Genomic DNA, 288,358 nt, shown 5'->3' with positions numbered 1-288,358 from the left:
CAGTATTCAAATTTGGGCATATCGGGTATTTGTGCCAAATTTGGTCCAGTGAATGAAAATACATGCAAAAAATGAGGACATAATTCAAAATTATATTTTGCTGTCTGTTGTGCGCAGTGTCCATAAATTAATATTGCTGAGAAAGAAAAGAGGTGTTATAAATAGAAGCTCATGATCTAAGTTTGGAGAAATCAGTAGAAAGATTGGAAATCCCTGATTGACTTTTGGTTTTGTTAATTCATATCAATCAAAAAGATTAAATTTAATTTCAAGATAAAATAGGGAGAGATGAAATAGCAAGATTTAAAAGTTAACAACAGAAAATATAGTTTATTTTATTAGTCTTGGCTTTTGTCCTTCATTTGGTGATTTACCTTTAATTAAATAGCTCTGGTATCAACATCCTGGGGATCACAACCAGATACAGTGAAGCCATCTGCCCTTGTGCTTTGCTACTCTCCTGCTGAGTATGCATGCCCAGTGTAGATCACACCTCATCACACTAAAACAGCGGACGTGGCTCTTAGTGAGACATGCCACATCATCACAGGCTGTCTGCGCCCTACACCACTGGAGAAATTACACTGTTTAGCTGGTATTGCACCACCTGACATCCGCCAGGAAGTAGCAACCAATAGTGAAAGGACCAAGGCAGCGACATCTCCGGCCCATCCTATGTTCAGATATCAGCCAGCAATGCCAATGAGTTCAATCAAGAAATCGTTTTCTAAGATCTACAGAGACACTTGCTGGAGCTTGGAGAGTCCAAAAGTGGCAGGCTCAAGCCCAGAACCTCAATCAATGGCTGAAAGCAAATGAGAGACTCCCTTCTGGGTACACAGATAACTGAACGACTTGGAAGGTGCTGAACTGACTGCTCTCTGGCACCACGAGATGCAAAGCCAACCTTAAGAAATGGTGTTACAAAGTGGAGTCCACGACATGCGCGTGTGGAGAAGGGCAAACCACAGACCACCTATTACAGTGCAGCCTGAGCCCTGCGACATGCACAATGGAGGACCTTCTTATAGCAACACCAGACACACTCCAAGTGGTCAAAGGGCATTTAATAGAATGCCAAGTTTGCAAACTTTGTAGGTTTTTTGTTTTGTTTTTAAATACAATACAACTGTTTGGTTCGCTCTTGATACAATGAATAAATCAATCAATCAACATCCCTACTCAAGTTTTGGGTACTCAAGAGCTGTGGCTTCCTGGATCTGTCTGTCTATCGGTCTATCTATCCATCCATCCATCTCTAACAGAGTAGGAAGAGCCTACCATCCACTCCAGTCCTCTGTGTACAGGAACAAACAATGATGTTGTCATGTCGTGATATGTTCAAATCACAACCAGCCTCGGTTTCACCCTCTTGGCTTCATGCTTAATTTGCTTTAATACTAATTCATTTATCTTTTTAGCTCTACATAAGTGGTTGTCAACCTATGGGTCCCCAGATATTTTGGTCTTCAACTCCTAGAAATCCTAACAGCTGGTAAACTGGCTGGGATTTCTGGGAGTTGTAGGCCAAAACAGGTTGAGAACCATTGCTCTATATAGTATCCAATCCATAGGCCTCTTCTACCACTCTACATTTCAAATGATCCCCTAGGCTAGTGGAAGTAAACTCGTTACACTTTGATATCAATTTTCATTTTTAAAAAGTTATTTCACGAGTATGTACCTTTTGTTATTAATGGCTTATTTATTCATTTACTGCCTTATTTTAGCTCTTTTATTGTTTTAACCTTCATCGTGGCGAAGCGCTAGCAAATCAGGTTAACTAAAGCTGACATGGAAAGAATCCTTGAGGTATAAACAAATATATTATTAGGCACAGTGCTGGGAAGCAACGACATGGAATAACATAACATTTCTTCAGAAATTTAAGTTCAAGAATTTCTCCCTGATATATTGAAAAAAGATGAATCAGCAACTTTTTGGTTGGATGGAGACATAGACTAATTTTAGTGCCTATTATTTTCATTTTGTGACTCTGCATTTATCCACTATAACATTTCAATTTGGTACTTTCTTGAGCTATTCTTGCCTAGTATTAGACACTATTAACTTGGATTTAAATGGTGGCAGATGGGTAAAGTAGATTCCAAGATGTTCAGATGGTTATATTCCTTTAGGTTTGTTTTTTTAATGGTTTACCATTTTGTTGCTAAGCGGAAAAAGAGGGCAACTGCCCTACAAAGTGGGTTGATTCCACCAAGAAACACATATATACTGTAGAATTAATGTAGTTTGGCACCGCTTTTAACTGCTATTGTTCAAAGCTATGGAATAATGGGAGGCTACAAAATGTGGTGAAAGTACAACTCTCAGGATTCCACAGTATTGAGCCATGGCAGTTAAAGTGATGTCAAACTGCATTTACTCTACAGTGTAACAACATACTAAGGGGTGTAGAAATATTTCTGAGAAATTTGGTGGCATCTCTTTGGAATCGAGAGAATGCGGTCTTTTGGGGCAAGGATGTTAATTGAATGGAATGGGACTTTCCATACCAGTAAGAGTTTGTGATACAGGGCAAATGTAGCAAGCAGACAAAACCTAACCAGGGTACTTTATTAAGATGTTCTATGCTGAATTGGGGTTGTTTCCCAGGGACAAGAATTAGTTACTTTGAACAAGGCAATGTCACTGTTGATTAATCAGAAATTGTTAGACATTATACATTACATTATGGAGGTAGCGAGACTCATTGAAAGGAAAAATAATGCCTAAGAAAAGGAAGACAGTAGAAAAAGAAAGAGACTGCCTTATAAAGTGCATTGATTCCACCAAGGAAAACCATGGGCATGGGTTTTCAATACCAAAACAGGGCAATTGATGACCAGAGAGGTTGAATGCCTGTCATTCATAGGGTAACCATAAATTGAAGTCAAATGACCTAACAACACCAAGCCCAGGAAATGGGTTTCCCAATGCATGGGAGCTATCCAATGTTCTGAATCTATTGGGGGTATAAAATTACACACTTTAGACATCTGCTATAAAGTCTGGACTAAAATCTTGAGTTGGTTTACCACCTTGCATGGTATCCACCAGATACCAAATAAAAGATTGCAGCCTGCCAACAGAGACAACTACCAAATTTGGTCAGAGATTGCTAGTCAGGTCAGTAGGGATGTTATGAAGCTCAAGTCACCATCAAGCTGCTCAAAGTTACATCTGACTTTCTCATTTCCCTGCTAGACATTATTTATAATAATTAGGCCAAAGACAACAAATGCTATATTTTTCCAAGAGGTCTGTCCAAGGCCAGCATCTAAAACAGTGTGTGTAAGGAAATTCTCAAAGGAGTGAACAAAAAATACTCTGGAAAGGAGCATAGTCATGTTTGTTTTTAAACAGAAACAGGCAAAGTTATAAGCACACTGAGCATATATTAGAAGATATAACAGTGCTGGGGAATCAGAACCCGTGAGACATTAAATTCTAGGCCCCATCAGGTCTTGTCAGCCTTGCTAACTATGTTGTACTACATATTCGTGACTTCGCAGAAAAAGTTGCGGGGTTCAGTGTTTCTTTTAGGTTCTCCTGGAATGGATCAATCTCTTGCTTTTTGACACTTTACTCAAAGAAGGGAGTGGTTTTCCTAAAGTTAAGGAAAAACAATACTCACCTTGGATTGCTGTCAGTTTTTCGGGCTGTATGGCCATGTTTCAGAAGTATTCTCTCCTGACATTTCGCCAGCATCTATGACAGGCATCCTCAGAGGTTGTTGGAAACTAGGAAAATGGGATTTATCTATCTTTGCAATGTCCAGGGTGGCTTGTTACTGCCTGGGGGCATCCTTTGTTGAGAGATTAGCAGTCCCTGATTGTTTCTTGTCTGGAGCTCCCGTCTTTATTTACTGTTATGATTTTAGAGTTTTTTTAATATTTGTAACCAGATTTTGTTCATTTTTATGATTTCTTCCTTTCTATTGAAACTGTCCACATGATTGAGGACAATTTCCACAGATATAGAAACCCCATTTTCCTAGTTTCCAACATCCTCACAGCCTCTGAGGATGCCTGCCATAGATGCAGGCGAAACACCAGGAAAGAATACTTCTGGAACATGGCCATACAGCCCGAAAAATGTACAGCAACCCAGTGATTCAGGCCATGAAAGCCAAAAACACATTACTCACATTGACCTACAGATGAGTCAACCCAGGTTTTGGGGATCGACTCTTTGATTAAGACAGCTGGTTTATCCTTTGATGCATTCTGCGCTTACTCTTCCTAATGAAGAAAAATGTTGCACTGCTTATGTTTGAATCTGGATTTTAAATAATTTAGTCTTTGCTCAAGTTATGAGTTTTTAAAAGCTTGTATTACAAGGTACCCCAAGCATCTGGAGAAGAACTGTTTTTCTTGAACAGCTCTTTTGTGGCTCTGAAGACGGCCAATTACTAGCTCATTTCACTTCAAAATGAAACAGAGGCACCATTGTGATGCCGTTGTTTTCTTGAAAGGGCTCCTAGCCTGAAAACAAAACAAGAGGATCTCATTTTGGGTCAAGAACATTGATTCTTGCTAACTACCACCGATCATCTGGAAATGACCTATGAGAGAGCCTTTACTCCCTTGGCATGCTCTTTGGAACAGACACTACAAGAAGTCAAATAAATAAATCGACACAGCCTGGGTAGACCTCCCGCATCATTCGAGCTGGGATAATTGTTCCAGGGTGGGTGGTCTGCACCTCACACAAATATTGCTGCTTAGATTAATATTCCTAAAACTGCAGACTTGGATAGTTTTTTTTAAAAAAAAAATGAGAGGTGTGAAATGGATGGAGTTTGGAGGTAGTCAATACGCCAAAACTGAAGGCAAATAAACCTCAGCAACTAGTGAGGGTTGCTTTGGTGCCTGCATTTTAGTTCCCTTCTCACTGGGGTTGCTTCTCCTTCCATGTTAATGGCATTTTGGTTTTCCTTGGGGTAGTGTTGGGCAGCAAATCTTACTTGTCCTTAATTACTTTCAGATGTGGTGTTGTAACTCTCGGCTGGAATTGTGTTGTTCCTTTAGTTCTAATGCAGTCTGGAGGGATGCCTCAGATGTTAGTGACGTTGTAGGTTATTTGTGGAAATGGCAAAATGAAACTCTTTTTCATGAATCAATAAAATAAAAATAGCACTATCCTATTTGGAGGGAGGCTGGGCCTTCTGTTCCTTGGAGTCCTGGTTGGTGCTGATTATGGCTTCATTATGGTACTAAGTTAAAATGTGTGTGTAGCTTCAAGTAGCCTTGTCAATATATGAAATGTACAGGGTACTCTTAGACACTGAATAGTCAGAGGTGATTTTCCTTAGCCTCCAGGGCAGTGGTTCTCAAGCTGTAGGTCCCCAGATGTTCTGGCCTTCAACTCCCAGAAATCCTACCAGCTGGTAAACTGTCTGGGATTTCTGGGCATTGTAGGCCAAAACACCTAGGGACCCACAGGTTGAGAACATAGCCCCCCCCCCCCCAAAGGGAGGTATGCGGCATGTTCTGGAGAGGCCTGCTCCCCTTGAACAGTCTCAGAGAACTATACAAGTTAAACTTGACATACTTCTGTGCTTTAGATCCTAAGAGATGTAGAGGGAGCAAAAGGAGCCTGCAATAGTGGAAGAAATTTACTTCCTTGAATTCTTCCTGCACTATAATACATGTTTGTGTATACAGAGGCCTTAATTCAGGAGCACAGTCTGTTCCTTTTCATTCTCACTGTTCCTCCATTTTAGGGCATAATCAATCCACCCAAACTGAAAAGCTGAGAGCCTCCTCCTCAGAGAAGCAGAAACAAAGGATTCATCACTTTGAAGGTGACTGTCAGATTAAACTGTAGTAACTCTGCCAAGGGTCTTGGTTCATTTGGAAGACAGTAGCAGAGTTAAGTGGACCATCAATTGCATGTCTTCCTACCATTAGGCAGAAGGACGCTCAAAGGAAGGGTCATTCCTTAGAAGAAACTTTTTTTCCTTCTCAGATGCTTGGATTTTCCAGAGGTTGGCCTTTTTAAGTATTCATGAGGAACAGCTCAGATGTACAGTACAGCAAAAGCATCTAGGGGTGCATCTACACTGCAGATGTAATGCAGATTGGTACCATATTAACTGTCATGGCTCAATGCTGTGGAATCCTGGGATTTGCAGCTTGGTGAGGCATCAGCACATTTCAGTAGAGAAGGCTAAAGATCTTTTAAAACTGCAATTCCTAGGATTCCACAACACACCATGGAGTTAATGTGATGTTAAACTGCATTGATTCTACAGTGTTGTTTCACCATAAATTCATTTATCAAAGCCTTTAAAGAAAGCACAGATGTAGAGGGCAACTGCTTGGTGCAGGAGAAACAGATGAAAAGTTTGTGAAAGCTGGACCAGTTTCCCTATGCTTGCCTCTTTTCTAAATATGACATACAAGTGATATCCTAACTCAAAATATGCTGATTGCAAGAGATTTATGTGAATCGCAATCTGCAGGCAGAGCAATCTGCTAGCAGAAGCGCCCCAAAAAAGTAGTTGGGTGTGATGCCAGTTCCAAAGCTCCTCCAACTCAGAGGCATAGCCCCAATGTTAGGGTATGTAACTGGGCCAGGGTAATTGGAAGTACATTCCAACAGTTCTTGGATTTGGCAGTTTCACTGGGCTCTAACAGTGGGAAAATAAAGCATTACTTAAAAAAAAAAAAAGGTTTAGGGCAACTGTAACTGGAACTGTAATATAAACTCATTACTTTTAAAAGCAAGCTTCCAAATTTCAAAATTCTCATTTTGTGGCAATATGAGAGCCACAGAAGTAGAAATTCTGGGGAGAAGGGAGAGAGTAATCCTGTATGGACACAAATGAGCTCTGCAGTTGCAAAAGCAAGAGCCAGAATAGTCTATCTACAATCTGGCAGCTGTGGCAAATTGCTTGAGTTGGCAGCCTGTTTTTGCATCAGGGCACCAGACCTCCTTGACTTCAAACCTCCCATCACTTTCTTAAATTAAGCCTCCCTTAAATGACATTCCTAACCAAGGCCTTTGCTTTGTTCTAATTAAGGGCTAGGGCCAGGGTATGCGAAGCAGAGACCTATGGACCCACAAAGACAAGCCTTGGGTCCTCCTGCTGAGGCTGCAATATCTTCTGTATTTCTGGCAAAGCCTAGCAAAGGTCAATTGCACCCTCTTGTGGCACTGTTTATAGGGACAACATGAGGCCCGCTTTTTGGATTTTATCTGTACTACTTGTTCATCACTGTGAAACTCTTTAAAGTCCTAGAGAATCTATTTTTAATTATTTTGGGTAAATCTGCTGCAATTATAGCATTAAAATGCAATGTTTTCTGTGTTTAAAGAAGTGGACAATGAGGCTTTCTAGCTATATTTTGGGGAGAATGCAACAAGTGTATTCTACTTTGGGTGGAAAACAAAATTCAATTGGGTTGTTGTAGGTTTTTCGGGCTGTATGGCCATGTTCTAGAAGCATTCTGTCCTAACGTTTCACCTGCATCTATGGCAGGCATCCTCAGAGGTTGTAAGGTCTGCTGGAAACTAGGAAAATTGGGTTTACATATCTGTGGAAAGTTCAGGGTGAGAGAAAGATCTCTTATCTATTGGAACTAGGTGTAAATGTTTCAATTGGCCACCTTGATTAGCATTTGATGGCCTGAGTTTTTAGGTGTGCCCTGTCACTGCCTGGTGAATTCTTTGTTGAGAGGTGATTAGCTGTTCTCAATAGTTTCTTCTCTGGAGTTCCACAGTATGTGAGTTCTGTTCTTTATTTAATGTTATAATTTTAGGGTTTTTTTATTACTGGTACCCAGTTTGTTCATTTTCATGGTTTCTTCCTTCCTGTAAATTCAGTTGTTACACCCAGTATTTCAAGCTCTGACATACAAGATTGCTGATGCTTAATATTGTAACACAGCTTTTATTGTTTATTCGTTCAGTCACTTCTGACTCTTTGTGACCTCATGGACCAGTCCACACCAGAGCTCCCTGTCGACCGTGGCTACCTCCAGCTCCTTCAAGGTCAAGCCAGTCACTTCAAAAATAATATCCATCCATCTTACCTTTGATCGGCCCTTCTTCTGTCACCACCCCGATCCTTCAAAGTCAAGCCAGTCACTTCAAGGATACCATCCATCCATCTTGCCCTTGGTCGACTCCTCTTCCTTTTTCCTTCTATTTTCCCCAGCATCATTATCTTTTCCAAGCTTTCCTGTCTTCTCATCATGTGGCCAAAGTACTTCATCTTTGCTTCTAATATCCTTCCCTCCAGTGAGCTTTATTTCCTAGAGTATGGACTGGTTTGATCTTTTTGCAGTCCAAGGCACTCTCAGAATTTTCCTCCAACACTCAGCTCAAAGGTGTCTGTCTTCCTTCACTCAGCCTTCCTTACGGTCCAGCTCTCACATGCATAGTTTACTACGCAGAATACCATTGTTTTAACTATGCAGGCCTTCGTTGCCCGTGTGATGTCTCTACTCTTCACTATTTTATCAAGACTGGTCATTGTTCTCCTCCCAAGAAGTAAATGTCTTCTGATTTCCTGGTTGTAGCCTGCATCTGCAGTAATCTTCACACTAGAAATACAAATTCTCTCACTACCTCCATGTTTTCTCCCTCTGTTTGCCAGTTATCTATCAATCTGGTTGCCATAATCTTGGTTTTTTTATGTTTAGCTTTTGCACTTTCTTCTTACACAGCTTTTTTATACAGCTACACATTACCAAAACTACTACTGATGGCTCTGTAATATTGTACTCAGGAAATTGACTTTTGATAACAGTTCATTGCCCAGTATGGACACATTGCCTTACTAACATAATATAATAAATCCAATATACTTGACCATGGACCATCTAGGCTTATGAGAACTGTAGTTCCCAACATTTGGATAGCACTAAGCCTGTGTTAAAGGCTGGTGCCAGATGATGCATTATCAAGGCAAGAAGAAAAATATCACAAATCCCTCCTGGATTTCTTTTATATAGCCATATTCATAGTAAATTACACTTGTAATTAAGAGCTACCTCTCACAAGCACTCTTCATAAGTTCTTAATAGACCACAGGGATATATATGATTCTTTAAAAGGGTAGCTCACTCCGCAATTCTGTTTTACAGTGATCTTAGTACTATTCCTTATTGAAGAAAAAATAATATGTACCAATACTGTAAAGCAGTGGTGGGCACATGGGTCATCCAGAGAAGGCTATTCTTGGCACCTTGGTGACCTTGCATCAGCACAGATGGCAATGAACAGGAGTGATGTTTCTAGTGACCAGAAGTTACTTCCTATTACTTTATGGTATGATTTCAAAGGTGAGAGCCAAAGGTGTGTATTTATTTTTGGTTGTAAAAAATAATTTATGAGCCCTAAAAGCTATTTTTGGCCAAAGAATGTGTTGGTGTAAGGTTTATTTTTTAAAATGAGTCATAAGGGAGCCAAGGGGAAGGCAGCCTTCAGGTCATCCCATTCCCTCCCTCATCACAGATCCACAATATACAGCAGCTTATTTTATCACCATTAGTACTTGGAGGAAATCTGCTAAGGGCAAGCATTTGGAAGGAAATAATTGTCAAAATTCTAGCACACCAAACATTAGGAAAATTCTGAGAGAGGATTGAGTAGGAACCCTATAATTATTTATGCAGGAGAAAGCAGTACTGCATTCAGTAACTTAAGAATGCATATGATTGATCATAAAAAGTTTCCCCTGATGTTAAGTCTAGTTGTGTCTGATTCTGGGGGGTGGTCTCATTTCCATTTCTAACCTGAAGAGCTGGCATTGTCCATAGACACCTCCAAGGTCATGTGGATAGCATGACTGCATGGACTGCCGCTGCGTTCCTGCAGAAACTGTATCTATTGATCTAAACATATTTGCATGTTTTCGAACTGCTAGGTTGGCAGAAGCTGGGTCTAAAAGCAGGAGCTCACCCTGCTCCCTGGGCTCGAACTGCCAATCTTTCAGTCTGCAAGTTCAGCAGCTCAGCAGTTTAATCCGCTGCACCACCACAGGGGCCTTGATTGATGATATAATGGATGAAATGAAATGTTCAGAAAATTCAGGAGTGTTCACACTCAAGGACGTCAGTTACAACCTGTGATCTTTCAAAGGGAGTGGAAACTGCCTTACAGCACAGTAAAACCAAGTTCTTTCTTGAATCCTTTGACTAGATTTCATTACAGCAGTAGGCTCTGGGGATAGACTTTCATTTCATTTGTCTGAAAAAGGTTACTCACACCTACAAAGACAGAGGTGATAACAATGTTAATGTAGTTTCTGAGCTTTAAAAGGCTAATACAGCTTGAGAAGATGCAAGAAGGATACGACCTCTATATTCAGTTTACTGGAACATTTAGAAATAATCATATATAATCTCCTTGATTATCGCATAGGATTGCAGCCTATATCACTAGAAGCACACTGTTGACTAACATTAATTTTAACAGTTCCCAAAGAGAATCCACTTGTATACAGGCCTCTAAATTCTTACAAATTGTTACAACAAAAAACAATGGGAAGCTTTAAAAGTGGTTGTATTTGCATGGTTTTATTAGAAAAAATACTTAGGCAAGGACTACAATCATCTGTCAATTATGCATGGCATAGAAGAAACTCAAGAAAGCAATAAAATTAAAAAAATACAAATACAAACTATATCTGAAAACACCTATTTGGCAATTATATATATATTTTAAAAAGAACCAAAGCAATTGCAGATGACCATATAAGATAAAGATTAAGCAGTAACTGAAGTGCTCAAGCAAAATTAAAAACAAAACAAAAAAAACGAACTGCATTTGTTTTAAATAGTTACATTGCTACAGATCTTTATGAAATACCATTGTTCAGTGTTTATTCCAGACCTATTCCATGTGAGCAGTGCTTATAAGATGCACATACATATGGAATTTAAATGTTTATAGAACATTCTACACTCGTTGGGAGCCAAGAAAGCATCTCATCTTCATTAATGTAGACCTTTTTTATGGCTTTGGAAAAAGATAACATCTCCAACCAGAGAGTTCATATTTAATTTTTTGCTATTTTATAAAAAAAATAGTGTAAAAACAGCTGGTATTTATATTCACTGTAGTAATGCAAAAAAATCCTCCTAAACAGGGAGGGTTAATCATGCAGTTTGACTGCATATAGCCACCATTTATTCATTTTTACATTTGTTCCTTCCAACAAGTGAGGAAAAAACTGATACATATCCATTATCAACCATGAGTGCCATAAACCTCTTATGGATACTGAGCATACTTCAAAGACTTCTGGAAGGATGTTTCGTGTGTTTTGTTCTTACAACAGTAGTATATAGCCTCTTAGAAATCCAAAAGACTTCTCGTATTGTTAAAAAAGGTGCTTGCTTTTAAACAGATTCTTCTGGCAGCACTAATGAATTACAATATCCTTCAATATTATTTCTACCATAATATATACATTTCAACTTCCATGCCTCTAGAAAAACATCTACATTTCTCAATATAAAAATATATTACAAATCTGCGAAATTATTTACAAGCAATGTTCCATCTATATGCAACTTTTTTGTCTCCTTACAAGACGAACAAGGTACACACATTTTTTTCTATTCCTGTAGGTTAAGAAAATCCATAATTTTTTTTTACTTAGTAAAGCAAGGAAGAAATTTAAATCTTTTCATACCCAACTTTGGTGCATAAACGATTGTATTTTTAGATGCTTCTTTTTAAAAAATACAATTTTGACAGCTCATAAAATTTAGGCCAAGGGGAGGGGGAAAGGAGATGGGAGATTCTTTAGAAACAAACAGGAGTTTTAAAGGCCCAGTAGTAAACAAAAAATGTTCTTACCTTTTATTTTTATTTTTTCTGAAGAGATTATTAAAGTAAGTCTTACTAACATACAGTAATAGCCTTATGGAGAGGTCCGGATATACAGCAACACAACATTTAATCACCCTCTCTTGAATATATATTTCACTAGAACTGCAAATATGCCACCACCATTTTGCTTAAACATGATACCACCACTTAGGGATATGTGATAGAACACCACAAGTTCACAAAAGTGACAATTGATACTCTTCACCATACTCTTTAGAAAAAAGGATTCTCTCTAGTGTATGTCCATGTGTGCTAACTGTTTTACCAATGACAAGATCGCAATAAACTTGCTTTAAAAAAATCTGCAGGGAGGGCCGTACGTGGCAACTTCCATCCATACAAGCTATAGAAAAGTATTAAAATAAAAAGCAGTAAGCATGCAAAGCCTTTGAGAGCACCCATTATATTGCTGGAAGAGCGCTTGCCCCATCTTCCATCGTACCATTCCATGAAAGTATGTCAATATATTATATAAAATATATTCCACAGATGTGTCAACTTCATTCTCAGAAAATTATGCCAAGCATAATCATCTCCTAAAGTTGGCAGCCATGGGGCGAGAGCAGAGGATGGATGGAAGGATTTGTCTAATGTGCAATTTCAATTCTAATTCCATGGTCAATGAATAAGATGGTAAGATGAGGTGCCCCCTGTTGATTCTACCTCTTCAACCTCTTCTGTGGCATTGTTCTAGGAAGGAAAAGGAAATATTGCATTGGTGGAGGAAAATCCAAAGAAATTAAACATACAGTGGTTAAAAAGTTCACCAATTATGTTTTTTGCTATGTTGGGAATCAGTTCGAATGATACAGAAAGGCTTTTGTTATTTGGAAATGTGACCGTGCTCTCTCTGAAAGCAAACCTGGATCTGAAAATCAATACACATTTGGTAAAAAGGTATGTACGGTCAGAGGTGTGCATTTTTGACTCAATACTTCCATTATTAGGAAACAGATGTGTCTCATTAGGATACTGCAATTGGATCTGACTCCTTTGAAATATTCACACTTCAGTTTCGCATTCGAAACCTAAACTGTGCATCTGGATTTTGCTACTCAGTCATCCTATGCTAATTAGCTGTGACCAGCACAGAATTCCTTGGATTGTTCCAAGGAATTTTATTTCTATTCTGTTCCAATGTAATAGTTCCAGTTATATAGCCAAGCGTTTGCAACAAGTGTGAAGAAGTGTAAGTGCCACAGTAAGCACAAAGGTAGGTTAATGAGAAGAGAGTCAGTGTGTGTTGAACTATGATGCTGGAGATCCATTGTCCGAATAACCAGTCAGCCATGGAAAACTACTGGGTAATGTTGAGCAAGCCGCACTCAGCCTCAGAAAAAGGCAACGACAAGCCCTCTCTTAATATAGCTTGCTAGGAAAACCATGATAAGTTTGCATTAAGGTTGCCGTAAGAAAGAAACAAGAAGATTCCTGACAGCTCTGTGCATGGTGAGATGGATGATCTTCCATCCTGTCGCACTTACATTTCAGAAAGAACTGTCCCAGAGCTTCCACTAATCTCTCGGGAAACTTAAGAAAAAATGGGAGGCTTGAAAAGCCCCCATGAGTAGGTAAGTAGGTAAGGGTGTGTGAATGTGTGTTTGCGCGCATACGTACATATGAATATATAGTTGTAGGCAGTGGTCTGGGGAATAATCATGGATTTCAGTAGAAATTATTTCCAATAAGCTTGATTAGGTTTGCAGTCTAAACCTGTGTACAATTTCTTGAACACAATACTAGATAAAGTATATGACAAGACAAATTTGCTTTGTGATTAATAACTACAATCATTTGTGTTATTTCTGTTAAATGGCATTAGTGCAGAGCACACATTTTCACAGGGAAAAATTTAAGTGGATTAATACAAATGCGGAAAATAAAAGGTAATCTGAAAGGCTTCATCATTTTCCTGCTTCTTGGCAGGGGATTGGACTGGATGGCTCACGAGATCTCTTCTATAATTCTATGATCATCATCAAAACCTCATCCCAGTGTTCACTGTCATGTCTTGATCACTTATGTACATAACTGACATATAGACATATATGTATGTAGGTCCACCTACACTGACAGTTCACTGGTCATTGAGCTCTTTCAACTTACAGCCACTTTACAAGATTTCAGACCAAGGTCTTTCCTATCCCTGCTTTTCAGATTACCTTTGGAAAAATGTTATAGTACAATTATAAACACCTAGAGCATTAATAAAAAGGAAAGAAATCAATTTTTGAGAATGACTTCTCTCATCATTTTCCAAACAATATCTGATGTTGAAATGAACTATGTGAGATTTGGTCCCCTTCCCAAAAGTAGAAAGAAAAAGGTTTTCAATTTTAAATATCTGAATGTAGATTTTAATACTACATGTATTACAAGCTAATGAGTAAAAATATATATATTTGGACTTTAAAAAACTTGTATACAAAAATTGGTATACAAACCAGCTTGTGATCTTAACAGAAGTGATCTTTCAGGATTCCTCTGTATGTACCTCCATTACTAGACTTTCTGTATACCAAGCACAAAAAAGTAAAATACACTCGGTAAATACAGGCATTCCCTGTTTTTCAAACCACCAGAGTTCAGTTCAAGAACTGCTCAATAATCTCAGGCCTCAAAGCTTAACTTCTGGATGCTATCCACTGGAAGATCATGTACTGGGATATCAATATTACTATCCCTAACTTCTGGCAAACAAATATAAGTGAAACTAAAGGAAACATTTAGGGCAGTGGTTCTCAACCTGTGGGCCCCCGATTGTTTTGGCCTTAAACTACCAGAAATCCTAACTGGTTAACTGGCTGGGATTTCTGGTAGTTGTAGGCCAACTGATTTAGGGAATCCAAATATGCTGAGTAAATTATTTAGCTTAGTATCAGCTTTGAAAAGTTAAATTAGGCTTAAGATCACATAGAGAGAAGAGAAAGTTGAAATACTGGGAAGTTACCTGTATATGTTTGGATCCAGAAGCAAGGCAGTATCTTTTGGTAGTTTTGACAAATGAACTATTTTCGTTTTTAACTGATGTCGCTCACTTTCATTTATCCACACATCAGGAAGACTATAAATAAAATAAAATATTTAAAAGTGAGCAACCCCATTTTCTCACCATAATCACATGGCAAAAATAATTGCACTGAATGCCTTTTAAAAATACAATCCTTCACATCTGACTGGTTAGAATCTACACGTCTAGTCTTGAATACTAACAGCTGTGCTTTATTGGCTTAGACATCAAGGTTAGAAATATGGGTTTGGACAATGAATTAATGAAGCTTGTAATGATACTTTTATTGTTCTCAGGGTCTAATATAGCACGGTATGCTGGCTGTATCTGTGATATTCCTGGCAAAAGGGAATATCCTCTGGGATATGGGCCATGAGAAATTAGTCAAAAGATCAGAGAAGGGAATTTATTCATTCTTTTTGAAGCCAACAATCGCAATAGGCTAACAGAATTACGATCCTGTAAGTTTTTAAATCCATTATGCTGTACTGCTATTTAAACTTGTCAGAAGAGAAGCTGAATTCCAATGTCACACAAAATGGAAACACACTCAGATTGTAGATTTTTCTCCTCTCTGCCTCCTTCACATCCTGGGATTCCCCATCTGCAACATATGCATTTCCAAATGTATTTGGATCCATCACAAATGCCTCCTAAAATTAAGCTAGCCTTTGTTTTGCTTGTCCTCTTGTTGAACAAAAATATTTTATTCCAGCCTAATGCGATTTCAATGCATGAAGTTACCCCTTCATCATGACATTATAAATAACAAAATCAACCACAAGTCAAAGATTAATGAGTGGGCTTCTATTCCTCTAATTTGTCACAAACAAATGGTGCAAGAGCATTGTAAGAGCCATTCTGGAGCACATCAAAGGCTTCCTTAGTCCAATATTTTGTTCTCTAATAAATTACCTAGGGAAAGCACATTGGAAGAACTTGTTACACAGAAATATCCTGTGAAAAGGTCCACAAAACTCCATGGGGGGCTGAAACTGTGCAAAGCTCATCTCACAGAGCATCTAAAACTGCATTACAATAAACATTACAATTACTATAATCATAACGCTTAAATAATGTTTCAACATATTTTATGTGCCTTTCCAGTTTGGCAATTCTGTCAAAGGAAGTAGTAGCAAGGTTAAAGAACTGAATACCACTGGTTTAACTTTCCAGTTCTTTGTGAGCTGGTATTAAACACAATAAGCATCCCAAATGACATTTTTCTGAATCTATTTTTTATTTAGTTATTCGATATATATCCCACTTTTCTAAAATATGCGAGACTTACATGTCCTCTGGTGTCCAATGAAGCAGCAGCTTTATCTTTCCAGAATCTTCTTTTCTCTTTGCCATTACCTAAGAATAACCATTAGCGCAATTACTTGAAACATTTCTAAATATTTTCTTCACTCAACAGCCTGATCTTGGAACAATGAACAAGGTATAGAGCTAACTTGAGACTTAGACCTGGGTTTGCCACAGAGATTTCCTTCATATTCAGTGATGACCATTTCCCTCAAATAAACGATATCTTAATCATTGCTCTGTTCGAATCACCATCCCTGCCCAAAATGCTGACTGGATCTTTTCCAGAAGACACTTCAGCCAGAAATCTCGATTCACTTTCTCGTTCTTTTTTCTCCAAGAAAGAGAAAACAAGAACAAAGTGATCTCAGCTGGTGCTTCCAAGAACTTACTGAGCACTGACTATAGTTGTCCTGGCAATGGATGCTCTTGGCTTCATTGCCAATAAGGTTGCTAATCTTCTCTCAGTTTTACCCAATTTACTATAAGGAATTATCTAAGGTGCTGTACCTATTTAGAAGACAGGTTCAGTGCCTTGCATTAGTGAAAGTTCAGACTCCAACTGGGACAGAGTCAACATCCTAGTGACATGGAAGCTACGAGCCAACACTGGCTCATGGAGGCTTTGGCTGACTGTGCAACTGGCTTTGCAAACCACTCACTGTCCAGATAAAAATGAGATACGGCAGGGATTCCTGTTGTTATCTCCAATCCTGCTGTGGGAACTTCTCTTCTTGAGAGTCTCCAGGAGAGACGGCTTGGCTGAAAGCCTTCACAAGCATCACTGCTACAGAGCACTGCATTGTGTTCTCTCCATTCTGCAAACCCAAACTTGAGAAGTGTGTTAAAGATACAACTTAGACAAATTAAGAACACATATGTAGCATTCTCCAAGTCTGGTTACAATTTTCATGTGATTATGTTTCAGAGATTTAATCTTCATGTCTTTTGCCTTATGAAATACTTAAAAATTTAAAAAAAAATGATGAGGAAGGGAGGAGGAAGAAAAAGGAATCAACCTCACCAGGTACAAAGAACACATACAAATAAGGTTCTGCTGACCTCTACTGGAGTCCAGGAGAAATAACTCACAATAAGGATTCCAAAAAAGGGGCTTTAAAAATGCTGGCCAATCCATAACAAAAATTATTTAGACTAGACCAATTAATAATGTACTATCATTAAATAATGCTAGTATTCATGACATAACTATTTTTCTTCAAATGTATTGTACCGCATCGTCAATACACTTTCTCAGTTTTTAAGATGCTAGAGGGATCTGTTGTAAGCTTGTTTGCAACTTACCATTCACAATTATTTTGACATCTGCTTACAAATCCTCATCTAAACAATACTTTGACAACATGCTGAAGGCTCACTTGTTTCTTTTCATATTTCCATATTTCTTTCCTAATACCAGTCAACTAAAGCTTTTTGTTTACTACATATAGCAGGCAAAGAAAGAACTAGGTCATAGTAGATTGAGGTTAACACAAACCTCCCATTTGTAATTTGAAATAATAGTTTGCAGTAGATTTGAAGAGTTACACATTAAAAATAATTTGCCTAATTCAGGAACCACAACACACATTCTCTGTGAAGGAGTGGGAACGGAAATGTGCTCATTAGATTTCTTCCTTCCATTTCATGTTTTACAGACTTTGGGGATAAACTTTCTACAGCTTACGTGTGTGTGTGTGTGTGTGTGTGTGTGTGTGTGTGTGTGTTTTCCTGTGGAAATGAGCCATCAGGGAAAAAAGACACGGAGCAGAGTCAATACACATGGCCATATCTTCCATTGTCACATAGCAAGAAACACATAATATGGAAACAAAAACAAAAAAACAGGGCTGATTTTCAGAGGAAATGTGGCACATTCCCAAAGCAGGAGTCTCAAAATGCAACTATTCAAAGTTGGGTGCACCCCTCCTTTTTTAAAAAGTCATGGCAATCAAGACAGCTGTAGCCCATTTCTACTAATTCTTTAATCTCACCATAGCCAGCATAGGATAGCCTTTTGATCACAAATACTATACTAGTTTCTTGGAAAGCAGGTCTCAAATTCTTGCTAAGCCAAAAATCCAATGGATGACCATGTGCTACATGTCATTTTAGCTTAACCAACCTAAAAAGTATTGTTGCGATCAAAGGACGGAGAGAAAAAGTAATGCCGCATAGTGGATCCAAAATCCCTGGAGGAATGTCAAGACTACACATTTTCTTTTCAAAATACGTTTACTGCTATTCTTATGCAAGCATGAAACAGAAAATAAACACTGTAGAAGGTTATGCAAGTAACAAAAAGAAGAGCCACTTTAAGAATGCTGGACATCATATTAACACAGAGGACTATTAATAGGAAATAATACTTACAGTACTGTGGAATACAACACTGTGTCCTTTTCCTAAACTTTCTATGTGAGCAGAGAGATTAAAGCAAATGGCTCGATGTCGTATGGCATCCAGAGTTTGTGCATCAAAAAAATCATGTGGCCTTGCTAAAAAGAAAGAAAAACAATATTCAACTCCAAAATAAGGCTTCAAATATTGCACCTATAATTGGCCTTACTCAAACCTTTTTTTTTCTTTCAGTGCACACATTAAAACTCTATTTAAACCAGTTTCATCCAAACTCCTTAAATCCACTGAGCACCTCATTTGATGTAGAGTCATATGGGTTTCGCCAAAGACCAGGAAAATTCTCTATTTTTGCAGCTTTCTACTCTTTCAGAGTCCCTGCAGTTCTTTGCCTGCTTGCCTCAAGGAGCAGAAATTCACTATTTAAATCAGTTGCCAAGTAGCACTAATTCACATAATGCCAACTTCTACAATCCAGATGCTGATTTCCAGCCACCTCAGGGTGATAGATTGTTTTTGCACTGCCACAAGATCCTGGACCCACAATAATTGCCCATCCCTACTGTGATCTATAGGGCATCTGTAGACTGTGAGAAAGCAGTCACAGCCCAATTTCCCTTACATAACAGCACCTTTTGGGTAGTCAACTAAAGCTTTCCTTACAACCTAGACCATGGTGGCATAATAAATATTATTACTAAAAATCAGTACTCAAAAACCCTCAGTGCAGAAGAGATTTGCTCACATATCAAATGCTGCCTGTAAAACAGTATATTTCTCAATTAGAATGAATCTCATAAGGCAATTGTTTTAAGTCATAAACTGTAAATATACAGTCAAGTTTAAAAAATCCCTCTTCTCAACCAAAATATTGGTTTTGGAGGAAGCAATTTCTTGATAATTTCAACTTTATGTAGCTCTCTTATTATATACCAATCAGATTTAGTTGTTTAGGAAATAAAGAAAATGCTAATGATTTGTCTCCAGGATAAATGTAATTTTCATAATAAAATGAGCATAAAACAAAACAAAACACACATTGGGGTGAGATTAACATCAAGGACACAAAAATTGGGGTATGTTCATGGAATTCTTCAAGTTATTTGCATAAAGCTACATTAATGAAATGTGGCACTGTGCAACTAAATGCACCATATTCAAGCATGTATAATGGTGCCACACTTAAACATACATCACTAGCAGGATTCCTGTCTCATTTGATTTTTATCTTATATTTTAAAACTATCAATACTGTATTAATCACATACTATTCCCTCACCAATGTTGTCTTATGTGTGGCAGCAATTGTCTAAAATAACTTTGGTCAACTTGTAATTAAATGATAACCAAGAAATATACCCAAATATGATGTTTAGTTGGTTAGATATTCTTGCAATTTTATATTATTTACAAAACAGTATAATTATAAACTATATGTTCTACAAAATCTCATATCACACATAGCAATGAGAAATTAACATAAAATTAACATTTGATGGTCGTTTTCATAATAGCTAGTCTTATAACTTACAGTTTTAGCTGAAGTAGATTCAACATCCTTTTCTGACTGAAAATTCTTTAGCTGCAATCTATGCCAATCAGTACAATCTGTGTTCATTTGGTATTAAACCAGGGGAAGCCAAAGTGAAGCCCATAGGGTGCATGTGGTCCTAATCCCCTTTGTACAGTCCCCAAACCTACACCCGGCAATATTTTTCTAACGAAAAGGCACTCAGGAAAGGCCATTCATTCTTCCTGGCCAATAAATGTGATAGATTTACTTAGAACACTGCTATTCCACCAAACCAGAAATGGCAACCAGAAGTCAATTTCAGTTGTAAATCAGTTGGTTGCAATTGCAGTGGGGTAAAACAAAACCAGAACCCTGCAAAAGCTGCTCAGTCATATTTGATAATAATTATGTAGCTAGCACTACAGGTTGAAAATCCCTTATCTGAAATGCTTGGGAACGTGTTTTGGATTCTGCATTTTTTTCAGATTTTGAATACTGTACATAATGAGATATCTTGGAAAGTCTAAACACAATTTTAATGCTTGCTTCTTATTCACATAGCTTGAAGGTCATTTTATAAAACATGTTTAATAATTTTGTGCATGACAAAAAGGTTTGTGTACACCGAATTAGTAAAAAAACAAAGCTACTGCTATTTCAGCCACTTGTGTTTTGGATTCCCGGAATTTCAGCTAAGGGATGCTTGCTCAATCTGTAGTACAAAAGTGATCTAATTACAGTAAATCAGATTAATTAAATCCTAAAGCACATATATTAATTCAAAAATACTTAAGTTAAAAACAATACCTTCGTTTAAAAGGAAATTTAGGTAAATTCCATATCTATATTTTGTGCACTACTCTGGCCTATACACTTAACCACACGTGTGTTTGTGTGTAGTTAACAATTCTGCCAACAGTAATGTGATCTAAATTGTATATGAATTAGATTCCAGCAATATGGAAGTGAAAGTATTGGGCATAAAAGTTGTAAAAACACTATACCATGGCCTACTGTATAGATACTGTTTCCCCAAAAATAAAACACTGTCTTATATTTATTTTTCCTCAAGAAAACACACTATAGCTTATTTTAAGGGGATCTTATTTTTTATTAAGTATGGTAGAACAATCTACATTTATTCAAATATGGTTGTCATCTTCTTCCCGTGAAGACACCACAATGCCTAAAGTAGAGTGTCCTGCTCCTCACTTCACTGAGACTTTTACTTTCACTTTCTATGTCTTCCTCTAGCCAACCTTGTTGATGGGGCTGCCCGCACCTCTCCGGTCACCTCTAAGATAGCAGCTGTCATGATGGGGCAGATGGGGAGGGCTGACTGTCTTCTTCACCGTTCTGCACAGGTACGCTGTATAGCCACACCTATAACTATGTTTTATTTTCAGGGTATGGCTTATATTGCACAAATGCTTAGAAATCCTGCTATGGATTATTTTATGAGTATGTCTTATCTTCAGGGAAACATGGTAGAACTGCTCTTCACAGTCCTGACCACAATTAGTATGTGGAAGGAAACAGTTGCATATGCCCCACTAGAAATATGAATCAAGACTATTTTTAGTGTAGATCAGAAACCAGATTGGGTACCTACAAGCTTATAGGGAACCTCAATCATGATACAGCTACTGTGTACAATAATTTTCATTCATACTACACTCGTTTGCTATAAGCTGTTAGAAATCAAAAATATTATTAAATATTATGGCAAAAACTATACAGAAGGCCACTGTGTTGTTTTCAAATTACAACCAACATTCTGCTGAATGGATTATTCAAATATCTTGTTTTTAGTTCAAACAATTCTCCAAATGATGGTTTGAAAGACCAGACGCAAGCTACAAACTCACATAATCACACTTGTCATGGTTTTACTAGTTTGTCACTAATCATAGTTTGTTGTAGCAAATGGTTTCTACATCTGGTTTTCAATGAGGACATCAAAGTAGAAAACTGAATGTGAAGCTTTATACTTTCGAAATGCATGGAAATGTAAGTGACTGCCAACAAACTAGGTTTAGTGTATTAGGAACAGCAGATCTGAGACTTCAGCTACAACTATGTAACATGGTTAACATTGTAATAGAGCAAATATCCATGTGACTGCTTAAACAATCAGTTGTGAGGGTATCTATAGTAAGACAAAAGAGAAAGCATGTTGATTCATCTGTATGCAAAACTTCTTTCATCATCAAAAGACAATAAACTTATCTGACAGTTATTTACTTTAGCTGTGAGGAAAACAGAGTGTAAAACAGAATTAGCTTTTTAAAAATTATGTGCTGTAAATATAAAACATTTGTAACTGCAATTCTATTTTTTAAACTTAATACAGACTTTAAGAAATACCTTCATGTTTTTATTCACCACAGGCTATACCTCATGTGTGACTGCTTTCATATTTGCAAACTTGTATTAAACACATAAGAGTGGGAAGCTTACGTCCTGAATATTGAGTACTACCAGTTTATACGTCTGGAAAACGTAACAGTGATGCAGAGTAATTCAAAACAGGGATAATGAAATTTATCTGAAATACTGAGATAGTCTGCAGAATAATCCCAAAGCTGGGGCTACTGCCTAAAAAAATAGAAAGCAGGCACAACAGACAGTTTTAAATTTTATGAAGTAAACCACAGAACAAGTAAAGTTGCATGTGCTTACGTAAAGAGCGCCTCCGTTTGTTCTTTAACTTCCTTCTTTTGTTCATTCCAGCTTTAGAAGGAGATTCTTCTTTTGCCTTTGGCTGATTGGTAACTTTTGAAGAATTCTGTTGGCTGAAGTGTGTCGGCACGTGTCGAGCAAGCCCACTCTGAGATGCAAAACTAGCATTGCACCCTCCGACAACGCACTAAGCAAAAAGAGGAAAACTTCAATTGAAATAGACTACATCCAAATGGAGAAGCTTGTTCATTTTGTTTGTGTGCATGTGTGAAGGATTACAGCAAATACAACCTTATTCAAATTGCAAACTCACGCTGATTCAGTATTTAGTTTAAAAAAGGGACTACAAAGTTACCTAAAGTGTAATAAAAAGTCTGTTACCTTAAATGGTTTGTCACCACTGTGTGTAAGCATATGTCGCTGTAACCAACTCTGACTTGTTGATGGCGTGTTGTAGACTTTGCAACCTTTCCATAAGCAGACAAATACCTAAAGAGAAAAAAATACAGTGCTTAGAGTACAAGGAATGTAATTGCATGTTTTCAATTCTCAAAACTCTGGAACATTCTAATCTCAGCTCTCAAGTGAAGTGTGAAATTGTTTTCTTTTATGAGTTCTACCGCTGTAATTCATTTTTAACCTACAAAAACGAGATAGATTATGTTAGGAAAAACATCCAAATCTTTATGTTTAACACATTTCACAGTTGAAACAGTTAGCTTCCATGATTGGCACTCTCCACTGGCAGCATGCCAGCAATACTCAACTACCCACATTTAATGGGAGACACAACTTTCAAATTAGTAACCAAAACAGAAATGAGTGTCATATTGCAGAGCACCTCCAGAGTTTACAGATACTTGTAAAGTTCCTGTTTTTTTTAAAAAACAAACAAACAGTTGCAATAAAAGAAAATGATCCAGAGCGCAATATCACTGGTTCTTAAAGTATTATGATATTAGAGAAAGGCTTATGAAAAAGAGTGGATACTATGATAATAAAATTATCATTATTAAGGAAGGGGGCCATGTAAATGAGTAGGAAAAGTTTACAATGGAAAAACAGCCAAATGCTGTTAGGGATCATCTCTAGAATGAGTAAATGATATAGATAGCATATTTATGGAACTCATGAACAGTGTCAGAAACACAAATAGGATACTCTGAAATCATTCAGCGTGTTCAGCACACAGAGATGTATTAGTAAGAATGGAATAATATAATCTTCCTAGAAGGGTTGGGGGGGGATCTATGTCAGATACTACTATTACATATTACTTGTTAACGTCTCTATTTTTAAAATTCCTTAACAGCACTTGTGAAGGGGTATAATACAAAGAACTGAAGGACTTTAAAAATAACTGCTCTCTTCCTTCTTTTACATTTTCTTTGACTTATTGCATGATCTGTGATAGTTAGCATTTTTGGTTTTGAATTACACCTTATCGGTCTACCTGCAAACTTTCATAAGAAAGACTTTTTTTGTATTTTAAATATTCTATTCTAGCTCTGAAGGTGAACACTGAGCACGACCATTCCATTTCTAATGGGTATTTTTCAAATAATTTTTCACCATGTGCTCGGATGCTAAAAACATGTTGTATATGAACTCTGGTTAAAAGAAAAAAAAACTTTAAAAGGCTACTTTAAAAGAAGCACAGCCAGACTCAAAATGGAATCAGTAATTTCAGATGCTGCTGCTGTTCACATCCTTTTTCCTCATGCACTTGTGCTCTTTTTGAGAAGCTGGGAAATAGCAAGAATGTAAATCTTTGATTCTCCCACAACTCCTCTGCTCTTACTAGAAGGTGTGGAGGAAGGCTTTTTGGGGTGGGGTGATACTTGTCTTCGTTTAAGCATAAACAAAATTCAGCAAGGAAGGAGAGCCAGTATTTGTAGTCTTTTGTAACTGAGTAGTTACAAAGAAAAGATAATGCCTTTGGCTGAGAAGTCTGTCAAATGAAAACCCCTTTAAATTAAGCCCACAAGGAATCTGTAGACTTCACGAAATAGTTAATAAAATATTATATGGGGCACAATAGCCAACAAATGGGACGTGAAGTTAAATCAAAAGAAGGTGCTACCTATTGCCTCCCTTTCCATCTCTCTTACCTACCCACATATCAATGAAATGTCACAATTTTCGTCAGATGTATTACCATTTTTAGTAACAAAGTTGTATTGTGGAGTAATAATGTAAGATCAAAATATACTGTATGCCAATCTAACTTTGTATTGTGGAATCTAAAGTATCAAGGCTTACAGAAAGGGATGTTTTTACACTGTAATCCTAAACTGGCAGGCTTTCTGAAACAAAGCGTTAAGATAAATGTGGAAATTTTTCCTTGGGACTGCAAAGCTGAAGGCAAGCATAGTCTGGGTCTCTCTCCCAGGAAGTAAAGTGCGGAAAGAGGCCGCATCCTTGCTTCAATAATATAGTGGGAGCACTGAACATGGCATTAGTAAAATCTAAAAGAGAAATATTGCCACAAGAATATGAGTCCACTGACCTATCTTAAATACCATTCAGTTTAATTCTCCAAAGAAACTGAATTAACATAACAAATGGTTGTTGTTATGTAATTTCAAGTCGTTTCTTACTTAAGGCCACCCTAAGTCAAACTTATTATGGAGTTTTCTTGGCAAGTTTTATTCAGTTTTTTTTTCTCCTTTTGCGTTCTAAAGGAAATTCATTCACTCAAAGTTTTATGTTGACAAGGATCTTATACTAAAAAAACAAACCCATGATATGAGAATGCAAACTAATGTTTGTTACATAGAATGATGAAAACAGTTCTGTGATTAACGGATGATGAGATTGGATTCTGATTCTATTGATGAGATGTGAATGATTTGTTATATTGATGTTTAATTGTTGTTATGCTATTGTTTTTAAATGCTTTAAATTGTTTTGTAATGTGTGCACTGAAATTGCTGTTGTTAACCGCTTTGAGTCGCCTAAGGGCTGAGAAAAGTGGTATATAAATGAAGCAAATAAATAATCAAAAAGTCAAAACATTAGAGTTTGATTGCATACTCACTAAAAAACCCATATCCACATATATATTACAATGGGACAAACAGTTCAAATATCTTTGAGAATGTGTGGCTATTTTGTCATACCATTTTAAATAGTCACTTTCTGTTACTGAGTCCTCTAAAGTTTTTTTATTCTTATCTTCAAACTCTCCACATCCCTCCCTGCATTTAGTCCTATTCTTATGTCCTGACATCTGTGATTTTTGCCTGTCCAGATCACCAACCTTAAGTCTCTGTTCTTTCTCCCTCATCGCCCACTGTTTCTGGGACTACTTTTCAAAATGCCTTGGAATCACCTCCTTCCAACTAATTATTTCCATGCAGCATCTAAACAACTCTGTAACCATGCCTATTTAACTGAACACAGACAGTGACAGATTATCACTATTTACCAACCCCTATCATTTGTACAAGTCAAACTTAAAACTTAATTTGACGAAATTGGACACACTGAAATTCCATGTTCAGGCTTCCCTAGAGTGCCAGAGGATGGCATCATTTCAGATGCTATTTAGGGTGAATAGTAGTGATAATCTATAACTTCCAGTTGCCTCCTGGGTTAGTTTGGAGTAGGCTTTTTATGTTTTGGGGTGAGGAACTCCCTGAAACAATCTGGTATGGCACAATTCTCACCCGTGTCCTGAATATATTTCAACTATTTTAATTACCGTATATACTCGAGTATAAGCCGACCCGAATATAAGCCGAGGGACCAAATTTTACCACAAAAAACTGGAAAAATGTATTGACTCGAGTATAAGCCGAGGGTGAGAAATGTAGCTGCTACTGGTAATCGTCAGTAGGTTAAATGTTTTTGAGTATTTACACAAAACTGTAATTTAAGATAAGACTGCCCAACTCTGAGTCAACCATTATTCTAACCTCCTCCAATGTAAATGTGCTTACCTATTACCTATAATGATAGAATAAAATAATAAATATAGTAACATGTAATAAAAATACTAATAGAGTAAATAATGAAAATTTAATAATAATAGTAATAATAAAGCAATAAATGTAAATAATAATAGAGTAAAATAATACATGCAATAAATATAATACAGCAAAATAATGTAAACGTAATAATAGAGTAAAATAATCAATGTAATAAAAGTAATAATAGAATAAAATAATGTAAATTTAATAGTAATACAGTAAAATAATCAATGTAATAAAAATAATACTAATAGCAGAGTAAAATAATAAATAACCTTGACTCGAGTATAAGCCGAGGGGATTTTTTTCAGCCTAAAAAAGGGGATGAAAAACTAGGCTTATACTCGAGTATATACAGTATTTCAAAAACATAGACAGACTGACACACACACACATTAGAATGTGGCAGTTCTCAGTAAAGATTTTGGCATTTAGTGTCGCAGCAACAATAATTCATTTTCAAGACACAAAATATAGACATCACAGAAGAGCAATAAGGAAACAAACAAACCCCTCCTCGTTGTCCATCTACATGTATGGCGCGAATATGATCTGCGAGATCTGGGCTGGAGTTGAAGCAAGCATGGCACTGGTCCCAGCAGCAGTTATAGGCAATACTTTTTGCTGATGAAGCAGTAACTCCTTGTCCATTCATCATAACTGGAGTCGAACGTCCACTGGAAATTGTACTGTCTACATCCATTATGGTACTGCTTATGCTACAAGAAAGGTTAAAGGGAAATAATTAATTAATTATCGAGCAGCATTCTTTTCTTTTCAGCAAAGGCATCAATTTCAAGCAAAAGTATATTGTCAGTATATTGGGCATCGCCACCATTTTCAACTGATGATGCCCAATATTCCAACATTTGCTGCAAATTAGCAAATGTTATTAATATGTACATGTAGCAAGTTTGAATTTTGGTTCTGACTCAAAATAGGCCAAAATGACTGAAAGAATTTGTGCCTGCAAGCCAGTTGTTATCATTTTGAAAATAAAATATTTTTTTACCACAGGACTCAGACAAAAGAGTAGGACAACTTTCGATGTGACTAAAAAGATTTTCCTTTTTGTTTTTACTCCTCTTCTGCGCATGGTTCTTGTCATTTAACCATTCCTAATCCACAAAATGATTGGCACACTTATTTCAAAACAACAAAGCTTACTCTGGCAAATTTCCTGAGCTAGGTTTATATTTCTCCAGCAATGGTCATTCTGGCAAGATTGTTAATTTTAATTTCTTAATGCTTTTCACTAAATTACTTGCAATACTAGCTAAGCAAAATGGCCTGTTATTGCCTGGATTCTTTGGCCTAGCCCTTCAATGGCTACTTTTTAAACCTCTAATTTCAGTAACTAAATGTATAGTGACTTGACAATTTCACATCTCCAAAGAAACTTTATGCTGTATTCTGTTCAATTTTTGCTTTTATAAAATTACCATTTTTAGAAACCGAAAAACATGCTTGTGAACTCACAAGAGAGCTGTTTTCTTACATGGAAGTGATGCCTATAAAAACCACTCACATTTAGGGCCTTGTGAAATATAATGCTACTATCTACTGATGGTGATTTTAAAGCACTTCTGAAAGGAGATGTCCCCCAGGTGTATTAGGTTACAACTCCCATCATTCTTATCATATGGGGAATAGCAAAGCCATTGGTCATACTGGTTAAGGAAGTCAACAGCAAGGGAAAGGCTGCTGAAGAAACTGAGAGTAAGCTGTGTGTTTAAGTACTCTCCTTTTCTTTCCAGTTTTCCATGCTATATGACATTACATGTACAGGGACATGACTTAGAATTAAAAACTATGAGATTATATACACATGAAGAGAAGAGGGAAGGCGTGCTAGGGAAGGGGCCAACTAATCTCAATTTCTAAGATTAATTTTACTTCTACACCAATTCAACTGTGCTGCTGCTGTAGTGTGACACTGGTTTGGAACCATTTAATAAAGCAATGAATGGCCCACATGAGTTAGTACTGTTTACTTTGACTGACGGCATCTCCCTGGTATAAGAAGATGAGCTACTCAAACCATTTGAAGAATCTTTACATGAAGCATGAAGATTATAAATTTATATACTATGTAAACTGCCCAAGGACTAAAGTCTCTTCTTTGGTGTTCCAATTCAATATTGCAAACCTCCCGGCAGGGACTTCCAAATTCAATTTAATGTTTTATACTGCACACAAATCAAGTAGTTGCAGTTTATGGAAGTATGTCATGGGGGGGGGGGGGGGGGGAGAGGAGGCAACTTAATCTAGCATTGTACACACTACTGAAAACAGTGGATTCAAAGTCAGCCTTTCCTGGGGTCTCTGAAGACACTGAATAGGGTGGTTAAACCTATCAATGTTGTGCTCTCTCATATTTGATTAGTTTTTAATTTCTATCCATTTATATAAAGGAATGGCTCCTAAAAGAAAAGGAGCAGTAATATTTGTCAATTATTGTCTATTATTGTGACTTTTAATGGGATTTCACATCAGTAAAACAAACATACATCTCCAGACTGTAGTTCACTTCTCCTTGAGAGTGGATTTCATTATTATTTCTAATACTCCCTTTTGGTAAATTTAATGAATAGCCCTGCTATATAAAAAATTCACTGGTAGGAGCTTCATTAAAATTAAAACGGCCAAGCCAGGAATGTGTACAGAAACTCAACTGCAGACACTGTTAACTAAATGCTGCTAGGAAAGTTCAATAAAACATTATGGAACAAAACGTACATGAACCCTTAGCAACTTGCCATGTTGTTGTTCTCCTGTAAAAACTGCCCTCCTAAAGAGACTGGCTAGGACTGCTTTCCCTCAAGCACTATTCAGACCTAACAGATGGACCATTGCACCAATGGCCTTGGAGGTCAGCATGCAAGCTACATTTGATAGAAGCTTATTTAAGAAATGCAAATCTTATACTAGTAGCACATATAAATGTCTGCAACCAAAGTCTCGCCTGCTGGGTTAGAGGAAATCAATATAGAAAACAATCATTTTTTATTTTTAAAATATCTTTTAAAAACTAAGATTTATAAAATACCAGAAACATACATATGTGTATTAAGAGTGCTTAGTGAAATTCCCTTTACAGTCCAGCTCTAGGCATATTCTAATTGCACTATACTCCCTATCCAGATCTCTGTAAGACCGACAAAACGGCAACTACTCTATTTTTTGCATTAATAATGTCTATTAGGAGCCACTGAACCAACAACTAAAGGAGAGTATGTTTTTTTCCTGAGTACACTTTCCTTAAGGGGAATTACACAACCTTATGTTATATTCCTTTCCCATTGAAATCAGTGCCTTCTATGCATAAGACAAGAATGAGCTCTGAATGGAGAGGACTCAAAGAAGCGTTTCCAGAGAAACTTGCTGTAGTAATATTAGTAAACACTGTCTGCTCACCAATGCCAATTTCCTAGTTTTTGGTTAGAAAAAGTGATGACCACTTTTACTTCTGGAGGCAATTTTCATTTGCATTACAGTGACTAAAATTCAGCAACATACCTGTTATCAAATGGACCATTACCTTTAAAAAGTATCTTACCAAGGTTTGCAAGCTTTTATTGCCTCTTGTAGAAAACTACACTTTTTGAATGAACTTAAAAATTATTGTGAAATGAGAACCAATTAAAGATGTTTTTACATTTTTAAAAGATAGGGATTCTTAAGATTTGGTTACAGACATTGCATTTTCACTGCTTCATCCAAAAAAAGAGAAAAGAAGCAGCTTTATTTTGAGGAATAGTACAAGAAAATGTTTTTAAAGTTCTGTCAAATGTCACTCCATTAATTCTGACAAGAGAAGTGGAAGAAAGTTTTTCTTCACAACAGAGAGGGGAAAAAAATCTATGATCTTTATGAGCTACAACAAAATGAACTGCTCGTGATAATTCCATATGACAAAAAGAAAGCTGTCCAAAAAAGAACCAAATGCTTGAACTCATTAATAAGTACTTCCCCAGAGGCATCAAATCCATTAACAACTATGTTAATTGTAGCCCAGGTCTCTTGGAGAATTATGATCTCATATTTTAATGAATCCTATAAAGGTAGAATCTAATGCCTTCTTTGACCACCCTGCTATGTTCCAGGATAAAAATAATAGATGGAGTCTCTTTTGGTGGCACACTCTTTCTCAAGGGGCTTTTACAGACACTGCACAATTAATAGAAGGAAGTTTGTCTTCAGTTACATGGGGATGCCCCCTTACAGCAGCTTTCCCTCTCATCTGGGCTTCTATACCCACTTCTAAAATTTTGATATCCTTCTAGTCTAGTGACATTTGACAATCTATTTCAGTGGTTGATATTCAGACTTGCTGTGTTCTATTGACAGTCTTAATTCTTGATGCTCCAAAAATCTAATCTTGGTGTCTTACATTAAGCACAACAGACATAATCACAGGCTGCATAGTTGTACGGATCAAAGTTCTAGTTTCTTTTGCTCTTATGTCCAAAATAGATATTTAAACTACGGTATTAATTTTAATATCGACATCCAGATTTTAATTAAGTGTCATGTATGAAGCCGATTAGGATGGTTGCATATCCTGGACTTTCAGCTTTTAATGTTTTAAACTTCTAATTTTTATGTTTTTAAAAACCTCAGATTTTTAACTCCTGGTTTGTGGCCATATAATAAAATTCATTCAGCCCTGACAAGGAAAAACTGATTGATTTATATCCTATTTTTTATTTGCCAGAGAAGCACTCAAGGCCACTAATATCCAAAAAATACAACCATCATTACACAGAAATAATGTTACAGGAATCATGAAACATTCAGTTAGCCTGAAGGATTAAGCTAATGAACATCTCACAACAAGATTGCTTTCACTTGATGGTAGAAAGTAAAGCAAGGGAGCCAAACAAACCTCCTTCATGAGTGAAGGAGAAATGGCTCTTCTTGAATCCAGAACAAAGTAGTATCGACACACACACCAAAAAGGCCAGAGCTTTCCCATGAGATCTTAGTGTGCAAGGTAGCAGCCTTTCAAATACCCTGGGTCTAAGTTACATAGAGTTTTACAGGTAATAGCCAGTACTATAAACTGCCTGTGTGTTCATGCATGTGCGCGTGCACACACAGGAAATCAATACTACTTACTGTGTTCATGCATGACTTTGTGTGAATGCTAGCTGTTGCATTTAGGAGCAAGTGAAGCTTCCGAAATTTCAATGGCAACCCCCCCCCCCCCCCCGGTTCATGGCCACCATTCAATCATGGTACAGCATAGACAGACTCAAAAGTGCATGTGAACTGTGAACCGTACCTTTCAAGGGGCAGCTATCACACCATGAATAATCTGAAACCCCAAATAAGAAGCAACCTACCCACAAACTCTACAACCAGGAGTACCTCATGATTGACTAGATTAAAACTCAATTTGTTAGTTTTCATATAACTCATGACTGTTAGTTCAGGACTTCCATGTGCCTCAAACCTGCCCTCAACATATACATGAGGTTGACCTATATACAGATATAGATGGTAGTTTTGGCACGTTTTGCATGTACAAAACACACATTTTGAGCATTTTGGAAAGCACCTGAAAGCTTCTTCCACTATGCATCCAGAGATTATTACTTTTATTTTCACTAGCCTTCATTTCCTGATATTTATTTTGGTGGTCAAACTGAGAAAAAGAAATAACGATTAAAAACTCTGACCTAATAAAATAGAGTAACTATTCTCCCTCCTACACACCTCCAATTTTTTAAATTAAAGAATGGTGAGCAAAGAAGAACAGCATTGTAACATCCAAATGGCATGATTTCGAAGTACAGGCTAGTCTCCAAGTTACAAACATCCAACTTTCAAATAACACATAGTTAAGAATGTGGGTGAGAGAACAGGGAGAGAAATCTACCTCTAAGAAGGGAAATTCACTCCTGAAAGAGTTATCATGGGGAAAAGGCGACTCAGCTGAAGTTTTACCACCAGTCCTTGTTTTCACCAAAAGCCACATTTTTCAAAATCCAATTATCACAGAAAGGGAGGTGTAATCTTTTGAAAAGGGGCACAGACAACAAAACAAACTCCACAGGGGTATTAATCCTTCCCTATGCTATCAAAGCTTGTGTGTGTGTGTGTGTGTGTGAGAGAGAGAGAGAGAGAGACTGAGAGACTGACTGGAGATACTCTTAAAAATACACCTGTTCCAACTTCCAAACACATTTAACTTAAAAGCAAACCGATAGACCCCTTGTCTTGTTCATAACTTGGAGACTGTCTGTACTGAGTAATACTCTGTAGCTCTCTATTGCTGATCCATCATTTTCAGAGACAGAGCAGAATAAAATCCATACATTCTGTTTAAAAAGGATGAACTTTGTTTTTTAGGTACTCTACATATACATTTCAGAAATTTGTCACCGAAAAGTCCCAAAGTTTTTAACCATCTGGCCATATACAGAGAGTTATATGAGACAAGCAAATACATCACTCTTAATTTCCCTCATATCACAGATTGTCACCACATTCCAATTAATATGCCTTAATTAAAAATGAGACATTTCACCTCTATGAATATTATGCATTTCTAAAACATATAAACTGCCCAAGGGGAAATGTGGGAAATGGACATTTGGCTATAGATCCAAGTTCCGGAATATCCTCCTTCCCTCAATGACTGTCATTGATATTATTTTGACACCAAGTAAAAACATGGTCTTTGGAGAATGGCTGAATTCATCCCAATCTTCCATGTACACATCATTTTATATTTCCTTAAACTATTTTAAGTGGTTTTAAAGTGTCTTGTTTTAACTTGTTAAATTGTATAACAGGTATTTCGTTTGTTTCAATCAGTCTTACTGTTTAAAATCTCCCACTTTCTAGTACTTGTACCAATTTCTACTTATACTCAGCCCTTGCCCTATATTTTATACTTAGGGTCTGAAACAACTTGAAAGCACACAACAACAGTCCTAATTAACTTGACTATGTCATCAGCCAAAAGCAGGTCCACACTTCCCATGAAATACTGGTATGTTTATGTTGGTTAAAAATTGTTCTTCATTTTAAATATTGTACAGGCAGTTCCCAAGTTACAGACAAAATAGGTTCCGTAGGTTTGAAAGTTGAATTTGTTTGTAAGTCAGAACAAGTACATTTTTAAAGTGTAACTCCAGCCAAAATAAAGCTTTGGACAACATAGGGAAATGTTAACATTCCTATGGGGCCAAATTGGTGTTTGTTTTGCTGTCTGTGCCCCTGTTCAGAAGATTTGGTGTTTGTTTTGCTGTCTGTGCCCCTGTTCAGAAGATTTCACTTCACTTTCTGTCCCCATAAGAATTGCATTCTGAAAAATGTGACTTGTGGAAACAACGATTGGTGATAAAGCTTCAATTGAGATACCTTTCCCCCTTGGTAACTCTTTTAGGAGTGAATTTCTCTTCATAGGGGCAGATTCTCTCATTTCCTGTTGTCTCACTCCCATTCTTAACAATGAGTTGTTAGTAAGTTGGATGTTTGTAGATCGGTGGACAGTCTGTAATGTTCCTTCATGTTTTTTCCACTGCAAACAAGATATGCGTAGTGTGCATAGGATTTTTTTTTCAAACTACAGTATAGTCCAGCCTCCTAACAGTCTAAGGGACCATGAACCGGCACTCTGCTTAAAAAGTTTGAGGACTCCTGATCTAAAACATGCTAGATTTAGGGTAGGAGGCTAGGTCCTGCAAGGGGCAGGACAAAAAAAGGCCTGTTGAATACTTTTGTGCATCACAAATATATTTTAAATTAAATATGTTGAAATCTGCTCATGCAAAATTGGTTTTCATCCTCCTCCTCAATTTGCCCAATTCCCACATCTACATTGGTGCCAAAACATTCTGAGGATGCAAATAATTTGGCTTAAAGTTTAAGAATTGAAGAGATGGGCATACAGTATTAAACAGCTCAAAAATACAGTATTTAATACTGTATTCTGGGGCCAAATTTTAAAGAACCTCCTGATTTTTGAAAATATGACAAGCTCACTCGTTTCTTCACCTACAAAAAAAATAAACACTGGCACCACAATAAATGATAAGATGAATGGGGAGTCAATGTCTTATCTATCTGTGATAGGTAGAAGTAAACACAGGACATTTCTCCGTATATCTCCTTTCATTGAGGCCTGACCATAACAGCTACCAAAAGACAAGTGCTTGCATGAAGAAGGCTTTTCTCCACACTGACACAAAAATGACAAATTCTAATTGTAGAGATAAAAAGGACATGGGTTCTATCTCACTTTCATAAAAAGTGATAGAAATGACAGCAAAATTTAGAAATGATTCTGGTAACTGATAGTCATTTCATATTCTGTTTTTCAATGTTCTGTTTCTCAATTCACTACAAGACACAAAAGTCAAACCATGAAGTTTCAGCAATGCCGCAAAATTAAGTGTACTTAAAAACAGGATCACTTCAATCCCTATGTTCTTAGATGATTTTCATTATTATTCAAATTTTCTGAACCTCCTTTAAAACTTTTTTTTTACTAAACTATAAGTTCAGTTTTTATAATATTAATCAAAACATACTTCTTTTGATTTTGATGACCTTGCCAAAGAAAACCCTGTCATTTTCTTGGGGTTGACAGACACCTTCAAGGAATGTACACACCCACAAACACAATATTTGGCGCAGAACAAATATTCAGTGACCTTCTTTGTGTGTGCTAGATGACAACAAAAAATAAAAACAACACAGTTAAACAGAATCTAACAGCCAGTACAGTATAGTGGTTTCCGGGATCTGAATCCCTGCCTGATCATGGAAACACACTGGAAAACCTTAAGTACGTCACACACCTCATAGGAAAGCAAAGGCAAACTCCTTCTGAACTAATCTTGAAAAACAGAACACCTTGTGATAGCTCTGTCTTAGGGTTATTGTTATGTTGAAAACAACTTGAAGACATTTAACAACAACAAATAAAGTAAAAAACTTCAAAAGAACCATCTGCCTGATTCTCCCCTAGAAGCTAAACTTTACCTAGATAGATGCCAGCTAACCTGAAATACATCACATGGGCTAAAAAATATCGATTCCATATCTAATCTGCCGAACATTTACTGTGGCGTTCTTTAGTCTATGGGGATTTATCAACTTCTGATTGTGAAACCTAAGATTTACATATTTAATCCCCAGAAGCACCAATCTTGAATGCTCCCATCATTGCAAAACCATTGTTAAGGCAATTCTGCTAGTAAGAACTGGCTTGATCAATTTAAGTAGAAAACATTGAGTGTTTTCATGCCACAAGTAAGACAACTTATTCATACACTCTGGCTAAGAGCCCTTCCACACAGCCCTATATCCCAGAATATCAAGACAGAAAATCCCACATTATCTGATTGTGGACTCAGATAACCCAGTTCAAAGCCAGTATTGTGGGATTTCCTGCCTTGATATTCTGGATTATATGACTGTGTGGAAGGACGCTAAGACACTGCAGCTAATAATGCAAATCTTTAAGCTCCAGACAAGAAAAAAAAAACCTTACATGTAAATAGCAAAGACTAATTAAAAACAGAATCTATTTTGGGAGAAACCATGGTTTAAAATGTTCATTTATTAATATAGTATGTTTCTGCACTATATAACCAGAAAATTAACTTACGATTCAATTTTTCCTTATTTAACTTTACACATGGTTTGATTTTCAACATTATTAAATGGACTCAACAAGGCAGAATTTTGCTAAAATCAAGGGAATGAAATGTAATATTGATTAGTATCCACTTAATAGAATTGTCCTGTTTTATTGTGTAAAATAAATAGAAAACAGGTGCAAATTAAAATGTTAAGTTAAAGGTTATGTCAGTATATACCTTCCTTCACCTGAACATAAACACTCCAAGCATTAAGGAATACTCCAAATTCTATCAGATTTTAAGAAAAAAAATACCAAGTGTTGCAATGAGGATAAATGAGACAACTATGAGCCAATTGCCATCTAGAAACTTGTCATGCCACATGAGCTCTTCTTATACACTTAGCCTTTTGTTTGGAAGTACAACTGGGCCTTCAGAAGCTGCCTAAGCCAACTTCAGTTGGCAAATTCTACAAGCTATGCTTGTTAGTTACAGGTCTCACATTAACACAGTATTTGCTGTCCTTCTTCACTGGAAGCAGAATTACACAGAGTAGCTTCCTCCCTTAAGCTGCCTTGTGAAGAAGACTTGGTAAGGCAATAAAGATATGAAATGCTTTGGTGATAAAGATATTAAATGCTTTGGCAAAGAAGGGTATGGGAAGGAGATATGATCTAACAGCGCTGGGGAGGGGGAAAGAGAGGAAGAGGAGAAACAGAGATGGGTATCTAAGTCACTTACTCCTGAGCCAGGAAGGGGTCAATTTGTGTCTGGCTAAGGGGAGGGGAGACTCTGTTTATACTGACAAACCAGATCATCATATAAACTAGAAGAATCGACATGTAAAATAGTTCCTTCACAAACATGACAGTGGGCCCTTGGTATTTGCTGAGCTTGGGTTCCAAGACCCCCTGGATACAAAAATCTGTGGCTGCTCAAGTCCCATGTATACAATAGTGTGCGAAAATTGTGTCTCTTATATAAAATGGCAAAAATCAGGATTTATTTTATGTAGTTTTTAAAAAATATTTTCAAGCCATGAGTGGTTGTGTTTGTGGATGCAGAATCCATGGATACAAAGGGTCAACTGTATTTCTGAGATCAGAGTAGACTGTGTGGGAAGTAATTGCTAAGTATTTTTCAGAAAAACAACACCTTTGCTCTTTCTAGTTGCTGGGATAACTTGGGAGAGGGAAGCTACTATTTTATCAATCAGTTTATGTGTTTTGACAAATCTTGAGCAGCAAGTATTGATAGCAGGAAGGGGCCAAATCAACCCATATATACACCCCAGCTATTTAGAAAAACAGCTCTGAGTTTCCACTGAGTTTTTGGGTTATAAATACACACACATACATACACTTTCTCTGTAGATGTTTCTCCTGCTTCACAGGATTGTTGTGTGGAGAAAAAAATAAACAGGGAGGAGAGAGATGTACAGGTTAGGTATCCCTTATCTGGAAATCCAAAATATTCCAAAATTGTCCATGTGGGTGGCTAAGAAAGTGACATCTTTTCCTATTGATGAATCAATATATACAACCTATTTTATGAAAAATTATTAAAAATACTGTATATAAAACTACCTTACATATAAGGTATGTATGAACCAAATAATTTGTACATAAATATATAGTATTTATGTACAAATTTATGTATGCACATGCACAGTTCTCCAAAATACAGAAAACACTTCTGGCCCCAAGCATTTTAAATCATGCAGATTTGTACTCATAGTCCAGGTCAGGGTCATTCACACAAAATGGGTCTCATTCTAAATTGCTGCCTCTACTATTAGAACGCTTGGTCTCATAACCAGGTTTTGAGTTTCATTCTAAAGGACAAAAGGGAGGGGGCCAATCTAAGTTCAATGGGTTCCACAGGCAAGGGGCCACCACTGAGAAGGTCCTGTCTCTCGTCTCCACCAGTCACATTTGCGAGGATGGTGGGACCAAGAACAGGGCCTCTCCAGTCAATCTTAGACTTTGTGATGGTTCATAGCAGGAGATACGTACAGACAGCTAAGCTGGGCCAGAACTGTTCAGGGCTTTATAGGCTAAAGCCAGAACTTTGAATTGTGGACTCAATTCAGAAAGCACTGTGGACTCAAACAATGATGGATCTGGACCAAATTTGGTACCTATACACAATCTGCCCAAATGTGACCACTGGTGGAGTTTGGGGGAAAACAGACCTTGACATTTGGGAGTTGTAGCTGCTGGGATTTATAGTTCACCAAAAAGCATCCTGAAACCCACCAATGATAGCTTTGGGCCAAACTTCCCACACAGAACCCGCAAGATGAACAGAAAATACTGTGCTTTCTGATGGTCTTTGATGACCCCTCTGAAACCCCCTCATGAACCCCCCAGGGGTCCCGACCCCCAGGTTGAGAAATACTGATTTAAAACAAGAATTTGGGTTTAAAGCTTAATGGGATGATGGGAGCTTTGCCCTCAAAAGGAAGGAAACTCAGGCCATGATTCCATTTGAACTGCCTGGGATGAATGCCATGGTAACCTGGGATTTGTAGATCTCTACAGCTCCCATGCTGGGCATTAACTCCTGAAACTGCCAGTCCTGGGATTCCATAAGTTAAAGTGGAGCCATGGCACTATACTTGTTTTCTGTGAATGAATGCAGAAATAACATCTAGGCTGCATCTGAACTGACATTTGGGAGTTGTAGTTGCTGAGATTTATAGTAAATCTACAATCAAAGTGCATTCTGAACTCCACCAACAATGGAATTAAACCAATCTTGGCACACAGACCTCTCATAACTAACAGAAAATACTGGAAGTATTTGGTGGGCATTGACCTTGAGTTTTGGAATCATAGTTCACTTACATCCAGAAAGGCCTGTGGACTCAAACAATGATGGATCTGGACCAAATTTGGCACCAATACACAATCTGCTCAAATGTGAACACTGGTGGAGTTTGGGGGAAAATAGACCTGGACATTTGGGAGTTGTAGCTGCTGGGATTTATAGTTCACCTGCAACCAAAAAGCATTCTGAACCCCACTAATGATAGAATTGGGCCAAACTTCCCACACAGAATCCCCATGACCAACAAAAAATACTGTGTTTTCTGATGGTCTTTGGTGACTCCCCCAGGAGTCTTGATCCCCAGATTGAGAAATGCTGGCATAGGGAAACACATGTGAATTAATGGACAATGTATATGGTTCAAATCTGTGGACTCAAACAATGATGGATCTGGACCAAATTTGGCACCAATACACAATCTGCCCAAATGTGAACACTGGTGGAGTTTGGGAGGAAATAGATCGTGATGTTTGGGAGTTGTAGCTCACCTGCAACCAAAAAGCATTCTGAACCCCACCAATGATAGAATTGGGCCATACTTCCCACGCAGAACCCCCATGATGAACAGAAAATACTGTGTTTTCTGATGGTCTTTGATGACCCCCCTGAAACCCCCTCATGACCCCCCCCCAGGGGTGCTGTAGCTGCTGGGATTTATAGTTCACCTGCAACCAAAAAGCATTCTGAACCCCACCAATGATAGAGCTGGGCCAAACTTCCTATACAAAAACAATACTATGTTTTCTGATGGTCTTTGGTGACTCCCCCAGGAGTCTTGATCCCCAGATTGATAAATGCTGGCATAGGGCAACACATGTGAATTAATGGACAATGTATATGGCTCAAATCTGTGGACTCAAACAATTTTGGATCTGGACCAAATTTGGCACCAATACACTATCTGCCCAAATGTGAACACTGGTGGAGTTTGGGGGGAAATAGACCTTGACATTTGGGAGTTGTAGCTCACCTGCAACCAAAAAGCATTCTGAACCCCACCAATGATAGAATTGGGACAAACTTCCCACACAGAACCCCCATGATGAATAGAAAATACTGTGTTTTCTGATGGTCTTTGATGACGCCCCTGAAACCCCCTCATGACCCCCCCCCCAGGGATGTTGTAGCTGCTGGGATTTATAGTTCACCTGCAACCAAAAATTTATTTTATTTATTTGGGGTTCTTGTACCCCGCCCTTCTCACCCTGTAGGGGACCCAGGGCGGCTTACAACAGCAAAGGCACGCTTAGATGCCTGCCACACAAAACAATCATCACAGAAGTGCAACAATTCATAGTTACCACAATTCAAGCCATTATCCCAATAAAAACAATAAAAAATCGATAAAATCGATAAAATCAATAAAATCAATACAAACCTAATTCTTCCTCCTACCCTATCAGTGTACACTAACTCACAGATCTGTTTTTGATTTCACTTCGACAATCCTGCTGATCTTGCACATCTGATTGTCTTATTTAATTGTCTTATTTAATTGCCTGGTTGCCCAAAGGCCTGGTTCCACAACCATGTCTTCACCCTCCTCCTGAAGGAGAGGAGGGAGGGTGATGCTCTGATTTCCCTCGGGAGTGAGTTCCACAGGTGAGGGGCCACCACTGAGAAGGCCCTGCTTCTCGTCCCCACCAGCCTCACTTGTGACAGTGGTGGGGTCGAGAGCAGGGCCTCCCCAGATGATCTCAAACTCCGAGGTGGGACGTAAAGCATTCTGAACCCCACTAATGATAGAATTGGGCCACACTTCCCACGCAGAACCCCCATGATGAACAGAAAATACTGTGTTTTCTGATGGTCTTTGATGACCCCCTGAAACCCCCTCATGACCCCCCCCCCAGGGGTGTTGTAGCTGCTGGGATTTATAGTTCACCTGCAACCAAAAAGCATTCTGAAACCCCACTAATGATAGAATTGGGCCAAACTTCCCACACAGAACCCCCATGATGAACAGAAAATACTGTGTTTCCTGATGGTCTTTAGCAACCCCCCCCCCTCCAGGGGCCCCCATCCCCTACTTAGTGTGATGAGGTCCTAAGTCCAAAACTTGAGGGAGGGCTGCAGTTTGGCCATGCCTGGTATAAAAGTGATTTTAAGAAAGGGGGGCAAAGGGAGTGTCTACACTGCAGCGTGAATGCAGTTGGACTCCATCCCTCAAGGCAAAGAACCCTGCACAGTTCCCCAGCACTCAAGGCAAAGGACCTATGCTGATAAGAGACAGGGAATTCAAGAGAGCACCTATTCCAAACCAGGGAAGGAAGGAAGAGAGGGAAAGGAAGGGAAGGGGATGGAGGCGCTAATTTCGGACCTGTCCTCGGAGTCCATGCGGCTGAGAGGCTCTCCGTCGGAGGAGGAGACCTCCATGCTGCCCCTGCGTCCGCCCGACGAGGCGCTGCACGTACTGCCTCCTCCTCCTCCTCTTTCTCCTTCTCCCCCGGCTTCTCCTTCGCTGCCTCCGCTGCGGCTGCTGTAGCCCTCGTCGCGGCTGGATTCGCTGCTGGAGCAGGACGAGGAGGCGGAGGAGACACTGCTGCTGCTGCTGCTTCCTCCGCCAATGAGGCCTCCTCCTCCTCCTTCTCCGCCGTCGTCGCTCTTGCCGCTTCCTCCTCCTCCTCCTTCGATGGCGGAGATTTCCGTCAAAGGCCCCGCTAGGCCTCCTCCTCCTCCGCCTCCTCCCAGTGGCAAGGCCTTGGCGTCGGCTTCCGGGCTGAGGGAGCGGGTCTCGTCGCTGCAGCACCCGCTGGAGGAATCCTCGTCGTCGTCCTCCTCCACTTCATCGTCCTCCTCCTCCTCGTCGTCTCCGTCTCCCGCCTGGCTGGCGCTCTCCGGGCTGGACTCCGACATGCTCTCCGCCCCCTCTCCGCTCAGCAGCAGCGCCGTGGGCTCAGCCTCAGAAACGGGCGAGGCCTCGGCCTCCATTTCCACCAGCGGCGAGGGAGAGGCCTCCTCAGAGGCGCCTGGAGGAGGAAGGAGAAGAGGAGGAGGAGGACAGAGCAACGGGGAGCCGCCTTCGCCGCTGCTCAGCTCGGCCGCCATGTTGTCGCCTTCCCCTCCCTTCTTCCCGTCTCTCTCTCTCCCTCACGAAAAAAGGGGAGGAGCTTCCCACTGCAGCGGGATGACGGACGGACGGACGGACGGAGGGAGGGAAGGAGCGTGCGCGCGGGCGGGCGGTTGGCTGGCGGCGAGGGTGCGCATGCGCGGCCTGGCGCGCGCGCGTTATGGAAGCCGCCTGGGGACAAAAGTGAGGCAAGGACAGGCAGCCCGTCCAACTGCGCTTGGAGGCAAAGCGAGGTGGGAGGCGAGGGATAAGCGCAGAAGGCCGAGGGAAATAGGGACGTTCAAGAATGTATGAACCAGTTATTGTTGTTGTTGTCCAGCCTCTGTTTAAAAGCTTCCAAAGAAGGAACCTCTACCACTCTCCCGAGGCAGAGAGTTCCACTGTTGAACGTCTCTTAACAGTCAGGAAGTTAAGTTAACAGTCAGGAGGTTAACTCAGACATCAGAAGAGCTGCAAAACCGAGAACAAGCCACGAAAGTAAAGATGAAGATCCACCCAGAGGAAAAGTGTTTGATGATGTTTTTGATTTTTGCTAGATTGATATTTTAGATTGTGTCTTGAATTTTGTACCTTGTTCTTCTATGTTGTACACCGCAGTGAGTCGCCCCTGGGCTGAGAACTGCGGTATATAAGCAAAGTAAATAAATAAATCAAGGGAACCACTGACCACATAGGGAAATTGATGAGGAAACACAACGTACAAACCACTTACAGACCCACCAAGAAAATCCAACAAATGCTACGTTCAGCAAAGGACAAGAGGGATCCTCTCACCTCTGCAGGAGTCTACCGTATACCATGCAGCTGTGGACAAGTCTACATAGGGACCACCAAACGCAGCGCCCAGACACGCATCAAGGAACATGAAAGGCACTGCAACTACTCCAACCAGAGAAGTCAGCCATAGCAGAGCACCTGATGAACCAGCCTGGACACAGCATATTAGTATAAAAGTATGATAAGTATAAAATTGTGTGCTGAAATAAAACATATTATACATAAGAGGCAAAAACCAGCACCTATTAATCACCAATTAAAATCCAGTTGGCATTGGAATCAATTAAAAACCTCCATTGCTTACGATATAGTCAACTGTTTTCAAAGGCCTGCTTCCATATCCATGTTTATAGTTATTATCCAATAGCAGAGCACCTGATGAACCAGTCTGGACACAGCATATTATTTGAGAACACAGAAATGCTGGACCACACCAACAACCACCATGTCAGACTACACAGAGAAGCCACTGAAATCCACAAGCATGTGGACAATTTCAACAGAAAGGAGGAAACCATGAAGATGAACAAAATCTGGCTACCAGTATTAAAAAACTCAAAAATTACAACAGCAAAACAGAGAGTAAACAATCAGGCACATCAATTCACTCTCAACAAGAGATTCCCCCCAGGCGCTTCCAGGCCATTGAATGCAAATCAAGGTGATCAGCTGAAACATTACCCTGGTTATTCCAGATATATAAACCAATTTTTCCTACTTCCAACAGACCTCACTACCTCTGAGGATGCTTGCCATAGATGCAGGCGAAACGTCAGGAGAAAAATTGCCTCCAGAACATGGCCATATAGCCCGGAAAAACCTACAAAAACCCAGTCAGGAAGTTCTTCCTAATGTTCAGATGGATTCTTATTTCTTGTAGAAATCTCATTGTTCCATTGCATCCTAGTCTCCAGGGCAGCAGAAAACAAGCTTGCTCCCTCCTCCCTCTTAACTTCCTCTCACATATTTATACATGGGTTGTTGTAGGTTTTTTCGGGCTATACGGCCATGGTCTAGACTAGAGGCATTCTCTCCTGACGTTTCGCCTGCATCTATGGCAAGCATCCTCAGAGGTAGTGAGGTCTGTTGGAACTAGGAAAATGGGTTTATATATCTGTGGAATGACCAGGGTGGGGCAAAGGACTCTTGTCTGCTGGAGCTAGGTGTGAATGTTTTCAACAATTCAGAGTGCTGGTTTTGATCTACAAAACCCTTTACGGCTCTGGCCCAGCGTACCTGTCCGAACGTATCTCCTTCTACATCCCACCTTGGAGTTTAAGATCTTTAGGGGAGGCCCTGCTCTCAGCCCCACCTTTATCACAAGTGAGACTGGTGGGGATGAGGGACAGGGCCTTCTCGGTGGTGGCCCCTCGCCTGTGGAATGCACTCCCCGGGGAAATTAAGTCATCAACATCCCTCCTCTCTTTCAGAAGGAAGTTAAAAACCTGGATATGGGACCAGGCCTTTGGGTAAGCTGGCAGATGGATAAAGGACAACGACAACCAGAGTAGGAAAGGACAATTGACAATGCTGGATGGATTATAGCAGGGGTCCTCAAACTAAGGCCCAGGGGCCGGATGCGGCCCTCCAAGGTCACTTACCCAGCCCTCGCTCAGGGTCAACCTAAGTCTGAAATGACTTGAAAGCACACAACAACAATAATCCTATCTCATCAGCCAAAAGCAGGCCCACACTTCCCATTGAAATACTAATAAGTTTGTATTTGTTAAAAATGTTCTTCATTTTAATTATTGTATTGTTTTTAAGTGTCTTTTGCACTACAAGTAAGATATGTGCAGTGTGCATAAGAATTCATTCATTTTTTTCCCCAGGCTATAATCCGGCCCTCCAACTGTTTGAGGGACTGTGACCTGGCCCTCTGTTTAAAAAGTTTGAGGACCCCTGGATTATGGATTTATGAATTGGCAAACATTGACCACAAGATGATTTTATTGCTGCTATTGTATTAATTTGATTGTTTTAACTAGTTATAACTGTTATCGTTATATTGTATTATATTGTAGACAGCAGTGATAGCTGACAGGTCTGATGTGACGATGTGAGCTAGCTGGAGGTATGTGGAAGTCTTCCAGCAAGTGTTCCATTTTGTATGCAGTCTACTTGGCTAGTGGGAATAGGGACTCAATTAGAGTTACCAGGACCTTGGTTGACTACTGAAGTGTCAGATATTCTATGGTTCTGCAAATCAAAAAGTCCCAGTGCTCCCAGTTTATGAGGCCTGTTTTCACCACATCACTGTTGTTCATGGTTGAGATGAGGATGCAGATGGTAGGAGACGTCTGGAAAGGAGCAGGAGGCTAGTTGGGGAAGTCATGCTAGAGCTACAGGTGACAGTTTTTCCATCCCTGGGTGCAGATGCAGAAAATGTTAGAATCACCTGATCCCTGCTTGGAGAACTAGTAAGTGGCAACACAGTTCATTAATTTACTCCTGTGAATCTACACGTTGCAGACTTGTCAGACCAAAAGCTGGGGAGACTTTGGCATCTTTATTGGTTGGGTAGAAGAGGGAATTTTTGATGCAACCAAGTAATAAGCAACACCTGCTAAAAATCCCCTCTTGTGCACAACTATAAAAGGTACAAAAACCCTCTCCTGTGTTAGCTCTGGCATCCTGACACATTAGTCTGTTTTCTGAAGCAAAGGTTGTCTGCAATCATAACCCACTAAACAGAACACATTCAATCTAGACTGGCATTGACCAGCATTGAGTTAGATTAGTTGACCCCAGTGTCTCTTCCAGCTGTAGAATTCTGTGATTCAGTGATTCCAAATTAGTGAAACCTTTCCCGCCTTCATGCTAACTGTTGCACAAACAGCCCATTCTTTGTGTGGCTTTCTCGAATCTTCCATGCCGCACATGGTTCTATCTGTTAATTGGATCCCGTAGACCTCCTTTATGGTGTCAGGTTTCTCCCAGCCAGTCGAAATTGGCCCTTGTCCATGGGCTTGAACTGCCGGTGACCCTATCCATCACGCAAGCTTGACTCTGTCTACACAGATTACTGGGCAAAACCCATGATTGGCTTGGATTTCATCCCAAAGGAGGAGCAAATGGCAGATTTCTGCACTATTACAGTGGGAGCAACTGGAGGCTTTACCCAAATATCTTGAAGCTATTAAGAACGCAACAAAATCTTCTCAAACAAAGGGAAACAAGACACTCACTCATACTGTGAGCTCAGCAAATAACAAGGCCATATAGAAAAAGTACACCCACCTTCCCCTTTTAAAGTTCTAGTCTACACTCATCTTCCAAAATAGTTCAGGCAGTGTTTCTATACAGATGTAACCAATAAAGTCCCACTGGACTTGCAGGATTGTGCTTTGAATAGGCCTGCATAGAATTTCATTGTAAACTTTTCGTTAAATGGATACTCTAAACCTGTCATTTTAACATCCTTTTTTGTGGAAAATACCTTGGGGTGTATTAAATGCCTACTTATTATGTAAGTAAAAAGTTCAAAACCCTATTGCCTTTGGGTTTCAAAATCCTTTTGCCTTTGAACACAGCCACCCTCGGAGTGCCAACCACCTGAGAACTATTCTAAAATTGAATGAGATTATTGGGCTGAAATGAGTTCCCAACCGTTAAACCGGGAACCAGTGTGGTCTAATGGTTCATGCCTTGGACTTCTGCTCTGGAGAATAGGGTTCGAATCCCCTCTCAGCTGTAGAAAACCACAGGGTGACCTTGTGCAGGTTGAACACTCTCAGCCTCAGAGGAAGGCAAAGACTCTGGATGAATCTTGCCAAGAAAACCCTGTGATAGGTTTGCCTTTGGGTCTCTGTAAGTTGGCACAAAGCAAAAACACCTGTTGGACGCAGCATTGCAAAATGGCTATATTTCTTCTGGTAGCATTAGCGCTGCTTTATAGATTAAGTGAGATAGTGATGAACGGTGTAGATATTTCCATTGTTTCTGTTCTAACACAAGTGAAAAGCAAAATACTTGGGCCCCAAATAATAATAATAATAATAATAATAATAATAATAATAATAGAAAAAGGAGACAGAGGGCCTGATTCTTGCAGCCCAAGAACAAGCTGTTAGAACCAATACCATCAAAGCCAGAATTGAAATATTGACAACAGATTCCAAGTGTGAACTCTTCAAGGAAGCCGACAAAATGATGGATCACATCCTCAGCTTCTGCAAGAAGATCGCGCAGACAGACTACAAACAGAAGCATAACACCATTGCTCAGATGATCCATTGGAACTTGTGCCACAAATACCATCTGCCTGTGACAAAGAACTGGTGGGAAAAAGTTACAGAAAATGAATACGTCAAACTACTCTGGGACCTCCGAATTCAGACTCACAGACTTTTGGAGCACAATACTCCTGACCGCATAATTGGGAAAAAACCAAGTATGGATCTTTGATTTTGCAATCCCAGGCAACAACAGGATTGTTGAGAAGCAACTGGAAAAGCTTAAACAATACAAGAATTTAAAGATTGAACTGCAAAGACTCAGGCACAAGCCTGTAAAGGTGGTCCCAGTGGTGATCGGCATACAGGGTGCAGCACCTAAAGACCTTGGCCAGAACTTACAAACAAAATTGGTACTGACAAAATTACACTCTGTCAGCTGCAAAAGGCCATCCTACTCAGATCTGTATGCGTTATTCGCTGATACATCACACAGTCCTAGACACTTGGGAAGTGTCTGACGTGTAATCAAATACAAAAGCCAGCATAGTGATTTTGTTTGCTGTGCACTTATCTTTTTATGTATATAATAATAATAATATCACCAACAAAACAACAATAATATACATTATTATTATTATTATTATTATTATTAGTAGTAGTAGTAGTAGTATTTCTACCCCAGTTTATCTCTCTTAAAAAGAGATCCAAAGTGGCTAACAAGAAAAACAGTTTAATCTATAATTTATATATAATTTAAAACCTTTTAAAACATATTAAAATGGAATTAAACGGCACAATAAGGTTGCTGGTCCTATCCTCACTTCAACCTCTTCAGCTAATTAATATATATTTTATTATTAATGAGAGTTGCATGGGCAACCTTTTGCGCTACTTCTTGGAAATTCAGAGGAAACTTTTACTTGGGAAAAAGAGGCAAAGGAGGGAGGTGGGGAAGGATTTGGTGGAGACAGGGCTGAACTCCCCCTCTCTCTGTTTGAAAGGGCATTTTCTTACTTTTACTTTTCTGAGCAGCGAGTGACCAAACACACCCTCCTTTGTCAGGGCCCTGATGCTCCAGGGCTGACAGGCTTCCCAGCTCCATTGTGCCTCCTGCTCAGGCCGTGGCAGCCGCAGCTCCTGGGAGCCAATCTGCATTCCTATGCAAGGTGCCATCCTGTCAGCCGTCAACACGCACCAGCTTTCATTCCCCAAACTGGACGGACAATGGCAAACAGCAGGAGGACAAAAGCTCTCGGGGAGGGAGGAAGGGCGGGAGAGAGAGAGAGAGGCAAACTGCTGGAAAGCAGCAGCTGCAATTGCTGGGGTGTTTTTTTTCCTTCAAAAATAGAAACTAACCTCATTCCTTTGGGCCCCTTCAACTTGTATTTCTTACAAGGTTCCTCTGCTTCCCTCCCTACACAGATTTTCAGCCTCTGCATTAATCTACTTGGTGCACAATCTGGGAATGGGCAGGGACTGACCCGCTTCTGCATGACACTCAACAGGCCATCCTTTGAGACCCTCTCAAAGAAACAAGGAAATTTAACTCATTTTTAGTCTGATGATGTGGGCTTTTTTGGGGGGAGGGAGAGAAGCAAGAGTTTCCAAGAGAGGTAAGACAAGCGAGAGGCCCAGCCTCCTGGAGAAATAGCTTTAGAAAAATGCTGATTTCCAGCCCAAGTCTAGCTTGGAGGATTCCTCCTCTTTAATTACATTTATGTGCAGAAAATTCAGTAAGTCTGGCTGCAACAAGAGATTTTGCACAGACAAATGAAAGACAGGGTTTTCAGCTCTGAATGTGAATAGATTGTTGTTGTTCATTCGTTCAGTCGTCTCTGACACTTTGTGACCTCATGGACCAGCCCACGCCAAAGCTCCCTGTCGGCCGTCACCACCCCCAGCTCCTTCAAGGTCAGTCCAGTCACTTCAAGGATGCCATCCATCCATCTTGCCCTTGGTCGGCCCCTCTTCCTTTTGCCTTCCACTTTCCCCAGCATAATTGTCTTCTCTAGGCTTTGCTGTCTCCTCATGATGTGGCCAAAGTACTTCATCTTTGTCTCCAATATCCTTCCCTCCAGTGAGCAGCCGGGCTTTATTTCCTGGAGGATGGACTGGTTGGATCTTCTCGCAGTCCAAGGCACTCTCAGCACTTTCCTCCAACACCACAGCTCAAAAGCATCGATCTTCCTTCACTCAGCCTTCCCTAAGGCCCAGCTCTCACATCCGTAGGTTACTATAGGGAATACCATGGCTTTGACTAGGCGGATCTTTGTTGCCAGTCTGATGTCTCTACCCTTTACGATTTTATCGAGACTGGACATTGCTCTCCTCCCAAGAAGGAAGCGTCTTCTGATTTCCTGGCCACAGTCTGCATCTGCAGTTATCTTTGCACCTAGAAATACAAAGTCTGTCACGGCCTCCACATTTTCTCCCTCTATTTTCCAGTAGCCAATCATTCTTCTTGCCATGATCTTGGTTTTTTTGATGTTTAACTGAATAGATTATAGTGTTTGTTTTTGGGGTTTTTTTTTTTTTGAGGCAAACAAAAGAGTTTGTTCAGGTTGCTATCTCTAATTTTGTTCTTCAAGGTATCTTCTTCCTCCACTAGTTCCTTGATTTATCTGAGGGTTTCTTTGTGTGCATACAGTCGGTCCTCCATATCCACAGGCTCTGCATCTATGGATTCAACCAAGCATGGCTTGAAAATAATTGAAGAAGGAAAATACAAAATCTGGCTACTAGTATTAAAAAAAAACTCTAAAATTATAACAGCACAACAACAGAGAGGAAACAAACAAGGACATCTAATCACCTCTCAACAAAAGTTTGCTCCAGGCACTCTCAGGCCATTATATGCTAATCAAGGTGGTCAGTTGAAACATTCACACCTAGCTCCAGCAGACAAGAGTCCTTTGTCCCACCCTGGTCATTCCACAGATATATAAACCCTTCTTCCTAGTTCGAACAGACCTCACTACCTCTGAGGATGCTTGCCATAGATGCAGGCGAAACGTCAGGAGAGAATGCCTCTAGACCATGGCCATATAGCCTGAAAAAACCTACAACAACCCACTGAAAATACAAAAATCAGGTTTGCTTTGAATATTTTATATAAGGGATTTCAGCATCTGTGGATTTTGGTGTCCACAGGGGTTCTGGAATCTAGGCAAATACCAAGGTGCAATTTCTACACAGAATAACCCAATTGCTTTTTTGACCCACCGGCCACGCTAACATGGAGATTCTGTGCCTTGTCTTCCAAAGAACTGTTCAAAATTCTCCTGCTTTGTAAATGGAGTATTCTAAATCCTAATCCTTCGCCTTGTACACATTTGAATGCTGAGGTGTAAGAAACTTCTAAAATACAGGGTGTGGGATCGGGTTAATTAATCTGTGTCCTGTGGATATCATTACTTCTGCTAACAGGGCTTCTAAACTCATAGCCTTTGTATCTGTTTCTCACTCAGTAATCTGAGAGACAAATGCTGTGATCTTCACAACAATCCTGTTAAGTAGGTTAGGATGAGGAAAAGTTATTGGGGCCAGGCTATAGAACAGTTGGTAAATCACCACCAACAGCAATAAGATCTACCAACCAAAAGGTTGCCAGTTCAAAGCTTGGGTTGGAGTGAGCACCCAACTGTCAGCCTAGCTCATTGTTTACCTAAGCAGTTCGAAATCAGCTTAGAACTGTAAGTAGAGAAATTAGGTACCGTTAAAATGCGGATTTTCACTTCGCGGGTGATCTTGGAACATAACACCCACAATAAGTGAGGGGACACTGTTGTCTGTTTAACTGCATTGAATGTTTGCCGTATATGTGTTCTATAGTATTTTATGGTACCATAAAAGAAAAGGACCAGAAAATGCCTGTGACCAAAAGGAAGAAGGAAGTCCTCATGGCTCTTCATCATAGAGGATGGCATGATACCACATCCCTGTGGCTGGATTTGAGCACAACCCCCAAGGTGCCAAAAAGCTGAACGTTGACACAACATACCGCCTTTTGGTCTGTTCTGTCCAGTCTGTCCAAATGGCATTGAATGTTTGTCATGTATGTGCACTGTGATCCACTCTGAGTCCTTGGGGAGATAGGGTGAAATCTAAATAAATAAATAAATTGAAACACAACAAGATACACAGCAAACAAGATCACTCTGCTGGTTGTTGTATTGGATCACACGTTGGACACTTCTCAAGTGTCTAGAACTGTGATGTATCAGTGAATAATGCATGCAGATCCGAATAGGGTGGCCTTTTGCAGCTAACAGATGGTAATTTTGTCAGCGCCGATTGTGTTTTAAGTTTATTTTCCTTACTGGGTAAGCTTTGTACCTACATCTTCCCAATCCTAGTGCCAGACTAGCTGTGGCAGTATTCCTGTTGTTAGCCTTGAGATTTCGTTGGAGAAAGGACAAGAAGGAATGGGACTATCAAAGGAAGAGAATGGAAGCTTTAATCATCATTTCCCATAATAAATAGCAAGTGCCCTATCCAAATTTGGTCTGGGATACAATTAACCACCTATGTCACAGTCTTGATTCAACTTTCTCCTGCAAGCCAGCTTTTAAAGATACACACAACAAAATGACTTGTACCATACCATGACTAGTTTGGCCCCATGCCTGACACTGATTACTGTACTCCTCTGCCACACTTGGTGAAGATAAAATCAGATGAGACATATTTATTTTATTTTTTATTTATTTATTTACAGCATTTATATTCTGCCCTTCTCATCCCGAAGGGGACTCAGGTGTATCATAGAACACATATACGGCAAACATTCAATGCAGTTAAACAGACAACAGTGTCCCCTCACTTATTGTGGGTGTTATGTTCCAAGATCACCCGCGAAGTGAAAATCTGCGATGTAGGGACACTATATATGTATATCACATCCCGAGGGTGAGACAGAAGTGAGGAGAGATTTAAAGGCACTGTACACCTTTTTTTTTTTTTTTGCTAGCTATCTCTGCTTTGCTTTGCAATCTCTCTTGATTGGCTGCCTCTCTCCCTTCCACACTCCATTGTTGCCAGGGATTAGAACACCACTTTGGGCAATGGCAAACATTCATAAACTGGGGGCAAAAACCTGCGAAACAGCAAATCCGTGAAAAGTGAACCACGAAGTAGCGAGGGAACACTGTGTGTGTGTGTGTCTATATATATATATAGAGAGAGAGAGGGGGGTGGGCATTTTCCCAACTTCGGCGTAATGGAGGGGGGTGCTGTCACATATGCGATTCTGTGCTACATGAAGCCAAAGACACAACTAAATAGAAATGAATGCAGCTGCAATGATGGGAGTCCTGGAGAAGTGGGTGGGAGGAGTTAAGTTTGACTTTCCATGAAGACTATAACGTGATCCTTATTGTATCAATCATCAGATTAAAAAAAATACAAGCACTTCTAAAAACAGGTGAGCAATCTCACAATTGGCTTTCAATTTGGAGAATGAACACGTGGAGTATGCCATCAAAGGGAAGGCATACTTTGAACATCTTTTAAAAGATATGTGTACTGTCTCAAAATCAAGTATTTAAAAATTCCCACCAAAAATTTAAAAATGTTGTTACTTTTAATAAAGACCTGTACTACCTATCAATTTAAGGTTTCCTTAATGCCATGCATAATTAATGCACAAACCTAGCACACAATCAGAAAAGAAGTTACCATATTGCCATACAGTGACCAGCCATAATCTCACACTTGAGATTTCATGGAAGGGTTAGGAGCTCTGCTACCTGAAGTAATGCTCAATCTCGGTAACTATTTACCATGTATTAAGTTAGGGGGGAGGAACAATCTTGATCATTCTGCAAATGTAGTAGCATGATGGAGCTGAATCATCTCTAAGCACAGAATAGAGAATGACTTCTCTCTCCCACTCCCCTCCCATTCTTTTTTGGGGGGGGGGGGGGAAGGGGATGTACTTCCACACAAAAGATGAAAGAAACACAATTGCTACCCTTCTCAGAACAATGGGTCCAGAAGGAAGGAGATGTAATTGATTTTGAAGAGCATGAACATCTGTAGAGCGTGTGTGTCCCTTTACCCTAATGGGTCACTCACTGGAAAAGAACACCCACACCTCCTGGTGCGTACTGTATGCACAAACCAACACAGCACTCAGCCATTTACTGTATGGATAACAGCATCCTAAACTTGTTATCACAGATGGAGGGAAAAGTAGGAGAAACTGCAAATGTCCAGTGAATCTGATGCATAATAAAGATTTCTTTGGGATGCCTAAGAAAAAATCCCATTTGATTTAGGTTGAGGACCAAAGCCCTTTTAAAATAGATTCTGAAACTCTTTTTCATTTGATTTACAAATTGATAGTTTCATAAATTTGTTCTCTAAAGCTTTTGCTGTTGTTGTCAAAAACCCAACTCAACAATGCAAGTATGTTCAAGCTCACATGAAGGAGACCAATTTTGATAAGAAAGGAAGTAAAAACCTTTTGGGAAGATTAAAAGCCAAGCTGACTTTCACCAACAATATGTCTGTAGAGAGCAGAGGCCATATGGTCCTATTATCAGCTTTGGCTCTTATGCCAGCTGCACCCCTTCCTAGACCTGGGAGATCTATAGATGGTAGTGCTCACACAGTAATATCAAGACTGAACTTCTGCAATGGGCTACCTGTATACCAAGTTCAGAAACCTAATTAGTTCAAAACATGTTAGCCAGATCTAGGAGTGATCGTATTACATCTATATTAAAAATCATTGCACTGAATACCAATTAGTTTATGGACACAGGACAAAGGGTTGCATATTACCTTTAAACTCCTATGTGGTTTACCTATGGGATTGCCTCCTCCAGTATAATCTGCCCATACACTTGGGTCCTCTGAGAGATGTTTGTCCTGGTTATCCAGGACTAGGCTGGTGACAACCGACCAGAGGACTTTTCCTTCAACTGTCCTTAGACTGTGGAATGGCTTCCCAGAAGAAATGAGATGGTTGAATACGCTGTCTGTACTCAGCAATAAAGTCCTGGATCTTCCAACAAGCCTGTCCAGATTATTTTTAAAATATGTGCTAGTTATTTTAATATCTCTGAATGTTCTTTTAAACTGATGATTTAACTGAGTTATGGGTTTTTACCTGATTGAATGTGTTGCATTTTAATATGACTAGCCCTCCAAAGGGATAGTCAAAATCTCAAGGGCTTCAAAATCATCTGGGTGGAAATTATCAATTGCACTTAGAGGACTGCAAACTAATGTAGTCATAATTATGCCCCAGATCTTCATTGGGATGATAACACTGCTTTACTACTTAATAATGAATTATCTATCAGCTATCATTTCTTCTGCTTGGAGGGCTGGCAATAACAGGCCACCATGACTAAGTCCCTCCCCAGAATTTTCACCAATGGATATGTTTTATGATCTTGCACAAACCAGCTTCCCTCTATCCTGCCATGCAAGGATGTTGTTAGTACGTGAAGCATTTTCAGCATTTAAAAGCCACTACACATTATTGATACAGGTTTAAATCCAACTGTTAGTCCCAACAGGCCAAGAGACATTGAATCATTGGATTTACATTGCTCGAGAGATGTTTTCCTGAATACTCTTGGTACTTGCTGTATATTGTGTTCTTGTCACACAGTTAAAATTGCTTGGCCTTCACTACTTGACTGTTCTCACCACCCCATGCATTATTCTGCACAAATCTGGGTGTTTAGCCATATTGAATATGAATTCCCCCATCCCCCTTCTCCCATTTTTTGAGACTTGTCTTAGGGAGGAATGTCTCCCAGATCCCCAGGACTTGTCCATCTCTGCTTTAAGCGATTAGACTCTTATTGAGTCAGCCAACATTCAGCCAGAAGGCATCTTCTCAGTATCTAAAGTAGTTTTCAGTTTTTTTATTTCGTGTCGAAAGCATTGCGTAAAATAGTTTATCAAAAACTGATAAAATAAAGGCATCACAAGCTTTTATAAAGATAGTTTCAGACCGAAAACGGGCAACAGAGACTGCACTGTCTGTAGCTTTCAACAGTTCTTCCTCTGTGTATGAGGCAGGGCATTGTGGGCAAGCATGCAGATGCTGAGTTGTTTGTTCTGGTCCATAATTGCACGTGTTGGGGGATTCTTCTAGGTAGTTCCATTTGGTCACGTTGTCTTTTGATCTGCCAACTCCACTTCTGAGTCTGTTCAAGGATTTCCAATTTGCCCATTGGTTTGCCTCTGGAGGAAGACCCTCATTGGGGGGGGGGGGGGCATACAGTTGTCTGATTTTGCTGCCCACAGGGATATTCTTGCTGTTGATTAAGAGGAGTGGTGGTTCTCATTAAACTTTTTTTTTTATTTAAGTCTACTGGGAGGAGGCTGATAACCATATACTGGGTGGCTTAACTGTCAGGTCACACTTCTTTTATACATGGCAAATGTCACAGTTGTGTGTGTGTGTGTGTGTGTGTGTGTGTGGATGGGAGGGTTTCTGATTCTAGGTATAAACATGATGCTCTGATTTTATTCTCAATTTAAAGCACACTGAACTCCACTTCATTCCTACTGCCCTCTCCTTTGAACTCCATGAAATGGAAGACAAGAGTCTTCACCCATTTCCAGTGCTATGGAAAACCGTTCCCTAGTCAAGCACAACATCCACACCATTGCTTAAGAACATCAACATTTATTTATAACATGATATAAAAGAAATGATATATGAACATTTGCATTTGAACAATAGTAAGTGGCTCCTTATACTTACATTGGTTGTGCTCATTGCATAATATATACACAATGAACATAATTACATTTGTACACAAAATTAACTGGGAACTGAATACCTGCTTATTGCTGTACACACCCTTTTCCAACAGAGGAAGAGCCCAGTACCTCAAGATTCATAACCCTTCATTGTTTAAGAAGAAGAAAAAGGAAACAACTAAGCTTTATGTTTATGTTGACAACAGTATGGCAGTAACTGACACTGCAATTTGACCAAGAAATAATTACAGAGTAGAAACAGGGCACACATGAACTTGGAAAAAGCAGAAAGAAAGAAAATGGCACATTTTAAATAGCGATTAAAACATTTACAAATCAAAAGATAAAGACAACACATGATCTCTTTTTAAAACCAGAAATGAGGTTTAAGTGGTGATCTGTAAAATAACCCATGAAGAAATCTAAAAAGGAAGCAAAACTTAATTGAAATCATAATTAAAAACCTTACACCAGGGAAAGCCCACAAGTGAAGGTTCTGATTGTAGGCCGCACATTGAAACAAACTCTTAAACGATGTGGATGGCATCCATAGCAGCAGACAACAGTGTTAGAAGAACAAATTCCAAGTTGTTGAAGGTACCGTGGGAGTATTTAAAGCTCTCTTGGAAGAAACATTTTCCATGAAGTGATAAAAACAATGCTCTGTGGCCAAAAGCATCAGAACTATGAATTTCATAGTTTTTATAAAACTGACTGTACACTATCTTCTTATTCCCACAGGCCCACGCTGTAAGTCAGCCGTGAATTGTTTCCGCAGAAGCCGGGAGAGCTGAAAAATATGAATAGATGTTTCTGTTTACTCCAAAGAAGTATCTGGAAGAGACACATTGTTCTTTACAACAGATGAGAAGCAAGAGTAAGAACCTTCAGCAAACTCAGATATACAGACAGCGCTGGGTAAACAAAGGACAATAGAGAAAAGAAGGGACTTGCCACTTTTAGTTATGGGGAGAACAGGATAAAGAAAGAGGCAGCTGTATTGTCGAAGGCTTTCATGGCTGGAATCACTGGATTGTTGTGAGTTTTCCAGGCTGTACGGCCATGTTCCAGAAGCATTCTCTCATGACGTTTCGCCTGCATCTATGTCAGGCATCCTTAGAGGTTGTGAGGACTATACAGTCCGGAAAGCTCACAACAACCCACAGAGGCAGCTCTCTGACAAACTGATTTCAAAGTGATACAAATATAGCAGGACAATAAAGACTTCAAACCAAATGATGCAATAAGAATATATTTACATTAATGTAAAGAGGACTGCAAATAAAAAAGCAAAGGAAGTTATTACTACAGCAAAACCACTCAGTTTTCTCTCAGTTTATGAATGGAGATCCAAATTATCTGTGATGAAGGCAGATGCCCAATTATTATCCACTGGTTTTCTGTTCTTCTAAATCTAGCCCTCACTGAAAAACCTGTGAAAGGGCTGCACCACTTGAGACTCACTATGTGGAATATTCCTCCGTAGATAACACAAAAAAGCCATGAAACCAAAAACATTGTACATAATAGTAACTAGAAAGCTCAGAAACAAAATAAAGCTAGACCCTCTCTCCCTGGCATGATAATTTTGCATGTGGTGGGAGTTTTTTTTAATGTACAAGTAGATTCAGCCACATGGGTTTAGACATCTAGGCTGAAGTAAACATTAACATATCAACCTTCCTGGTCAGCATCTCATTTCCAGGGCTTCTACTAACGAGAAACCAATGCGCCAAGGCCCTCCAGACAATCCTGCCTAAAATTCCCATTAGTTCAGTCCACGCATGGGCAAACTTCGGCCCTCCAGGTATTTTGGACTTCAATTCCCACAATTTCTAACAGTTAATAAGCTGTTAGGAATTGTGGGAGCTGAAGTCCAAAACACCTGGAGTGCCCAAGTTTGCCCATGCACGGACTAGACCAACTGGCTACTCAAGACCCAGTCTGGAGAAATCTGGACTACATATTGGTAGCTCAGTGGTAAACCACGTTTCTCAGATTTAATCTCTAGAACCAGTTGCTAAAAGGATAAATAGGAAATGATGGGACAATCTTGAGCCTGTTAGCTGTAGCTTCTACGCTGCACTACGGTTAACTGAACATTTTAATTTTTATCTGGACACAAACTGATCTGTTAGTTTAGGTGTCTGGAATAGCACTACACCAGTGTTTATGGCTCTCACATTGGCACATGCTTATGACATTAGTAATTTATACCAGAACTTGGGATAGATAAAAATAAAATTGAAAATAAATGTATTTTGAATCAAACCTGCCGCTGTTGAGTTTCCTCTTGAAGTTTGTGCAGGAATCTCAAAGGAAGACAGAGTATCCTCCTGAAACTCGGGCAGGCTAGTTTCTTCACTCTCTTCTGTGCTGCTTTCAGGTTTGTGATTTACATCTGTGGCCTCACTCTTTGGGCTGAAGGGAAAATGGAAGTTTAATGTTTCCTCCAATCCTAACTGGATTAACTGATACTGTATGCCACCTAAATACAAATCTATAATATAAAAATAGCACTGATATCATGTAACCCAAACATTTATGAATTTATCGTTTTTAACCCAAATATTTATGAATTTATCGTTTTTGAGAGGAGAAAAACATATGTTTGTATTAGAAAGACTTCAGGAGTCCAAAAAAATCACTTTAGGTCTTTCTCTACTTTATACAGTCTGAGAATAATGAAAGCAAAGTCTTTATAAAGGATTGGAATCTAAGTAAAGATTAGTACTATTCAAGCATGTTTGTCTTTCTGTGGTGGAAAAGAGATACAGACTCAGGATGTGTTTGTTCTCTTGTGGGACAAGTAATTGGGAGAACTAAAATAAGAAATTTACAATGGTAATTATAACTGTGTACGCTACAGTTCTATAACCGTTACTTCTACAAGGCTGCTGCGCAGTAAGACAGGACTGGATATATGCGTTGGCAATAAGTTATTTTGGACAGTTGTATCCTTGTCCTCCCGCACTTCTAGTCCAGCAAACTGACACTGCAACAATTTAACAAAACCAAAACAATGAGTAGCTGAATCACAGTGTCACTGACAAAACCTCAAAAACCTAAGCATAAGCAGTTTTTTATAAGTACGGGAAAGCCAGTAATTCAGATACCCAATGGATGTGCCGTGGAATGATATTCCGCTCCCTTGTTCTATTGCAGGCATGGGCAAACTTCAGTTCTCCAGGTGTTTTGGACTGCACCTCCCATAATTCCTAACAGCCTCAGGCCCCTTCCCTTTCCCCCTCAGCTGCTTAAGCAGCTGATGGAGAAAAGGAAAGAGATTGAGACTGTTAGGAATTTTGGGAGGTGAAGTCTAAAACATCTGGAGGGCCGAAGTTTGCCCATGCCTGTTCTATGGGATCACTTGGAAATTTCCTATATCATATTAATGTCAAATATACATGGGAGTAGATAGAACCTGAGATAGGCCAGCCTTTAGCCAACTTTTAAATGGCAAGCAACTGGACTTTGTTGTAGTGCCTGCTTACAAAAACCATGGCATAGACACCAAGAACTGGGAAGCTCTGGCCCTTGAGTGCTCTAACTGGAGGTCAGCTGTGACCAGCAGTGCTGTGGAATTCGAAGAGGCACAAATGGAGGGCGAAAAGGAGAAGTGTGCTAAGAGGAAGGCATGTCAAGCCAACCGTGACTGGGACTGCCTTCTCCCTGGAAACCAATATCCTCACTGTTGAAGAACACGCAGATCAAGAATAGAGCTCCACAGTCACCAACAGATCCACCGCCAAGACCCTATGATTGAAAGGCCATCATACTCAGACAACGAGGGATCGCCTAAGTAAAATAAGTAAGCTTAGGAATAGATTGATGTTCACAGGTGTGCATTGGCTTGTTTTTTAAGTAAGTGGCAGTGGAGTGAATCTGACTGTTTCATTTCATCACCATTTTCAAAATGTTTCATAACACAGGGCAGAGTATTCTATTTTCTTTCACATGCCAAATAAGTGGTCTGTAACTGATTACATCGGTGTTTATCTTCAGTAAAACCACCAACACTTTCAAAGAAAACAAAATATTTAACCATCTAGTTACTGCGCCAAAAACAATTTGGATATTGTTAAAACGAAAAGAGGCATGCTTTAAACCTGTTCTACAAGATATTTAAGCCCCATCCATAATCTGTAACAGGAAAAGACTAGATTACTCTTACAGGTTTGGAAATGAGGGAACAATGTTGGATTAATGACAGCTTTGACTACAAATCTCAAATGTCTCCTGCCACTAATACATTAAGTTTATTATACCTGTCAACATCCTGTGTCTCTTCTGTTTCTGTTGGCTTTTCATGAGCTTCTTCCACAGCCTCCTCCTTTTGGTCTACCATATCTGGGGACAGCCGATCATCACTTTTTGATAACTGGAATGTAAGTGTTAAAGTGCAAATGATCACAATTAATTACTCACGTTACTAAGTGAAAGGAGAAAAACAACAGAAGAAAAGCTTTGTTAAAAAATATCACACGGACTGTAGATTTACTTTGCAGTAATATGTCAATCTACTACCAGTTAAGTTAACACAATTTCAAAGGCAGGATCTAATGAACCATTCCCAGTTAATTCTGGGAAAACAAGAAGACATAAAATAGGAGTGCAGAGAAATCAAAGGTTGTTTGGGGGGGTGGAGAGATCTTCATGGATAGCTAAAAGAATACCACTGTGATAATATATTTTCTATTTTAAAAAGATCATGAGGAATGCATTTAAGTATATTTGTGCACTGAGTCCTTATTTCTTCTTTTTCCACATGTAGTTTTGGCCAACTTTATGTTGTTTTTCCAAACCTACTCACATACATATTAACTCAAAATAATAATGTGAAACATTGGCCAGTTGTTTGAAAGATTAATGTTCAGTAAGGCCAATACAAGCAAGGAAGAATTTTAGAAAAATAGTTCTGAATTTTTTGTAAGTGCTAAGAGCATAATTCTAGCCCCCACTCTCCAAACCTTCAGCACACAATTAAAGACCTGGCTTTTCCAATAAGCCTTTGACTATGTTTAGACTCTATAATAATAATAATAATAATAATAATAATAATAATAATAATAGGACGTTTGGATTCTTTATTAGCACTTTATACTTCTGAGATCGAATACTGCTGTTTTATATACAGCAATTGCAGCATTTTATTGTTTTTTTTACCGGGGGTACTATGAATGTATGATGTTGTGCTGATTGTTTATTGTCTACTCATATGTTTTGTTTTGCACTTGTTGCACTTTGCATGTCACACCTTGAGTGTTTTGTGAGTCGCCCTGAATCCCTCCGAGAGATGGTGGCAGGATATAAATACAAGTTTTTTTATTGTTATTATTATAATTCTGGTTGTGTGATTCCAATGCCTAATATATATATTGATATTATTTTCTGTTAAGGAGATATCAGTACCTGTCTGCTAAAGCCACCTTTATGTTCATTTGTATGATCATTTTCTTTCAGCCAAGATGTATCTTCAGCACAATTCTGATGACTTTGGCCGATGTCATTCACTCTAATGGCATGTTCGAATTCATTGGTAATGTATTCAAAATCATCCTTCCTTTGGTTCTGTAAAAAAGATGTATTGTGAATCAAAAAGATTATTTGCAGTATCATCATGAGAACAGTTGCAAAAATTTACAAAACAGAAAGAAGCAATAGAAAACAAAATAGCTAGAATCAAGAAAATAAAAGAAAGAAAACAACAACTTCTTTGGGTATTATGTGTCTGGATATGTGTTTTCCTTTTAAAGAGATATGAGTGTTTTTGAAGAATAGTGCTTATCTTCCTGTCAGGACCATTCTCTTTCAGCATTTGTGGAAATATAGTTTAACTGTTTAGGGGTCAGAGTCCCAATGCTGATAATTCCCACTTTTTGGACAATGCTGTGATTCCTAACCTGTTGACTAAGTGGGAGATGTCTTTTTTTTCCTTTTCAAGAAGTTTGCTATGAAAGAATCAAGTAAGTAATGTACCTGGGAGCACCTAAAAGGATTCTCTCTGACAAGGGATGGGCTCTGTGATGGAGACAGATCTGTGACACCAATGATATTCAGTCCTCTCTTCTTCTCTTTCAGACAAGCCTGTTGGTGTCTCTTTATTCTTTCCATCTGCTCCTCCACAGTCATTCGAGGCCGAGTGGTCTCTGCCAAGCATAACTGCTCCACTGCACTTCTAGGCCTTTCCTTGAAATGAAATCAGATGTATTATAAAAAATACATTTTCAAAAATATACACAGTATTTGAAGAACAGGCCTCTCTCTCTGCATTGGTATGCATCTATAAGCTAGCTATAGAGAGTGCAAGATTATAACATTTATGCCTTGAACTTTTCTCATCAATACACTGACTTGTGAAAAAACCCATAATCATTATTGTTTGTAATCACAGCATAACATCTAAAACAGGTATCCTCAACTGCAGCCCTCCAGCTGTTTGGGCCTTCAACTCCAAAAATTCCTGACAATTGAACAAACTCGTTAGGGCTTCTGGGAGTTGGAGGCCCAAACAGCTGGAGGGCCGCAGTTTGAGGATGCCTGATCTAAAACAATGATCTACAGTCTTGAGAGAACTAGAACTTGATCACTATAATAATGCTGAAAGACTTCTCATCCGGGTTTCCAATACTGTAGAGAAGAGGATGCAGTGATTTCACTTAGCAATTTGCTTGTTTATTCCTGACTGTCACCCATAATTTCATTATGAACAATTCTATAATATGTCTTACATGTTAACAATATACCACTGTCACTCTAACATGGTGAGTAAAATAGTATTGATACTGCCAGGCTGGGGCAACAGGTAGAAAGGGCTTTTTGAGGAAACTCCCCCTGCCCTGACATTTAGTATTCCACAAAGACATATTTTTTTCTGTAAGATTTCAAATTCTGTCAAATGATAACAGAAAACCCAAAGCTTCAGATGACCCTGAGATCAGGCATTTCAAAGCTTCAGATGATCCTGAGACCAGGCATTTGCTTTCAATAATACAATAAGCAAAATGCACATCAACACGTTACAGAAATCATTGGGCCAATGCTGTGATAATCAAACTTCTTGTGAATTCTGTGCAAATAATAACTTTACATGACGTTATTTTACATTATGTTTTTAGGTAAAGGTTTTCCCCTGACATGAAGTCCAGTCGTGTCCGACTCTGGGGTGTGGTGCTCATCTCCATTTCTAAGCCGAAGAACCTGCATTGTCCATAGACACCTCCAAGGTCATGTGCCAGCATGACTGCATGGAGCGCCGTTACCTTCCTGCCGGAGCAGTACCTATTGATCTACTCACATTTGCATGCTAGGTTGGCAGAAGCTGGGGCTGACAGCAGAAGCTCACGCTGCTCCCCAGCTTCGAACCTGCGACCTTTTGGTCAACACGCTGAGCAGTTCAGCGCTTTAACCCACCATGCCACCGGGGGCTCCCATTATGTTTTTACACTGTACTAAATAGTGGTGGTGTTAAGAGCAGCCAAATGTTGCTGCACGGATGTGCAACCTCTGGCAGACAAGGGATGCTGGTGGAACGTCATGATGGGAAGGAAGTTGAATGGTATTAAATACCGTTCTTAGATCAATCTTTTTCGTTTTCCTTAAAGTCACATATGATGCTATCGTTGAAGACTCTGGAGTTGGTGACTTCGTTCTGGGAGGCACAACTCCAATAGGAAAATGTGAGCCTATAAAATAATAAAACAGCATTGAAAGTGCAATTAAGAGGTCATAATACAATGTAGTCAATTTAATTAATGAGAAAAGCATCTTTTGTAGCTATCAGATATCCCCACATGTTTAGCAGAACTCCTGGTTTTCAGGCTTTCATTATATTTCAGTCTGAAAACTAATAATCATAGCTAAAAGCTAGAGCTGGCAAATAAATAATGATGGACCCTCCCAGGAAGCCCTGCCACCCATTTTAGATCTGTATGTATGCACAAGGATGATGCCAATGAGCATTAGATCATTGCTTTCTGTAGGACTGTTTCCATATGTGATGCTCTTCTACCGACCTTGCTCTGCCAACAGAGTAAAGGGAAGGACAGATGGTGATGGGTTCGCTATAGCAGTTACTGAAACTAGGGCAAACACATGGATTAAGCAAGGACTATGCAGCTATACTGGCTTGGGGGTTTAGCTGGATTAACTATAAAGTGAAAGTATCACTTTTATGCCATGCTGTTAAGCAATTATTTTGCTGAGAGTCACACTGTTTTTCTTGTTTCCTTTAAAAAAAGGTTTGTTGTGATCTTAAATATCTCAGTTATGACATTCAGTTTGCATTATCCATGTTACAAAGTCCTTTCAGAACTACTGAAGCTAAACAAATATTAAAAATATATATTATAAAATCCACGTTCTCCCACACAAAAAGATGCTGGCCAATTTTTCTCTCGGAGTAATGTTTCCACACAATGCACTTCTTTCTCCAGATGTTCTCCCAGGATATCTCACTATCACATTGTAAGAGTGCTTTCCAGAATCCTTTCAGTTAAAAGAATGCAGAGTCTTAAGGTATTGAGCGGAGCTCCCATTCAAGAAGCACAAGCCTAGATGCCATCTTTCAGGTACACTGAACTGTTTGTACTATTTTTCAGTTCAGGCTAGAGATTAAATGAAATCTATCAGTCATTTTATCAAGCCCTAAGAAAAGTATATTCAACATATCTGTAGTTTTCATAAGTGACAATTTTGTATTCCTTGCATGGGTGCTTTTTCATGTCAGGAACGACTTTAGAAACTGCTAGTCGCTTCTGGTGTGAAAGAATTTGCTGTCTGCAAGGACGTTGCCCAGGGGATGCCCGGATGTTTTGATGTTTTACCATCCTTGTGGGAGGCTTCGCTCATGTCTCCGCACGAGGAGCTGGAGCTGACAAAGGGAGCTCACCCACGATCACCCTGGATTCGAACCTGCGACCTATCTGTCTTCAGTCTTGCCAGCACAAGGGTTTAACCCACTGCACCTCCAGGGGCATGGGTGCTGCCATATAAGTAGTTTATCTCTGAAGTAAATGAGAAGCCTAGAACAAGATTAGCTAAAATGCAGCTTTGGCCTATTTTTGCCCATTTGACTCACTATGGCACATCCAACCTTTTTACATAAAGAATTATCCTCCCCATCACATTTTTAAATAAACTTCTATAAGGGATGCATGCAATAATAATAAATTAAAAGGCTAATCCTGCTACAAAGGCAAAAATCACTGGAATTATATTGAAAAAGTATCCAGCCCATGCCTTTCATTTATGTAGACACCATACATAAACTGCGCCCCAGCAAATATTGGCAAAACATGACTAAAATCTCAGTTTTAGTGAAATTCTTAAACAAGTAAATTAAGGTATCCTTTTCAATAACGTTCAAGGGCTTTCTTGTGATAACTATTAATCCACAAGGAAATTTTTCTGCAGTATCCCTACAGAGTGATTTCACAGTAAAGATAATGTAGAGAGGATAAGCAGAAACACTTCACATTAAAAATCCATTACTTTGTATTACTGCAACAAAACAGCAAGGGAAGGGAGCAAATCCAATTTTGTACTTGAGACACGAGTTGGGTTTTGCAAATCTAGTTTTAGAGGTATTAAAGCACATTCTCTTTTTAAACAGGCTTTGCTTGTGTTTTGTAAAGCAAAAGACGCACATGTGGCACAATGTAGAAAGAAAGAAAAAAGGCTAGCAGGTTTATAATGAATGTTAGCAAGATTGGAAAGACCTGTACCACAATATGCAGTCCTTTGAAAATTTAGCGCTGAAGTCATGATTTGCATCTTTCCTGATCAGATTACATTCCATCTCATTCTCACAATCATGAAAAATGCTTTACCATTATCATTCTATAGTGTATTAGAAGAAATGAATTTATTCACCAAGACTTATGCAATAATAAAAACCAATTCATCTTAAAGGTGCTGCTACATTTCTTTTTCATCCTCTTACCTCCTTCCCAGTTTTTTTTAGTAAACTCCTGTGTATAAAGCTATTTTTTCCTTGTAAAAGCACCCGGTGTTCATGACCCAAACACTTGTGCCAGTTTCTTCTTAAAGAATATAAGAGTCAATCTACAAGGCCCTTCTTTGGGTGTGTCATACAAAGTACAACTAAAAATCATGCATAGATCATTTGCCTTGTTCTTAAATCAAGAGAGGATTGACCATCCAGAGCTGGCACTTTAGATATGGATTTCATCCTATTAGCTTTTTGTTTTGCATATTTTTCTCTGAAGAACTGTATTGCTTGGCCTGGTAAACAGTACAGAGCTGCTGAAAAATGCTACCATAACATTTCCTCAAAATTCTGATAAGAAATAGGGGCAACTAGTTTCATTTTTTTCTACTGATTACTCTTGTCTTGGAAGGCTTGCTTTGGGTCTCCTATGTTGTAATTTTATTGGACAGGCATATATGACATGAGTCTTGTTTCCCGATATTAACTATATTTTTAGCATTCTGCAAAATCCCAATAATTAAAAATAAAACACCCAATGTTATTCATCCCCATCTGTTTTCTCCAATTATGATGTATCACTGGGGAAGGGGGAATATCTGATGATATATGAAGCAATGAGTTGGTTGTGGGTGTCTCTCTCCGTTGCCAATCTTGCCTTCACTTTTCAGTTTCATTATTTCCTCTCCCAAAAGTAGAGAGCAGCAATGGTGATGTTTAACAACCATCAAGGAGTTGACAACTATTGGGGGTGGTGGAGCTTTTGGATAGGTTACACAGAAAATAGCTTCCTGCACCCTATCCAGTAGAGACATTACATGCAGATAAGCCAAACTTACATGAAATATTTTACTATGATAGCTGCCCTGTATATTTCAAATGTCAACATTTTGGGGAGGTGGGCAGCAGATGAGTTTATGTTACCTTAGTTCTGTGACAGCAAGGAATGTGTTCAGCCCTGCTGTATTTTAAACAGTGGTGTTTTGCCCATGCTTAAGGCAGTCACAAAATCATAGGGGGAACCGTAAGAAATGCTTCCAATGTCATGATGCTCTGACATGTTCCACTTTCCTCTTGTTTACTTGTTTATTCTCTTTTTTTCTCCTAAGAAAGCACCTTGGCAAGAAGGGAAAAGATGCTTTGGATTGGGCAAGCAGCACTGAGAAGGGAGGACAGAAGGTAGCTCATATTTTAAAAACAAGAGAAGACTGAGCAGCATTCACCAGCAATCATGGAACACTGCAATACAGCGTTTGAATTGTTAACTGTGAAAAATAATAGAAAAACAATGCACCTATTGTCTGCAAACTGTGAATATAACTGCAAAAAACAAAAACAAAAAATGGTTCATGATCCCTTCATGGTTAGGAATGTGGAGGGCTAAGGAAGTTTTAATATGCTTTACTGCACTGCTTTCTATTACACATCTCTCAAGCTTCCTGCACAATGCTTTCAACAGCTTTGTTGAAGTGTATGCATATAATTTGTTGATAACTGTTGGGGCTGTGAATGAGATTAGCAGAATAAATACACAGGTTAAGGTTTCCTACCTAAGCATCTAAATCTTTCAAACGAAGCTAATAGGATTTATTCTGAGCATTCAGCTCACCACTTCCTCTGCCACAAGCAAATGGAAAGGCAATCATCTTATTAGAGTATCAATTCTGTTTTATTACATTGTTGAAAGAAGTTGCATCTATTGGCCTAATCCAACAATATCCTTGAGGCCAGAGTGCACAGAGCTCTGAGATAGACAAAATCAACACAATGCGTCCCATTTTTATAATTCAAAGAGTTTCCTTTAAAGTGTACTTGTTTCAGAAAGTCACACCAAAGTACGTTATCATAGACTGCCATTCTTTCTCAGGTTAAAATCTCAGTGCAACCCCCCTACTTTGAAGAAGGACACGACAGATATCAGAATTGCTGACACTCTATAAAATTTAGTTTTAGGAAAACATATACTAAAGGAATGGATAGTGTGACATCCTCTTAAAGGCACAATTTACACATCTTTCAATCTGGTTACCAAAAAACATGTTCAGAAATAAGCAATAGAATAAAACTCTCCCTGAATCAATTTTCACTCAGGATTACTTATTACAAGAGACAGTTACAGGATTTCTCCATACTATGTAAAATCTTTTAAATTAGATTGAGTAAGATATTCATTATAATATCTAATAAGATCATTGTTTATTTGGGTAATAGGAATAATTAAATGAATTCTGAAATAACAGTAAATACTCCAACAGTACACTTACAATTAGTTATGTCAAAAGGGAGACAATGAAATTCTGGAAATAGTTAGGTAATGAATTGGTAGTAATGCCATAGTAAAGAATATTATTTGCCTGACAGACTCTGAAAACTTGAGGAGGACAACATCATATTTTTCTGTTTTTAAAGGTGACATTTTTTCCAGTTTTCTGACAAATAAAAAAAAATCCGTGTGTTGATGCCTTTAGGGATGTTCTAGCAAATTAATTCAGGAAGCTGGATGAACAAAACTGCAAAAGTGTTCAAGGACAGAAGATAAACAATTGTTTGAAGGAATGATGTGCGCAGAACATGAGAGCTACGATTAGACACAGCATCAATATGGATTTCAGGGCTGATTCTCACTTAGCTGTGCTTTTCTTTCTTGTCTGAATGCCTCCTCTGGTCACAATTTAAACTTAATTTTACTATTGTAACCATTTCCTTTATGATAAGGGGAAAGTTATTCTCTTTGTAAAACTATAACAAACTCTGCCATCTCTCAATGGGATTACAGAGTTTCACATTCCTGTAGGCAGAAATGAAAACAAATAATTTTGTGGCAAAAATACTAACCTTTAGTTGTAGAAGTTTCTGACTCAGAAACCGGATCTCCTTTTTCTTCCCCATTGGATTCATCAACTTCTGCCACAGTTGTTAACTCAGGCTCACTTTTATAAAGCCGGTAATCTGGACCCTAAAAGTTGACCACAGGCATGTTTACATGAAATCATCTCACAGCAAGTATTCTAAGATGTTACAGCAAAATGGATGCTCACAACATATGGCAATGATGACATGATGCAGAAACATTTTTTTTATTTTAAAGGTTCAGGAAAACTCAGATTGCCTACATTCTGTATCGATTTATACCTAATGACTTTTTTTCAAGTTAAAAAGGCTGTCTTGATGAGGGTCCACAATTTCAGTGTATATTTAAGAAAGATAATATATTAACTCACTCCATTATTTTATCTGATCTTCAGACAGCTCAAATCTACCCAAGATCAGAAGATGTATTCTAAAACAAATCTTGTGCTCTCTGTTTACAAATCACATGGCAAATATATGCCAAGAGGCTGGATTATTTTCCAGAACTTTTTTTCAAAGATATGCAAATTATCACCAGATTTTAGATGAAAGCACTCTTTCTTACATAATTTAGAAACATTGTGAAGGTATTTTCTTCCTGCTCCCATTTTTTCTAATTAAATATGAAGTATTAACTGGAAATAGAATCCAAAAGTAGCCGGCTAAAACCCGGATCCTCAATCATTGGCTAATATCAGATGAGAAACTCTCCCTGGGTACACAGAAGACTAGGCAACTTGGAAGGCACTGAACAGACTGTGCTCTGGCACCACGAGATGCAGGGCCAATTGTAAGAAATGGGGCTACAAAGCAGAGTCCACGACATGCAGTGTGGAGAAGAGCAAACCCCTGAGCAAACCTACTACAATACAGTCTGAGCCCTGCTACGTGCACAATGGAGGACCTTCTTACAGTGACATCAGAGGCACTCCAAGTGGCCAGCTTCTGGTCAAAGGAAATTTAGTATAATGCCCAATTTTTAACTTCAGAATATGCTCTTTAAAAAGCATTTCAATGACGTACAAAACAGGAAAAGCTCAAACTACTTCTAAATACAAAGAGATATGAGTTCATGAAGACACTGATATTTTGTTTGAACCCAACACAAAATGCAACCAAATCTGAGTAACTGGGAACACAGACATTCACCAAACACTGATGAAAATATCACACCAATAATACAGCGCGAAGTTAATAGTTGTGCTAAGGAGGAAAAAATAAATCACCACAACATAAAAATAGCGTAATGCCAAAATAAAAGGGCGATTGTGCAGGAGGTGGAATGGGAGGGGAAATGCTTGATGAACAGTGTGGCAATTGTGGCCACTTACACAGTGAGCTCCGTTTCTTTGGTATCCTTGAACTTGGTGGATCTTCCTGTCTTCAGGTAGATGAACAGGGCCCCTGCTATAACAGAGCAAGGAGCTGCTATCACTGGGCAGAGGGGGGATTATGGGAGGATGCTCTGCAAAGTCATAGGACCGAGGGAGTGGAGGACGAGGTGGGACTACTTCCTCTTCCTAAAGATTGCAGAACAGTCATGTTCATCCATCACAAGACTTATAACTTTAAAAATGTTTCACAGCAGTTATATTACATTTGAAATTAAAGGGACACTGCTGTTGTGAGAGGGACAGAATGAAATCTGAACCAATACTATCATGCATAAAGATGAAACATTTTATGCCATGTGAATGTTTTCCCCATCCCTTCAAATATGTATAAGGATTCTCTAGCAATCAAAGGAACTTTACTTAGGAAAGGGTCAACTTTCTGCATGAACATCTCTCTATGGTAATTTTCTCCAGGAAGTCATTTGTCACTTTCCCTATGCTTTATGTACTGGTGGACCACGTCGTGTCCATTTTATAACAACTCAGTCTTTGAACCATTATTATGAAATAGTTAAAACATGCAATCACTAAGAATATTAACTTCTATTCAACTTCTTTACACACTGGCCCCCACATGTAGTTGACAGTGTCCCTTTAAAACTACCATTTTAATGTTATTATAGTCTCAAAGATACTGAGCACTCTCAACTCCAAGTGGTTTCACGCTGAGATTTGTGTGCTCAGACCTTACTTAACACACATATAAAACAGCATTTTTTTCTATGTGAAATGTGTGTCATGGGAAGTTGGGAGGGGGAGGAGAGAAAGGTTCACATGTATGGGGCAAGAGCCTGGATAAAGGGAAAATCAGAAATGAGAAGAGATTACGAATTCATTACAATGAGCGCTTACAAAACAAGAGAAATTGTCACTTATGCACTAAGCCTTTAAAACAAATCTAGTAATGAAATGGTCTTATCTGAGTTTATCTAACACTATTTCATCTAAATTTAGTGATGATCACATCTAAATTCAGCCAACACAAACATAAAGAAACCTTTTGAAAACTGAGAAGTAGGAGCTTCATCCAGAAATGATTAAATAGAACCTTTAAAATCCCAAAAACCTACCTCATTTTTATATTTAGATGTAAAGGCCTTTGATGTTACAATACCTATTTAAAAACAAATAAAAAGATAAATTTCACAGTGAGCACTGAATTATAGCCTTGCTAATCACATGTAAGTTTGCAGTGATAAACAGATGACGCTCTTCCTTTTCAATTAATGTGAAAACAATGGCAATAACCTCATCATCTTCATTCACACTCTCATTTCACATTATATCATTTCACCCCAGGGACTGAAGTGGGGAATAGAAACATATTAAAATACATCACTAAGCCAAAACAAGAATAAGTTTGACATTTATTCCTCATATTCCCCATCAACCAACCCTAGCCTACGCTTCAAATTTACCTGCTTCTGTGGTGCTGTTTCTTTGCTGTTTATGTTTACTGAGACCTTCCATGACATCCTGAATTCGCCAAAGCTCCTTCTGAATCTGAGCACGCTGTATACCAGCTGATTCACTCTACAAAAGACAAATTCTTGCATTGAATGGGGTTTCTTCAAGAAAACTTTGAAGAGGCACTCAAGAATCATTACCTTTAATTAGAATAACATATCTTTGGTTCTAGGTATACCTGAACTTCTCCAAGCCGCTCCAGCTGGTCCTGCATGTGGTTCTTCGTGACAGTTACATCATACTCTAGCTTGTCATACTCCCGCCAAGCTCTTTCAAGCTCCTAATAATACATATAAAGTATTACATAAATGTATTTTGAAGGATCCACTGACTATAAGAGAGTCTTTCGTTAGTGTGCAGGAGAACAGGGTGACAAGGAGGGTGCCTAGAGTGATTCTCCTTTCACAAATGTCCTTGCCCCAATGGAACCTTTGGATGTAACTCATTGATACACTGATATGAGATGTACCATGTTAAACTTCTTTAGAGATAGTGAGGTGGAGAAATAATGATGTGGTCCCTAAGAATAAATAACAAGCAACTACAGTATGATTTTTAAGCACTCTTGTTTTATTGATTTATTTCAGGGGTCCCCAAACTAAGACCTGCAGTCCAGATGCCCCCCCCCCTCCAAGGTCATTACCTGTTTACCTGCCCTAAACTTTAGATTTTGGGTCACTCTAAGTCTGAAACAACTTGACGGCCCACAAACAACAACAAACCTAACTAACTTGGCTATCTCATCAGCCAAAAGCAGGTCTACACTTCCCATTGAAATATTGGCAATTTTATGCTGATTAAAACTGTCCTTCATTTTAAACATTGTATTGTTCTTTGAAGGTTTTTTTTTTGGCACAACAAATAAGATATGTGCAGTGTGCATAAGAATTTATTTATGTTTTAATTTTTCTAACTACAGTCCCTCCCCCCACCCACCAGTCTGAGGGATTGTGATCCAGGATTCTGCTTAAAAACCCTGAGGACCCCAGATTTATCTGAAGACTAGGCACCCTCTCTTAAGTAATAAAAATATGATCACCCCGCCCCCACCCCCCCAGGTTTTATGACATTTTTCAGTATGCTAGTGAAAATAGACAGCAGTATGCAGGAGTGGCATATTGAAAGAATGATTTGGTGAGGAAGTGCTTCTGTGCCCCATTAATGGCAAGGAAGGTTCAGTTCAATTCTCCCCTAATGACATTCTAGAACTTCCTAATCACTATGGAAGACCACCTGGGTCCTCCACATCTTTTCATGTATTTGCAGATTTACAAAGAAAATCGATGAAGGCTCGAACACTTGTGCAGATTTCTCATTGCTAGCCCCTTTCCAAAATAGAGTCATTTTGTTGCTCTACTGTACCAAAATGAATGCTGCTCCTTCCCACTGTACTCTGGCAATCATGACAAAGTAATGTAGGCTAGGCAGTAATAAAGAGCAAACTTGTAGACAGCCAATTAAAAAAATACCTGCACAAAGAACCACCACTTAACACACTACTGAGTTTTACTAGCTAAAGAAAAATTGCATTACTTACTGCTGTAGCTCGAGACACTTCTCGACAAGTGCTAAGGAGTCCATTCTGTAAATCATCCCTCTGTAAGATGACATTTTGTATGGCGGCTGGATTTTCTGCATTCATTTCTATCTCTTGGCTGGCTGATAGCAAAGCTTGCTCAAGCGTGTACTAGAGTAATAAAAAGAATAATTTTTAATGTTCTGCATCATTGGACAGATGTTCCTTTTACTTCACTTATCAGCGTTCTGATAACAAAGCATGAAAAATAACATCCAATTGGGACAATAAATATAATTATCCTACTTTTTCTTTGTGCAGCTGCTGGAGTTTCTCTTCAAGGGCTTGCACCACTTTGTCTTGTTCACATAATCGGCTGAGCTTAGTCTAGTGTGGAGGAGAAGATGATGATAATTAGAGCCAGCAGTTTCTCGGGACATTGACAACAGAGGTACAGCTTGCCCTTTTAACTACACAGAGGCACACCAACATATCTATCATGACTAAATTATTCACATATTATATACTGAAGCCAGAATGAGGTGCCTTTATTTAGCACTTTGAGCCAGCAACAGTCTGTGTACATATAGCAACTTACTTGCCCATTCTCATGGTGTATAAGGAACATTAGGCTTCCTACTCATCATAAAGGATTGATAGTACCTGCATAAACTCTTCATGTAGGCAATTGTACACAGAAACTGGGACACTGAAGAAAACCAGCAGGTGCCCAGTGTTGGGCAATAAAAGGGGTTTTAGAAATGTAGAATCTTTGAGCTCTTCTATTTGCAAAAGGTTTCTGCAATTGCTTGTTTATAAAGAAGGCAGAAATATTCCAGTAAAGTTAAGTAAATGGGTAGCTAGCTATCTATAATACAAAACTATGCACTGAAGGCACACTTACCTTAGTATTGCACACATTGCAAAACACATGATATAGTTATTGAAGATCTGGGATAGCATGACCAATATAGTGCTAATATATTGGATCAAATATTGTTTAGCTTACAAGAGGTACCAGGAACATGCATGTATTCCCAATGGTGAAACAACATATCCTCATAAAAAGATCTACGGCACCGGCCCAGTGTGCTTGTCCGAACGTATCTCCTTTAGGATCTTCTAGGGAGGCCCTGTTCTCGACCCCACCTTTATCACAAGTGAGTCTGGTGGGGACGAGAGACAGGGCCTTCTCAGTGGTGGCCCCGCGCCTGTGGAATTCACTCCTGGGGAAATTAGGTCATCAACATCCCTCCTCTCCTTCAGGAGAAAGCTGAAGACATGGATATGGGACCAGGCATTTGGGTAATCTGGCAGGGTAACAAGGTAATGATGACCAGAGTTGGAAAGGACTATGGCAATGCTAAACGGATTGACGGATTTTAGAACACGATGAACACGGGCTATAGAGCGGTTTTAATTGATATTGTATTGTGTTGTATTGTACTGTATTAATTGTCTATTTTTAATCTATTGTGTTATTGCTATTGCATTTTATTGTAATTGTGGGCATCGAATTGTGATGTAAGCCACCTTGAGTTCCCCCCTAGGGGGTGAGAAAGGTGGGGTAGAAATGACCTAAATAAATAAATAAATAAATAAATTTCGCATGCTTTTAGTACTACAAACAAATGTTTATTTTAAAGTAAGGGTCTGGCTACCAAGTCATATAAAAATGTGTCTCAAAACAGTGCAATTTTGGTGCCCTGTTCTTGAAAAAGCATAGAGAGCTTTGGATGACATTCTAAATTTTACAGTCTTTCAAACACAGACTACTTATAGCACATTTAAACTCTTGTTTCAGAAATTCTGGAAGATGTGACCCAATGTCATCTTGATCCCTAACCTTTTTAAAAAAACCCTAGTAAAACTTAATAGTTTTCCACATACAGGAATACAAAAGTACTCACATCAATATCCAGGTCTTCTGATCTGTATTTGTACAGAGTACCCCTACATTCATCTTGTGAGAGCTATAATAAGGAAGAACACTGCCATTAAAACCACTTCACTAAAATCATGCAAAACAATGTATTGTCAAAAGTTAGCATTTAATCAAGTATAAATGACTTCACATTGAAATGTTAAGTCTGACTGCATTTAATCAACACAGCATGTTAAACTGAGTTTATAATGGAATGCAAAATAATGATTGCCAGAAAAGGGAATACACACCCAGAACTATTTATTCTAGCAAGGAAGTTAATCAAAGCTGAGACAGGAATCACAGTCCATTTGTAATCTTCAGATATCACAGAAGTGATATAAATTTAGTTTTGGTAATAGTCCAAAAATGCAAGAATCAAATCAAGCAAATAAGGAGGAGTGGATAAATCAGCTTCACTGATGCAAACAATCTGGCACCATGCAAGTGGAGAATAATTAATTAAACTCCTTATGAAAATTCTGAACACTGAACTCCATCTTGCATTTGTTCTATCTCCAATAAAAAAATCAAGCAGAGTTACTTGAGAATTTCAAAAGATATTATCTGCTTGGAGTTACAAAAATGGACAGCATGAATATACTGGCTTTGACATGCAGCTTCGGTTACTTTGCTGCATTCCCCTCAGCTTTGTTTTAAAGACTTTCAACACACCAAGAACATGTCTATACTACAAATGTTTGGAGGACATATAGCTTTTGCTTTTTTTTTTTTTTTTAACAAATTACCGGATAGAGAAGTAACATTTATGTGAAGTTACACTTAAGGCTGTATGAAAGAAATACAGCCAACTCTGAGAGTGGATGATTAGACAATAGAGATTCTGCTGTGGCCTGAAGAAATCGTTGAAGATTTCTAAATGACTGTAGGAACTTTAGAATAATTACATTTTCCAAATTTTTGTCCTACTAGATACAGATCCACTTTTGTTATTTATACCTTCCTTGCTATAAATTTATGCTAAATGGACCAGCAGAGAACACAATGAAATTGGAGTTGTAAAGACAAAATGTTGTCTGCACATTAACTTTGTACCACTTCTATGCTTTAGACCAGGGGTCCACAAACTTTTTAAACAGAGGGCCAGGTCACAGTCCCTCAAACTGCTGGCGGGCCAGATTATAATTCTAAACAAACACGAATGAATTCCTATGCACACTGCACATATCTTATTTATAGTGCAAAAGCATTTAAAAACAATACAATAATTAAAATTAAGAACAATTTTAACAAATATAAACTTATTAGTATTTCAATGGAAAGTGTGGCCCTGCTTTTGGCTGATGAAATAGGATTGTTGTTGTTATTGTGTGCTTTCAACTAGTTTCATACTTAGGTTGACCCTGAGTGAGGGCCGGGTAAATGACCTTGGAGGGCTCCATCCGCCCCCGGACCTTAGTTTGAGGACCCCTGCTTTAGACTGTCTGCTAGCAAGACAGTTTTAAAAAAATATACAGGATAGAATCACATGGACATTTGAGCAATTTTCAGATGAATAGCTGTGTTAGTTTGTTGAGACAAAACTTATCTCAATGCAGAGATAGAGTGTCATGATTTCACTTTAACTACTTTTTTTCATGTCAGGAGCAACTTGAGAAATTGCAAGTCGTTTCTGGTGTGAGAGAATTGGTTTTCTGCAAGGACATTGCCCAGAGGATGCCCAGATGCTTTTTAAAAATGTTTTACCATCCTTGTGGGAGACTTCTCTTGTGTCCCTGCACGGGGAGCTGGAGCTGACAGAGGGAGCTCAATATGCTCTCCCAGATTTGAACCACTGACCTGTCAGTCAGCAGTCCTGTCAGCACAAGGGTTTAACCCACTGCACCACCATGGGCTCCTTAACTACACTTTAACTATTATGGCAAATCTGATGTTTGTAGCTTAACAATTCACTAGACGTCTTTGGTTGAGAATTCCAAATAATCCTCCCTAAACTTAAAATCCCAGGATTCCATAGGAAGTTATGATAATTAAAATGGAGTCATAGCACTATAACTGTGAAGCATGAAAGGATCTGTTTCTCCTGAATTAAGGAGCCCCGTTGGCGCAATGGGTTAAACCCTTGTTGACCAAAAAAGTTGATGGTTCGAATCCGAGGAGTAGGGTAAGCTCCTGTTTGTCGAGCTCTAGCTTCCCATGCGGGGACATGAGAGAAGCCTCCCAAAGGATGGTAAAACATCAAACATCCCCTGGACAACATCCTAGCAGACAGCAAATTCTCTTACACCAAAAACGACTTGCAGTTTCTCAAATTGCTCCTGATACAAAATAATAATAATAATAATAATAATAATTAATAATAATAATCTTGAATTAATGAATGGAGAACTGGTTTAATATAATTGGAATACTCCCAAATTCCTAATCATGATGAGGAGATTGGGAATAAGTTGTTACCCCTATCACCTCCCTTCTCTGCCCTACCGTTTAACAAAGATATGGTCTCATCAGCAGGAAAGGTCTGCTTTAGTGAAAAAGAGTGCCATGGTAAACAATTTAAACTGAATGTGTGCAAACTCTACACAGGAGACAACCTATTTATTTTCACTAATGGGTTGTTTCAATGCAGACATCATGTTATAACATGTTTAAAGCCGACATGAATGGCCAGAAAGGAAGGAGAGGAAAATTGGAAAGCACACTCCTGATGGTTACCTTTGTATTAGGCCACTGCAATGAATATTTTTAAACATATTCACATTAAAACATACCTGTTCATTGCTCACTCACTAATCACCCTCTCTATTGTCACACGCACACATACAGACAGACAGATATACATATTATTGTATTCAGAATAATATTATACACCGTATTGCTACTTTTAAGGAAGAACTACAAAAGCAAGGATGAGGGAAAGGCTGAGCCATACAAGCATTCCAACTGCAGAATAAACCCTAAGAAAACTTTTTAAGTGTTTCATTTCAAGGCATATTCTCATGCAAATGCATTAGGTGACAATCTGAAATTATGCACAGTGTATTAAAGCCATAGAAGTAGCCTTGATTTGAAATGAACATTGAATGGGATGAGTATCAGGAGGATGAAAAAGCCACAGCACTTTTTGAATGTCATGAAGTTTACAAGTTTTAATTTGGTGTTGGTATTATATTTAATACCTGACAGGACTTTCCCATTTATAAAACCATCTGAATATATATACTACAGATTCCATTTGATAAGAGAAAGAATTGAAGAATGGAAATATTTATTTTTTTAAAAAAATAATAAAATACATATATGCTCAAACATGGCCTATGTATATCTGGCCAAGAAAAATGGTATGCACTAGTTTTCTAGAATCACACTGTGGATGTGTAACATTTCTGAAGTGGCCTCTAGAGCTCATGCTCAATATCGTTATAAGCAATTCTGAAAACTTTACCAATTCTCACACTTTCTAAGTTCAAGATTTATTTTTACATCAAAATACCTGTTGATCAATTAGATTTCTTGAAAAAAACATATATAGTCTTCTTCTTTGAAAATGTCTTTGGCAGAAGCCTTATCTCATTTTTTTCTGTGACAGAATTTCAAATAGAATAATGATTTCACCCATGGCTGATATACAATATAACATCAAATCACTGCTTAGTATTACATAAGAAAGATTAGGTCTTATAAAGTCACTACTACACTAGACCCAATTAATCAATGGGACTTTGGCAAATCAATACAAATCACATTGATTCAATAGGTCTACCTTTGTTGGAACTAACCATTCTTCATATGCTCATTACTCTCTTTCACTTCGATTAACCTTATTGGTTTTTAACAAACCAGAGTTTTCAGCTATACTGAAAGCAGCAAGTCACATGGTTTGATGCTATATGTGAACTGAACCATAACTTTGGTGTCAGAAACCATTCTTCCAATTCCTTTGTATGCATAGAGTGACAGGAGGTTATTATTGGCTCCAAAACTGCAGACTGAATAAGTAGTTAATTTATAGAAAATGAAAAGAGAGAAAAGCTTTCAATCATTCTCGGTAATTTATAGGCTCTTTAATGGGGAAGCATGGTGTGCCTCTGAAAGGTTATCAGACTTCTTGGTTTAGAAGATCAATACTGACAGAGATGTATGGTAGCCATATAGGATCTTGCTCAGGTATGGAATCCAGGACATATGCAACATGTATGTCTCCAAATCCTGAAACTACCCTTTATTATTAAATCAAATTTCGTCTCACAAAATGCTTCAAAAACTTGTATAACAAAGAGATTCTACTGTTGATGGTTCCCAAGTTCCATAGAAGCATTACTGAGAAGTCTTGCCTTTAGGGAAATGTGTCTGCTCAAAGGCAGAACTGAATTCTTTCAATTGAACGCAACAATGAAAATATAGTTTAATTTCAAAATCCTAACTCAAAAAAGTAAAAATACTGTAAACTTTACAGGCTAGTCATAGAAGATTGACACTAAAACTATAGTGGTGACTGACTCAGGTGATTTAGTTTCTAAGACGGTTTTTAAAACAAAACAAAAAAATAGACAAACAAAAACACAGTATTATGATTAACTGAAAGATGAAGGCACTGGGTATATCTCATAAGATATTCCATAGCAGAATTTAATTGAAAGACAAGCCAAGAATTTCATTCTATTTCCCCGAAATGCTTAGAATCAAGACAGCTGAAGGTTGATTAATTTCAAATCACAATGTAATAAAAACCTATTTTTAAAAACTGAAGATCAGATTCAAGAAACAGTGCCACCTAGCGTCAACACACAAGCACTGACTATCAGAAATTCCTTTTCAATTCAAAAATCCCCCATCTATAATTGTGGAAGATTTTGTTAGGATGAAGGAAGTTTCTGGACACAGAGTTAGATTGTTAGTTCTTTCAGTTCGGGAACTGTTCACACTGGAAGCAACTCTCTGGAGTTTCAGATGGGGTCTTTCCCAGCCCTGCAAGGAGATGATGGGGATTGAATGTAGGAACTTTTGCATGCCTAGTGAAGTACCCTGCCACTGAGCTGTAACTTCACTCAGTATGGATAGCAACAGTACATTAGGGCAGAGGAAACTCTGCATTATATTGAGTCAGATCACTCATCTATCTCACCCACTATTGCAAACTATGACTAGCCAGGGTTTCACCAGGGTTTCAGGCACTATTATTTCCTAACTGTACCTGGACATTTTAGGTATGACCTGGTGAATATAAAACATTCTTAAATCAGAGTTTGGTAATGTTACCAGGGTGGACTACACCTCCTAGAATAGTCCCAAGTAATATGGATATATTAAGTTTTGAATAAAATGATTTGGCAACTTGGGGAGTAAGGAGACACCAATACAAAAAGCTGTGCAGTTGGAGAAACAGCATGTATTGCAACTAAACTAATTTTTACAGAGCAGAATTAAAGAGACTCAGACTTTGTATCAGTATAAGTGGCATTTTAGCTCATACTAATCAGCTAGGGCTATAGTCTCAATGATATAGAACAGATGGTGGTAAAATATCTTACTCTAAAGTTATGTCTGAAATCTATGACCTAGATAGTTCTTAACCTTTGGTCCTCAAGGTATTTTGGACTTCAGCTCCCACAATTCCTAACTTCTGGCAAGCTGGCTGGGACTTCTGGGCATTGAAGTCCAAAACACGAAAGAGGCCCAAAGATTGAGAACCACTGATATATCATTTTGATAAAATGACTGCCTCTGAATTGAGTGAAATAGAACACGAAGTTTTTAATGTATTTTCAAAAGAAAATCTGACAACACGGAAAAGATGAGACTAGTAAGGGAACACAGACCTTTCAAGAAATATCTATCCTCTATCCTTCCATTAGGGGGCTAGATTGATGTAAGCACGTACATGGCATCCAGATAGGTGTTTTGGACATAAACACACCTCCTCTTATGATAATATCTAGTAACGATGGACAATGACAGGCACTTTCTGTGGTAGCAGCTTGAAAGGATCCCCCATGCAGTGGTTCTGCCTGCATGTGGAGTTGATCCTTTGTAGGCTCTAGCCATGCAGAGAGCACAGTGCTACCATGCACCTTCCCATTTCCATGATTTTCCAAGCAGTTGCGGGAGTATGATACTGGTAAGGTCAGGCTCACCATCAGGCTGGGGCTTCCAAACATTACAGGCGTCCACCATGTGGCAAGCGGCTGCCTGTTACCAAATTTAAAAATAAGTTATTTGTGTTTTGCAACTCATACAGAAGTTTTACGTATCTAGCAATCCAAAACATGCAATGCAACTCAAGTAAGGAAGCTTCATGGATTCATGAACAAAGGTTAGAAAAATATTTTAAATCATTTGGCTCAGAGCCTTAAAATCATTTGGTTTAGAGCCACCAAAAGCTCTGTGAAGAGTGAATTGCTTATGGAGTTAAAATTATCATAAAAATACAAGTAAAGTATTTGCTTAACCCACCCACCCCCTAGAAAAAAGCACCTACTCACTTTACATACCCATTTTCATTCTCTCTCCTCACTTTAACTGAACTCGTGATTTTCTCACCAGTTTGGTGTAGGATATTTGATATTAATGAAAATGATTTGCTGGAAAGCTGTTGCTTCAAGTGTTTTTTGGGGAATTTTTTTACAAATACAAAGATAAAAACAGAAAAACACTTCACACCTGTGTTTTAGCTAAACTAAGTCTCTAGAGGAAACAGGCATCCAAAAATGACCAAGCATATTAGCCTTGAAGAACTTCCCAAAGTGAAACAATTAAGTATGGATTAATTTACTTTAAAATGACAAAATTGTACTGTTCCAAACCTATGAATAATTAAACCCATGAATCAGGTTGGTAAAGTAAATGACAAATACTGTGCTCTAAATGCATTCATTAACTACAGCAGATTTAAAGAATCTACCTAAGTTACTAATTACCTTTCAGTTAAGTGGGCCTATGTTGACTAAAACTATCAATGGAATTTAGGCCTATTTAGGCTTATACAAGGACTCTTTATATTTCTATTGTAACTTGAAAACCTTTACTTTAGCGCTTATCTTTTATTTTGATAAACTAAATGATCCAAATTGTCTGTAAGCTATGGATGTGATCTCTAGTGTCTCAGCCAAATAGCAGATTGTGAAGCCAACATGTTTCCTCCATTTCAATAATATTGCACACTACGGTTGTTGTTTAATTTGTGTGAATTATTACTTACAATAGGAAGCAAGGAAAAACATGTTAAGCTAAATGTTAACAAAGCACATGTTTGAGCAAAGTTGTAATGGCACAGAGAGCATTTCATCACAACATTAGATATAGGAAGCATCCAACCGTTTGCAAAAACTGTGGACATTTTTTTGCCCAAATTGGAAAGGTTACCAAGTCTTGTCCCGATAGTGTGTATTTTGTATTTAACAGCTGCTTAGGGCAGAGATATTTGGCAGATCCAGGTTCTCCCACCACAGCTGCAATGACAGAAGGTGCATCTGCCTAGTTCTCTGTGTCATGCATCAATTGCATGACAAGGAAAGTTTCTCCAGGGACATGCATCAATGACCTTAACATGCTGGTGGTCAAAGCTTGAGTTAAGAGATTCACTTTGTTTAAGAGCTGGCGAGCTCTAAGATTGAAAAATATATAATGCCATTCATTTAAAAAGTAAAACTAATAATATGATGCCAAATATTTTATTTAACACACAGTAAAATCTGTTAATATTGCTACAGTGTTCAGGATAAATCATACCAATAGATTTCTAACGGATATGTTGATGTTATATTTCCATTCAGCACATTTCCCCTCTGCACATTTTAATCATGACTGAGACTGACTTTGTTTGCTGTGACTTTCTGAACACGCTGCCCTTAGGAGCTATAACCCCCAGATCAATGTTTTGATCCTTTTTAACTCCCAAGGGCAAAAAAGCATCTGGTCGGGAACCTACAACAATTAGTAAATTCATTGCTAAAATGAGAAGCTGCCAGAAATGACAAGGTAAACACCGCTGGCATGCTTTTGCAATAAATAAAACAAGACGTTCCTTCAAAGGACAAAGAAAAGAAAGAAAACGGATTGCATAAATCCATGCTACAAATGTTGGAAGCTTGTTGGCATTTTGATTAATTAACTAGATTACGCTGCTGAAAACAGCAATTTCCCAAATATCCTGAAACAGATAAAACTTACTGAAACGGGTACACTCAATATTCAATGACAAGTACGTTCAGCAAAGCCATGCTAGCGATATTGCAACGTTTTATAAAGCACAGATGACTTGTGGTTTTCCAAAACAAATAGGAGGAACACCAATGTTATGGGTAAACTGGAGGGGACAACCAAAAACTGTCACTCGAGGAAAAATTTTGCAATGATAAAAAGCAATTTCATTCACTATCCAAGACCTTACTTGATGGTACAGTTGTGGTCTAAGCGCCGAGTTCTCAATCATAGTGTGAACCATGATGATTAAAGGTTCATTCTCTTTCATCTATTTCAAATCAGGAGGAGCATACAGCAAACATCAGTTTACAGCACGGCTAGATTTGAAAGACGACACTGTAAATATAGCCTCTACTTTAATTGTTTTCTGTTAGCGTAGCAATTCAAACTTCTGAACATTGGAAAGGATTGCTAAAGCCAAAGTTGGAAACCTATGCATTTAAACTAGAATGGCCTACAAACTAGAGTAGGTTTAAAGCAGTTCATATCACTCAACATTTTAGATGATTCCTGCAGAAATTTCAGTTAGAATTTTTGAAACATCTCTAAAAAGCTCGTAAATGCTAGCTTCATTAAATTATTCCCTCTCACAAATAAATAGATTTAACAAAGTAAAAACACATAAACTGTCTCAAAATAGCTACTGGACAAAACCAGAATTTTTGGAGTCACTCCAATGAGAAATATGGGAAGAAACACAGAAGTCTATTAATGTACTCGGCAGGTTGTTGAATTCTGTACATTTTTTCCCAATCAAAAGCCTATTAAATCCCTGAATTTGTAAATATTGTATCACTATAATTAAACTCACAAATTTTGTATTTTGTCTGTTTGTTTGGTTTGTTCTGTTAGAAATGTAATATAAATGACTGGTTGCCCTGACACGACAAATAAATCACTATAATTTTAGCCCACAGTTGAATCCAATAGGAATCCAGTAGAACTGTTTCTATCAGCATAACTGAGGGCAGGGAAGAGGGAGAATTTTCTGTTATACTGGTATTGTAATACCAGCACAATGCCTGATTAAATTCCAGGGACTGTGCTTCTTACATCTTTTCACAGTGTGAACTGAAATGGATTTAGCTTTTGTAGTTCATGAATGTTCATCTGATAGCAGTTCTCAGAAATACCTTATGATTGCTCAGTGTAATAGCATAACATGAAATTTTCCTAGCTACTATATTCCCTTGGCTATAAAACCCGTCTTTTGCACATTTCCCATAACTATAATATTCATGATTGCATTGTAATTATTTGTATTAACTGCTTCTAAAAACAATTTTTGGAATGCCTGTCTGCTGATAAAGAGAAGTTAACCATAGATTTTAGAAGCAACTACCAAGCTTCATGGATAAAACCTCTCAATCATTTAAATAGGATTTGTAAACTCCATTAAAAAAAGGCAGATAGACACTTGGGCCTAGAATACAGAGTTGGAGCATGTATGGTTCTCCAGATGCTGTTGGACAGCAACCCCTATTATCTCTCATCACTGGATTTGTTGCTCAGATATGATAGGAGTTTTACATCAATATCAGATGTAATTCAGGATACTCCCCCCCCCCCCCCCCGCTTACTCCCGCTTTAAGGTTTCAGATCAGTTAGAATTTTATATACATCTTTAGTGAATTCATTAGAATTCACTAAGTTACATTCAGCCAGGAAATGTTGATTATGGCTGCCCTAATCTACCTTATTCAGAAAGTAAGTGCTTAATGACAGGTTCTGATGGAAGCCACATCACATTATAACTATGGAAACAAGAACTGCCTTGGTGGTTCAAATTTTGTTGTGGATTCATTTATAGTTATGCTGCCATCACCTGATGGATGTGTAGGTCTCGTCAGGACCCATATATCATTTTTCAGCTGTACTCGCTAATCAGGGATGGGAGATTGCTAATCCACTGATCATGAATTGGAGGGGTTTCTCTACGTGACTGGCTACTACTTCAAAACCATGTTAAGTGTCTCATAGGCAGATTTACAGTGGAAATATACATTTCTATATAAGAGAATGGCTTTCCCAAACAAATTTATCTAGTGTAAATTCTATTTCACATCCTTTAAAATATATATATATATATTCAATCAAATGGGGAAAGACTGGATCTTAGGAAAGCCAGTTAATCATTTTTTTCCAGTTGAGGCTACTCTACTGTGTACAACAGAAAAATTAAGATCCTACCCATCAAAAAGAAATTGAAAAAAATAATTGAAGTTTTATTGGATATTTTAATTCTACAGTTTATCATTTTCACTACTGATTCTGTGAGATAGCTTTGAACATACTTAAATAATAAAGGGGCAGAGTTATGTGAAGATAAACCCAATATTACAATTAACTGCAGGGAGCAGGAAAGCTTCAAGACAAGAAAGCTCCATGTTCTGTATTTCCATGCATACAAGTAGATTCTGGAGCTGGCTGCCTCTTTAATTACATCTGTATGCCAACCAAGACTAGGTGTTTTCTGAGACCCCCTTGCGGTTATGAATAATGACCACTACTTATGCAGAATAAGAGATAACATTCTTTTCTGGATTATACAGAACTGATCCTACAAGTAATCACAACTACAATTTACTCAAGGGCACTTTTTATAAACTTAGAAATGCCCCAGGGTAATATCAGGTATAAACATTTAAGATGCCCAAAGATTAGTATAATTCTGACTTCATACATTAGATTATTAAACAGCAAATATACAGTATGAATCCAACCCTGATTCAGATCTAAATCTGGTTGGATAATATACAGATTAAATTGGGATATGGAAACTTTCCGATAAAAGGAGAGTAAACCTTGGTTTATCATTATATGTAACTACTGTAAATCCTTGTTAAAATAAATCTAGGAACACTTGTGAAATTTATGTCATATGGTTTTTTACTTCCATAGCTCATCACCAATGACTTACAGAGTCCTACTCACTCCCTTTCCAAACATATGGTGCATACAGTGAATAAAGTCATGCTCAACTAATTAACTTTGGAACAACAGTAAATAAAAACATTAAAGATCTGCTGTTGGCATGAACTAAAAATCATGAGTTTCCCTATACGTCAGCAAAAATGGGCAGTGCACCGTACTTTATGTTACTATTGGATGGACAATGCACCATCCTCTGCAGTTGCCATGCACACTGGGTTGTAGATGATGTGCAACATTATGAATACTATGTGAAGTAAAATAATGCATTCTAACTTCGGGATGCAAATAAAGAAAAAGGGAAAGTCTAGAAAAAACTATCAACTCCTTTGTGAAGAGGTGGATAGAAAAAAATATGACAGCTATATATAGAATTCTTCCAGTTTATTTTTTAGCTGTTTTTCCTTGATAGAGAGGTCTTTTCCGGAAAAAAAATACTATGAAAAGTATATACTTATGTCCTAAACAAAAGTGTTAGTTTTTTATTTAGAACATGGAGATGAGGTGAGCAAAACCCAGATGTTAACTATGTATTTTTTTTTTTTAAAAAAAACTTCCTATTTTAAAATCCAGTGTGTATTCCATGTTAAAATACCATATATGTGACAGAACCTTATTTTGGCAGACTGTCTACAGCAGAGGACAATGAAATAGTAATTTTCTTAGTAACGAAAACTGTGCTATTTAAAATTGTTAAAACACTTTTATTACCTCATTATAAAAATTTAAGCAGAGAACACCAATAAAGCTTAATAAAAAAACCAGAATCAACATTTAATTAGACATAAAACATAAAAGAATAAGCTATGACTCCCACCTGATGATCCAAATATATGGCATTCCTTTGAAGGTGATGAGAAAGAATCTCATTCTAGTAACCAGCAATCAAAGATAAAGCAGGAAAGAAAGAGACACATACAAAGATGTGGAAAAGTCAGTAAGAAAAGAGAAAGAACTAAATAGATGAAATTAAATCATTTTTAGACTAATTTCGCGTATATTTTTTCACACACACACACACACAAACAAGCAGCTGTGAAAATTATCTGAATTCAAGAAAGGATTACATCACATTTTGGATCTTCCTAAAATTTACATTAGCAGCTTGAAGAGCTAATTAATACATCAAAATACAAGCAAATATGCAACCAAAGAACATCTCAGTTTAGTAAAGCATTAGTTTGCAGTTGCAGATTTAGAAATTGTAGGAACAAACACTTTTTCTGAAAATTCCACAAAATGAAGGAAAAAACATAATGGTCATATTGAATTCACACAGACAACTATAAACCCTTTGATACACTTGTGACCATCTCCTGGTTTTCAATACTGATTGCAAGTTATTTCAAAGATAAGAAAATGAAATTGCTACAACAGACCACAGTTATCACTGCTCTAACCTACACTGGCTTCATATTTTTGTGCAATCGATAAAACTTGTAAAATTTAGGCTTGACTCAGGTGAACTGTGTTTGAAAGCATTCCCTTCACGGTCACGGACTTTAATGTATTCACATATCCATATCAGAATTCAAAGGGTTAATAGTAGACCACCACAAATGGCAGGAAAACAATGATACTCTAAAAATCTACATTAGAGGAACTCAGCACCATTGGTACAATGCAAGCTTGGATTAATGAATGGCTAAAAATTAGTGAAGATGGCATATGACAAACATTACTTCATAGCTGACCTTTGGGCTGCTGGCCTCAAGTTTTAGTTGCATGAGTTGTGCTAAAGTGTGTTCCCGGATACTACTCAGTTCGGCTTGCTGCCTTCTCAGCTTTATAAGCAGCAGCGTGAGCTCCTCTGGCTGAAGGAGTATCGTATGAGAAGCCAAAGAGTGGAAAATAGGTTAATCTTTGTCCTGAACAAGATGTAATATTTATACTTGCATAAATGCTGCCTGTTATGCTACATCCAAACTTCATTAAACACTTTGATATAAGGGAACCGAAAACATTTCTGTATAGTATTTGAGGGTCAGATGGCATGGCAAAAATTATACGTGCGTATCATGTTAAGCCAGTGTTTTTGTTGACACACATGAGCAGGATAAAATTACACTATGTAACACTATTTTTGTTCCTGGGTTATAAATGCAATTTCCTAACTGGCTGTATCATAAAAACATGGAAAACGTTTATTAAACTGCAAAACTTTGTTTTTGCAGGACATCCTGCAGCACATTGTGGTCTAGTTTTACAATGAATATCTCACAGAGTCTCAACCAATTCAACATAGTTTGTGGCAGCCACAAAAACAAAGTTTCTGGAGTACAACTGCTACTTTCAAAACAAGTACCACACAATTAAACAGGAATAACACTTTCAAACCAGGAGAAGAAGGTTTATCAAATTTTGTTACATAGTGTTGTAGAGAGCCTTAATTTCATGCCCACCCCTTCCTTCTATACAGAGCTGAAAGAAATAGTTTTAAAGTTTTGCTTTTGCCAAGCTGTGATTTGTCTTGTGGCTTGACTGAAAAACCACAGTTAATGTGAACTCTTGACTACGTTTAGACTATGATTACTTCAATCCACTATTTTCAATACTAGGTTGTAATATTAATTCTGGGCCTATGATTAAGTAAAAGGTAAACACTCTGAAATCCCAGATCATATGGCATATCATATACTCCATGGTTATCATGATGTGTGTGTGAAGGGATGCCATGACTACACTTAAAAGATAGGAATAATAATGAAAGCTGGGAAGTGCATCCGCAAATGTGATGTTGTGAGAAAACTGGAAAATATAGAAACTAACAATGATACCTCAAAATGTAATCAGATTAAACATTTTTTAAACAAAAATCTATAAAATATAGCCCTGTGGAACTACATTTTAAAATTACAACATGCAAAACTAGCCCACTTTGTATTTTGTCTCCAATAGGGAAGTTATGGTAAGTATTTTCAAAAGTACGTATGTTTTTGATAGACCAATCAATTGTCCCAATAAATTGCATGCTCAAAGGAAACTACTGATACTTAAAAATCTACCATGAATTAAAAGACATGAATAGCCCATGGAGAATGAAGCCATGACCAGGGACATGTCCAATTATGCATAATACGGCATGGAGAGTTAAAAAATTGGATTTCCTCTGCTCTTGAACCAAATCAACTATTTTATTTTAAAACTAGGAAAACAGTAAATGCTCCATAATAAGTAATGTTCTTGGACTTGTGGCAATTTCCGAAGAAGCCAAGGTAGCACTTAGAGTAAAGCACAAATCAGAAATCTTCTCATCAACATTCACTATAGGAAACCCTTGTAGCTTCTTGAAAACCTCTAAAATATTACTCTCATTGCGATGTTCTATACTTGTCTCTTTCCTAACAATTTAAAAATGTTTTCTCTTGCACTTTCTCTTTATTCCCACATACACACACCTTTTGCAGCACACAAAAGCAGAACAGGACTTGTCTTGCATTAACTTTATTTGGTTCCTCTTCAGTGTGCACCTTGATGTCAGCCTTTCCTCAATTTCATCAGCACTAAACTTACAGTGGAAATCTCTGTTTAAATTATTCCTTTTATGCTATGTAAGGATTACTTAGTGCTACAGCCTTATATAGCTTTTTAAATCATTACTTTCTGAAACTTGAGACTAAGCTACAAAGGTTGGAAATCAGATGGAATTTTTTATTCTGATTACTAAAACATTGAACTAATGTTGCTGTGGTATAGACAAGAAGAATCTGCACACAGTCAGGACACCTGTGAATCTTCACAAGTGCAAATGGACAGATCCTTGAATACAATGGAAATGTCATACTGTTCACAAGATGTATTGCAAAAAAAATATGGTCCAAGTCCATTTCGCATCCAAAAAATTACACTGGATCCCCACAGAGTTTTAGAACAAGCCTCCAAGTGTGATATTCATAGCTGAACCACATGAGTTCTGAATTATGTAGTACAAATACTGAACTGAATACCCCAAAATATAGTTTTATCAGCCATGGCTGTGTTTAATAAAATCCAGCAGAGGGAGCAAGATTTATCTTCAAGAATAACAGGTTTCACAATGATTAATGCATATCCTACTTATATACATATCCACAGATGCTTCATTTGGAGAAACCCTATTTATAAATAGGAAAACATTACATAGAAGAAATAGAGGTTTCAGTTAGTAAAAGTAGTCATAGTTGGATAAAAGGTTTTCTTGAAAAAGTCTGCTAGAGAATGAACTGTAAAATACTTTTAATGATGTGAATAAAAATGTGCAATTAATAGGTAGATACTTTCTTTTCCCGAGATAGCACAGCATATAACAAACCGCCTACAGCACTAATTTTCTAGCGAACTGCAACTTCCATTCTAGAAAGGTAAAAAGCTCCTACAGAACTGAATTAATAACTTAGTGGTAGTTCAATTTGTGAAATGAACAGTAAAATCTCAAAGGTGCCTTGCTATTGTCCCAGAGATAGCTAAAATGAAGAGCTAGTGTGGGTAAAATGATAATTTTCTTTAACAGAGCCTGTGTTAATAAAAATGATGATTGAACCTAAAAGCAGCAGATTGCCCCTTGCAGAATTCAGAACAGAATGTGTTGAAATAGATTTGACCTGTTTGGAAGGAAGCTCGTCACTTATTCAAGCAGGAAAAAGAGAAAGCTGCATTTAATACAGGTTCCACCACAAAAATAGCTGTTATATGCTGCATTATATGGATTGTTCTTAAATAAAAATGATGGGCTAAATATAAAAATGCCACTCACCGTTTTTCCTTGTAAGCTCTGGGGACTAATAGGCTGTACACTCAGACTTGCTGGCATCGACCTTCTGTCAGGCACAAAGACATGTTGCTATGGGAAGAAAAAATAACCATGCACATTATAATTCAGGGTGCTTGTCAAAGCTATTTGAACCAAAGGTTAAGTATGATATTCTAAATATGATTTTTCAAAGGTTTATGAAAGGTGTCCAAAGTGAAGATACCAGTTAATAACTTGTCAGTATAAACATACTGAATTAACAGGACTTTCATCTTGAATTTCACAAATGTCAGGAAACTTCAACATTTAACATCTACAATAATGAACTGTTTCTCTATTTTAAAACCCCATGACCAATCACACATTCCACTTCATTTTCAGGAGGAACACAAGAAGAATAACAAGTGGAAAAAATAATATAATATAATATGTATGTTGTACATAATATTTATAGCCTGCTCTGGGGGCCAGTTTTCTTTGTCTGGGACCACCAAGGGGCCACAAGGACTTCTGAAAAAATCTTTAAAAAAATAAAACGGTAAGTAAACAGAAACAGAGGATTTAGCACCCAAAAAAAAGCTTCCAGAAAAGTAAATTTATCCCTCTCTTTTTTGAACAGAAAAATGACACAGAGGATAGTGAGGAGGGGTTACCCCCCACTCTGCTCATCCCTGTCTCAAAATTTCAACACACACACACACACAGACACACATATACATACATGCATGCATGCATACATGCATACATACATATATATATATGAATTTAGCAATGGGAGGAGAAGTGAGAATAATGTAAGATTTGTCCAAATAAATCTTAAATCATCATGCAAATATGCCTATCCTAAATCAAAAATACATTATTATTTTTCTCATGAGTGTTTTTTAATTAATTCCTCTTAAGTGGTAATACGACATTTGGTTCTTTTTTAAGCCATGTGGCACCAAAATGAAAAGGAAATAATGCTTCCAAGTTATATACCACATCTTGTTGAAGCAATAGTTACTGCAGAAAAAAGATTTGTAGGAACACCAATCTCTCACCTTCGAATGATGTGGCCTATGCCTGCGATCAATTGTTATATCTCCTCTTTGAACTGGTGAAGATACTTCTGATCTGTAGTTCCTCTGAGGGGAGTATCCTTGGAAACCTGCTATTGAACCATGGGAAGGTGATGTGGGAATCATATGCAATGATTGATCATTTATATTAATCATGGTTTTGGGACTACTTAAAGTACCGTGTCTAGTAAGAGTTGATTGCTTATTGTAAAATTGTCGTTGTTGCCATTCATAGAGTTGCCACATGGTGTCATCTCGCATAGATCTCCTTTTGTCATCAGGAGGCAGTGATCCAAGACTCTTGTCATAAATAGATGGTGTTACACTGCAGATGCTTTCCGGCCTAGATTTGGTGTTCCTTGGTAGGGTTCTGTATCCTTCTGGATACCGAGGTATAGCTTGGGCTCGATGGCTTGGCATGTTTCTTGGTAATGTCTGATATGAAATTATGCTGAAATTAAAAAAAAAATGCTTTCAGTAACTCAAAATGTAAGTAGCCACAGACATAAGCAGGACAAAAAAATTCTACTTCCTTCATTAATGTCTCTGGTTAATATGTATATCCCATCTATTTGGTCATATTACTCCTAATAATAATAAAAATAAAATGTAATACTTGTTCCTAACATATAAATGGCAAAGTATAGGCAAAAGAGAATTGTTTGTTAGCTCTGCTGTAAATGTATTGACATGGCACAGCGATGAAACAGTAGTTGGGAATACTAAAAAGGGATGAAACAAACTTCTATATAGGAAGTCTCTCTTCAAGAAAACTCTAAAGATTTGATAGATCTGGGTTTCATTTGAAAGATGGAAATGACTGCTTAAGAAAAAAAAGTCTCTTTCTGACACTGGAGAAATATAAACTGTAAAGTAGAAATAGGAGAAAAAGTCTGCTGACCCTTTAAGCATAGCCAAATATTTACAATCCTATAACTGAAATCTAATGAAACAGTTTTGAAGCATATGAATAGAATCTTTTGCTGCAGAGATGAGAGGAAGCTGAACTGGACCACCTATTTATCCAGAAAAATCAACATGGCTGCTTGGTTGAGGCAACAATCCCTACAATATTTTCTGCTTCATTGGCCTGCTGCTTCTATGTCCAGAGAAGAAAACTAAATAGAATAGAGGCTCTGTGGCACGAATCCATGATGTACTATATGCTACTCTAAGCAGCCTAAGTTTACATTCTTCTGTCATTGAAAACTTTCTTGGATCAGCCAGTCTAATGTGTTCTCAATTTTTTAAATGAAATCAAGTTTATGTTTTTAAATGGAAGTGGTGGTAGGTAATGACAATGACAGCAACAAGGATGATGAAGGCAGCCTAGTTCCATTTAACAAAGCAATTGCTTAAAGTTTGTTATTTTTGTCATCCTCCCAAGATAATTTTATCCTATACCAGTTCAAATCCGGATGAATTCATGCTCATGGTTTGGATATAATGAAAGGAGAGTTAGAAATATGATGCCTATTATCACGTTGTTAAGTGAAGTCCCCATGCTCTTGCTTGCAGAGGAACCTGAATCTTTGACAGTCACCGACAATATTTAAATATATAGTGGTCTTAAAACACTACTTTCACGTTTACAAGCTGATTTTATGAAAAAGGCAGGGAATAGTGTAGGAGGATAATTAAAAATATGTATTTCAAAAGGAATGAGGAATCTTTTACTTGCCTGCATCCAATTCATAAACAACCAAGTGTAGCTGGCAATTGGTATATTTAGCACATGCACTGGCTAGCTGGATGGAGCAGGTTTCCACTATTTCTATTTATGGTTATTTTAATATTACCCATTCACTACATAGCCTTTTGTATGATACTTTAAGTTTAATATAGCAATAGTACCTACAGAGATTTAAAGAAGTTCCTCCTTTATCCCAAAGCAATAAACAGTGGTATAAATGCTGCCCTTCTCTTTTACAAATTAGCTCCAAGCAAAGCCATAATTTCCAAGTATATGGCTTGTGTTAACAATTTCATCCATATTTAACTAACAAGATGTTCTCCATGATCAAGAGGATTTGAATCCTGCCAGTTAATGTTTTGTTAATAGCTCTGGCCATTATAAAAACTCCTAGAATGAAATGAGTTTGTTTTGGAGCACAGCCAATGTAATAATGCTGTGACAAAAGCTAAAAAGGAACTCAAAAGGGAAGTATTCACAGCTCCTATCACTGAAATTGAAAATACAAGCCATTTAATACAAATATAATGTGATGAAATTATCTACTGCAATGTCCAAATTACTCATTTTTATGTGATGCGTTCCAATATGTATCACATGTTTGGCACATCTAACGCTGATTGTATAATTGCAAGAATGGGATGAAACCATGATCATTTCTCTCCTTACATGCAATTTTGGTTTTTTTATTGTGTTTTAAAAAAATAAAGTGTGGTTCAGTGTTATTGCACTGATATTACTGATAAGGCTGGTTTACAGCCAGGGCTTGTATTTTGTTTTCAAGTCTTGGTTAATAAACTGTTATATACTGTTAAATGGTTGTTGTTTTGATTTATTATATTATTTTTGTTATTATTTTGTTGATAAGCATTTTAATGTGATATGTTTTAACTGTTCTGTTGGGCTTGGTCCCATGTATGCCACCCTGAGTCCCTTCGGGGAGATGGAGGTGGGGTATAAAAATAATGTTGTTGTTGTTGTTAAAGGTACTCATGGTTTCGTCCAAAATCTGTGCAAATATAATTCACAGTTAACTCTTAAAGAGAAAGGAAGAGATCTATGTTTATCACAAGAGGAAAAAGAAAACTGCAGTACAGATCTTAACTTAAACATTTTACAGAATTAGGCCATGCTACGTCTGTATCAGAATTTTGTTCTGACAAATGTTCAATTTCATTCAACCATTTAAATGTAAAAATTGGTGCTGCACAAAATGCATATCAGTCTTCCAAGATACTCTCTAATACTCCCAACAGTAATATTTAAAAATCTGACCATTCTATTAAATACTGATGCCCCTTTCCCCTCCCAACCAGTATAATTTATCAGTGTTTATAATATTTTTACCAAGCTTAATTAATACAGCCTAATTTTCAAGGCATTCTTTTTTTAACTGCAACTGCTAACATGTGAATAGGGTGATGTGACTTATACAACTGTTTCATCTTGTTTATATGCATACTGCTCTCTATCACAAATATTTTATCATATAACCTCCCACGCAAATACCAAAACTAAAAAAAAGGCCAAGGAGGTAGAGGAAAGCTTGAATGTGCACAGTCAATTTATCACGCTGCCTGGAAAATAAAGATGAAAAACAAGAAATGTATTTTAAGATCTTCAAAGCACTTCAATTTATTCATAAATTTAAGTCTCACGTAAATCTGTGACTCCTTGACTTTTATTATGACGAAGTCCCCTCACTAACCTAGGAACAATATGCCAAAGGTCTGACATGTGTAAGTCAAAACAACAACAAAAAATTTCCAAAGCAAATTAATAATAATAATTCATCTGTATCAACCTTTTCGCATTTGATAGACCAATTATATTTAATAATCTCAGATTCCCTTTAACTAATTGCTGGGCAAATAAAAACTGATAGCAAGATATTTGAAATCTTTATTTTTATTCCATTGGAATCCAGTTACCTATCATCTGTTGAACACAGTTTTACTATGCCAATATTTATCAGACCTTACTGGACAATATATGAACTGCATGGACAAATTTATCATCCTTTAAAAAATATATCTAGAGTCACTAATAGTGTTTAGGAAATACATGAAGTACAACTGGAAAAGTCAGCTTTAATGGGTCATCTTTCTTGCTGGTTTAGATTACACTCTTGTAGTGACATTACTCCATTTCTTACAAGTTTTTTTTTTTTTTTGCAAACAATGTCCTTCAGTCCCTTATCATGTATAACCACCATTTCTCATATCCAGTAGCCTTAACAATGTCAATCATCCAGAGAATTCAGTGCTTGAGATTCTTTGGCATGTCCAAGGCATCCTGTTACTTTCATACCACCTTAAGAGACTAGAATTTGATATTCCACTCCAACACTCTAACCAATAAAATGCTTAGCTTTGAATGTAACTGTGTGAGAGAAAACCAATAGGGCTGTCCAACCACGGAAAAATTTGTTTCTAAACTCAATTCGTTTTTAGGGGGTTTTTGCGTTTCGATTTTTAAAAGAATTCCGAAATTTTTCTTTAAAAAAGTTCGATATTTACGAAATTTCGGAAGTTACGAAACAATTACGGAACAATAACGAAACAATTACGAATCGATTCGTTAATGGCGGACGCGATCGTGCAATACGCTAAAAAAACCTCCAAGTGGGACAGGGGGAACTTCTGAAGCTTCCCTCTCCCTCTGTTGTTGACTGTTGGTGTGATAATTTTATTTTTTTTCACTGATAAAACAAACAGCAACCCTAAAACTTGCACCAGACATGCGGAAATAATAACGAAACGATTTCGAAACAATTTCGAAACAATTACGAAACAATTACGAAACGAATTGAAAAATTCGTTTCGTTTTTTAGTTGCTCCTGAATAGTTCAATATCGCTTCGTCAAAAAAAATAACGAATTAATAACGAATTACAAAATTAACGAACGAAACCGCCCAGCCCTAAAAACCAAGCTAGGATCACCAACAATGATAGGTACACCTTTATCTTCCACAGAGAGTTAGTGATAGAACTGCACTAGTGGATTTTATGATTGAGGGCAAAGAGTTGGTATTAGTCTCTTCATGAAAAGATGCCTACTTAGAAAAGAGAGCTGGATGAAGTAGCAGATAAATATGGAAAAGTCTTTCTACAGAATTCACACTATTATTTAATTGTTTTTTAAACTTTTGTATTAAAGCTCTTTTAAAATTGTTTAGTGTGGATAGATGTTAGCTGCCTTGACTCCCCATGGGGAGAAAGGCAGGATTTAAATAAATATATAGATGATGATGATGATGATGATGATAATAATAGTTATATCATCTACTTGTATTTAGGAAATGTATACATCAAAATTAAAGTTAGTATTAGATAGCATCTCAAGTTTGTTTACCATCTTCTTTCTATGTAACCAAAACCCTTACAACTCTATTTTAGATTCTATAGTAAAATGAAATTGAAGCATGATATATACTGAGAGTGCAACAGCAGTGAAATTACTCACCCTCTTGTTTCTTCATCAAGTCCCTTTCCTCTCTGTATTTTAATCCACTGTTCCAACTGCAGCATTGAATTCGTTCTCTGTATAACACGTTCAGATTCTATGTGTGAGTGAATGGCATTGTGATGGAACCCATCTCCAGAGTCTCCTAGAATAAGGTTGACAGCTTTCTCTGACCCATTCAAATGAATGGGCCTGTAGTGTCCCGGTGGAATTGCGCTTATTGGCAAAGTCCCATAGTCTGAACCCAAAGAATTCAGTTTTACACTGTTAATTTTTGTTAAAGGTCTATCACGCCCAATTTTTTGAAATCCATATTTTTCTGCTTCTAAAGCCTTTTGTTCTTCCACTCGGCTCACTTCTTTGTTCCGTTGGTTATTCTGAGCTTCTGGTTTTATTAGCACTCGGTGGTTTGCAATGTTATTTGCTTCACGAGGTGGTGTGTTTTCAACAGTGATCTTGTCTGTTCTAAAAAAGAGAGGAAAAAACACACACTGGATAAAAATATCATGCTGAAATTTGCTTTCAGTGGTTTGATACTATGACATTTTTTTTCAATCTTGCAGGCCACACAACATGGAACAGGGAACACAACAGTACCAACTATAACAATAGAGGCCTAAGCAAAAGTGCTGACCTCTGAACCCGCTGGATGTAATTATAGCCAATTCAGAAAGGCTATATTCACTGCATGTTCTCCCTGTTTGAAAACCCTGAATCACACTGCCTTAAAACGAGATGTGAGGAGTGAGGAATGATGGTGTCAATCCCATTGGTTGTACAGATTTGGGAAGCATAACACGTCCACATGTTCTACCAATGACTGAGCTCCTACCCCACTTCTGTGTTCTTGCGCTTTCCTACTCTACTGCTGAGTATGTATGGCCAGTGTGGACTACATACCACCGTGTTAAAACAGTGGATGTGGCCCTTAATGTTTAGCCGATATTGCACCACTTAGCATCCACCGGGAAGTAGCAGCCAATAATGAAAGGACCAAGGCAGTGAAATCTCTGTCCCATCCTCTGTTTGGATATTAGCCAGTACAGCAATGCCTTAAATCAAGAAATAGTTTTCTAAGATCTACAGAGATACTCGCAGGAACACCTCAGAAATCGAGAGTCCAAAAGTGGCAGGCAAAACCTGAGAACCTCAAGCCACGGCTGATACCAAATGAGAGACTCCCTCCTGGGCACAAAGAAAACTGGGCAACTTGAAAGGCGCTAAACAGACTGCACTCTGGCACCATGAAATGCACAACCAACCTTAAGAAATGGGGCCACAAAGTGGAGTCCATAACATGCAAATAACATGTGAATGTGGAGAAGAGCAAACCACAGAACACTGATTAAAATGCAGCCTGAGCCCTGCCACATGCACAATGGAGGACCTTCTTACAGTAACACCAGAGGCACTCCAAGTGGCCAGCTACTGGTCAAAGGACATTTAATATAATGCCAAGTTTTTAAACTTTGTGTTTTTAAAATACATTACAACTGTACCCTTGGTTCGCTTCTGGTACAAATAAAATGCCTAGCAATAAAAGTCAAAAGAGCATAGAGGAGAAAAGGACAATAGCTGATATTTTGTTTGGAATTTACATCATTTTAAATGGAAACACTGAACACGAGTAGTTCTGCAATGCCATACAACATATGGCCATTTGTTGTGCAATGGCAGCAAGAGGACTGACTGATGCAGCATGGCGATACACATTGGGGCATTCCGGAGTGCACATCCAGACACTGGTCAGAACACAATGGGAACCCATAACTTTTAATATTATTTGTGTATTAGAGGTGCCCAATGTGCATCTTCACAATTTGGTATCAGGATTTCACTGTATTTCTTCAATACAGCTATGGCTCTGTAAAATTATGAAATGCTATCTGGAATGAAGGATGTTTGGCAACTACCAGTATTGTATGAAAGCCTTGTGGTTTGAGTGCTGGACTTTGACTCCGGAGACCAGGGTTCAGATTTCTACCCTGGGCAAATTATATTCCCTTAGATTCAGAGGAATGTGATGGCTAACCCCCTCCAAAAAAAGTCTTGCCAGGTAAACCCAATGGTAAGTTTGCCTTAGGTTCATCATAAATCAGAAATGACTTGAACACACAACAGCACTGCTATATACCACTGCTAAAATTCTGTTTTGTGTATTAAATGTTTTTAAAAGAATCCCTCTATATACTGAATCTGGCAACTGAGGAAAAGGACAAAAAAAAATCTAGATCACATTTCTTAGTATGAAGCTGGAAAGGCACACTTTGTTATTTATTTTTTGTAACCACAGCCATTGGAATTTTACTTTATTTCAAGCCAAAGACTTTTAAACAGTGAAACAGAGCTGTCACGCTCACAGATGCCCTGTGCCAGCTATTTCAGCATATAAAAGGGAATATTATTCTATTTTACACTTCACATGGTCACTGACATCATCAATTCACTTCATTTTGTGGGTATTCATGTCAGTTATCATTCATCTATTGAAAAACACTTGTGGCTTCTGTAATTACAGCCGCTGAAATATGTGCTGACTTGAACTGTGGTATAAAATAATTGTATCCTTTCAAAAGCTGTAACAGCTGCACAGTTAGCATATTTACCCATAAGATATTCAGATGTTGACAGATCTGCCAATTTTTAGTAAATTCCAGATTTCTTCCTCTGCCTTTTATGCCATTTTCTCTGTCATACTCATCTTCTATTTCAACTCCTAGTCAGAACCCCAATACTTCTCCCCAATGTCATATTAACCCTATAACCTGCTGTGTTCCCCTCTTCTCATAATAACCATTGTTATGTAATTCCACATATATTGTCATTTGGTTCCTACTTCCCACATTTATGTTTTAGTCTTCAAATATCCCTCTTCCTCAAATGTTCTGCATCTCTTTAGAAGCACATTCACGTCCCTTCTTAAAAAAAAAAAACTTCTGTGTCTCCTACTGGTAATTTAAGTCTGGCATACACCCACAGAAAGGATTTATTCCAAGGACTTCAAGGATATTGTTTTGCCAAAACTAAGGGCCAATTCCTCCTTCTCCATCTGTTAGCCATCTTTATGTCACGGGCCATTATTTTATTATTGCTCCTGTCCCCAGAATGGAGGCCACTGCTCTCTCTTGCCTGGTTCTTGTTCCATATCTGATGGCTGTTTCTACCTAATACTCTTCCAGTTGAAATCCTCCTGGTCTCTGGATTCCTCAACTTTCCCTACATTTTAATTTGCGTCCAAGATGGTGATGGTGATGATTATTAACCCACTTTCTTCTCTTAAACAACAATCAAAGTGACTCACAACATTTAAAACACTGCAATTTAAAACATACAGTGTATAAATGTTCTAATTACTATCTTCTTTAAGGACTATTTTTTCTAATATGAGTACTTCTCCAATTCTGTCCCTTTCTGCATTCAGATATGCAACTTTTTCTAACTTCCCTTCTTGGACATTGACCACAGGGCATCTTTTTTTATTTCCAGGGAGGTCGTAACACTGATTCAAGGTGTCACCCCTTTCTGATTGATCAAGGGTCTGGAGAACAAGCCCTATGAGGAGCAGCTTAAGGAGCTGGGCATGTTTAGCCTGAGGAAGAGAAGGCTGAGAGGAGATATGATAGTCATGTATAAATATGTGAGAGGAAGCCACAGGGAGGAGGCAGCAAGCTTGTTTTCTGCTTCCCTGGAGACTAGGACACGAAACAATGGCTTCAAACTACAACAAAGGAGATTCCATCTGAACATGAGGAAGAACTTCCTGACTGTGAGAACCGTTCAGCAGTGGAACTCTCTGCCCCAGAGTGTGGTGGAGGCTCCTTCTTTGGAAGCTTTTAAACAGAGGCTGGATGGCCATCTGTCAGGGGTGATTTGAATGCAATATTCCTGCTTCTTGGCAGGGGGTTGGACTGGATGGCCCATGAGGTCTCTTCCAACTCTTTGATTCTATAATTGAACCTACTGCAAAAATATAAATCTAAAAGGATGTTTTTTCAAGGAATCACATTAATATGGATTCATCTGTTGAGGAATATCTGAGAGATGAAGGGCACTCATACCCTGGGCCAATCATCCTAATTAAAATAATTTCAACATCTGAACAATTATTTCAACCAGCCTGTAAGTTGGTTTGTGTGTGTATTGTTTTGATGTACTGCTCTTCCCAAATACCATGGGATTGCCACAAAAGGTGTTGTGGATTCTGTAGTTTTGGCTTCCTCCTTACCACTTCTACAAATACAAAGACTGAAGCAAGATAGCTCTTCTCTCATTGCCAAGATACTAGAAACATGAAAACCCAGAAAAAAGGAATGTCCAGCTACTCATGGTGTATTACATCCAGCATGCTCATGAATTAGAACAATACATAGAACATGCAGAACTATATATATGTATATATGTGCGCGCACACACATGCACAGGCAGTCCATGAGCTACAAAAATGTGATTTAAAAACGACTCATAGTTAAGAACAGGGGTGAGACAACAGGAAGGGAAAAAAATCTACCTCTAGAAGAGAAATTCCTGTATGGATATTAGACAAACTATAAAATTTACTTACTTACTTAGGCGATCCCTCGTTGGACGAGTAAGATGGTCTTCCATCATGGGTTTCCTTGTGGGTCCGCATGTGGCTGTGGAGCCCTATTCTTGCTCTGCATCTTCTTCCGCAGTGAGGGCATTGGTTTCCAGGTGGAAGGCGGTCCCGGTCGGGGTTGGCTTGACGCGCCTTCCTCCTGGCACGTTTCTCTCTCTCACCCTCCACTCGTGCCTCCTCGAATTCTGCAGCACTGCTGGTCACAGCTGACCTCCAGCTGGAGCGCTCAAGGGCCAGGGCCTCCCAGTTCTCAGTGTCTATGCCAGAGTTTTTAAGGTTGGCTTTGAGCCCATCTTTAAATCTCTTTTCCTGTCCACCAACATTCCGTTTTCCATTCTTGAGTTCGGAGTAGAGCAACTGCTTTGGGAGACGGTGGTCAGGCATCCGGACAACGTGGCCTGTCCAGCGGAGTTGATGTTGGAGGACCATTGCTTCAATGCTGGTGGTCTTTGCTTCCTCCAGCACGCTGACGTTTGTCCGCTTGTCTTCCCAGGAGATTTGCAGGATTTTCCGGAGGCAGCGCTGATGGAATCGTTCCAGGAGCTGCATGTGACGTCTGTAGACAGTCCACGTCTCACAGGCATATAGCAGGGTTGGGAGGACAATAGCTTTATAGACAAGCACCTTAGTATCCCTACGGATGTCCCGGTCCTCAAACACTCTCTGCTTCATTCGGGAAAATGCTGCACTTGCAGAGTTCAGGCGGTGTTGTATTTCGGCGTCGATGTTGACTTTGGTGGAGAGGTGGCTGCCAAGGTAGCGGAAATGGTCGACATTTTCTAATGTTACACCATTAAGCTGTATCTCTGGCATTGGAGAGGGATGGGCTGGCGACTGCTGGAACAGCACTTTGGTTTTCTCGATGTTCAGTGACAGGCCAAGCTTTGTGTATGCTTCTGCAAAGGTGTTGAGAGTGGCTTGTAGATCTTCTTCTGTATGCGCACAGACGACATTGTCATCAGCATACTGGAGTTCTATAACAGATGTTGTTGTGACCTTGGTTTTGGCTTTCAGTCTGCTGAGGTTAAATAGCTTGCCGTCTGTCCGATAGATGATTTCCACTCCGGTGGGAAGCTTCCCATCAACAAGGTGTAGTATCATGGCGATGAAGATGGAGAATAAAGTTGGGGCAATAACACATCCCTGTTTGACGCCCGATTCCACCTTAAATGGGTCACTTTGGGAGCCATTGCTGTCCAAGACTGTTGCCATCATGTCATCATGGTGGAGCCGCAGGATGTTCACAAATTTGCTTGGGCACCCGATTTTTTGGAGGATGGTCCAGAGAGCGCTGCGATTCACTGTGTCGAATGCCTTTGCAAGGTCGATGAATGCCATGTACAGAGGTTGGTTTTGTTCCCTGCATTTTTCTTGGAGCTGTCGTGCAGTGAAGATCATGTCCACAGTTCCTCTGGAGGGGCGGAAGCCGTTCTGGGATTCTGGGAGGGTGTCTTCTGAGAGGGGCAGAAGGCGGTTTGCAAGGATTCTTGCGAGGATTTTTCCAGCAGAGGTTAGAAGGGAGATACCTCGATAGTTTCCGCAGTCTGTTCTTTCCCCTTTTTTGAAGAGGGTGATGATGGTGGCATCCTTGAAGTCTGCTGGGATTTTCTCGGTCACCCACACTTTTTCTATGAGCTGGTGGAGTTGGTGTGTCAGCGCAGGTCCTCCCTCTTTAAAGATTTCAGCAGGGATCCCATCTGGTCCGCTGGCTTTGTTGTTCTTTTGTTGGCTGATGGCATTGCTGACTTCTTCCAAACTAGGCAGTGCTGCAAGCTCATCCCTGGTTTGTTGTTGCGGGATTTGTGAGAGGACCTCTTCGGCCACACTGGAGCTGCGGTTTAGGAGGCTTTGGTAGTGTTCTTTCCAACGTAGTGCAATTGACTTTTGGTCCTTCAGGAGTTTGGTTCCGTCTGATGAGCGTAGAGGCTGTATGCCATGGTTTCTTGGCCCATAGATGACCTTTGTGGCTTTGAAAAATCCTTGAGCATTATGGGTATCTGCCAGGTGTTGGATTTCTTCAGCCTTCTTTGTCCACCAGATGTTCTTGAGTTCTCTTGTCCTTCTTTGGACCTCAGCTTTTGCACTGGCGTAGATCTTTTTCTTAGCAGCACAGTTGATGTCTCTCTGCCATGTTTGGAAGGCTTTCCTTTTCTTGTCGATTAGCTGTTGGATCTCGATGTCATTTTCGTCAAACCAGTCTTGATGTTTCTTGGCTTGGTATCCAATAGTTTCTTCGCAGGCTTGGATGATGGAGGTCTTCAGTTTGTTCCAATGTTCCTCAACATTTTCAGGGTGTACTGTGGGTAGATGGTCCTTGAGTGCGGTTTGGAGATGGGCTCGCCTGGAGGGCTCCTGAAGGGCTTGGGTGTTCATTTTGCGCCTTGTCTTTCTTCCTTGGAGTCTGCGCTTGGGGGCGATCTTGATAGCCATCGTGGATCGGATTAGCCTGTGGTCGGTCCAGCAGTCGTCAGCACCTGTCATGGCTCTTGTGAGAAGTACGTCACGGCGGTCTCTGGCACGTGTGATTACATAGTCTAAGAGGTGCCAATGCTTTGACCGGGGGTGCTTCCATGATGTCTTGAATTTGTTTTTCTGGCGGAAGAGCGTGTTGGTGATGACAAGGTTGTGCTCTGCACATTTGGTGAGAAGCAGGATGCCATTCGAGTTGCTGTTTCCAACCCCGTCTTTTCCTATGGTGCCTGGCCACAGGTCGAAGTCTCGCCCGACTCTTGCATTGAAGTCCCCCAGGAGAATGATTTTGTCCTCCTTAGGTATCCCCGATAGGACAGTGTCCAGCTGATAGTAGAATTTCTCCTTGATGTCTTCATCAGCGTCTAGTGTTGGTGCATAGGCACTTATGATGGTTGCCCGTTGGTTTTTGGCAAGATCAATTCGGAGGGTGGAGAGTCGTTCGTTGATGCCAGTGGGTGCTTCGGACAGATGTTTCACCAGATCATTCCTGATAGCAAAACCAACTCCGTGCATTCTTTGGTCTTCTTCGGGCAGTCCCTTCCAGAAGAAGGTGTAGCCTCCTTTTTCTTCCTTCAGCTGTCCCTCTCCTGCTCTCCGGGTCTCCTGAAGGGCTGCTATGTCGATGTTGAAGCGTCCCAGCTCCCTTGCGATGATGGCAGTTCTGCGTTCGGGGCGTTCACTGTCACTGTTGTCCATCAGTGTCCGTACGTTCCACGTACCGAAGTTCATTTTTCTTTTTTGACCGCAGGATGGTGACCCCACTGGACGCGGCAGTCCAGTCAGGGATAAGTGAGGCAGACTATGTTTAGGGCACCTTTTCTAGCCCCCTCCCCGTGTGGGGTGAGCAGAGTGGGTCCTAAAAAGGGCTGCTCAGTCGCGGATACAGCTGCCGAACTACTCAACTGCCTCGGACCTTGAGGTAGAACGACTGAGTCCGTACCCACCGCCCATGTGCCAGTCTGTGACTAGGGGCTTCCAGATTTCACAGTCCTGCCCCCGTCGCCACTCGCTGATCGCCATGGGACTTTGGTTCCTTGGTTTTTATTTTCTTTGGAAGACGCCTGTGCGTGGGTTTTTTTAATGTGTGGAGGTCAGTGCACAACTGAACAACACACAGTCTTCACAGATGAGGTTCCACTGGTGATGTAGTTTAACACAATGACCGTGGCTTCTCAGTCTGTTGCAGCCTTCTTCCGCCTTCGCAGCCGTTGTAACATGTGCCATGTTATCCTCCGCCTGCTCCGCCGTTGAGGTCTTTGGGTCTTCGGACTGTGCTTGGTCTGGGACCTCCCCCGCGGCCACTCCTGGGAGTGCACGACTCCAGTTGTTGTGCCCACAGGTTCATCGGAACACGCAAGCCCCCTCACCACGACAAGGTGACAGTCCATCGAGGGGGTAAAATTTAAGTATGTAGGCAAACTGAGAGAATAGTGTAATTCTACTAATAATTTAGGACACACCAATTTTCTACTGCACATGACAAACCACAATATTTCTAACCATAACTCTGCTTCATGAACATTTTCAATTGATAGTACTTAGATAAAATTGTGCAGAATTGTAGGCAGTGAATATGGATGTATTGCTGTTCGATTTCTTAGTGCATTTTTGTTGTTATGGAGAAGTAAAATTTAACATGGAAAAATAACATATTTTTATGTAATATGGAAAGAGCTGATGCACTATTTAAATGATCTAAAACTAATATAATTAGCAATGAAACGACAAAAGTGGTGGCTTCATTCTTTGAGTGACAGGATTAAATTACCATTTGCTTTCTTGAATCATTTAGGATTAATTATTCTTAATAGACCCCCCTCAGGATATTATTAAAATGTGGTGGTATTAGAACACACACACCCCTGGCAGACATTGTGATGTGAGAGCACATACAATTAAGTCTTTAAGGCAAAATACATTAGCTAGTTGAGTCATGTAAAATGAAAATAAAGGTAAAGGTTTCCCCTTGGTGTTAAGTCTAATCGTATCTGACTCTGGGTCGTGGTGCTCACCTCCATTTCTAAGCCGAAGAGGCGGCGTTGCCAATAGATACGTCCAAGGTCATGTGGCCAGCATGATTGCATGGAGCGCCGTTACCTGGAGGGGTATCTATTGATCTAGTCATATTTGCATGTTTTCAAACTGCTAAGTTGGCAGGAGCTGGGGCTAATAGCAGGAGCTCACCCCGTTCCCCAGATTTGAACCGCCAACCTTTTGGTCAGCAAGTTCAGCAGCTCAGCAGTTTGACCCGCTGTGCCATCTAGAGTAACTGATTCTGAAAAGTTGTTTAGGCCTCTATTTGAATACTAAAATTGTATCAGTACATTATAAAGCACCAAACTGATGTTTTTCGCACTAAAAGGTAATAATGAAGAAGAATGAGCAGACTATGAAATCCTGTCCTTTGTCCATTCCCATGATACCTCTCTAGCTATGGGTCATTGAAGGAGGCTCAAAGTCAACGCAGTCAGTAGAAGCTAACTATGATAGCACTTCCAGTTTTTAGTGCAATGTAGTTTTAGCTCGGGAACCATCTACTGCATCTCACTGAAAATAGTATTTCAATAAATAGGAGGAAGAAAGAAGGTCTTGACAAAATTCTCTTTTCTGGTGTTTTTCCAGATGACACCTTCCATTTCACATGACACAGTTCAGAAGAAGGGTAACTAAAGCAGCTGTGAATCGGTGGACATATAACCTTAAGCAAAGCATTGGAAATACCTTTAACATGTATGCAGAAAATGGAGACCCTTTCAATCAAATCTAGAGACATTGCTTTTACAAAGAACATATCCTATCAACAACTCCTACTCTTTCTCAACAAAAACAAGATCTAGAGCTTAGTTGCTTTTAATAAAGAGGTATCTCCCTCAAACCATATGAAACAAAGAAAGCATAAGTGATTCAACCTAGATTTCCCGAATATAATGTTAATGGACTGTTTTCTAAACAATCTGATTCAGCCTTCTTCCAGTAAAACAATATGCTCTTATTCGGAACCTTGTAAAATGGAAAACACTTCAGCCAATAAAGTTTCTCTTTTATTTTAAAATGTCTTCCTTTATCTTTTTAGATTCCTCAGCTCAAATATGGCAACAATATTGCAATGAGGGTTAATTATTATTGGAAAAGCATTGTAGGTCTGCACTACTTTACTGTAAAGTATCAATATCATATAAAATCATTCTATAAAGTAGAAAAACAGGTCATTCAAATATGCCTATCATATCTGCAATTCATCACCTCATGAATTGTAAACTGGATTCAATACGCCACAAATGGGTACTGAACATGTACTTGTTTTCTCCTCCAGCTCCTGAAGAACCCAATGTGGTTCCTTGAAAACAACTAAACCTTGGCAAAGAGGCAAGGACATTCAATGTAGAAATGTACACATGTGTCATAAATAATGTTTTAAAATGCAAAACTATTTTCTTTTTTCATGTTTCACAAAACAGAGTTGTCCATTTCAAGACATATCTACTAAAGGTAATACAATGAAAGCTGGGACTGTAATCTGACCAAGATTTTATGTAATGGTCAAATTGTTATACCTTTTCACAGGCTCAGTTTGTACAAGAGCTGCGTCTATCATGGCTTTCATCCATAGCTCCATTTCCTTCCCCGTATCTGTGCAGAAATAATAGGTCCTCATGTTTGGATGAGCTGCCTAATTGGAAATGACACAGTCATTTTGGTGGAAAAGAAGTGAACAAGAGCCTATAAAAAAAGAGAGAAAAATATATAAATTGCATCGTATTACTTGCATCCTTGATCAGTTATTCATTGATTTCAAGATGCAGGTTGACTCCACAAACTCATCACACAGTAACTAAAAGGATATTATTCCATCATCATGCTCATATTTCATGGCAATTATAACAGGGAAAAAATTACTGTGAAATTTGTAAGGGTTGTTTGTGCCTACACAGTGCTCTACATCTAAGTAAGTTCAAAGAGTTATAGGGGGAAATCTGCTGGCACCTGGGAGATATATATATATATATATATATATATATATATATATAAAATTTAAAGTATTAAGAGGGAGAACAGAATAGAAAACTGTAAAATAGTACTCACCCATTACAACTTGAAGTGATTCAGCTTACTCATAACCAAGAACAGCCCGGTGAGATTCCAATTGAAAAACAAAATAAACATCGAGAAATATTTAATAGCTTTAATGCATTATGGACATATTAAAATATCCTGAAAAACTGATGATAGTATTAAAGAGCTCAAATGAAGTAATATCAAAATAATATCCAAAAAGCAATCAGAGCGCTAGACAACAGAAAAACGGTCATCCTCATCTTGCAATCTACAATACATATGTTCATGATTACTGCTTGTTCTTGAACTAAACTCTATAAACCTGAGGATTAATAATATTCTCACCTTAAAAGCATATTTACGGTTGATGTGATCTTCAGCAGAAAGCATGGATATCTGAAAGCTGGGAAGAAGAATGCTCCCCAAAATTCCTTCTTCTTTTTCATCTGGGGAGGATATACACAGGGTTGACAAGAGGAGTAGTATAGTTGACAAAAGGATGCAACATCTTAGTAGCTAGCTATCTGTTTTTAAACTTTGCAGAGAAACTTGAAATTTTTCATTAAAATGCAGGACAAACTACTACATTTAGCATTTTCACAACTTTAATAACAAGATTCCATATTTCTGAACAATATGGCTGTAACAGCTTTTTAACGAGCGATCTTGTCTTTGGTCTAAGGATCCACAAGTAGAGAACATGTTTATAATTCCAATCCCACCACTTGTCAAAATGAGATGGGTGTATGGAGAAGCCAATGGGCATTGTAACAAGGATTGCTGGAAGCCTCCTTTTTGGAGGATATGTGAAGAAGGCCTCATTCATCCCCTTTTACTACCTCCTTCAAGCCATCTATAGAAGCAGTTGTTGACTAGAGCTGAGATTGAATGCTAGACCTTCAGACTGTTAAATAAAAATAGAAGGTTGTACTTATGTGCTTAAATCTTATCAAGAATTTCCAAGACAGAAACAATCAGCAAGAAAGCTACAGGGATCAGCAAGAACATTGCTGCATCCTTCACTCTGCATCAATCGAGAACACCTCACAGCTGTAGCCTTTATGAGTTTTGACTGCCTATGGCTCTTTTTCTGCAAATTCCAAGGGAAGGATACCAGTAGCATTATAAAGCATTATAAAGCTTTCCCCCCCGAGCAACAAGAAACATTTTACAAAATAAATATTTAGTTGCCCTTGAACAGCCAAATTAAATTTGGATATCACTGGACTATAGAAAAGGATTTTGACTTTATTTAAAGACAGCATTAAGCTGAAGTGGTCAATAGAAGGGCTCTGTAATACAAGAAAGCAGACACATAACTCGTAGGGCCCTTCCACACAGCCCTATATCCTAGAATATCAAGGCAGAAAATCTCACAATATCTGCTTTGAACTGGGTTATCCACACTCAGATAATGTGGGATTTTCTGCCTTGATATTCTGGGATATAGGACTGTGTAGAAGGGTCCATAGTTCATACAACTGCCAGAGATCCTGGTAGGGATGTTGCAATCATTGTCACACAATGAAGACCACCCTATACAACAGCAGAATGCTGAGTATTCAGGTAGTATTTGCTATGTCTGCCGTCAATGACTACTATGAACGAAAATGATGCTGTGTTTCTAAAGTGAACATGCAGCCTGCAAGACAGACCATAATAATAAGGACTATGTCATCCTTGAAGTGACTGGATTGAGTTTGAAGGAGCTGGGGGTGGTGACAGCTGACAGGGAGCTCTGGCGTGGGCTGGTCAATGAGGTCACAAAGAGTCAGAAATGACTGACCGAATGAACAACAATAACAAATGTCGTTAATGCCTAAGCATAAATCCATTTGAACCAAGCAGATTTATGGGTGCAAAGATTTTAATTTATGTAGACTTTCCAGTATGATAGAGGCAGTATGAGAAAATCCAGTCGTCATGTGAAATACAGCAATAGCATAAACTAAGAAGGTTTATTATATTTTTAAAAAAAATCAAATGTCTTTGTTTCTCTTTTTTAAAAAAGCAGTTCTAATATATGTGGAGACAGAGACTTTGCTTTATGCATTATTTCCATGTAATATCCTCACTTTCGATGAAATTCATGTAAAGTGTGTGGACACATTTGTCTTATATTATCAATATGATTATGTTAGATTTACTGTACAATTCATTAGTTATATGACAGTCCTCATAAGGGCACAGTTATCAGCCCTGGAACATAACTAGCAACAGTTAAGATTTAGAAACAAAATTGCACAGATGCTAATTTGACAGAAATCCATATTGCTAATAACAGAGTCTCGGTGTAAATACTTTTGTTATTGGAAAATCTTGATTTTCCATAATCATGTCCTGCCTTGGATTTGAGTGCTCTTTTTCCTATTACTGCTGACATTAACAGAAAACAGAAAACATGTATACCAAGTCAGACCATCAAGGCCAGGACTGTCAGCTAGTAGACCTCAATGATTTCAGGCATTAATATTTCCCAGCTGTACTACAGATGCCAGGGATTAAATTCCATGTATGTGGTACACACATTGAGCTATAACAGGGATATTAATACAAACCATATTATGCTAGTTCTTTTATAAGCTCTTTTGCAAATGTGCCAACACCTGATGGCACACTTCTGTATCCAATATGAGCAGAATTGGGACTTGCCTTCATACTCCCACCGGAGCTCCCCTATGGCACTAAAAACTAGCTGTGGGGAAGTTCCCAGACCTCCAAAGCAGTTTTTTAAGAGAATAGATGTGCTTAAAAAAAGGTTAGGGAGATGGCATACTTTTTTGTGGAAACAGTGGGACTAAGTCCTGGCTATGATTGTAAACCATGTTAGGTTTTTAAATTATGGTTTATGAAAGCATTTGCAGCTAGCACAAGCTATTATGAATAAATATCCATGGTTAAAATTTAGAAGTGAAATGATGACAGGATTTACTTGGGAGATGTAAGTACTATGTGTAGCTCTTGAATCATTTGAGCAATAGTATGTTGAGAGCATCTGTGCCATAAACAAATTAGAGATAGGAATCGATGAAGGTATGAGACTCCTACCTTGAGTATATTTCAATGCAAATTACCAAGTAATATGATCTCAAATCTGTTCGAAATATGTGCTCTATGGTACATGGCCCAACATTCATCTCCTCCAAATTACGAATTTAACTAAGATACTAAGCAAAATAAGGCAAAATCCAAAGTGAAAAACACAACTACTAAGACCTTTGCAAGACATTCCACTGCCACTGAATAACTAGTGGTTTCACTTGATCAGAGAATCACTACACCCAGCAAGCTATTTCAATGTGGTTTGGCAGCTTCGAAGAAATGCCATTCAGGCATCTCTAAATGACACAAAATCACTGCCAATTTTTGAGCACAGGTGGTACAGTAATCAAGGTTCATAAAGCTCTATAATTCATCTACCGATTCAATAGGTACAAAGGCCAATTTCCACTTTATGTGCCAGACCAGTTTGCTTCATTGAACATCAAAAGATGTGAAAGATAGATTCATGTCTCAACGGTTAGATGAAAGCTTTGTCAGTTGTATTGCTGACACATTTCTCCACATTTACAGAACACATTTCTCTTCAACCATTGATACAGATAGATGGAATAGGCACAACAAATGCACCTGCTTTGTGTTGTATGAATTGGCCCTAGGTTGTTCAACTTAAAAACAGTGTTTAATTATCATACCGCTGAATGGACAAACAGGACAAACCACATGGCCTATAAGGTCTTGTCATGAATCAACAGTTTCTTAATACAGAGGAACAGCAACATACAGAGGAACAACAATTGAAATCTATGCCTAGAGGATAGAGTTGTGAAATCTTTAGTTCAAATTCTTCAGGTTCCCTGAATGAATAAAATGGTACACATAGTAATACACTGATACACTCTCCATGGTTGGTGAGAAAACTGCATAATCTTCTACCCTTACAGAAAAAAAAATCTAGCCATTCTCAGTCAAAATCAAACTATTTGATTTAGTGTTAATGACTAGTATGCTTATGAAACCCCATGTACATAATAATTTGGTGCCAGGACTCCCCATAGATAACAAAAACCGTGGATGCTCATATTAAATACAATGGCATAGTAGAATGGCATCCCTTGTACATAATGGCAAAATTGTGACCTGCCATAGATGAAGGCAAAACATCAGGAGATAATGCTTCTAGAACATGGCCATACAGCCCAAAAAACCTATAACAACCCAGTGATTCTGGCCATGAAAGCCTTTGACAATACAGAAAAATTAAGGTTTGCTTTTTGTAGTTATTTTGGAGAGGAAGTATTTTCAAGATGTGGATGCTTATTATATTTATTTCTATCCTCCTTTATACCTCTAAAAAGAAACCCAAAGAAGGTATTGATTCTGCTTCCGTGGATGATTGAATCCATGAAAGCTGAATCTATGGATATGGAGGGATGACTGTACTCGGTTATAATGAGCAATCTCATTTAAAAGCCTCTTATCTACAGATTTCCTTGGCTCCTACATCTATTTGTGTTTGCTCATAGAATATGAATAGGACAAAAACAAATACATGATTAGTTTTTGATCACAGGACTTCAATTAGAAGGTTTATTCAATTAGAGTGCACTATTGTCTGAAACAAAGGTGAAATTAATCTTTTATAATATAAGCAAAACTGAAGGTTTCATAACATTAAAATGGCAAACCCCTGCCAGAAACCGAAACACTACTTGAAACTTCTTGAGCACAAGGTTCGGTGTGTTCTTGGACTGCGATGGTCTAATGTTCTGATTAATGGTCTGATTAATGTTGACAACAAATGTGTCCTGCAATGAAGTCAAGTTTACTAGCTGAAAGTATGAGTCAAGAAATCTAAGCTTCAAAAATAACATTAGCCATGAACTCAGAACTCTCTCCATAGGAGGATACAAACACTGGCCTAGCTTACTCGAGCATTGTAAGGATTACTAATACAAGATATGCATGATTTGAATATTCCAGGAAAAATGCTACTAATGCAAATCTGCCTACTGCTACCTCCTGAGGTGTTATACAAAACAAAACCAACTTGTAATAAATCTGCATGAACCCGCAAAACCTTTTACAAAAGGAACATATTGTGTACAATGTTCCCATTCCAACAACTTGAGAGGGTGAGGGTTAATATGTTTGGCGTGTTCTAATAACCTTTTCTAAGGCTTGCAAATGATTACTAGAACATCTGGTTATCTAACTCCATCTGCTTCAATTGCTTCCCAGAGGAAGAGAATATAAATAGGTTTGGTTTATTTATTTACGCAGTCTATGCAAGTCAGCTTCTATATTTCTTATCTAGCCTAGTGGAAAACATTAAGAAAATTAGCAACACAGATAAATAACTTTTGAACTTGGCCATGATTAATATTCTCAGCGCACACAATGGGATGTTTCTCAAGAAATCTAAAATGGCTGCTTTGAATGAGGGAGTTGGATACTTGGAAAAAGACAACTGTGCTGACTTTGTCTCTTAAGCTGTAAAACCAACCAAAAATCTAACCAACTCTCTAATTACAGTATAATTTTAGCTCAACCAAAGTCTCCATGTTTAAAATTATAGTACTACAGTGGCTTGGCTTTTTCAACCTTCTGTAATCTTTATGAATAGTTCTGAATTTGTAAAATGAACACAAAATGAGAACTTTGTACTTCAAATTATGTTGGTAAACCTTCACATATGATGAAAAATTTAAAAATCGCTGCTATGGTTATCTTGGAAATATTTGGATAATATCTCATTATTTTGCCTTGGAATTATGTATTGTTGTTGTTTGTTGTTTATTCGTTCAGCCCACGCCAGATCTCCGTTGGCTGTGGCCACCCCCAGTTCCTTCAAAGTCAAGCCAGTTACCTCAAGGATACTACCCCTCCACCTTGTCCTTGGTCAGCCCCTCTTCCTTTTTCCTCCATTTTCCCCAGCATCATTGTCTTCTCCAAGCTTTCCTGTCTTGTCACTTCATCTTTATGTATTACGTATTACTTTTCTTCATTTCAATTTTATCACCAGCATCTTTGTTTTATCACTAGCACTTTCATTTTTCTAAGGCTTTAAGATATTTTCATTCCAGCAGGGAACTGGTCCACTGGATGTTAAAGTTACATTCTCAATCCTCATTGTTTTTCTCCACTATTATTTGGCTGTTATTATCCAAACAGCGTTTTATTTATTATAATTTCCTAGAATCATAGAGTTAGGAAGGGGCCCTATGAGGCAATCAGGTCTAACTCTTTGCTCACTGCAAGACTTTCATCATTTTATATCTTTCATTAGTTTGATCAAATGTAAATTGCCTTTGTTTCATATTGAAGAAGAGAGGAAAAACTATTTTAATAAAAATTTAAAAAATCAACAATTTGACTACTGTTATTTCATGTTTATTCAAACTCTCATTCCTTCTTGTCAGTATTCAATTATTGTCTTTTGGCCTTTTTTAGATAGTTTTCTCCAAAATACTGTCAAATAATTTTATTTCAGTAATTGTTTAAAGGTACATTCAAAACAGATATAGCACAAATATACATAACTTTCAGTTCTCTCATCAACATTATAACTTGAAACTCGTAAGGACAGAAATAACTTAAAAGTATATCAATAATGGGCTGTGTGTGTGTGTGTGTCAGGAGCGACTTGAGAAACTTCAAGTTGCTTCTGGTGTGAGAGAATTGGCCATCTGCAAGGACATTGCCCAGGGGATGCCCGGATGTTTCACCATCCTGTGGGATGCTTCTCTCAGGTCCTCACAAGGGAAGTTGGAGCTGACAGACAGGAGATCAGTCCACTCCCCGGATTCGAACTGCCGACCTTTTGGTCAGCAGTCCTGCCAGCACAAGGGTTTAATGGGGGCGTCCATCAATAATGGTAAAAATATAGCATTCTACAAATCTGGAATTTCTATAAAGTATTACAAAGTACAAGTGCTTTGTGTACAAACATGCTCTAGCAGTAAAAATATAACATTCTACAAATCTACATTTCTGCTGTTAGAGCATGTTTAGACATAGAGTACTTATACTTTGTAATATTTCCTAGAAACCTATCAAGATCTTAATAAATGTTAAACGTTTTTGGGTTGGAGTTATTTTGAAAATCAGCTGGCCCTGATCTCCTGCATATGAAACACTCAGAAGTTCCTTTTCATTACAGAGAAGTGTCAAAAGCCGTCGCGAAGGAAGACTTCTTCCGTTAGATATTCAAGCCTGTGAGTCTTGTAAAATTCCAGTTACTGTTATTTTTCTTTTCTGCAAAAATCTCAATTATTGCTGACTGCTTTGCAGCAAACAAAATAATGTTGGGTTAGAGAGATTTAACAAAGAATTAATACTGAATGTTTTACAGTTTAAAAAAATCCCCATGAACTCCCAAATGTTTTGCATATGACTGCAAATAAGCTTGTCTGCTAATTTCCAGTAAGCCTCCTTGAGAGGTTATCCAAGAATATTTTCCATTCCTCAGTGGTATTGTGGCCTGCTTTACCATTTAACAATACTTAACTCAGTTTTCCAACAAGTTAACTGCTTTCAGCTAGAATGGTCATCTAACAGATAAACATAAAAAAAAAAACTTTAACAAATAGGTTGGGTAAAGAACCAACAGCTTGGGCTGTACATCGGGTGAGAGTGGAAGAGGAAAAATCTAAAAGGCTCCCATGATTTATTTGCATGAGGCAACTGCATCTATTTTAGTCTATAAGCATGGCCCCCATTCACCATATAGTACACAACTTTTCAAGTTCTAATTAGTTTTTAAAAAGGCTGTGGATTAGCCAAAACATCTCTGGTTAGGGGAAAAACATATGTTGTTGTGACTCAGGAATTTGATAGTAACCAGACATGTCAGTAAAGGAAATAAAGTTTTCCTATAAACTCCACTATTTTAATGTTTATATTAACAAGAGGACAGAATAAATTATATTTATTTCAACATCTTTATTAAGTACATATACACATAGGGAGAATACAATTGTTCAAACTCTCAGTAAACTTACCCCGATAGTAGAAGAGACACAAGTCCGAAAGAACAAACCAGCGTTTCTTCCAGAGCTTCATGCCTGTGCTATCCTGAATGAAATCAAAAACACAATCCACAGTCATGAACAATATCACATTTCTATGTAGTTAAACAAATGGCGAAATAGGAGGCCATGTTCCCCTTCAGTAACTCCAGGGATGACATATATGCCCTTCATGCAGGTCCCTTTTCTTTAATGTAGTGGTTCTTAATCGGTGGACCGCGGACCACTAGTGGGCTGTGAGGATGAAAATCTGGTCCATGAAACTCCTTCCTCTTTATTTATTTTATTTCCACTCTTTTTTGCACCGCTTGCCACTCCTTCCCTGTTGCTGACCACTGCATAAGTTCTGCATCGAAAACTAGAGCTAAGAACTAGAGTTGACCAAAAACCGATTCGTAGCCCTTTTGCATGTGCTTCTGGAACATGGCCATACAGCCCAGAAAACTTTTGACAACAAAATAAATGGACATATAAATTAATAACAGCAATTCCTTTTTCTGAATGCCAAACTGCCTGCACCTGCAATTTTACGAAGGACTTTATCCCTAAACTACTATTGGGACTAGCAGATGTGTGTAATGGTTGGTTCTGTAGATGCTTCTTTATATATGATAACTGAAATGGATAACAATTACATTGACCCAGAAATGGGAAGAGCCAGCTTAAAATTTCCAGTCATCAAACCCACTGGCTAAAACTGAGGCAGTCACTAATATTTTTAGCACAAGTCCACCTGAAAGAGATGTTGTGAGATTAAAATAAAGGCAGAAGAGATTTCCATATACTGAGTTCCCACATCCAGAACTTCAGAGGTTTAACTTCATAATCCCTGACCATTGGCAATGCTGATTGGGCCTTATTGATAAAGGTATGTCTCATCTTTGAGGAAAAGGGTAAAAATAAAAGACAAATCTATGAAGTATGGAAAGAAAGAAAGAAAGAAAGAAACATTTAAGGCACCGTGCAAGCTTTCTTTTCTTCCAGAGACTGTTTTCAGTCTTGTTACTCGTAACATTGTTACTGTCAAGAAAATGCCACCAAATATATATAAAAAACTTTATCCCTGAAGCAATTTTATTTGCTTTTATGTCTGTAACCAATTTGCAATGCATTTCTCAGAGTGAATGGCTACCACCACTACAGCAGTGTGCTCACACTCAGATAATAAAATTTAATAAATATGTTAATCTGCTGAAAGAAGGAAGGGTATTAGAGAATTTTAAGTACTCTCCTGGTGAATGGGCTTGAGATGATATCCAGGAGCGGTAGAATGCCAAATCCCTGAATATTTCTAAGCAGAAAAGGGCAGCCGATAATTATTTTGTTAAGATCATTCAGCAGATGTGTTGGTTGTCTTGTTTTCAAGATCGGCACACCAGGTGGAAAAACAAATACTCAACATCTGCTTTTACTGAGGAACTTTCTAGCTTCTTAGGTTCAAATACCATTCAAGGTTATATAGTGTCTCACACTGACAAAGAACCTGTACAAAACAGATCACTTAAAGAAAACATGCTAAGCTACAAAATGTTCCAACTGGAACAACTGACTATATATTTTGTCTTCTGCTGCCAGTACTATATTCTTCAACTGATCTTCCATTGGTAAAAATCATCACAAAACAGTTGGAGGGGATAGTTTACAGAACTCCCCTCTTTCTGAAAAGGAAGAAAATTTGAGCTCTTTGGGCATTTTATCCATTGCTATAAAATAGCACATTGAGGCCCTCTACTCCGAGTGAGATCACTGGTTCAATTTGCATTGTGCTGCACTTGAGGCCCTGAGAGCAGCCAACAGCCAGATGTCTCTTCCTTAGCCCTATCGCTTTAACATATTCTGCTGGAGGAGCAAAAACTGAGTCTGCTAGACAAAAAGCATATATTCTGTCACTGAACACTTGTAATCCTACTTAATCCCCACGCACAACCTGTATCGAATGGAAGCAGACACTGGAAACAGATGTATTCCTAAGACTAGGTGGTTAGCAAAGTGTGAAAGGAAGAGAAAATCATACCAGCAGACAAATAAGGAAAAACTTGGTGTTTGTTCACATTATGAAGCTGACTGTTTTATTCTTTGGGAATCCCACTGAGCACTAAAAGGAGAACGCAGCAGCTATTGAGACATCCCAATTACTAACATGCAATGTTCTAAATGTGAACGCAAACACTACAGGGGTTGAACAGTTTTTCAAACACTGTACTCTTATTAATTCCAAATGGACATTTCAAGATATTTTAAAGGCTTCCACATTTTCCTACTTTTCAAATATGAAGGTAACAACTGTACATACAGCTTTCTATACCTTGTTTCTAGCTTCACTCATTAAAAATGTATCTGCTTAAACATATGCAGCATATAACACCACAGCAATTAGATAAAGAGTATTGGTAAGGAACTGGTGAACCCATGCTGCCCGAGAAAACCCTATGAAATTCATGGGTTTTACATAGATTGAAGGTGCTTCAATCTATGTAAGGTTAGTCTTTGCCTGCATCTAGTGTTCAAGTAGGATGCCTATTTTTTATAGGTTACTTTCCCCAGCCAAAGAATGGTTGCTAACTTACATAAACTTAAAAAGGTACAAGACACGGTATTTTCTAGAAAACGGATGAAAATATCTTTGTTGTGATAGAGTTGGGCTGGCAAAAAAATGCTGGCATAGGATTCAAAATAAGCAACCTCCCACATACGGCGAAGGTTTATGCAGAAGGTGTCTAGTACCTTGCTTAACATTTTAAGTAGCAGTCTCAGTGCAGATCTGACAAGTAACCCAATAAAAAGAGACACTGGCTTGCCACACATGGGCTCAAGTGATGGTACTCACCTTTAAGGCCTTGCATGGTCTGGGGCCGATGTACCTGAGGGACCGCCTCACCCCCTACCAACCCCAGAGATCCCTCCATTCTGAGGACCAAGATCTATTGGAAATTCCCTGTGTCAAGACCTTGCGTCTAACAGCAACCAGACGCAAAGCCTTTACAGCAGTGGCACCATCACTCTGGAATACTCTGCCACCTGAAGTCCGAGCCTTGCGGGACTTATCAGCTTTTCACAGGGCATGTAAGACATATCTGTTTCGACGGGCTTTTGATCTCTGATATTGTTTTTCAATTGTGTTCGATTTTAGCCTGTTCTTGTAAGCCGCTCCGAGCCCCAGGGGAGTGGCGGCATATAAGTTCGAATAATTAATAAATAAATGTTGCAAACAGGCCAACCTTTGGAAGGTGACTTTTAAGTTGGTTGGCTGCACAAACAAGGATTAAAAAGCTACTGTCTCAGATGGCAACATCAGAAGTAATACCTTGTCCAAATACAACTTTATAAACATAGCTTGTAAAGTAACAGCATTACATAATATATGCCAAATAGTTTGATTAATGCATACAGGGATCTTAACAAATTAATGATTTGTCCCAAAGGACATATTCCCCTTAGAATATCAGTTAATTAATTTCAGAATGCATGCAAAACAGAAGACTATGCTCTATTTTTTTTTTTTTTGCCTTTCTGAGTCCAATCATAAGTTAAACGAATAATTACATGAATTACTTACACTGCATTTGTTTACAAGGAAGGGCTATCATGGCAAACTGTTACTGCGTGCAGTGTGCAAGATTCAAAGAAAGAATCTAAGTATCCATCTTATTGCAGGGAATAAACCAAATTCATTTCCGTATGAAACTTGTAACTAATGCACAGGCATTCTTTGCAAATTATTAAATGCTTCACGATACAATTTACCTTCCCATCCTACTAGGGTAAATAAGCTTTGCAGCACTGCACTTTTAAGATATGAAGAAGGCAAACTCATTAATCCAAAACCATCAATTGTTTTGGGCATGTCTCATCATACAATGAGGGACAGTAAAAGTAACAACCTGTGCAATGGAAATGATGATGGTGGTGGTATTCCAGCATTTCTGATGGAAAGTTGTACATATTCAATTCAGAGAGACAGACAGTACCTGCTTATAAAGCCAGCCTCGTCTAACAACAGGTGCGTTAGGGTTCCTTTTTATGGAGTTGGATCTCTTTCCAAAATTATGAACCTTCTTTGAGGAGCGTGATGTCTAAAAATAGAATGAAAACATTAGAAAATGCAACATCAGTATCTGTTATATATAGAAAATACGCATGTATGGGTTTCCACAGAGACATAGCCAATCCTCATCATATGTTCCCCTCTGGACTGATTAAGAAACAGCTTTCTTCCTTTTCAGGTAAGTTTGTTACTTGCAGATTCTGCTGGTTCAGGTCTTTAAGTTTGCTACAAAGGGACAGAGACAACTCCCAAGGCTTCAATGGATCAAAACATTTAAAACCAGGGCTTAATAAGATATTACATAACCATAGAACTATTTCTTTACAAAGGGCGAGAACACATAACACTCTATCTTTAGCCCGAGATCGAGGGGAGGGGGGATATTATACAACCTTTCTTTTTTCTTTCTTTTTAAAATGTGAACTTAAATAAATATATTTATTTATTTACTATATTTATATCCCGCCCTTCTCAACCCTGAAGGGGACTCAAAGCGGCTTACAGCAGAGGCAAAATTCAATGCCTTAAAAAATTCAACAATTAAATAACATTTAGTAAAAAATCTAAACAAGGTTAAAAGCAATTAAAACATAAGAATACCACTTACAGCTATATAATCACGTTATCCACAATCAAGGTCGGGCCATTCCAATAATTGTTACACACAAATCTAAGTCATTTATTGCAGTGTATTAGTTGCCGAAGGCTTGGTCACAAAGCCATGTTTTCACCTTTTTTTCTGAAAGTCAGGTGGGAAGGTGCTGATCTAATATCACTGGGAAGCGAGGTCCACAACAGAGGAGCCACCACTGAAAAGGCCCTGTCTCTCGTCCCCACCAACCACGGCTGGAAAGGAGGCAGGACTGAGAGCAGGGCTTTTCCAGATTATCTCAATCTCCGAGATGGTTCATAGGGGAGATACATTCGGACAGGTAAGCTGGGCTGGAACTGTTTAAGGCTTTATAGGCTAAATCCAGCACTCTGAATTGTGCTTGGTAGCAGGTAGACAGCCAGTGGAGCTGACGTAACAGGGGGGTTGTACGCTCCCTGTGTGTAAGCAATTTCCTGTAAGCAATCTGGCTACCACCTGTTGGACCATTTGGAGCTTCCAAACAGTCTTCAAAGGAAACCCCACGTAGAGCGCTTTGCAGTAATCTAAGCAGGATGTAGCCAAAGAGTGGATCACCATGGCCAAGTCAGACTTCCCAAGGTACGGGCACAGCTGGCAAAAAAGTTTTAATTGTACAAAAGCTCCCCTGACCATTGCTGAAACCTGGGGCTCCAGGCTCAGCGATGAGTCTCCCAGACTGCAAACCTGCGTCTTCAAGGGTCGTGTAATCCTGTCCAACACAGGCTGTAACCCTATGCCCTGTTCGGCCTTACAACTAACCAAGAGGACCTCTGTCTTGTCTGAATTCAGTTTCAATTTGTTTGCTCCATCCAGACTGACACTGTGGCCAAGTACCGGTTTAGGACCTGAACAGTAGCAGGTGGGAAGGAGTGACAGAGTTGGACATCATGTCCATACAGGTGACATTGCACCCTGAAACTTCGGATGATCTCTCCTAATGGCTTCATGTAGATGTTAAACATAATGGGTTACAGTATTCAGCTCTGCGGGACCCCACAGCACAAAGGCTGTGGGATTGAGCAGATGTCACTCAACACCTTCTGGGAACGACCAGAGACCCATTCCCACAGGGTGCCCCTGAAAGACACCGTGGTCAACAGTATTGGAGGCTGCTGAGAGGTCCAGCAGAACCAACAGGGACACATCACGGTACCATGTCTTGGCCTAAAGCCAGACTGCACCAGATTTAGGTAATCTGTGTTTTCCAAGAACGCCTGGAGTTGCGAGGCCACATGTTCCAGGACTTTGCTCAAAAAGGAGAGATTGGAAACTGGCCGAAAGTTGACAAATTGAGTAGGGTCCAGTGATGGTTTTTTCAACAGTGATTGTTTTAAGCTGGCTGGAATATTGCCTTCCTGTAAGGAGGCATTAACCACCACCTTCACTCACTCTGCCAAACCCCCTCTGGCTTCTTTTATCGGCCAGGATGAGCAGGGGTCTAGGATGCACATGGTAGTCCTCACCGCTCCAAAGATCTTGTCTACATCCTCGGGTTGCACTAATTGGAAGTAATCCATTAAAACTGTACAAGCAGGTGCTCGTGTTACTTAAGCTAAACTCATGATGAGACTTAAATCTTTCTTGTAACAATGCTATCACATGTGTTCTATCCAACCAGACTTTCCTGAAGAGGCACAAAACTCTGATTAGATAGATGTGTAGTTCAAAGTGATAATGCTCACATCACTCTATTTTAGGAGGTTCACCAAACTTCAAGCTTAGCATTTCTAGTTCTGCTAGAACGGCAGGATTTGTAAGGAGCTATGTCTGTCTCACTCTGCTATTCACTTGTTGAGCAGCCATTTGCAACTCTTGATTAAAAGGAATAAAACCAAACTGGGTTGCAGCTGTATGATTCAAGGTAATAAACATATAACATCAAACTTCAGAAATATTTTCAAGGTTATGTACAGTCTGTCTCATTGTGCACTTGCAGCAGAGGACATCATGTACTATCAGCCACACAATGGATGCTATGATTTAATATTTTATTAGCTGTTGAAGGACTATCTAGGGAAAACTGGGATGTATGGTAAATAGGCAATGTTTTTTAAAAAGAAACAACTTCATATTGAATAAGTACCAAACTCATAACTAATGCACAGGCTCTCTTTGAAAATTATTAAATGCTGCACAATACAAGCCACTTTAATTCTTGCTGAAGGTACAGCAAGACAGCAAACGAAAGGTCCGCTTTATTTTTTGTTCTATGGTTGAGAATACAGCAAAATCCCTCAGTTCATTCTAACTGCAGGAAACCTAAAATTAGAAATTTAAAAGCACATTCTAATTGGGTTGTTGTAGGTTTTTTCGGGCTATATGGCCATGGTTTAGAGGCCATATTCTAATTGTTATCCTACTTTCAAAATGATAAAAACATATTTTTTTCTGAGAGTGGTTAAGATTCATATTACTTTCCATAGCACCAAAGCAGCTGACTTTGGTTATAATAAGCCCACTCATATGTTTCCTATCTAGGATCACTCCTGAAGAGATTTGGCAAGGAATCTAAAATGTGAGAAAAGCAACTTGAGTGAAATCAAATTAGTGCAAGATTACCCCCATTTGGCTATTCATTTGTCTGTGTAATGAGAGCAAACAGAAGGAGTGGGATGGACAAACTTGAGGTCTATCACCATTCTGTTCCTGAGCATTTTTGGGGTGCAGCAAACAAAGAAGCATCTTAGAACACCAAAGAAGTAGAAATTATCTAATGAATGTGCTTTGTAGTAAATTGGATGTTACAAATAAACAAGAAAACATAAGACACTAAAAAACATAGACATTCTAGATGAAATTGACCAGGATGATTAAAGATGGACTCTACAGTATATCATATACTGTATCCAGAATTTATTAATACTCTGAAATATTAAATAACATTATTTGAACCATCTTGTAACTTCATATATTTATATCTTGCCTTCCCATAGCTCGACTGGAAGACTATATTTGGAAATGCACAATCAAGTTCTATTAACTGTTACAACTGTTGTAGATATTTCTATGATACGTAGTCCATTAGAGAATTATTGGCAATCAATGATGTGACGTATATCCTTAAATTAAAAAGCGATTTAACAAAACAAGCCTGCTTATGAAGGGCAAAAAAGATACAAGCATAATGGTGATACCACACTGTCTTTCTTATCTATTCGATGTAACAGATAACTAAAAATTAAGGAATAAATAATAAATGATCATGACAATCAAACATTTGTTGGAGCAATACATGAGTATTACCAATGCACATTTTAGCAAGAATTGTGAATAAGAATTATGGTTAATGCACTGTCAGTTTTCTACACCTTGCAATAGCAAAAAATTCAATATTTTGCATCAGCTCTTTTGCAAAGTGAAGTGAAAAAATTATACGTTTTTGAATTTGCAAATAATTATGTAGTTGCAGCAGAATTTTTCCCATGGATTAATGATGAGGCATGCTAAAATGTATTGATTTTCTTTTTGAATTTAAATTTCTTATTTTTTTTCCAGAGATTGCAAACCATGATAATTATAACCTTATCATACTTCGTATGAAGGCATTTTTGAACTGTGGTCAGAATAATTTCCCTAGGTATCACCTTCATAAGGTATTCTGATTAATACCAAAGGGAAACTAATACTGTAAGGTTGTACATCATAACATAACTCCCCCCTTCAGGCTTTCTTTAATTACTATTGTTGCCAACTCTCATCAAGTCGTTGGGATTTAGATTCTGGTGAACTAATGAAAACTATTCCCACTCGGATGCATTTCAGATGTAGGTTGCATTTTATGCTTGACCTACTTGACAGCATGTTGTTGCTGTTGATCGGTCCAAAACTCATCATGGAAACAAAGAAGATGAAAGCATTAATTGGTCTAATTTTTCACTGCTGAAACTGCAAAGTTCAGATGATTGCTAATTCAGCTCTCTTTTTCAAACAGAATTGAAAAGTCTAGAGCTCACTGTAAAGAATCTGATGCCCAGTTCAGAAAGGTTCCTCTTATTTCCTAAGAACCACAGCAATGAAGAATACAACCAAATACAAAATCCACAAATGAATGCTACCATTATTGACCAACTAAAATGCCCAAATTACATCAGCCAAGCATTTGAAACCCCACTGGCTTCTTCATCAGGGATAATGTGTTTAAAAATTATACAGGAGAATAATAATGATGAATGTAGCAACACAAAGCTACATTTATATTAAATGTTGCTTCTGTCTAATCTAGTTCAGTTGCTCTGGAGGGATCTCAATGCAGATAAAGGTTATTTTATTTTTTGATTTTCTGTTGTGTTTTTGTGTTATATTGTGTATATTATATTGATGGGCGTGGCCTCATGTTAGCTACCCCGAGTCCCCTTGGGGAGATGGTGGCAGGGTATAAATAAAGTTGTTGTTGTTGTTGTTGTTGTTGTTATTATTATTATTACTACTACTACTCCCCTTCTCGGCTATGTAGGCACTAGAGCAAAGGGTAATAAAAGAGGGGTAATAATATTGTCCTTTGTCTGTGTTCACTACATAGCAGTAATATTGAGGCACACTACGGATTCCCCAAAAAAGTAAATCACAGTTCTGTTTTCTGCCAGTTTATGAGTTGTAATTGAATTTATTGGGAACCTAGAAGTCTACTGGAAATATGGTACTGTCAACACAAGCAACCATAGGGACTCCAGATATCTCCAAAAGTGGGTACTGAAAAGTCTGGGATCATTTCTTAGACTATCTTACATGTCAAACTATCATAAGAGAACAATTAGCAACACTAATCTAGATAAAAAAAGATGTCTGTGCTGAGAAGTTCAATAGAAAAATGGATTTCTGTAAGCTACAAAGAGATATTAATCACTCTCACATACACATTCTCAGCCTATAACAGGAAGGAGAAAGCCTCCAAAGACAGAGAACAAGTGGATGTTAGTGTTAAAGTCTGGACACAGTGAACTCTAATGCTGCACTGTAATAGTATGAAGCCTAAAAGACCTGGCACCTATTCAAAATCTCCCACGCAACAGAAGGTGGAGAGCTGCATTTCCCATTTGTGTTTTTCAAAATAATTTGATCTGTGCCCATGGCAGTTTGGAAAGCAAAAGGGAACAATGCCCTTCTCTAAGGACTTCCCAGTCTATGCTCTGAAAAGTGAAAAACATATTTTTGGATTTGAGAAAGAAAGAAGAACTAGCTATGGTTTTCGGGAGCTAAAATAATGAATTATTAATGGTTGAATGTATTTTTCTACTGTGTTCAGTACTATTCTTGTAGTTGCTTTAAACCTGTCTCTGAGTAACTATCAAGCCTGAACTGGAGCCAGGAAACTCATTCAAAAAGAACAAAGTAGCCACACAACAACACAACTACAAGTCTACATTTAGAAGGGGGTCTCTGAGGCTTAATAACCCAGTCCAGAAAAGAATAATTGGGGAAGCAAGAGTAGCAGGATCCCTAGGGATTAGGGTTTGAGGGTCAGCATAAGCACTCTAGTGCGGTGCAGAAAGAATAGTTAGTTGCTTACTGAATCTGGAGTCAACGATGTCTCCAGGCTGTTTATTCGCCATAACAATTATGTAAGACTTTTGCTTCTCTAGTGCATGAATGCATTAGTAATGTAACAGCAATTATGCTCATTTTACTGCCTCTGTGATAATTAGCTCAAATTCAAATAACTTGAAAATAACTTGTATTTAATAAGATAATTGGAAAACATGAGCATGCAATTTATAGATAGGACTTGGGGAATTACACAGATGGGTCACTACACCAGAGACAAGGGTCATTTACTCACTCTTCTAACATTGTTTGCAGTCCAAGAAAAACCAGAAATGACATGACATCACTTCCAGTTTCGTTTTCAGTCATTTTTTCAGAGACTTGGTTGTGGGGTTTACCATCTGTTTCAACACCTTTTTGGCATTTGGGAGCTAAAAATGCCTCCAAATAACTTTATTTACTGAGGGGTCTTGCAAGGGTATCATACGTAGCATCAATTAATAAAAAGGTGGTTCAGGTACTGCTTTTCCTTGAAATCATAGGAACACAACACAAGGAAGTTGGAAGACATCACAAGGGCATCCAGTGCAATCCTGTTCTGTCATGCAGGAATACAGAATCAAAATATCCCTGACAGATGGCAAAACTCCACTGAAAAATCTTCAAAGAAGGAGACATCACCACAGGCCAAGGCAGCATATTACACTGTCAAGAATGTCTTTCTGATGTTTATGTGGAATCTCAAGAGCAGAATAAAACATATTTATTCCATCCCCAATATTATATCCTTTTAAATATTTAAACATGAAGATCATGTCACCTATTAACCTTTATTAGGCTAAATATATTCAGACTCCAACATCTTTCCTCATAGTGCCTGGTTTCCTGATCTTGTAGAATTTTGGTCAACCCCCCCCCCCCCCAACTCCTGACCCGGCACTTTTCACCTTTTTGTCCTCCTTCAATTGTGGTGCCTGGAACTAAGTATTCCAGATGAGGTCTGACCAAAACGGAATAGAGTGATATTACTAGTTCCCTTAATCCAGATGTTATACTTTCTGGCCTTTTTAACTGCCACATCACACTGTTGACTCATGCTCAGCTTGTTATCTATTAAGACTCTTCAATTCCTTTCATGTGTACTGTTGACATTTCTTCTGCCTAAGTGTCGTATCTTACCTTTTTCCCTACTAAAATTTATCTTGTTGGTTCTCCAAACTGTTAATGACATTTTTGATTCTGATAACTCTGTGATATTAACTATCTCTCCTAATCTGTACTGTTAATAGAAAATTCGGGGAACTTCGGGGGTTGAATTTGATCTTCTTTTTCATTCAGTTTTAACATTTCATCTGAGGCTTGGTCTCAAATGGATAAGAACTTTTAAAAAAATGAGTGTATGACAGTAGAGCTGGATATTTTTCTCCTATTTCGGATTAACAATTTGAATAGTAAAAAAATAGTAGGCTGTTTCCTTTTAACTAAAAGCTAACTGTGTGCATTTTAGCTGCCTGAAAAAATAACATTTATTAAAGTACTCTTTGTGTGTGAAAAAAATGGACTTAAACTGAAATAAGAACCACTAAGTTTCATTAGTCTCAGGTTCATATGGCAGTTTTAGAATCAAATTATATGTACTAGAGAACAGCTGAAACACGAGATATTTTTCCCATTTACGCTTTTCTGAGTGCCATTCTCTACATGGTGTTTTTAATATAAACATTGGGGGCTTGAAGGCATTTTAATGAATTCTTGACCATTCATTTAAGTTTCACATCTTGCCAAATTTTGGATTTTGCCACTACACAATAAAATATGAAAGACCTGACTTAATAAGGAACTGTGATTAAAGATCAAATTCAAGTATAGCGTCCCAAAACCATGGGCAGAAAGTCAGTAATCCATCTTGGGGGAAATCATATATGAAGTAAAACCCAGATTAATAATCAGATAATCTCCAGATGTTATGGACTACAATTCTTTTAATTCTACAGCCACATTTGAAGGGCAACAAGTTGGGGTAGGCTGCTTGAGCCTCTGCCTCTTCTTATTGCCTTTGCACTGGGTTCTCAATAGAGGCAAGTTCCCTTCCTTGCTCTTCTATCCCTGCCCTTTCATACCACATTCTCATTCTTTTTCCTCATTTATATTCCTTTCCCTATCTGCATTTGTGTACATGTAAATATTTTAAGATCAGAATGTGATTTAAACAAGCACTCTTTGTAACCTCTCGAATGAACATAGACTCAGTCCCCCTTTTTAGCTGTTTCTAAGTATGCTCCCTCTATGTATTTTAAAATGGGATAAAATATTTGTTTGTTACATGACCCCAAACCTGTCCTCAACTTATGTATGGCATGCAGCTTCATCACTTGATACCTATGTTGGTAAGTGCATATGACAAAGACACAGGACTATGGTACTTCACAGCTGGCTAAAACATTACTTGTTTTCCTATTTGGAAAGTTGGACAGCAACCTGAAAAGGTTTTTTACTCTAAAAAAATGGCGGATACATTAATCATGATAGTGATGACAATGATGATGATAGTAACAATAACAGCAATATGAACAGTAACAACACAGAGCTAGTGCCTTAACATTTGAAAATGAGATGACTTGCCTCAAACTGTCGACGTAATTCTCTTTCAGTGCCATGCTGCACTGACTAGCTGAATAATTTTGTACTAATAAATAATGCATGCTAGATATAACAACTTACTCTGCCCAGAGGACTCATTGGATGTGCAGCATAATCTGATGTCAAATTATAGTGTGCAGCTTCACTTATCATGTTTACTGGCCGGTCTTTCTTTTCTTCAGATGTCATAGTTGCTGCAGCCCTGGAAACAGAATATGCAATAAAGCTAAAACCTGCTGTCTCTGCAAACAACTATTAAAACTATCCTTTTAATAAATGTTGGATATGCTTACTTGTTCAATTTCACAGCAAGCAACTTATTCAGAGATTGTGGCAAAAAAAAGAGCTCAGATTAAAAAAAAATCTCTAGTAGAATTTTGCTAGGATATTTCAACAACATATGAAAGTTCTCTCTCTATTAGGCTTTCCTTGCATCCCACCCAAACCCCATTACTCAGGCCTCTGGCACTGGGGGAGGGGGAGGGGATTAAGTGCTTGATGGTGTATATAAATTTGATGTGTACACTCTTCTGAATCACTCTTTAAGCAAGTTTAATACAGAAACTCAGATTAGCAGAACAAATGCAGCAAGGCAACTGCATGCAAATTGCATGCAAAGAAAACCTAGGCAAACAAGCTATTGGTTCTGGAATGAATGAAGTCAAGCATGCCTACAGCAATCAAGAGCTTGACGAAACTCCCATATTCCTTAAAGTCTTTGGGTGGATAACTTCTGTATTTCAACATTTTCTTTAGTCAATGAAAGCCAGCAGGTGATACTGCCAGAACTGCTATGTATCTACTCTTCTCCCTTCCAAGATGTTAATTGTTTGGACAATTATAGTGAACTTATCATAGTCAGATAAGGAAATGTACAATTTTAAAGCAATCACAGACAAACTGGGAGGTTATTAGGGAACTCTTGATATGAGTTAAATGCATTAAGGATGACATTGAGCATGTAAAAACCAAAGATAAGTCATGCTAAAGGAACAGACTTAGGTGAAAAATATTACTTGAATATGACAATGAATAGGTGAATATGATAGACCCTGAAAGATACAATCTCCTGTAGGAAGAACAAAAACTGGTATGTGAGAGGAATAGTAAGGATGCAACCTATAGTTTCAGACATTTGGTTAGGAGAAGAACAGAGAGTTGACTATATCTATAAAGGCATTAACAAAAAGTAAAGTGGAACACTCATATATTCTAATTTGACATGATGTATGGGAACATCAGGTTGTTCTTTTTAATTTTAATGATCCTGATTCCATTAATAAGAAAGATGAAAAATGAATATTATAGGTAACTGAACTTTGCTACTCCAGGGGAAGGACAACAGCTTGAAATTTCAGAAAGTGTGTTTTACTCCATGTTTTTCAGGCATCAACTGCTGATCAGAAAAAGCATATTTATTTTGTTTTTCTCTCCAATGTACAGTCTTTATTACCAAAACTTTGATTTTATTTTTTGCTACACCAGAAGAATGACAACTTGAAATGTAGTAGGGCACTTCTCCAACACATGGCCTTTCCCAAAACAGAACAAACACTGGGAATGCTTGGTGGAGAGAATGATCTTTCAGTTGGAGGGGAGACAATATTTGGAAAAAAAATGGGAAATGGAGTGGAGAGATGGGACGGGACCAAAGTTTTGAGATAAAGCTAAAAGATCTCCTTTTCTAGCTAGAAAAGGATTGAAACACAAAGAATGGAACATGTAGTATGATATAAACAAGGAAGTAAAAATACTAGGAAAAAATACAAAAAGCAAAAAAAATTCTGGTAAGAAAATTAAATGATGTCAGTCTGCTAGCGAATAGATGAAAACTGAGGGGGTAGTAGCTTGGTAGCCTGGAATGTGTGTGGTATATGAGAGGGGCATGGATGTCCCACCAAGCTACTCTGCTCTATAAGGCTCTGCATGGGGCTTCTGTATAGGTGCTTTTTTCTGTGAGGCACTGTGACCAAGAAGAAACTAGAGTGTCATGTACAGCCATCATGACTAGTAGTCACAGAAAGCTTTAAATTCCACGAATTGGCTTATACCAATTATTGCACTTGACTGAAACTATCATACTCGTTTTATGGCTAAACAAAAAAAATCCAAATCTAAAATATCTCATTCACCACTGTTTATGTGAAAATGGTTTGCTTGCTATTGTGAACATAAGAATTAGTGTATTTTTTTTCTTTTTTGGAATGACAACTTTAGCAATGATTAATGGTCCCAAGAAATATGTGAATTACAGAGGATCATCTGTCAAGCTTATGTAATTATCTAGTAGGAAGGCAAATCACAGGTGAAAAGTGTAAGTAAATTTATTTTTGCTGAATTTACAAAATTATGCGACTATTTTCTACTATGTGCATACTATGTGTATGGGTTTAAACTAACTCTTGAAGAAGGCTGGGCAAGCAACAAAACCCCCTCTGAATTTTGCTATGAGATCAATCTGTGATAAAATGTAAAACATGGACTGATTTATATAAGAACATTCTTAACTATGTGGAATATTTTTCGGCAGTCAGATAATATTTAGTCAATTGGATGGTCACGTGACAATATTTGAATAGTCAACCTTAATATGAATAGTAATATGAATGAATTCTGTAATTACTAAGCAAAACAATCACTTACTGTTCATTCACAACAAAAATGCAGTTGTCCTGTGATGGCTGCCCATTAACAGGATGCTTGCAAGTCACTTTTCGTTCATTATGACTGTGAGGAGACAAAAAAAGAAAAAAAAACATAAGCACACAGTTCTTTTCTATACATAACTGCAAGGTGTAGGAGGAAGCAAGCAGGCAAATTCATCACAGTCTTAATTAGTGCCTACGTGCAGCTTCTCACAGGGATACAGTAACACCACCTAATGGTTCGTGAAGCCGGATATTTTAAACTATTCAGCAATCCTTTAAAGCTTAGCATAAAACATTTGTGGAAAACACTTATTCTATCCACCCTAAGCCTGGTTATCCTGCTAAAAAATTTTTAAAGCAGCATGCTAATGTATTATGTGAAGGTTGAATATAGGCACCAGTGTGTGAAATAGCTATCAATACAAATGTTCACCAACAGTACTCTTAACAACAAGATTGTAAGAAGTGTGACAACTCAGTTCATGTCCTGGTCTTCCAAAGAATCAATTTATTTAATTTTTTTGTAGATACATTGCCTACACAGGCTTGTGATAAACAAACCACTTTTTCTTATATGCACATGGGCTAAGAGAACTATGTGTGTCTTTTCAAAGAAAAGGATATATCTCCAGTAATGCAAAAGTTATAAAATTGCCTATGATAATTGTTAAGAAAGTACATGATCTGGAAAACCTGATTAAAGTCTAAGTTTAGCTAAGATAGAGGCCAGTTGCTCTTTTTGTTTTAATAATTGATCAAATCTTCTCCTGTAAACAGTACTTAAAACCACCCCCGTAACACTTGCATTGATGCATGTTTTAAAAGGAAGCACAATTAGAAAAATCCAACCTAACAGCAAACATTTCCTGGAGCTTTGTACAGTTAAATATGGTGTTTTAAGAGTATGTTACCAACTTTTCTTCCATATTGTTTGGTAATACAGTTGCTTAAAGAAAACTCTGCATTCGATATGCTGCTCACCCCAGGAGTCTTAACTTCAGCAAGATAATCCTAACAATTCCATGGTTGGTACTTTTGTTAAAACTCTTAGATGTTAATCACTTTGCAATTTCACACAGCCATGCTCTAATCATAAGTCCCCTTGCACACAAAAACCTACAGTACAAAATTAAAAGCTTTGTTCCTCGGTAAGGATGATAAATACATACTAACTAAAAAGAGATGAGCATTCAGAAACCTCTATCTTTTACGAAGAATGGCAACATTTAGTGATTTCAAAGAAATTACTTCTACCTACTGTGATAACACACAAAAAATGAAAATGAACAAGCCTTAAAAAACGGGTCTTGACCAAACAAGTATAATTATCAATGTTTATCTAGCAAGTAAAAGAGAGATTAGTGTCTGCTAAGATTTATTTTAGTAAACTGCTTCTATATAGCCTTGGTGCATTCATTTTGTCTAAATCCAGGAGACAAGACTAAATGCAATCCACTGCTGATTAAAATCATCAGCTAACACCAGGGGTATTTTGTCTTGCTTTCTCATTGAAGATACAGATTAGGATATAAATTAGATGACCTGAGTATTCAATCTTTTAAAACAAAGGTGGGCAAATTGAAGTTCTCAGATCAAGTGAATCCCTCACCTACTCCAGCTGCTTTTGCAGCCTTGGCCATTCCAGATTCTTTCCACCACTCTTTCCCTGCCTCACCCCAAAAGATGAATTGTTTATCATGAACTTCTTCCCTTCACAGATGTAATTCATCTTTTAAATAGGTTGGCATCCCAACTCTCAAAATGCTCAACATTAAAATTTATGTTTTTCTGGAAAGAGAATAGGATTTTTGCCACTTATTTTGTTTTACCATTTTGACAGTCTATATAATAATAATAACAACAACAACAACGATTTTTTATTTATATCCCACTTTTCTCCCTCAAGGTCCCAAAGCGACTTACAACATATTAAAATCATGTAAACAACAATCCAAATACATCAATGATAAGTATAAGACATCATAAAATAAACAGTTTAAAGCAACAATAATATACACTCACATTCTTGTGGCATCATGTCAGATTATACTGCACTTTGTTCCATTCCATAAACATTATGAATGTTTGCCTTTTTGTATGTCGGAATCTGTCCTGAGTCCCCCCAGGACAGGGGAGATAGGGTGGAATACACAAAGTTTTTTTAGGTTGTTGTAGGTTTTTTCGGGCTATATGGCCATGTTCTAGAGGCATTCTCTCCTGACGTTTCGTGAGGTGAGGATGCTTGCCATAGATGCAGGTGAAATGTCAGGAGAGAATGCCTCTAGAACATGGCCAAACAGCCCAAAAAAAACCTACAACAACCCAGTGATTCCGGCCATTAAAGCCTTCAACATTACAAAGTTCTTTTTAACTATTATTATGTGTCAGCAACGTGTGTTAGGGGAGCCACATTGCAGCAATCAATGAAACCACCCCTTTCCTTCTATCTCCATCTCTCTGGGCTCAAGTAAACTATCTTTTCAGGTGAACCTGTTTCTGAATGTGAACCTGTTTTTGTTGTGTCCAATTCGTCAAGCAGGCCGAGTACAATATTTCTTTTCTCCCGACTGTCAGAAGTGTCACACAGAAGTGTCAATTCAGCAAAATTACTGAAATGTGACAGATGTATAAAAGGTTGTATATTTTGTCTGTATATTGGCATTTTTAAGATTAAAACAAACCATATTTTCCAAAAAGACTTCCTTGTAAACTACATAAATACTCTCCCCTTACTTTGTTTGAAACTTAAATTCTGGACTTTTAAAAAAAAATCTGATAGGAGGAATGAAAGGTGTATTACCATCACATTTTCCCTGACCATGATTCAGAGTGTGTTTTCCACATAGAGAATCAAATCATTATTTCTAATGATTCCATAGCAAAGCCTTTCTGAGCCTCTCCTCCCTCTATAGAAGCACTGGGAGCTTAAGAGAATGAATTTGCTTATGCAGAGAAGCCAAGAATGCAGAAAGATGCTTCCACCAGCTTCAAAGACAGGCATGGGCAATCTTTGCCCCTGCAGTGCTTTAGACTTCAACTCCCACAATTCCTAACTGTCTAATGGCGATATCTTGAACAGCAACACAGATACGCCTCTTGCATCACCACCCTCAAATTAATTTTTAAATACCTTAAATGCTCTCTCTATATCTTTGAAGGATACTGCAGCAGTTTTATCATGTGCCCTCTCCCCTTCAGTACAGAACACACAAAACCCTTTCCTGAATGTATAAACAGGAAATAGTAGTTTGTTTGCTTTGTTTTGCTACTTCTGACACTATTTTTTCAAAGAAAAATAACACAAACAAAAATCAGTACAGACAGAAGTATAATAGAAGACAACAAAAATGGTTGACCTCTGAGCTGCTATGAACATTTCCAAGAGGAGAAATATAAATGTATTTTCTCAAAAGTTAATTCAACAACTCATTTTATTGAAATTATCTTGTATCACCAACTCTATATACATTGCAGGCAATTCAATGCTCATAACTATTACGCTTGAAAAATAAAATTTTCCATCCAGTTTTAAAAAGCTTATGTGAAAATATAAAATGTTTTATGTATCTATGTTATAGTTCTCTCTCTCTCTCTCTATATATATATATGTAAACACATCTCTGCACAGACAAAAATATATCCCATTGTATATACTATACATATTTATTTCACTCTGTCTTTCTCAAAATATGAAAAATCAGGTCATACATTTTACTCCCAAGGTACAATAAGAAGATACTGAAATGCCACAGAATTAACTGCCACCACCTGTACCCAACAACCAATTAAGTCTGTCTGATAAACAGCATATTTTATTCTAACTTCTCCTTTACACAGATGTCAGGTTTCAGTTGATCAATAAACACTATGTCCTTGATCCTTCTTCTTTGGAGGATACATTCTCCTGCTAGCACAGAGAGCTTTAATAAGGCTACTTTGCTGGCACATCTTTCCCTTCTACATTATCTGTTGCAAGCTGTGTTAACAGACAGAAAGAGTCTTTATGAATAAATAATGGTTCATTTTTAATGAAAATGAAAGAGAAGAGCACAGTGGGGAAAGGGTGTGTTTCAAGTGGGAGAAATATGCTCTTATGTTCACCCCCAGTTTCCAGAGCCCCATTGTGAACATACAGAAACTCTCCACACTTTGTACGGAGGGGATAATACTAAGCTGCAGAAAATAGGTAAAACTGCAAAGGGTGTACAGGACAAATCCATTAATGCTTCTGTGTCCTCTGAGGTTACACCCAACACAGTTTCTGAGTATGCTGGCTGAGAGTATAACCAAGAGTTCTGAAAAGAAGCTGGCTTTTGCAAAACAACCTCTGCATGTAAAAAGTCTAGGAATTTAAGCCTCTAATCCTATGCACTGACAACATTCAGAAAAATCACCCAATTGACTCATTCCAATCCTACAAAGGCCAAATTTCTTCTACGGTTTTGATGAGTCATTACAGAAGCCTGAGTGTACAATTCCCACATTCATTCTTCATAATGGAAGGAACCCATTTGTTTGTATCCGGAATACACTAGCAAAATCAATATTAATGAACAATACATCATATTTCAGTAGTTGGTCAGTAATATCAATGATTCACAATGTCACTGTACAGCTACAGAGTTAACATCTTCACTAATTAAAATCATCATTACTTTTTAGATTTCAATATACTTAGGTTCTATTTGTATGATGACATAGAACTATAATGCCATCTTTTATTATGCTGTTAGTCTAACAGTTGCCTCTGAAGCTTGCTAGAAAGAAATAATTCAGGAGCTTTCCCAGGCAGTTTGTTTATTTGCTGAACTGTTCCCTGATTCTATGCTCGACTGCACATCACGTAATTCTAGTAGGTACTCTAGCAAGTTAATTAAATATATCTGCTTGGAATTTAAACTCACTTTCATTGTCTTCTCCAAAGCAGTAAGCATTTTATATCCTTTTTAATTACATGCTATCTGTCAGTATGTCACTTACCAAGACATCTATTCTCCAGGCTAAACATCAACAAACACATACTACCTTCAACACCAGAATTAAAACACACACACACACACACACACTGAGAGATGGATATATCTTAATATCTTGTTTTACAAGAATTCTTTTCTTTATTCTGGTTACTCTATGATATAAAAGTACAGATGACCGCATTATGCAAATCTAAAGTGCACCCTAATTTTGGCGAGGCCATTTAGCCCAAAAAATTAAGCTTTAGATTTGACTAAATATAATATTTTATAATAACAATGTTTTTAAAAATGTGAGCCAAGTACTTCATGGGAATGCAGCTTTATTCTTCTTACAAAGCAGTATGTAAGAAGTACATACACTCCCATCATTCATAAACAGATAGACAGACAGATAGGCAGACAAGAAATCTTCAAAAGTGTGCACAGCTGGTTGAGACATGTTTTCACCAGAAACTGAGACAGCACACACCATAAATCCTCTTACTAGCCGGCTTTTAGTTACAGAGCTGCAGACTCAATATTACATTGTACCAGGAGACACTTTTTAGCTGCATCTTTGTCAAAGTGAAACTTAAATTTAACCCTTTTGATCCATGAGCAGATACACACTGTGCCTGTGCTACCCTGAAAAAAAGGTTTTGCCTATTCCGGAGAGCTGACATTTTTGCTGCTGCCTAGCAGTCACTCATGAAATAAGGGAATAATATGTGTGAATTAAGTTACTTGGAAGTAGAATCTAAGTGCTGGCCTTCTGGATCATACCAAAGGTATACCTTTATCCAGGATCTTACAAGGGTTATCTGGAATGTAAGGTTACAAGGCATGTAGCTCTCACGGAGAATTTTCGCAGGGGAAGTTGGTATCACTGCCTTTTAGCGGGAAGCTAGAGGAAGCAATAGCTCATCGACTGGAATTGTGGTGAAGGTAAGAGATGAGTGTCCTCATTCCATTTCCTTCCAAGTGCTAAGTTCACGCTGTACTATGCTACCTAAATGCTTAGGTTGTTGTGATTCATCGTGAAATTGTTTCAGTTTATGGTGAGGACATAATGTCAAGACAACATTTGACAAAACGGGTACGGAATATATTATGAGACCATGAAGAAATTTCATAGAGCCATCCAAAACCAATGTTGTGGAATGCTGATAACAGGAGTCTGTCTCCTTCATGAAAATGCGCACCTGCACACTGTTCATGCAACACAAGAGTTGCTGACATCATTTGGTTGGGATGTTTTAACCCATTCCTCTTACAGCCCCGATCTCACACTCAAGGGCTATCATCTGTTCACTAAATTGAAGGATCATCTTGGTGGAAAACATTTTTCCGATAAGGAGGAAGTGAAAATCAAAGTGACGAACTGGCTGAAAAAGGCAGAGGGAAGCTTCTATGGCACAGGCATCAAAAACTTGTCCCAAAGGTGACAATATGTATTAAATTGAATGGTGAGTATATAGAAAAATAATGTAATACCTATGCTACCTATGTAAGTTTTATTAAATTGTATTCATTCTTTGTATTTTTTAAAAAAATATTGCAACTTTACTTTCTGGATAACCCTCCTATAATAGCTATTCTGAAGAACAGCATGTCTGAAAACAGAAGTTTATCACTGCTGCACTTGATCTTACTAGATCATTACAGAATGTCTTCAAATACAATTTCACTAGAGGATATCAATATCTCTTGTTGCTGATAAATACTGTTATTAAATCGTATTTTCTTCTTCTATCCTAAATCAATGGCCATCCACAATGGCCTAAATCACTGAGAAGAAAACCTCTTCCTATCTTCACAGCTCTATCTCATCTAACTACGAAAAGTGTTCTAGTTTACAGAGGAGAATACTCTGTTGAAGAGCTATCCAGTCTAAGGCAAATTTAAAAATGAGAAATTACAAGAAGAAAAACAGGATCCTTGAGATTGCCCAAAAGTAACACCTGAAAGCAGGTTGAGCAGACACACAAGTCACCCAGTCTCAATTTTTCTCAATGTATTTCCAATTATGGCAATTATTTCTGAATTTGCAACTTTACATAAAAATAACCATATACAAATATTCTACAGTTCTCTGCACTCTCCTAATCTCATTTTATTGGTGCATTTCCTCTTTTCCACTGATGCATATTCTAGTATCATTTGTACAGCCCAATGTAAATTCTGTTTTGTGATCACTACTGTGCTAGGAAATGCTGGAAGAGAGAAAAAAGGAATGCATAATGCCAACATCTTCCCATTTGCTTGTTTCTTCTATGGCTGTTTTCGAAACTTAATGAGTTCTGCACTATCAAGCTTAGCTTTCATCAAACAGACAATAGTAATTATTGAATCTTTAATTTACCTTAAAATATTTATCACATTTTATATTTTCTTTCCTGTTTACTTAAGGGCTAAACTATGAAATACTCCAGTATCACAAAAGCATTCATTTTACTTTAATTTAATATGCAAAGAAAGAAAACAATAGCCCTCTAATCCCTCATCAGGGAATGTCAGGCCTAAAATTAAGCAGAAGGGGCAGTGCAACCAAATTTCAGCATAAAGATGTTTCCACATGAACGAAGAGTCAGCAATATTTTTGTTATCCTTGTTCTCTGTTGTTGTTGTTTTTTCAATGAGAAAAATGCAACACATGAAAGTAAATATAATACTGCATGGTTATGGGGAAAATGTAATAAAAGTATAATTCTATCTCTAACTAGAAAGGATGTGGTCTGTGGCTATGCAAACTCCTTCCATTTTTGAAAAAAGCCATTCAAAATTGCATGCATAAGCCCTTTTGTACCTCCAAACATATAAACTTTCTCCCCAATTAATCTATTTAAGAGAACTGTTTGAAAGCTTTGTACAAAGAAGATTTTCCTGGAACACAGCTGACTATACAGCTTCATAATCAGAATACTAAACGAGAAAGGTAACAAAGGGCTATAGTGAACACTGAGTAATTGAATTCTCACACAAAGGTAGTCATTTTAGCTGTTAAACATCAGGATTTAAAATCCACATTAATCATCTTTCCTGCTCCCACACAATTTGATATGCACATCTATGATAATAATTTCCCCGTTTGCTGGAACGATTCAAGGAACATAATCTCAGGGGGCGGTAGTTTGCCACTTGATCTAGATTAGGAGTATTTTTTCTGTCAAGGTCTCAGTTTGCCACGTTGTGATTTCCAATTCATGGCAAGTACAAAGTTTTCATGAGATTTTTTTGGGCAAGCTATGTTCAGAGGGAGGTTGCCTTTAGGGCTGTGAGAGCATGACTTGCCCAAGTTTGCCCAGTGGGTTTCCCTAGCTGAGCGACTATTCAAACCCTGATTTCCAGAGTCATGGTTCCCATTGAATAGATCATTTCACCACACTGGCCCATAGTGTGCCAGGTTCCTAACACTGAATTCTGATTTTTTTTAAAAATAAAACATTTAGGTAAGCTTTATCCTTAGCAAAACAAAGGTTCTGGCACATCAGATAGTGCACTTACTTGCCTAGGTATCACATACTTCCTTTCCATTATGTGTTGAAGTATGACCAGGGTTCCTCAAAATTGAAAAAAGTCTTAAAAATGCATCATAATCTGAAATCCTCTGTTCTGAGTCAGCACAAAGCAAAACATGCTAAAAAGAGAAAGCAAATTTCCTTTTGTTTTTTTTACCTTTTCCGTAGCTGTTTATCATAAAATAGCAACAGCAGCAAAAAGACATATGCCCAAAACGTGTTGTCTCTGTCCAGATTATGCCACCAAAAGCTCTCTCCTCTTCAGAGAGAATATAGCAGGTACTTCTTTCCCAGTTGTGCATAATAATAATAATAATAATAATAATAATAATAATAATAATAAGGATAATTACTATACAGAAACTCCTGTGAAAAAGACAGACTGGAAACAGTTCGAAGACTTTATGAGTACTTATTAAATAAGGAAAAAAACAAAGTTTCACTAGAGTGGAATTCCGTTTCAATTAACATCTAAGAGAAAATTGGATATGAAGAGAAGCCGTGAGAAGAATGAAGATATTAGGAGAAGAGAAAGATAGAACCGCCGGAAAGATTATTGGGAAGCCATCACTCCCCTCACCTCACACTATGCCCGTCCCTTCACTACCCCGATTAGCACTGTGCTCACCACCTTCCTCCCTCGTAGGGAAGTGGGTAAATATATGTGTAAGCAAGACAGCTGTAGACTTCGTTTTGCAGGGATGCATTCGGATATATATTGCTATACCAGCTCCCCGCCCTCCCCCCTCCTTCCCCCCCTCCCAACCCTCTCCTATACCTTTTAAATGTTGTTTGTACAATTTGCAAAACTTTAATAAAAATTTAAATAATAATAATAATAATAATAATAATAATAATAAGGATAATTGATTTTGTAATCCCAGATGACAGCAAGATTGACGAGAAGCAACTGGAAAAGGTTACACGATCTGATGATTAAAAGACAGAACTGCAAAGACTCTGGCACAAGACAGTAAAGGTGTCTCAGTGGTGAGCGGCACACTGGATGCAGTGCCTAAAGATCTTGATGTGCACTTAAAAACAATCAGCGCTGACAAAATTTCCATCTTTCAGATGCAAAACCCCACCCTACTTGGATCTGCATGCATTATTTATCGATACATCACACAGGTCTAGACACTTGGGAAGTGTCCGACGTGTGATCAAATATAAAAGCCAGCATAGTGATCTTGTTTGCTGTGTACTAATCTTGTTGTGTATCAAATAACAACAATAATAGCCATTGTTTTTCTCTAGAGATTCAGATACAGATAAGGATAAATTTTCATTCCAGTGGATTTTTACAGAGGTGGGATCTACTTTTGAGAGAAAAGTGTCACTTTGAGAAGAAAATACACCTATGGAAACAGTATAGAGAAGAAGGGCTGCATACATTCTCTTACTTTTTATTGGGGTTTTACAGCTTCTAACAGGGACAAGTAAATGAAGGATCAGCATAGACAATGTTGTTACTGTTTTTTGTATAATGTTGTGAATTGTTTTTATCGTGCTTTGAATATTGTTGCTTTCATGTTGTACACCGCTGTGAGTCGTCCTCGGGCTGAGAACAGCGGTCTATAAATAAAGTAAATAAATAAATAACTAAATAAATGTATTTGGTTAGTAAGGAAACATATTTGGCATTAATCCATAATAATAATAATAAGTAAATAATTAATCCAGGACAAGATATCCTAGGAGATAGTTCACAGTGTGTGATTCACACAACTGAGAGTTCTCGTAATAATATGGGAAGTCTATATTTATGTTTGTTCCAATGATTGAATCAGCCTGTGGTAGTTGGAACTAACACAAGATTTACGTCAAAAGAAACCTGTTTTCTGTCTGGGATTTATCTGTATGTTTCTGAGCACCGTTTTTCTATTGTTGAAGCTTCCATAATATAATAATAATAATAATAATAATAATAATCATCATCATCATCATCATCATCATCATCATCTTCTTTATTTGTACCCCGCCACCATCTCCCCAACGGGGACTCGGGGCGGCTTACATGAGGCCAAGCCCAACAACACAGCAACAAAATAAAATCAAAACATAAGCAACAACATAATCAATTACATAAAACATACACTATAAGAATATTGCAACCAATATAAAATTACAGTAAAATAAAACCATTCAAGACACAGAATAATGAGTGGGCCGCATGTACAGATTAAAATAACTAGGGATAAAAACAGGGGGGTGAGATAGCAGTGGAGCAATTTGTGAGGGAGGATCTCTTCCGAAATGTGTACAGATAAACAGATATTGCACACATTTTCATCTGCAATGTATAATGAGAACTGCCACACTTCTGCTGAAAGGAACATAATCTTAAAGAAACCAACAGTTTCTGGGTGATTTTGTTGACAGATGTGGCATTTTGATTTACACAGCTAAGGATGCTGAAGAGAAAAAGTGATGAATCTCAAGAAAGAAAAAAAGAATTTGGTATACTGTACCTACATATACAAATAGACACTCTATGATGATGAATAGCTTGTCATTTCAACAGAGTTATTTCAGATCTGCAGTTTCCAAACCAGTTTTGTTTTTTTTAAAAAAACCAACAACTAATTTTGGTAAGCAGTGAAAATATCTGGTGGTCATTTCCATCGACTTTTACTTGAAGACTCAAAACGTGAATCCTGCTCAATGCAAGAACACCTCTAATTGGTACATTCAACTGTGAAAGTATGAAAATGTATGAAAATATAAAAAGATTGTTTTTGCTGACCATTCCAAAGATTTGTGGTAAAATGGGTTTTTTAAAAAAATCTATGATAAAACATATCATATTTCATTAAAATAACTCAACTATTATATCTCTGAACTCAGCTATTATAGTTCTGAACATTATCTTTCCAAAGGTAACATAAAGCATTTTGCAAATGTTAGAGTTCTATGTCACCTCTCAAAATATGTCAGAATCCTACTCTAAAAGTCTTGACATAGTGTTCAGAGCTCTCATAAATCCTTCTCTTTGCTTCATTTATTATTCCCCTGTCTTTTTTATGCTGAAAATTTGACCATGAATACACATTTCAAAATCACAAATGCAGTGCTGCCAAGCAGCCTTAGCCACATTGAAAACTGGGGGGGGGGGGGGGGGTACACAGACATTTCCTAACTTGCTGTGGAAGCCTGTTGCATATGTGCTTATGAAAAATCCCTCTCCCCACAACATAATACATTAAAATGGCCCTTGAAAATCATACTAAGGCATGGGAGTTATTGCTTCAATATAGAATTGCTTCAAGTCATAAAATATTCAGTTTCAAGAAGAATATATTACATCAAACCGTCTGTATTTGAGAATTCACTGCTAACCTCTCAGTTAAGAATGTCAGATGCCCTAGAAGAAAATCTTCTGACTACATTTTAGTTGTATAATGCTCTGTTGGGCACATTTGTATGGAAGGGAAGAAGTTTATACATGTCAAGAACAGTTCACAGGACTGGGAATTCTTCAGTGCCAAGAGAGGGAGAAAACGTCTTTCTGAAAATGTACATCTTCAATGTGTCAACACTGTATAATTTCTCTCAAAGAGATCTTGCGATGTCCTGAAATAAATGTGACAGTATCACCAACCCTTAGGACTTTATGGAAGCATACTTGCACAATGTTTCTTAAGCATTCCTTTCTTTTAAAAAATCCTTAATTTATTTATTTTTTTAGAAAAAGAGGAACAAATTATATTGGGTTTTAAAAAAATGATTAGAACTTCCAAAGGAGAAAATGACTGTCACTGTGTGAACAGCTTCATGCTTAGCATCTTAGCAAATGCCAAACATGGAGCTTTGTTGACCTGTAATTATTACTGAAGCTACTTGATAAGGTTAAATATCATTTGGTTTAGTTGAATAATCAGGATTATAATCTACTATGAAACATAGCTACCCAATTACTAGCTGTTTATTGGCAGATTTTCAATGTGGTAAAAAGGCTGACAATGGTTTTGCTTGGCTTGTGGATACATGTTCTATACTGCTCCAAACCTGAAAAACCCGTGTATTTTTTCTTTCTCATGATAAAGGCAAGGGATAATAATAGTTGAAATCATGTAAGTGAAAACATATGGCTCTTACGCAAATCACTTCACTCATCAACCAAAATCCACCCACAATGGAATGAGGCTGAAACAGCTGTTTAGTAATATTAATAATACTGAACAGTTCAGTTTGGGGGAGTTGATGATATAAACGTTTTAAGTAGTTTAGGTATTAAATCAAAGCTTTATGGTGGTAATTCATTTTATACTATTTACGGTGTGCACTATAGATTTAAATAAATGGTAGATGGGCCATTTGATCCAATTTATACCTGCCAAATTTCCTGCCAGCCTTTGCCACCATAATGTAAGCATGATATATCATATATAGAGAGAGAGAGAGAGAGAGGAGAAGAGAGAAGAGAGAAGACAGTGAGACTTCAAAGCAACTAGCACCTGAAATTTTGACAACTGAAGAATATTTTTGCTGTTGCAGAAAGCAAATGCTTGGAAGAATAGGCACACAGAAGCAGGACTATCAGGAACCATTATTCCTGACCTTTGCCTTCCACAATGTTTCTAAGCCATGGGAATAGGAGCAGTAGGATTCAAGAGCACACATCATGTTTACAGCACAATCCTTTTCTCTGATACATACAGTGATAATATATAATCCTACATAATACAAAGCATGCATTTGTATTCCACTAGAATATCCTCTTATTCCAGAATAAATGCCGTTTTACTCTCTAAAACAGAGTTCAGTATACTGATTGTCCACTGGTCAAAACGTATTTCAGATCATTCATCCATGATAAAATCTGGCCTCCCTACAACACTGATATGGCATTTTTAAAAAGTTGTTAAATAGTGAAGTAGAATAATAGAATCCTAGAATTGGAAGAGACCACAAGGCCCATCCAATCCAACCTCCTGCCATGCAGGAACACACCATTAAAGCACTCCCGACTGAGAGCCATTCAGCTTTCTGAAAAACCTCCAGAGAAGACTCCACCATATCAAGGCAGCATATTCCAGTGCTGAACACCTCTTCATTTCAGGAAATTTCCTCCAATGTTTAGGTGGAATTCCTTTTCCTGCAATTAATCCACTGCTCTATGTCCTAGTTTCTGGAGCAGTAGAAAACTAGCTTGTCCCCTCCTTAATTCATTTCCAAAATATTTTTTAGATGAAGAACTTTCAGGAAAAAGATAAAAGAATGTAATGTACCAGTATATACAGCGACCTGCCCCATTTTCTGCAAAGAGACGAAGGCCTTAGTTTTTACCTATCAAGAATGGGTCCCTTTTTATGATTCATAATGCCCCAAGATAGAGCACACTTCCAATACCACCTATGCAAAAAGGTGGATCCAAAGTCACATCCGGTGACTGCCCTCCTACAGGTTTCAAATCAACTTGTTTTATTGCATTCATAACTCATCTTTTCCCTAGGACAGAACTCAAGGCAGCTTACATCAAGTTACAACAAAGTCCATTGAGGCAAAGGTTTGAAAGGGATTAAATAAACACTTCACATACTGTTCTTGGCACATACTTACAACCAGTGGAATCAGCTATTAAAAGTCAGGACTCTTAGAAAAATGTGAATTACCTATAATGAACACACAGAGCAAATTGTGTCATTATGTCTGCATACATCTCATATAAAACTGAAGATATAATCACATTTTTATACTCTTGTTATGTTCTCTACAGTCATCCCAAGTGTTGATGAATATGAAGAGTTCCCAAAGAACAGTGGTTTCATCCCAACACTAAGCTAATCTTTGTTTTCCATAATATGCAACATGGTTGATCTACACCCAAGTGTGTTTAAGGACTGTCTCCATATAATACAGTATTTTCATTTGTTTGGACCAAATAGGTGGGTTGATGAAAGCTAGTAAGATAAAAGCACCAGAATATAATTTGTTTGAAAGCCATAGCACAACCATAAAATATCACAATGCAAATTGAATTGCTTTGTAACAATGCCAGACAAATCAGAAACTCTCTCAAATCTGAGGAAAGAATTATGTTACAGCTTACGTAAAATAAAATACAGCACAGTTGGTTATGCTCTGCAACTAAAATAGTGATTGCTTAAATGGAATAGTCTATATACTTTTATATTGCTAGTGGGATTTATTTGGGGGGGGGGGGGGGGACGGGACAATTTTTGCCAAAAACCCATTTTCATCAAAAAATCATTTTTTTCCTAACCCTGGAGGCTGGAATTTAAAACAACTCCGATTTTTTTTTCAAATACACAATTTTCTGGAACAACTAGCTTCATGATGCCTGCATGCGTGCCATAATTCATAATCTCACATTTTATTCAGCTCCAGTTAGGGCATCTGCACACTTAACAAAGATAGAATATCAAATGTTTCTAATCAAGGGACTCAATAAAGCACAATTACTCTAAATCAAAAACCAATCTCCCCTCCCAGACATTGGATGATAGATATTTAGAACTAGAAAGGTGATTTTTTTTTTTTACCACAGAATCACTTTTTGAGCCCTTGCTGAGAAGCACTTATTGGCTCACAAGCTCAGCATGTTATGACTCATCCGATAAATTCTTCCTTGAGGCAAGTAGCTTAAAATGTAGACATTATATAGATACCACCAGTATTTCTTCTCAATGGGTTAAATGGAAACAGCATCTGATTGTTAAATCAGAGAAACAGTTTGGGACCAAGAGTACAGTGTCCCAAAGATTTGAATTAAAGCCAAATACTATGGAGATGACATCATGGATCTTTTTTATGACATGATCACTTCCATCTTCTTGTGTTTACATTACTGTTGTTGTCATTGTCAAGAGTATACCATTTGCCTTATGTAACAATATTTCATTAATTTCCTCTCTACTGAAAAACACCTAAAGAGATATATGTATGGACAGAATGAATTAGCCAAAATGCAACAATCCACAAATGCAATCTTTTTACTGGACTCCCATTCATTTCAACAGATTATAGACCAGAGAACTATCAAAAGTCAGTAATCATCGAAATACAAAACCCAGTCTATAAGTGCATAGGTGTGAATACTTTAATGTATTACAGTATATGCACACACCACCACAAACACCTTCTATACTGTCCAGCACACATATTGAATGAAAAGATGATGTTGATTATGACCAAGAGGAAAAAAGTAGAATGCGCATGGTTGCAAAACTTGCATGCAAACCATCATGTTATTGCTCTGACTGCATACTTTATACTTCATGTGCCAAAACTGATGTGAACCATGTTGCAAAATCACAGGGATGATTGCTAGACAGTAGCTTAAAAGAGAGGGCCAGTAAGGAGAAATGGGAAGAGTCTCATAGAGAAGAGTAGGTTGCAGAGGCAAAAGAAAACAGTGCTCCTGCAACTGTTTTGGAGAACTGCAATGTTGAAGTTACTGAAGAAATTCTGCTGTTGGCAAGGAAGCAAATTTTGACAGCATAGTGGGAGCCTCTGTCACTGCTGCGAGAGAAAACAGTTTGCTGCATTGGGAAGTGGGATGGAAGCCAGTGCAAAAGCGAAAGGTTAACAATGGCAGCTGCTCCTTCTGTTCCTGACTTGCTGTGTCTTCTGTTAGAGGTTAACTCAGTGGCATCAGTGGCTGAGACACAGCTCCTCCAGCCGTCAAGTGGCATCCAAGAAGTGGAGCATTTAGCACTTCTCTCCTGCAGCCACCAAATAATTTGACTGAGAAAGTGAAACTAGCCAATCAGGACCACTCTCTGACAGGAGGACCTTTCGGACTTCTTCTTCTCTTCTTCATCATCTTCTTTGCTTCATTTATAGCCCGTCTTTCTCACCCCCATAGAGGGACTCAAGGCGGTTGACAACTGCAGCAAGATCCAATACCATCTAAACATAGTTATAAAACATATCCCATAAACAAAAAACAGTTATAAAAGCAAATAATTTATTCTGCAAACGCTTTGTGTACAGAGCCATGTTTTTACCTTTATTTTTGAAGATCAGAAGAGATAGGGCCTGCCTGATGTTCGCAGCTTGGGAGTGATGAATCCAACATCACTCCCAAGCTGCGAAACTGCATCTTCAGGGGGAGTGCAATCCTATCCAATACAGGCTGTACCCTCTTTGGCCTTACGACTGACCAGGAGTACCTCCATCTTCATTAATTCATGGATTCAGTTTCAATTTGTTTGCCCTCATCCAGATCATCACAGTTGCCAAGCACCGGTTCAGGATCTGAACAGCCTCCTTAGCAGTGGGTGGAAAGAAGTGATGGACTTATAATATGGTTAGAATGCTACCCTATATACTTGTGTATATCAAAAAATAAGTTAAAAAATCAAACCCCAAAACTGGGCTAACTTATCCAGGAGTCAAGGTGAGTACTAAACCTTACCTTTATACACACACACTCACACATACACACATGCATATAGGAACCATCTCCTTCTGAGTGGAGTGGAAAAAAGCAAGAGAACCAGGAGAACCTAAAGTAAACATTAATCCTCTCTTTTCTCTCTGTCAGGGCGCAGCTTTCAGCCTTTTTGAATACCTGGGCCAGCAACAGCCAGGAGCGGAAAGCCTCCTAATGCAACATTGGTGCTTTCTCTCTCTGTAGAATGGCCCTTATCCACGGGTCATATTCAAACCCATGATTTTGATTCCAAAACTTGCCCTTGACTTGGACATCAGATTGGCTGTACATGAGTATATACAGTAATTGCTGAGGTTTTGAAATTCTAGTTTTTCCAAAGACTGATCTGTCAAAGAAAGGTAGCTTAAAAAACAAAGGTCATTTAAGTAACTCATTTTTATGGCACCCTTAACTAAAATTTTACCATAAAGGTCTGCTTCCAATTTACATCTACCCAGTTTTGAGGTTTACTTAAAAGCATTTCTGAGACCTTCAGTGACTTCACTGAAATACATCAATCTCTTATTCCTCTTGCAAAATACTCAAGTACATTAACCTAAAAGTCAATTTTCCCTACAAGATAAAATGAATTTTAAATGGGCCAAATCTGTACCAGTAAAGTTAATCTTAGGAATGCTCACTCCCTCATTTTTTCCTCCAAATTAGGTGAAAAGGAAAATGATTTTAATTTCTCTTTTCACTTCTGTGATTTTAAATCTCCACATCTGTAACCCTTTAGCTATATCATTCTATTTCTACTATTTAAAATAGGAATCTACCCAAATGAATGTATCCAAATGGGAGCCACACTGTAGACAGCAATTATAGAATTCATTACTCTGCAAAATATATGCATACATTGGAAAAACTGACATATATTCCACTCCAAGTGCATTTCCAATATGTTAGTAAATATTTCCATTAGTATATAAAATGGAAAAAAAACCTTTAGAAGAAAATGGTATGATTTAAGCCAATGTTATTTAAAACACTGATCTTAAAATCTCAAGGGGAAAAATTTATTCAAAAACCAATTTAAGTAAAACAAAAACTCCAACATCCAGTGGTTTTCAATCTAGGTCTTCTCTATGCTTTATGCTTCAATTTCTAGAATCCTGACCACTGGCTCAGCTGCAGAAGCATTAGGAATTAGGTCTAAATTTTCTGCAGGAGCAGAGCTTGATAATCGCTGGTTCAATCCATTTGGTATGGAAAATCAAATGTGTGCTTTCCCCCCTTTCTCTCTTGCCAATTTTCTATTCCATTTCTAGGACATTTCAACCATATTTAGCCATCTCATTGCAACCTGGTAATTATGGTTAGAGGTGAGCCTCCAAACCATGGTTTCAAAGCTAGAATTTAGACTAGTCCAATCTGGAAAACACAACAAACTTTATGTTAAGCAAGATGATAATGAAAGCGGAAATATAAGTGCACAATCTAAAGCTGGACATCCAAGTAGACTCATTGAAAAGATTTGTCTACTTACAATTAATTTAATTGTTTTCTATAGCTCTACTCCTAGGATGACAATGATTGGATCCAGCTTATGGTCCAGGAGCTGATTTGAACTAAGACATTAATGAAATATTTAAAAAGGGGGTCAAAGATGTAGGTTGAGTGTAGGAAAAAGTTGAGGTCCCCGTGAGCCTACAGTGGTTGGATTTCAACTCCTGTCAGCCCACCCGCATGGCCAATAGTCAGGGTTGATGAGAGCTATGATCCAACATCAATGTTTTCCCATTATATTTGCAATTAATTCATAGTTTATTATCAGTCACATTTAATTTAAGCTGTTTTATGCATGATACTAATTTTACTAAAGAGAGTGTCACTTTCCTCTAATAAAAGATATTTAATCTACACTGGGAAATTTGGTGAAAAGAAAAATGAGTAAAATAAACCACAGTCAAACTTAATGAGTACATCAGTATTATTACATTCACTTAAAAGTACCAACTGTTGGAAGTAATAAACTTTACTTCTTCATTAAGGCAGGGACATGCCCCTTCATCATGGAACTATGTATGTTGATGGGACATATCTAATTTGAACACAGTGGTGCAACAGCAGCAGAATCTCCTTATCTTTCTCACCTTCAGCCCTTCAAGTTGCAGAAAATCAGTTCCTGCGGTTTCCTGTGCCACAAAGTATTTTGGACATGCATGGGGGAGGGTATCAATGGGAAAAGGAAGCTCTCCCTTCTGTAGTACCACAAATGTCCAGTAATTCTGTCAGCAAAAGTTGAGCATTGGGTCCTGCCTACATTATTGTAAGTGGTGGCATTTAACATGACTAATTTTTGGACATGTGGTCGTGTAGCACTTTAGGACAGAACTTAGTTGGTTACTATGTTGACAATACAGGGTATATCCGAAACAACATGATGATAACTGCTGGTCCCTTCTACACTGTCATATTATGACACTGAAATATTATGAAAGCAGATAATCCACATTATCTGCTTTGAACTGGATTATATGAGTCTACTTTACCATATAATCCAGTTCAAAGCAGATAAGCTGGATTTTATATGGCCTTAGTAAGCAGTGAGCTAATGCTGCAATTAGATAATGTTAGTTTTAGAATGTTATGGCCCTTCTCCTGGGATGGGGAACATATGGCCTTCCAGCTGTTACTGAATTCAATTTCCATCCACACTAGTCAAAAATGGTCAGAGATAAAGGATGGTACATTCAAATAGTGTATCAATAACCACCCTGCCTCTATGATTCTCCCTATCTCTCCTAGTTTTGTATTGGTTTTCCTGAATGATACCCTACATATCAGTTCCAGAACCCTGCTCTAAATGACTCATCACAGCCAGATTGATGCTAGTCATATTATTGCAACATATCTTAAAGTATACTTAGCAGTATATTCTACAAAAAGAATACAATATGAATGAAGTGTGTGATTACTGAATGCAGAGTTAGTGACAGCTACAGTTAAATACAATATCTGGAAGATGATATACCGATGTCCACATTCAGAAGCAACAATCCTTAAGCGCTTGTTTCTTTAAATTAAAAAACCTTACTGCTGATATTGATTTCAGTGGCCCTAAGTCACCATTATGGATCTGTGGCTTTAGACATAATAGATAGATAGATGATAGATAGATAGATAGATAGGTAGATAGATAGATAGGTAGGTAGGTAGATAGATAGCTGAAATTGCCAGTGACCCATATCAATTTAAAAGTGGAGTACAGAAAATTGTGTCCAAAGATTTATTACAGTCATCTGTTGCCCTTAATTGGAAGACTTGCATTAAAAGATATATAAACACAGTTATCTCATTCCATTATTCATACAAAAACATGTGTGACAATGTAAGGCAGAAATTTCCTATTGACTTCTATAAGCTTTATAGCTTATTTATTTATTTATTTATTTACTTTGCTTATATACCGCTGTATCTCAAGCCCGAAGGCGACTCACAGCGGTTCACAAACAGTAAAAACAGTAGAAACAGCAGTGGTTCCATACAACATATAACAATTGACTTAACACATTATCCATAAATTACCAATAAGCAATTACAATGTACAATTATTACAAAAAACAACCGTACCCAATCTTCTCATCATCCAAGCGTAGTCCAGGTTCGTCATCCATTGTTCCATTCCTATGTTCCATTACCAGATTGCACTAAATTACTCAAACGCCTGCACAAACATCCATCCAGCTTAGAGAGAGGAAGCCTTCTTGGTGGTGGTCCCTGGCTCTGGAACTCTCCACGCAGGGAAAGACCTGAAGACTTGGATGTTCCAAGGTGCCTTTGAGTAATGGTTCAACTACTGATCAAGTCTGCCTAGCCCTCCAGCACTTTATTCCCAGCCCCCAGCCTTACAGTTTATGTTGCACTAGCCCTGTTCTGCCCTATTAGTCTCAAATCTGCAGATGCCCACTTTTCTTGGTCATTGGTTGCTTGCTGTTTGGTTATGTTTTATGATGTCTTAGATTTTTTTGGTTTTATTACTTTAATATAGTTGATGTTTATATGTTTTTAATGTGTTATTTTGCAACTTTGTTTATATTGGGCTTGGTCCCCATGTAAGCTGCCTCGAGACCCTTCGGGGAGATGGAGATGGTACATAAGAATAAAGTTATTATTATTACCAAAAATATGAATCAGGCTTTTACCTGTTTGAAATCGACAGCATTCACCATACAGCAGTAATGCTCTAAATGATTCAAAACTGATATAAATTTGTATTGATCTTTTAAAAATTGGCTTGTTGCTTTGAAAAATATTAATATAAGCATTTTTTTTACTTCTGCTTTGTTTTAATCTATAATGTGAGCCACTTTGCTCCTAGGTGATGAGAAAAGATACAAATCTGATATATAAATGAATAGATATCCACTGCATCTTATATTACATATGAAAAATATACCTGAATGCAAGAAAGGGATAACTCTCTTTGGAGGGAATGGGTCCCATATTATTTTTTTCCTTTCAACTTTTCTGATAAAAGATTCTTTCCTAACCCAATGTCCTGGTTGAAATATAGTCAGTCCTTCACATTTGCAGATTTGAACTTTGCAGATTTGATTGAAATGTTCTCACTCTATGAACCTAGATCCTTTATTGCTATTCTATGTTTTAACTTCTGGTGGAAGCTGAGGACCTATACATTCCTAGAGAGGTATTCTTTCAGGCAAAAAAGGAGGGTGTTTTTTACTTTCATTGGGATGCTGTGCACCTAACTGGAGACACCGTAGAGGGATGACTGTAATTCAGATCTATTATGAGTAGATTTGAATAGTCTGACTTGGGAGGCTTCACAATCTACCAACTTGACCTCAGAATTCAACTATTGACTTTTCCTTCCTGCTACCAGCAGCTTTGATCCTTCCGAATATACTATTATCTCTATCTCCCTCCAAGAAAGAGTAGAATCAGTCACCACCCTGAAGGTGGAAGAACAGCAATGCTAATGATGTACTTGGTGTTGAAACACCTGTGCTATAAATAGCTTATAGCAGAGAGAAGTGATGGTTCTTTGCAATGTGATTCTTAATTCTAAAGACTGTATCTTATGCTACCACTGAGACTGCAACAAGTAGCATGACAAGTTGGAATTCAGATTTTAGTGTGAAGAATAAGGATGTGTTAAGCAGAAAATGAACTGTATAAAGCTGTATAAAGCTAAATCCCTATTTTGTATGCGTTGTCCAACTAAACCAGAGTAAAGCACACAGTGCAGTTCCCTGGAACATTAAATGTGAGCCTTCAGTTGTGTTTGTACAGCTGTCTTATGATTTTTTTAGTATCTGGAACTTGGTCAAGGGAGCAGAGAAACCTGTAATGTTCATGCATTTTAGCTCATTCACTGCCTTCTCATTCACTGAACAGGTAAATGTTGATTGCTCTAAGTTTATAATAGGGTTACCAGTTGAGAACTTCCGAGTATTGATGCTATGGTTCAGTGGGGGGTTGTGAGTCATAGTTGTCTAGGCCAAATTTGTTGTACTGTTGCTATGATAATCATTTTCAATTTGCAGATTGGCACCAATGAAAACAACAAAGCTCATTTACTGCAGTAACTGTGGACACAAACTAGGCAGCCAAAAGAGGGGACAAGTCTTTGCTTCAGCAAAGCCACATGTATTATTTTCGTTGGCTAAAACAATAAGCAAGATATGATGAAATATTATGGCAAACTAGAATGCAATTAACGGTTCCACTTAATCTTTGCAGGTTAGAAAGAAAATGGGGAAATGCTAAATTGATCTTACTTAAAACCTGAGAGTTAAAAGAAAACGATTTTAAATCTAGGGTTGCACTGTTGTAGCATATGTTAACGTTAAGAGAGAGAAAATGAGCATGGAGTTATGACTGCTGATAAGGGCAAAAACCTCCTGAATATTTAATGTTCTATGAGCACAGATTTTGTTGTCATTTCAAAGAAAAAAAATCTGTAATTGTAAAGCACTAAAATGAAGCTTACTCATTTCTTTTTCTGAAGCAAGTGCTTCAGATTTTCTGTGGGAGTGTGCAGCGGCAAAGAAGAAATGAGTAATGGGAACATATGGCACAATGCAATTAATTTGAAATGTTACATGAAAATTACTAATTGCTTAGAAGTCAGTGAAAGACATTACAGCAGAAAACAAGTTAGGATTTCTGGATCTGTTTTTACTCAATAGTACATACAATGAATTCTACAAAAAGAATACAAAAACCTAGAGAACTTTGGGGGAGGCGGGTATTGTGACTTGTTCATGCCAACATGATTGTTTAGAGTAGAGGTGGAAAATTGTCAAGGGTTGGGATACTACCCAAGACCCCGAGGAGCTGGAATTCCATTTTGCCTTCTTCTCAATTGTGGTAGTGTATGTCTGTCTGTCTATTTGTCTCTATACGTACACACATACATACATACATGCCTTCCAAATGAACACTATAATTTCCCAAAGCTGCTGGGGATGATACTGGCTATTTAACAGTACATGGTACCACCTTCATCTTCTAGTTAACATCTTGCCATTTTCTCAATAGAAGATCAAAGATGGCTTTTGACTTGATTGGGGTCATATTTTCAAAAAGAAAATAGCTATACTGTAACTTCATATGTGTGTGTGTGGGGGGGGGGGGGGTGATTCTTAGGTTTAGTAAAAGAGATTCTCAAGTTTCCAGCAACCTACAGGCTGTTTCCTCATTCCTGTTTATTGGCAAATAAATGCTGTTCTTGGAGATTTTAAAAATAGATATTTACATTTATATTTCCAAAACATATACATGATTGGACTGTGAGAAGACATTTTAGATTGCAACTGTCTTTTGAGACCAGATGAAGTAGCATGAAGACCTTCAAAACATGTTATTCTACTGGGTAAATATACATCATAAAGCTAAGGTATTAACTCTAAGAGATAATAAATGAATTCGGTATTGGATATATAATTACACACAATAGTACACACTGTCTATGTTGGTCTGGGCTAAGCTCAAAGCAGGCTTTCCTGTATTATTGATCAGGATTTGTTGCTTTCCCCAGTTTTTGTATCCTCCTTTCAATTAGCAAATGCAGATCAGGTTAATCCCATAACAATTTTGCTGCTAAATTGTTACTAAATTTGACTTATTCCCACATTTAATTTAATTTTACACTGATGTTGTAGTTCAGTGGTGAGATGTGAATCACAGTGGCTATTTACGCCAAATCTGTTGTATGGTCGCTGATGTAATCATTATCAACCTGCAGATGGCCAGCAATTTAATTCTTCAGTCACAATAGTTATGCACCATAAACACTACAGAAATCCTATTTTTAAGGTTTTGTGGGACATGTTAAAGTAATCCACACATTACAAGTAGAATGCTAGGCAGGCAACAGGGACATTTTTACACATACTCAAGATCTTAAGAGGACTCATTACTAGAGGTTTCACTTCAGTGCATTTTAACAGAATATATCTATCTGACAATATAGTTTATCCCACCGGTTACATTTTGTTTGTTGTTTTAAAGACAAAGGCTATAGAACTTCCAACATTAAACTGCAACTTTACAGTACACCTCAAAAACCAATCCTTTTGCACTAAAGAATGATTCAATTCTAGCTTCAATAATAAATATCACTTTGGTACAAAATACACTGAATGAGTCCATTTGAATTCCAGCCACAGTTTCTCCTCCTACCAGAAATTGATATCTAACATTTGTACAGATCAGGAGCTTAACACTACAGGAATCGTAGAAAAAATGGATTAGATGCTCTTAGTATTATATTTATTCATGAAGCCCTGACATTGTCATTGTAATAAATTCAAATACTTCACTAAAAGCAATTTTAATGTTCATAAATAACTGTAGAACTTTATATGCAGGCAAAACCAGCTTCGATGTGGCAAAGTTTTGAATGAACAACTACTCTGGAAATTACAATGACAAGGACAATTTTCTTTTCAGCCAAAAATGCAGTCGTCTGACTTCTGTTTCCAAGTTAAGAGTAAATCCAGTGAACCAATGGGACTGACCTTGAGGGAGCTGAGGGTGGTAACGGCTGACAGGGAACTCTGGCGTGGGCTGGTCCATGAGGTCACGAAGAGTCGGAGACGACTGAACGAATGAACAAAAATGGGACTTACTTATGTGGTACCTAGCTATTCAACAACTCATTCCATGGGTCTACTTTACTTGGGACTAACCAACAAGATTCATTACAGTTTATATGATTATTTCATGAGACTTGAGAAAGTGGTTTAGAAGCAGAAGGTGGGGGCAATATGTTGAGTGCTAGCATGCCAAAATAATAATTTACCACAACACTAAAGCACATTTAAAATTCCAGTCTACAAAACTGTTTTTGCTTGATACAGGTCTTGAAAATGATTTCATAATAATTATATTATATTATTGAATCAGTTAAAATAGTACACTAGAACTGCAGTGTTCCAATATATGTACATTTTTAAAACACTGTTGCAATATATGTACGTTTACAAAACAGGATGGAGTCGAAGTGAGAATATTAATACCTCAATGTTTGTAAAGGTTCGCATATTCTTCTGTCATGGGTGACATCGCAATAGACAAACTTGTTCAATGTTGGATGAAGACTAGTTAAATATCTCCTAAAGAGTTCTTAATTTAGCTCCTACACTGTATTAATCCTGTGCCTTCACTGAGAACTGTTACCAGCTATGAAAGCAGTCTTTCTCTCTCTATTTGAATAGAGCATACCTCCTTTTCAAGTAATATTAATTGAATCAGTTGATTTTTATAATATCACACAATGTCATATTTCCTATCCTGGTTATTTGTTCTTTGAAATTACCCTTATTTCCATTTCATTTATCTGATACAAAACAGTAGATATAATTCAACAATCCACAGAAAATGTCAAAGTCCCATTAATACTTTCTATTGCATTAATCAGTGCCTAAGCATCCTTATCTAATCCACCTAACAAGAAAATAGGAAAGGTAGTAAATAAGCACTGTTTGTAAAATTACTTCCCCCTTCTTTTTCACTAAGCCATTTCAATATTTTTCACACAGAATGTAAATTATCAAACCTGGGATTCATTTTTCAAACTTCACAGCAATCTGTTTTCAAGAAAAGTCTTCCAGTTATATACAATTAGCGAGGAGCACAAATAATCAAGTAAAGCTAGTGAACAAACAAAACATTATGTATTTTTTCCAAAATCAAATGTGGAGGCTAAGGTATTTTATAGCCATACAAGTGTAAAGATATGGAATTGTTTATGCAAGGAAAGTAAAAAAACAAAACAAAAAACCTTGTTGTTAAATGAAAACACAAGCACATACTGACTTACCAGCCTTGAAATAAACTAATTCTTCACAAAAGCCTTAATGCAAACAGTGCTTGGAGAGATAAAGAAGCACAACCCTTTTGTCTTGAAGCTGCTTCTCAAATGAGCGGTGCACAGCCCTGACACTAAGAAAAAGCATCCTGGCTGTGCAAGTTGCTAGCTTGCCTGGGAAACCGATACTGGAGTGATGTCACACAGCTTCTGAAACATTACCAAGCCTCAGAATCATCAGCACCGTTCTCTCAAGGAAAAGAGTGTTAGCAAATAGAGATGTCAGGAGCATGAACCCACATACACTGTTTTCACTGAGACACATCCTTTGTCTCCTACTAACATCAAAAGCCTTGATTACATTTAGCATACATTCCTTGCAACATCTAAAGAGCAGCTGTGTGTTGCTGTTGTTTCGAAAGAATGTACTCATCTCCTTATATTTGGATTTAAGGCTGCTAGATCGGTTAGAGAAAGTGTCATTTTGCAATTTGGGAATAAGAGGGATGATCACAGTGTCCATAAATTGCTTTGTTTACTGTGAACATAGCATTCCTTGCTTTCTCCAGGGAAATGCACTGATTCCTGAACTCTTAATATCACCCCTCCCCAACACAAGGGGGTTAATAACTGAAGGCCTGATGTTTGACAAGAAAAGAGATAGTAGGAGTATAATTTCTGCTCAGGTTTAGAATTGATAACATCCAATACATTGCAACCCCCATACTGGTGGTGGGGGAATGAACGATTTTCCCCTATGATCAAATAAGTGAAACTGTTGACATGGGTTCTACAACTCAGGCGTGGGGGTCTTTTTTTGTAATCTGCTGTTAAAATTTATTGTCACTTTACTTCTTGGGGGCAAAAGAAGGAGAACTTTACACAAGCTGAAAGGATTACCATCTCATTTTCTAAAGAAGACTTTCTAGAGCTAGACATTACTATTGTATGAGCTTGATCAATCAAATTATGTGCCAGGTGCCTACATTACTGACTGAAAAAGAAAAGACTCAGCTTTCCATTATTGCTGGCATTTCACTTGGCTTTACTATTCTGAAAACAGGACCTGTATTGTTTTCTTTAAAGGGGGGGGGGGGGATATGCATTCTTAACATAACGTTCTAGCATTTGTAAACCTATTTTGCTACTTTCAAGGAATAGAAGAAATATAAAGAAGAAAAGCCTTTGTAACAAGAGGAACAATGTGCAAAGAGAATAATGAACAGTACTGCATTGCCAACTTGCCTATACACTAGAACAACAATTAAGGCTGCTGCAGAACTAACACTCAATCTTCTAACCACAATTAAGGGATGACAAGGAAGGTGCAGGATAAGCTTTCTCCCTTCTCCGATGAAGAGTTTTCTCTCATCATAAAACCCTGACTTTAATCAGGATTAAGGGTTAAATTAAATATTAAATTACAATCATGGCATTCGCCTTGTCTTGTAATGGCCCCTTAAAATCATCAGCACAAAAATAGATGATAAAAAGCACTTACAAAACCATGGATTGCTCCTACTGTTTTGCACTTCCAGTCTCTCAACCAATTTGCTTCTTCAGTGTAAAAGTGTAGTCTTGTAGTTATATACAAGTAGCACTCAAAACATCTTCCTTCTATCCACCCTTTCACCCATTATCTTCTCTCTGATTAAATGCTGATGTTTTGTTACTTATAGTTATGGGGGTTGGTTAAAGTATGTGCTAGTGGGCTGGCAGAAGCAGACAACACCTCCATATTTTCCTTATGTTGGTTCTTGTGTTTCCCTCCTAATGTTTGAAAGGCCCTTTTGAGAGACTAGCCTGTGGGTTCAGACTCTTTCAAATCAGACAGAGGCATCTTTTGAAAGCAAAGATACCTTTTGAAAGCAAAGACAGAAGATACTTTCACCCAATTGTTAAGAATCTCTCCTTGACATGCCCATTCTTTTTGGGAGCAGCACCCAATCCTGTGTAGCAAAAGAAAGATCTGGTATTGGGAGAAATGAGAATGCTTGATTTTAGCAGCCCAGAGCATACTTTCAAGCTGTATTGAATGCAATAGGATTATCAAGTACATCAGAGATTTGTTGTGTATGGATGTACATGTTGCGCGATCAATACATGCAAGTGCTACTAAAAATGGGAGCCCATATCTCCACAAAGTTTGGGTGTTAACTCTGTAGAGAACATCTTTTTCTTGAACCTGGATCTCCTACCATTCAGATTCAGTGAATTGATGACCCTGAGTCAAAATAAGTAATTTAACAACCTTTTCACCCCAAAGGGTGGCCTCACAACCAGCAGCAACAAACAAACAAATTCCAAAAATAACAATTACAATTAAAACCAGCACTAAAACATACATTGTTAAAACAGGAATTAAAATCACACAAGTTATATGATCTCTAATTACAGTTTTCCCCAGCCCAAATTAAGCATATCCAAATTTTGAAACTTTTCTTTATAGAGGAGCTATCTTGATCAAACAGGGACTGGGAATTTTGCCTGCATTAATTATAATCAGAAATCTACAACTACAGACCAATGAGGGCACCTAAGCATGGCAGATTCAGTCTGTCAGTATGACATAAAGCCATGTCGATCATCATCACAGCAGCACCAGCAGCAGCAATCCCTCTTGTCTAAGTATGATTGACTTCCAAGTGTAGGTTCTTGGTGGTGGGTCTGTGGGTGACTGTAGAGACCTATTCTTGATGTGCATGTATTTTCGCAGTGAAGACATCAGTTACCAGATGGAAGGTGGTCCTGGTCAGGGTTAGCTTGATGTATCTTCCTCTTGACATGTTCCTTCTTTTTGCCCTCCATTCAAGCCTCTTCAAATTCCACAATACTGTTGGTAACAGCTGACTTCCAGTGAGAACGCTCAAGGGCCAGGGCTTCCCAGTTCTCAATGTCTATGTCAGTTTTTAAGGTTAGCTTTAAGCCCATCTTTAAATATATTTTCCTGCCCAACAACATTTCATTTTCCATTCTTGAATTACGAGATAGTAACTGTTTTCTGTATAATTCCTTTTATGGGTTGTTGTAGGTTTTTTCGGGCTATATGGCCATGTTCTAGAGGCATTTTCTTCTGACGTTTCGCATTCATCTATGGCAAGTATCCTCAGAGATAGTGAGGTCTGTTGGAACTAAGAAAATGGGTTTTCCTAATTCCAACAGACCTCACTACCTCTGAGGATGCTTGCCATAGATGCAGGAGAAACATCAGGAGAAAATGCCTCTAGAACATGGCCATATAGCCTAAAGAAACCTACAACAACCCAGTGATTCCAGCCACGAAAGCCTTCGACAACTCCTTCTATGTTTGGAATCTGTCCTGAGTCCCTTCAGGGAAATAGGGTGGAATATGAAGTTTTATTATTATATTATTATTATCAGGTGATGGTGATTGAGCATTCGGATAACGTGGCTAGTTCAGCAAAGCTAATGGTGAAGGTGGTGGCCTTTGCTCTTTCCAGAACGCTGACGTTTGCTTGCCTATCTTCCCAAGAGATTTGTAGGATTTTTCAGAGGCAATGTTGATGGAATCATTCCAGAAGTTGAGTGTGACATTTGTAGATGGTCCACATTTCACAGACATATAACAGAGTTGGGAGGACAATAGCTTTATAAAGAAACACTTTGGTATTCCTACAAATGTCCCGATCCGCAAACACTTTGTGCTTCATTCGGAAAAATGCTGCACTCGTAGAGTTCAGTGTTGTATTTCAGTGTTGATTTTTGTGGAGAGGTGGCTGCCAAGGAAGCAGAAATGGTCAACATGTTCTAATGCTACACAATTAAGCTGTATTTCTGACCCTGAGAAGATTGACTGATACCTGCTGAAAGAGCATTTGATTTTCTTGATATTCAGTGAGAGGCTAAGCTTTTTGTATGTTTCTACAAAGGTGTTTAGAGTGGCTTGTAGGTCTTCTGAATGAACACAGACTACATTATCATCAGCATATTGGAGTTCTATAACAGCTGTTGCAGTGATATTGGTTTTGCCTTTCAGTCTGCTGAGGTTAAATACCTTGCCGTCTGTCCAATAGATGATTTCTATGCTGGTGGGTAGCTTCTCATCTGCAAGATGATGAAGTATTATTATTATTGATACAAAAACACAGTATGTCACAGCAAATGAGATATATATGCTGGATTTCATATCACAAAATAACAAGTTGAACACTTCCCAAGCGTCTAGGACTATGTGATATATTTTCGAATGATGCGCACAGATGCAAGTAAGGTGGCCTTTTGCAGTTGACAGATCGTGATTTCGTCGATGTTTGTGGTTTCCAAATGCCTGCTGTACTGGTTTTTGCCAGAGCCTTTGCAGTTTGATTTTGAGGTCTTAATAATGGCTAAGTTTTTCCTGTTGTTTTTCGTCAATTCGGCTGTCATCTTGGGTGCCACCTTGTCGTGGTGGGGGGCTTAACTGCTCCAAGGATTCTGAGAGCTGTGCTGATGGTAGTGCAACTACCAGCAGGTTCAAACAAGTCAGAGAGGTCTCTGCTGAGGAGTGGAACTAAGAGCACCTAACCCATTAGCATTATGGAGAAACAAACTAGCTCGGTCAACACCCAGGATAAACAGGACACCGGTGGATGCTGCTGATTTTGGACATCCACTGACAAGTGGGCTACAGAATCAAAATACAAATGAACAATCACTGAAGCAGCAGAAATATACAATGCCAGAAAACCACACTATTATTATTATTATTATTATTATTATTATTATTAGGCAGCTGTTTTGCCATTTACTGATCTTGCATTGAACAGCAGCAGTTTCAGCACAAGGGGAATTGCTATCCAGATCATTTGAGATAGGGTTGAGTTTGGGGTTGACTAGCAAACTGTTGTTAGTATCATAGTGATGAAGATGGAAAATAGGGTTGGAGCAGTAACATATCCCTGTTTGACACCCAATTCCATGTTAAATGGGTAACTTTGGAAGCCACTGCTGTTGCCATCCTGTCATCATGGAGGCGCCCGCAGGATGTTCCCAAATTTGTCAGGGCATCTGATTTTTTTAGAGGCTAGTCTAGAGATTCACTATGACCATTCACTGTGGAAGGGCACGCGAGATGTCATCATGTTCTACAGCATTTCTTCAGATTCTGAGAGATATTTTCGATTTAAGATTTTTAAAAAGTAAGGTTTGCATCAATGTTGTCTCCCATCTATAATAAGCTGATAATGGCTGTTAGATGGAAGCTGATCAATTTTATTTTTAAATGAAACCCTTTGAGTTCAATTTGGATTTAAATCCTGGTAAAAGAAGGTAGCCACAGGGTATCTCAATATTGACAGTGTAGCTATTCATAGAAAGGTAGGTTGGGTATTAGCTAGGGTTGCTTGGCAGATTACTCAGAAAATAGTTTCTGGTCTCCATGGCCACCCATCGTTCCCCAGACTAATACAAGCGTCAACACTTTTCTTCAACACTTCATATATTATGACTCATAATCTATAAAGAGCAAGTGAGATTTTTTTCTTCCAGAAAAAAGCAATCATGACATTTAATTGATTTTTTTAAAAATGTATTTACCAATATTTAATGTTATTCAAACATTAATACTGAGATAAAACACAAATATCTCTAGTAGTCATACATTGTATATGTTTGAAGGAATGAGAGAAGAGGATTGGGAGACAGAAGCTTTACACTAAAAAATGTAACAACATTTGCTCCATCTTGTGGTGAAAATCTGTAATTGATTTGCCAACTTTCAGGAAATAATGCAATTCAATTAAAATGTTTTGTTATTCTTTATGACTGCAGTTCTCAAAAGTCATTACTGAACAAAGAACTTAATCTGTTCCATATCAAATAAGGATTTGGTCACATAAAGCTTCATACCAATAATCCTGTAAGTAAATGAGCCTATTCACATGTGGATTATTCCACTGAGAAAACATGGGGCCATTTGAGTGCAATTTTGCTATAACAATTCAAACTGTAAAGGATTCTTCCAATATTCTTGCAGCTTTAAAAGAAATAGCTCAAGAACCAAGCATGTAATATCAAATAATAGTCCAAACTCATGAAGCAAGTAGAGCAATATGCAAAAGAACTTGAAGTTCTTCTATTCTACATCCTTGCAGAAATACCAAGTAAGCCTATTGGTACCTTAAAAGGTTGTGGTGAGAGCAGACATTGCATCAGAAACACCTGCCAACATACTGCTCTAAGAAACAAGAAACGATTATTTTACACACAGCTTGTCACCATAAGAGATGTGATTTCCAAACCGGTGGGAAGCTTCCTGTTAACAAGATGTAGAATCATAGTGACAAAGAAAAAAAAAATAATGTTGGGACAATAATACATGCCTGTTTGACATCTGATCCTACCTTAAATACTCATGCTGCACCTTGCTGCACCTTGGAGTTATGCTGCACCTTGGAGTGCCTTGTAGATTGCCCCGAGTCCCTTTTGGGAGATGGTGGCAGGATGTAAAGAAAGATGATGATTGGGTTGTTGTAGGTTTTTTCGGGCTATATGGCCATGTTCTAGAGGCATTCCCTCCTGACGTTTCGCCTGCATCTATGGCAAGCATCCTCAGAGGTAGTCACTACTTTCTTGTAAGAACAGATCACACCTCAGCTGGTTTGGGTGAATCCTAGCTGTCTATGTTTTACTGTTTTCAAAGTTTCTAGAATATGTGGGTGCATTTGTATTTGTTGTGTAAAGGATATGTGTAGCTGTCCCTGTTAAGCCCAAAAACAGACACAAGAGTATAACAATAGAGTTTGTTGTTGTTGTTCATTCGTTCAGTCGTCTCCGACTCTTCGTGACCTCATGGACCAGCCCACACCAGAGCTCCCTGTCGGCCGTTACCACCCCCAGCTCCCTCAAGGTCAGTCCAGTCACTTCAAGGATGCCATCCATCCATCTTGCCCTTGGTCAGCCCCTCTTCCTTTTGCCTTCCACTTTCCCCAGCATAATTGTCTTCTCTAGGCTTTCCTGTCTCCTCATGATGTGGCCAAAGTACTTCAACTTTGTCTCTAGTATCTTTCCCTCCAGTGAGCAGTCGGGCTTTATTTCCTGGAGGATGGACTGGTTGGATCTTCTCGCAGTCCAAGGCACTCTCAGCACTTTCCTCCAACAATAGAGTTACACTATTCTAAATGAGTCTTTTTCTCCTGAGACTCAAAAATCTCCAACTGCCAATATTACTGGTCAACATTAAGGGTATCCACAATTCTTTAAAATCCAACACAATATTCCTTTAGGAAATATTAATAAAATATGAGCAAAAGGCTTGACCTTTTTATGAGGATAAGACAAGCCCTAGAGATAGTTGGAGCCACAGGTAACATATGGATTGTGATGTTCCTCACAATACTTTGGAGATGCGATGTAGGGTTGTTTTTGTAAAAAGACATTGTATTCCCAATTTTCTTATGGGATCATGAATTCAATTTCCTCTTAGACACAGCACCAGTCATGTTTTTCCTCTCTCCCCAAGCCATTTTCTTCTCACCTTGGTTCCAGTCCATCACAGTTGCACAGGTTTAAACTACAAATAAAAACAGCCAAGGTGCAGGTGGCTAGTAAGGCAAACATCAGTATCAGCTCTGAAGGGAGAAGTGCTTGTCAACAAGCAACTCACAGAGTGAGCGAAAGTCTGATGGAGAACATTTATTTGACATTTTAAGCCCATATCACGGGAAAGAAGCTATCCTAATGGAGTAGGATGATAGACAGTTCTGATATTTTATTTTTGTTTTGCTTTGTTTTGCTTGCATGTTTAAAGACCTGTCTAAATCCACCTCATATTTTTAAAATACAAAAATAAAAAGTTAAATAAAAATAAAGCAAAATAATCAGAACAGATGATATTGAAGTGATTGTTTTACTGGACATAAAACTACAAAAGGTTAGTAAACTCCTCCATGGCTCATGATTAATTAGTGGTGGAGGGGTGAGTTCTAAAAGGAATACCACGAATCCATTGAAATTTGATTTTCAACTCAGCATTAAACCAACTGATGAAGAGGTAAGAAATTTAACCCTAATTAAGTCCCTTGTCTGCTTCCAAAACTGTAGAGATGTTTTGGGAAATACACTTACTGCTTTTCTAACTTTTCCTGGTGATTACTGGGGAAACCTTAACTCACCCTTATAGTTATCTTCTATGAGGAAGAAAAGAGAAACACAAATATTTTACTTCAGAGTAATAAATCCACTACAATTTTGCATGAAGATTAATTATCACATGTGGAATAGTGGCTAAGAATAGTGGATTGGGAAATACGGGTTCTAGTCCCCATGGTATCATAAAAGAAACAATATGACCTTGGGCCTACTACCCTCCAAGTTTGTTCCTCTTTCATGGGGTTGTTGTGCCAAATACAGTGCCTTGCATTCATGAAAGGGAATAAGGATATTTCTGGTAACAATAATAGTAATTATTCTGGGAACAATAATGTGGCAGCAGCTCAAGACCTTTGCTTCGAATTACAGTCTTCAGTGCAAATCTAGGGCTCCATGCAAGTGCTGGAGAAGTGGTGTGAATATTGGTACATTTCATTCTAGCTGGAAGTCCTTGATTTGATTAACAAACTAACTGAGCAAAATATACACTTTGAAATACTGGTCTTATCAATTTATGTACAGAAAAAAATGTCTTATTTAAAGATCTTATATAAATCTTGCTTTATGGAGATAGCCAATTCATGGATTGTCCATCAGAGCTTGATTAGACAGTCTGCATCCTTGCATGATTAGAAAAAATGACATAAAAATTAACAGATCCTTCATTTGCTCAAGCCTTTTTTACTATTAAATCACTCATTTCCTCCATCTCTTTAGATTTTCAAATCTTCCACTTTCCTTAGAATGTCCTTTCCAGAAAAGAAAAAAAGCCTGTCTCAAAAATGTTTTATTCTTGTTGCTCAGGATTTATATCCAAGCTAGCTGTAGGATGTGGCACTTCAGATGAAATGCTAAACCATTGTTTAGTGTTACTAGAACAGACCCAGCTACCCCTTATCCTTTCATCTTCACCTATGAAGCAGCTATAAGACCAGACATCAGAAGAGCTGCAAGACCAAAAACAAGCCACAAGAGTAAAGACAAAGATTCTTTCAGAGGAAAAGTGTTCTTGCCATACATCAAGGAAACCACTGACCATATAGGGAAGCTGATGAGGAAACTCAACCTACAAATTATCTACAGAGCCACTAAGAAAATCCAACAAATGCTATGTTCAGCAAAGGACAAGAGGGATCCTCTCACCCCTGAAGGAGTCTACTGTATACCATGCAGCTGTGGACAAGTCTACATAGGGACCACCAAATGCAGCAGCATTGCCCAAACACGAATCAAGGAACATGAAAGGCATTGCAGACTACTTCAATCAGAGAAGTCAGCCATAGCAGAGGACCTAATGAACCAATCTGGACACAACATATTATTTGAGAACACAGAAATGCTGGACCACTCTAACAACTATCATGTCAGACTACACAGAGAAAGAAACAGAAAGGAAGAAACAATGAAAATGAACAAAATCTGGCTACCAGTATTGAAAATCATAACAGTAAATAAAGACAGGGGAGTTCCAGACAAGAAACAATCAGGGACAGCTATCCACCACTCAACAAAGGATGCCCCCAGGAAGTAAGATGCCACACCTTGCAAACTGCTTGGCTATGAAATGCTAATCCAGGTGGTCAGTTGAAACATTCACACCTACCTCCAACAGACAGGAGTTCTTTCTCCCACCCTGGATATTCCACAAATATATAAACCTAATGTTCCTAGTTTCCAACAGACCTCACAACCTCAGAGGATGCCTGCCATAGATGCAGGTGAAACGTCAGGAGATAATGCTTCTGAAACATGGCCTTAACAGCCTGAAAAACTTACAGCAACCCAGTGATTCCAGCCGTGAAAGCCTTCAACAACAGTTATAAGACTAATGATTAAAGATAGTTTAGGACCCTAAACTATGGTAAAGTCTACATCATATAATATGATATGAAGGTGTTCTGTTTCCACTACTCATATTTAAGATTAACCAATTTGTCCAGACCAAAGCAACATTGCAAACTGCCGTTGATCTCCAATGAAACTCTTAAGTGATGAAAAATCTGGGCCATTCTTGCTACTGTCATAAAGATGCTAGAATTAGATTTCTTTTGTTTTCCTACTTGAGCAATACTTTGGTAAACCCAATTAAAAACCAATACTACCTAGGAAGACTACTCTGCATTCTGAAAATTTTAAGTATGAACCAAGCACCTGGGCACAAAGCAGATAACTGCACGAGTGACCGAGTGTATTAAGAAGAGCTTTTCTGTCTTTCTTTGAAGCACTGACTATTGCCTCAGCCAAAGGCAAGATATAACATTTGATGAATTAATGAGCTGATTCAAGAAGGCATCTTTTATCTTACTAATCTATACACGATCAGTTTAAGTGTAGTCCATCATTATGTTATCTACTGATAGAGCACTCAGTACTACAAAGACACAGAAAAGACCTTGCCAAAGGAATACAGTGGAAAACAAGGTGCTTTCATTGCCACATGTCAAAATGCTTTTAATATATGTATCCTGTTCTCTCTAACGATTCTTAAATAATTGCTTCATGCATTTAATACACAATGTTTATGGATTTTAATTCAATAAACTGGTGCATTATGCTTATGTATCATATAGTCTGACCAATTCATTCACAGGATAACATACAATCAAAGGCATATTCCTCAAATGCATATTACACATGTTGAAATTAGTATGAATGCTTAAATTGTAAGTCACCAAGGGTACTTCTTCTCAAACTGTGGTTCCTGGCCCCAAGTGGGGTCCCCTTAGCTCAGGCCTGCTAAACATACGACCCACGGGTATACTAACGCCTCCCCCCCCCCAAAAAAAACACAACAATCTTGCACTGTTTAGCAGGGCTTCTCCCTCGGTGCTTGGCCCTTTGCATGCATGCCTACCAGGCCAACAAAGGGCCTGGGGTTCCCTCATGGGCTGCTTGGCAGGACTTCCCCTTTGGTGCTCAGCTCTTCTCATGCCTGCTCATGGGAACACCACAAGGCTGAGGCCCAGGGTTCTGCCTATGGGCCTTGGTCTCCTGCACACCTGCCTATCAAGGCAGACAAGCATACGAAGGGCCAAGCATCCAGGCCTTTCCTTCCATGGTGAAGGGGCTTTCCCTCTGGCAAGGAGACGCTGTAGCTTGCAGAGGGCTTTGTGGGGAAGTACTGACTCTAGAGAAGGGTCAAATTGTGCAGGCCTGCCTTCGCTCAATGTTGAGTACCCAAAAATTGGCAGCTGTAAAAGTTTTCTGAACATCACCTAATGACTGGTTTAGACACTTACACAAATCTGTAGTGCGGTGTTTACAGTGGACACTGCAGAAGATGCTTCAGCTATACCTAATAATGAAAATCAGTCTGTTTATCAAGCCTTGCAAATGTTGATTTGTTATCGTTAAATGTTTGATTTTATACCTATTTTATATACCTATCTATATGCCTGGGATCAGGTAAAAATTTATTGGGCCCAAAGGGGAGGGAAACTTTAAGTGGAAACGTTTCAGAAGCCCTGGTCTATTTAAGCTGAAAATGTACTAAAAACGTAAACTTTTTAAAAAAGAGGAGATACAATTTATGGTCAAGAAGTATTGGTGTATTTCATTACAATTACTGATTCCCTATAGAAATTTAAATACATGAAGAGCACATATAGTATATGGGATATCTGTACAAGTTACTCCATTCTTCAATTTCACACAAAATACAATTCCATGCAATACCTCTGAACAGAAGGCAAGACTATAGATGGCTTTATTCACATTCAATTTCTAAAAATTGAAGCTGTGATATCATGCTGAACCATATATTTGTACAACACCACTAAGCCAGAGATAAGCATTTAGGTGCCCTCTTAGAGAACCTCTGAATAATTTTCATCAGATTTAGCCAACAAAGTCAATGCTATGGGATTACAACAGCTGTAGCTCAAATATCCAGAAGAGACAAGGTTACCCACCCCTGAACTAAGCTACAGTGGAGAAACGAGGGAAATATTCTTAGATCATTTTGAAGATATTAGAATGGGATCTGTATATGCATCAATACCATAACTATTTGCCTGTATCCTGCAATTAACACGAACAGTAAGAATACTTTAGAGTAAGTGTATGAACCTGTGATCTTCCAAGAAAGGAATAGTCTCTCTAGATTTTTTCACTGCCAAAAATAAATGTACATTTTTAAAAAAAATCTCATTTTAGGAATGTCTCCATATGATTTACTAAGCCCAGGATATCTGAAGAAGAAAAATGCAACACTCTAATATGGAGGTAGACAAAAATGTTCCAGATTTATGCATTCTTGCAAGCCCTGATTTTTCTCAAACCCATCTGAGAAAAATCAGTGAATCCCTCTCCACAGAATACATCTATTCTTAAGATCTTCCTCCACCCTCATAGGCTGGGCTGTGCATTAATCAGTAAACAGCCAAGTTTTCTTTGAAGCAGTCACACTGGCGAGCTCACTGTTTGTTACAATAAATTTTCTACAAAAGTATTTATCGTGTGGTTTCTAGTGAGAGCAACAGCCTATTAGGTCCTCAGTCTTGGTTCATAATTTGGTTATATTGCTTTAACGAGTATAAAAATTCTGAATAACAGCAAACACATGATGCTTATCTGACTATGAAAAGTGGCTTTTCCAACCTTTATTTATTAAGAATTACTAAGTCTAAATATGACATCCCATATATGGAAACCAGGGCTATGAAGCTACAATGACAGACCTTTGACTGCCTTAAACTCTATGTTTTTACTGTCAGATTCTGACTCCTTCATAAATGCCAAATGTATGAGTTAGGGATGAATAATAACATATTTATTGTAGTAAAATAGTTGTTCAAAGCATTTTATTACCCCTACATGAATCATCAGGCTACTTAGGTTGACGGAACAAAAGCAGATTTAAGTATGAAATGTGAGTATGAAATGATATATTTACCATATATTTTATAATATTACAAATTTACATTTTGAAGATTTGAGTCAGTATATTTCTTCCAACTCTTGACTCTTTTGCCTCCTAATGCAAGATCGTGCCACAGCTCTGACAGAAAGTATAATAAATCAGTGCTTATAGAAACAAGCATGCTAGCTACTATCTTGATAAATCTTTTGCTATTTAGGCTATTTATATTATTTAGGCTATTTTATTTTGCAGGAAACAATGCGGATCAGAAGTACATTCTTCATAATTTGGCCTGTATCCTCAATTTGGGATTAGTTCCTATTTTCATCATTACCTTCAATTCTCTCTCAATCTGCAATTGAGATAAAAGCTTCTCTTCATTTTCCACCTACTCCTCATTCCATATACATCTTCCTTTTTTAACTGTTTTTGGAGACATCTCCTTGTTTTTTCTGAATATGTATCAAGTAAACTACAATGGAAAGTCTAAGACTCAGAGGTACCCTTAACCTATAGTTCTGAACTACCATAGAGAATGGTTTTAAATCAGAATGTTAATAATTCTGAAGACAAGTGCTATTTGATTTGAGTTACTAATAACATTTTTATTTTAACAAAAAATATTGGAACAAGGTTTACACTCATTTCTAAATCTGGCTGATTTGGTGATTTACATGACGTCTGACAATGAAATCTTTAAAAGTCTATCTGGCAATTTAGTGTTTAATGTAAACAAACAAACCACTTCTTAAAAAACAATGCAAAATATTATAGTTTTGAGAAATTTGGTGAGAAAATATAACTCTTGCTTACAACGAGTAACTATTAAATATTCTTAACAGGAAAACTTTTAAAATATATTAGACTCTTTGTAAACGTTACTTGATCAGTTCAGTACCAACATACACAGAGCTACCCAACTTCAACATTTGTATCAGGTATAGTTCCAAATATTCACTGCTCTATATTGCCAGCATTCATATATACTGTGCATTTAAAACTCCCCTCTTTTCTGTCAAGTAGAGAATATTAAAATTTAGGAAATGTTTTCAAGTTTATAAGGCTGTTTATTCTAAGAACTGGATACAAGCACTGAACAGTTATGAGATCCACCTCTGTAATTGTTTTTTAAAACATTTTGCATTATGCTTGCAATGAACTCTAACAGGCTGTTTCCATTTAAATAGATTTAAATTGTACTGAATGCAGAACATGCAGACAATCGCAAATCTAAAGTAATCACAGTTGTATTACGTAAGGCAATTAAGCAGGTGCAGTTCAATGAAGGGAACAAAAATTTCACAGGGTTTGATTTTCATACTACAGGCAATTCAACAAGTACTGCAGGAATTAAATTACATTTTTGCTACTGTCAAAATGAAAGCTCGGTTTACACAAAATGAATCTGTTCTTTTTCAAATAACCAGAAAGGAAAATGAATGCCAACACTTAGGGCTAGGCCTGGAAGAGAAAGGAATCTATCGCCAAACGTAAGACACAAGGGAGAAGAAATTCAACCTTTATTAACTTACCTGAAACAGTCTGCTGCTGAATTCGTGCTTTCTCCAAAATGAGGCTTATATCCATCTTAAGCCTTCAGTTTCTACCAATAAATCATGAACTCTCAAATATAACAATGACAAAAGAACATGCTGAGTTCTTTTCCTCTCTACTTCCAACGACTGTTCTACTGACAGATCTGAGAGATGCTGCAGAGTAAATATTCAATAGGAGCATGCTCTGTAACTACTTGAGAAAAACAGCCTGATGGTAGGCATCTCTGCATGTGATGGCCTACTTTCAAAACAAAACAGGACTGTAAATCAAATCGAAAAATCAGTAACTGCAATACGTCAGAAATACCATGAAATATTGATTTTTCCCTTCTCTCATGGACTCCCCACCGCCTTACGCCAACTTAATTGGGCCACTGACATGTACAGCTGCTATCTGACATATGTTACTGAAATACATACTCCATTATCATTGGATGTGTCAATATAACTATGTGATGCCTTTTGACAGACCAGAAAAGCATTTACTTGGTTGCTATTTGACCTCAAATCCCAGCAAAATCTTACTCTGTGACCCACATAAAGTTTTCACCAAAAGGTTTTCTAACTGATACTAAGACTTCAAACATCTAATACATTTTTGTATAAAGTATAACTGACATATCACAGGTTGTAGAAAAATAGTTTGGTGTCTGAAAGGGTATTTAAGATTTTTATTAAGATAACACTCAGTGTGCTTCGATATTGCCATGGCTACAAAAACTATTTTTATTTAAAACCAATGAACCAATACTTGAGTGTTTTGCAATAATCTGAAATAAAATAAATCCTATATATCACATTCTAATTTATTGTCGAAGGCTTTCATGGCCAGAATCACTGGGTTGTTGTAGGTTTTTGCGGGCTGTATGGCCATGGTCTAGAGGCATTCTCTCCTGACGTTTCGCCTGCATCTATGGCAAGCATCCTCAGAGGTAGTGAGGTGTTATACGTCTGTGAAATGTGGACCATCTACAAATGTCACACTCAATTTCTGGAATGATTCCATCAACATTGCCTCTGAAAAATCCTACAAATCTCTTGGGAAGATAGGCAAGCAAATGTCAGCATTCTGGAAAAAGCAAAGGCCACCACCTTCGCCATCAACTTTGCTGAACTGGCCACATTGCCCGAATGCTCAATCACCATCTTCCGATAATAGTTCCAACAGACCTCACTACCTCTGAGGATGCTTGCCATAGATGCAGGCAAAACGTCAGGAGAGAATGCCTCTAGACCATGGCCATACAGCCCGAAAAAACCTACAACAACCCACATTCTAATTACTTCAGTGGGACACGAAGTTCTTACTGATTTTTTCTCAATTTTTCTTTTTGTTTGGGAAACATTTGAGAAAGAAATATCTATTCTAAAACCTCTTTTTGCTGTTGTTTTTGATGTCAAAGGACAGGCTTCAAGGGACTGAGCAAAAAGAGATGAACATCACTAAAGGACTGCAATCAGATGAGAAATAATTTCAAGTTGCACTCCACCCACACTTCATAATTGACAATTACTCACCCATCTGCCCATCAAAGCTACTTTCAAAATGCAAAAAACATGAGCTTTGAATCACTGTTAAAATCTTCTCAACATTGATATATTATTAAAATATAAAAATCATGTTATTATTTATTAAAACATACTTAAAATTCCGAACAATACTTTATGAAATCTTGACAGTTGTTAATAAAATCCAATTCTTGTAAAGGCATTATTTCAAAAACTTATGTAGCACATTTAAAAAAGAAATTCAGAAGATGCAAAACATCTTAAGTCAAGGCACTGTCTCAAAATGATGAAAAGTAAATTGGGAAAAAGTATTTGCAAATAGAAACATCAATGAAGTAACAAAAACACCCCAGCAGAAATTTAAACAACCTTGAAAAATAAGCAGAATGTGTGTAGTTTCTCATGCTGTGCTCTACTTACCTAAGCCTTTCCCAACCTATCCTATTCGCCTTCTTATACAGAAAATATAGAGACGACGCAAAAGAGCTAATCTCACACATGTACTCTGCATGCTCCCTTCTCAGTTCCCAGAGGGTGTTGCTAAGAGGAGTAACTTGGAGGGCAAATAAAAAACAGCCCACGGAGAACATCCATAGCATTGCTATGGAGACTCAGCACAGACTTTATCTCTTTCCTTGGCAGGAAGACCCATCAGGCATGTAGCGGGGGGGGGGGGGGCTTCAGACCCCCCCCCCCCCGAAATTCTCATGGTGGTTCGCGAAAAGGCCTTACTGGTGCATTATTTAAACTGTTATGTTTATTCATATCATGATCTGATCACCCTACTCAATATATCCCATATGCATGGGGGTATTGGGGTAATGATACAAAAGGTTTGCTAGGGCAGAGCCTCTTTCACTCGGACTCAGCCCCCCCCAAAACAAACTCAACCCCCCCCCAAATCGAAATCCTGGCTACGGGCCTGAATCAAACCATTCTTCTTCTCTCACGTCAGGAAGAGAAGAAGAGAGACCTGCATACAAGTCTCTCTCTTTGTGTGTGTGTGTGTGTGGGTGGGGGGATCCTTCAACTCTGGAGACAGATAATGTAGCTCCCTTTTATCTTTCCAGAATTACTAATTCCAGCATCTAGAGCACACAAGCTCATTCCACAAAAGTTACTTTACTAGCATTATGCTCATGAAAGAGTAAAGAAAAAGGGGCAAAATCAAACACCCAAAGATTCTCCTCCTCTCTCACACACACATGCATGCACTCTCTCACTCAGTTGCCCATCCACCGACTGGCCATCCCCTTCCAAGAATACTGCTTCAAACAGTGTTCTTGGAAGGGGGTGGTCTGATCTTCTCAATCTATATTAACAGACTGTTGCCACATTAGGCAAAGCATGTCTGTTCAGGTTCCAACCAGGCTGTAAGTAGGATGAGGTGTCATCCAACAATGAGCAAGGTCACAATAGGGAACTGTGACAGAGGTCTTGCTTCTGGTTATCGAAGTCTGGCTCATTCGTGGAAGGGAGTCAGAAACATCAACCCAAACAGAGGAGCCTGCTGGTTGTTAAGGTGAGCTGGAGAGGACATTAATGCCATCTTAATGTATACAGAGCAGTTGCAGATCCATAATTCTAGATTATGAATCTGTAACTGCAATAGAGAAAGTCATGTGTTATTTATAAATGAGCCAAGAAAGATTATGACAAGATTTAAGTTGTATTTTACATTCAAATCCCTTAAAACAGACATTTCAAATTAGATTAGAAATAGATTTTCTTCTAGTTTTCTCCTCAAAACATGCAAGTAGTGCATACAAATGGCAAGCCACAGACAGAGGGAATTTAAAAGAAATCCTGGCTATAAAATAATTTCTTGTATTGAATGTCTCTGTATAATGTTTCTGCCAGCTCATGAAACATTTATGTTTACTAGATATTGAAGCAGGATAAAGAACTCAAATCATGATGCAAGCTAGGAGCTTAGTGGGGGATTGAAGCTCTGAAATATCAAATTCTAAAATGTAATGGGAACGAAGGTGGTGCCCTCACCTGGTCATAATAATTTCTGCAGCTTCACAGACTATTTTTCTAACCATAGCTTCAAAAGCAGCATCAAGCAACTCAAGCAATATCACATCAGATAGGCTAATGTGGGCAATCATTTTCTCATTCAAAATGCTTGTATCACAATGAAGAATGCTAAAACAATGACAATCACAGATGGTGTATTTCTAAAATGATAATGCACAGACATTTTATAGAAATATACACATTTTACTGACTTAACTGTTCAGCTCCAACAGCTGCAATTAAAATGTGATGTGTCATAACCAGTAAACTCTGCTGTTTATAATTTCTCAGAAGAAATAACAGTACAAATATTTAGAAACTATGCATTTCATATTAAAACAACTTTTTAACGTGAATTATTGAGTTGCAGGAAAACAACTGTTATGTGCAAAGCTTCATACATGTATGCCTTGTGCATACCATAACACACTTACTCTTTAAAAAGCCTTAAAAAGATTATTCTACTTTTAACAACAGAACACTGAGCTTGGAGGAAAGGGTGGACAGGATGAGCAGTGATACTCCTTGTTCTGCCCTAAGACATTCTAACTGAAGTGGAACTTGAATTTGTATTCCTAAGCTCAACTCTGTACCCAACATTGAAGGTTAACACTGGGGTCAAATCATTCCAGTTACCAATAGGACACGTACCTGTAAGTTATATAGGGATACAACAGAAATGTTATTTTCTAAGCGAAACGTATAAGTCTAAACTACACAAAGATTCTACTTTCTTGACCTATTAATCTCTATGGAGAGGAACACAAAGAAATGTTATTCTGCATAATGTTTTAGCACATGGCAGGGACTGGATTCTGATAGCTTCTAATTCTATAAGTTTGTAATTCTATGATTTTACATCGACCTTTTCATCTCCTCCCTATGGCAGTACAGTACTGAGCTTCGCCATATATTAGGAACTGAAGTGATTAGGGATGATATGTAACATTTTCTGAATGTATTACATAAATTGTAACACTAGGAGAATAAAATATCACCTGAAAACTACAGCAGCTTTGGGAAGACATGAAATGTTCAAGCATTTGAATGCTAAGCCTAGAATTATCTAAGAAAAATAAACTAAAAGCTAAGTCCCTAGGGAGCTACATCACAAAGCCAATCTAATTATTCTTAGTCACAGACCAATACTTCTTTAGATAGAATTCCCAAATGCTGACTCGGGAATAATGTGTAGGATGATGTGAATGCATCTCTTGGTTCCCTAGTATCAGTGTCCAGCACACAACCTCATTAAAGAAACGAAAGAGAAACTGGACTTCCTTGGTGCATGCTATCCCCAAGTTACGAACAAGATAGGTTCTGTAGGTTTGATCTTTTGTTGAATCAGTTTTTAAGTCAGAACAGGTACATTTTTAAGTTTAACTCCAGCCAAAGATAGGTAGATAAATAGGTGTGTGTGTGTGTGTACATGCATGCTCTGGATAGCTGTTCAAAAGATTTCACCTCACTTTCTGTTACTGTCAGAATTGAATTTTGGAAAAATGGATTCTTGTACTAACAAGGATGAAGCTTCCATGGAGACCTCTTTTCCCCATCATAACCCCATGATAACTTCTAGGAGTGAATTTCGCTTCCAAGAGATAGATTTTTCTCACTTCCTGTTGTCTCACTCTTGTTCTTAACTAGACGTCGTTTGTAAGTCAGATGTTTATAACTCAGGACTGCCTGTATTTTACTGTTATTCCCCAACAAGGAGCTGCAGCTGCTGAAGACCCATTGCATTCATGCCTTGAACAACAAAGGAACAAGGAGAGATTGAGCCAACCCAGCAGTTATTAAGTAGAAGATTCTAATAGGCACCTGTACTTTGGAGACAGTTGAGAAATGCACCCTCTCCCTCTCTTGTTGTTTTTGACTCTCCTTGACAAATAGAAGTCCTTTTTGGTATTCATGTTTTCCTAACCTTAGATTGACCGTGATTTATAACTTTGTTTTAGTTTCTATGGACTACTGACTTGCTGAACTTTCATCTACAGCAGATGAAAAGGAATTGAGCATTAGATGGGAAACACACTGAGAGTGTGGAGAGTGGACAGTTACATCCAAAATGCTTATGTAAGAGCCCTAGATAGTTCCAAATAATGCACTGTGCAAACACAGCTAATCAATTTCTGCGAATCACAGAACTCATAAAGAACAGCAGACATTTTGGCAAGTCAGTAATCCAATTTTATCAAAACCAAAAGCTGCATTTTAATTAGTACAGAACATTAGGCAATGTGCACCTTGTTAAGAAATCTGTTTTGGCCACACTGATAGGTAAAACAGCTGCTTAAAACATGCGTAACTTAATCATACAAGTGTGTTCTCCAAACCTGTGTACAGATACATAGGAAATCTGAACAGGAAGCTTAATTTTCCAGCCATTAAGATTGTTGACCAGTCAGTACTGATTATTTCTATCTGGTCAGAAGAACAACAGCACATTAAATGTGTCTGAACCTCCCTCCACTACAGCTCTTACTGTAAGTTTTTGTTTAAAAGTCATTAAGATTTTTTAAAGATTACTATTGTCTGAAATATCTGTTGAAAACATTGTTTCATTCCAAACAGAACTGCATTGTTGCCACCTTCACAAACAGGTAGTCTGATAGGTATTGTCGAAGGCTTTCATGGCCGGAATCACTCAGTTCTTGTGGGTTTTTTCGGGCTATATGACCATGTTCTAGAGGCATTTCTCCTGACGTTTCGCCTGCATCTCACCCTGGTCATTCCACAGATATATAAACCCCTTTTTTTCCCCAGCTCTGGCAGACCTCACCTCTGAGGATGCTTGCCATAGATGCAGGCGAAATGTCAGGAGAAATGCCTCTAGAACATGGCCATATAGCCCGAAAAAAACCACAAGAACTGAGTCTGATAGGTCTTTGTTACCTAACAAAAAGTTTCTCCAGTTGTGTCTTTTTTTATTTTATTCATTACGCTACAGTACACATCTCCCTTCATATCACTGCTAAGAATAATACTACTGGATTTCTTATGTTTGGATTCAGAAAGTGGCTCACTCTACAGAATGACTGATGGGAGCCTCAGACACCCTGCTGGAGCTTCAAAAGATTTTGTGAATGAGACTGCCCTTGATTGTTGTATTTTGGCCTACTATTTCAGAAAGAGAAATTTAAAACACCAGACACATAGTGATTTAGAAGACAGAATTCAGTGGCTCAGTTCTTTTGGACCAACAAAATAACTCAATAGTGATATAGTTGTACTTAAACCCGCCATCTCCAGACAACGCAGTTGTCTTAATGTTCATTGGGATATCAATTATATGAAACCATTAAGGGATGTTGTCTCCCAAAATGATGGAGTACTGTAGAGAACTAAAACAACAGAGTGTTTTAAAAATTATTTACTATAAAACATTACTTTTATCTTCGTTATAGGTAAACACAGCAGGTTAAAAGAACATACATATCTGTGTTTCAGTGCCATCTTCTTCCCTAAAATTATATCTGTCTTGTAAACAAGCAAACTATACATCAAAAGCAGCCAATGCTGTACTGACCTTCCATGGTTTTTTACCTAATTTATCTCTAAATTTTCGCAGCCCCTATTTCTTCAAATAAAACACAATTAAAACTTAAGATTACTACTAAAAAGAGTAGACAATCTTTAATTCAGACAATATAGGTCTTTAATTCTGTAAAAAATGTGGGATTACTCTTAGAAAATTGAAGATAAACAATGACTCAGTAAGTGACTTCTGATTTGCCATTTCTAAGACCTGTTCACATCAGTTAAGCACAGATGACAATTATCCAGCCTCCTGTCCATTTCAGCTTGAAAGAATATGAAACCAGTCCATGAACCCAAAAGCACAGGAGGCTGTATGACACATTTCTTCACAAAATAAATAATCCTGTCAGCACAATTGCTGAACTCCTTCACCACAAATTGTGAACTTTCTAGTTCTACGAATTAAAAATTGTTCTGTGACATCTATCATCACAAGCTAGAAGAGGCATGTACATGGCCATGGAGTTCTGTGTTTGTGGGAACTAATGTAGTGGTTAGTCACACTTTCTCATTCTCAGAGAAAGTCAATGATAAATCACTTTTGAACAAATCTTGCCAAGAAAACTCTGTGATAGAGCAGCTTTAGAAACTCCATTAAGTCGGAAACAACTTAAAGACACACAATAACAATTCATGGGGTTACCATAAGTCGACAGACAATTTGAAGGCATGTATACACCTATATAAATAAAAATGTAATGTTAGTTTGTGGGATTAACAGAACTCAAAAACCACTGGACGAATTGACACCAAATTTGGACACAAGACACCTAACAACCCAATGTATGTCCTTCACTCAGTTGTAGTTGTAGTTGCTGGGATTTATAGTTTACCTACAATCAAAGAATATTCTGAACCCCATGTAAGCCACTCCGAGTCCCCATTAGGGAGATGATGGCGGGGTATAAATAAAGATTATTATTATTATTATTATTATTATTATTATTATTAATTGGTGGGCATTGACTTTGAGTTTTGGAGTTGTAGTTCACCTACATCCAGAGAGCACTGTGGACTCAAATAATGATGGATCTGGACCAAACTTGGCACGAATATTCTATATGCCCAAATATGAACACAGATGGAGTTTGGGGTAAATAGACCTTGACACTTGGGATTTGTAGTTACTGGGGTTTATAGTTCACCTACAATCAAAGAGCATTCTGAATCCCACAAATGACAGAATTGGGGCAAATTTCCCACACAGAACCCCCATGACCAACAGAAAATACTTAAGGCCATCCAGTCCAACTCTCTTCACCAGGGCAAGAAATGTAATCAGAGCCCTCCTGACAAAGAGCCATCCAGCCATAGATATAGATAGATAGATATGATTCACACACACACAGAAATATAGTATCATAGATTTGAAAGGGACCCCTAAAGAAGGACTATGATATGTTGCATGTTCCAGAGTAGGCAAACCAGACACTCTCCACATCAACACTGACAAAGAAACAACAAGAAATACTATTTATCCACAAGCATAAAGAAATCACATATATTAGAAACCAACACTTTCTCATTACTTTATTTTCCGGATCACCAGACTGGGCCACAGCAACGCATGGCAGGGGACAGCTAGTATAAGATAAATTACTAAATTTGACTGTATGAATGAACTCTTACATGCACTCTCCAAATAGGTAAAAACCAAAATCATCTTAAGGCTGAAAAGATGGGTTGCCATGGAAGACTGAAGAAATGACAGATCACGTGCATTGGAAAACTTGTAAAAATGTCAGGTTTTCTATGCTGAATCAGTATGAGGAATGTATAAAAAAAATTTAATTTTGGCATTAACAAAACAGCAATCAAATAGTGGTAAACATCCCATTGGCATAATTCAATCCTTAGAAATGGAACTCTCCCTCACAGTTTTATTACAAAACATGAATAACTTGACAATTTAAAAGGAACAAGGCCTTTTGCACACTGTAAACAAAATGGCAAACAAAGCTTTATTTTCAGTTCAGTTTACCAAATTACATGTTGTATCGCAATAAGGATTGGGAACATTTCAAAAGAATACAGAAATGTGGGTTTCTTAAAACTGATGACATCCTAACAATTTCTCTTTATATCTCTCAATCCATGGCACACATTGTTATGGCCAGTTGGAGCTATAGGCCATTGTGAAATGTGTGTAGTATCTGACAGCATAATGCCACTGGTTCATCCTTGTATTTTGTCAGCTACAACACAGGATGGCAGTGATAACAGTTGTGGCCAATTCATTTCAAAACCAGCCCTACTGTCTGGATGGGTCCAAAGCTAGGGGATACTCTGAATTCTAAACCAGAATGCAGACTAATCTAAACCAGAGTTCAGATTATCCCTCAACTCTGGTCAACACAGGGCAAGGCTGTGTTAAGGTGGCTTTGCTATCTATTATCCCGGATCAGCTTCATGTGGCATTTGGTTGCCACAGAACTGATTCGAGCCTGTTCCAACTTAAGTCCCCAGTGCAGATGTGACCCTTGTCTAGCACTCAAACCACTGCATCTCACAGGCTTCCTACACTAGTGCATTTTTTTGTTTTTAATTTCTTAAAACACATTGGTTCTTTCTAAGATGAAGGGAAGGATACTTTTGTACACACATAAGTTGGAGAAATTCTTTCTTCTTATACCATCATTACATTTGTTTCAGTTTAAAGCCAAAATCCAACCAACAGAACAATCTTTTATTTTGTTTCTTGTACACGGGATGGTGTGATATGCTTGCCTATAACTCAGGGACTATTTTTACATGTCAGGCATGTAGTCACAGTCTGCCTCCCTCAAATTCAATTCCGAATGGACGACATGAACACTGTGATATTACAGGTCAACAACCAAGAGGCAAGTCATGTTTGTAGTGCAAGAGTTGCAGTTACCACATACACTGTCATACTGCATCACTCATATCATATTCTTGTTTGGATGTAGGCTGGCAGACATATAATCAACAACTTCATAAACATATCCTATGCTTCAAGTCTGAATACAAGAACCTGAAGTGTAGAAAGACAGTGAGAAATTCAATAAACACTGCTCTTGGATCTTTGAGGAAAGGACAGAAGTCACTCAAGAGATTCTTCTTAGGAAGACCTGTCTCATATATTGAAAAAAATGACAGGTGAAGAATGGATGTTGGTGTTAGAAGAAAGAAAGGAAACATACCACAAAAGCTTTCAATAGTAATTCAATTTCAAGTTTATATCAATGTGCAGAAAGGTTACACTTCAGGCAAGATAAATTCTGGAAGCCCATTACTCCAAAGCAGAAAAAAGGAGCAGCTTCTTTGCAATAAGATTTTCAATAGCCAGTGCTAAGTAATCCATTTATCCTCTGCTAACTTTTGCTTATTTTAGAAGAAATGCAAACCAAACTGACCATGAGAAAGCTTTGTTTGGTTTTACATTTTCAAGCTTGAAGAGAAAATTCTACAAGAATCACACAAACCTCCAAAAAAAAAAAAGATTTTTTTTTTTTTTGCTAAAGATGACCAGACTAAGGTACTTGGATCACTCTATTTTCAGTAGCTAATCTTCACCCCATTGTGACAAGGGGAAAAAAGGCAAAAATCCCAAGGCAGTTTTGCTGGCCAAAAATAGTTTGACAGACTAGAAAAAAATGTTGGCAAAAAGTCTATGATGACACAAGAGCAAGAAAATGTCAGTCAGATTTTCTGCCACTTGCCTGATAAGATTTAATTTGTTAAAATATTTACAAACCACCTTTCTATGCTGAACAAGCCCTCCAAGGCACAGTCAAACAAATTTGCAATAACAAACCATATGAAGAAGAAAAAAGGCTATAAAACCATGAGAACAGCCTGTCTTACATAAGCACTGAAACTTTGGTTTGCTTGTGCTCTCCTCGCAACAGAAAATATTTGCAAATAAGTTATTATTCCCACATAGGAAGGTTCTTACAGAGACTGAAAAGCAGACATAAGCACGCTAAATGAGCTCCAAATTCAAATCTCACTTCTGACATGGATTAGGGTAGCCTATACTGGCTATTCAATCTGCACAGCCTTCCCCTAACCTTCCAGATTCCTGAGTTTCAATGGACACAAATCATATCCAACATGAAAAGTGTCCAGAATTATGGGAGCTGGTTGGGGAAGAATTCCAGCCAGATCTTTGGGGAGGACTACTTCTCTGTCCCACTACCACCATAGGAACATTTGGTAAGGATCCAGAAAGCAGCCTTCATAGTGGTTGGCCATAGCCTGTAGAACTCTCTTCCATAGGAAGTTGATTAGCCCTCTTCCTGCTCTCTTTCCATCAGGTTAAGAGATTTCTATTTAGGCTGGCCTTTGAATTTTAATCATATGCCAAAACTGTATTTGAAAGTGGGATGCTGTGTTTTAATTTTGAATGTATTGTTGAAGGCTTTTAACAATACATTAATTTTGAATGTTTTAATTTTGAATGTTTTCAATTATTCTAAAGGCATTGTGAACTCTTAGCATTGTGCTTTTAATAGAATTCTTGCTTTTAAAACTATTGCTTTTAAAACTATTGCTTTTAAAACTAACATTTAGCGAAACTTTTATGTACAACTAGCTTGGGTACCTGTGATGCCTGGGTTATTGATTGTTTTTAGATATTAGGTAGTATCAGTTTGATAATTTGTAACTCTATTTTTTAGAAAAAAAGTCAGTCTTTCCTTTTGTTTTTTGTGGGTGAACTACAATTCCCCAAAATTGTGGATCAATCACCCCAAACCCCGCCAGTATTTTAAGTTGGCCATGTTGCATTTTTGTGTATCATGGGGCCGGGGTGGGAGGCGGGGGTGGGGTTGCGTATCAAATTTGGTCCAGGTCTGTCATTCACAATAGTCTGTGGTAGCTAGAACCAATAGGAAAGCTGCGAGCAACATTGCCACACTGCCGCCCACAAACTTACATACATATACTTTTATGATATAGATACAGATACAGATAATATTATTGCCTTGGATACCATGGCAAGAAAAAGGCAGAACATAAATTAATTAAATAAAATAATGTGGAGAATATGCTTTGAAACTTCAAGATATTTTAGCTTATTATAATCTATTCAAGTGAGCTTCTTAAAACCAATGTGTAAACACTAGTTGGAATCAGATTTTAGATCAGCACAGAAGAGGAACACATTCTACCACATACAGGGAGTATCAACCACCGGTAAAATGATGAAATATAGGCATTGGGAAATGAGTTCAACTTAGGACCTTCCCATCTCACATTTTAAACACAAACAATAAATGCAATCTCAATCATTGTTAAATGCAATGAAAACACATTTCTCTAGGGAGAAGTCCCAGCAGATTGGAGGAAGGTGAATGTGGTCCCAATCTTTAAGAAGGGAAAAAAGGACAAATCAAACAATTATTGTTCGGTCAGCCTCACATCAATGCCAGGCAAGATTCTGGAAAAGATTGCTAAGGAAGTGGTCTGCAAACACTTAGTAACAAATGCAGTCATTGCCTATAGTCAACACAGATTTATCAAAAACAAGTCATGCCAGACTAATCTGATCTCTTTTTTTGATAGAGTTACAAGCTGGGTAGATATGGGGAATGCTGTGGATGTAGCATATCTGGACTTCGACAAGATCCCCCATGACCTTCTGGCAAACAAACTAGTCAAATGTGGGCTAGGCAAAACTACGGTTAGGTGGATTTGTAATTGGTTAAGTGAACGAACCCAGAGGGTGCCGTCCTGGGCCCAGTCCAGTTCAACATCTTTATTAATGACTTAGATGAAGGGTTAGAAGGAATAGTCAATACTCCAGAAGACAGGAACAGAATTCAAAACGATCTTAACGGATTAGAGAAATGGGCCAAAATTAACAAAATGAAGTTTATCAATGACAAATGCAAGGTGCACTTAGGCAGAAAAAATGAAAAGCAAAACAACAGAATGGGGGACGCGTGGCTCGAGAGCAGTACATGTGAAAAAGATGTTGGAGTCCTTGTGGACAACAAGTTAAACATGAGTCAACAATGTGATGCGGTGACAAAAAAAGCAAATCGGATTTTGGCCTGCATAAACAGGAGTATAGTGTCTAGATCCAAGGAAGTCATGCTACCCCTCGATTCTGCCTAGGTTAGACCACACCTGGAATACTGTGTCCAATTCTGAGCACCACAATTGAAGGGAGATGTTGACAAGCTGGATTGTGTCCAGAGGAGGGCAAGTAAAATGATCAAAGGTCTGGAGAGCAATCCCTATGAGGAGCAGTTTAAAGAGCTGGGCATGTTTAGCCTGAAAAAGAAAAGACTGAGAGGAGACATGATGAGGGCCATGTAATAAGGATGTGAGAAGAAGTCATAGGGAGGAGGGAGAAAGCTTGTTTTCTGCTGCCCTGGAGAATAGGGCGCAGAACGATGGCTTCAAACTACAAGAAAGGAGATTCCATCTAAACATTAGGAAGAACTTCCTGACTGTGAGAGCTGTTCAGCAGTGGAACACTCTGCCCTGGAGTGCGGTGAAGGCTCCTTCTTTGGAGGTTTTTAAACAGAGACTGAATGGCCATCTGCCAGGGGTGCTTTGAACACGACTGTCCTGCTTCTTGGCAGGAGGTTGGACTGGATGGCCCATGAGGTCTCTTCCAACTCTATGATTCTAAGGTAGTTTTATGTTACAATACATAGTGTTTTGTTGCAAGTATTGCCTGGAATGTGGTGCTGAATATTCAACACAGTATGACCAGTCCCAGTGTCAACCATGTTCTCCGATTCAGAGCCAGTGTTCTACTGCAAGAGATAAAGAAGTATGTGGTCTTTTCAATCAGGTACATTATGGAGAAGACTGTTCTCTCTTAAGCCATTCCTATCAGAACTGGATCATGCTTAATAACAATGGTAAATTTGTTTGCTACAAGCTCTGAAACAAGTCCATTTCTTGAACTTATTCAGAAGATACTCTTTGTGGAGCATTCTTCAAATTTTGTATTACAATAAAACAAGAATGCTGTTCAATGATCCAGATGCAGCCTAATGTTCCATTATGACAGAATGTCTTATCAGGATAGCACAACTGGAGTCCTAAAAAGATGATAGACATACCACAGTATGCTTCCTTCCTTCATAATGATACATTCTCAACCAAGCAGGAAACTATGATGTTATTATAACAAGGGTAAGGAATCGCAAAAGTTGGAGAACTGCACTGATTCCCCTTGCGACTTCCTTATCTCTCTCTCAAACACAAACACACACACAAACAATTATAGGGGTTTGAATGCTTTTACCCCCAAATGACCAATTGTGCCTGCAAGTCTCTAGAGCTGTTGCTTGTTTCAACAAGTCATTTCATTTTGTCCTGAAGAAGTTTCCCGTCAGCTCATAAATGCAGCAGTAATTTCCTAGTTTGAAAAAATGAGGGTTGCTGCAAATTCTCACACAAGCTTTTAAAATGCTGGGAAGCAAAATGTTCCTTGCAGATATAAAATGTCCAGCAGCAACCGAGAGTTAAATGCCATTGTTCTTTGGTGGTGAGAATGGAGACATCTCTCATCGTTTTTTGGACATAGGGGGCCTCTGTGATCTGCAAAAACATGTTTAGTGACTGCACTGCAAATTTCTCAACACTGTATTAGAATTTGTCCATGTTGATATAAGATATTTAACATATGTAATGATTAGGGATCTGACCCACAGGTGGGTTGTAGTTGAGCAGTACTGAATTGTGAACCAGGGTAAGCTTCAAATTCTAGTTGCAGGAAAACATACAAAGGGGTATGCCAATGAACCTAGTATTCACAGGACAGCTGGCTTCATACACAAGATAACTTGTTTCAGCATGTGCACTGTGGTTTCTGCAGACAATCATACTAATGGGTTGTACAACCAGTTCTCTTGACTAGTGAAACCTCTGAAAAGATTTTGAAAACTAACAGCTGCCCGAAGCTTGTGATCATTGACACTTAACTTGTGCAGAATAAAGATCTAAGCTACATTTGAAAGTAGGTGCATTTTAAAATGTGTGTCTGACCCACTTGACCCATTTGTTGAAGCCAGTATCAAAGCACTGGCACTTAAATTACTTTTCTTCTGTTTAATGTAGAACATTGTTTTAAAGTAGGTTGAGCAAACTGAAGTTAGTATCCTATGGTTGGCAAAACAATGGTAAATATTTTGCAAATGCAACATCAGAAAGCATGTAACCATACATAAAAGTTTTCAAAAGCAATGAATGTTCTCAGCTGAAATGGACAGTCTGACAATTTGAATCAGGATAACAAAACAGAAGTTTAAGCAAGAATGCCAACTGGCTGTGACATACATGAGAGAAAATTGGAGCAGATAATCAGTTATAATGTTTGAAGAGTAGGAAAAATCATGTTATGCTGACATACATATATGTTATCTAGTTTGAGAAATAACCCAAGTAATATAGTTGGCATTAGAAGAAGTGGGTCACCATTTTTTAAAATTGTATTGTAGTGTAATATAAGACAGTGAATAACTTATTAATTTTAATCCTTATATGTGCAATGAAGGTGCAATGAAGGTTAATTATGCCCTCATGGTTTAAGGCAATGTTACAAACAAGACCTTATTTAAGGAATCTGTAACAAAGGTAATATGGTTACATCTATTATGCCAACATATTTTTGGTGTCCTAGAACAATGTGCTATTCTTTATGATTTTCCATTCATACCATACATAACACAATATGGGAGGCATGACAGCATGAACATTTGTAGATTCAAGGAGAAGGAAAAAACGAAGTGAGAAAACACAATATGGCTTTGTTAAAATGCTCTTCCATACACTAAAATACATATATTTGTACATATACTCAGTCCTCTGTATCCAAACATTCAACCATCCATGGCTTGAAAAAAATTAATTCCAAAAGGCCATTTTATATAAGGGACACCATTAGTGGATTTAAGCATCCACTGATGGGACTTAAACTAAAACCCCAGTGGATACCTTGGCCCTCTGTACTAAGTCAAAAGTTATATATTTTTTTCTTTCTTTTCTTTCTTCTTCTTCTTCTTCTTTGTAACAAACCCCCTCCCCTACCATCCGCTTTTCTCTCTCCCCAACCCTCTCTATAGACATCCAGTAGTTTGGTCCCCCTAACCTCGTTATCCCTGGGACTTCCCTCCCTCAAAACCAATGCTATCTTATGTATACTTCTAATAGAAAACAGTATAAAATTCTTTTAAAAAGTTATACTAACTCAAAATCCATATACTAAATGAAAAGTTAGGAAACCGCTCTCACAATTTGGAATCCACCAAGTCTTTGATGAAAAACCTGCTGCATCCTAACAAGGAAGTATCTACAATGCAAATGACTGTAAATGTAAATGCCTGCTCTACCTTCACAGAGAATTCAAGTCATATCTATGCTGCCATATCCACTGCCAAGCATTCAGTTGATAAGGATTTAAATTTAATTTCTCTATCATTTTTAGCAATATATAGTGAAACATGACTTAAGACAGTTTTGGAACTTCTGATACAAAACCAATTCATAAATGTATTTCAAAAAAATAAGACAGAGTTGCAAAGTTGTAAGGCACTGCAAGTGTCATTAGGAAATCCAAGTAATATATATGACACCTTAAGATTTACTTCTCATGGGTAAATATTATCTCTCTGTAGTAGTTAATGTACGGATATCCATATTTATCATACCAAATTTCCTATGAAAGACTACAAACCTATAGTACCTTACAAGATGTAATTACCCTACCCTTGTGGCTTTTCTGGACATAAAACTGTATCATGAACTAGTTTAGTTTTTCTGCTACAATAAAATTATTTTGCATCTTCAAAGTGTTGAATATCTCAAGTAGATAAACTGATTACAATGCCAATGAAAGCCCTCTCAATCTCAAATTGTAATGTATCAAACTTTGGAAAGACAGTTTGTGTGTGAAAACGCCTCTGCATGGCATTGTACAATAGAAAAGTTCAGGGTTAATCAGGTTTCCTTATGGCTAAGATGATACTTGAATCTAGATTACCTGAGTAAGATTTCAGTTATCATAACCACTTCATTATATTTCTAGAGCAAAAAAAGGGGGGAGGGGGAGTGGTACTTCTACATATTGAGTGTGTCATAAGCAATCTTGGAAAGGAGCACTAATCTCATTTCCAAAGTACAAATTAAAAGTAGAAAGGCCAGATAATCTTGCTGCTGACTGAAACTTTAGCATAAGACACTCCTACTACATTCTTCTCCATACCCAAGGATCTTTGTTTTTCACTGAAAAGGTAATGTGATCTCCAAGTTAAGTAAGACATGTATAATTAATTCTATGAGCCCATGTGTGGCGGTGACTAAATCTAGATGCTCATTGATAGCTTTCTTTAGATACAAACTTCACTGAATGACATGTTTTCTAAATGTCCTCATAGAAAGGCTATGGAACCCCGTGAAAAACAAAGAGAATAGTAATACAATGAACACACTCTTAGTGAATTAAATCCTTCAATGTGGAATCCGACAAAAAGCTTTAGACCACAACACTTTCTTTTTAAAGACATAAAATGTTATACACCACAAAAACCATCCTCTCCATACCCACTTTAGTTATGAATGAAGACTAATCTTTGGTAGTGTAAAGAATACAGTTTGAATACCCCTTTATCTAAAATGCTTGGAAACCAAAACGAAAAAACAGTCCCACAACTGACAGTATTTCATTATCATTGCAGTCTTGTTCCCCGGCTAACCTTCACTCTTCCTCATAGGCAAACAAATTCTTTCTCAAAATATTTACTTAATATTTTCTGTCCAGTATCCAGTGTGATATCACATTTGGAGTTATCAAATATAGTTCAATTTATTATGGAAAGAGAAAAAACTGCATCAGGCAAAAATAAAGGGAAGGGAAAGAATTACATTTTGAAATAAGTAGAGGGATGTGAGTGAGGATAATGGAAAGATGTTAAGGAAGTCAGTAAGGTAAGTGAAGCAAGCAAGATTGAGGATAAAGAGAAGTCCTACCAACAGAGAGAAAGCAATCAAGTGGGAGATAAGGAAAATGTCCCCATACAAACAAGCTTTAGAATCTTGGTCACATTAAACTCAATCTGCATTACCAAACCACAAGAGCGTGCAAACAACTCTCAATACAAACGCTAGTTACTTCTGTTGATCATCATGAAATTGAGCACATACAAACACCTCATGCCATTCCTAATATAGAAGATGAAAAAAAATATTTCCATATTGGGCAAACAAAACACACATTGGCTAATTGCAGGCTTTACCCAGATGACTTTTGAAACTCTATGAACTTCCAAAGGATTTGCTTGAACGACAAGTACTAGTAGATAACACTGACAGTAGTGCCTTATGTTTGAATGAGAATACAAACTTTCAAATCACACTGGACTATACTTTAAATTACTGGGCCTTCTTATCCCTTTCTTTCTGCTGGGAAAAATGACTGAGCATACACGTAAATCAAGATTAACAAATTGTGCAAATAAATTTATCAACTGTAGTAAACAATGCCTTAGAACTAAGCACTCTATCAGACCATGTTTGCATTAAAAACAAGCCTTAGACATGCACAGAGAACCAGGCGTAATTTACTTCTACTAGATAGCAAATATTTTGCTTAATCAAACCTCTGAAATGATGACCATTTCAGAATTTCCTTAAAAGAAATGCAAGCATTAACAGAACAAAACTGTGGAATAGCTGCAATCTGGATAGACAAAGAAAATGAGGCAAGCGAGCCTGCAACATCCTTTCCAGCTTACTGAAGAAGCAGCAGGAACAAATTAGTGCAATGAGATAGCATAAAGCTTATTCAGCCGCGTGCAGCTCAAATGCTGCCTTTGATGGGAGAATAGATGACAGAAAAGCACTTGGTCTCCTGATCCAACTGATATCAACTGGATTTTTACAAAGGAAACAACATCCTCTTTGGTTAAAATGTTGGTGACAAGATCTTCTGTATTTTGAAGACTATAGTTTCAAGAAGCATTCCTGAGGCATTAGAATAATACACATAGCACCCATCTACAATGGTCATATACACCAGAGTTGGTCTGTAGTGGTGTACTCCATATCAGCACACAGGGAGCTGCACTGCAGGCCTGGCAACAGGAAAGTTTCTGCATCGGCTAGCAGAAATGAACCCAATTGAGCAAGGCTAGACAGCTACCCTTGCCACTCTCTCGGTGATAGTAGTGTGCAAAACGGATGATAGTCATTATTCGTTGGCAAGGGAAACAAAGTGACATGGAGGACAGGCAGAAAGAATCACCCTTCCTTTCCCTCCTTCCTTCTCAAATTAGGACTCTGGCCAGCATCAATACATGCAACAAATCAGAATCAACCCAACTATTTGCACTCCCCAAAAGTGTGGATGAGTTCTGGATCTTCGAGGAAGTTCCAAGGTATCCCTCAACTTTGATTAACAAGAGACATGGCCAAATTAAACTGCCTTGCTAGGTGTTAGGGCACATTGATCTTGTGTGTCATGTGGACGTCATGAAATCCATTCAACCCCACACCATATCATTTGGCCAATGTAGAGGGGCCCACAGAGATACCAAGAACTTGTGAATGTACATGCTATTCAAAAGCAGGAATGTAAAGAACTGTAAACATACCTGAGAAAGATACAACTAGTATAAAACAATCAATTGTAAATTGTGCTTATGGAAATAAAGAAATTTATTATAATTGGAGAAGACAAAATATTAATTATAATTTACACATAGATCTGAAGAATTCCTGGCCCCCAGTAATTTGATATCAAGTAAATTAGATTTGAACAAACAAATGAATCATTAATTTTTTAGTCTCAACACAACTCATCTGTAAAGTATGTGCATACGTTGGCTGCCATTGACTATATTTTATGCAACTCTACTTTGAGCATTTTGTATTAGAATTCCTGATTTATAGTAACTGAACTTTAGACTTGTAGCTGCATATACACTGTATGGCTGATAAGATACACACAACTACTTGTCACCAATTGTGAGCAGTGGCCTTCAGAGTTCCAGCAAATTTCAAAGTAGATTTTGCAAGCATGAGGTCTGCCCACCTGCAGGGTTTATTTAATGTTGTGTCTGCTGCTTATTCAAAGGTCCAATAGATTTCAGGTCCCCAAATAATATTATTTTGAACACTGGTTCTAGCCCACAAAGAGCAACTTGCTAAACAGCCATTTTCAACCACATTTACCCCAAAACCTTACTGATTGTAATCCAAGCACAGCTAACTAGATGGGAGCTCTGTTATAACTTTGGTCGACCAGATGTTTTGTACTTTAGCCTCCAAAAATTCAAGCCAGTCAATGCTCAGGAATTCTTGGAGTTGGAGTTTCTAATTTCTTTACAGAAAGATTACATACAAATTTAGAAAAGAGAGGAGGATCACTAAAGAATAGGCAATATATTGCTAGCAGGCATTTTGCATTAATATGAAAGAGAGTGTTCTATTCACTTAATTATAGACTTCTGGCATTTCACTCTCAAAAATAACTTTTTCTGAAGAGGACCTTTATGACTGAAGTATGGCATTTACTGTGTTAATGACTAGAATGAGTAAGTATATTCTATGAATATAAGTGATGCAAAAAAAAATCCCTGAAGACCTTTAGGTGATAGCAGTCTGTGTTATGTGTCATCCACATTTTATTAATTACAAGCCAGTTATAGTAAATTCTAGATGCAGATCTCCACTGAACAGCTGCCCATCTCCCAAACATGTGGCAGATTCTCTAGTTTTAGAGTGAAAGACTGAAAAAGAGAAGAGCTACTTGTTCATATTCTGACACATGTGGTACAAAACCACTTTGAGGGCACTTGCTTTAACAGGTAAAATTTTAAGTACAGTTAAGATTTGAATGTAATGACTGTTCATAGAGCTCAGCACTTGGGACCAAAATGTAGATTAAGCAACACAGACACAGGCTATTCAGCTGTTACACAGAACAGTTTGACAGCTGTGATTTTGCGGTGCTCTCAGTAGTGGAGCACTGTGTGAACTGAAGCTTTCAAAATAAAGGATCATTACCTTGAACAGCTAAAACCCTAGGCAGTTGGCAGCAGATTAATAAGTCTCATTAAAACTGCAGCTTTCTTGAAATTATTTTCCAAATTACTACTGAATTAATTTTTTATATTTTGCAGATGAAGCCATTTCAAGTATAACTGTCTGCGACTTAAAAAAATTAATTAACTATATTTTTCATCCTATTTTCATACCATACCCTTCAGCTTCCAAGAAAGTTTGACAGGTGAACAAATAATATAAAATACATATTTTTGTAGCAAATTTGATACAATTTTAAGTCAGGTAACACTCTGGAGAGAATAAAGATTTATAAAAACCAATAGCAATAATTAACATTAGAATGAAGAAAGCATAAAAAAAACATGCAATACAGAATAATTTCATATTGGAGATCAAATCATACTAATTTTAGTGCTTGATCTCTGAGCACATCAATTAAACTTTGGGTGAATCTATACTGTAGAACGAATTCAGTTTGACACTTGAACTGCCATGGCTCCGTGATATGGGTGGTGTAGTTTTAGAAGGTCTTTAACCTTCTTTGTGAGAGTGCAGGTGCCTCACGAAACTACAAATCCAAGGATTCCATCACAGCATTGAGCCATAGCAGTTAAAGTGGTGTCAATTCTAAAGTGTATAAAGTGGTATTGAGACACATTTGTATCAAATTTCTTCATTCAGTATTTTCACTAAAATAAGCCAAATCTCACATAATATAATAAAAGGATATGTGGTTTGTAAGGTTTGCCTCCTGATTAAATTCTGTAAAATAGCAGCAATTAATATTCTTAGATAAAAAGTGTTTTGCTAGATTTAAATAGTAAATTTCACTTCAAAACCCCCATGAAGGTATTTATTTAATGGTGTAAAGTATATTAAATCAGATAATATACATTTATTAAATGATTTAAATACTAATTTTCATTTTGGTTTATTAAAAGCCAACCTCAGGGTTTCATAATCCATGTTACACAAAAACATATTGCAATTCAATTTAGTAGCAATTTGGCCTATAGCCTTTACCATGCAAATTAGCAGTAAAAATAAAACTGCTAAATGTCCACTAATATGTAAATACAACTGGTATGCAAAAGCCTGATATCTTTCATTCTGTTATTAATGATGGCATGACTCCTAGTAATGATATTTATCACTAATTCTGTTAGTAGTTAATTCCAGTTTAACCATGTGCCCAGAATCTCTTGTCATTCAAGTTCAGATTCTAATAATACAAGACAGAGAAGAAAACATCTCTCCTCGTCTTGTGATCTTTGCCTATCTTGGGGTTTTGCAGCTGATGTTGTATTTCTTTATGCATGAATTGTTAAATAATTCCCAACTCCTCGTCACCCTGCTTGTAAAGACTTTTGTAATAAAACTGGCAACTATCACATTTTTTGTGTTCATATACAAGATATAATTAAATGTTAATGATTCTGATGAAATACAGAAGACTGTCTCCTGCAATTCGCATGTGGAAGTTATTGCAACCATCCCTTCCATGTCAATGCAGCCTTTGGGTCATTATCAAGGGAAAGGCAATCTAACTGTACATGAAAAGGTGTTAAAGTTCTAATTAGTTATAATTTTTGGCCTTTGGGTGCATTTATGCCATAGAAATAATACAATCTGACACCACTTTACATGCCTTGGCTCAATGTTATGGAATCATGGGAGCTGCAGTTTGGTGAGGGACCAGAAGGTTAAAGACCTCCCATGATCCCATAGCACTAGGCCAGGGCAGTTAAAGTGGTGTCAAACTGAATTAATTCTAAAGCAGTAGTGTCAAACCTGTGGTCTTCCAGATGTTTTGAACTTCAGTTCCCAGAATTCCTTACCACTGGACAAACTGGCTATGGTTTTGGGAGTTGGAGATTCAAACATCCAGAGGGCCACAAGTTTGACACCTCTATTCTAGTGTGTAAATGCACTCTTTGTGGTACCAATACCAGGGTTTAAACAAACTAATTAACTAGAAAGAACAATGATTAGAATCGGAATCAAAGAGTTGGAAGAGACCACATGGACCATGTAGTCCAACCCCCTGCCATGCAGGAAAAACAAAAAGTACCCCTGACAGATAGACATCCAGCCTCTGTCTAAAAGCCTCAGAGGAAGGAACTTCCACCATTAATAAACTTTTAATACAAGACCTCTACATGCACTGGCCAGAGAGCCTAAAGGTTTGTTCACTGGCAATTATGTCAACCATAGAAGATTCTCTTGCACCTCACTCCCTACCATTCAAAATGTAAGCCAGAACACTCTCCACAAAAACACTTTCAAAATGGAATATTTCACATTACTTTATATTTTCAGCTCAAAAATTCCCACATCATAACTGTGTACAGTTAATAGATGTCAAATGAAATATACTCTGCTATATATTTTTCAGGTGATTAAGCAAACATGCAAGATAATATATACAAGGGTTGGAACTTTAATAGTGGCAACACTGCTGTAAAGACGCCACACAACGAAACCAAAGAATGTCGCGTATACCACATGTAGTTACATACTAAGACTCACCCTTCCTACGTCACGCGCATGTGGAGTGATGCAAAGAACTGAGCCTCGGTCTAAAGTAAATGTTGTCACGATGTTTTCGAAACAAGAACAACAAAATTGGATAAAGATTGAATGTGCCAGAGATCGTACAGCACGACAGTGTCATCAAGATCTTCTAGAGGCTTGCGGGGAATCTGCATTGCCTTACAGATCAGTGGCAAGATGGGTAAAAGCCTTCAACGAAAGACGCCAAAATGTGGCGGACATGCATCAGCCAGGTCGTCCTAGTGTCAGCGAAGCAGAAGTGAGTGTTGTTGCTGCACTCGTACACCGTGATAGACGCCATACGATTCATGAGCTGGCCCGAAACACAGGATTTGCATATACAACTGTGCTCCACATTCTGAAGGAATGCCTGGGCATGAGAAAAATTGCTTCACGAGGGTTTCCACATCATTTGACCAAAATGCATAAATAGCTACGATATAATGCAGCTCATAACCACTTGGAGCACCATGAGCGCGAAGGAGAGGCTTTCTTACACTGTATCATTACACTGTATGAGACGTGGGCCATATAGTACCAGCCAGAACTGAAACACCAATCGAACGATGTCATTACAGGTCACCACGAAGTTCGAAATTTCGTCAGAACTCCAGCAATGTGAAAGTTATGGTGATTCTTGTGTATGACTGTGATGGTGTCATCCTAATGCATACAATTCCCCCACATAAGACCATCAATGCTCAGTATTACTGCTCATTTCTGGAACACCATCTCAGACCAGCTTTGAGAAAAAAATGGCGACACTTTCTGCAGAATGCCCCTATTATTTTGCATGACAATGCTCGGCCACATACAGTGCAAGCTATGACTGATTTGCTCGATCAATGGGGTTGGGAAGTGCTGTATCATCCACCATTCTGCCCAGACTTAAGCCCTTGTGGCTTTGACTTAATTCCTAAGATGAAGGAACCACTTTGTGGCATTCGCTTCACAACTGTTCCAGAGATTCTTGTGGCAGTAGACCGCTTCATTCAAACTATCAACAGAACAGGTGCTGCAAAAGGTGTTCTACGACTTCCATATAGTTGGAAACGGGTTGTACACAATGCTGGCAACTATATTGAAGGACTGTAAAACTTGGTGGCATGTATTATACGTAAATAAATAGTTGCCACTATTAAAGTTCCAACCCTCGTATATGTCAGTGATTTGCATGCAAATGGTTAAAAATAACAAATGCAGAAATTTAGATAAATTCATGGTTACAAGAACTGGAAGTGATAAGTAGTGACAGAAAAGAAAAAGTATCTCAACAATCTTTTAAAACAGATGAGTAGTTGTTAACAAACCACATAAGGTTCATTATTTGCTAAACCCTATTAGTATGTCAACATTTTTCAGTAAGGGCGGTGATGGTTCTTAAATTTAATAAGGTATGGGATGCATTTACATTTTACAAGTATTCCAGTAAAATACTACTATCCTGAATTTCTTTATAAGGACTACAATAAAAATGTCTACATGATACACCATTAAATGTGTTTTCATTTCTACCACCGCCCAGATATTTCAGGCCCAAAGAATAGATGAATTTCTCAATATATAATATTGTATTTCAATAAAGAAACTACTGAGGGCCAAATTTTTTTAGCTTTATGTTGTCAAAGCTTTTTTTTACCTTTGTTATTTACTACACAAATGTGAAATAAATAGGCTAAACTAGATCATTTTATAAAGTAGATGTTTTAGACTGCAACTTCCATCAACCCCATGCAATACAGCCAATAGTTACATTAGTTTTAAACACAAGAAAGGAAGATAGCACTGCAATTGAGAAAACGGCACACATCGTTTAAACCTGCCTTGCTTCATTTCTACTCTCTTCAAATAGCTTTCAAACTGTCAGATTCCTTCTTCATATGGACATTTACATCAAGCATTCTGCCTTACTTCTAGTCCCAAAGTCGAAGAGTATGGAGGTGGAAAGACTTGTACCATACAGGATCAGTGTCCATCAGACTCTTTACTTCATAAGAAAAACCAAGAACTGAAAGCTGCACCCATGAGAAGAAAGCTGCCTCTCCTTTATTCCATCAGACTGAGTTCAGGACAGGCAAGCACAACTCAAGTCTATACTGAGATAAAAGATAAGTGACTGAAGTAAAATGCAAATGGTATTGCAAAACCTTTATACAAGCCATGACAGAAAACTGTTGCCTCCTTGCCAGACAGGGCTGGACTGAACATTCATGAAAGCCCTTCCCATTGCTATCGTTATTGCTTTGAAAACTCAGCAAAATAGATAAGGTGGTTACAAAATGTAATGGCTCCCAGCCTGGAATCACTCAAATGTCTCTAGTGAAATACAATGGCACAAGGAAAGAGGGGCTAGTGAGTCTGGCTGCCAAGGAAAGCGTAACTTTTTATTTGAAATATTTCTCATATTGAAAGTTCAACTTACATTTACAACTAAACCTTGTTTAAAATTTCACTAGACTGACAATGGGCTCAATCATGTGTAAAAATGCTTCACAGGCTGCAATTAAAAGCAGCTAAGTGTTCAACTCATATTTCCTGAATTAAAAGAAGAGTTCGACCTGAAGAATATGTCAATGTACTCAATGTTTCCAAAATTTTCATTTAAAACAAAAAAGCCACTATTAGTTAGCAGAGCACCTGGCAAGACTGAGCAGAGTGAACTTTAAAAGCTCACTTTCTTCACAGCCTTGCAGACAAACCACTTTCTTCCAAATTTAACAAGAAAAATATATGTGCCCAGTACAGAACTATAGTCCCTGTGGGTGCAGGCTTTTGTAGGATAGCAGTTTAGTTAAATTTATTTTTCTTTGGAATCAAACCAAGAAAGAACAAACATAAAGCTGGGCAACATTTCTTTACTTTGGGCGAGGAAATCTTCTAAACCTTATAAAATGCTCCTCTGTATTTTTTAAAAAAACCCTTACCTTCCTTATCTTCCATTTCTTCCTTCTCTTCCATTTATGTATTTGAACAGAAGCAGGTTTTTAGTTACTGCGAGTCTTGTTTAACTTTTTTTTTGGGGGGGGGGGGGGTCAAACAGCTATAAAATTTTATGCAATATGTGGTTTTGGCACAAGGAGAAAATGGGGAGAGGCAGTAAGTCATTTCAGAAGTATCTACATCTTCATTTCCTCATATGTATTTTAATAATATCAGATTCTTTAGTACTTTTGAAATCAGTGTGCTAATACTTGTGTTTTTATCTATGGATTTTAAAGGGAGTCTTTTGAAAGGAAATATTTTTTTAAAAAATTATGGCTGAACAACAAAGTCTGAGACAATAGGTTGTTGTAGGTTTTTCCGGGCTATATGGCCATGTTCTGGAGGCATTTTCTCCTGACGTTTCGCCTGCTTCTATGGCAAGCATCCTCAGAGGTAGTGAGGTCTGTTGGAAGTAGGAAAATGGGCTTACCATATATTCTGGCATATAAGACTACTTTTTAACCCAAGAAAATCTTCTCAAAAGTCAGGGGTCGTCTTATACGCGGGGTTGTCTTATAGGCTGGAGTAGTCTTATATACGGGAGTAGTCTCATACACGGGAGTAGTCTTATAGAGCATGTGCTGAAACTTCCAATCGGATTGGAGAATCTGTGGTTGCCACATATGGTGGGGGGAGCTCAAAAATGGCAATGGCCGTGTCCCTGCCGTATTCAGCGACTGTATGAAAGCATTAAGGGTGGCGCTGCACAAGAACGGTAGAAGAAAATCCATTCATCAAGATTCGTGGACTTAATGCGATCCTCATGGTAAGGTGAAGGGGCGCCTCACCAGGAAAGTGCAAGCTCAGGCATCCAAGGCATCCGGGGTATGGAAAAAAGAGATAGAGTGGCTCTGGGCCCAGACAAACACACCTCTTTTACCTGTCTGACCTCCTCCTCTGCCTCTCAGATCTCGCTCCTGAAGACTTCAGTGAAGCGCTGCAGGTGCACATGTGCGAGATCTGAGATGCAGAGAATTTATTTATTTATTTACTTTATTTATATACTGCTTTTCATAGCCCTCGGGCGACTCAAAGCGGTGAACAACATCGATACAAAACAGTATAGTAATAGGAAAATTACCATATTGAAATCAAATCTGATGCTTTTTTAAAAAAAATTGTGTACATTGGAAGAGGGGTAGTCTTATATGGCGAATATATCCCAAACTCTATATTTTAGTTTGGGGTCGTCTTATACACCCAGTCGTCTTATATGCGGTATATATCTGTGGAATGACCAGGGTGGGACAAAGGTCTTTTGCCTGCTGGAGCTAGGTGAGAACATGGCCATATAGCCTGGAAAAACCTACAACAACCCAGTGATTCCGGCCATGAAAGCCTTCAACAATACTCTGAGACAATATTTTATTTCTTAATGGAGGATGAGGAATCTTCCCTCAATACACCCACTTACAACAGATGTTCTTTAACCCAGTTGCCATCACACAGTCTCAAAATAAGAATAGATAAGTAATAAAATATTTGGAAAATAGAAAAGCCATCCTTCCATCAAGTTCCAATCAAAAAGGATATTAACCTTTTGCTTCTTAATTGGTTTATTCTTTATATCGTGAATTATTCTAGGAATATACTTTTGAAATCAATGCAAGAGTATAATATGCTTAGCAAATATTTCAACATTCCCTTTGAATAATTGAAATGGCTAGACACGGAATCTTTAAAACTCATGAAGTCACTATATGACTCATTACACAGTTTGTGAAATAAGTAAATATTCCCACAAGGAAGGAAATTAACCTTTGACCCACTTAACAGCAACACTAGCTATACTGTGTATATAGGTTTGGTCTGAGGCAGTCAACCTGCCAAAATCTCTGAGGCGTTGAGGGGCCAAGCTGTTCTCACAGAAAGCTAATTTCAGCACTCTTTGCTCAGATAGAAAGCATGAATCTCTTATATCCCAAGGGCTCAAAAGACCACAGTAAAATAGAAGCAAGACATATATAGCTCTTCAAGCTTTCATACCTGATATCGTAAGATGAAATTATAGCTTCACACACAGAAGATGACTTAATGCTTCCCATCCCAAAAAAATAACATAAAAGCTCCCTTCCACCTCCAAAAAAACTACTGGAAAAGAAAGTTTTATGAACATTCTCTGATATAGCAGAATCAGTTAGAATTTCAATTGCAGGAAGGGAAGCCCTCTTGCTATGGAAAAATACCCACAAATTCACATACCACTGGATTGGGGGATTGGGTTATTTAACATATCCATATCTCTGCATATGGAATACAGCCTAATTACAATCAGCACTTCACATTTGATGAGGATAGGGGCACAGGACCCCTCAACATCAGAAAAACCATGAATAAAAAATAGCTATTTACATCTCAAGAAATCTTTAGGTCCCCCAGCACAACTCTACAGTCAACTACTGCTGGACATTGACCACAGAATTGCACTGGAGGACCTAGAGAGCAGTTTGTAATCAAATCTGTCAATAATCAAATCAACCTCACTAATATTTACTACTTTGATTCCGGGGAGCGGCGTGAGCTTCTGCTGTCAGCCTCAGCTTCTGCTAATCTAGCAGGTCAAAAACATGCAAATGTGAGTAGATCAATAGGTACCGCTCTGGCGGGAAGGTAACGGTGCTCCATGCAGTCATTCTGGTCACATGACCTTGGAGGTGTCTACGGACAACGCCGGCACTTTGGCTTAGAAATGGAGATGAGCACCACACCCCAGAGTCGGACACAACTGGACTTGTCAGGGGAAAACCTTTACCTTTACCTTACTACTTCCTTTACATAATCTTTTGGTGACCCTAATATTATCATGGCGTAGTCAGAAAATAAATTAACTTTGATTTCTTCCCTGCCTAATTTAAATCGTTTTTATGCTTTTTCCTTTCTAATTAAATTTAGCTAAAGGTTCTATTGCCATGGCAAATAAACTAGGGGAAAGAGGACAACCTTGTTTTGTTGCACTTTTGATCTTGATAGTTCTTGATTTGGATCCATTGGCAATTATTCCTGCTTGATTATTTTTATATAATTCCGTTATTATCTCACATTTTCCCCCACAATTTAAAACTTTCACAGACTTGGGATAAACATTGATGATTTACAGAGTCACAGGCTTTATAGACATCCAATTTTATTGTCAATAATTTGCCTTTCTTTAATGTTGTTTGCTTGATTACATTTATTATGTTCCTAATTGGGTCAGCTAGCATCCTTTTTTAATGAATCCATATTGGTCTTCTTCAATTAAATTTGGAATGGTTTCTTTCAGTTACTTAATATTTTTGTAAAAAAATGTCATCTATGTTGTATAATGTAATTTGGTCTGTATGAATTGGGATTATCTTCCTCCTTATTTGGTCTTAATATTGTTATTATTTCTGATCTTATCCTGTCTAGGGATTATTTTTATCTCATTATCTCATTGAAAAGGATTGGTAAATTTGGGACAATTTCAGTTGAAAAGTTTTTTAGAAGTTTGTGGTGAGACCATCTGGTTTAGGATTCTTGGTTACCTTGTTGATTTCCTCACTAGGTATTTTCCCTTCAAGTAGTAATTGTGATTGAGGGACTACTCTGAAGTTCTTAAAGCCAAAGTGTTATACATTAAAATGCATCAGCATTTATCCCTGAATTAAATAGCAACCAAATAATGGGATGCAACTGCTGGTAAAAAAAAAATCCTTAAGTGTCCCACAATCCTCCTAACTATAAACAATTCCAAACTTTCTTACATACATACTGGATACATTTTCTCACTGGAGCTCACAGTTGGCACATCCACAGCAGGATGCAGCACTTACACAAAAGTTTAATAGCTGACATTATATATTCAACACTATTACAGCTACAGCTTGTTCTCTAAATCAACTGTTCAATATTCAAAATGGAAAAATTAATTACCTTAAGTGGTAACATAGTGTGAATATTAGCAATTGATATATAAAATTAGAACATTAATACAGGAATCTAGAAAATAGAGCAGACAAAGTTTAATAAGGTCAGCGTGACTTACTTTAAAGCTGAGATGCTAGTACTAATGGGAATAATAATGAGAGTCAGATTTCTTTCCATCTCCCAAACTGCAATGAAGGTGTGAGTGTTTTGAGTAACATAATGCAATTACCAATGACACAGTGTAACTTGCTATTTCCTTACAACAGTCTTCCTTGCCAAATAAAATATCAGATTTAATTGAAAACTGTGAGAAGATCAATTAATTTTCACTTCGGTTTCTCTATACAATAGAAAGCGTAGATAAACTTATTGCCCAATACACTTCATATGTTACAACATGTTATAAATATAGGTTTAAGATTTAAAAGTTGACAGAAAAAAATAAAAATAACGAAGCAAGAAAGCATGATGACTAAATAAAATTGAAGCAACAATTGCCTTAAAGCTTATCTGAAAATGGATTAGCAATTTTAAAGTTAAATGTTGAAAATCACAGCCTCTGCAGACACTGGCTCATCTTGTAAATCAGCTCTATAAAATTGTCAATTTTCACTGACGAAAGCTGATTAAAAATTGCACAATATAAAATATAAATTTCCGAATGGCACATAATTCAGTTTCACCAAATTCAGTTTCACTCTTTTTGTATGATGTTGAATTTTTGGTACTATTAATTTTAATTGTTGTAAGCCTCCACAAGTCCCAAAATGTGGGGTATAAATTATAATTAGTACATAATTCAGTAAATGCTGAAAATTCACAACAAAAAGTTTCAGGTGCTTCAGTTATGAGGAACTAGAAATCAAAGTACTGTATCAGTAAATGTACAAGTCAAGCCAAAATGTTAAAGATGGAACAACTGAAAACTACAATTCCCTGGCCAATAACAATGGTAGGTGTATTCCCCAGGATACAAACACAATGGCCACAAACAGATTCCTTAATAAAGCTAATAGTTCACAAAGAGTGAGGCTTGGGAAATTGGAAAGTCAATCAAGTGGGTAAAGTCTTGATGAGTCTTGGATCCTGGAGGTTGCTGGCAATCAATCTCCCAGCGGGGAGTCCCTTCATCCACTAGAAGAATCTGTGTTGTTTCCCAAGAAAGGGACATAGTCCGAAGTCATCACAATGCACAACATAATATTAGTTATTATATTTGATAACCTTGAGTCTGGTGGATTATGTGCTTGTATTGCAAGGGCTCAGTTTAAGAACAGAATGGTTACATACTGAAGCTGGCAGTTGGGCAATGCAAAGAACTTAGTAAGAAAGGAAAGAGACACCCCAGTATACCCAGAAGGAAGAGATGGGTCTTCTTGTTAATTAAAGAAAAGTGTGATTTCATACAGATGCATTAGTGAGACTTGAGGTGACATGGTTAAGGGAAATTTATCTTCTTTATTTTATTTCATTTTATTTATTCTGAGGGCGAGGCTCTAGAGGTGAAGGAAAGGTCAACCCTGAGGTATTGGAATCACAACATACATAGTCTTGGCTCTGGGGGCTTTCTCAGAATCACAAAGGTGAGTTGATCATATTAAGGCTCTCAGGTTTTCTTGTGAAGGCTGCAGACATGCTTTCCCACCATCTGGATTCCCCTAGTTATTATTTAGTATTTCCAGTTAATATGGGTTTGAATGAGTTTTTGTCTTGGGGAGATCTGGCTTTGGCCAGGGAACCTCTGAAAAGAATGGACTCAATAACTACAGAAACTATATATGAACTATATACAGAAATGAAGTTTTTATTAAATTGCACCTGGTCCGGGTCGGTTTTGATAACAAGTGCAATGAGCAGTGCTGGCTTTGTGAAACACATACTATTTTGTGGCAAAGCTCAAAAGTTTGATTTTTGTCAGATAAGGGTACATTTCCCTGTATGTTTGTTCTGCCCTTGCATGCCTTTCTAAAAACTTCAAATGGAATTTCAAATGGGTTTGTTTCATGGCTCCCCTCATACCAGCTCTTCCAGCCCTACGCAGCACCTCATCTGTAGTTATCCCATTGATGGTTTCTCTCATTTCAGCCGTGCATATCCCAGTTCCTTCAGAGTAACCACTGGTCTCAAGAAATGTCAATGATTTCTTGTTGTTGTTGTTTATTTTAACATTTGTGCCAATTAAATCCATTTCAACTTTCTAGGTTGTCACATAATGAAACACTGAGAAGTCTGTGTGTGTGTGTGTGCTTTTTAAAACACATTTTAACAGAATCAAACTTTCTGGTCAGAGCCCTGTTGGGGAACTACATTAGTGTAAAAATAGTTTTGCAATTCAGTTGCAATGTCCTTGAGTGGAGTAACTGCTTCAGAGGAAGGCACTGGCGAACCCCTTTGAACAAATCTTGTCAAGGAAACCCTTTGATAGGTTCACCTTAGGGTTGTCATAAGCTGGAAATAACTTGAAGGCACACAAAGTATGAGGTTCAGCATCTTTCTTCAGTAAAGATTTGAGGCTGGCAGTCTGTTCAGTAGGTACAAAGTCAGAAGCTGAATGTATAATCTCATAACATTTGGGATTCTCATTTATGTTTGTTAACAACCAAATATGGCTCTTAAAATTTAGTATTTTTAACCAGACAGGGTGGAAAATAAAATATTTTCAATGTGCTACACATCAGTGTGCTAGGAAATTACTTCCACAGGACTCTCCTGGTTGTGGGCTATGTTGAGTGAAGCCGTTGTGAGGGGACCATGAGAGTTGTCCATCTTTTATAGGCCAAGAAAAACACTGCAGATATAATTTCCAAGCACAGAAATTCCCCAAGTTACAAACAAGGGGTGTTCTTATGTTGAATTTGTATGCAATTTTAAAGTAACTCCAGCCAAAGATATCAGCTTTAGATAGTATAGGGAAAGGTTAACATCCCTGTGGTGTTTATCTTGCTGTCTGTGCCACTGTTCAGAAGATTTCACCTCACTTTCTTGGATTTTGAAAAATGTAGCTTTTTGCACAACCATGACTAAGATTGCTTGTGAAAAACTGGAAATAATGTTTGTCTAGAATTATGATTAAATAACATTAAATGAAATTCTTTCTTTTATACGCAATCAGCAATAAGGTTGTGAACAAAAGTTTTAAAAACTGGCTGTTTCAAACAATCTACTTCTAGAGTAATGCCTTTCAAGAGCCAAGGGACATTCTATAGATGTTTGAATAAAAATCACTCTGCTCCAATTAAAACTGCAAGGGAGTTGAGGTAGCTAGAATGTAATTACCTGTAATAAGAATTTGGCTAGGATACAGGAATTAACTCCACTAATCTTGCACAGTGCACCATGGGATCTTTAATAACCATAAGCATTCAAGATCTTCATTTTAAATCTTAGCCACACATACTTTGATTACTCATGCAGTTCCAATCCTTTAAGTTCCAATATGTCAATTATAATTCAGAAATGTGACTTAAAATATGAACTAATTTTTATTTCTAATGTTTTACATTTTTTGAAAAGCTTTTTAATGTTATAACTTAAAAGTTTTATTTTTTTCCCTGTCTTTAGATCCTGTTTCTTAACACTAGACATGCATGCCTTTTCCAGGTTTGACAATCTGGTAGGCATTGAGGACACCTGAAAATAAGATGGCTGGAATCTGAATAATTGAGAACAGACTTTCAGACACAGATTTAAGAAACTTTTTCAAAATCCTCAAGATTTAAAAGAAAACTTTGAAGAGAGGAGTTTACAGTATATCACTTTTTGTATACTTGTTTTCAATAGATTTACATATTTTTATAGAATCAATTTTTCCTTATCGAAAGAGAACATTCCTGTTCAGCATTTCTTTGAAACTATGACTGGATGCTCAGTTCTTGTGACTGGATGCCTATGCACTTGCATGTTGCTATAACTGATATTACTTTACAGCTAAAGAATAGAAGAAACTACCTGCCTATATAAAGATTCTTTTATTTGCATATAGGGTCTCTTCTAATAACTCGATGCTTTTTTTAACTGTACCAGCAGCAACACTTTTGCTCTAATATGCAAATCCATGGTCATTTTGTTGAGGTTTTTCCCACCATTAAGAAATGTATCTTTGAAGATGTTCTCACATTAATCATTAATTATTTGTTTTCCTAGTAATGCTTTGACTTCACCACCACCACCACCAAAATATGTAAAGGGGTTGTGCCCATCCTGGCTTTGAAAAAGATTAAATAATACTGCTTCATACTACTATTCAGCCTTATAAAATCCAGCTGGGAAATAATTTAAACTGCTCTGCAGAGACAATTCACTTTAAAATGGTCATTCTTTGTTTTTGTTTTGACATTTTTATAGATCTGTTTAGCAAATTGCACTTAAATGCTTAGCCATATCCAGTGAAGTCACTCAATGTGTTGCTCCTATGCTGTGTTCTACAGAAGAAAAATGTTACCTGTTCATATCCACAAAAGTGATAATCGGTTATGAAAATGCTGAAATATTCCTGAATCTAAAGTTTAAAAAGCACAGAATTTGTATTACTTTTGATTAAAATTACTTTAAAGGCCCTACTTGGAGATTTATTTGTAGTTCATTGTGTGCTAAGACGAAGGGGCCATTCAGAAAAGGGTTAATTCCAGGCACTGTCCAGGTAAGGCAAAGGATTGCATGCTAATATGAAGGGGTAGTATTCTATAAAATTACCTTCAGGCTATGTGTGTGAGATGTATATGCAATATCAAATAATTTCGGGTTTAGATATCTCATTATGTATATATGTCCAGACAAAGGTATTTCAAAATCCAAAACACTCTGAAATCCACAACACCTCTGGTCCCAAATATTTCAGATAGGGAATATTCAACCTGTACATCGTTAATCTCTACTTTGCTATCTTGTGTTTCCATGTAGGTAAAAAATAGTTTATGATTTGTTTTGTTATGCTGTTGCTGGCTGAATCCTATTTTGGATTCTACTTTTTATCATGTTAATTTTTTATTGTAAACTGCCTAGAGTTTTAAGATGACAAAAGTACTGAGAATAAACAATGAAGTCCTGTTGTGATTCAGCACCCTATGTACATGATGGACTATGGCTCCCCACTGTAAGATCTATTCATAAAGAAAGTAACCACAAACCCAGCTATATAAACTCTTTCATTATTAGCTCACGACTGATACAAATATTCTTGCTACCAACATAAAACTAGTTTTGGATTTGCAGTTAGTCAGAGAGCTATACTTGAGCAATCATCCAGAGCATTGCCTGAGAGGTCCATTTCAAGGCAGGACTAACAAGACATCTAATATTACTCCCCAATTATGGAATGAGACCCTGATTCCAGCATTGCACTGCTGAGTTAATCCACTCTTTCATCAAGGCACAACCAGCCATTTAATAATGCAAATTCAGCATGGATGCTACCAAAGTGGTTTTGCTAGATAGCCACCAAAGCATGGCACATTATACAAATATTATCCACAGTATCAGACATAACTTTTACTACATGTCACAAAAAGAACGGGTTATACCCTCATTGATGGTTTCTGGACCCCTAAAGTGAAATATGTGCTTCTTAACAAATAGATGTACTAAAGAATATCAGAATCTTGGTGCTTAAAATAAGACTTATATGTGGGACTGGCATTTTATCTTATTGTATCGTATATGTGCCCATGAACTACACTTGTATCTTTTCTGGAAACCCTTTGCAGAACCTTTTTGGCCCAATAAATGCATTGTCACAGGGTGGATTTTGATTTTTGTTTTATTTTATGTCTAACACAGCTGCCACTGTTATTTATTGTTGACTCCTATGCTTTTCCACTGCTATCACAGCAAAGAGTAACAGGGTCACAATCAAGAACATTACGTAAACTAGCTCCAAGTGTCAGGCAATGAGTTGGGGCTTTCTCCGTGAATTTTTATGAATTTCTTAAACAAGAATTCTCAAGAGGTGGTGTTGTCAATTCCTTCCTCTGAAAATATAGCCTAAAGTGGTCTCCCATCTAAGTACTAACTAGCTATTCACATAGGATCTAGTGCCTTTAGGCTATATTGACTGCTTAACACTAACCTTAGTTTCCCACATACTGGTGATGTTCAGACCGTCCTTCTTTAACACATTTTATAGAGTGCTTTTGAACTGAGATAGAGAAAGTGCAACCCTGGGTAGCATGCACCTCCTGGCTATTTTTATCCACCCCATAGAGATGCATTTGACCAATATCAAACATCTCTAAATGGGCTGTAAAAACTATTTGTTTTCAGTTGCCTTCTCTTAAGGTTTTTTTTAAATGTAACCAATTTGAATTATTGATCTTTTAAAATATTAATGTCATGTCTTATTTAACTGGAATTAAGCTTCTATTTCATTCATGTTTTGATAAATATCTGAATTGATATGATCTTTGGTATCATTTCCATTCTGGTGTTTTGTAACTGTTTGGATTTTCTTCCTTTTCTTCCTGCCCTTGTGAATGCTATGCTAAAACAGACTCATAGTGTGTATATAAACAAAATAATCCTAGCTTATGTGTCTGTTTCTAAGCTAATGGTAATGTAAGTGAAGTTCACTGAATCATATCGCTATTATGCAAACAGAAGCATAATATAATAAACGATATATTAGGCTATGTAATAACATGCTGCTGTCAGAGATCTAAGCTGCAACAATAGTAAAATATTAGATTAAAGATTTCTTGATGGCAAGACAAAGCTACAAGTAACCAGTGAAGTGACTGGCAAGAAGGGATGAATTCGGATATAAGAAGCAAAGGTTCAGTTCTTTACTCAGCTATAAATTCTTGTGGTAACCTCAGGCAAGTAATATTATTTTTACATAAAGGAACATCAGAGATTCTCCAAGAACATCATTTAGAATACCACTTTGGAGCCCATAGCAGGAAAAAGTGAGGTGGAAATTGAATAGATAAATAAGTAAAAAGAAAAAAACCAAGAAATTGTCCACATGCTTGTGGATTTTAATGGCTTCTCTGTGTAGTCTGACATGGTAGTTGTTAGAGTAGTCCATGCGGACAATTTCAACAGAAAGGAAAAAACCATGAAAATGAACACAATCTGGCTACCAGTATTAAAAAAAACTCTAAAATTAGAACAGTAAATAAATAACAAAGCTCAAACACAGGGGAACTCCACACAAGAAACAATCAGGAACAGTTAATCACCTCTCAACAAAGGATTCCACCAGGCAGGAACAAGCCACACCTAAAAACAGTCAGGCCATCAAATGCTAACCAAGGTGGCCAATTGAAACATTCAATCCTAGCACCAACAGACAAGAGTTATTTCTCCCACCCTGGACTTTCCACAAATATATAAACCCAATTTTCCTTGTTTCCAACAAATCTCACAACCTCTGAGGATGCCTGCCATAGATGCTGGTGAAACATCAGGAGAGAATGCTTCTAGAACATGGCAATACAGCCCGAAAAACCTACAACAACCTAGTGGTTCCAGACATGAAAACCTTTGACAATAATTTCATTCCTTGAAGACCAAAAATCCCTCTTCTTTCACTATCACCAAAGCCACTATACATCTGTTACCATTTGTAGTGAAGGGAAAAATAAAAACATCTGTACTTATTAGAGTAATTGGGGTTCCCTCTCATTCTCCATTAACACAACCTCTTTCCACACACAAAACATTCACACATTGCTGAATACTTTTAAGAGGATTTTTTCCTAATTTCCTAGCTACTAGCTATCATTAACCAAAAATGAGTGTAAAAGTACAAAGTTAAGAGCTTTTTAATTTCCATGGTTCAATCATGGGAATCGCAGTTTCATAAGGTCTTTAGCCTTCCCTACCAAAGAGTGCTGGTGCCTCACCAAACTTCAAAGGTGAAAGTGAACCTATTTGATGAGAAAAAAAACTGTGTGCATAAAAGCAAAGTAATAGTTCAAAAGCAGGAAACATATTAAGCAGCTACTGCTACCTTTAGAAAAAATGATTGCTACAAATTACTGGACTTTTATCCAGGTTGTCTTCACATCAACATCCACAAAGGAGAATCAGGCAGCAGAAGGCAGCAATTTAACCAAGTGATATTTAGTGAATCCACACTTCCAATTATAAAAGTAACTTTAAAAAACCCAGAGACTTATTAATCATTAAGTTACAACCATTCTGTGATACAACTATTCCAAAATAATCTGGGATGCAACTAGTTACTTCCAAGCTTTAACAAGAGATTTATAAATCCATCACTGTGGATGCAAAATAAACTAGATCTCTACATTGCTTTCTTCTCTCCACACTGTGTCACTATCTGACAGAGTATCTCAAATAGTTAGAGGAAGATAAGCAGCACTTAAGTTTAAGCATAGCTCCTAGAAATGTAGTAAACAAGAAGCCAGTGTCTAGGCCAGGACCTTCCTTCCCAGCAATTTTCCTCTGGAAATACAATGATCAAAAACATAACATTTTCTAAAACTATAAGGAGGGCATTCTCTTGATTGAAGGTCAGAAGAAAAAAGGTCAAATAGGTACACTGGTTGGGAAGCTAGATTTCTTGCCATCTAAACTCATGCAGGAATGCTTCAAAAGCTTTGAAAATCTAGCATTCCCAAACAGTTCCGAATATCTTACATTTGGCAGTGTGGGACCAAGAATCTGTAAGTTTTAATGCCCAAGGTGATTATATATTCCCTATATAGCAACCCATTTTGAATGCTTCCCCAGACATTTAATTTTAGAATACCCTATGAGAATAGCCATGGGAGAGTTTATGAAGAGTAAAACATTGTTTATTTTGACCACCATTTATTTTTATTTCAATGCAATCTTTGTAAACAATAAAACATATAACTTTTTGAAAAGAGAACACAAAAGACTTCCCAATAAACTGTAGGTGCTGTTCCATCATTAGGGACATATCTACCAAATAAACTGAAGCCTAGTTTGCCAAGTATTTCTTTCCTTTTGCATGGCCGGCTAAAACCTTCATGTGCTGTCTGCCAAACAAATTTATTTTCAGAGCAATGTGATTCTCTTTCTCTATGGTACTACTGTATTGCTACAAGACAGTTAAAACATGGAGCACTTGCAAAGGTGGATCTTTAAACCAGGCCAACATTTAATGAGATTAATGGCAATGGGATTAAAGGTAAAGATTTAATAATCCAGGCCAGTTCCGCAAGCAAAAATTGCCCACGTGGATGTCTCAAGAGCTACCAGTTTGGATTCAGTCTTCAGTCATCTCCCAATCTTCCGGTGCACACAGAGCACAAAAACATGTTGCTATTTTTACAGCTGGATGTCCTCATTTGTGTTCAACTATTGATGACTACACTAGCAATCCATCCATCCCCTCAATGTACCTGCCTTGTGCCCTTTGAGGGAGGACAAAAATCCTCAGTATGAAATATTGACTGCTACACTGGTGACATCTAGAAATGCTAGCATGCTCCAATTTATTTAAAAGGTCCACTTACACCAGTTATTTTTCTGAAATTAAAAGAAATAATTTACCCATCAAAACAATATTTAACAGGGCTCACAAAAAGTTTCATATTAATCATGCTAAAGCAACTTTAGTGGATGTCTGCAAACTCTCCCAGCAATGAGGGCAATACTCTATGGTAAGATCAACATAGGGTCTATAAAGCTTTGCACCTCTGTTTCCTACTGCTTCAGAGTAGAGGGGCAGAGAAAATTATCATATTGTGGTATGACTGCACCATAAAAACAGTAATTATTTTCAAATATTGTTTGCAGATCCTAGGTAAGCATCCTGACAGGAAATCTTGCAGATTAGAATTAGGAGGTTTAGCTACTACAGACAAAACTCACAATCAAAATGCCAGAAGTGTCCTCTCTCACTTGAATGTACCAGACACAGCTGTCTAACCTGTTCTGCACCACAACATACTGTCTGTTTCACTTAATAAAGAAGCTAAAATGCCCAACATGCTGTAGACAGAAACTGAAAATCCACCGCCTCACTGTATACACCACACTTATCTTTATTAAAATTCAGCAAGTAGAAGCCTCAAGTAGAAGAGCAATTTCATGGGTTTCTAAAACTAAATGTGGTCTTCATTAGGATACCACTATGTTTATCAACATTTGTATTTATTTCTAGAGAGAGCAGATGTTTCCAGGGCATATAATCAAAGGCAATTCTCTGTTGAAACCTATATACACTTAATAATGAAAGAGTCCAAAGAAGTCAGTCAGTGGCATCAGGAGCTGCTGCTGCTGTATATGGTGTACTACAAGTAAAAGAACAACAAGAAAGTTCTATGTCCTCAGCCTTAAAATCTCATTAAGACATGACACACATGAAAAAGCAGATAGCAGCATAGGAGGAGATTATGCTCATCGCTGTTTCTCCTCCTCCTCTGAGGCCACAGTAGTGGCCACTGGAATGGAGGGAGGCCTTTCATCTCCTTCTGGATCTAGGCATGATGGAGCTGTGCTTGTTTCTTATTTCCCTCCAAAGTCAGGGCCATCAGGCTATAAATAGATTAGGAGAGCAACCTCATGTAAACCCAACTGGAAATAACCCACAATGAACTCAGAGAGTACTCTTCTGAGTAAACATAGACCAGGATGTACCTACTCTTTCCTCTACTGTGTTGTCTGCAAAAGTGTCTGCTATTCAGCCTGCAGAAATCATCCTGTCTCGACCATTTTTCTAAAACCCTGAAAACACATTACTTGCTGTTTTCAATGCATTAGGCCATATTAATTTCCAATCACAATATTTTCTTCAAATTTTCATAAACATCATACCAAAATTCATAAAATAAATTACTTCCCAGTGACTGCTTTTAAACAGAAATCATACTGAACTCATCTACTCTTATTAGAAATTCAATAAACAATTACAACTAAAACTGAAGATGAAAATCAGCCTTAGAAAAACAATGGAGCAATTTAAAAATTAAGAGAGACTGTTAATTGGCTTCAGTGTCATCAGCATCTTCCCAATTAATCCAATTTCATTTTAGTCTCATAACATTAAGCAGCTTTAAATTAATTGAACTGACAATAAAGGAGAGTTTAGCGGTCATATTATGGATGATTATACCAGATATAAAGATATATTGCATTTTACATATTAAAGGTTAAAGAAAGGATCTTGCATATTCTCTCTCAAGCTGCAGTTCTATAAACTCCAACATAAGTCAATTGAACATAAGTCAAGTAATACACACATTCATGTATGCTCGTACAAACAGAAAACGTCATCCCCCATTAGCATATTCACACACACACACACACAGAGAGAGAGAGAGAGAAAGAGAGAAATACCTCAAGTCCCTAACAACCTATCAGCAACAGGTAAACAGATTTTGGAAGTCAAAGAACAGAGTTTTCCCTGGTCAGTTTGAAAACAGGGGGACATATATTTCCAAAGGGAGTACCCAAGGCCTACATATAGACCTGGGGCCAAAAATCATACACCCCAGGATACGTTTACGATTCCTGGTGTATATGATTTTTGGTCCCAGGTCTGAGTTAATGACTCAGCCCCCGGTGGCACAATGGGTTAAACCCTTGTACTGGCAGGACTGCTGACCGATAAGTCAGCAGTTCGAATCCAGGGAGAGCTGGTTGAACTTCCTCTGTCAGCTCCAGCTCCCCATGAGGGGACATGAGAGAAGTCTCCCACAAGGATAGTAAAACATCGAATATCCGGGCATATTCTGGGCAATGTCCTTGCAGAGAGCCAATTCTCTCACACCAGGAGCGACTTGCAGTCGCTCCTAACATGAAAAAAAAAAGTTAATGACTCTGAAATTGTGAACTAGGTCATCCCATATTAGGCGGAGAAGAGAGGATCTCTGCCATACTGACCACTTTCTCTCTCTCCAAAATTACCAAAAGCAGTATCATCTTCAAAGAGAGATCAAGTACATAATGGAAAGCCAGTGCAGCTGCACAGAGATACAAAGGAGAAAAAAATCCTTCTTAATTCCAGAATGTTTAAATTCTTTGCCAAAAGGACAGAAATCTTGGGAGGCAAATGCTAAGTTGCTCTGGAGTTGTAAGAAGAATGCTACCCACCCACTCCCCTTTGGGAGTGGGGGTGATGATACTTATATATCTTTGAGTTAAATTGAAGTCAATAATTCTGTAAATCCCAGGGAAGAAAATCTATTCCCAGGTAGCATAAATCTAGAAAAGACTGTTATAATCTGAAACACGTACTATCAACATATGCACATATTGCTAGTTCAATGTTCAGACTGAAACCGAATGTTCAAATGTATGTTTATATCTATTTTCTATTTTACCTTAACAGTATCTAAGAAAATTTGTGAAACTACATTAAGGTAGTTTCACAAATAAAATAATTTTAAGCATTAGGTATTTAAGCTCAGGCACTGCTTGGACACTTTAAAAAGAAACTGTAGTGTTGGGACACCCCAACCAGGTCCTGACCTCAGATACTGCATTTAGCAAAGCAAAAGGGCTTGTCAAGAAGGGTTTATAATTAAATACTTCCAAAGGAGTGTGTTCCCTGGGAAAATGAAAGGTGTTTGCATGTTTTAATTAACAACATTTCACAAGCACAGACAACTGCCAGCAAGAAACCAGTGAGATGGCAAACCATGAGGAAATCAACTCTAGTCTCCTATGACCTGACTTAAACTAGGTGCAAAGTAGATCTTGGAGCACCATGTTGTTTTTAATTATGCTTTATTCCTCAAATTAAACCACACACATACTATTTATTTATAGTTCACAAGGTTACCTTTTACATTAAATGCTAATTAGCTAATAAACCGAAGTACTGCTTAAAGAAAAACAATATAACAGTGTCTAGAATAGATGAAGTGATGTTAAGTTAGGACAATATGCATGATCCATCATGACCTCTACCTTTTTATTGACCTCTACAGGCTAACTATAAACCCTTATCCTTCAAGAATATTCATCTGTCAGTTTTTATCTGTATCCAAATTTCATCCACCAGCACAACTGCTTAGGAACAGCTCACTGTTATGCGTCACTAGCATTGGGTAACAGAACAGTCCCAATGCCAATTACTGTGACAAGTTTCCACTACCGATATCTAATACTTACATCAATGTCATCTTTTTCATGTGCCAACAAACCTTGTAACTCTCAAGTCATCTGGCCATTCCACTCTTTTCTGAAACAAGAATGGGAACTAATATAGGCAACAGAATTTGAAGTTTATGAATTTATTTGGGACATTTAAAACGCCAAAAAGGAGCATGCAATACAGCAATACGATGCAACTCAACCACCAGAAATATAAATTAATTGCTTCTAAGTGCTAGATAGAATTATGTATCCACTGCTCAACTGAAACTGTTCACTGCCCTTGAACACAAATGTGGAATGGTTAGGACATTAATTTTAACAGCGGTACTGTCATCCTGATGGTTTCGAACAGCAAACTCCTGCAGCTCTAGCTTTGGCAGGGATAAAGGGCATAGACCCCCACAAAACACCTGAGTTTTTTAACCTGAGATAATACATCTCTAGGAATCTCTAGGTAGGGGTCCCTCAAACTTTTTCAGCCAATGGGCCAGTTCACGGTCCCTTCCACACTTCCCTATATCCCAGAATATCAAGGCGGAAAATCTCACATTATCATTTTCTGCCTTGATATTTTGGGATATAGGGTTAGGTGGAAGGCCCCTCATACTGGTTTATTTGGGGGGGGGGGGCAGGTGGACTATAGTTTGGAAAAAAAAATGAACAAATTCTTATACACACTGCATATACCTTATCTGTAGAGCAAAAAAACCCATTAAAGAATATTACAACATTTGAAGTGGAGAACCATTCTAGCCAACATAAACTTACCAGTATGCTTCTGGCTGATGAGACTCATAGTCTTATCAAGACTCATACAAGTCCCAAATGACATTTCAAATGAACAAATCCACATTTCTAGAATTCACCAATGTTCTGTCTGACCTGACCTATTGCCAAACATTGGTTACAAGTCGTATATAATTATCTAAGGTTTTCAAAACACCACCTAGTAAATTTTAACTTCCCCAAACCAGAGATATTTACTGTTTCAGTTAGAAGTAATCAAGCTTTAAGTATTCATAAAAGCCTTTTATTTTAACTCATACTATTGAACTGCAGAATTTATTATCTTCTACTAATCCAAATTACAACAAAATTTGAAATCCTTCACTAAGCTCATTAAATACAAAATGATGTCACAGCCTTCAGACAAAGCCTTATTACCCAAACTAAAGATATCTCTATTTACCAGTCAGTGCTTTAGACCTCACCTATTTGTAATTAACACAAAGCAATGCCAAGAAGAAAACAGATAAGGATATGGATAATAATCGCCCCAGTCCTGAATATGCATAATTGTATGCTCTCAAAATAAGTGAAAATAGTAACATGTAATTTGAAACACTTAAACAGCATCTGCCCAAAGATCATTCTTGATGTTTGTTTTCCTAAGACCTCAATTATCCAGCATGTTCAACTGATTCAAAGTCATGAAACTACAATATAAATGTCAGCAACATATCCATTCAGCACACCAAAAGCTTATTAGAAAAATCACTAAGGAGGATTTTCAATAGGCTTGATTTTAAACATGGATGAGCACAACGTATTACTTACATTGAAAGCAAAATCATTAAATATTCTTATTCAACCAGCCTATTCAAATTATACTTAATATTGTAAACAAATTTCCTAATCATATACATATTTTCATCTGGCCTTCAAAAATTCTATGTGCATAAATAGTATTTAGCAAATAATACGTTGTGAGTCACTGAATATTAATTGAAGAATAATTGTAGAATGAAGAGCCGCAATATCTTTAATTATATCCTCAATGGGTAGAATACCATATGCACAAGTTGTCATAGCAGTTTGTGAAAAATTAAACTATATGGGAAATAGCAAACTGTGGAACATTTATTTATTTAATATCCTATTAAATGGCAGATTGCTCTGCGTACCAAACCAAGAAGGGGGAATTATTTCTTTCTGTGCAAGATTGCTATCCATCTATTATAACTATTACACCCACTCCAGATTCTCAAGTCCGTTAAGAGACCCAATGATTGTAGGTCAGTAAGGAGGACACATAAAGGAAATGCTATGTGTTCCATCTTCCCTTCAAAACCAGCTACTTTTCTTTACATCACTTACCTATATGCCTTCTTTTCAAAGCTATGGGTTTTAAGGAAATCCTTGGAGATCATATCATCAGGGTTTTGTTTTGTTTGTTTGTTTTTTTGTAGTTGCTGACCAGCAGTTGCACCCCTCTATCAACATAAATACTACTTGTAAAAAAGGTCACAATATTGAAAACATTCAGCGGCCTAGTTGTCATCATACTCGTGGTCGAGTATGATTGTTTTCCAGAAGTAGAGTCTTGCCAACGGCTCCGTAAAGGACTGTAGAGACCTATTCTGGATCCGTATGTTCTATCACAAAGAAGACATTGATTTCCAGATGGAAGGGTTTGCTTGATATGCCTTCCTCTTGACACATTTCTCCCTTTCACCCTCTATCTGTGTCTCTTGAAAATTGATCGCACTGTGTCTCTTCAAAATTGATTGCCCTACTTATACTCAGTTCTTGGGTCAGCAAAGGACCCATCTTATGTCTCTTATCTGTCCCAGTGGCAACCTATCTGTTCCAGAGAGTGGGAAACTTGGGTTTCAGTCTCTCAATTTTCTGATTTACCATGCTTAGTAGAAGGACCCTCAGAAACAGTCTGTGCCTGATTGAGGAATTATGAGTATGTCCAGCCCCCCCTCGATGCGTTGTCATCTTGTCGTGTTGAGGGGGCTTGCATGTTCCAATGAACCTGCGGGTGTAACCATCAAAGTCATGTACTTCCAGGAGAGGACACAGGGGAGGATCCAGACCAAGAACAATCCAATGGCCCAGAGATCTCTACAGCAGAGCAGGCAGAAGATAACATGGTGCATGTTACAACGGCTGTGAAGGCAGAAGAAGGCTGCAACAGATTGAGAAGCCACCATCATCATGTTAACCATGCCACTGGTTGGGACCCTCAATCTGTGAAGACTATTTGTTGATTGGCTGTGCACTGAACTCCACACATTAAAAAACTCACGCACAGGCATCTTCCAAGTGGAAGTGAAAGTATGTCCAGTGGATAGGACTCAAACCCAATTGCTTTTATCTGGTTTAACTAACTTTGACTAGGTCTTTTAAAACCTTTTTCATTCAAGATGCTTTCCTGCCTGAGAAATTTGTTTGCAATCCTAGGTATAAATGTATATAAAACAAGTATAAAAATTAAACATGTACTGATAATAAATCAGGCTGATTTTTCCTTTTGTGGAGTAGAACTAGGGCATTTTCTGCAGAGTCCACTGTAAACACTGCACGTTATTGCTAATTTTTGTAAGTGTCTAGGTGGTATTCCGAAACCTTTTACTTCTTCCAAAATTTTGGTGATCCCAGCATTGAGCTACTTGGGGTTGGGACCCATAGTTTAAGAAGCAGTGACTTATACAATCAGTATATGTCATGGACTGGCTCTTTCATATACTTCCTTTTTAGGATAAATGGCTCAATTTGTAGGGACAAAACATAAAAAGTATTATTGGAAATGTAACAGCTAACTTCTCTCCTACTTTATATCAACTTGATACACAAATTTGATTGCCACTGAACTTAAGAGATGCCTCATTCTTGAGACTCAAATATATCACTTCATATGTTGTGGTGCACATTTATCAGTAGGATTGTTTGTGGTGTCTGTGTTCAACTTCAAGAGATTTTAACCCCAATTCGAGGTAAGTTTTTGGTGAAGGCATAGATCCTTGGTCTCCTGGCCACAGTTCTGGAAGAAACACTGTGGGGATTACACGTGGAAAGAATTATGGCCTGGGTTTTCTGACATAATGATGTTCCTATGTTCACTGAATGGGTGACTGTGTTTAACCATGTTAGCCATGGAAGGCAGAAAACAAATTACTTTATGGCTAATGGGCTATATCACTGTTGTCATGGACATACTGGGTAATCCTGCGCTTTTTGACATTGCAACTGTGTGGAAAGAGGAGCTCGACCAGTTAATGCAATATAAGCTTCTATCTCTGGTAGACAATAGGATTGTCTTTGCCATTTAATAAAGGAGCTGATTATTTGGCTAGAGAGACAAAATAAATCTCCAGGTAGCAAAGATTAAAAGGAACTCCTGTCAAGAGATATCATCTTACATCCAGCTATTAGGAGATTCTTGCACATGCCTGTGAAGAATGTTAAACTAAGCAGATGGATTGCCAGTCATATACAGCACAGTACTGAAGTTGTAAATACACACTCAGCAAGCATATATTTCTAATCTAATACATTTCTCAAGACACAGAAATTTTAAAGTTAAAAATTTAAGCCAATGACACGATATTCCAATATGATGACAAAATGCAGAAGAGAAGATGATTGTATGCTTTCAGAGCTTTGACACAATATTTAGACCATTATTTAAATGGCAACAGAGCAATTGCGTGTTCAAGTAGCATCAGAAAAATGTCCTTCACCTAGCAGATCAGATAACATCTTCTACTTAAGATGCCACAAAAGGAGAAAAATTGAATGCTTAAAATTTGTTCCTTTTATCACAAATAGCCCAGATGAAATCTTTAACAGGTGTATCAGCCATATCAGATTTCATTCCCTTTGTGTTTTACCTTATTTTTCTCCAATTCCATAACAGCAAATTAATGGGACAAATTTCATATTGTTTTAAACAGATATTTATTTATAGTAAAACCTTTTCAACCAAAACTGCAAGATGTATTATTGATGTCTAGGATTTTTTCCCAAGTGCCAGTAATTGAATCTTTTTAACACTCAAATACGCATCCTGACACAACATGTTTTCTCAAGCCATTGTGAAAATCACATGGTCTGCAAGCTGGAACCTACCCTTTAGCATCTGATGAGGTCTTAAACCCTCAACTATCTAGTACACACAACCAGAAAGGGGTCCCAAACCACTCCCTCCCACAACATGCTTGAAAAGTTGTTTCAGGCAATTTTCCACACAGAAAGAACCATCCCCAGCATTAAAATTGATCCAAATAATGCAACATCATGAATTTGCCTAAAATGGTGGGCATCACAATACAGACCCCATCTTCACTGTCATATAATCCTGTTTCTGATTCCAGATTATCTGCTTTGAACTATATTATTTGGCAGTGTTGACACAAATAATCCAGTTCAAAGATCGGGATTCAGAAACTGGATTATATGGCAGTGTAGATCCGGCCACAGTCTTCAATAATTTTAGAGACCAATGATGTGGGGAGGTACAGTTCTCAATGTTCTGGAATGTTCCCAGCCCTGTTCTAAAGTTACTTCAAACACATGCTAATAAAATAAATCAGATATAGGCCCCTTCCACACAGCTGAATAAAATCCCACATTTTCCACATTTCTAAGTGGAATATATGGCAGTGTGGACTCCGATAACCCAGTTCAAAGCAGATATTGTGGGATTTTCTTCCTTGGTATTCTGGGTTATATGGCTGTGTAGAAGGGTCCTCAGTTATGGAAAAAATAGCAGTCTTTCACTCTGTTTGGACTATCTCAAATATTTATAGCACACAGAACTGTATAGAAGTAGGACACGAAATACAAGCCTTGCCAAAATAGAGGTACTTAGCTCATTCTAATCTGATAGAATCATAGAATCTCTCTTCCAACTGTTTGATTCTATCAGATCTGAATTAAAAGTTGTACAAGAGAGCAGGATGATCACAATTTGCAGGTTTACTCAGAAGAAAGTTCCAGGCTTCTCATTTTGAGTGAGTTATGGGAAACATGAACACATTGAAATTTCAGAGCAGCGCTGTTGAGAAACTGCTTTAACATATGCGCTCACTAGGGGCCCTTCCACACAGCCATATAACCCAGAACATCAATGCAGAAAATCCCACAATATCTGCTTTGAACTGTGTTATCTGAGTCCACACTCAGATAATGTGGGATTTCCTGTCTTGATATTCTGGGATATAGGGCTGTGTAGAAGGGTCCTAAGATGCAGATGAAAGTACAATATAACAAAATCAGAATTAGCTATGACTGACTACTACTATAAGCTTAAAACTTGCCATTAAAAGAGTTTTAAAATATGTTTGGCACTGGCCTGGAAGAACACAATTAACTTTTTATTTCATGGAACAGCACAATGATGCAGAAATGACTAACGGATACTTCTAACTTGCTAGACAAAAGTGAAACTATCCAAGAGAATTAATTTTGTCAAATAAATAATAATAATAATAATAATAATAATAATATAAAACTTTATTTATATACCACTCTATCTCCCCAAGGGGACTCGGGGTGGTTTCTAAGTAACAACACCAAAACATACAGAGTAGACAACATAAGCATAGAAATGTCACAACACACATATATATTAAAAAGTAATCCTGCCTGTTCTTCGCGCCTATTTGTTAGGTCGAGGAGAAAGGGCCAAGACAATTTAAAAAGGCAAGGCCAAGGCTAGTACAAAATCAAAATATAGGGGCCAGGGAGTTGGATAAAGTTGGATCAAACATAGTTCTGCAAGCATACTTCAAGGAAAGCCCAATTAATTTCCACTGGATCCAATGCATGAATATTTAGGATTCTACCCTCAAGAGAAAATTAAATGACTCTTCAATTATGGTACAATTGAAATAATATTAGTAAGTGACTCCACAAATACATGCTATCTGAGATTCACCTAATGCTTTGCAAATAGAGTATTCTAAGTCTTTACACAAATACTGGACATTTATAGCTCCTTACCTCAACTGCCCAACAATAAATCTAACTGCATGCTTCCTATTGTGCTGCACTTTTCTAGAATGTCAGCCTACTGCCTTGCTTTATTGACCTTATGTAAACCAACAAGGGAGACTTTTCAGCTGAGGACAAGGTAAAATGCTTTAATAAATAAGGTTACAGAAAACTCCTATATACAAAATATGACCAGTGGCACAAACAACTCAATACTGAGCAGTAACTTGTATACAAATAATAGAAGCCTTTCCTATGTATGAATTTCCTAGGCATAACCAGAGAAGTCAGAAATCAATTCTGGGACCTGTTGCATTAAACTATAATTCTCCTAGTCATATTTAATGAACATTTTTCCAACACCAGAGTGTTAAACTGGCAGTTACAGTGACTCTTTTGCTAAACTTCTCATTCTTAACATTTTATTCCAAAATCTATCTGTAGTATTACAATCCCATATACTCAAAACTACAACTAGAGTTGGGCAAAAGACACATTCACTAAATGTGGGGAACGGTGGTGGAAATGCTCAGAAATCAAAATTCAAAATTGTATTATTATTATTATTATTATTAACTTTATTTGTACCCCGCGAGCATCTCCCGAAGGACTCGATGCGGCTTACACAGGCCGAAGCCATAACACAATACAATAGAAACAAACAAAGCAAATTAAAAACAAAAACAAATCAAATCAAAATTAGCAATACAACAGAACTATACATCGGGACAATATAAAAACTGGTTCGGCCGGTGAGAGGTACAAGGTTAAAAGTGCTGAAAATGGTAGGAGGGGCGTCGGGATTAAAGTACGGTGTGCAGCAATATTAACTGTGCTAAAGTGCTATTGGTGCTATTAGGACTTGGGATGGGGGTTCCTAATCCGGGAAGGCACAGCGGAACAGCCAAGTTTTCAGGTTCCTTCTGAAAGCTGTTAGTGTGGGGGCCTGTCGGAGATCTTTTGGGAGGGCGTTCCAGAGTCGGGGGGCCGCTACGGAGAAGGCCCTGTCCCGCGTCCCCACCAAACGCGCTTGCGACGCAGGCGGGATCACGAGCAGGGCCTCCCCAGATGATCGAAGCGAGCGTGTAGGTTCGTAGATGGAGATACGGTCACGCAGGTAGGGTGGTCCCAAACCGTTTAGGGCTTTATAGGTAAGCACCTGCACCTTGAATTGGGCTCGGAAGATGAAAGGCAGCCAATGGAGCTCCTTGAACAGAGGGGTAGACCTCTCTTGATAATGAGCTCCAGTTAGCATTCTAGCTGCTGCACGTTGGACCAGCTGCAGTTTCCGAGCCGTCTTCAAGGGTAGCCCCACGTAGAGCGCATTGCAGTAGTCCATTCTAGAGGTGACCAAGGCATGGACCACCCCGGCCAGATCAGCCTTCACGAGGTATGGTCGCAGTTGGCGCACGAGTCTCAGTTGCGCAAAAGCCCTCCCGGCTACCGCCGACACCTGAGCCTCAAGTGTAAGCGAAGAGTCCAGGAGGACACCCAAACTGCGGACCTGAGGTTTCAGGGGGAGTGTAACCCCGTCCAACACAGGTAACCACCCTATACCCCGATCCGGCTTACGATCGACCAAGAGGACCTCTGTCTTATCGGGATTGATTTTCAGCTTGTTCTTCCTCATCCAGATCGACACAGCGGCCAGGCACTTGTCTAGCACCTGAGAAGCCTCCTTGGAGTTAGGTGGAAAGGAGTAGTAGAGTTGTGTGTCATCTGCGTAGAGATGGCACCCAACTCCAAAACCCCGGATGACCTCTCCCAGCGGTTTCATGTAGATGTTGAAGAGCATGGGAGACAGAATAGAGCCTTGCGGGACCCCACAGGTCAAAGGCCAGGGGTCCGAGCAGGCGTCACCCAGCTTCACCATCTGAGTTCGTCCCTCCAGGAAGGACTGGAGCCACGATAGAACCGTGCCCCCAAGGCCCATCCCAGAGAGACGACCCAGAAGGATACCATGGTCGATGGTATCGAAAGCCGCTGAGATGTCCAAGAGAACCAGCAGAGTCACACTCCCCCTGTCCAGCTCTCTGCGGAGGTCATCCACCAAGGCGACCAAGGCTGTCTCGGTGCCGTGACCAGGCCTGAAACCGGACTGTGACTGATCTAGGTAATTGATGTCATCTAAGAAACCCTGGAGCTGAGAGGCGACCACCCTCTCCAGCACCTTACCCAAAAAGGGAAGGTTGGAGATTGGCCTGTAATTGTTCAGCACCGTGGAGTCAAGGGAAGCTTTTTTAATAAGTGGGCGAACCACAGCCTGCTTCAAATTAGATGGAAAAATTCCTTGCTCCAACGATGCATTAACAATCGGTACAAACCAGTCCAACAACCCCCCTCTGGCTGATTTAATGAGCCAAGATGGGCAAGGGTCAAGAGATGAGGTGGTCGCTCTCACAGCCCCAAGAATCTCCTCCACGGTTTCAGGAAGAACAAGCCTAAAAGAATCCCACAAAATTGGATAAGCAGGTACCTCCGTCACCTCTTCTGGCACTGCGATGGAATTGGAGTCGAGCTCGAGACGTATCTGGGCGACTTTGTCTGCAAAATGGTGTGCGAAATCGCGACACCGAGCTGCAGGGTCGTCAGGGACCTCCTCCACCACTGGTGGGTGGAGGAGCTCTCCCACGACCCGAAACAGCTCCGATGATTTATTTGCTGCAGACGCTATACGGGCAGTCGTGAATGATTTCCTGGCCACCCGTATAGCCGCGGAGTACGCCTTAAGAGAGGCTCTAGCCCGTGCTCGGTCAGACGCATCTCGAGATTTCCTCCATTTGCGCTCTAGCCCCCTTCTCATATGCTTCATCACCGCCAGCTCCTCGGTAAACCAAGGAGATGGCCTGTCACGGCGCAGCGAGATGGGGCGTTCAGGTGCGATCGTATCTAACGCCCTGGCCATCTCCCCATTATAGAGAGTTACCAAGGCGTCGATAGAATCGCCAGGCTCCAAGGCAGGAAGAACCCTAAGATTCCTCAGGAATCCATCCGGATCCATCAGTCTCCTAGGGCGGACCATCTTAATTTGTCCTCCACCCCTGCGAAGGTTTAGGGTCGCAGTAAGTCTAAAGGTGATCAGATGATGGTCAGACCATGACACTGGAAGAATGTTTTGCTCTTCCACTCTGATCATTTCGTTGTCCGCCACAAAAACAAGGTCAAGAGTGTGTCCAGCTTGATGAGTGGGGCCAGATATTATCTGTGACAGTCCTATGGCCGTCATGGTGGCCATAAAGTCCTGAGCTGCGCCAGATAGAGTGGTCTCGGCGTGGATGTTAAAGTCTCCCAGCACCACCAGGCGCTGGGAGACCAAGGCCGAATTAGAGATCACCTCCGCTAGCTCAGACAGGGAAGCTGCCGGATCTCGGGGTGGACGATACACCAGCAGGAACCCCACACTGTCACGGCTCCCCACTTTCAGATGGACACATTCAAACCCAGAAGTCTGCGGGACAACGCATCTGGTCACGGCGATGGATTGCCTAAAGACCACTGCGACCCCTCCTCCCCGCCCCCCTTGTCTGGCCTGTTGATGCACTCCAAAACCTGGTGGGCATAGCTGGGAAAGGTTTACGCCCCCCACCTCGTCCAGCCAGGTCTCGGTAATGCATGCCAGGTCCGCCCTCTCATCCAGGATCAGGTCCTGGATGGCTGCGGTCTTGCTATTGACGGACCTGGCATTGATCAAGAGGACCTTAAGACCAAGGGGGCTGCCAAGGAGTCTACCACCACTCACCTTTTCCAGGGTCGCAAAAACTCTGTTGCGCTTCTCCCTGGGATGTTTATGGACCGCAAATCTCCTTCCCCACACGACTCGAATAGCACCCCCCTTCTCTGGAACCATCCCCCCCCCCGCCCGGCCCGGGTCTAGTCAGCTCTCCGAGGAGGAAGTCGGGCTGGGGAATAATCTCCCTTGGGCATTTGGTAGGGATGAGTCCGATGTTGAGGTAGATAAAGAGACATCGAGGGAGCTGAGTGGGCTGAATAAAGGAAGCGTTCTCGAGCGAGGGAGTGTGGCTAGCTGAGTAGGAACAACCGGGACAGATGGAGTCTCATAATTATACGAACCAGGAGGGGGTGCCCTAACTGGTGAACTAGTTGTGGAATTTGCCCGGGAGCCAGATGGAACATGGTGGGATGAGGGCCCGGGGTCAAACAAGGGGCGAATGTGGGGGTCCACAACTACCCTCCTAATGGTGATGCCCCATTTCTTCAGGCCAAGTTGTTTGGCCATTAGGTCACCAAGCCAAGTGTTGTCTTCAGGTGAAATTTGAAGACGGGTGGAGCGGTCAGAGGATTGATAATCCCTCCACAACCACACTATGGCTTTTAATCTTATATCCTGTGATCTTTTTCCCAGGATTTGGGCCAAGGAATTACAAACCGCCCTCTTGGAGGTCCATCTGCCTCTGTTTATCATTAGATCGGCAATGTCCACAGCAAAATTGTCCGTGGGAAGATGTTGATTCCGATCATAATGTGCATTAGGCTGATCCATAAGGCCAGATGTTATATTATTGGCCGTTCTCTGGGTAGCCAACACAGACCGCTGCCACTTCCAGATGTTCCTGTTCCTATGTATGCCCAGAGGTTCTCCTTTTCCCTCAGATGTCTCATCATTGATCCCTCCCTCCCTCCCTCCTTCCATCCTATGTTCCGAGTGTTCTAAGGTGCTTTCCTCCCCGTTTCGACACAAGTCCTTAGCTAAGTCTGCACAGAGAGAGTCTTGTAAATTGTAAAAGTGAAACAGTCTGAAGGTGAAGGAGGTGAGATTCCAATCATTCCATAATGTTTTTAAGTCTTTGCCAACCCAAAGATGGCTCACTTCAACAGCAGATCCCACCAAAACAACTACACCATGACAGCCTAAATAGCCATGTAAAACTCACATCATTTGGAAGTGTAGCATATGCTAAAACAAGACCAAACTGAGTCAAAGGAACATTTAAAGTCCTCAAACATAAATTGCTTTGGCATTCAAAGATGGTAAGCAAAAGACATTTCTACAGCAACAGAGAGCAGAAAGAAAGAAAGAAAGAAAGAAAGAAAGAAAGAAAGAAAAACAGTGACTAGCTTAAAATTGCTTTGGCCATTTTAGATTTTCTTGAAAAACTGTCTTACATAGCTATTGAGACAGCCCTTATGCAAAATTGCCTTTCCATGTGCAAAAACAGTAAACTAGATTCTAGTCTAATGCTTTTAACAACTTAGAGTACTATATTTGTTGAACTGAGTATGATGTAATGGATTGAATAAATGAGGGTTAAAATCCACACTCGTCCAAAGAAATGCATTGGGTGACCTTGGGCAAGTCAGGCTCTCTCAGCTTCAGAGAACAGAAACACCCTTATGAACAAAATTTGCTATAAGGAAACTTTGTGATAGGATTGCCTTAGAATCGCCTAAGTCACAAAACTACTAATTTGCTGAAGAATAACATAAACACAATCATAAAGTACATACCAAGTCTACTTTCTTGGGCATTACTCATACATTTGCAGCCTGATATTCATTTAAGGATACTATTTTCATTTACAACACTGACCAGATCTGAAGCATATATAAAAGAATGTCCACGCATCTGTCTCTGCCATAACTCCAGAGCATAAGTTTTAGAAATTTGGTATGCACACTAAAGAAATATTGGTGACAGGTCTCCTGAGTCTTTGTTGTTAACCTGGACCTATTAATTAATAAAAAAAAAACCTGTAGCCTAGATAGGAGACTAGATGGCACTGGATCACTCAGCCACTAGATGGCAGATATCAGGCTCTTCATATGTAAAACCAGAAAGCCTTCAGGCTTGGCTCAAATGCTTGCAGCTGACTTGGGGCAGAGTCCCAGAGGATATTTAAGCTTCTGGTTCCTCTCATTTGTGGCACTTTTCATTGACAGAAAAATGGGTTTTACTTCTATACATCTCTGCTGCCTGGTGGGCTTAACACCAATTATGTATGGAGACAGGTGTGTATATACTGTGTGTTTACTGTTTATCAATATCAAAGGGAGAATAAGAATTCCTGCTGCCTGATATGTAAGAGGGAAGAGGAGCAATGGGGTTGTTAGAAGAATGGAAAAAGGTCAAAAGACAACATCCTAAAGAATCCTGGGACGTGAAGATTGGTTAGGGACTTACAAGATAGCAAGGTACTCTAAGGAAAGAACTGGGAAGTAAAAGCAACTTAAGTATATGAAGACTACACCTGGGTTACCCTGGAAACTCTAGTTTAGAGAATGGATTGGGATTCTCCTTACCAAGAATTTTATGTCCCTTGCTGAACTATAAATCACATGATTCGTTGGGGAAAACATCACAATCAACGCACATGAAACTGCTATTGCACTTCTGCACTATGTAATTGTCTCTAACTTCCAAGGAAACTAAGACATAAATGTGTTATGTTGAACCTATTACCTTTCAGTGTGTTCGGTCAATGGGTGAATCTGGGTACATGGAAATACAATCTAGATGCAGTGCTGAGATGCACTGATCTCTGTGCTGCACATATACAATGTGCTACATAGCACTGGTATTAAAAGGTTAACATGATACTATAATTGCTAGAGCCGCTATATTACCATGTGAGCTAATTTTTTAGGATGCGATCTGGTCTGTAACTACCTAGGAGTGTATACCGTTAAAGTCAATGGTACTTACTTCTGAGTAGACAGTTATAACATTGCACTGTTAAATGCCTTCAAATCAAATATGAAAATCCTTCTGTACAGGTTCAGAGAAACAAGTCCCCAATTGTTGAAAGCAATACCCACTTACTTTTGCAAGGGCAAAATATGCTGGAGGAGACTTTATGAAATTCTGTCTCTGAATTCATAATGCAGTTAACAGTAGCAATACTTTATGAATTCAGAGACAGAATTTCATAAAGTCTCCTCCAGCATATTTCGCCTTTCCAATATCCTTATTGGACTACAATTCCCCAATATTAAGGATTTAGGGAGTTGCAGTCCAAAAACATCGATTTGTCTAAGCTTTGGGCTGGGGACAAACTTCAAAGCACTAAATTATGCCAATAATGAATCAGGTGATCAGGAAGACTGCCCCTATTCTGGATATAAGATGAGAGAGCAGGAAACTGAGCATGTTTGCAGATCCCAAGGCTACCCCTTTTAATTATCCTGCAATTAAAGGCACAGGGGCTTTAAAAAGAAAAGGAAATAGGATGCAGGCTGTGTACACTCACTTTACTGAAAAGAAGCTAAGAAAATGAAAACTTCTTTTTATCTATAAATCATCTCAGAAATTAGTTGTGTGTATGTTGGTCAAACCTCCCATGACTCACCACATGATCTCCATAGTGAGAAAGACACTATGCAGAGAGCAAGAGATCGGCTCAGACAAAAACTTTGGGTGGGGAGAAGAGAGAATTAAGGAATTATTAAGACAAGCAAAGATTATAGTGGTTCCATGAGACAGAGAAACAGAACAAAATAAAAGGCCAAGCTGTTTTGAGTCCCAGTTTTGGGAAGAAAACAGAGTATAAATAAAGTTAACAGAGTGCCTGAATGCAGCAAAACAGGAAACTGTACATAATGGAAGCATATGAACAAATAATTTATATAGTATTTGTAAAACCAAAACCTTAAAACATAATCAGTGTTTTTGCATAAACTTTATTTATTTATTTATTTATTTACAGTATTTATATACCGCCTTTCTCACCCCTGGGGGGACTCAGAGCAGTTTACACATAAATAATAGCAAGATTCAGTGCCTTACGTTGGGCACCGATACGATGCCAATACAAACAATTACAATAGTAAAACCACAATTAAACATAAATTACAATTAAAACAATACATCAACAAGCATTAAAACAATAAAACAGTCTCGTCAGTTGAATCGCCGTTCCAGTCAATGTCCCTCTAAAATGCTACATACATCTACTGTCTGAAGGCCTGGTCCCAGAACCATGATTTTATTTTTTTTCCTAAAGGCCAAGAGGGAGGGAGAGGATCTTACCTCATTTGGGAGTGTGTTCCATAGGCCGGGGGGGGGGGGGGGGACACAGCTGAGAAGGCCCTGTCTCTCGTCCCCGCCAGACGCATTTGTGATGTTGACGGGAGCGAGAGCAGGGCCTCCCCGGATGATCTTAGATTACAAGGTGGAACATACATACACATACATTACATACACAGACATATATTTAGATATCTGAAACAAATGACGCTGTGATCAAAGTGGAACAGAAAGTGTAGGGTTTTGTTGTGGGAAATTCAGATTCTATTTCTCACTCATTCAGCCACAACATTTTACATATATAGTATGCATGAGTGACCACAGACAAACTGGTTTGTCAATTTACTCTAATTCAAAGAATCACTTCAATTAAAAATATCCCTCATGCCATACCACCTTCCTTGCAATCATAAAAATACTACTGCACTTTACCTTCCATAATCTCACTCCCTTTAATATTTTTACATGTACAGTTATGCTTTACTTGCCATAATCTCATTTCTTGCCGTATTCTAACATGTTCAAATCACCAGGACAATGAAATGACTATAGGACAATAATGTTCAAGCTGAGCACAGCATTCTTCAATTCTCTGCTTTACTTACTTTATGTAGTATCTTGCACCTTCAAAAGTATAGGCTTCCTCCCAGCCTGTAGGTAGATCTAGGGGGGAAAGACAAATGGAGTCTGATCACATGACTGAGACCAGTTCACAGCACTAAACATTCACAAAAATATTAAGTGTATTTTCTACAATTAAAAGGATCAGTATCAGATTCCCTATAGATTATAATATGAACAAATGTAAGAGTCAAATACTTTAAAATGGTCCCTGTGCTGGTACAGCTGTACCAGAAGCCTAAATTTCCTTTCTATGCATGTGTTTGTTTTGGCCATGTACAGGGTTAGTCAAAATGCATAGGCCAATAAGCCATTCAATTGAATGGCTTATTGGCCTATGCATTTTGACTAACCCTGTATTTTGCAGTTGGGTGGTTCCTTCCAGGCTGCAGCCATAGGGCCAGCCACCTGCCTATCATCGTTAAGTTATTTAGTTCCGCCCCTTTCCCCAGGGTTCTGGGAGGGAAAAGAAAGTTTTTAGTTCAGTCTTACAGTTTAGAAGCTCAGTTACAGGACGTGAGAGCTTTTCCCACCAGTAGAGAAGCTCCGTTTCTTAGAAAGCTCTGGGGGAAAATAATCCCAAAGCTTCTGGGGAAGACAGTTCTCAAAGCTCTGGCTGGGGAACTTACAGCCTCACCCTAAAGCTTCTGAAGAAAACAGTTTTACAGATCCAAAGGTCTCCAGCTGGAAAATCTCTAAAGTTTTGGCCGGTAAGGTTTACTTGGGTACCCAAAAAGCAAATTGGAACCGGGAGTAAGGCCCCACGCTAGCCAGCCTAAAAACAGATTGCCCAGGGAGGGGTCAGAGGGTTTTCCTTGTAAAAGAAAGAAATAGTTCACGAAGCAAGCTGTCTGTCCTTTGTGGACAAGTTCAGAAGAATTTGTGTGTTCTGTTGAAGATCTAAGCAATAATAAAGAACTTTGTTAAACTTTCCAAGTTTCTAAAGACTTTGTTTAGGAAAATCCATAGGGCCTCTCAGTCGAGGCATCCCGCTGGGCACAAAGAGCACGTCCTGTTTTAAAAGACAATTACTATAGGCCCAGCGCGTGTCAGCACAGTCCCACAAAAACTGCAGAACAATTCAAATTCACTTACTTTTAAAGCTAATTAGTTCAGTCCAACTTATTCTTGAAAATTTTGGACTATCACTTTAGACATACATTGTCTTGTATACTACTGCACAGAGAAAGTGATCTTTTTCTTGCAGAATCAAGAACAAATCACAACTTGTGTAAAAAAAACATTGTTTTGGATGCTCATATTCATACAACTACTGTGCAAATCATAAGGCACAATAGTATTTGAATGAAAGTGAGTTGGAGAAAAGACTGCCCTTTTTCAGTCTCATATATTCAAAATGTTAACTGCTTAAGAATCTCAGCAGAAGCTATCTGTTGTGACAGCATAGTTACATCACCTTGCCTTGAAGTTGATCTTGAAAGTGTTTACAGACCAGATGATACCACAGAGATTTAATTTTCACTACTCATCTAGTGGCAGAAGGAAAGAGAAAATTGATTTCTTTCTAGTCAGCAACTAGTGAGAAATCAAGAGTATCAACTGCCTGATGCCCTTTTTTTTAAAAAAAGGAATCAAATCTTGCCAATTTTTGGGAGTGGAGTAGAGTTCAATCACTGTTTTTTCTTATTTAAAAAAATCAACTGTAGCTCCTTAAAACACCAACTGTTTTTCTTTGTTGTATGAACACATTGTCCTTCCTTATTTATTGTGATATATAATAACATATCAATATGTTTTCTGAAATGTTTATGGAAGTAAAAAATCTTCTGGGGACATATTATGCTAATATGTGGTATTTTAAGAATTTTTTTATAGTAAATGTCATGCAGTGTAGACCTACTGTGGAAGACTAGTGCATCAATTTAGAAATACATATTTTAACCCAGATAACAGTTCCAAAATACAACTGGGAATATTATGCAAACCACAGTGAAAGAGCCTTCCACATTTATCTCATTAGAAAAAACAGCAGATCTGGTTGGTGTATTAGTACAATCTGTTATCCAAATATTTTTATAAAGCCATTCAGAATTCACCATGCCAACACTACAAAAAATGCCATTTGTCGAAAAACAAGCTTGCTTCATTATGTAAAATATTTTAAACAGCAACAAAAATGATTTATCATTATAACGGTAATACATTTTGGCACAACTGGCAACCTGCAAATCAGAGCAAAAACATGAACGATAAAAAAAACCACACATTTAACAAATAATTGGAAAAAGCTGAAACCTAGCATAGGCACATGCTTTTAGTGAAGAACAATATGTAGGGAAAGCAAATATATCCATAGCAAAATTACTCTCTGCACATCTGTCATCCCCTTTCCTGCTCGAGATCCAAATGCAATACAAGTATTAATTATATAAGTACCAGGGAAGGAATTAAGAAGCCATTCTGGTTCCCAACTATGAAACACATCTAGCTATTAAGTATTCCAAGCCATCTCCCACAAAAATGACTAGCAAAAAGATAAACAAAATGCAAAAACCTATCCTCCCAGATTGTTCTCAGTTCACATAGAATAAAAGCAAGAGTAATGAAATATGTAAACAACAGACATCAAACACAATGAACAAGGTCTCCTAAAACACACACAAAAACAATTGCTGTATTAAATGCCCACCTTTTGTGGCATTGGAAACCAGTGTGCAGTAGCAGCAGCTATTTTATATTCCCAGAGAGCTTTTAAATCCTTTCCCACCTGCTAGCTCCTATTCCTGCAGTTTCTTCTCTCCAGAAAAGTAAATGGCAAGGGAGACAGTTTCTATATCTCACCTCTCCCCAGTAGTTATTCAAGCTCCTACTCTCTCAAAAGCATATCATCTCTCCCTGTCATTTAGAAACCACCCATTCTCTTATTGTGGATGGAGAGGGAAGGTTTTTAGGCGAGGACAATTCAAGTATGATTCAGGAATGTCTAAATGCAGACAGCAAGATCCCATGATAACATAGCTGAACAGATATGAGCAGGTGAATTCATCTTTTGCTCATTTAAGAATGTCTCTATCTCCAAGAAAGTACAGAAGAAGAGGAATAACAGAGTGGAGGATACTTTTAACATCTGTATGTTGATTAGAGTATCAAGGTAGTTATAAAGAGAGGAGAATTATATACCCACAAGACAAAAAAAGTGGGAAAAGCATTTTTAAAACTGAAAACATGATTGTAAGTGTACTTAAGAAAACTACAGGACTTCCAGGCCTGCTTTTCGTGGTAACAACTAAATGCAATTTCTTGCTCAACAGCCCCACAAGTGTCAATAAGAACCTGAAAATAATCCAATGAGGTCCCTGTCTCATTGTATGATTGTTTCTATCTTAATCAATGAAGTCAAATAATTCCTTATAGCATAAGATTTGGTATTGCTCCCAAAAGTCCTAATTTGTTTAAATCAATACAAAAGAAGTGGCAATATCTTTAGGAAGCAAGCTGGGGGAAGCAACTTTTTCCTAAAGTAGCCCAGCTCTGTTGAAGGCCTCCACACAGTTCAGAAAGCTTTCCCAGTGCGTGGAGATTTGGCCACTGAAGAGATAGTAAGAGGACTGCAGAGGTCTCTGCAGCTCAGGAGTAGCAGCTGGATTTTAGAAAAACATAACTGAATTCAGAAGAAAACTGATAAGAAGATTGCTGAGCAAATGCAGCGACTGGAATTTTAAGGAAAAAGATTAGTGAAGAGACAGACGGACTTGGGAGTCAGTTACTGGACAGACTGTGTATGGCAGACTAGTAGAAAAAGATAAAAACAAAGGGGAGCCACAATTAATTAAGAAGATATTAATTAGGTAAAGAAGAAGATGAGATTAGATCGAGTATCATGGGACTAAATACCAGTTTATATGTGGAGATAAGGAAGAACTAACAGTTCAACAGAAAAACAGCAAAGGAATCTGTCTATAATGGATTGATGAGATAAAGAGTAAACTAGAAGTATAGATCAGAGGGATTTAGCTAACTAGGTTAAGCATGACAATATGGAAACAGCAGCAAGCAGCCGGAAGACGAAAGGGCTTAGGTATCAGCTTCCTTAAAGGATGGGACGTCAAAATAATTTACAAGACATATGAGTTAGGGTTAGAACTACTGAGTAATGTCACACATGTCACTAGAGCATTCAGCCTCTTGTGTGACATTTTTGTGGAGTGCAAATATAACTATACTTGTAAGGGGAAAAAATAAGTACATCCTAGCAAGTGTAGGCATTACATTCACACTACAGGGAAATTTATTCAGAAGCCAAATGAAACCTTATGTGTGAAGACAACCCTTAGTCCGCTACATGACTGGATGTGTGAAGAAATACAGCAATAAGCTAGGGTTCAACCAAAAAAAGTCTGTGAAGAGAGGGTACAGGATAGGTATGAGATCAGCTGGTGCATTGAATGCAACCACAATGAGAAATCGCTAGAAGGAGCATTAATGTAGGAAGAAAAAGAATGTGCACAAGGTGAAAGACCAGATGGCCAATAGTACAGGAGTTAACATCATTCAAGGTAAAATGAGAGTATCAGTGAGTATAAGAGGCCAAGTGACATCAGATATGACTACATGATAGGAAGAGACATCCTATAAACTGGAAGGAAGAAATACTAGAATGATAGGAACATGTGAGTAAGCTTTTAGTTGGTAACCAGCCAGGCCCATGAGGACAGCTGAAATTTTGCAAACGATACAAAAGATACCAAGGTGTCATCAGAGAGAAGTATATGACCTGAAATGTGTGTGCTATAGAACACTGCATGAGATTGTATAGCAAAGCACAATATCTGGGCTACTATAAAAATCAACAGTACAGAAGGCCTATCAGGAAAATACTCATAAGCACAGAATCAGTGGGATGACAATTGAGAAATCTGTGAGAAAAACAAGCGCAGAGGGTACACTAAAGATGAGATTTCACTGATGGTGTGTGAGAAAGGAGTGGGCAGATTCACGTTACAAGTGGCAGAACATGAGATAGAAGGTGTACAAATGTGCAGACTAGAGAAGAAAGCAATGCTTTCTAGCAACTGGAGATCAGTTGTGGTTATCAGATGGAGGCAATGCGCATAGAACTGAAGATAAGGGAAAAAAATAAGGGTCATCTGGTCCAACCCAATGCCCACTAAAGCATATCTTAGGAGCAATAGAGAATGCAAATATTAAGATTCAAACAAGATCCAAACAAGAGTATCAAGTAGAAAATATTGCTCTGAAATAGAGCAAATAGCATCCATTAGATCAGGGTGGGCTACTGCACATGGGGAGGAGGGCATTTTATCAGCATGCGAAAGGGTCATGTCACTTATGGCCATCATTTAAGTTAGTGGTTCTCAACCTGGAGTCCCCAGATGTTTTGGCCTTCAACTCCCAGAAATCCTAACAGCTGGTAAACTGGCTGGGATTTCTGGGTGTTGTAGGCCAAAAACCCAGGTTGAGAACCACTGATTTAAGTGGACTTTCCTGCTATTTTTGTGGTTTTGGAGATTTGGGGAGGGGGTGTCATGTTAGGGTACAAAAAACACTGCACTATATTGAACCAGTTTCAGGCCAAAAAAAAGGACAGTATTTTTTGTATGTTTAGGGATTAACAGGTTCGGGGGGGGGGGTGGTCCTGAGAGATGCAGTTAGAGACCTCAAGGTCTGTATGTGGTCCAACACCAGCATTAGACAACAAGAAAAGTGGAAGAGCAAAGGAAGAATGGGAGAACTATCATCTAGATGAAAAGACAGTAGCGGCAAAGAAACAGGGCAGCACTTTATAAAGATAAATTTTAGTGGAGAGCATGGGTTCTCAGTACCAGATATAAGGTGGCCTTCTACCCATCTCTGCCCCACAAAGGAGGGCAAAACCAAATGTTTAGGGCACAAGAGATTTTTTTTCAAATGAAGATGAAACAACAGAACAAATGGGGAAACCAAACTGTAATATTTTGGTGGTTGGAGTGGGGGAATAAAACTGAAACAAGAGGAATCCGAGACAGGGCTTTTACAAATAGGTGAACCAGAGCGGAATGGGGTAGGAGGAAGATTGAAACTAAGTTTTTGAGGTCCAAGTAGACCACAAGCATATGGAAAAAAACATGTTTTTCTTTTTGCCGGGGCGGGGGGAAGGGGTGAGTTGAAGAAGCACTAAGAAGATCCCTTCTAACTAACAGGAGGGAGCAAACTAAAGTATTTAAAGGTTTGATTAAGGGTCTGGGGAGAAGAGAATAAATAGCACATGCAACTCTGGTGGTTGATCTTTGTAAGTTGGGTCCGCCCATGAGAGGTTGAGTATACCTTATCTGGAATTCCAAAAAACTCCAAAATTGTTCGCATGGGTGGCTGATAGTGACACTTTTAGTTTCTGGTGGTTCAGTGTACAATCAACTGGGTTTGTACAAATAATTCTGCAAATTTTTATAAATCAAATTTACTTCCAGGTTATATGTAGAAGTCCCTAACAAACATAAATGAATGTTGTGTTCAAACTTGGATCCCATCTTCAAAATATATATATGCAAATACTCCAAAAACCCCAAGCACTTTTGCACCCAATTAGAACATGTTTAAGATTCAGAAAATGAATTTCATGTGTAGATCCATGTCCCTTTCCAATATAGTTAAAACACTTTTGCTCCCAAATATTAGGAGATGTCTAAGAAACATAGAATGACTGTCATCTTTAGACTGAGATCCAATCGCCAAGTTATCGAATGATGTGTATGCAAATATTCCCACATACTTTTCCTCCCAAATATTAGGAGATGTTTAGGAAATGTAAAATGAATTTGATGTACAGATTCGGGTCCCATCTCCAAAGTATCTCATGTGTATGAAATTACCTCAAAATCATACGAATTTGTGATCCCAAGCATAACATTAATTTCATGTGTAGAGATGAGTCCCATCTCCAAGATTTATCACCATGTATTTACAAATATTCCAAAATTTCAAACACTTTTGCTCCCAAGCATTAGAAGCTATCTAAGAAACAAATGAATTTTGTATGTAGATACGGATCCCATCTCCAAAAAGTTTCATGGTTTGTTTGCAAATATCCCCAAATCCCACATAGTGTGGAATCTTGGAAATAGTAATTTTGCAAGGTCTTCAACCTTCTGTGCCAAAGAGTGCATGCTGCTGGCACCTCGCCAAACTGCTACTCTTGCAAATTTACAGCATTGAGCTATGGCAGTTAAAGTGGTGTCAAACTGCATTAGTTCTGCAGTGTAGACGCATCCTAAGAAACATAAAATTAATTTTGCATGTAGACTGGGGTCTCATGTCTAAGAATCATAAAACAAATGTCATCTTTAGACTGGGGTCCCATCTCCAAGATATCTCTTGATGTGTATTATGCAAATATTCCCAAAGTACTAAGGAATCCTGGGAGTTGTAGTTTCATGAGTTGCCTTTAACCTTCTCTGCCAAAGAGTGCTTAATGCTGGCCCTTCAACAAAACTGCAAAATCCCACAATTTCAATAGTAATGAGCTACGGACATCAATTTTGTGTGTATCGCATGACATATATTATGCAAATATCCCCAAATCTTCACATAGTCCTGGTCTCAAGGCATTCAGAGAAGGGAGACTCAAACCTGCTGGTTTGAGAAGAAAAGAAAGAAAGATGGAAAGGAAAGGAGCCTTCCCCATCTTTCTCATCCGTATATACTTTCAAGTATCCCAAAATCCTTGTTCCAAGCATTTCAAATAAGGGATACTGGACTTGTGTATTCAAGAAGGAAGAGTGAAGGGAAAGGAAGAAGAGGGAAGGGAGAGGGAAGGAAGGAAAGAAGGAAGGAAGTAAAGAAGGATAGAAGGAGGGAGGGAGAGAAAGACAGATGGATGGGGAAGGAGCCTTCCCCCTCTTTCCCATCCCTATGTATTTCCAAGTATCCCCAAATCCCTCACACTCCTGGTCCCAAGCATTTCAAATATGGGAGACTAGGCTTCCTTAGAGAAGGGTGAAGGTAAAGGAAAGAAACAAGAGAGAATGGAGGAAAGAAGGAAGGAAGTAAAGAAGGATGGAAGGAGGGGGAGAGAGATGGATGGGGAAGGAGGAGAAGGATGGGAGGGTGAAGGGAAAGGAAAGAAGAGGGAAGGGATAGAAGGAAGGGATGGAAGAAAGAAGGAAGTAAAGAAGGATAGAAGGAGGGAGGGAGAGAGAGAGATGGCAGGGGAAGGAGCCTTCCCCCTCTTTCCCATCCATATATATTTCCAAGTATCCCAAAATCCCTCCCACTCCTGGTCCCAAGCATTTCAAATGAGGGAGACTGGACTTGTGTATTAAAGAAGGAAGGGTGAAGGTAAAGGAAAGAAAGAAGAGGGAAAGGAAAGAAGGAAGGAAGTAAAGAAGAATGGAAGGAGGGGGAGAGAGATGGATGGGGAAGGAGGAGAAGGATGGAAGGGTGAAGGGAAAGGAAAGGAAGAAGAGGGAAAGGAAAGCAGGGAGAGAGGGAAGGAAGTAAAGAAGGATGGAAGGGGGGAGGGGGGGGAGAGAGATGGACGGAGAAGGAGCCTTCCCCCTCTTTCCCATCCCTATGTATTTCCAAGTATCCCCAAATCCCTCACACTCCTGGTCACAAGCATTTCAAATGAGGGAAACTGGGCTTGTGTATTTGAGAAGAAAGGAAGGGTGAAGGAAAAGGAAAGAAAGAAGAGGGAAGAGAACGAAGGAAGGATGGTAGGAGGGAGGGAGGGAGAGAGAGAGGGGGGGGATGGGGAAGGAGGAGAAGGATGGAAGGGGGAAGGGAAAGGAAAGAAAGAAGAGGGTTGGAAAAGAAGGAAGTAAAGAAGGATGGAAGGAGGGGGGGGGGGGAGAAGAGATGGCAGGGGAAGGACCTTTCCCCCTCTTTCCCGTCCTTATGTGTTTCCAAGTATCCCAAAATCCCTCACACCCCTGGTCACAAGCATTTCAAATGAGGGAGACTAGACTTGTGTATTAGAGAAGGAAGGGTGAAGAGAAAGAAAAGAAAGAAGGGAGGGAGGGAGGGAGGGAAGAAGGAAGGAAGGAAGGAAAGAAGGAAAGGAGAGATGGCAGGGGAAGGAGCCTTTCCATGCTTTCCTATCCTTATCTATTTCCAAGTATCCCAAAATCCCTCACACTCCTGGTTCCAAGCATTTCAAATGAGGGAGACTGGACTTGTGTATTAAGGAAGGAAGGAAGGGTGAAGGGCAAGGAAAGGAAGAAGAAGGATTAGAGGAAAGAAGGAATGGAGGAAAGAAGGAAGGAAGTAAAGAAGGATGGAAGGAGGGGGGGAGAGAGATGGATGGGGAAGGAGCCTTCCCCCTCTTTCCCATCCTTATATATTTCCAAGTAAGGGAGGTTGCACTTGTGTATTAGAGAAAGAAGGAAGGGTGAAGGGAAAGGAAAGAAAGAAGAGGGTTGGGAAAGAAGGAAGGTAAGAAGGAAGTAAAGAAAGATTGGAGGAGGGAGGGAGGGAGGGGGAGAGAGAGAGATGGCAGGGGAAGGAGCCTTTCCTCGCTTTCCCATCCTTATATATTTCCAAGTATCCCAAATTCCCTCACACTCCTGTTCCCAAGCATTTCAAATGAGGGAGACTGGACTTGTGTATTAGAGAAGGAAGGAAGGAAGGGTGAAGGGAAAGGAAAGAAAGAAGAGAGAAGGGAAGGAAGGAAGTAAAGAAGAATGGAAGGAGGGAGAGAGAGAGAGAGATGGAAGGGGAAGGAGCCTTTCCACGCTAAGGACTGGGCTTCCTTAGAGAAGGGTGAAGGGAAAGGAAAGAAAGAAGAGGGAATGGAGTAAAGAAGGATGGAAGGAGGGAGAGAGAGATGGATGGGGAAGGAGAAGGATGGAAGGGTGAAGGGAAAGGAAAGAAAGAAGAGGGAAAGGAAAGAAGGAAGGGAAGAAGGAAGGGATGGAAGAAAGAAGGAAGTAAAGAAGGATGGAAGGGAGAGATGGCAGGGAAAGGAGCTTTCCCCCTCTTTCCTATCCTTATATATTTCCAAATATCCCCAAATCCCTCACACTCCAGGTCCCAAGCATTTCAAATGAGGGAGACTGGGCTTGTGTATTAGAGAAGGAAAGAAGGACAGAAGGGTGAAAGGAAAGGAAAGAAAGAAGAGGGAAGGGAATGAAGGAAGGAAAGAAGGAAGGAATGGAGGAAAGAAGGAAGTAAGTAAAGAAGGATGGAAGGAGGGAGAGGGAGGGAGGGAATGAGAGAGAGAGATGGCAGGGGAAGGAGCCTTCCCCCTCTTTCCCATCCTTATCTCTTTCCAAGTATCCCCCAAATCCCTCACACTCCTTGTCCCAAGCATTTCAAATGAGGAAGGCTGGACTGGAGGGGGAAGGAAAGAAGGAAGGAAGTAAAGAAGGATGGAAGGATGGGGAGAGAGATGGATGGGGAAGGAGGAGAAGGATGGAAGGGTGAAGGGGAAGGAAAGAAAGAAGAGGGAAAGGAAAGAAGGAAGGGAAGGAAGAAAGAAGGAAGTAAAGAAGGGTGGAAGGGAGAGATGGCAGGCGAAGGAGCTTTCCCCCTCTTTCCCATCCTTATATATTTCCAAGTATCCCAAAATCCCTCACACTCCTGGTCCCAAGCATTTCAAATGAGGGAGACTGGACTGGTGTATTAGAGAAGGAAGGAAGGGTGAAGGGAAAGGAAAGAAAGAAGAGGGAAGGGAAAGAAGGAAGTAAAGAAGGATTGAAGGAGGGAGGGGGAGAGAGACAGATAGATGGGGAAGGAGCCTTCCCCCACTTTCCCATCCTTATATATTTCCAAGTATCCCAAATTTCCTCACACTCCTGGTCCCAAGCATTTTGAATACGGGAGACTGGACTTGTGTGTTAGGGAAGGAAGGAAAGGAGGAAAGGAAGAAGGAACGGAATGAGGAGGGGGAGACTGGACTTGTGTGTTAAGGAAGGAAGGAAGGGTGAAGGGAAAGCAAAGAAAGAAGAGGGAAGGGAAAGAAGGAAGGAAAGAAGGATTGAAGGAGGGAGGGAGATGGAGAGAGAGAGAGAGATGGACAGGGAAGGAACCTTTCCATGCTTTCCCATCCTTATACATTTCCAGGTATCCCCAAATCCCTCACACTCCTGGTCCCAAGCATTTCAAGTAAGGGAGACTGGACTTGTGTGTTAAGGAAGGAAGGAAAGGAGGAAAGGAAGAAGGAACGGAATGAGGAGGGGGAGACTGGACTTGTGTATTAGAGAAGGGAGGAAAGGAAGAAGGACTGGAACGAGGAAGAGTGGGTGGGAGGGAGTAAGGGATTGAGGGGGGAGGGCCCTCCTCCGGCTGGCGAGGGGTTACCTGGGCTGCGGCGGTGCCCGGTGATGACTGCCTCTCCCGTCAGCGGGTGCAGCCAAGTCGTGCTCTTCGCTTCCTCGCTGTGGGTGAGGAGAAAACAAGGGGTCAGAAGAGAGAGAGGAGGGAAGGAGAGACCCTCACCCTTCCTGGGCCCTCCCCTCCCTCACTCAGAGAAGCCTTCTCGCATTATTATTTTGCCGCCCGCCCGCCTGATGTTTTCCCTCCCTTCCTTGTGAGGAGACCCTCAAAAACAATCATAAACAAAGCTGTTCTCCGTCCCTCCCGCTCTCTCTCTCGCCCTCTCGCTCACTTGATGAAGAAGATGCGCCCGCCTCGGCTGACCCCGTAGCTCCAGCTGGACGGTAGCGAGCGCAGCCGGTCCGCGTTGAGATCCGTCGTCGGCGCTCCTACTGCTGCTGCCGCTGCCGCCGCCGCCATGTCCGAGGCGAGGAAAAGCGGCGCGCGCGGGCCCGCGAAGAGAGACAGGAGCAGAGCCCGGGCTCGCGCGCCGCCGTGCCCAGTGCGCGTGCGCGTTCTCACTCCCTCACTCACTCCAAAAGGGAAAACTAACCTGAGAGAAAGAGAGAAAAGAGGTGTGGCCAAATAGCATGCCCCGCCTCTAAACTTACGCTAACGACCAATCAGCGCTCATGGTTTTGTTTACGCTCCGCCTCTTTTTTTGTACTGGGAAAGGAGAAGCGCGCCGCCGCCTCCTCCTCCTTTGGGGACGTGCCCATTACGCATGCGCGCACCCTCTCAAACAGCAAAAGCAGCTCTACCTGTATACTAGGGAAGGGAAGAGACAAGAGGGAGGCCCCGCCCCCAAAATAAGAGCACCACCAATCAGCTTGTTTCTTCCCCAAACATGCTCCGCCTCCTTTTTTTTCGCCACACCCCCTTCTATCTAATCCTTCCCTTTCTGGCTGTGAACGCGCACTCAAGAAGCCCCGCCCTTCAGAACTCCAATAAGGAAAACAATTCACAGCGCTGCGCCTCCTACCGGTGGGAAGCGGTATTGCGCTCTCTTTTTTTTTTGCTGAAAAGTCTTAACAGGGAGGGGATTTTAGGGTGCTTTTTATTTCCTCTCTTTTTGCATGATTCTTTCTTTTTCTCTCTCTCTTTTCCGGCTTGGCTACTGTGCGATGGAAGGCGTTGAGATGCACCAGGAATCTTGGCATGCACTCATTGAATTGAATGTTATTTTTTTAAAAAGCAATGCACGCGCATTGGCGCTCCTGGTGTAAATAAATTAGTGTATTCAAATGAGCTTCCCACTCGCTTTTTTTGCAGCGTCGGTGGCAGTTCCTTGCAATGCGATCCGGTGGAATTGCAACACTGCACTCAGTTCTTTTGCAAGGAGAACCAAACAGTTGTATTTGCATTAAACAAATAAAACACAAAGTTTGCAAACTTGGCATGACACTAAATGTCCTTTGATCAGTATCTGGCCACTTGGAGTGCCTCTGGTGTTGCTGCAAGAAGGTCCTCCATTGTGCATGTGGCAGGGCTCAGGGTGCATTGCAGCAGGTGGTCAGTGGTTTGCTCTTCTCCACACTCGCATGTCAAGGATTCCACTTTGTAGCCGCATTTCTTAAGGTTAGCTCTGCTCTTACCTACAAGAAGCACTGCCTGAACATCAAGCAAAAAGTGGGTGCTAGAAACAATATCATACAAAAGCTGACTGGCACAACCTGGGGATCACAACCAGATACACTGAAGACATCTGCCCTTGCGCTGTGCTATTCTGCTGCTGAGTACGCATGCCCAGTGTGGAACACATCTCACCACGCTAAAACAGTGGATGTGGCTCTTAATGAGACATGCTGCATTATCACAGGGTGTCTGCACCCTACACCACTGGAGAAATTACACTGCTTAGCCGGTATTCCACCACCTGACATCCGCCGGGAAGTAGCAGCCAATAGTGAAAGGACCAAGGCAGAGACATCTCCAGCTCATCCCCTGTTTGGGTATCAGCCAGCACGTTAACGACTTAAATCTAGAATTATTATTATTTATTTACTTCATTTGTATACCGCTCTTCTCAGCCCTTAGGCGACTCAGAGCGGTTTACAACCCGCTTAGAAATAGTTTTCTAAGATCTACAGAGACACTCGCCAAAACACCTCAGCAAGCAATAGTCCAAAACTGGCAGGCTCAAACCCAGCACCTCAACCAATGGCTGATACCAAATGAGAGACTTCCCCCTGGGCACACAGAAGACTGGGCGACTTGGAAGGCGCTGAACAGACTGCGCCCTGGCACCACGAGATGCAGAGCCAACCTTCAGAAATGGGGCTACAAGGTGGAATCCACGGCATGCGAGTGTGGAGAAGAGCAAACCACTGACCACCTGCTGCAATGCAACCTGAGCCCTGCCACATGGACCATGGAGGACCTTCTTGCAGCAACACCAGAAGCACTACAAGTGGCCAGATACTGGTCAAAGGACATTTAACCAACTACCAAACTCACCATTTTTGTATTTTGTCTGGGTTTTTTTTTTTTGTTTTTTGCTTTGTTCTGTTAGAAATGTAATATAATCGGCTGGTTGCACTGACATGATAAATAAATAAAGAAAAAATATCTTGTGCCAGAGCGCAGTCTGTTCAGTGCCTTTCCAAGTCGCCCAGTTTTCTGTATGCCCAGGAGGGAGTCTCTCACTTGGTATCAGCCATTGATTAAGGTTCTGGGTTTTAACCTGCCACTTTTGGACTCTTGCTTGCTGAGGTGTTTCTGCAAGTATCTCAGCAGATCTTAGAAATCTTGATTTAAGACGTTGGCATGCTGGCTGATATCTGAACAGAGGATAGGCCAGAGATGTCCTTTCATTACAGATTGCGAGTGTCTCTGTAGATCTTAGAAAACTATTTCTTGATTTAAGTCATTGGTGTGCTGGCTGATACCCAAACAAGGGGTGGGCCGGAGATATCCAGACTGAAAGCAAAGTTGTTCAGATGCCCAACACAACATCCCCCAAATGCATTTGCAGAACAAACTTCTACCCGTTTTATTTAGAATCAAATTATGTGATTGTATTGTCATGGCCAGAACCACTGGGTTGTTGTAGGTTTTTCAGGCTATATGGCCATGTACTAGAGGCATTCTCTCCTGACGTTTTGCCCGCATCTATGGCAAGCATCCTCAGAGGTAGTGAGGTCTGTTGGAACTAGGAAAAAGGGTTTATATATCTGTGGAATGACCAGGGTGGGACAAAGAACTCTTGTCTGTTGGAGCTAGGTGTGAATGTTTCAACTGGCCACCTTGATTAGCATTTGATGGCCTGGCAGTGCCTGGGGCAATCTTTTGTTGAGAGGTGCTCTGCTATGACTGACTAGTCATAGCAGAGCACCTGATGAACCAACCCGGACACAGCAGATTATTTGAGAGCACAGAAATGCTGGACCACTCCCACAACCACCATGTCAGGCTACACAGAGAAGCCACTGAAATCCACAAGCATGTGGACAGGTAACTAAAGCGTGGATCACCGTGGTGTCAAACTGTATTCATTATACTGTGAAGATGCATCCCAGGTAACCCCCACCTCTTTTGAATTACAGCTCCCATTCCCATGAACATGATAAAACGATATTCCTGCCTTTATGGATTCTGTAGAAATTATTAACCTCCCCTTCATGCATTTTACTTTTTCCTTTTTGCACAAAATGATCTTTAATAAGGTTTCAGATTATAACACTATGTAACACATTTTTTGTTCCTGGACTATAAATGTCATTTCCCAATTGCTTCTATTATAAAAACATGGGAAAATATTATTAAACTGCAAAAACTTTGCAACAAGTTTTGCAGTATGTTGTCGAAAGCTTTCATGGTTGGAATCATTGGGTTGTTGTGAGTTTTCCGGGCTGTATGGCCATTTTCCAGAAGCATTCTCTCCTGAAGCTTCGTCCACATTTATGGCAGGCATCCTCAGAGGTTTTGAGGTATGTTGGAAACTAAGCAAGTTAGGCAGCCATTAAATGCTAATCAAGGTGGCGAATTGCAACATTCACACTTGTCGCAAGCACACAAGAATTCTTTCTCCCACCCTGGACATTATTCCACAGATATAAATCTCACTAAACAGATGTAGTCTAGCTTTGATAGGTGTCAGGATTTCTGGACATGATTAAGTACACAGGATAGATTGAGACAGATAATCCACAATATTCACTTTGAACTGGTTTATCTGAGTTCACACTGCCATATAATCCAGTTTAATGTAGATTTTATATAGATGTATGGAAGGAGTCTTAGAAGCTTCAGTAGATCTGCTCCAGTGAGCAAACATGGGTTTGAATGTTGGTCTAGGACACGGGAGACCAGAGTTCAAATCCCTGCTTGGCCATGGAAACACAATGGGTGGCTTTGTGCAAGCCACACACTCCCAACCAGGCTCTACACTCCCACATAATCCAATTCAAAGCAGATAATCTGGACTTTATATGGCAGTGTGGAACCAGCCTCACGAAGACAATGGCAAACTGCCTCTGAATAAATCTTATCAAAGCAAGCCCATGATAAAGTCATCATAAGTCAGAAATGACTAAGGTACACAACAACAGCAACACATTTGGGCCCCCTTTCACACAGCTGAATAAAATCCCACTTTATCTGCTTTAAACTGGAATACATGGCAGTGTGGACTCAGATAATCCAGTTCAAGCAGAAACCTCAGGTTTCAGCAGTGACCAGGGGAGTATTTGCACAGTTAAAACTTGTGCGCCAGCTGCGCCCGTACCTTGGGAAGTCTGACTTGGCCACGGTAGTCCACGCTCTGGTTACATCCCGTATAGACTACTGCAACGCTCTCTACGTGGGGTTGCCTTTGAAGACTGCTCAGAAGCTTCAAATGGTCCAACGCTCGGCAGCCAGGTTGCTAACAGGAGCGGCACTCAGGGAGCATACAACTCCTCTGTTGTGCCAGCTCTACTGGCTGCCGGTTTGCTACCGGGCACAATTCAAAGTGCTGGCCTTAGCCTATAAAGCCCTAAACGATTCTGGCCCAACTTACCTGTCCGAACGCATATCCTCCTATGAACCAGCTAGGACATTAAGATCGTCCGGGGAGGCCCTGCTCTCTGTCCCGCCTGCATCACAGGCACACCTGGCGGGGACAAGAGACAGGGCCTTCTCAGTGGTGGCCCCTCAGCTGTGGAATGCCCTTCCTACAGATATTAGATCGCCCCCCTCCCTATTGGCATTTCGGAGGAAAGTGAACACCTGGTTGTTCGAGCAAGCATTTGATTAGGCAGTGTAATGAACACAGGAACACGGAATAATGGATGATGAGTTTGGATTTTGATTCTATTGATGAGATGCTAATGATTTGTTATATTGATGCTTAATTGTTTATTATGCTACTGTTTTACCTGACCTTTAATTGTTTTTATGATGTTTAGCATTGAATTTTGCTTTGAGTCGCCTAAGGGCTGAGAAAAGCGGTATAGAAATGAAGTAAATAAATAAATAATAATAAATATTGTGGGTTTTTCAGCCTTGATATTCCAGTTTTTATTGCTGTGTGGAATAATTTATTCTGTGGTGTAATGTAAAATAAACCACGTAGTTCACATTTGGTCATCCCACACACTGCCTCTCCAGAGAAATAAAATATGCCACACAGATGAATAATAAAGAACAAGTAGTTTACTCTTTGAGGTTCAGAACAATGTATGTACAAACATGTGATCAATTGCATTGACTCACAAAATGTCCTTTTATGAGAGATTTAAAATGGTCTTTCTTTGTCCATGTGGATAAACTCCTTCAGCAGAAGCAAGAGCACACTCCAAACTCTCTCTACTTCTCTCTCTTTCTGCTGTTCTCTCCAGCACTTGAACAGCTCAAGCCTGAACAAAAATGTAACAGTGTCCAAAAGTCCCAGGCTCAGCCAGCGTAGCCCGAGCAATCGGCTTCATGCAACTTATTTTACAGTTGACAAACACACACACTCACTGATTTCTTACATGCTCCAACATATTCTAGTTGGGATTAACATGACATTTAGCACACAAGTAGGAATAATGTGGCTCTTCAGATGTTTGCTAAACTGCAACTCACAGCATTGGTTATGCTGTCTGGGGAGGATGGGAGTAACAATGCACTATCAGGAGAGCCTTGCCAGAGAAAGAAAATATGCCACACAGATAAATAATAAAGAACAAATAGTTTACTCTTTGTGGTTCAGAACAACATTTGTACAATCAAGTGATCAATCGCATTAACTCACAAAATGTCCTTTTATGAGAGATTTAAAATGGTATTTCTTTGTCCACATGGATAAACTCCTTCAGGAGCTCATGAAGCAAGAGCACACTCCAAACTCTGTCTCTCTCTGCTTCTCTCTCTTTCTGCTGTTCTCTCCAAGCATTTGCACAGCTCAAGCCTGAACAAAAATGTAACAGTGTCCAAAAGTCCCAGGTTCAGCCAGCGTAGACCAAGCAATCGGCTTCATGCAACTTATTTTACAGTTGACAAACACACTCACTCACTGATTTCTTACATGCTCCAACATATTCTAGTTGGGATTAACATGACATTTAGCACATGGGTAGGAATTGTGTAGCTTTTCAGATGTTTGCTAAACTGCAACTCACAGCATTGGAGGATGGGAGTGACAGTGCATTATCAGGAGAGCCTTATAGGTAGGCTGTTAGGAATTGTAGGCTGTTAGGAATGGTGGGAGTTGAAGTCTAAAACACCTGGAGGGCCGAAATTTGTCCATTCCTGGTCTAAACAGACACTTCTACTCTATTGATTTGTACAAATCTAAATTAAGATCATCTGAAACAGTTCCTGTTAAAATGGGCACAGGTGTAATCTAGCTTTGATAGGTGTCAGGTGTCAGGATTTCTGAACATGATTGAATACACAGGATAGATATAATTAAATCAAAGACATTTCCCTTTTGTCTTAATAGCACTGAAGCTAAGGCCAGAGTCATGCAGATTAATTTTATGCACATATAATTGTAATTCAATTCCACTCTGTTCAGCTATCAGTAATTGTGCATAGAATTGTAATTTTAAGTATGAATACTTGGGAAGTGTCTTCAGAACAAATATCATTAGAATTAGGCTCTAACTTGAAAGCAAAGTACCCATAAAAATACTTTGGATCATGATGCAATTGAAAATAAAAGGTTTTTAAAAATTGGTGTTTGTGTTTATTTGTTTTCATGGCTTTTACTCTATCAGTGTGTATAAAAAGCTACATTTTTATATTGTCAATATTTAATAATATTTCAAACCATGCATTAAATATCCACTACATGATTTTTTATTTATTTTTTTAGTTTTTAAGGTCCAGATTTGAACACATTCACGAAGTATGTATTTCTCTGAACAGGTTTGGGTTTGCTTTCAGTGAGATAACAGTTCAAGTCTTTACATACTTAATGTGAAAGAAAAATGGTATGGAGAACTAGACAATCTTTGGATGAAAACTGGTACCGAATAGATCTTGGAAAGTTACTTTTTGATGAATAGTTCCCAAGTTATCTTTCAGCCATACTGGCCAGAGGTGTATCTACACGAGGCATGGGCAAACTTGGGCCCTCCAGGTGTTTTGGACTTCAACTCCCACAATTCCTAACAGCCTACCGACCCATGCCTGATCTACACTGTAGAATTAATGCAGTTTGGCACCACTTTAACTGCCTTACAAAGTCTTTAGCCTTTTCTGCCAAAGAAAACTACAAATCCCAGATTCCATAGCATTGAGCTGTGGCAGTGAAAGTGGTCTCAAATGGCATTAATTCAACAATGTAGATGCACTCATGCATGACTAATTTTTGAACAGTCCCTTTTAGCTGGGTTTGTAACAGACTTTCAATCTGGAACAATTAAGAAATCACTGGTCTGTAATTTCTTGCAAATATAACCAGCTAATTCTTCAAACCTCTGTTGAAATACAAGAGCAGGCAAGGCTGGGTTTTCTAGGCAAGTTGCCCTGACAGTAGACTTAAGATTTAGAAGGCTCTAATTCACATATGTCAATTTGTTTGCCTGCATATATTAATTTTTGCGTTTTTGTTTGATTGGCAGCTGGGAAGGGACATGTGTTGGTTCCTTTATATGGGCACAATCATTTACTGTTGTAAAGGGTGTTTCATTGCACGGAGTCCACAAGTTACGAACAAGATAGGGTCTGTAGCATAGTTCTTAAGCTGAATATTGTGTCCAATTCTGGACACAATATTCCACCTGGAATATTGTGTCCAATTCTGGGCACCACACTTCAAGAGAGATATTGACAAGCTGGAATGTGTCCAAAGGAGGGCGACTAAAATGATCAAGGGTCTGGAGAACAAGCCTTATGAGGAGCGGCTTAAGGAGCTGAGCATGTTTAGCCTGAAGAAGAGAAGGCTGAGAGGAGATATGTTAGCCATGTATAAATATGTGACAGGAGGCCACAGGGAGGAGGGAGCAAGCTTGTTTTCTGCTTCTCTGGAGACTAGGATGTGAACAATGGTTTCAAACTACAAGAAAGGAGATTCCATCTGAACACGAGGAAGAACTTCCTGACTGTGAGAGCCGTTCAGCAATGGAACTCTCTGCCCTGGACTATGTTGGAGGCTCCTTCTTTGGAAGCTTTTAAACAGAGCCTGGATGGCCATCTGTCAGGTGTGATTTGAATGCAACATTCCTGCTTCTTGGCAGGGGGTTGGACTGGATGGCCCATGAGGTCTCTTCCAACTCTTTGATTCTATGATTGCAGGGGGTCCACAAGTTACGAACAAGATAGGTTCTGTAGCATTGTTCTTAAGCTTAATTTGTTTCTAAGTAGGAATAGGTACATTTAACACCCCTGTGGTGTTTGCTTTTCTGTCTGTGCTCCTGTTCAGAAGATTTCACCTCACTTTCTGTCCCTGTGAGAATTGGATTTTGAACATTTTGGGTTGTGGAAACAAAGATGGATGTTGAATCTCCAGTGGAGACACTTTTTCCCCATGATAACTGTTTCAGGAGCAAATTTTCCACCCGAGGGGTAGATTGCGCTCACTTCCTGTTTTCTCACCCCTGTTCTTAACTATGAGTCATTTGTAAGTTGGATGTTTGTAACTCAGGCACAACCTGTATAAGGAACTTCTTGGGAGTGAGAACCCATCTACATTGTAGAATGAATACAGTTTGACACTGCTTTGGGCACCGCTCCCACAATTCCTAACAGCTGGGATTTCTGGGAGTTGAAGTCTAAAACACTTGGAGGAGCAGAGTTTGAGAAGCATTGGCCTAGAGAGGTAGTGAGGTCTCAATCCCTGGATGTCTTCAAATAGAGATTGGACAGTTACCTGGTAGGGATGCTTTTAGTGGAGAGCCTACACTGAGCAGAGAGTTGAACTCAATGGCCATGAAACCCTTGCAACTCTGTGATCAGATAGGATCTGGTGCCCTTAGGATATTTATGCCTTCCAATTCTATGAGTCTATTCCATGTCCACAGTCCAAAGTATCTTGTGGTTTTGGTTGGGGGCAGGAAGTTGTACTACGCAATGCTTTGAAAGTAATGTCCGTATTTGAAGACTGAATACTATTGCATGTGAAGGCTACTCGTATTTATTTATTTATTTATTTATTGTGTCAAAAGTAAATTGAAGATACAGTTAAAATGCATTTAAAAACACAAATAAAGTTTTTAAAAAGAACTTGGCATTATGCTAAATGTCCTTTTACCAGAAGCTGGCTACTTGGAGTGTCTCTGGTGTTACTGTGAGAAGGTCCTCCATTGTGCATGTGGAAGGGTTCAGGTTGCATTGTAATAGGCGGTCTGTGGTTTGCTCTTCTCTGCACTCACATGTCATGGACTCTACTTTGTAGCCCCATTTCTTAAGGTTAGCTCTGCATCTTGTAGTCCCAGAGCGCTGCCTGTTCAGCATCTTCCAGGTCATTCACTCTCCTGTGTGCCCAAGAGGGAGTTTTTCATCTGGACTCAGCCACTATTATTATCTACAAGATGGTATCTATCATCTTTAACATCATTCAGCACCTCCCCTGTTTTTGTTGATGAATGAACTATGCATGATATAGTTATGCAACTGCATATTATCCTGAGTTGGTACATTAGCATAGTTCTTACTCTGATCTACTATCGGAACAAAATACAGTAGATTCTCGGTGAACCAGCACCCATGGGAATTGGTAGATGCCGAATTAGTGTATTTTCTGTTTGCTAGAAAATTACTATTAAAAACAGACCTAACTTATACTATGCCCCATACTATATCATCTCATAAATAGTGTGTTGACTTGATATTAATAATGAAATACAATAATTAAAAGGAAATTAAGACAAATAAAGTCAAACTTTAACACAGTTTTGCTGTATTATAAAAGAAGCTTTGTATATACAGTATGGGATGTTGTTATTATTATTATTTACTGGTTGCTTAAAAATTCCATTTGCTTGCATTCTGGTTACCTAAGAATACTGAATATGCAACCTATTCAAAGACTAGTTTTGTCCCTTTTTGACTCAGCCACCATACTATAAATCCATGCAGTTATTTCGATTTTCTTTTTAAATTAACGTGTAATTTTAGAAATAGAGAGTATTTGAAAATATCCCAAGAAATGTTAACATATTATTTCCATCCCTAATAATCTAAATGATCTAAATACATATATCATAAGTATCAATCAACTCTGACACGAAACTCCTGAACTCAAAAGTATCTCTGCAATTTCTGACTTTTTTAGTTTTATAAAATCACACTTAGTTGTTTTGTACACAAAATAACTACATGCTGAATTTGTTCAACGTAAATTTCCAAACACATTTTACTAAAACTAAGGGACCTTCCACACAGCCATATAACCCAGAATCTCAAGGCAGACTAACCTACAATATCTGCTTTGAACTGCGTTATCTGAGTCCACACTGCCATATACCCCAGTTGAAAGCAGATAATGTGGGATTTTATTCAGCTGTGTGGAGGGGGCTAAAACAGGAACAAAATTGCTAAAATACATGTTGCTTTCTTAGAAAAGAACATTATTGAAGAATTACATCCCTAGCCATAATTACCACAATTCAACTTTTAGGTCGATTCCTACAAATTGTCATGTGAAGAGACAGTTTTGAGATGAAGAAAGAACGAAGATAGCATGGCTGAGATAAGTGGGAAATACTTAAGATGCTGTCTTTTGTCGAAAAAGTCTTTTGTTTAAAAGGTGAACAAGCATTCAAGTGGAGAAGTGATCTCCAACTCTGTAAAGAGAAGATGTCACACAGGAGCAATGGCTGAAAAGAACCAGTCTTGAAACTAAATCTAATGTAGAACCATAGAATCATAGAATAATAGAGTTGAAAGAGACCACATGGGCCATCTCTAGTCCAATCTTGTGCCATGCAGGAAACGCACAACCTTCAGTTTCATTTTTGCCACTGGAACAGTACTGTGCTTTCAAGTCCCCTGCTGATCTATGGTGACATCTAGAATTTCATGGGGTTTTCTTAGGCAAGGAAAACTTAGAGGTGGTTTTGCCAATTCCTTCCTCTGAATAATAGACTACAATACCTGACATTAGTTGGTGGCTTTCCATCCTTGTACCAGGACTGATACTGCAAACTGACCTTTGTGGATATGGAGATTTAGAGGATCTCCCATCTTCACCCACAGGTCCTTTCTGAGTATGTTTTTCTTCCCAAGCGGGAGGGGGTGTCAGCCCATCTAGTATCTAGATGCCCTTGCCTTCCTGGGACCCTCACGTGGATGTCCCACTATACTTTTCTATAATTTCATATTTTTCTTCCCCATAAGAGGACCCAGGGAGATAGGAGTCACTTGGAAGCCTTATGTACCCCAATCTGTATGTAAACCCTCCCAGCCCATGGAGACCAGACTTCCAGTAGAGGATATCCCTGTAACCACAGCTCCCCATGCTAACCTTAAAAACTCTGGCATAGACACTGAGAACTGGGAAGCCCTGGCCCTTGAGCGCTCCAGCTGGAGGTCAGCTATGACCAGCAGTACTGTAGAATTTGAAGAGGCACAAATAGAGGGCAAAATTGAGAAATGTGCCAAGAGGAAGGCGCATCAAGCTAACCCCGACCGGGACCACCTTCCACCTGGAAACCAATGCCCTCACTGTGGGAGAAGATGCAGATCAAGAATAGGGCTCCACAGTCACCTACGGACCCACCGCCAGAACACTGACCTTGGAGGACCATCATCCTCGGACTATGAGGATGATAGTCCTAAGTGAGTAAGTATGTGTGTATGTCTATGTATAATCTTGTTTATACTTTTGTATCACTTTATGAAATTATTGGAGAAGTTGCCAACTTAGTGTTGCAATGACCTTTGCCCACATTTTTCTTGTCCTGGGAAGATCAGCCAACATCTTGCCAGGCTTCATTTGCTTTGATTGTATTAATCAGCTACCTCAATGGAACCCATACAGCCTAGGTGACACAGAGGATAACTGGAGCCAGGTGGACCACCCTTCCATTGTATTACTGTTTGGACACTATGTGCCATTTGTCATCCTGGTATGGAGTTCACAGTCACGAGAAGCCATGCCACTGTCTTGGAAAGGGTATTTTCCCCTTTGTTATTCCCAGCATTGGAAATTTGTATGGACAGTACTTTCTGTTGGAACTTACGTGGGAGTTTGGTGTTCAGGATACTGGGCTCAACCAGAGACTGGGTACATAAGGGACAATAATGATTTCAGCAGACCCGTAAAGGTCATTGTGCCCACACATCAGGGATATTTAATCCCATCACCAGTCATCATCTCATCCAGCCCTTCTACAGCCATTGGACAGAGGGAAATCTTCACCTGAGGGCTTGTGCTCTCTCATTGCCTTAGGCACACTGAAGTCCCGCCTCTTCAGGGAGACTCCGCTGACGTCATGCCAGCTCAGCCAATCAAGACGAAGCCGGGTCCAGCTGGGGGTGGCAGGAATTTTGAACCTGAAAAGTGTATAAAAGTGCATGTTTTACTGTGTTGTGTATCTCAGCTTATTTTGAGTGTGTTACCGCAAGCTGCCATCACTTTCAGTTGAAATTAAATAAATACATCAGTGGCTTCTGCTTCAACTTGGTATGATTTATTCTCACCAGGCTTAACCCACAGTGGCTTGGATCTCACTATCCACTACCATTTTAAATTGCTCGATGACAATACTGCTTAGCTTACAATGTTAAACATGTTCTGGCGCCTTTAAAGTATGTCCTTGTTAGCTTTGTCTAAACGAGTTTATCTTAATTGGTGTCAGCCAGAAATTGCTGGTGACTTATTACCAATAACGTACTCTTTATTAGTTCCCTTTCCCCATAACAATAGTATATCTAAAAATACATCTATGCTAGAAACGTTCAAGCGGAGAAGTGATCTCCAACTCTGTAAATAGAAGATGTCACATAGGAGCGATGGCTGAAAAGAACCAGTCTTGAAACTAAATCTAATGCAGAACCATAGAATCATAGAATCATAGAGTTGGAAGAGACCACATGGGCCACCTCTAGTCCAACCTCGTGCCATGCAGGAAACGCACAACCTTCAGTTTCATTTTTGCCACTGGAACAATACTGTGCTTTCAAGTCCACATCTATCTAAAAGTACATCTATGCTAGAAACTTAATGCAGTTTGGCTACACTTTAAGTGGTATGGCTCAGTGCTCAGTGCTATGGAATCATAAGAGCTGTCCTTTTCCAAGGTCTTTAAACTTTTCTGTAAAAAGAGTACTGGTGCATTACCAAACCACAGCATCCATGATCCCACAGAATTGAGCCCTGGCATTTAAAGTGTTACCAAACTGCATTAATTCAACAGTATAGATGTACCCTAAAACCCCTTCTATATTGTGATGTAATCCAGATTATCAAAGCAATTTTTTTTGTAGTGTCAGGAGCGACTTGAGAAACTGCAAGTTGCTTCTGGTGTGAGAGAATTGGCCATCTGCAAGGACGTTGCCCAGGGGACGCCTGGATGATTTGATGTTTTTATCATCCTTGTGGGAGGCTTCTCTCATGTCTCCGCATGAGGAGCTAGAGCTGATAGAGGGAGCTCATCCACCTCTCCCCGGATTCGAACCTGCGACCTGTCGGTCTTCAGTCCTGCCGGCACAGGGGTTTAACCCACTGCGCTACTGAGGGCTCCACATTATCTGCTTTAAACTGGATTATATGAGTCTATACAGTTCAAAACAGATAATCTGGATTTTATATGACAGTGTACATGAGGCCTAACATTTCTCCTCTTGTATTTTTATGAATGTTTAGATTTTTTTTATCTTTATAGGAGTAGAGCTTCAAATTAGACATTGAGGAGTAATATTAATTTTTTTAAAAAATAATTGCCTTTGTGGTGAATCATGATTAAAAATAACTTTAAAGTTATTTGCTGTTTTGGTTTGGGAAAGAATTTGAAATATGCTTGTGCTAATAACTAACTACTTTGGCTTGCTTGGAAGCGCAACTTGACAATTGCTCTGGATGTCTTTCTTTCTTTCTTTCTTTCTTTCATGTTCCAAACGACACAGGGCATGTACACACCCATTCTGGAGACAGCTCTCACAAGATCATCTCCATCTGTTACCCACAAGGAATGACTTTCCCCTGAGAAGGCCTCCAGAATTGACTGAAAATAAGTAATTGCAGAGGTCATGTAAGAGTTCATGTGAAAAAAGGAGGAAGTCAAGTAAAACACACACACAAGGAAATTTACCCATTGGCACTGAGTATTGCCATTAATGAATGCATTTATTGATGGGAAACGACATGAACCATGTGACATTTCATTTACAGATCTACACTGTGTGCTGCAAAGTCATTGTAACACTTGCTCATCTCAGTGTGGCTAAGCAGGTCTGGGTGTGTTCCTTACCTGGAGGGGATCCTGCTGAGTAGCTTGTTTGTGAGATTCTCCGTCTGGAAACAAATATCAGCAGAACATAATTACGTCTGCTTTTGGTTGTGCAAACAGGTGCTTAATGTTACTTCATTATTCCAATAAGGGAAACATTAGCTATTTGGAACAACAATACAGAGACCAGAATGCCTTCAAATCTTGAAGGACCACAACAAGCTGGTGGAAACAGCAATATCTGGAGATTCACATATGTCTTACGTCTGGTTTACACAGAGTTCATTGCAATCAATTTCATATTTAGATCTTGAATATCAAGGCCCTTCTGCAGCAGTAGTCACACCCAATCTGCTTTTCTGGAGTTAGAATGCAGAAGGTCTGAAGTTCATTTCCAGGAGCACCAGCCTAAAGGAAAACTTGTAAATTACACATAACATATCATCATAGACAAGTTGAGCTATTAAATGTGGTAGACATTTCCCCCCTCCATTGTGCCCTTCCTTCCTTCCTTCCTTCCTTCCTTCCTTCCTTCCTTCCTTCCTTCCTTCCTTCCTTGGAAGCATGGAACCAGTCTATGGATCACCATTTTGAACAACACTGGCCTTGCTTGGGAATGGATTAGCACAGGCATAGCAATTGTGTTGTTGGAAATAATATACCATAACTAGCCATGGTTACTTTCTCCATATAACATATCATGTGTACTTCTCAGTTTCAGGTGGGAACTAAAAATGAGATTCCTTTGGACTTTTGTTCCAAATGTTAGATAACTTCCCAACCTTTTAAAGATAGAACTAAAAAGCAATCAAAATAAAATGTACAAACAAGCTGCTTTAAAAGTAATGAATGGAGAACCTGGAGAACTTTGCCAGTCATTAAGCAAGACTGGGCTGGAAGCAGAGCTTGAGAAGTTCCTTTTAAAATGTAATTTGTTTCTTTGACTCATTGTGTGTCTATGGGCCCTTCCACACAGCCATATAACCCAGAATATCAAGGCAGAAAATCTCACAATATCTGCTTTGAACTGGGTTATGAGTCCACATTGCCATATCACTCAGTTCAAAACAGATAATATTGGATTATAAAGCTGTGTGGAAGGGGCCTATGTGTCTTCAAGTCACCTGTCAACTTACGGTGACCCCGTGAATTTCATAGACAAGTAATTGGTGGCTTTGCCAGTCACTTCCTCTGAAATATGGCCCACAGCACACTGTCTACATTCATTGGTGGTCATTAATCCAAAGGATGGCTCTTCTTAGCTTCCAGACAGAATCTGTTGTCCTTAGGATTTATACTATTTGAAAACTTGTTATTGTGACTCATTGAAATGATGAGAAAGTAACACATAACATTTTTATGTTGCTTTTATTTATTTTTGCAGATGAAAAACATCTCATTGATGAGAGAATGGCAGCAATGTTTTGTCAGTTTGCTTCTTAAAAAATCATTTAAAATACATTTTAGAAGTCGAATACATCAATCCTTGCACCAAATAAAGAAACAGCATAGTTTCTTGCAATGCTACTTTTGAAATGCAAATTTGTTTCACTTGCATTACACTCCCTGTTAAACCAATTACATTACATGTAAGTCACAACATCTGACGAGTGGATGGATGAAACAGTATATATTGGTATAAAACAACTTCCCATGTTTAAGTTGGATTGAGAAACAATGGCTTACCAGTGCATTTCATTCTCACAGTTGAGCCACAGTTTGCTGCCTTACAGCTGTGGGCTAGAATTCCCACAAGAAGCAAAGACCACCAGCATTGAAGCGATGGTCCTCCGCCACCTACTCCGCTGGACCGGCCATGTTGTCTGGATGCCCACCACCGTCTCCCAAAGCAGTTGCTCTACTCCGAACTCAAGAACGGAAAACAGAATGTTGGTGGGAAGGAAAAGAGATTTAAAGATGGGCTCAAAGCGAATCTTAAAAACTCTGGCATAGACACTGAGAACTGGGAAGCCCTGGCCCTTGAACGCTCCACCTGGAGGTCAGCTGTGACCAGCAGTGCTGTAGAATTTGAAGAGGTACAAATGGAGGGTGAAAGAGAAAAACATGCCAAGAGGAAGGCGCATCAAGCCAACCCCGACCGGGACTGCCTTCCATCTGGAAACCAATGCCCTCACTGTAGGAGAACATGCAGATGAAGAATACGGCTCCACAGTCAGCTACCTACCTACCACCAGTACACTGATCTTGGAAGACTATCCTATACTCGGACAACAAGGGATCATCTAAGTAAGTAAGTAAGAATTCCCACCATCCCTAACTAGCAGGAAAGATGGAAGCGGGAGTCCAAAAGCTGGAGGACACAGCATTGCAGAAGTCTGCTATGACAATCCAGCCACAAATAAAGCAGATCTGTGTGCATACTAAAAGTGTTCACTATGGCCATTTTTCTGCCTTCTCTCAGGTATGTGTGTCATAGTTAGCACTGGAAAAGAAAATCTGTGTGGTTTAAAACTTCAAAAAAAAATCTCTCCCTGTCTTCTCCTGATTTTCCTGCTGTACTCAGAGTTACTCCCCGCTCCCATCTCTTTGCCACATCTGTTCCATCTTGCATCTGGTCTGCTTCCCCTCCCTGGGCTCAAGCAGCCAGAACTTTCGCTTTATTAACTTTTCAAAGCAGATCATTGCATTTGCACACTAGGGGGGTGGAGGCGGGAAATGGAGCCGTTTAGCCCCAGCGCTACAGGGAAAATGACAGCAAGCAATCATTTAGAGATGAATACGATTGCTTATGTGTCTATTCAGAAGCAAGGCCCATTGAGCTCAATGAGGTTTACTCTCAGGTGGAATGGTAATCCTAGAAACATTGGGTTTTCAGCCACCTACCCATAACCTCTGGTTGTAGGAGACTGACTTTTCACTTTGCAATTACGCAGCTAGTTTGGAGCAAAATGTATTTAAAATGTACTGAAGATGAAGAAAAACACTTATGCAGAAAATTATGTATCCTGATGAAATGCGAACATCATCCACTGGATTCTTTCTCCACTGTCAAATTATAGAAAATACTAGGTCATTTTAGAAATGCTGGAAATGTTTAAGAAGTATATGCAATGGATTTATCTTCTTTTAATAAGATAAAATTTTCCCCTGACATTACGTCTAGTTGTGTCCGACTCTGGGGGTTAGTACTCATCTCCATTTCTAAGCCGAAGAGCCGGTGTTGTCCATAGACACTTCCAAGGTCATGTGGCCAGCATGACTTCATGGAGTGCCGTTACCTTCCCAGAAGTGGTACCTATTGATCTACTCACATTGGCATGTTTACAAACTACTAGGTTGGCAGAAGCTGGGTCTAAGAGCTCACCCCACTCCCTGGATTTGAACCACCAACTTTTCAGTCAGGAAATTTAGCAGCTCAATGGCATCAGAAGGCCCTCTTTTATCATATTTTAGACCTTTTAAAAAGATGCAATAAATCTGATCCCTAAATATTTCTGTGGGAAATGGAATTTAGAACTTACAACTTTTAAAAAAACATACTTCTTCTCCTGTGCCTCTATTAACACCCTGATGTACATAAATTAAGCAGGCTGAGTTTTTCCTGGTGTGGAGATGAAAGTTCAATTCACTTTTATTGCTTATAACCCTAGGTCACAACAGGGGAAATAACCAATATTTCATTAAAGGAAGATATAATGTAAATGAATTAAACATAAAGGAGTAACAAAAATTAATGAACCCCAAACTCCGCCTAAAGATAAAATTCAATCGCTTGGAATTCTATTGTTGCTTTTTGCCAAACCAAGGATAAAATGTGCAAGAATAAAATCAAGATTATTACAACTAAATATCTCCAATGTACTTTTTTTGCCACTGGCCTTATAAAATCTGGTGCGTATCTTGGGTGGAAAGTTTATTTCACAGTTTATTTTCAATTATGCTGACTGTATCCCAAGAGAAGGGTCGAATAGCTAAGGAAATTGTTCCTTTGTTTTTGGTTATAAATCACTCACCTGCCCACTTTTCTGTTGGTTCTGTTTATTGACTCCCATAGCTTCACTGCAGGCTAGACTTCACCCGCCCATCTCCCAGTGATGCTATGGATTAAACCCTTGTGTCGGCAGGACTGCCAACCAAAAGGTCGGCAGTTCGAATTTGGGGAGCTGGGCGAGCTTCTGTCTGTTAGCTCCAGCTTCTCATTCGGGACATGAGAGAAGCTTCCCACAAGATGGTAAACCATCCAGGAGTCCCCTGGGCAACATCCTTGCGGATAGCCAATTCTCTTACACTGGAAGCAACTTGCAGTTTCTCAAGTCACTCTTGACACGAAAAAAGAACAATAAATGCCTTGAAGGTAGAAGAAGGTGATTAAAAGGAGAAAGAATAAGGCCAGTCCCAACACGAGGCAAATGCTTCAAGGCAATGGCTGTGTGGCATACATTGTGGTAGCCTCTTGGGTATGTTTTTTGAGATCCTAGCCATTCTACATTCTTTGAGGACAAAGCTATACAGCCCATATGATATCTCCTGGCACTCCTAGATTAGCCTGTTTTCCTTAAGTGCAATGAGGACTCACACCAGCTTGCACCCTCAGAGGGAGTGAGACCTAAAAGACTGATGCACAATTTTTATTGCAGTGTTTCAGCAGGAATTTACTATTTTTTTATTCAAAAAAATCTTTGTAGTTAGATATAAACATGAGAACATTTTTCATAAGACTAGCTTGCATGTGCTGCATCAATAGACCTACAAGGCCAAAATGCTATGCTAATTTGTTTTTTGAAACTTCGAATGCATGTGCACTCTGGACCAAAAACATTTTTCATAGCCCAGCCTTCATGTGCTGTATCAATATACCCAGAAGGCTAAAACTCTATGTTAATTTACTTTTGGAACCTTCTAATACACATGTGCCCTGGTCAGACCTGTAGTTATTATTCAATAATGATGTGTTTTTGTCTTTGGTGGCTGCAAGCCTACACTGTTGCTTTAGTTGCTTCTGTTTGTTTATAGCCACTGATTTTGTTGTTGTATTTTGGTATTTTAGTGACAATATTGTAGTCTAGTGTGGTACTAAAAGAAGTCCACGGGGTTACTGCATGGGTTGACTGACACGCACTGCAATATAGAAAACAAAACAAATACTAACCTAATTTACATATATATTAGGTGTAGGGTGGTGGTTTCATTTCATGTTTTGTCTTAGATAATAAAATAATGGGCTGGCCTTGAGGCTGGAGGATAATGAATGAAAATAATAGCCTTATCCAGGTTTTCCTGAAGAGGAGAGAATTCTAGATCTGCCCCCAGCTCTGGCCATTGCTTTGCTTGCATAAAAGTAACTTGTCTGCAGAAGAGAGTCCCTTTAACCTGTGGAGGCTCTCATGGTGAAGTATGTTACAGTAAGTCGTAATAGTATCAAGTATGTGTGTGTGTGTGTTAAAGAAAACCTTATGCTGTTAATTATTATGTGCAGCTGCTAATGTAGGTCAACTAGCAAGTTATTATTATTATTTTTTGTCGTGTCAGGAGCGACGCTCCTGTTGTGAGAGAATTGGCCGTCTGCAAGGACGTTGCCCAGGGGACGCCCGGATGAATTGATGTTCTTATCATCCTTGTGGGGGGCTTCTCTCATGTCCCTGCATGAGGAGCTGGAGCTGATAGAGGGAGCTCATCCGCCTCTCCCCGAATTCGGACCTGCGACCTGTCGGTCTTCAGTCCTGCCAACACAGGGCTTTAACCCACTGTGCCACCGGTGGGGTATAACTGTATGGGTTTTAGATACAGTTCAGCTTTGCTCTGAGAAGCTTTTGCTCAGGCATTTTACTCAACCATTTCTACCGCTCTCTCATTTGGATGAAGATGAAGAAGCCTTATTCTGTATTGCTTGCAAGGACTATGTAAGTTTTTTTACTGTTTGTTTTTTGTTTGCAACATTGCAAGTTTATGTTTTAACTCTGCTGATAAGAGTAAAGTTTGTTCTTTTTCCTCTTGCCTGGGTGCAATGTTATTATGTCTTCTGCATTGGACCTGACTGAAACACGCAATTGCTTATGAGTAGCAAGGGCCCTCCTTCTCAGATATATTGCTTTCATGCAAATAAAGAAACCATTGGGGAGATGAGGGAGGAGGTTGCCCCCATGTTTAACTCGCATGATTCAGAAATAACAGAATAAGATTATCATTTCGGATTATTTTCTACAGGTTGAATAACATAATTTAAGTCAAACTTCACCATTCTGATGATCTCCAGTCGTATTGGGACACTTCTGCCAGCCAGGGGTAGCAGTGACCATAATTGTAAAACAGAGGTGGGGGAATGAGATTGGAGAAAGCTATTTTTAAAAATACATAAAGCAATCTCTTGGTTAGAAAAACAACTCAGTACAGGTCTCTTTGTTCAATGCACTAATATACCCTGACTGTGTGATCTTTCAGTGATTGGGTTGTTGTGAGTTTTCTGGGGTATATGGCCATGTTCCAGAAACATTCTCACCTGACGTTTCATCCACATCTATGGCAGGCAACCTCAGAGGTTGTGAGGTCTGTTGGAAACTACGAAAACGGGGTTTATATATCTATGGAATGTCCAGGGTGGGAGAAAGAACTCTTGTCTGTTTGAGGTAGGTGTGAATATTTCAATTTGCCACCTTCATTAGCATTTAATGGCCAAGCAGTTTCAAGGTCTGAATCGGGCTACCAGTTTTAAAAAACTCTAAAATCATAACAGTAAATAAATAACAACACCCCAAAACAGGCGAATTCCAGACAAGAAACAATCAGGGCCATCTAATCATCTCCCAACAAAGGATTCCTCCAGGCAGTAAGAAGCCAGACCTTGAAACTGCTAGGCTATTAAGTGTTAATCAAGGTGGCAAATTAAATCATTCACACCTACCTCAAACAGACAAGAGCTCTTTCTCCCACCCTGGACATTCCACAGATATATAAATTCAATTTTCCTAGTTTGGAGAACAACCCCTATGAGGAGCGGCTTAAAGAGCTGGGCATGTTTAGCCTGCAGAAGAGAAGGCTGAGAGGAGACATGATAAGGGCCATATATAAATATGTGAGGGAAAGTCATAGGAAGGAGGGAGCAAGTTTGTTTTCTGCTGCCCTGGAGACTAGGATGTGGAACAATGGCTTCAAACTACAGAAAAGAAGATTCCACCTGAACATGAGGAAGGACTTCTTAACTGTGAGATCTGTTTAGCAGGGGAACTCTCTGCTCCGGAGTGTGGTAGAGCGCCTTCTTTGGAGGCTTTTAAGCAAAGGCTGGATGGCCATTTATCAGGGGTGCTTTGAATGTGATTTCCTGCTTCCTAGCAGGGGGTTAGACTGGATGGCCCTCAATGATTCTATGGTTCTATGTTTGATTACACTTTGAAGCATGTGGAATATGAACAGAAATTTGCAAAGAAAAAATCTTGCACCATGCAGAATTAGATGTTCTATGCTAAGTAAAGCCAGAAGTATTTCTAACACCATATCCTAATACAGAGAATGTCTGCAGTATGGATACAGGTTCAGTGTACAAAACCTCACTATAAAGAACTATTTTTCAGAAGAGATTTAATTGATACTGTAAAAGATTATCACAAAAATGTTTGGTACAACTCACTCTACATTGCAAAGGCCAAGAGGTCTTGGGAAATGAAGCATAAATAACTAATTAAAGCAAACTTAAGTCCCAAGTCCACTAACGGAAGAGCGATAACTCAGTTTCTAAGGAACTTCAAAAGATCACCACCCACACAGTTTGTGCGACAAGTAGAACAGGTTGTATGGGCATCTGTTATAGCGAGTGACCAGATGTAACAGTGGATAGGGCACATGTTTCTTTAACAATGGAATTTATCTCAGTGGTCCAAATGCATTTCTCCCCATTTATATATCTTCCAATGCCTATCTCACTGCTTGGAACGGAACTAACTTCCTTTGGAAGATTCTGAAAGTTACAGGTTTTCTTTAAAAAAGGAACTTTTACATGCTCTGGCCACAATGGTTTTATGGAGCACTCAGGAAAGCTTATAAATGTAGGCCAAATAAAGTAAGTCAGAAAAAAAATACATAAATGGCATACTAACGCAAACTTCTTAACTGGGGCATGGCTTACAAAAAAAACAAACTATTTTTTGTAGTGTAGTCATTTAGATAGCTTGGAGCATGACATTTAGTCCTTATCAGGTATTGCTGAGAGTTTGCCTCAGAAGTACCCAGAGTTGTGAGATTTGGTGCAGCAGGAACAATGGATGGAAAAGCATTGTCACTCTGTACAAAGTTATTGCTCTTTGGATTTGATGGATGTTGGTAAGGTTTTATTTTTATATAAGAAACATGTCTTGTTATTTCATGAGTACCCCTTTGTGCCATTTATCCTTGTGATTTGATACGGTCTAGGAAAGGCACTGAAAGTTTGTTCAAGAGTTGATAGTTTTGGTCTTTTTAACTACTTTCAGTGGAACCCTTCTGGTTTGCTTCTGTTGAATGTTATATATGGTTTCATTGCAAACTTAGCTTTGTCACCACAGTATTGCAAGAATACATCTCTGAATGGGAAATTGATTTGAACTACCTGCCTATCAAACATTTTATTGTTGTGTGCCTTCAAGGCATTTCCAACTTATAGCAATCCTGAAGCAAACCCATCACATGGTTTCCCAGGCAAGATTTGTTCAGAGGATATTGACCATTTTTGCTGAACCTGAGAGAGTGTGGTTTGTCCATGTTCACCCAATGGGTTTCTATGCCCAAGAAGGCTTTTAAACTGGTCTCCAGAGTTGTACCTCAGTGCTCAAACCGGTACACCATGCTATCTCACGTCCAAACACTACAGTATAGCAAAAATTAAGATATTCTTCTGCCCATTCCCATTTGTAATCCTTTTGCGTGTGAGATTCGTAGTTGTGAGATTGGCTGGTATAAATTGTTCACAGTAATTTTTAAGGCTTAACAGGAAAAGTAGCAACAAGATCAGTATTACTTAAGGCCATAACCTTTTCAGGGTCAAACAAAATGCCATCTTTGGAACAGATCCATCCAAGAATGAGAACAATTATTTTTTTTTCCAAGTTACATTTGTTTAGATGTAATGTCAGGTTTTCTTCTTTCGGTCGTTTTAGGACAGTCAATAAATTTGCATATAATTATGAAAGGGTAGGAAATAAGATTAAGATCAGAGATAAAGATCACCTGGGAATGCCCTGCTTTCGGTCCTACCTCCTTTGCACATGCAAATGGTGAGGTCAAGAGACAGGGCCTTCACAGTGGTGACCCCTCACCTATGGAACTCCCTCCCCAGTGAGATTAGATTAGCCCCTTCTCTCCTGACCCTCAGGATAAACTTGAGACGTGGCTTTGGGACCAAGCTTTTGACAAGTAATTGGAGCAGTGTAATAAGTGACTGTGGAATAATGTGATTGACAAATGGAATGGCCCTGGATTATGGTTTGATTGGCATGATTTTGTTGTTTTTAATAATTCATGTTTTAATTGTTTTGTTTTAATTGTAATTGTTTATTTGATATTTGTGTGTATGGCATCAAATTGCTATCTGTTGTAAGGCACTGAGTCTCCTCTGGGGTGAAAAAGGCGGGATATAAATATGGTAAATAAATAAATAATGGAGCCCCTGGTAGTGCAGCGGGCAAAACTGCTGAGCTGCTGAACTTGCTGACTGAAAGGTCTGCGGTTTGAATTTGGGGACTGGAGTGAACTCCCACTGTTAGTCCCAGCTTCTGCCAACTTAGCAGTTTGAAAACATTCAAATGTGAGTAGATCAATAGGTACCATTTTGGCAGGAAGATAACGGCACTCCATGCAGTCATGCCGGCCACATGACCTTGGAGGCATCTATGGTCAACACCGGCTCTTCAGCTTAGAAATGGAGATGAATATTAAATCTAGTCAGAAACAACTAGATTTAATGTCAAGGGGAAACCTTTACCTTTATTAAACAATTAAATTAAAAAAATTGAAGGAGGAAGCCATATTTTTCAACTGTCCAAACTTAGAAGTGAAAGTCCTAATTATTAATCCTTTGTTTTCAGCTGCTTTTCAGGTGTCTCAGTTTCTCTCTCTTACTTCTATTTTCCCACTTTCATTTTCTTATTTGTTACTTCATACTACTTTGCACTCAATTAACTTAGCAGAGGGAAGAGTAAAGGAAGGAGTAGATCCAGAGAAAAACAAACTGCTGCAGCCTCTCCTAGCTTGTCTGTTCCTCCTCATTAATAAATGTTGCCATGTTGACTACATTCTGATCTTTCATCTGTGAAATGCTGGAGAGAAGGCAGGAGAATTCCAAGTTGGCAGACTTCTAAAGAGTTATTAAAATATATTTTATTGGAAGAAGAGTTTAATTTTGTTCTGGCTCGGGGAAGTTGTTTGTTTGTTTTCCCCTTTCTTTTTGAAATGGTTACAGCCATACCTCTTCATGCAGGACTAGACTAATACAATACATAATATGTTGGTGCAGCGTAACATGAAAGCTTTGTAAACAGAAATTCCAAATAGTTCAGTTGTGAGAAACTTCTTGCCATGTGCTGCAAACTAAGCCAAAAATTGCCCTCTGAGCAACTGTCATGGTGCCTCTGATTTCATTTGCGAAAATGGATTTCTATAATTTTCCTTCTTTTTTCTTGGGGAAAAATAAACTAGCAAAACTGTGACCCTTTGGGAGATAGTGAATTTCTCAAATAGTCTTATAGATGCACTATATTTGCCTTCCCAGACCTAGTTACAGAATCTAGAGTTGGTTACCTGTACTTAGCCTCAAATATTATAGCAAACCAAGATTTACTTCACACTACACAATTACAGTGTTACATTCCGCTTATGTAGATATAGCCCAGACAAAGTGACCTTTCCAAGCTCTATATTCTCCATCCTCCCAAGCTAAATTGCCAGGTTAAGGATAAAAATACCCCAATAGTGTAATATCTAGGCAGCCTTCATGCAGAATACCAGCACAAGTCAATGACAATTTTATGACACAATGCACAAAAGAGTGCCTCAGACCAAGGTGGAGGCTTATCCTTTTTTGAATGTTTATAAGTAGAAGCTGTATGTCTATCTGTTGGGAGTGTTTTATTTGTGTATTTCTGCATGGCAGAGGGTTGGACCAGATGGGTTCTCTTTCAGCTGTTCTGTGATGCACAACCAGAATGAAAAGCATAAATTTCACAACCAAAACACAAAGAATAAAATGTACAACTACAAAGTACAATGGACAGGTTGTAAAGATTTCAACTGCACCGTTGTGGCAAAATGGAGGGGGGGGGGGGGATAAAGAAAAAATAGGGGGAAAAGAGTGCTCATTGGCTGAGTAGAGCAAACGTGTAGAAAGTGAGGCAGTGTAGAAGACACATCAACAAAGTGCAATTGGGCTGAGGAGTGAAAGAGATTGTGAAAGAGTATGTCTCCATTTGCTTAAGCAATGTGGTTGTGATGAGACAACATGCTGTTATGATAAAGTCCTTAGTTCCAATATAGGCATGGTAATTTTGCAGAAGAAGTTGGTAGCACTGCCATGTAGCGGGAAGTCAGCAGAAGCAAATGAGCAGTGCCAGTTGTCAGTAGCTCATCGACTGGCATTGTGGTGAAGGTTAGAGATGAGCGTCCTCATTCCGTTTCCCTCCAAATGCGAAGTTCATGCTGTACGAGGAATATCTGGAAAGTAAGATTAAAAGATTTTTTAAAAATACAAAGAATGAATATATTTTAATAAAACTTACACGGATTATAGCATAGGTATTACATTATTTTTCCACATAATCGCCATTCAGTTCAATACATTTTGTCATCCATGAGATGAGTTTTTAGATTCCTGTGTCATAGAAGTCTCCTGCAGCCTTTTTCAGTCATGTCATCAGTCACAATGCACGGCTGCTCACTTCTGTCTTCATCGTGAATTTCTGTTCTTCCGCAACTGAAATTCTGTACCCATTTTGCCACATGCTGTTTTGACATTATGCCCTCTCCATGAACAGAAATGATCTTATGATGAATCACAGTGGTGTTCATGTCCTTAGCATTTATTTATTTATTTACTTCATTTATATACCACTTTTCTCAGCCCTTGGGCGACTCAAAGTGGTAACATATTACAAGCATGAACTTCGCACTTGGAGAGAAACCTAACCTTCACCACAATGCCAGTCGATGAGGTACTCACGGCTGACACTGCTCATTCGCTTCCGCTGGCTTCCTGCTACACAGCAGTGATACCAATTTCTCCTGTGAAAATTCCCTGCGTGAGCTACGTGCCGTGTAACCTTAATTTCTGGATAACCCTTGTACTGTATTTAAAACATCAAAAGATGAAGCTGGAGAGAATGTTGAACTTGGGCATGTAGCTTAACATCTCTAGCTAAATGTTTTAGAAAAGGAGAATAATTAGATCTGACAATTTTCTAAATCAATTGCTAACTCCAAATTCAAATCCAGGCTCTCTTGTTCACCTTTCCACCTGTACCACCAGCATAGGAAACTCCGACTTTGGAGAAAAAAAAGCTCATTATAGAACATTCAGTAGCAGCAGTTCACAATTGTTTATGTGGATTTTTCAGATGCATTTGTGTAGTCACAACAGCTAAGATTATAAACTCCAGAGTTGGAGTTTTATTACAGCTTGGCTGAAGTTTGTGAAGCAGTACAATTTATTGCTTATAAAAGGGATCAGGGAGCAATAGTTAATATCGTTGCAAAAATAGCAGCCTAGTTATATAAACTAACTCATTGTGCCCCAAATTAAGAGACTTGCCCTACGGAACCAATCACACTGAAGCCTCTATGTTTGTGATACAGACTGGGTGTGCCTGTGTTCTTTCACAGAAAAAGTAATAACAACAATATTTATGAGTGCCTGTAATTGCATAATGAAATGAGCGTCTCTCTGCAATTGGATCTGACCTTCCTGTCTCACAACCCTCTTTATCTTTTTTTTTTATTATTATTATTAATCTTTATTGTTTTTCCAGTATAAAAGACATAAAACATAGAACAACTACCCTGCTAAGAATATATATCTCACTTACTGGCAGGTTTGCCTACCGTAATTCTTGTATGAATACTTGGCTATATCCTAACCCTTACTACCCACCCTACACAACCCTCCCCTCCCCCCTCCCACCTACATACCAACATACATACTTACACATACTAACAATTAACACAAGTTCAGGTTGACCTCCAGGGTCGTCTGTAAACACAGTTTACAATTTTCTATAACTAAATCATATTCTTTTTGGGGGATTGCTACTCATAGAGGCCTTTCGTTGTCTTGATTCCTGTGGCCCTCGTGGGCCTGTTTGTTCGGAGACCTACTAGTATTTTATATTGTCCTTCTTTAAGAAAGCTAGGAATTTACTCCAATCTGTCTTAGTATTTGTTGTTTCATTCTTCCTTAGCAATTGTGTTAGGTAGTCCATGTTCATAATATCTGTGGCCTTGGTGATCCATGAATCGTATGTAGCTGTTTCTCTGCTTTTCCATGTCCTGGCTATGCAAATTCTAGCCGCGGTGGTAAAGTAAAAGAGAATTTTTTCATCGTTTTTGTTAATATCTGGATTGCACATTCCTAGTAGAAATAATTCTGGACTGAATGTTATTTCAATTCCTAGTATTTCCTTAATTTTTTGATATATCAGTTTCCAGAATTTCTTTATCTTCTTGCATTCCCACCACATGTGCTTAAATGTACCTTTTTTCTTCTTACATCGCCAGCAGTTCTTATCAGATTTCCCTTTGCTGTATTTTGCAATTTTCTCCGGGGTTAGGTACCAAAGGTAAAACATTTTGATCCAATTCTCTTTAATTTCGGTGGAGTATGCGTATTTAAGTTTTTTATTCCACAATTCCTCCCATTCCGACATGGTGATTGTTCGCCCAATCATCCTGGCCCATTTGATCATGACCTCCTTGACCTGTTCTTCTTCGGTCGCCCATACTAGTAGTTGCTGGTACAGTCTTTTAATCGTCTTTTTCTCCGTTTTCAATATCTTGTCCCATGTTTTCTCTTTTATCTCGAACCCTATTTTCTTATCCTCTTTGAAGTTTTCGTTGACCTGCCAGTATTGCAGCCATGAAAATTTGGGGTATATTTGTCTTATTTCTTCAAGTGATTTTAGTTTTGTCTCTTGGTTGTCCATCTTTAGTAACTGTCTATAAGTCAGCCATTTTTCATTTGCTGATTCTCTACGCTGCTCTGCCTCGTTTGGGGCTATCCACATGGGGGTTTTCGTGTAAAATCTCTCCTTGTATTTCCTCCATGTTTTTAATAGCGATGATCTGAGCGGGTGATTGTTGAAATTCCTTTCTCTTGCTATTTTCCCTTTCCACAGATAGGCATGCCATCCTTTGGCTAGGTCTTCCCCTTCCAGTGCGAGCAGCCTTTCATTTTTTAGTGTTGCCCACTCTCTGATGTATGTTAGTGACGCGGCTTCATAATAAAGCAGTAGGTCAGGTAGTCCTAGGCCTCCCCTTCCAGGCTCGTCACAGAGGTTCTTTAGTTTTATTCTAGCCTTCTTATTTTGCCAGATGAACCTGTTCAGTTCCTTTTGCCAGTTTGTTATTGTTTTTGTCGATTTGATCACTGGGATCATTCGGAAGAGGTATAGCATTTCCGCCAAGATGTTCATTTTGGCCACCGCGATTCTGCCTAGAAGGGATAGGTCCAGTCTTGACCAGTATCTTATTTTCTCTTTAATAGATTTCCATTTGTTGTCGTAATTGTTTTTTATGAGCTGGGCATTGCTGGTGGTTATATGTATCCCCAGGTATGTAACCTTCGACGCGATTTCCACCCCCGATCTTTTTCTTAATTCCTCTTTCCTCTCCCTTGGCATGTTTTTAGTTAGGAATTTGGTTTTATCTTTGTTTATCTTTAGTCCTGCCACTTCGCCGAAGTCAGTGAATTCCGCCCACCATTTCTCCCATTGGCTTAGGGGGTCCTCTATGATGCACATCACATCATCGGCGAATGCTGCCACCTTATAATTGTATGATTTTACTTTTAGGCCTTTAATTTCTTTGTTGTTTCTGATACTGTCCAGCATAACAACCCTCTTTATCTTGATGGGACTTGGAAATAAGGACTTACTTCCAATTAGTTATTTTCTTTCTTGTTGCAACCTATACTACATTGTACTTGCAACTTCTCGAACAATAATTTATTCCCTTGAGAAGCATTCATTATTTTTAAGTAACCTCTACAATTCTGGAGGTCTGGCCTCAACAAATGGTGGAGGGGGAATATAACATGGTTTAAGTGGTGGCTTACATCAAGTTCTGGATCATGAATCATTTTGCTGTCCTGTGATCTGTTGTGCTACAACAAAGTGCAGAGAGTAGTACCACTGGCCACTACCAGTAGCTTATAACAGAGTGACTTTAAGGCTCCTTTTACACTGCCATATAATCCAGATTATCAAAACAGATAATTCACATTATCTGCTTTGAACTGGATTATATGAGTCTACATTCCCATATAATCCAGTTCAAAGCAGATAATCAAGATCTTATATAGCAGTGTAGAAGGGGCCTAAGTAACTGGTGTAGCAGTTTGAGCGTTGGAATACAGCTTTGGAGACCATGGTTCAAATATCCACTTGGCAGTGGAAACCCACTGGTTAACTTTGGGCAATTCACATTCCTTCATCTGAAGAAATTTTGCCAACTCCCCCCACCCACCTAATAATAGGACCCACATAAGTCATAAATAGTTTGAAGGCACACAAACAACAACAATAAAACAAGTCATAACTTTTGAGAAACAGGAAAATGGTCACTTTATGAAATTGTAACCATGGCTGTAACAATGGTTACAAGCCTCAGAATTACAACACATTTTAAAAGTAACTTTTCAAGTTCTGGATTATGAATCATTTCTAACTTCAGCCCTTTGATGCCTGGATTCCCTGGGTGTATGACTATGTCCCCAGTCCATGCTGCTGCCTCAGCTGTATCAACAGAAATAGGACAAGCACAATCTGTGTGGCTGCCAAAGAAACATAAGGCACCAGCTTTTTAAACGTGCTCCAGTTTCTTAACCGTAGTACCCTTTTGATGCACTGATTTATTTGTTCGTATAATTTCTCCCTAAACTGGGACTCGTGAAGCTCACGAGAAGATTTTTTTTAAAAAAGACACACATATGAAACAACTCAGTAAGAGCTTATCCAGATTGACCAAATACACCAAATATATCAGGAGATTGTGGCTTTATTCCAGTAATTACCATGTTTATTGCTCCAGGTGGTGCAGTGGGTTAAGCCACTGAGCTGCTCAACTTGCTGACCGAAAGGTTATAGGTTCGAATCCGGGAAGCAGCGTGAGCTCTTGCTGTTAGCCCCAGCTTCTGCCCACCTAGCAGTTTGAAAACATGCAAATGTGAGTAGATCAATAAGTGTCTCTACGGTGGGAAGGTAATGGCACTCCATGCAGTTATGCCGGCCACTTGACCATGGAGGTGTCTACAGACAATGCTGGCTCTTTGGCTTAGAAATGGAGATGAGCACCAACGCCCAGAGTCGGACACGATTAGACTTAATGTCAAGGGGAAAACTTTACCTTTACCTATTTCCCAAGATCCAGATGATGCATTGGTAAATTCCAAGATGTCAGAGAATTGTAATAATCAGTCCACCCATCTGCCATGCAAGAACACACAATTAAAACACCCCTGACAGATGGTCATCCAGCCTCTGCTTTAAAACTTCCAAAGAAGGAAACTCCATCACACTCCAAGACAGCATATTCCACTCCTGAACATATCTTACAGTCAGAAAGTTCTTCCTAATGTTTAAGTGGAAACTTTTTTCCTGCAATTTGAATCCACTGCTGCATGTTCTAACCTCTAGATTAGCAGAAAACAGCCTGCCTGCTCCTCAATATGACATCCTTTCAAATATTAAACACTGCTATCATGTTCCCTCTCAACCTTCTTTTCTCCAAGATAAACACATGCAGTTTCCAAAATTGCTCCTCGTATGGCTTGGCTTCCAAACCTAGTGCAATGCCACATAGCTAGACCTTTATTTTCAGTCAGAATACAATATAAGAATGTGAACCTAGAAGGAGTATATACAAATATCCCCATTTGTCAGGCACCTTCTGCAAAACCCATACATTACTCGGTAAGCACAGAAAACGACAAATCAATTTCTACTGAGTGCACCTAAATGCACTTTAATGCAGTAATTAAGAGGCTTTGTCCAAGACTGCCTTTACTTAAATTTATTAAAAGGCTTCAAACAATTTGTCACTCCCTTGAAGTTGCTTTGATTGCAAGCTTTGTTCATCTCAGGTACTCTTGAGTTTGTTGACAGGTAGTGTTTGCTAAACATGTATTTTGCAGACGCTGTCATATTCTTCCCATTTAAGGTAGGACAAGCTTGGCTGGAAAGACCTGTGCTTGGAGGAGCATCATGTTCAGCCTTGTTGATTGTTCCATATCCCACATATCAATCTGCATAGGGAAGTGCATCTAAGACGATCTTATCACAGTGCTCCAGCTTGAATGTGTTCCAGGGCCTAAGGTATGCCAAACAGGAACGGATGGAAATGCAACTTGTTAATCAAGCTTGGGTAACTTCTCCTTGCAAGCAGGATATGCGAAGAGACTGCTGAATCATCTGGATTCAAATAAAGTCTCACAACACTTTCCTCATCAGCTAAAGGGCACTTTCTTATTTTGTCAGAGGCTCTCATAGAACAGGCATGAAGTTTTCAGCACAAGGGATGCATTATGTGCCTACCATGCTGTTTCTCCTGTGTTGCTTTGACATGGTTATCCATAGCTTTTTCTGAACACTTGCTCTTTCACAAGTGAGTTGAATGCTGAAAAAATGCACACTCAATTCAATATAATAAATGTTGTAGTACAGGTTGAGCAAGTCAAGTCTAAACTCAAACGACTCTCAAACGCCTTTTCTAACTGTACTGTGTTCAAACCCCTGGCAAACTGAAACTTACCTATTGTCATTCATTAGCCTTATGTACGCAGATGGCACCCAACTCTATTACTCATTTCCACCTAATGCCAAGGAAGCTGCCCAAGTCCTGAACCAGTGCTTGGCAGCTGTGATGGGTTGGATGAGGGCCAACAAACTGAAACTCAATCCTGACAAGACAGATGTCCTCTTGGTCAATCGTGGGGTCGATCAGGGTATAGGGCAGCTGCCTGTGCTCGATGGGATTATACTCCCCCTACGGACAGGTACTCCCCCTACGGACAGTTTGGGGATCTTCCTGCACTCAGCGCTGACTCTTGAAACTCAGGTGTCAGTGATGGTCAGGAGGGCCTTTGCACAATTAAAACTTGTGTGCCTACTGCACCCATACCTTGAAAAGCCTGATCTGGCCACAGTGGTCCATACCTTGGTTACATCTTGGATGGATTACTGCAATGCATTTTACGTGGAGCTGCCTATGAAGACAGTCCAGAAGCTTCAATTAGTGCAAAGATCTACAACCAGACCAGGCAGATGTAGGGAACATAATACCCTCCCCCCCTTTAAAGCAGCTCCATTGGTTGCCAATCTGCTTCTGGGCCGATCTGCTTCTATTTCCATGACCGTGTCTCCTCTTATGAACCTATTTGGGTCTTAAGGTCCGCCTGGAAGGCCCTTCTTACAGTCTCACCACCCTCACAGGAGAAGTTGGTGGGGATGAGGGAAAGGGACTTCTTGGTTGTGATCTCACTCTCTGGAATGCTCTTCCCAAAGATATCAGATTGGCCTCCACTCCAATGACTTTTGGATAATAACTATAAAAATGGATATGGAAGCAGGCCTTTGACAACAGTTGACTATAACTTAAGCAATGGAGGTTTTTAACTGATTCCAATGCCAACTGGATTTTAATTGGTGATTAATAGGTGCTGGTTTTTGCCTCTTGTGTATAATATGTTTTATTCCAGCACACAATTTTATACTTATCATGATGTTTTGACATTATAATTTGATATGTCTATGGTTGCTTTTGAATTTGTACTATGATTTGTTGATTTGTGTTGCTTTGGTTGCTGATTATTACTATGTACATTGTATTTTTTGGAAGTCCCTGGTGGCAAAGTGGGTTAAAGCACTGAGCTGCTGAACTTGCTGACTGAAAGGTCACAGGTTCAAATCCGGGGAGCGGCATGAGCTCCTGCTGTTAGCCCCAGCTTCTGACAACCTAGCAGTTTGAAAACATGCAAATGTGAGTAGATCAGTAAGTACCACTCCGGCGGGAAGGTAATGGCGCTCCATGCAGTCATGCTAGCCACATGACCTTGGAGGTGTCTACAGAAAACGGCGGGTCTTCGGCTTAGAAATTGAGATGAGCACCAACCCCCAGAGTCGGACACGACTGGATTTAATGTCAGGGGAAAACCTTTACCTTTACCTATTGTATTTTTGTTGTAAACCGCCCAAGTCCTTTTTGGGAGAGGGGGCAGGATACAAATAAACTATTATTATTATTATTATTATTATTATTATTATTGTTAGCAGTACTAGTACTAGCACCGGGATTGTGGCGCAGCTGGCTGAGTGTCAGCTGCATTAAGATCACTCTGACCAAAAGGTCATGAGTTCGAAGCCAGCCCGGGTTGGAGTGGGTTTCCAACCAATTGTGTAGCCTGTTGTCGACCTTTGCAACCCGAAAGACAGTTGCATCTGTCAAGTAGGAAAATTAGGTACCACCTTAAAGTGTGGGGAGGCTAAATTAACTAATTTATGAGGCCATTAAAAAAAAAAGACTCCAGCAAAGCACTCCAGCAAAAGCATGCGGGAAATGTGGAAGTACTTTATCAGTGTCGCAGATGGATGATGAAAGCAACAGCTCCCTTGGTGGCCAGAAAAAGTTAAATAGCCTCTGTCTATGTCTGTATATGTTGTATGTTAAAATTGGCATTGAATGTTTGCCATATATGTGCACACTGTAATCCGCCCTGAGTCTCCTGCGGGGTGAGAAGGGTGGAATATAAAAGCTGTAAATAAATAAATAAATAGTAGTCGTTTTATTAGTATTATGCAAGTCTCTTCAAGCATTACACCAATCAATATGTGCAACATTTTATTCGATCTCTCTCCTGTCCCAACAGATTACTTCATACACTAATATATATACAATAAGTGAAACTAAATTTCAGTTAAGACCATGACATCACACAAATTGCACTTGTGTTTTGCGCAAGCATGTTCATTGTTCTTTCTTCAGTTTGCCCCCATTTTAGCATCTCCATTTGAAAATGAGCTCACGATTAGAATAGTTTTGTTTTGTTTCTAATAGGATCTGCATCACTGTGGGTTTATAGGATTGGCTGACAGTTAAAACTGAAATGTATTAAATCTTTTGTCTCTATTTATATCCCATTCTAACACAAAAGCTTAAAGAGGGTTACAGAATTATGACACCACCCCCTTTGCAATAATTCTTGTGTCTTTTAATGGAATACATTTACAAAATGGGATTAACAAAGGTTTTGCAACTCTTTTCTCGGGTCTTGTTTCACTGTTTTGGGTTTGGTCAGACACTCCTTTAAAAACAACTTTCTGAAAAGTCTAGGCTTGACAGTTCACCCACATGTTTTCTGTATTCATATTTATATATATATATATTTAAAAAAAAGAATAATCCTATTTACAGTTTTAAAATTCCAGAGATTCTGATCTGAAACAGTGGCTTCTTCTTTAGTGTGAGAACTGAGTTGAGTCCAGCTGAAAAACCTTACACAGTTCAAGAATGCAGCTGGTTTGCAGCAACTGACTGTTCCATGATGCTAAAGATCTTGGGGAAAGAAGCTTGTCTGTGCAAATCAAGAATTCTCTCATTCTTCCTTAAGTAATTTAGGTGCAATGGGGAAATAAAGTGCAGCATCAAAAGGAATGGGAACCTTACCTGTAAATGCATAGGTTTTTTAATTTGTCTTTGCCTTCAGTATACCATTGAATAGCTAAGTCAGGATTGCCCATGCCAAACTTGGAAAAGCTAAGGAGAGCTGGGAGTGGAGCGATCAGGCAGCCTCATAGCTGGAAGTGCATTTTGCACCCCCCCCCCCCCGACACCTTTCTTAAGGCCTAACTCCTCACGACCTCTTCCCTTAAAAAATATCTTTTTCATTGTTATCTCATCCAGAGTCTTATCATTTTATGTCGTACATTTGGCTCACCCACTGTGTTTGATTTTTCACTTCGTATTTTGCCCTGTTTATTTTATTTTTATGTTTTACTTATTTTATTGTGATGTTATTTTTTGCTGTTCTGTATTTATTTTGCTGTAATTATCATGCAAGCCACCCCGAGTTCCCTCTGGGGAGGTGGTGGCGAGGTATAAATAAAGTTTATTATTTATTAAAGTTTATTAAGTGCAGTCTGATTGGCTGGTGAAATTGGAAAGAATTGCTTAGCAATCTGAGATGGGTGGAGCCAGAAGGAAAGGAAGGAGTTGAAGCAGCCATTGTTTAGTCAGTTGGGGATTTGGTGTTTAAAGGTTAGGTTAGGAGATTTGAAGAGGGAGGAAGAGTTTTGGGAATTGTTTGTTAGGAAGACACCTTTTTGAGGAAAGTAGTTAAAGCCTTCAGGAAGAAGGAGAAGAAATACAGGGCGGTTCCAGACAGGCCTTGATCCCAGAACCATCCATGTTTAAAAAATGCGGATGTTCCAAGGGACCTGTCTACACGCACCACAGAAAACGTGTACTTTCTGAGATGGGTGTCCAGATGCTTTCATGGGACTGGACTGCGAGAACATCTGGAGGCCCTACTACCCTTCCCCAAAGCCCTCAAACTCTTTTGAAAAGTAAGGAAAACTTACCCGGCCTCCAGTAGACTGTAGCTGGCGCTTCCCACACTTTTCCTCCCCGCTCCCCAACCTGTACACAACATACTATTTGGGAACACAGAAATGCTGGACCACTCTAACAACCACCATGTCAGACTACACAGAGAAGCCATTGAAATCCATAAGCATGTGGACAATTTCAACAGAAAGGAGGAAACCATGAAAATGAACAAAATCCGGTTACCAGTATTAAAAAAAACTCTAAAATTATAACAGCAAAACAATACTGAAACACAGGGAAACTCCAGAGAGAAAACAATCAGGGACAGCTATCCACCTCTCAAGAAAATATTTCCCCAGGCATTAACAAGCCACACCAAAAAAACCCGCCAGGCCATCCAATGCTAATCAAGGTGGTCAGTTGAAATGTTCACACCTAGCTCCAACAGACAAGAGTTCTTTCTCCCACCCCAGCCATTCCACAGATATATAAACCCATTGTCCTAATTCCAACAGACCTCACTACCTCTGAGGATGCTTGCCATAGATGCAGGCGAAACGTCAGGAGAGAATGCTTCTAGAACATGGCCATATAGCCCAAAAAACCTACAACAACCCAAGTGCAGAATAAATCCACTATGTAATTAATTCACTACAAACCAGGGTTTTCCTGGTTTGTGTCCACACTGCCATATATTCCAGTTCAAAGCAGATAATGTGGGATTTTGTTCAGCTGTGTGGAAGGGACCTCAGTCATCCAAAGCTAAGGGAGATTCACAGACAGCAAATACAAGAATCTTCGGGGTGAATTACTTTCATCATCTCCCTTGTTGTGATGATAGAAATTTGGGAACTGAGCAAACATTAGGTTCTTGTGGGTTTTTTCAGGCTATAGAGCCATGTTCTAGAGGCATTTCTCCTGACGTTTCGCCTGCATCTATGGCAAGCATCCTCAGAGGTAGTTAGGTAGTTTCTCCAATTTCCTTGTGTCTTGGAACAGTTTCTCCCCGTAGAGATGTTCAATGTATTGTCGAAGGCTTTCATGGCTGGAATCACTAGGTTCTTGTGGGTTTTTTCAGGCTATAGAGCCATCTTCTAGAGGCATTTCTCCTGACGTTTTGCCTGCATTCGGGCTGTAGAACATGGCTCTATAGCCCGAAAAAACCCACAAGAACATAGTGATTCCAGCCATGAAAGCCTTCGACAATACATTGAACAAACATTTCCTTGAGAATGACAAAATTCTTGTTTGGAGAGGCAATGCCCTCTTTTTGCCTTTCTCCAGCATCTATACTCTTGGATTATGTAAGGCTTCTAGAATGTAAATTTCAGGTGGTATGGGAGCCCTTGTCCCTCTCCTCCTCCTCCCTCTTTAACCTTGGGATTGTGGACAAAGGTAACCTACCAGACAGCTGGTGGATGTATGAATGGGCCAGGAGGAAAGGCACTCTCTTTCTGCAATCACTGGTCTCTGAATTAACACATCAAAGTGACAATTAAAATTATCGGAGGTATACAGACATTCCCCTGTAGCTAGCCATCACAATGGATTTGGGGGCTGTAAATTAAGAGCCTTTCCCTCTGAAATCAGGACTTGAAGTAGCGCCACATAAAGCAGCTATTGATTTAGTTCTGTGTACTGATAGAACAAGACAAAGCCCCTGTAAATATTGCCAAATCAATAGTTCTGGAGAAATAATTGAGTGCAATTACGAGATCTCATTGTAGAGAAAGACAAAACTGTGGTGGCTTGTTAGCAAGATGTGGCTGGTAGCAGATGGAAACGGATCGTCTCTTTAGTGTACATGGGACACTTTTTTCTGTAAAACTTCCATCTAAGTCACTTCCAGGTGGGAATTCATGTTCATTTGAAGTACAGGTGATGGTAATGCATGCTGTTCTTATAGGCATTGCAAGGATAACCATCTCTTGATGTGCATATGTGTGAGTGAATTTAATCCTCCTCAGTCCTTGTTGTACACACTTTCTGCAAACTTGCTCTATGAGTATATGAAACTCCATGACCTACTTCACAAGCTTGTTGTATGAAATAGGAGAGTCCTTTGAGAACATTCAGCAAAAAGATGGGGAGTAAAGACAGAACGAATGCAAACATGTATAAAGAGAATTTCGGGGAGGGAAGAAAGACTACCTGCCTAGATAGTATCTGTTACTGCTCCTGAAAGATTCCTGGGGCCACAGTGCATTACCGGCACTCTGATTCAGCACTGTTCACTTAAGAGAATTTTGCTGCCTTATCTCAGGGTACATCCACACTAACCACTTAAGTTGTTGTTGTTATTATTATTACATTTATTTATATCTTACTTTATCTCCCCCGAAGGGGACTCAAAGTGGCTTAACATAAAAGCATCAGCATAAAAGAGTCGGGCTTTAGCGCAGCAGATTAAACCACTAGCTACTGTAAGTCTTGTCAGTTAAAAGGCTGCCAGTTCGAAGCCCAGATCAAGCCCAGATGTGCTGCCACGCGCTGGGCCTGTAATAATTGATTTTTTAAACAGGACGTGCTCTTTGTGCCCAGCGGGGAGCCAGGGTGCCACGGGTGAGAGGCCTTCAAGAATTTTCCCATACACAGTCTTTAAAAGCCTTGAAATGTTTAACAAAGTTCTTTATTATTGCTTAGGTCTTCAGTAAAACAACAAACACTTCTTGGATCTTCAGCAGATTAATCAAATGCTGCTTAATTTGCCCCAAAAATGGACAGGCACCTTGCTTGGAGAACTTTATATCTTTAACAAGGAAAACCCCTTTTTAACCCCTCCCAGGCAATCTACTGTCTAAGCTTTGCTGATATGGGTTCTACTACCGGTTTCAATCTGCGTCTTGGGTCCCGAGTTGACCTACCAGTCAAGGCTATGCAGATTCTCCAGCTGGAGTTCTTTGGGTCTGCAAAACTGTTTTCTTCCGAAACTTTAAGACTGTTTCCCTCAGATGCTGTAAAGCTGAGAGGCTGTAGGCTCCCAGCCAGAGCTTTGGGACTGTTTTTCCCCAGAATTTCTGCCCCAGATGCTGTAGGAAATGAAGCTTTTCTACGGATGGAGCTAATCCACGTCCCGTAGCTTAGCTTTCCACTATAAGACTGAACTAAAAATGGCTCCCTCTCTTCCCATGGCCCTGGGGAAAGGGGTGGAACCAAAACTTAACAATGATAGACAAGTGGCTAGCCCTACGATTGCAAACCAAGGGAAGCCACCTTGTTGCAAAAGCATGGAAGCTTGGAATATATGCAAACACTCAACAGAAAGAAAATGAAGCTGAAGCTCCTGGTACAGACGTACCAGCACAGGCAAATTTAAAAATTGGGGAGGTATTCTGAGGCACCCATAAGAAATGTCGGCAATTTGATCAAAGGAGGAAAGTTTATGAACAAAAGCTGATGTATTAAACTGCTGAGCTGCTGAACTTGCTGACCAAAAGGTTGGTGATTTGAATCCAGAAGAAAGGTGATCTCCCACTGTTAGGCCGTTTCTGCCTAGGATGATTATACACTGAACTGGATAGTGCTTACGTGCACTACAGAGGTTGACCTTGAACTGGTTCCAGGGTTTGCAGTATCTGTGGCTTCATGGCCATGGAGGATTTAGATTCACCAGAGAATCCGTCCCTTATCAGTTTTACCATGCCATGTGGTTTATACCTGTGCATGCTGATGTGTATAATGGGTTTCAAAGTACAGTAGAGTCTCGCTTACCCAACACAAACAGGTTGGCAGAACATTGGGTAAACGAAAATGTTGGATAATAAGGAGGAATTAAGGAAAAACCTATTAAACATCAAATTACATTATAATTTTATAAGTTAAGCACCAAAATATCATGTTTTACAACAAATTGACAGAAAAAGCGGTTCAATGCATGGTAACATTATGTAGTAATTACTGTATTTATGAATTTAGCACCAAAGCGTCGCCAGGTATTGAAACAGCTGTGGATCTGGGTGAGAGGCAGACTGCGTTGGATGATACAGAACATTGGATAAGCGAAAGTTGGATAAGTGAGACTCTATTGTGCTAGCCCTTCTTTAAAGTCTTTAGTTTGCATTGCTGCACCGTGTATCATTTCCAAATTGCATTTTAGCTGCGTTCAATCTGCATTAAGTGGTCAGTGTAGATTTGCCCTCCGTTTGTATCATCTTCTCCAGTTGCATGATAAAGCCTGAGGTGCATTGTTAGTGTAAAAAAAGAAGTGCTTCTGCAGGGCCATAGCCAGAAAAAAATTTGGGGGGGGGGGGTTGAAAATTGGGGGGGGGGGGGTTGAAACCTGCCTCCTAGCTCACGTTGAAGCCAAGAGCACAGCAGGGGGTAGAGCAACCTTCAATAGTCTGCAGCTCTGCCCCTGTCAACCACCTCCACCAAGTCTGGCTTCCTTAATGAGAACATTCAACACCCCCCCCCCCCAACTTGGTTGCTTCGCTACATCGGCTATTGCTGCAAGTAATGACAGTGTGAATAAATTGTCAATATTTGTTTGAGATAGTGCTTGCAGTTTTTTGCATCTCATAGACTTAGCATGGGGATTTGGTTAATCAGTTAAAATTCATGAGTAAACCAGTTTTTTTTTAACCCGAAAAATTTCGGGGGGGGGGGGGGTTGGCTACAGGCCTGGGCTTCTGTGCTTTTAATAGTTATGAAGAATTGACACTTTAACATGTGCGGCCTGCTATTAAAGGTACAAGAGCCCTCTGCTCTTTTCCATATTTGACCATTTTACTGATCTTCCATGCTTCGCCTTCAAAGTGGGCCAGTCCTTTAGGAGGTCCATTAGCTGGAGAAGGGAGAAAGCTGAGCAACTCATTCTCTATGAGCTGACCTACATATTTCACTTTGCATGGTGCAGCAAGCAGCACACTTTTGCTAAATTGTGCTCATCAAAGGATCCTTCCAGAAACTTTCCTTATAAGTAGGAAATGTTGGAAAGGTGTTTTTTCCCCCCTAAAATCACAGCTGTTTCCCCATGTTATGGTGAAATCGAACAAGATGGCTAAACGTTCAGTATAAATAAATACTTAGCTCTGTGTTGGCCTTGAAGACTGCTACAGTATTAATAATATCAAGTAACCTTAGTAGTTTATTTGACATAGTGCATGAAGCTATTATTTCAGAAGGAAGGGATCCTGGGCTATGATCTAATTTCACGTAGGAAGGTTAAAACAAAACACCCAGTAGCACAGAATTTAAGGACAAGCCTCTTTGATCTTTTAAATAAGAGCAATAAATGCCTTTCCTTAATTGCATCTGAACATTTCCAGCTACCTTGTAAGGAGTGAGGAGAGCGAATTTCTCTGCACTCGAATCTGCACAGAGCCAATTAGCATTTCAAAAGGAGAGCCACAAATTTTAAACGCAGGAACCAGGTGCGTTCCTATGACCAGCAAAAGCGTTTAGGTTTGCATTTGTTCTGGGTGAATTCATAAAGCAAAAGCAGTCGTATCAGATCAGAGAAAGAGGAGGATGAAAGGATTGCCTGGTTATGAAGGGGGAAGCATTTTAGCTTTTTTAACAGGGAATGTTTTCCCGAAATATGACTACAGACATTTATTCTGCTCTTTGACTCCATTAATGTAATTAGAGGTTCTAATTTGTATTCAAGGCATCCAAACCTGTAATATTCAGGAAGGAGAACAACTCTGCGGTCTGCCTACATCTTCATTACGTCAGCTGATTGATTGTATGGCCCAGGCTGAAAAATCCTCCTGCTTTTACTACATAGTTTAGATGACAAATTTTGAAGACTGGGGCAGAGGTCTTCCCCTAAATTTGAAGGCAAGTAGTGAGGACGTGACATGTAGGTGTCGGCCTTGAGAAAGATACACTGATAATGTTTTGGCTGCCGAGGAAGGTTTCTCAAGGTTGATAAATCAGAACTATAGTGCTTTTATGGGTTTCCTAAGGATGAGCAATTCAGTTAAGGATGAGACTGAAAGTGATGTCAGCATATACTTTGAACTTGCAAAGCTTTTTGTTGTTATTGGGAGACTAAGCCAGCTTAGAGCTACAATGCAGGGCAAGAGGTTTGTTAGCCTTTTGTCTCGTTGCTCAGAGTTGCCTCCTTCCTTGTTTACAATTTTTAATGGGAAGAAGGCCGCATGGTCAAATCATGACAATAGACCAATGTTTCTCAACCTTCCTAATGCCGCAACCCCTTAATACAGTTCCTCATGTTGTGGGGACCCTAAACCATAAAATTATTTTTGTTGCTACTTCATAGCAGTAATTTTTCTACAGTTATGAATTGTAATGTAAATATCTAATAAACAGGATGTATTTTCATTCACTGGACCAAATTTGGCACAAATATCTGATACGCCCAAATTTGAATATTGGTTGGATTGCGGGAAGGGATTGATTCTGTCATTTGGGAGTTATAGTTGCTGGGATTTATAGTTCAACTACAATCAAAGAGCATTCTGAACTCCACCAATGATGGAACTGAACCAAACTTGGCACACATGACCAACAGAAAATACTGGAAGGATTTGGTGGGCATTGACCTTGAGTTTTGGAGTTGTAGTTCACCTACATCCAGAGAGCACTGTGGACTCAAAATATGTCGGATCTGGACCAAACTTGGCACTAATATGCAATATGCCCAAATGTGAACAATGGTGGAGTTTGGGGAAAATAGACCTTGACATTTGGGAGTTGTAGTTTCTGGGATTTATAGTTCGCCTAAAATCAAAGCGCATTTTGAACCACACCAACAATCAAATTGGGCCAAACTTCCCACAGAGAACCCCCATGACCAACAGAAAATACTGTTTTTTCTGATGGTCTTTGGTGACCCCTCTGACACCCCTTATGACCCCCCAGGGACCTGACCCCCCAGGTTGGGAAACACTGCAATAGAGCCTTCTTAGTGGCTGCCCCAAAGCAATAGACCTCTCTCCCAAAGAAGGCTAGAATGGATCCCTATTTGTTGTACTTCCATTAGCAAATGTAGCCTTTTTAATTATTCCAACAGTCTCTTAAGCAGAGAATTTCTGAGCAAAGGGTTTTCAAAAGAATTGTATTGTTTTAAATTGTATTGTTTTAACTACTTTTTATCATTTGTAAGTACAGTTGGCCCTCCACATTTGCAGATTTAACTTTTGTGGATTTGATTATTCATGGACATGATTAATAGGTTCTGTCTTGGAACTTCAAAGTCTTCCAGGGCAAAGCTATGGTGAATTTCTGCCAGGAATTGACTGTAAAGTCAATCATGCCAGAGGACCTAGAGAGAACACCTAGGTCCTTCAGGCCAATCCTCTGGCCAACCCTTCTCATAAGGTTTCCATAAGCAAAGAATACTGAAAAATTGTTTGACATTGCATTCACCTGAATCACAGTATACATAAGGCATTTCTTCAAAGTCTCCTGTGAAGTCCAAGGTCTAACCAAGACTGTCTCTAGTCAGCTTCCAAGATCAGATGTAACCTGGTGCCTTTGGGGTATAATTAGGACCTGGTGCCTTCAGGGTATTATTGAGACATGACCATCACTTCCTCCACCACACCAGAAATAGCATCCTGCCCTCTACAACCTAAGACATGTCAGGCTAATTTAAGAAGGTTATTCAACAGATGGGAACAGCCACAACATGCAAGAGGAATAGCTGGAAAACTGCCATTCCTGGCCCATATCATCTGCTGTCTGAAATAATTACCTTTCTCTTATCTGCTGGCCCTGCAGGAGCAGATGAGGATAGCCCTCATTAGCTATGCCTGCAAGGAAAATAAAGTCACATACCTAGGAGTTTATGCCCTCCCATACTAAAATAGACATAGCCCCGCACCCTTGTTTCTTTATTGGAGAGCTGAAGGTTCATTCCCTTATAATGTCATTGAGTATTTGACTGCAGTTCCTTAGTCATTCAAGCACCTTAGATCATCAAAGCACCCAAGGTTGTAAACAACTGTATTGTCCAGGAGCCAGAAACATGTGTGGTTTGGCTTCCTTCTAAAGTCTTATTTTGGCCACCATCCCATATGCATGGGTTCCTTTTATTTCTTTATTTAAAAAAGACAGGCCGCATGATCTTGCACCTGTTTATTATCATTCCCAGCTGTTCTTATCTATTGTTTTGAGTTTTAGCTGGGTAGTTGCCCAGAATCTAGAAGCCTGCACATTTAACCTTAATATATCCCTGTTACATAGGCAGCAGCTTTTAGACTTATGAGTTTAAACACCGGGATTGTGGTGCAGCTGGCTGTCAGCTGCATTAAGATCACTCTGACCAAAAGGTCATGAGTTCGAAGCCAGCCCGGGTTGGAGTGGGTTTCCAACCAATTGTGTGTAGCCTGTTGTCGACCTTTGCAACCCGAAAGACAGTTGCATCTGTCAAGTAGGAAAATAAGGTACCACCTTAAAGTGTGGGGAGACTAAATTAACTGATTTATGAGGCCATAAAGAAGACTCCAGCAAAGCATTCCAGCAGGGAAGCATGCGGGGATTGCGGAAGTGCTTCATCAGTGTCGCAGATGGACGATGAAAGCGACAGCTCCCCTGGCAGCCAGAAAAAAGTTAAATAGCCTTTGTGTATGTCTGTATATGTTTGTATGTCAAAATTGGCATTGAATATTTGCCATATATGTGTACACTGTAATCCGCCCTAAGTCCCCTGCAGGGTGAGAAGAGCGGAATATAAACGCTGTAAATAAATAAATAAATAAATAAATAAATAAGTTCAATATGTAGAGTGTGAGCTGGCAACATAGTCGTTATTATTAACAGAATTCTTATTACAATGCCTACCTATTCTGCTAGCTAGCTCGCTGATAGAACAACAGCAGAAGACACCGTTACTCAAAAAAGCAAACACTTGTATTTAGCATATCATTATAAAACACAGAAATCTAAACAAACCAGCCAACCACGAATGAAATATCAAAGTCAATTTTATAGGGGATGATTCCCAAGTTATGCATAGTTACTGAGGAATAAATTCCATCAAGCTCAGTGATGCTTCCTTCTGATTGTAGAGGTTCAGCTTGCAAACACGCTGGTCTTTAACAAAAGATCTTCCGCTGGCTGAAATGCAAGTATTCAATCAGAAATGCGCAGTTTGGCAGAGAAGAGTTTCCATTTGAACTGATAGCATGAAGTAGGAATTACTTTAAACGTAAAGTATCCAGTCTCTGATGTTTTCTGATGTTCTGATTTATGCTAATTGGTCACATACAAATACCTCCGAGACCCTTATCATGATCCTATTCAATTGCCAGAGCAAGTGTTTACAGAGGGGAGGTATGTCTGTTATCTCTGGCGGATAATATCATGGGTCTTGCTCTGAAAAAAAAAAAAAAAAAACAGTCCCAGACACAATTTCCCAGAAAGGTAGAACAATTGAATCTTGGAGATAGAAGGGACCACAAGGGCTATCTAATCCAACCCCTTGAGATGCAGGAATATTGAAAGATGCTTTGCTT

General features: G+C 38.8%; 2 protein-coding genes across 23 annotated transcripts; both read right to left on the bottom strand.

Annotated features, from left to right (window-relative positions):
- Positions 1 to 10,511: 10,511 nt before the first annotated feature.
- Positions 10,512 to 42,262, bottom strand: AEBP2 (AE binding protein 2). 2 transcript variants are annotated; one of them, XM_060776606.2, is made up of 9 exons: positions 41,453 to 42,262; positions 27,210 to 27,417; positions 23,106 to 23,213; positions 22,725 to 22,911; positions 18,545 to 18,669; positions 16,155 to 16,222; positions 14,804 to 14,917; positions 14,298 to 14,364; positions 10,512 to 12,543 (listed from the first exon to the last, which is right to left on the bottom strand). In XM_060776606.2, exons 1-8 carry the CDS (start codon positions 42,178 to 42,180, stop codon positions 14,310 to 14,312), a joined length of 1,593 nt encoding a protein of 530 aa, XP_060632589.2. In that variant the 5' UTR covers positions 42,181 to 42,262; the 3' UTR covers positions 10,512 to 12,543; positions 14,298 to 14,309. The 2 variants fall into 2 exon arrangements, with proteins under 2 accessions (XP_060632589.2, XP_060632590.2); XM_060776607.2 differs by lacking the exon at positions 14,298 to 14,364 and having other exon boundaries at positions 41,453 to 42,260.
- Positions 42,263 to 55,794: 13,532 nt separating this feature from the next.
- Positions 55,795 to 242,883, bottom strand: PLEKHA5 (pleckstrin homology domain containing A5). Of its 21 annotated transcripts, XM_060776609.2 has the most exons (29): positions 242,699 to 242,859; positions 242,392 to 242,468; positions 231,120 to 231,177; positions 131,626 to 131,709; positions 129,064 to 129,184; positions 120,154 to 120,258; positions 116,159 to 116,231; positions 108,501 to 108,601; positions 107,654 to 107,769; positions 97,031 to 97,495; positions 91,854 to 92,322; positions 90,814 to 90,900; positions 87,776 to 87,895; positions 86,899 to 86,952; positions 83,338 to 83,418; positions 74,974 to 75,036; positions 73,370 to 73,450; positions 73,085 to 73,234; positions 71,726 to 71,827; positions 71,499 to 71,613; positions 71,151 to 71,194; positions 70,018 to 70,206; positions 68,672 to 68,792; positions 63,457 to 63,572; positions 61,867 to 62,076; positions 61,300 to 61,458; positions 60,156 to 60,268; positions 58,160 to 58,308; positions 55,795 to 56,677 (listed from the first exon to the last, which is right to left on the bottom strand). In XM_060776609.2, the coding sequence occupies exons 1-29, from the start codon at positions 242,824 to 242,826 to the stop codon at positions 56,643 to 56,645; spliced, it is 3,786 nt and encodes a 1,261-aa protein (XP_060632592.2). In that variant the 5' UTR covers positions 242,827 to 242,859; the 3' UTR covers positions 55,795 to 56,642. The 21 variants fall into 21 exon arrangements, 20 of the variants coding, with proteins under 20 accessions (XP_060632592.2, XP_060632598.2, XP_060632593.2 ...); XM_060776615.2 differs by lacking the exon at positions 70,018 to 70,206; XM_060776610.2 differs by lacking the exon at positions 83,338 to 83,418.
- Positions 242,884 to 288,358: the final 45,475 nt, after the last annotated feature.

Source organism: Anolis sagrei, chromosome 5 (genome assembly GCF_037176765.1).
Source record: "Anolis sagrei isolate rAnoSag1 chromosome 5, rAnoSag1.mat, whole genome shotgun sequence".
Taxonomy (NCBI): domain Eukaryota; kingdom Metazoa; phylum Chordata; class Lepidosauria; order Squamata; family Dactyloidae; genus Anolis; species Anolis sagrei.
This window is presented reverse-complemented; position numbering and strand designations above follow the sequence as displayed.

Bases quoted from the DNA above. Each gene is read 5' to 3' on its own strand.
- AEBP2 (XM_060776606.2), bottom strand. From the start codon at position 42,180: ATGGCGGCCGAGCTGAGCAGCGGCGAAGGCGGCTCCCCGTTGCTCTGT. The intron at 27,418-41,452 runs GTCCGAAATTAG...CCTTTCTTGTAG, and splicing joins CGCATGGACTCCGAGGACAG to CATAAGCAGTACCATAATGG. The intron at 16,223-18,544 runs GTAAGTATTATT...GGTTATTCTTAG, and splicing joins GTGTTGTATTCCACAGTACT to GTAATGGCAAAGAGAAAAGA.
- PLEKHA5 (XM_060776609.2), bottom strand. From the start codon at position 242,826: ATGGCGGCGGCGGCAGCGGCAGCAGCAGTAGGAGCGCCGACGACGGAT. The intron at 97,496-107,653 runs GTATAACAATTT...TCTCTTTTTTAG, and splicing joins CAAACTGAGCCTGTGAAAAG to AACAGACAAGATCACTGTTG. The intron at 60,269-61,299 runs GTACTGATATCT...CTTACATTCCAG, and splicing joins AAGGTGGCTTTAGCAGACAG to TTATCAAAAAGTGATGATCG.